This window comes from Carcharodon carcharias, chromosome 8 (assembly GCF_017639515.1).
Source record: "Carcharodon carcharias isolate sCarCar2 chromosome 8, sCarCar2.pri, whole genome shotgun sequence".
In the NCBI taxonomy this organism is placed as follows: Eukaryota; Metazoa; Chordata; class Chondrichthyes; order Lamniformes; family Lamnidae; genus Carcharodon; species Carcharodon carcharias.
Window position 1 is genome coordinate 126,830,427 of NC_054474.1, and position 288,358 is coordinate 127,118,784.

The 288,358-nt window shown below is 42.6% G+C and overlaps 2 protein-coding genes across 3 annotated transcripts; both read left to right on the forward strand.

The window, feature by feature from the left end:
- The first annotated feature begins 6,459 nt into the window (after positions 1–6,459).
- On the forward strand, positions 6,460–194,703 carry LOC121281315 (neural proliferation differentiation and control protein 1-like). Of its 2 annotated transcripts, none has more exons than XM_041194201.1 (9): positions 6,460–6,698; positions 109,368–109,499; positions 181,452–181,556; positions 183,754–183,933; positions 186,038–186,104; positions 187,451–187,538; positions 189,051–189,130; positions 190,006–190,105; positions 191,959–194,703. In XM_041194201.1, the coding sequence occupies exons 1-9, from the start codon at positions 6,563–6,565 to the stop codon at positions 192,025–192,027; spliced, it is 957 nt and encodes a 318-aa protein (XP_041050135.1). In that variant the 5' UTR covers positions 6,460–6,562; the 3' UTR covers positions 192,028–194,703. The 2 variants fall into 2 exon arrangements, with proteins under 2 accessions (XP_041050135.1, XP_041050136.1); XM_041194202.1 differs by lacking the exon at positions 6,460–6,698 and adding an exon at positions 6,840–6,912.
- A 29,369-nt stretch (positions 194,704–224,072) lies between these two features.
- LOC121281500 (POU domain, class 5, transcription factor 3-like) lies at positions 224,073–240,149 on the forward strand. The gene is made up of 5 exons (XM_041194443.1): positions 224,073–224,744; positions 225,379–225,490; positions 233,793–233,923; positions 235,070–235,234; positions 239,904–240,149. The coding sequence occupies exons 1-5, from the start codon at positions 224,073–224,075 to the stop codon at positions 240,147–240,149; spliced, it is 1,326 nt and encodes a 441-aa protein (XP_041050377.1).
- The last annotated feature ends 48,209 nt before the right edge of the window (positions 240,150–288,358 follow it).

Below are 288,358 nucleotides of genomic sequence, written 5' to 3' on the forward strand. Positions count from 1 at the left end.
TCTCAGACTGGAGGTCTGTGACTAGTGGCGTGCCTCAGGGATCTGTGCTGGGACCATTGTTGTTTGTTGTCTATATCAATGATTTGGATGATAATGTGGTGAATTGGATCAGCAAGTTTGCTGATGACACTAAGATTGGAGGCGTGGACAGCGAGGAAGGCTTTCAAAGCTTGCAGAGAGATTTGGACCAACTGGAAAAATGGGTCAGAAAATGGCAGATGGAATTTAATGCAGAAAAGTGTGAGGCGTTACATTTTGGAAGGTCAAACCAAGGTAGGACATACACAGTAAATGATAGGGCACTGAGGAGACCGGAGGAACAAAGGGATCTGGGAGTTCAGATACATAGTTCCCTGAAAGTGGCGTCACAGGTAGACAAGGTTGTAAAGAAAGCTTTTGGCATACTGGCCTTCATAAATCAAAGTATTGAGTATAGGAGTTGGGATGTTATGGTGAGGTTGTATAAGACATTGCCGAGGCCAACTTTGGAGTATTGTGTACGGTTCTGGTCGCCTAACTACAGGAAGGACATCAGTAAGATTGAGAGAGTGCAGAGAAGATTTACTAGGATATTGCCAGGTCTTAAGGAGTTGAGTTACAGGGAAAGATTAAACAGGTTAGGATTTTATTCCTTGGAGCGTAGAAGAATGAGGGGAGATATGATAGAAGTTTACAAAATTTTGAGGGGTATAGACAGAGTAAATGAGAGTAGGCTCTTTCCACTTAGATTAGGAGAAATAAACACAATAGGACATGGCTGTAGGGTGAAAGGGGAAAGGTTTAGGGGGAACATTAGGGGGAACTTCTTCACTCAGAGAGTGGTGAGAGTATGGAATGAGCTACCATCTGACGTGGTAAATGCGGGCTCACTCTAAAGTTTTAAAAATAACTTAGAAAGATACATGGAAGGGAGAGGTCTGGAGGGTTATGGACTAAGTGCAGGTCAATGGGACTAGCAGAATAATATTTCAGCACAGACTAGAAGGGCCAAATGGCCTGTTTTCTGTGCTGTAGTGTTCTATGGTTCTATGGTTCACTGGCTAACCCTCATCAACTCTACTAGTTATATCCTCAAAAAATTACAGTAGATTTGTAAAGCATGATTTCCCTTTCATAAATCCATGCTGGCTCCGTCCAATTCTGCCACTGTGTTCCACGTGCTCAGCTATTAAATCTTTTATAATGGACTCTAGAATTTTCCCCACTACCGACGTCAGGCTGACTGGTCTATAATTCCCTGTTTTCTCTCTGCCTTCCTTTTTAAATAGTGGGGTTACATTAGCTATCCTCCAATCAGTGGGAACTGTTCCTGAGTCTATAGAATCTCGGAAGATGACCATCAATGCATCCACTATTTCTAGGGCCACTTCCTTAAGTACTCTGGGATGGAGATTAGCAGGCCCCGGGGATTTATCGGCCTTCAATCCCATCAATTTCCCCAACATCATTTCCCTACTAATACTGATTTTTTTTCAGTTCCTCCCTCTCACTAAACTCTCTGTTCCCCAACATTTCTGGTATGTTATTAGTGTCCTCCTTTGTGAAGACAGAACCAAAGTATATATTTAGTTGGTCAGCCATTTCTTTGTTCCCCATTATAAATTCCCCTGTTTCTGACTGTATGGGACCTACATTTGTCTTCACCAATCTTTTTCTCTTCAGATACCTATAGAAACTTTTACAGTCAGTTTTTATGTTCCCTGCAAGCTTGCTCTTGTACTCTATTTTCCCCTTCTTAATCAATCCCTTGGTCCTCCTTTGCTGAATTCTAAACTGCTCCCAATCCTCAGGTCTGTTGTTTTTTCTGGCCGATTTGTATGCCTTTTCCTTGCATCTAATACTATCGCTAACTTCCCTTTTATGCCATGGTTTTGCCACCTTTCCTGTTTTACTTTTGTGCCAGACAGGAATAAACAATTGTTGCAGTTCACCCATGCGTTATTTGAAAGTTTGCCATTGCCTATCCACCGTCACCCCTTTAAGTAACGTTTCCCAATCCATCATAGCCAACTCGTGTCTCATATCATTGTAATTTCCTTTATTAAGATTCAGGACCCAAGTCTCAGAATCAACGACGTCGCTCTCCATCTTGATGAAGAATTCTATTATATTATGGTCACTCATCCCCAAGGGGCCTCACACAACTAGATTGCCAATTCTTCCTTTCTCATTACACAATACCCAGTCAAGGACGGCCTGTTCTCTAGTTGGTTCCTCAATGTATTGGCCCAGAAAAACATCCCGTATACACTCCAGGAATTCTTCCGCTACAGTATTGTTATTAATTTGATTTGTCCAATCTATATGCATGTTAAAGTCACCCATAATTACAGATGTCCCTTTATTACATGCGTCTCTAGTTTCCTGTTTAATGCCATTCCCAACATCACCACTACAGTTTGGGGTCAATATACAACCCCCATTAACGTTTTTTGCCCCTTAGTGTTTCTCAGCTCTACCCATAGAGATTCCACATTGTCGGAGCTAATATCTTTCCTCACAATTGCGTTAATTTCCTCTTTAACCAGCAATGCAACTCCACCACCTTTTCCTTTTTGTCTGTTCTTCCTAATTACTGACTACCTCTGGATGTTCAGTTCCCATCCCTGGTCACCCTGCAGCCATATCTCTGTAATCCCGACTATATCATACCTGTTTACATCTATTTGCGTGGTCAATTCATCCACTTTATTGCAAATGCTCCTTGCGTTAAGGCATAAAGCCTTAAGGCTTGACTTTTTAACATTACTTGTCCCGTTCCCACTATTTTTCACTGAGGCCCTGTTTGATTCTTGCCCTTGATTTCTCTGACTATCACTTTTCTTATTCCGCTTTCTGTCTTTTGTTCTTGTCTTTGATTCCCCTTCCTCTGACTCCTTGCATAGGTTCCCATCCCCCTGCCATTTTACTTTAAACTCTCCCCAACCACTCTAGCAAATGTTCCCCCTAGGACATCAGTCCTGGTCCTGCCCAGGTGTAACCCTTCCAGTTTGTACTGGTCCCATCTCCCCCAGAACCGGTCCCAATGCCCCAGGAATCTGAAACCCTCCCCTTCACACCATCTCTTCAGCCACGTATTCATCCAATATATCCTGCTATTTCTACTCTGACTGGCACATGGCACTGGTAGTAATCCTGAGATCACTACCTTTGAGGTCCTACTTTTCGACATACTTCCTGACTCCCTGTGTTCTGCTTTTAGGACCTCATCCCTTTTTTAACCTATGTCGTTTGTACCAATGTGTACCACGACCACTGGCTGTTCACCCTCCCCCTTCAGAATGTCCTCTGGCTGCTCTGAGACACCCTTGACCCTAGCACCAGGGAGGCAACATACCATCCTGGAGTCTTGTATGCAGCCACAGAAACGTCTAGCTATTCCCCTTACAATTGAATCGCCTATAACTGTTGCATTCCCACACTTTTTACTCCTCCCCTAGGCAGCAGAGCCAATTGCGGTGTAATGAATTTGGCTGTTGCTGCTTTCTCCTGCAAAGCCATTCCCCCCATCAGTATCCAAAGTTGTATATCTGTTTTGCAGGGGAATAGCCATAGGAGATTCCTGCACTGCCTGCCTAGTCCTCTTGCTTTGCCTCGTGGTCACCCATTCCCTACCTGCCTGTGGACTCTTAGCCTGCGGTGTGACCACCTCTCTATATGTGCTATCCACGATACTCTCTGCCTTGTGGATGCTCCACAGTGTCCCCAGCCACTGCTTCAGCTCCAAAGCCCGGGCTTCCAGGAGCTGCAGCTGGAGATACTTCCCGCACACATGCTGGCCCCGGGCACTAGAAATGTGCCCGGCTTCCCACATAGAGCAGGAGGAGCACACCACGGCTTTGAGCTCTCCTGCCATGACTTACCCCTTTAAATTAAATTAAACCTTTTGGAAGATAATTAATATCAATTGCTCTTGGGCCCTTCTTCCCTGATCCTCGTTGTTACAGAATATAGACTCTACAAACGATGAACCACAAAATAAGACGTTAAAAACTATAAGCAATAAAAGTAGTAAATGCTTACCCAGCCGTACTCATGGTACTCAAAGGATCACCTCATTCCCGCCTCACCGAACTCCCTCAGTCACCCCTGCTCTCCCAGCTTCTCTTCAACTCCCGACTCCTCTCGCGCTCCTCTTCAACTCCCGACTCCTCTCGCGCTTCTCTTCAACTCCCAGCTCTTCTCGCGCTCCTTTTCAATTCCTGACTCCTCTCACGCTCCTCTTCAACTCCCAACTCCTCTCGCACTTCTCTTCAACTCCCAACTCCTCTAGGTGCTACTGACTTCCTGTTCCAGAGTCCTCCTCTCGAACTCTCCTCTAGGTGCTGCTGATTGCCTGTCCCAGAGTCCTCCTCACGCACTTTCCTCTAGGTGCTGCTGACTGCCTGTCCCAGAGTCCCCCTCTCACATTCTCCTCCCATTCCATCCATAATTTTGTGAGTATAACAATGTCAGGCTGTTGCTTGACTAGCCTGTGGGACAGCTCTCTCAATCTTGGCACAAGTCTCCAAAGTTTAGTGAGCCCCTGTAGGACTGCACTTACATCACAAGCATGGCCTCAGTTGGTTGCTACGGGAACTGGAAAATGTCACCCAAGTAAGTTAGCTGCTGAGACAACATAGAGCTCCAGAAAATTCGCCGAATGGGAGCCAAAGCAGACTAGCTTTAACATGGGCACAGAGCAGGTGGACTTGCCAGTCAGTATTGGGTCTTGCTAAAACTGGACTCTTAAAAAATTTCAAGTGAAGTTCAATGCAAAATCATGCCATTTGGGGAGTAATTTGCAGTGCATGCGCAAAGTATAGATATGTAACATAGAGCTTACAGTATGGATGCAAGTCATTCAGCAAAACTGGTCTATGCCGATGTTTATACTCCACATGCGCCTCTTCCAACATTATTTCATCTAACTCCATTGACACATGTTTTTATTCAATTCTCCATGAATTATGATCATGATCTGGGACACATTTGGGCGGTTGGGAGCAGATGCAATGGTAACCTTCAAAAGGGAATTGGATAAATACTTGAAGGGGAAGAAATTACAAGGCTGTGGGGAAACAGCAAGGGAGTGAGACTAATTAGATAGCAGTACCAAAGATCCAGCACAGGCGCATTGGGCCAAATGGCTTCCCTCTGGGCTATATCATTTTTCTGTGGTGGGAGGGCAGATCCCTCTTTAACACGTGCAGTGACGACACAGGATTTTCAAAATGTATGAAATTCTCATTGAATCGTAGAACATTCTTAGAGGGCTTGACAGGGTTGAATGACCTGTTTCTGTACTGTAAGTTCAATGTTAAAATATAATTTTGTTTTTGGTTAATAATGCACCACCCAGTGGCAAGCATCATTTGTTGTTCATTAAAATTATAAAATTGTTACATCCATGTGATCATTATGTCTGTATGACTTAGTACATGAATCGCAAAAGGCTAGTATGCAGGTGCAGCAAGTAATTAGGAAAACAAATAGAATGTTATCATTTATTGTGAGGGGAATTTATTACAAAAATAAGGTTATACAGTTATACAGAACACTAGTGAGACGACATCTGGAGTATTGTGTACAGTATTGGTCACCTTATTTAAAGGACGTAAGCGTCTGCATGTCCTGCATGCAGACCCTTAATGTCACCATTAGCACATTCCTTAGATAACATCACCACCGTCAACACCCCTTTGTCCTTTTGTCTATGACATCTTTGGCAATCTCTTTTTTGCCTATCACTGGCCCTCCATCCAGTTCTACCTGTCCCACCCCCATCAACCAACTTATATTTCACCACATTTCGATATTTCCTTAGTTCTGATGAAGAGTCGTACGGACTCGAAACGTTAACTGTATTCATCTCTGCAGATGCTGTCAGACCTGCTGAGTAATACCTGGAATGGGTGGGTTGTCTTATGAGGAAAGGTTGGACAGGCTAGGTGTGTGTCTGCTGGAGTTTGGATAAGTAAGAGGAGACTTAATTGAAACATATAATGTCCTGAGGGGTCTTGACAGGGTAGATGTGGAGAGGATGTTTCCTCCTATGGGAGAATCTAGAGTTAGGGGTCACTGTTTAACAATAAGGGGACACCCATTTAAACCGAAGATGAGGCAAAATTTTTTCTCTCCGAGAAGTCGTGAGGTTCTTTGGAACTCTTTTCCTGAAAAGGCAGTGGAAGCATGGTCTTAGATATTTTTAAAGTAGAGGTGAATAGATTCTTGGTAGGCAAGGGGGTGATCGGTTATTGGGGGTAGGCGGGATGCAGGTTTCAGGTTACTATCAGATCAGCCATGATCTTATTAAACGGCGGAGCAGGTTCCAGGGGCCTAATAACCTACTCTTGCTCCTTGTTTGTATTGTCCATGGGCTTGAACTGTCTCGCAAACATTGCCCCACCCTGCCTGCCAATCACGCACAGTGCGTGCTGACGCACTGGGGCCCGTCGGACGTCAGATGCGTGTCCTGGTTGCGTAGCGACGGGGAGGCAGCGGCAGCAGCAGTGGGCGGGTTGTGTCCCTCTTTCTTGTCTCTGTTTTTCTCCCTCCTGGCGGCGGCGATGCAGCCCGCTTCATGACTGTGTCCGCCTCGCCCCGCTCTTACCATGCAGCAGCAGTGATGGCAACGGCTACCCCGCGGAATCCCGGAGGTAGGCCGAGCGGCCGGGCCGTGCTGCTCGGAGCTCTGGCGCTGCTCCTCAGCCCGGCAGGTGAGTGTGAGCTGGAGCTGTGGTTGGGGCCGGGGGATGGGGAGCGGCACCCGGACCTGCCTCGGTTTCGCTTCAATCCGGCGCTATGTCCCCGGGAGAGCCCGGTCAGTGCAAATAAACAGAGGTTGGAGTGCACTTACTCCGAGCCACCCTTTAATGTGTTGGGGAAATTTAACTAATAAATGTGAATTTACAGGTGTTGACAGCTTCAAAGGTCAGAAAAACTAACTTTATCATAAAGCAGTTTAAAATTTAATTGAACTTGCGTTTGCTGGTAGGAAATGTTAATATTTATAAATGCACTTTTGACGCAGCTTAAACTAGACTGTTAAAGGTCAGAACTGACTTAAGACAAACTCAGTCTGAACCAATTACTTTTTAATATATCCATGTCATATCATTTCCCCGTGACGTACATTTGGACTAATTTAAAATGTGTAATTTTCCCGTTTTATATCAGGAACATTTAAAAATAAAAACAAACTCGAACCAAACCCAGCAATAGTGGAATAAGTGTTAAATGTAATTTGCGTGAGCAATTTATAATTGTGTGCTTTTACCTGTTATAGCTGGATTAAGGGTCAGTACAATCCGCACTAATTGAAGCCCCGCTCAGATCAAACCCCTAAACTCCAAATAAAGTAATGCTTTAATCCTGTGCAATAAAAACAGAAACGGCATCCGAAGGGGACCAGTTAATATATCAAGTATCGACCCTTAGAATATCTTTACTCTAAAACGTAATTTTAATTTTGCTATGGGATATTGGGAACAATTTATTAATGCACCTTTGCATATTTGCGGCAAAGGAAATAAACGATTTTATTGCGCATGGAATGTTGGTATCACATTGCAGGTAGGTTAAGAAAAATACGTTATGTTGTAGAAAAAATTAATTGGGAATAAACGGATTTTGCACGTGTATGATTTATTAGCTGATTTGTGGAAACTTCTTTACGATTCTTCACTTTGAATCTGTAGGTACCTGAATTGTATCTTTCGGATCCTCGCAGTGTATTTGAAATATGAAAATTTGTCAGTGAGGATAGATGCTGTGCATCTTGTATTGCGTTTTATTAAGTTTTTATGTTCTTCATTTAAATAAATGATTATGTTGGATGGGGAGGAGGCTTGTATTATTCAACATGTGAGTAACTTTTAGTGATAGCACTATAGTGCATTAAGTTGATGCTTCTATAAAATTGTTGAAATAAAGATGTTGATTTCGTCAGACGCTGTATTTGGGAAAGCATGACTAAAATGAGAATGTTATTTATTTACATTTATCCAATTTAACAGTGCTGACTTAAAACAGAACTTTTTGCCAATTATGAGTTATTTTCAGAAAAGTGCTGTATTTATTATGAAGTGGATGGTATTTACAAGTTCATCATTGTGACAATAGATATTTTAAAAATATCAGTTTGATGTTCAACTGTTTTGATGGGGGAAACTTCAGTTATCACACATCCAAGGTGTTTATCATTGTTTATTACCTAGAAAATGACATGAGTACGAAGAGGCAAATTACCATGTAAATGGTAAAGTCGTGTTTAGATTATGTCAGCAACAGAATAATCGCAATTACCATGTGCAGCAATGGTTAATATATTTCTCAAAAGAACACAGTTGCTATCTGGACCTTTTCTTGTGGGTGTATTGAACTCAAAAACAGATAAAAGAGCACAGTTAAAATTACTGTAAGTTCTAATTTAGTTGGCATGATACTTTTCTGGTGATCAATAATGATTTATGACCAATTATGGACTAATTTGCTGAGGTTTGAAAGGTATTTCTAATGTTTGAAGGGCTGTGCCTTCAGGGCCCCGTTTCAGAAAGACGTTGGGCAGAATTTATGCCCTTCTGTTTTTGTGTGCCTTGAATTTGTGGAATACTGATTTTGCAAATGGATCTCAATTGATGATAAGTTCTGAGATGTGAGGAAAGAGTTGAATTAATAACGTATTGAGTTACTGTGATTTATCCAAAGCACTTCAGCTTGTGTGTCACCAGCCTTGGTAACTCCTTCAAATTCTTAAAACTGTTGGTGTACAATAATTTAAAAAAAAATTAGAGGTGGGAGGAAGTCCGAAATAAACAATAGGCTGTTGATGTTAAGGATGGGTGGAGACATGTTTTGGTTGCTCCAGGGTTTTGCCTGCTTTGGTGACGATCTAGTTCTGAACGAAGAGACATTAGCACTAGGGAGTTGAGCGCTTCTCCACCTTGTCACCTCGTGTCAGCACCATATGCTTGTACAACTGCAGAGCCATAAGACATAGGAGCAGAAATTAGGCCAATCGGCCCATCGAATCTGCTCTGCCATTCAATCATGGCTGATAAGTTTCTTAACTCCATTCTCCCGCCTTCTCCCCGTAACCTTTGATCCCCTTACCAATCAAGAACCTATCTATCTTGGTCTTAAATACACTCAATGACCTGGCCTCCACAGCCTTCTGTGGCAATGAATTCCATAGATTCACCACTCTCTAACTAGAGAAGTTTCTCCTCATCTCTGTTCTAAAAGGTCTTCCCTTTACTCTGAGGCTGTGCCCTTGGGCCCTAGTCTCTCCAACTAATGGAAACATCTTCCGCATGTCCACTCTATCCAGGCCTTTCAGTATTCTGTAAGTTTCAATCAGATCCCCCCTCATCCTTCTAAACTCCATCGAATATAGATCCAGAGTCCTGAAACGTTCCTCATATGTTAAGCCTTTAATTCCTGGGATCATTCTCGTGACCTCCTCTGGACCCTCTCTCAGGCCAGCATATCCTTCCTGAGATACGGGGCCCAAAATTGCTCACAATATTCTAAATGTGGTCTGACCAGAGCCTTATAAAGTCTCAGCAGCACATCCCTGCTTTTATATTCTAGTCCTCTCGAAATAAATGCCAACATTGCATTTATCTTCCTAACTACCGACTCAACCTGCAAGTTAACCTTAAGAGAATCCTGGACTAAGACTCCCAAGTCCCTTTGCACTCCAGATTTCTGGATTCTCTCCCCATTTAGAAAATAGTCCATGCCTCTATTCTTCCAACCAAAGTGCATGACCTCACACTTCCTCATGTTGTATTCCATCTGCCACTTCTTTGCCTATTCTCCTAACCTGTCCAAATCCTTCTATAGCCTCCCCGCCTCCTCAATACTACCTGTCCCTCCACCTATCTTTGTATCATCTGCAAACTTAGCCAGGATGCCGTCAGTTCCTTCATCTAGATCATTAATGTATAAAGTGAAATGTTGTGGTCCCAACACTGACCCCTGCGGAACTCCACTAGTCATCGGCCGCCATCCTGAGAAGGACTCCCTTATCCCCACTCTCTGCCTCCTGCCAGAAAGCCAATCTTTTATCCATGCTAGTACCTTGCCTCCAACACCATGGGCTCTTATCTTACTGAGCAGCCTCCTGTGCAGCACCTCGTCAAAGGCCTTCTGGAAGTCCAAGTAGATAATATCCATTGGCTCCTCTTTGTCTAACCTACTTGTTACCTCAAAGAATTCTAACATTTGTCAGGCATGACCTCCCCTTGATGAAACCATGCTGACTTTGCCCTATTTTACCCTGCACTTCCAAATATTCTGAAATCTTATCCTTAATAATGGACTCTAAAATCTTACCAACGACCGAGGTCAGGCTAATCGGCCTGTAATTTCCCGTCTTTTGCCTCACTCTCTTCTTAAACAGGGTGGTTACGTTAGCGATTTTTCAGTCCTCTGGGACCCTCCCTGACTCCAGTGATTCCTGAAAGATCACCACTAACGCCTCCACTATCTCTTCAGCTATCTCCTTCAGAACTTTGGGGTGTAATCCATCTGATCCAGGTGATGTATCCACCTTCAGACCTTTCAGTTTTCCTAGCACCTTCTCCTTGGTAATGGCCACCATACTCACCTCTGCCCCCTGACTCTCTTGAACTTTGGGGATGTCACTCGTGTCTTCCACTGTGAAGACTGATGTAATGTACCTATTCAGTTCCTCCGCCATTTCTTTGTTCCCCACTTTACTTCTCCAGTGGCCCAATGTCTACTTTTACCTCTCTCTTACACTTTATATATCTAAAAAAATCTCTTGCAATCTTCTTTAGTATGACTGGCTAGTTTACCCTCATATTTAATCTTCTCCCTCCTTATTTTTTAGTTGTCCTCTGTTGGTCTTTGTAGGCTTCCCAATCCCCTGGTTTCCCACTGTTCTTTGCCGCATTGTATGCTTTCTCTTTAGCTTTTATGCTGTCCCTGACTTCCCTTGTCAACCATGGTTGTCTCGTCCTCCCTTTAGTATGCTGCTTCTTCCTAGGGATGAATTTTTGCTGTATCTCCCAAATTACTCCCAGAAACTCCTGCCATTGCTGTTCCACCGTCTTTCCTGCTAGGCTCATCTCCCAGTCACTTCTGGTCAGTTCCTCCCTCATGCCTCTGTAGTTGCCTTTAATCAACTGTAATACCGTTACACCTGATTCCAGCTTTTTCCTCTCAAATTGCAGGGTAAATTCTATCATATTATGGTCACTTCCTCCTAAGGGTTCCTTCACCTTAAGCTCCCTTATCAAATCTGCCTCATTACACATCACTAAATCTAGAATTGCCTGTTCCCTAGTGGGCTCCGCCACAAGCTGCTCCAAAAAGCCATCTCGTAGACATTCCACAAATTCCTTTTCTTGGGATCCACTATCAACCTGATTTTCCCAGTCTACCTGCATATTGAAATCCCCCTTGATCACTGTAACCTTGCCTTATTTACACACCTTTTCTATCTCCTGGTGTATCTTGTGCCCCACATGCTGACCACTGTTCAGAGGCCATTATGGTTTTTTAACCTTTGCGGTTCCTCAACTCTACCCTCACAGATTCTACATCATCTGACCCTACATCATTTCTTGCTATTGATTTAATTTCATTTCTTACTAACAAAGCAACCGTACTCCCTCTGCCAACCTGCCTATCTTTTCGATAGAATGTATATCCTTGGATATTTAGCTCCCAGTCCTGATCCCCTTGCAGCCATGTCTCTGTAATGCCCACCACATCATACCTGCCAATTTCAATCTGCGCCACAAGCTCATTTACCTTATTTCGTATACTGCGTGCATTCATATACAACATCTCCAATCCTGTACTTCCCGTCCCCTTTCTCATTGTCGTCCCTTTGTCTGATGTGCTTGAAGTTAGATTCCTAGCCCTTTCCAAACACTCAGTCCTTTTTTGTGTTCTGGAGACTTTAATAGCCTCTCCTGGGCTCTCCTTTTTCAGGTTTTTCATAATTTTCCATGAAGTTGAATCCACCCCCCCCCCACAAGCTAACCTGCTGCTTTGTTTCCCATTAGTCATACTTCTTGGAGTTTTACACACACACACACACACACACACACACACACACACACACACACACACACACACACACACACACACACACACACACACACACACACACACAACGCCCTCCCCAACCCCCCAACCCCACTTTCTAGTTTAAAGTCCCGTTGACCACCCTATTTACCCTTTTCGCTAGAACATTGGTCCCAGATCGGTTCAGGTGGAGACCGTCCCAACGGTACAGATCCTTCCTGTTCCAATACTGATGCCAGTGCCCCACAAAATGGAACCCCTCTTTTCCGCACCACTCTTTTAGCCACGTGTTTACTTCCCTTATTCTCGCGTCCCTAGCCAATTTGCATGTGGCTCAGGTAGTAATCCGGAGATTATAACCCTTGAGGGCCTATTCTTTAATTTAGTTCCTAGTTCCTGATAATCCCCAAACAGGTCCTCTTTCCTATGTTATTTGTCCCGACGTGGACCACAACAACTGGATCCTCCCCCTCCCTTTCCAATATTCTTTGAAGCCGGTCAGAGATGTCCCTCACCCTGGCACTGGGCAGGCAACATACAATGTGGGACTCTCGATCCTGCTTACAAAGGAAGCTGTCAATTCCCCAAATTATAGAATCCCCTACAACTACCACTTGTCTTTTTTGCTCCCCCCTCTCGAATGGCCTCCTGTGCCACGGTGCCGTGGTCAGCTGGCTCATCCTCCCTACAGCCTTCTTCCTTATCCACACAGGGAGCAAGTACCTCGTACCTGTTGGGCAAGGTCAAGACCTGAGGCTCCTATTTTCATGAACACAGGATCCCACTACCTGCCTCACTTGTAGTCACACCCTGCTGACCCTAACCATGGACCGGACTTGAGGTACTTAATCTACCGGGTGTGACCGCCTCCTGAAACAAAGTGTCCAGGTAACTCTCCCCCTCCCGGATGTGCTGCAGCGTCCGGAGCTCAGACTCCAGCTCATCAATTCTGAGCTGGAGTTCCTCCAGCAACCAACATTTGCTGCGGATGTGGTCACTGTGGCTTGCAATGGGATCTGCCAGCTCCCACATCATACAGCTACAGCACATCACCTGCCCAGCCATCTGTACTTAGATAATTAATTTATTAATTAGTTTTGCAGTGTTTTCTTTCAAATTTGGTGCAAATTTCCTACCAACCAATCAGGTCACAACTTTCCTGTGATGTCACTTTTTCAGTTTTGGCTTCACTTACTCTGTGCCCCGAGGTCACCGCTCCCGTGCTCCTTCCTCTGAGTCTGCTTCCTATAGACAAGGCCACGAATCCCCGAGGCAAGCTAGATTTATACTCACCGCTCCGGTGCTCCTCCCTCCGAGTCTACTCTTTGGAGACAAGGCCGCGAATCCCCAAAGTAAGCTAGATTTATACTCACTGCTCTGCTGCTCCTCCCTGGAGACAAGGCCGCGAATCCCAGATGTAAGCTAGATTTATACTCACCGCTCTGATGCTCCTCCCTCCGAGCCTGCTCCCAGGATTTACTCACCAATCAGCTGCTTTTTCTTTAAAATCTACTTTCAGAAGAGTGTCCCTTGCAGGTCTGGTGCACTCCTGAAGGCACTGCATCCTCTCTTTTTTAGGTTTGAGGAGGAAGGAGGGATGGAAACACTAAGCAATGTAATGTTTGGGGCTATTCTGTTCTTTGACAGTGGGTCGTTCTCGATTCCCTCCTGAGTCGCGGTGGTTGCGATAACTTCTCCCAGAATGCTTCAGTCATTTCTCATCAGCGCCCTCTGTTTGATTGAGCCAGCTGCATTATATTGGGTCTCATGCCTCTGGAAGTCCCAGAATCGTTCACAAGGAAGGAGCTCCTTGTTTGGTGCCTTGGGAACCTTTTAGGTTTCACCTGAAGAGGAGTATTGTTTCAGCATCTTATTTGAAGGACTGACATCCTCACACTGCATTGAAGTGTCAGACTTGATTATGTGCATGAGTTCTAGAGATTCACAGCCTTCTAATTATTTGACGAGTGCTATCAGTTAAGCCAAATTTGTACTCCATAACTTTTTATGTTCCCTGAAAGACTACTCAGCTAGGCAGCAGCAGCATAATATTTCTGCAGATACTGGGTCTAATTGAACAGTACTTTGCTAGCTAACCCAAGTGGTCATTTGTCATCTCTTGATTTGGAATGATGATCAGTATTTTATTCTGCACAGTGTTTGTTCCTCCCTTCTTCCTTTTCCACCGCAAGCCTTAATATAGTACCCTACAGTTGTCTTTTCTGGGATCAGTTTTCTCAGTATGAGCCAGGGATCAGGATGAAAACTTCCATGCATAAAACTTATTTTCTGTTGCATTCTTGATTTGTTAGAAGTGTAATTCTCTTGTCACTCATGCTAATGTTGATAATGTGCTGGGCTCCCGGGGCTGCATATTTGTTCACTTGCTGTCTGCTTTTCTCAAGGCTAAGTTGCTCATTGTTAATGTTTTTGGATGTCTACCAGAAGGCATCTGAAAGTAGCTTGGTGAAGATTCTCTCTCATCTTTTTACTTGCCTGGCACTAGCCTAGTACTTCCCCAGAGAATGATGGATGAGATGAGAAGCCTGCTTGTCCACAACTTTGTGATGTTGCCTATCCAGCTACTACTATATTAGAGAGAAACCTGCCACTGGAAATGAGGATAATTGGATGTTGGATTGTAGCATCTGCTTGCATGCTTTGATAAGCGTAGGTTTCTTTAAAGGAATGATTGATGATATACGGAATCTGTTAAACTATTAATGTTAATGAGTAGAAAGATATTTAAATTTCTACTACCTTTTTCAGTGATGCTGTAAATAAATGTATAGAGTATTGTAGCCAATGCTGGATGTCACACTTCAGATTAGACATGAAAGCTTTGGAGAGGAAACTGAAGAAATCTAGAATGGTTCTAGGAATGATAGATTGGTGTTATGTTGATAGAGTGGAGAAGCTGGATTCTTAGAGCAGAGAAGGCTAAGAGTAGATTTTTTGGAGGTGTTTGAAGTTGTGAAAAGTTTAGATAAATGAAGAGAAGCCATTTCCAATGATTCAAGGGTTGATGATCAGAGGGCACAGCGGAACAACTTTGTTACGAGTGGTTAGGATTTGGAATGCACTGCATGATAGGATGACACATACAGATTCATTAATGGCCTTTGGAAAGGGATTGGTTAAATACTTAAAGGAAAAAATATCGGGAAAGAGTAGGGGAGAGGAACTAATGGATTACTTTCAGAGAGATCTGGTTCTGACTCGATGGGTCAAATGGCTCCTTTCTGTACTGTATTCTTTTATTCAATAGTTTTGTAATCAGTTCTAGCTGAAGTGGTAAAGAAAGAAAAAGCTTGCATTTATGTAGCACCTTTCACATCCTCGGCACATCCCAAAGAGTTTCATGTCCAGTGGTTTCCCAGAGTGCTGCTGTTATGTTAACAGTGCAACAGCCAAACAGCAAATGGATGATCAGATAATCAATTTTTGCTAGTGAAAGAAGATCTGAGACTTTTTGGGCACAATGATAAGACCCGCTACCCCCAAAATGGCATGGAGGTGGTTATCATATATAGCCCACCATGTATGTGCCTGCTGCCATTTGCACAGCAGCAGGTATTGTGGCATGCCATCTTCTACTGAAGAGAAAAAGAGACACTTGATTAGCATACTCAAATTAGGCTCCCAATATGGGAAACCTGGCATTAAAAGAAAGTTGTGAACTGCCCCACTATTGGAGATAAGTGCCTTTTACAGCATTCTTTATGGGCCTGGAGGGACAGGAGTGCTTCTCCAGCCCCTGAGAGGCCTTTGGCCTCCCCTCTGTTGATCGTTGCCTTTATCATTGCCCCTACTCTTGCTGTGATTGTAGCTTCCCTTTCCCCAACACCCCAGCCCATTTTGAAGGGTCCCTGCCATGGTCTTTCTTGCCCAGCAGCCAGCCTCTTTTTAAAAAAAATTACACTGAAGTCTTGGCATTAAATTTGGCAGGGCCTCCGTGTTCCTGACCTCAACCCATTCACCCATAGATGTTGTGATCTTTGTACTAACAAACTGCCTGATCTGACCCTTGCCTGGTCTTCTATCTTCACCAATACCAACACAAGGAATTCATGGACCTTTTCATCAGAGGTTCTTCATTGAGCAATTGCTGTGTCATTCTACTGTTTTCCTCTACTCCCCCAGACATTATGCAATTTGCTTTGTCCTCTATCACCTTCCAGCCTTAAACCAAACTCAATTTTGGTCTTGTATGATCCGCTCCCTCTGCTGCACCTTCTGTTCTTGTTGCCCTGTTCTTCCTCTATAAACCCCTCCTGTTTCCATTTTTAAAACACTCCTTTTTTCAATCATGCCTTTGGTTATAAATCCTAACCCTCCTTCCCCGACTGGTATCTGAGTGATTCCAGGCAGTGATTTCACTTTCAGGCTCAAATGAAGATTATTGACCACGTTGTCATAATTATATCTCAGTTACAATATTGCCGAGAAACCATTCTTGGATATCAAGTGTTCCGTATTCAGACCATCTGATCAATTATCCCTCCTCCCCCGTCACTATTAAATGTCAGGTTTGTAATTGCTCTCAAGAATCTTTTGTACTCTGTACATTGCCAGCAGCAGTTTTGGATTCTAATGCTGGATTAAATGTACTTTGATGACATTGGTGTACTTGCCTTGTGATATCTACATATTATTTGCTAGGATACAGCATACATGCATTGTCTTGATGTTTACACGTCATCTGTAAATTGTTCAGTAATGCAGAAAAACTGTTTACAGTTTAATGGGACTCAGTGTGCTGACACAGCACAAAGCTCTTGCATTGTACGCCATTTCAGAACATTGTACATCCATTGAGTGACTGCACTCGGCTTCTAGCAAAGTGATTAATTTCAGTTGTGTTTCCTGATGTGTGTGGAGAACTGAGATGGAAGAGCTTTTGGCATACAGAAAACCAGAACTCAGCGTGACTATCACTGGGGATTGGAGTTGGATGGGCAGGCAGATCTAAATAGTTTCTTTACCTTTAGTTGACGGTAATATAACATGGAGCTTTTTTTTGGCTGATTGAAACTTGCTTCTGCCATTGATCATGGTGCGAACAGTCTCTCATTGCATCTGGAGGAATTTACATATTGCATACATATAGATTGGGTGACACAGTTTAGCCCACTGATATCACCTTTTATTTTAGAAAACAGGCTTTCTAACTGCATAATATTTAGGTTGTGCAGCAACCAGGTTCAAAAACTTGCCTTCCATTAATTTACACCGCTCTCTTTTTCCTCCTTGATATTTCACTGATGCATGGTTACAGCACAGAAGGAGGCCATTCACCCTGTGGTGTCCATGCCAGCTCTCTGCAAGAGCAAGTCAGCCAGCCCCAATCTCCTGGAAAACGTGTTTCTTCAGATAATTACCCAATTCTGTTTTGAAAGCCACAACTGATTCTCCTTCCAACCTATACTCAGGCAGTACACTCCTGATCCTAACCACTCAGTGTTTTTTAAAAAAAAGATTTCCCACATGTTACCTTTGGTTCTTTTGTCAATCACCTTGACTGTCCAGACCTCTCATGATTTTCAGCACCTCTATCAGATTTTCTTTCAACTTTCTGCTCTCTAAGGAGAGCAACCCCAGTTCTCAGATCTATCCATGTAACTCAAGTCCCTTATCTCTGGAACCATTCTCATAACTCTTTTCCACACCCTCTTTAATGCCACAAAAGTTTGGTTCCAGAATTGGACACTCTATCTACTCCAGTTGAAGCCAAACCAGTGCTTTTTAAAAGTTCATCATAGTTTCATTTGTAATCTGTGCCCCTATTTGTAAAACCCAGGATGGCCTTATTAACCACTTTCCCAATCCAGCCTACCAACAAAGGTCCCTCTGCCCCTGCAAACCTTTTAGAATGGTATCCTTTGTTTTATATTGCCGCCTTTTGTTCTTCCTATGAAAATGTTTCAATTCATACTTCTCTGCATTAAATTTCATCTGCCACCTGCCCGTCCATTCCGCCAGCCTGTCCTCATGAAGTCTATCACTATCTTCCTCACATAGGAATGGGAGTAAGCTATTCGGCCTGTTGAGCCACTCCACCATTCAATTTGATCTTGGCTGATCATCTACCTTAATACTTCCAAGTTTTGTCATATGCAAATTTTGAAGTTGTGCCTCGCACACCTAAACCATTAATGTAGATCAAGATGTCAACAGACTATAGAAGCACATTAAGCATAGTAGCCCAGTCTGACTTTATCCTTGTCCAATATGTTCCCACGAACTGCGGACAGAAGTTGCTGAGTACAGTTGGGAACAATAACCAAGGCCAAATATTTCCTTGCCTAGCCCGGGGAAGTGGTCTCCTCATGTTAAAACTCAACCACTATCCTGACCGATATCAGCTATTCTGTGCAGGTAAGAGTTTCAACATGGGCTCTTCCTGGTTTAAGTGGTTAATCAGCTGTTGTACTCGATGGGCTAATTTACCGAACCATCAGGAGTGCTCAAGTGATTATAACTCTTTCGAGTACAAACACATTTCCATCTGTTCCTATTCAGATGAAGTTACATTGTTTCATAGTTTGCCATTGTGAGATTTGAACTTTTGATACTCTTTTGAGTAAACCTGTTTCCATCTGTTTCAGATGAAGTTACATTGTTTCATAGTTTGCCATTGTGAGATTTGAACTCTTGATCTTGGGGTTACAAGCCCAGTACCATAACCACTTGGCTATTTAGCGAGTACCCTGATTAGTATTATAATTTACAGGTGCGGTTATGGGAGAGGTTCCTTCGGTACAGATTTGTTACATTAGCTGGTTTGAAGGTGAAATCCTCTTGAAGAATTTTTGAATTTTACCTATCCTATTTATAATTGAAATATTGTAAGAAAATCCAATAAGTTGGGCTTGTTTATTTGAAAACTAGTGGAAATGGTTGCCAGAGACTCAATTGTAATAGATATCTAGTAATTTCAGCATTTTCAAAATATGCCTATGTTTACTTTAGGGCAATGCTAACTCCTGTTCTGGACATGCATACCTTGGGGTGCCATCTGATGCTTGACTGTGATCATCCACAGTATAAAATGTAATTGCTCTTCATTCCTCAGTCTAGCCTGTGAAGACTGGCCATTTTCTGAGCTGCCAGAAGGACAATATTTTCCATGGAACATGAGTCGCTACTTTGAGTACGTTTTATGAATGAACCACTTAATCAAAGTCCCTCTTGGATGGATGCAAATGATCCTGTGGTACTGATCGAAAATGGGCAGAGAGTTCTCCTGGCTAACATTTATCGATCAACCAGCGTCTCTAAAACAGATTATCTGCTCGTTTCTCATTGCTGTTTGTGGGGTCCTTCTGTGTGCAAATTGACTTCCATATTGCTGTACATTACAACAATGATTACTTCAAAAATGCTTCATTGGCCGTAAAGTGTTTGTGATAATCTGAGGTTGTGAAGGCTGCAATACCTGTGCAAATCAGTTTGTATTTATTTACATTGATCCTTCAGCAGCAGTGTTAATCATTTGAAAAGGTCTGCCCAGTTTTGTAAGAGAATTTTTAGAGTAAAATTTGTTTCCAATGGTGTTCTGGAGTTGTGATCTAAACTGGTATTATGTTGTTTGTAATGATGGAGAAGGGAATTTTGGAAGCGCATGGCAGATCACCCAGCATTTGAAAAAAGAGCCCTGGATAATGTTTCAGATGGTATCTGTCATTTGAGTGGAAACGTGGTCCCATTAGTAGTTCTATGTCTGTTTTTCTGCTGCAGTTGGGCTTGTCATACACTTTTTTTATATTTCAGCAGTCTTAACATTTGTGTTTTCTTTTCATCTCCTGCACTGATGTATAATCCCATCTGTCTAGGCCCCTCTGGTGCTATTTAAATATGCTGCTAGAGAGGCAGAGAGGGCCTTCCTTGTGTGTCAACAGTGCCTGCTTCACAAGTCACCCGTAGGTGATGTAATGTTTGGCTGTTAGTTCTGGTAGAGCCTGATTGCCTCTTTAGCCTGCTGTCCATGCAGATGATGATTTTCATTAGGAAGCCAGGCAGAATGTATATTCCTTTTTGAGATCTGTCATGGTTCTGTGCTTAACCTGGAGGGGTCCTGTGACTTAAATAATCTCTGGCTCCATATGCTTTTGTAATTTCACTTGTATATTGCACATTAGCCATTTGAAGAAAATAACACCTGCAGATTGTTAGAATGTGAAAAGAAAAAGATTGTCAAGCCTATAGATTGCAAACATTCTGGTTTAACCTGTGACATTGCCCAGAGAGGGTGGGAATGTAATGATTGGCTAAGGTCCAGAATTCGTGGTGGCATTTGAAGAAGATGCCTTTAGGCCGTCTAAGGGTTTAAATGGAGGAAATTTAATTTCATCCAAGACTGGAAATAGCCAAACACAAATCCTTGCATTTGATAAAAGCTTGCATTTATTAAAGATGCATAGAACAATATCCCATAGCATTTCACTAAGGCATGATCAAGCAAAAGTGAATGTTCAGCCATAGTGTTCTAGCGGAGGTTATAGAGATAGCCCATGAAAAGATTTAAACAGGAGGAAGATAATTTTAACGTGGAGGTATCTGAGGACTAGGAGCAAGTATAGGTTGGTGAGTCAACCTTTTGACCTCTAGTTGGAGTTCACAGTAGTAATGCTGCATTCAATTGGTGTAGAAATAGTTTGATGGTCCGCTTATCTCCTGTGGTTTCATGTCAGGCTCAAATAATAATCCGAGAATTCTAAGCTTAAAAAACCAGTGGATGGTGTGCAACTAGAACTACAGTATTGCAAAACCTGATGTTTAAGTTCTGGAGGCACAAGTTGGTGACATGATGTCTCCCCATTCAATACAAATCATCTGGAAGCTTCATTTGCCTCTCCCTGTCCATAGCTCAGTTATGAGTCAGATAATACATGTGTCCCAGTGATGTAATGCACTGTTTACTGACAGTGTGGTAGGAAATTGCCTTATCCAAACTTAGTTTTCCTAAGTTTGTGTGTTTGTGTGTGTGTGTGTGTGTGTGTGTGTGTGTGGGGGGGGGGGGGGGTGGGGGTGGGGGGGGGGGGTGGGGGGGGGGGGGGGGGGGGGGGGGTGGGGGTGGGGGGGGGGGGGGGGGTGGGGGGGTGGGTGGTCTGGTGTAGCAAGGACATTGTGGCAGCAGCATAAAACAATGCTTCAGGTTTTCAAAGAAGTCACTTGAGTTTGTTTGTATGGGTCACCCTGTAACATTTGTTGTCTCTCTAGGTCTGCTTTCATCCCACACAACATGAACCAAATCCATTGGAATTGACTCAGTTGCACTAATACCATTCAGAGCAATTGAAGTGTTTGAAACTTGCTGCCACTTGATTAAAAGTCCTCAGACTTTACTGTGTGCTGAACAGAGTTTAGAGTAAACTCAACTGGATTGCCCGTGGACCAAAGCTGCATTACTCTCTATGAAATTGGACAATGTAAAGATATTAGACTGCATCTACTGGGCAATTCTTGACTTGGAATGCCTGATGTAACACTGGGAAGCTGAAGTCTCCATTCTTTGCTAACATCCCTCATCTTTTGAGAGCAATATTTCTCTCAAAAAAAAAGTGAATTAAGATTCACATAGTAGATGATACGAAGCCCCATGCCTAGATAAAAATTGAACCAAAAAACCTTGAAAAGGTGATGAATCATACGTGTTTTTCTTCACTACTGAAAGAGAACTTCTGAGAATCATTAGCAGCTCCACTTGTCTTATCCGACTTGTGCTGCCTGAGGTAGTGCCAATAATTTTGAACATTAATTTGCTGGCCATGAAACCTTTCGGGATGATGAACACTAAACATTGTGTTTAAAGGCAGAAATACAAACAAAAAATGCTGGAAATACTGAGCAGGTTAGGCAGCAGCTGTGGAGAGAGTTAATGTTTAAAGGCAGTATCTGTTGATAGCTATGGCTTATATGAAGTAGCCATTCTTAGGTTTAGCTTTGTATACTGGGGAATGAGTACAAGGTGCCTAAAGAATATTGTCTGTTTCAAGCCAAGGTGCAAGTTGACAAAAATTGTGGTAATTGGCATATCTGTGGTAATAATGATGCTTTGCTAATTGCTTGTTCACAGCTCACCATCTAATCTGCTTTACATCTGTCTGGGTGATGGAGCGTGTCCATGTCTGAATTAAACACATTACCTATTTTCCTTGTCAAAACTGTTAATCCATGCTCAAACATTAAGCAGATTTAACAACTCCCCATCAGCACTGCACATATTTAATGTTCCTTTGATATTAGAGCTTTTTTCTCCCAACATTTTTCTCTCTTTTCCTGATTGCATTAACTAGAGGCTAGAGTAGACAGTGAACGCTGGTGGACTGTCAACTTCGGAGGTCATTGTAACTCTTTCGAGTACAAACACGTTTCCATCTGTTCCTATTCAGATGAAGTTACATTGTTTCACAGTTTTTTTGCCATTGTGAGATTTGAACTCTTGATCTTGGGGTTACAAGCCCAGTACCATAACCACTTCAAAAACAGAATTACCTGGAAAAACTCAGCAGGTCTGGCAGCATCGGCGGAGAAGAAAAGAGTTGACGTTTCGAGTCCTCATGACCCTTCGACAGAACTTGAGTTCGAGTCCAAGAAAGAGCTCATGACCCTTGGACAGAACTTGAGTTCGAGTCCAAGAAAGAGTTGAAATATTTCAACTCTTTCTTGGACTCGAACTCAAGTTCTGTCGAAGGGTCATGAGGACTCGAAACGTCAACTCTTTTCTTCTCCGCCGATGCTGCCAGACCTGCTGAGTTTTTCCAGGTAATTCTGTTTTTGTTTTGGATTTCCAGCATCCGCAGTTTTTTTTTGTTTTTATCACCATAACCACTTGGCTATTTAAGCCAAGCACGGAGGTCATTGTAAGTGAGCCTGTTGTCACTCAAGGGCCATTAGGTGGAGATTTGAAGCTGGTGGTGTTTCCCCCCCACAAAGGTGTGATGAAGCCAATTGCAGCACCCTTCCTACTGCCTCTTTTTAACGGACCGAGATGGGAAGAGTGCGCAGTTAATTCTTGCCCCACTTCTCCACTGAACAATAGTTTAAATGTTTAATTCACTCTCAAAACTGGCCAGTTGTTATCATTTGATACTATTATTCCCAGCATAAAAAGGCACTAACCATGCTTTTTTCAGTAAACACAAAAAATATTGATTTATTATAAAATAAACTACTTTTTAAAAACAAGTTGTTAAACTAGTTAACATACAAGTTGTAATTTTAGAAGTGTGACGATTTTCCCCTTTTTAAAAAAAACATATTCAAACCCCCATTCTCTCTCTCTCTCTCACTCACTCACTCACACACACACACACACACACACACACACACACACACACATATATACATATATATATATATATATATATATATATAAAGAACAGGACAAACCCAACGTAGAGGCTGGTGGATGGGAACGTTTCTTTTAAAAAGATAAAATTCGAAGAGATCTTGACACTTTTGATCTGACAGAATTCTGGTTACTATAAGCCTAGAAGTTCTTTCAGATGGCCTTTCTGGTGAAACTATCCTTGATGACTCTTTATCACAACTTAGCAGACTTTCCCAAAAAACAGATGAGACGTTTCTGAGGAAGGTATAATACAAAGGTGGGAAAGAGAGAGTCTTTTCCTTGCAGCCTGCTTCTAAGATACACTACACTCACTCTCCCTATGAGAGTTTTTTAAAGTCTAAGATGTTCAAAGAATACTTCCCCAGGCCAGGTGATTTTAACCAATCTGCAAGAGTCTTTAGCCTAGCAACAGTTTTTTTGTTGACTTAGATATACAAAATATCTCTTTCTTTTCCAGGTGTTCGCTGTTGGACATCTATCTTGACCTGTGGTTTCTTGAAGAATGGCATCTTCACAAGCCGAATTAATATTGCAAACTTTTTTAAAAAACCAGGAGGAATAATGTTCAAAATTCAATGTCATTCAAATTTTCCAAAAGCTGGTTCCTTGCACTCTTCCAAGATTAGCAAACTCAGTACTGAACAGGGATTGGACCTGGCACTGCTTGTTTGCATGGCTTAAGTTAAGGCTGCTTTAAGGTCAACTGGTTAAAAAAATTACATTCAACTTGAGATGAAATTTGAATGCACCAAACCCTTTCCATGCTCTGTCATATGAAATGTGATGGTTGACAAAAAATTGCTGAATGCAAGCCACACTGAGTGGGCATTGAAATGAAGGCAATAGAGCAAAGGTCGTTAACGAGGTCACTGTCAACGAGCAGAAGTGTGTAACTTCCAGTGTTTAATGTATATGCAGTTAGAGTTTGCACAGGAAATTTAGATTTGAGAGCACATTATGTTGAATGTGTTTGGAATGCAACTGTTGGTCCGTAGAACCTTGTCTATTAACCAAAGTCTGGATCCCGCAGAGCCGTGTGAATTTTGAGCATCAAAATATTTGAAGCAAAAGTTTAGTCTTTAGCCTGTTTGTATTTTCAGTGTTTTTGTTCTTTGTGGTACATGATCCACAATTCTGGACAACAGCATTATAAAGGTGTAAACAAGACAAGCTAGCTTTTGTTTTGTTTTTTTAAAATCTCTTCTCCTTTTCTCCCCCCCAATATATGCATTCCACATCCCAAGTACAGCTTTTAAATAAAAATTAGCAGGATAGTGGGAGCTTTGAATCACCATTGAATAACCCTTGTGCATTTATGCAGTTTGGAGCTGCATATATGGTTCTGTAGTTCTATGGAATTACAACAAGGAAGATGATAAATGCATTGAACATCTGTATACAAGGAACTTACCATTTGAGCCTTAACATGTACTGTGATAGTACAGCTTTGTTTATGTTTGTATAATAAACCCAAACCATCTCCTGAAAAGGGCAATGATTTTTTAAAAATGTGGATGTGATGGTATATATTTAACAATCTGAGAAGTTTAAACATGTTCACTGTATTGAGGTGGGCTATGCATGCAGATAATATACACTCAATTATTTGTTCACTGATTTGCTTTAAGACTTCGTGGTTGTTCTGATTTCAGTTTATAGTTGCAAATTTCCTGCTTAGAGTTAAGCAAACAGATTTCACATTCAAAGACTGGGTTGGAAGAAAAGCCCTTTAAAACCCAGAATACCACTGTTTATTTACATTGTTTCATAATTTGCTATGGTGAGATTTGAACTCTTGACCTTGGGGTTACAAGCCCAGTACCATAACCACTTGGCTATCATACCAGAATGTTGGATTCCTGGTCTGTGCTGTTAATTAATCTAGGCTGCAACAGGATTTGGATTGTTACAGTTGGCCATCATGCCTCTTTGGTGATCAGGAGTCTAAGACAGAGTTTGGCACGATGCCCTCCATTGATCAATATCCAATGGCCTGGAATCATAGACCTGGGCAAATTAATTGGATGTGATTGTGGTTTCTACCTGTGGGGCAGTATACTATCCAGATCAAGCAGGGAGGGAAGGTAATTGGGAAGAGAGTGGAGAGTAGTTGTGGGGAGAAGGTAGAATTTATATTGTCACTTTTGCACCAGATAACAAAGTGTAGTGCAATGAGAAGATAATTTTACCTTTCCTGTTCTCTGGGTAACCTGGATGGAGGAAGACCCATGCTAATGTGGAAGACTGACAAATAGAACAATAGTCACTTCTGCAGGTGTTGCTGACTAGAAATGTGTCTGTGGGTGTTTTGAAAGTTCTAAAGGAAGCAAACTGCTGCAGGGTGTCAATCGTTTTCAATCGTTTGAGCTGTTTTTCTCTGGGATTACCACAACCAAACCCTGAAGAGTGTTGCTGCTCTCTTGCCTCATGAGGATCAGCCAGTGTTTTTGTAATTATTAAAATGTGAAAACCCTGCAGTTGCTTAGTGTTTGTTTTTTTTTTAACTAGACTTTTTGAAAATAGCCTGCATTTGTAAATTAACATAATGAATGTCTGCAGCATGTAAACATTATACTGCAGTGCAGTTTTGAAGAATACATATTTTACATCATCTGTAAAGACTTTTCAAGCTTTCACATCACAGCGTTTCAGCATATCCTACTGAAACAATCCATCCATTACAAAAGTCCCAATGTTTCTATAAAACTGTCATCATTTTGACTAAATTTACAGAATATGACAAGTTTCTATTCCCAGTTTTTTTCCATTCTTTGTTTCAAGGCTCTGATTTTTGCTCTGGAACGATTCCATGACCATAGGCAGCTTTCCAGTGCACCTCCCTAATGTTTCCCCATCACGTGTGAGCTGCGACTGTGACAAATATTCTTGTCCTGGTTTCACCTGATGATAGCTTGTACTTTGCAGCAAGGGTTATGGAATAACAATTAGAAGTTCAAAAATCAGGCAAATAGTTTCCTTGTCCAGTGTGATGAGACCAATTGTAGCAGCTCCCTCAATCTCCTCACCCCATCCTCCAATGGTTTCTGCCCTCCTTCCACATCCCTACTTTTTGTCTGCCCATCATTGATAACTGAGTCTTCAGCTTCCAAGGTCCTAAATTCTGCAATTCTCCTTCTAAACTCTCTGCATCGTTACCTCTTTCTCCTTTAAGAAACTCCTTAAAGCCTACTTTGACCATGTTTTTGTTCACCTGCCCTAATATCATCTTATGTGATTCACTGTCAGTGTGTTTGATAACACCACTGTGAAGTGCTTTGGCGCATTTTTTTATGTCGTTGAACAATTCTGGGATCAAGCTTGGTCTGAATCCTCATTAAGTGCCCCACTGAAAGCAATTTATACCTTTCAGAAATTTAGCAAGTTATGCTTGTGAAGCCCAGGTTTAACCTGGGCCAGTAAAATTTTTCCCTTCAGCTATTTGGAAATTTCTAGTGAGGGTACTAATAAAGTTATCTGTGAAAATTACTTGCCTGTTGAATACTGTTTTGCTGTCACTTCCATTGAATTACAATTTTTAAATCACAAAATGAAGGGTTAAATATCCTAGATACCAGTCTTTAAAAAAAAGTTCCAGTAATGCTCAAAAGAAACTGATCACTATACACTGGTGTTTATGTATGGAACAGTATTAAAAACCTGCATTAGGACATGAAAATGCCATTTTGATCTATATAACCTACAGAAGCAGGCACAAATTTCACTACCTATATCCCACAATTGATTTTCTCTTCAAATGCCTTTTCAACTCCCTCATACATGTTCACAGAATCTCATTGTTATGGAGCAGAAGGAGGCCACTTGGCCCATCGTGTCTGCACTGGCTCTCTGAATGAGCAGCTCATTTAGTGCCATTCTTCCGCTGCCTCCTTGTAACCTTGCACATTCTTCCTTTTCAGATCAAAGTCTAATTCCCTTTTGAATGCTTTGATTGAACCTGCCTCCACCATAACACTCCCGCAGTGCATTCCAGACCTTAAGTACTCAGTGTGAAAGTTTCTCATAGCTTTTCTGCCTCTTTTGCCCATTACTTTAAATTTGTGCTGTCTAGTTCTTGATCTTTTCGCAAGTGGGAACAGTATCTTCCTAACTGCCCTGTCTAGACCTTTTCTGATTTTTGAATGCCTCTAATAATTGTCAACTCAGCCTTCTTTACTCCAAGGTTGTCAGTATTGATTGCCTCCCTTGGCAGTCCATTTGAAACATTTGACATTCTCTCTGTGCATTAGTCATATTGGATCTGTCCATTCACTTTTGCTTAAGCTAAGTACTGTTTTAATGAGGCTGTTGGTAACTAGTGACCATGTGGAAGTCAGACTGTAGAAATTACTAACAGCAAAGGAACCAGCTGTATATTTTGTTTTATAAACGTTTTAAGGGGGGCAGGAAAGGCCTTGCACCGATGGACTGTTGGTGAAACCATGGGCAGTAATGTACGTATGCACTTGATCAGCTCGCACAAGATTGCTGAGTGAATTGCCACAAAGTGTTTTGGAAGGCAGAATCTCCAGATCCCATCTTGAATAAATCATTTTAGATCATGTGTTGTTTGATATTTCAAACCAGGTTTGAAAATGATTGCTATGGATAATTGTATAAAATGTGTTGAGGTCCTGAATCTCAGTTATGAATATTTGTTCAATCTTTCAGTCATACATTGTCCATTTAGGCGCATCAGTATAGGAAGAAACATTAGCTCAGAATTTGCAGCATTTTTACCAGCGAACCCCTTTGCATCTGACTAAAACTTCAGGATTTAGGGTAAGTGCAGATTAATACAGAAATCTTGATTTTGCAGTTTGTTGGTTGCTGTTCCACCACAGGCATTGCTGTGGATGGCCTTCCCTCTTTCTCTCAAGCCTGAAGGCAGCAATTAGTGAAATTAGTCGATCTGGCGAGAACTTCTCATTTTCCACTCTAAAGGTTAGATGTTATTCAATGAGATGTAACTGGGTCTTTACCTGTAATCTGAGTGATAACTACTGCAGAATGAATGATCTGGCCATGCAACAAAAATTATTTTGTATTTATGGAGATTTGTTAGATGTTTCTGTTATGATTGATTACTAGATTTAAAAAAAAAATTAAAAAAAAAAAATGCGCTTTAACCTCTTCAGTTCCAAATGCTTTGGTCCAAGTCATTCTTGGATTTCGGAATTTTCTGGATTATCAAATGATGTTAGAATGCCTAACCACGAGTGAACCGGAAACCACTGTAGATATAAATACTTACCTGAAGAATATAACAGTGATGAAACATTATAAAGCAGCACTAAAAAGTGCTTTACTTACCCAAATATTGTATATTCCATGCTTCTGCTCCCATAGTATTATACTAAAATGAGCCTTGAGTTCTTGGGCCTGCTCAAAAAAATTCTGGACAATTTGTGTTTCCAAACAATGGATCCTTTGGACTGGAGGGGTTACAATGTAATTAAAGCTCATATCTTAATTCCATATGATTGCCCAATTTTTATTTTGCGCTTTTTCTTTAAAAGTGATTTGATTGCTAGGGCTTTTCATTTTCAGTTTTGCTGTCTGAGAGAATTTTTGAATGTGATTGCTTGCCTGAGCAGCTTAATAACATAACTGTGGCATGATGCAACTAAAACTAAACTATCAAAACATTCAATTGTACATCAAGAGCATTTAAGTTCTAGCTACAGAGATCACTAGATCTCTCAGCACTGCTTTCTTCAAGGTCAGCAGCAAGTGTCTTGCCTATTTGCTGACTGCAAAATCTAGGCCATTGTTTAGTGTTAGCTCTGAGCGCTGTTTTTGTTTGCAAATTGGCTGTAGTGTTTTCTACATTATGACAGTGGCTACATTTCAGAAGTATTTCATTGGCTATAAAGTGCTTTGGGATATTCTGGAAAGTGCTATATAAGTCTTTCTTAGGTATTGTGTTTAAGTTTCACTGCACCTTTTGGTAGCTGATCCGTCCAAAGAAGAATGGAAATCCTGAAATAGTATGTACATGTCAGCAAGCAATATTCTGATTTTGGAAAAATAATTTGTAAGTAAATTACCTTCAAATTTAACAACACAAAATTTCTTACTCTCAGCCTGCCCCCTACTTTTTTAAAAAAAACCTCAAGCTTGCTTTGAAGCCCATCTGACGTGGACCTACCCTTCCATGTTCCTTTCAGCTGATAAAGAACCGTCAGCTGTGGCTGGCAGTTTGATGACCTGCTTTTGATTAGGCTCCAGCTCCAGTTGAGACTGCTCTTCCGTGCTAACATCTATATTTAGGTTGGAGCATAACCCCTCAAGTAGGATATTAACCTATATTATCTGCTTGTATTCATGTCACCGATTATTAGTAAATGTGTCATTGTGTAATTATCGCTCTATGTTGGCTTTATGTGCACTTAAAGAATGATTGGAAAAACAAAGCAGCTAGAAAATAGTCTGGATGTAGGATTATAGAGTTTTGAATGGAATGTGCAATGATTGACCAGGCTGAGAGTGCATCAAACTTTCGCACACATCTGAAGGCTTCCAGCTTTATTTTGCCTGGGGTGCTGGTAGTGGTAATATAATTGGGTTCAGTGTCCATGGGTTAGAGAGAGGATATCATACCTTACTCCTGATCTTTGTCCAGTGATTGAACATTCTTCTGTCCACCATTGCATAGCATGCCTGCAGTATGTACCATCTACAGGATGCATTGCAGCCAACACTTTTTTTTTGCAGCAGTTCCCAAATCTGCAACCTCCAGAGGGCAGAGGGAGCATGTGGAGACCTTCACTTTTCATTTCGCCATCCATATCCTGTCTTGGACATGTATCACGGTTCCTTCATTGTTGCTGGTCAAAATCCTGGAACTTGCTCTTAGAATTCTTTTAGATGGCACCTTCATCACATGGACTGCAGTGGTTCAAGAAGGTGGCTGACAAATCTCAGGGGGACTAGTGATAAGCAGTAAGAGCTGACATCAATGCCCAACTTCTAAGAATGAATGTTGCTAATTGAAAGTGTGCATGTGTGACAATGTGAGGTTGATGGCCTGGGCTTGGCTCCGATGTCCCATAATCAAACATACTAATACTCAATGTCTAGGCACACATGTGAAGCACAGTCCTTTCGCTGGGGTACCACATAGGAAAAGGAGTGTGGGACATTCATCCCCTCGAGCCTGTTCTGTGCTTCAGTTAGATCATGGCTGACCTGTACCTCAAACTCTATTTACCCTTTGATCCATATTTCTTGATATCCTTACCTAATTTTTAAAAAATCAATCATTTATACAGATTTCCAGCATCCAAAGTATTGTGCTCATGAAAATTACCTGTCATTTTCAGTGTTGAAAATTTCAATTCATCCAGCATCCACAGCCTTTTGGGGGACAGGGTTCCAGGTTTCTGCTATCCTTTGTGTGAAAATGTTCCCTGATTTCACTCCTGAAATGTCCAATTCAAATTTTAAAATTGCTTTCAGCATTTTAAACACCCCTCAACCTTCTAATCTCAAGTGAATGCAGTCAGATTTATGCAACCTATTTTCATAATTTAATCCTTTAAGGACCTGGTTTCGTTCTGGTTAATCTGCGCAGTACCCCATATAAGGTCAGTGCACCTTTCTTGAGGTGTAGTGACAAATTTGAATGCAGTACTCCAAGGCTCTGTCCAACTGAAACATAACTTTCTCCCCTTTGCACTCCAGTCCCTTTGCCAACATTCCATTAGTCTCTTCAAACTTGAGTGCAATCTTTTTTAACCTTTTAAGTACCTTTGTCCCGCCATGGTTCCTAGCCTCTTGCCACTAAGAAAGCAGTCTTTTGCTATTAGAGGGGGAAATGAGCACCTATTCAATAGCACTCTAGCAGAAGTTGTTGCCTTCGTGAGAGGAGGGAAGAAAATTGGCAGAAAAAAAGTAAGGGAAAATGGAACTTGTGAAAACCTGGATAATATATAGTAAGGCTTGTAAATGTGTAGAAGGCTTATTGAAACTGATCTGTGATATCTTGGATACCATGCAAGCTTGTATTTTTCATTAGAATGTTCAATGTGTTGGGATCTGATGGACTATGATTAGCTGCCATAGAGCATGGATGAATCAAACATCTTGGAAAATTCATCGTTTCAAAAAGATTTTTAACTGACCTGTGACACTTCTATAGGGAAATATCAGCAACATTTAGGCTGAAATTGTCACCAGTTGTCATGTTGCAGTTTGACATTTCAGAGGTCGCTCTTGGTCTGTTGAGATAGTTTTATTACCTGGGTTTTGAAGCTTTGTGTGCACTGTAGACATGGTTGGGTACCATGCCACCCTGCTTTTGTATATAACTTCTATTTTTCAGGCAAGAGATTAAACTAGGGGCTTCATCTGTCTGTTTAGCTGAAGATTATAGAAAACTATTCATAGAAGATCAGGTAGTTCTCTTGGTGTCTTTACCAACAACACCAAAATCAAATTATCTCTCACTCCTCTCATTTGCTGTTTGTGGGATCTTGCTATGTGCATCATGGCTGTTATGTTTGCCTATATAACAGTGAAATGAATGCACTTCTAAACTAATTAATTGGCTGTGCAGAGATGTTTGGGACAGTGCAGAACCCCTAACAGGTGTGTCCATCAGAGAATTATACAGAGGGCTGGCAGTTAAAGGAGCCATATTGTAACTGAGCATCCCTATCATCCTGACTGAGATGAGCTAACTCAGCATAGATTAAGGATTGAACCAGAAGCCTTCCAGCTCTCTGTGGCACAGTCCTACAATGTGCAGTGCACTTGAGGTGCCCTAGAAAAGTGCTTATGTGAGGGCTATTGCCTTATAAAGGCACAGGTTTCACATTCTCAGCAGCTTGCTCATTCAGTAATTGTAAACTGCAGTATTGCTATATAATTTCAGCAACAAACTGAAGACATTTATCTAAGCATTCTTGTAGTGCCTTCACATGTAATCAAAATTTAATAGAACCTGAGATTTTTAAACTCCATGGAATCTTCAGTAGATTTCTTGGCAGACATTTTGGTATAATTGTACTATTTCAGCAAGGGTTTGTTTTATGCAAGTTAATTTATTTATTTTATTGTTTCTCCCAACTGGGCGTACAGTCATGGGATATTGGCTTGTCTCTGATCCCTCAAGGAGCAAGTTTCAGAAATGAGTTGAGAATGATGAAATGGATTCTAAGGATGAGCCAACCTGTATAATTTCAATGGGTGGTCATGTAAGTCATGGGAGATGGTTCGTTTCCACCTCCTTTATCAAGGAATGGTGAATTCAGTGCTAGGAGATACTAAACAAAGCAAGAACACATGATCCAGTTAACTTTGTACAAAAAATGTTTTGTTCTTTTCATTATTTGAACGATGTGATTGTGTCTTATTTCTAGAAAGAAGCAATTTCTCAACGAAATTGAATTCCTGCTGTTGTTAGTAATTGTATAATTCTGCTGGTTCTTTTCAGTAGTAGCTTTTCACCAAACTATTTCCTTGAGTTACTGCACTGGAAGCTGTTTTGTGTTTTTTAAAATTAGCTTTAAAATATTTTTGAGTTCTTCTGTAGTTCAGTGGTCTTGACTGACAGCCATGTAATGCACTTTTCCCTTAGAGAGCCCATTTAGCTTTGTTATTTCAGTGTTGGAAAGATCCTGATACAATTTTCTTATTAAATAAAATCTCTACAGATTAGTTCTTGTCAGGCTTTGAATATGAATATAATTTTATTGGAGAATAATTTGACAGCTGCAATGGAACTCTGCTGCAGGTTGCAGGTTTATGCAATATTAGGGAAAAAACCCAGCGTTCTCCATCCCTCACCTAAAGGGCTTCCTTTTCGGTGGCACTGGTCTTTATCAGACTGGATGCTGTTGTTTGTTCTGTTCAGATCTGAACAGGCCACTGTCTGTGCCATGCTACACAATTATGCGGCCCTGAAAATCTGGATCTACACTTCTGCATTAAATGAGTCAGATTTAGTTGGGCAAATAGAAGGCAAATGGCATATTGTCATTTATTGCAAGGGGAATGGAATATAAAAGTAGGGATGTTTTGCTATATTTGTACAGGGTATTGGTGAGACTGCATCTGGAGTACTATGCACAGCTTTGGTCTCCTTAAGAAAGGATATAATCAAATGGCGGAGCATGCTCGACAGTCCAAATGGCCTACTCCTTCTAATTCATATGTTCATATTTTCGTATGTTAAATATGGAGTGTTGTCTTGCTGCCGATTTCCCAGAATCTAATGTAAATAATTGCTCGTTTAAAAATGGCTTATGGTGCACAATACATAACTCACACTTAGATTCACAAAGCTCAAAAATAGTTCATTTGACACTTCAGTTACATGACAATGCTTTTAAAAACCCAAATTTGTTTGTTATGTGTTAAATATATGCTAAACCATAATAAGTGATGTGCTAAAATTTCTTAACTTTATAGGGATCCACTGCCTCGGTAAAATTCTCAGCAGCTCCCCACTGCCAAAGTAAAGGAATCATCCTGTGCAGAACAAACCCCTGAATTCTGGGTGCTGAGGCAGCTGGTTTCAGTAAGGCAGTATTGGGCTGCTACGTTGTTCTTGGGTAGGAAGGGGAAAAATGAAACCAGCAAAGTTCAAAGTTGCTGTCCAGCAACTCATGGTATGGATGTTGATTTCAGGGTAGGATTGAGCTTGGCTTTGATTGCTTCCATAACCAAAATAGCCTGCTTGCATGTACTGGAGTGCTGCTAGTATGCATGGAACTGTGCAGTGGTCACTGAACAAAGCAAATGCCAGTATCCAGTCTGATAAAGACCAGTGCCACCGAAAAAATTCAAAACCAAATTTGCAGAAAATGTTCAACAGATGTCTTTGCATCTAAAAGAAAATGTCTGGTTATTAATGGTGAAAGCAGGTGGTCATGATCCAGCCTCATATGAACCCTTGAATGGAATGTGTCAGGCTGTGCAACTTTTACTGCGATACTTGAATATTTCACAAACACTGATCAAAGAGTGGCTGTTGAACCTGAGAAGATAACAAGAACAAAATGACTAAGCTGCGATAGTGATAGATGCATTTTGATTTGGAGAAGAGTAAAGAATACTGCACATAGGAAGAAAATTTGGATGACTTAAATATTCCATGAATGATGCCAGCATAACTAAGATCAGGTTGACATTCGTCATGTCCAATCACTATGGGGCAACGATCAAAGCAAACAGTGCTGAGTAATGAAAACAAACAGAGCGTACAAATCAAAGAAAACCATGCTTCAAACAGAGAACGCATTGGCTACCATGTCCAGCCCTGATCATTGAGAAGTGTGTGATGTTGTATGTTAATTGTTTAATTGTATGAAGTAGTAGGCATTAATTAACTTGTTGCCCTGAAAATATTCATGGGGAAACAGTCAGTTTCTTCACCCTCCATGGAACAATTGAGACAATTTAAGTGACATGAAAGAATCTGCCAGATTTCAAAATGGCCGAGATGCTGGATATAGGCATTGATACAGTGGAAGGATTAAAGATAGGCAGAATGAAGGTGAAACCACTTTTAGCAGATCTGATTATTACAACAGAGGCAAATTGGAACAGCAATAATAGGAAATTGAATCCCAGGAATGCCCAAGGCCCAAGGAACTGTTAATGGGTGCTTCAGCTCTGATTCAAAGTATCATTATGTAATGAACTGCACAAAGTTGAGAGGCAGGGTCCTCTAAATAACAAATTAAAAGGATGAAGATGATGAATCTGAGCAAATTACATTTGTCACATGGAGGTTTAGGCCTGTGATGAAGGTATTTATATTGGATTCCATTAACTCTTATGATCCTGTTAGTGATTATTAATGTTAAAAGGGAAATCTGAACACCCAGCAATTAACCAATAGAACTATGCCACAAGATTTCACTTCTTTAAAGATATAAGAATAATTAAACAAAACAAGCATTATTAAGACTACAGTTTATAATTACTTATGCTATGAACTCGGTTCTGTTTACTGCGACCCCCCCCCCCCCCCTTAGAATTCCCTTATACTTTACAACAATCTTGTAAGTTTTTTCACTTCTTTAGGGACCAAACCACGAGGTATGCCATATCGCACTGGAATTCACTTTAATTCTCCTCCGTGTTCCAGCTATTCTCAGAGGTAATATTTCACAGGGATCCTTCCATTAGCTTTTTGGCCAAGCGACCCTCCAATTTTCACTTAATACCCTCACAACTGTGGATGCCTCAGTTCCTTGTTCTGGTTGCTAGCGGATACCCGATTGCCTTCTCTCAGCTTTCCAAGCTAACTCTGCTGATTGTTTTCTGCCACAAGGCCCTGTGAGGACCACTGATAATTTCTTCCTTTTGCTCCAAGCTAGGCAAATCTTCCAGCTGCTTTATCGCCTCACACAATTCGAACCCCACCTACATTCTGCATGTGACTTAGTGCAGGCTGGACTAACGATCCTTTCCTGTTGGCTTTCAATCCAGTGAGATACTGTCTATGCCAACGCAACACTGCAAATGCCTCTTTTCTGGACAAACACCCAGTTAACTTAAACAAAAGAACCTTCTACCCCACAGCCCATCTAACTGACAATGTGGCATGATTTGGAATGGTCTCGAGCAGAAATGAAAACAAATTTTTTTGCCTTCAACATATCTCTTTGATTCTGTAACCCATACGAATCATTTATATTTCTAATGGATGTAATTGTCCTCTCTCCAGACTCCTTGGACCCACTAAGAAACTCCCATGTTTACAAAGCTGCTTTTATTGACATAATGATAGACACCCTGGCCCTACCAAGAGGTCCAGAAATGGGTCATCCATAGATCAACTCCTCTCCCTTCTAAGGCTGATCTTATTAAAGAAGCACGTTGAACAGTAATTACCCAGGTCTATTTGAGTTGCACTTACTCCAGGGTTGCTTATCAGTTTCTCAACCAGATGTTTCCACTTACCATACATTTAACGCCTCACTGACAACCTAAAAGCCACATTTGTAAAACCACAAGTTATATTCTAAGACACATTGTCCCGGCCAGAAGACAGGAAAGAAACTTTATAAAATTATTATTTTTATTTTATAAATGGACAAGGCTTTATCCTGAGTAGTCATGACTCATACCAGAGGAGTTTCTAACCTTCAGAAACAAACAGGGACCTCAATACCTTTGAAGAGGTGCTAATGCCCTCTGTAACTGCTGACAATTGAATTCAAAGAAATGCACCAGCCCCCTTTAAGTTTCTAAGGCAGAGCTTCAACAATGGAGATGGTATGTCTGCAAAGGTTAAAAGGGATCTGACTCATTTATTAAACCTCTCAAGATTCCAGATCTGGAAAAACACATCCTTGTCCAAAACCCAGGAGAAGGGGAGGTATGTCCCATGACCACCCCCAAGCTACTAGAACCAGTAATATTGCCATGTGGAACTGAACCCAGGCAGTCTACCATTTTGTCATCTTACAGGTAGCAGCAGAAAAAGCTCTGTTCAGGTGAAGTGCCTGGTCCTCCTTTACACTGTGAGCTACTGGAACATTGGAACTTCTGTACCTGTGCCTTCAAGACTAATTCATCTCTACATGCCTTCTCCCATCGTGAAAGTCCTTGCTTCTGGAAAGCTGGATCATCTGTAATAGTTTCAGCCTGCTAACCTCTGAAGGAATATGCCATTGGACTTGCTTCTGGACTCTGGACTCCCGTGAAACCATAATTATTTTTATTGTTGCCTTTGCCCTGAACCCCTTTCTTTCCCTTACCCCTCTATTTTAAGAATACAAGAAGGGGTGAACATTGCGAAACCTCTTCCCGTGTTTTATGTATATGTGTAAAATAAACTACCCCTCTTATTTTACCTTATCTCGAGTTTGCTGTGGTATTAATAGAGGATTGGATCACTCCAAACTGAAGGGTTGGAGAAACATGCCACCACTTGTGAAGGGGGAAATCAGGAATCAAAAACATTGTTGCTCACAGACGGGTAGGTGAGAGGAGAAATCAGGGCTGTTTAAATTGATCCCCCTCCTGTCCGTAACAATATTTATGAACAAGATTTTCGCAACACTGCAATGCTAGATAGTGCTTGTACTTCAGAAAGTAGAAACCTGATTGCTTATACTGCTACTTTGATTCACTAAAGTTGAGGATTGATGCAATGTTAAAGAATATAAAAGTACTACTTCCAAAGGTTTGATAACACATTGAAATCACTAAAGAGAGTTGTATTTCCAGGTAAATTAGGGTGAATAAGCCGTACTCGAAACGTCAACTCTTTTCTTCTCCGCCGATGCTGCCAGACCTGCTGAGTTTTTCCAGGTAATTCTGTTTTTGTTTTAAGCCGTAATAAGTCCTGATGTCTAGTGACATACCTATGCTATGAAAAAAGAACAAATGAAACTTGTAGCATGCAGCTTTTTTTGTACAGTCAGTGGATCTGCAGTTTACCCAGTCAGGGCATTATTTTTTTATAATCTTCAGAATTGTCGACCTAAACAGAGTTGGTGTATTTGGTGATCGCTTTGGTGCCTTCGGAGACGGCGTGTTTGGCCAATTCCCCTGGCAGCATGAGGCGGACGGCGCTCTGGATCTCCTGGGCCGAGGTGGTGCGGTGCTTGTTGTAGTGAATGAGGTGCGATGCCTCGGAGGTGATGCGCTCGAAAATGTCGGTAACGAAGGAATTCATAACACTCATGACCTTGGACGAGATCCTGGTGGAAGGGTGGACCTGGGTCAGCACCCTGTACACGTAAATGAAATAGCTCTGCTAGTCAGGGCATTATTGTATCACTAAGAGAACCTGAGTGTTAATGACATCAGGTGATAAAATTCAGAGGGAAAAAAAAATTCAAATTGTCTTAGAGGGGCATAGACAATTTGCTTCCCTACTTCCCAAAGATTAAAAATCCTGCTAAAGGATTCAGGTGTGGGCTAATAGAAGAGATAAATTAGAATTGTGAAATCTGTTTTTTAAAAAAAAGCATTGAAGGATGTCACCAAGTCCTATTATAAATCTTCCATTGGCGTTTGACTTCAGATCAACACCAAGATTCACGTTAAAGGTATGGAGCAAAAATATTTTCATTCTACGTTTTGTAAATTTTGTTTTTCTACAATAACATTTGGCAAGGACAAAATGGTTATTATGGACAAAATCATGGTGAGATGAATAAGGGACCAAATTTGGGACACCAGCGAAGTTTGACTGGCAAATTGCCCTCCATTATCAACCATGAGTTCAGAGACATGTGAAAACATGGGCATCATGGCCATGAAAACTGTAGCTGAAAGCCCATTCAGCAATGGTCTCAGAAAGGAATCATATGGTGAGCAATGAAATGTTGCATAAAACTTTAGCTGATGAAACAGATTGAAAGTTGACAACAGCCCTGGCATGGGTGGTTCATGCATAAAATTCATGTCCAGATAGTTGGAGGATTTATCCCTACAATTAGTTTATGGGGAAATCCCAAATTGCCCTCTGTGTGATGGTCCTGCTATAGAAGGTATTGCCATTAGTTCGGTTTTTTCTGCACATTTGAATGCTTTACATCGAGTGAGACAGGCCTTCATCAAGGCTGAGGTCTAAGGAAATTTAGTGTGTTCAGAGGCATCATATAGGATCATGCAAAGCATAATTTAATTCAGGAGATTTAATATACTATAAAAGATAGGCACATAGGTATGGCAATGGCCCTGGTGAGATGATAGGGTGTGATGACGTATAAAGGTTGTACAGTGGATTCTCTCCCTTTCTCATTCATATCCTACAAATGTGGTTGCCATCCTGTACCACTCCTCTCACTTGCGTATTTTTGTGAAATTGTGTATTCTTTTTCCTCTCCTCCCTGTGCAGCCGCCGAAAATAACATGGGGATGAACATGTGGTGGGACTTAGTTATTTTGCTATAGAACAGCAGGCAGAGGTGGTGTTTGTTTTTCACTACCAGCTTAAAGCACTGGCCAAATGAATCATTGCGAGAGCAGGTAGTTAATACTTAGTGCAGTGAACGTGAGGGAAGGGAATGTGTTAAATTGCTTTGCTTTGTATTTTTCTCTAGAAGGCAGGGAAGGTGTATTTGCAAGTATTATATGGGTATACTGGTGTATATTTCAAATAGCAGGAGAACTACACCCACAGGTGAGGCTTTACATGCATACCAATTCAACAGCAATAACTTATCAAGGGATCTGGGCATGATATACTTGCAATTGTAGATAACTGCAAGCAAAGTCACAGTTTAATGCCCTTTCACCTGTTGAGATCAGCCCAACCAGATCAATGGAATTAAAGTCTCCTCTATCTGTTAGCCCTTAATTACCTTCAATAAACAATTGGCTTCATGCTGCCTGGGGAAGTTGGTGAGGGTTTGGGCTGGACTCTGGGGAGAAACACTGGAGGGACCTAGAACCGTAACCAGGAATACAGGCAGAAAGGGGCAACAAAATGCTGACAAGGTCCACATATGTGGCAAAGTGTTGTCAGTAAAGCAAAAGTCTAAATGCTGTAACTTGTGTTTCTGTGCCATACTTTTTTTGTCTACACCTCTAGAAGCCTGATGCACAATATAGTCTGTTGTAGCACTATTGATGTCATTTCAAGTGCTATGTTAGCTGTTTTGCAGAATTCAGATTCAGTCACTCCATTAAATAATAGAACCAAAGTCAAGTGTGGCAGAACACTATTCAAAAAAATTCTACAGAGATAAAAACAAAAAAAACTGCGGATGCTGGAAATCCAAAACAAAAACAGAATTACCTGGAAAAACTCAGTAGGTCTGGCAGCATCGGCGGAGAAGAAAAGAGTTGACGTTTCGAGTCCTCATGACCCTTCGACAGAACTTGAGTTCGAGTCCAGGAAAGAGCTGAAATATAAGCTGGTTTAAGGTGTGTGTGTGGGGGGCGGAGAGATACAGAGACAGAGAGGTGGAGGAGGGGGGGATGTGGTTGTAGGGACAAACAAGCAGTGATAGAATTCTGAGTACCAATTTCTTTGAAAGATTGAAGCATTATAAACATTAGTGTGATATCGTGTCAAGTTATTGTAATACAGTGTATGCATATATCATGCAACTCAATATGTTATGACCCTCACCTCAAAATCTGCTATCTGCCTTTGATTGTGCAAGTACGATGGTCTAGTTTACAAATGTTGCTGTTGAATTTATCTGTTGACCTGTCTGATCTATGAAGTACATGAAGGAAGACTGCCAGTTTGTTTCAGTCCCTGTAGAAAAATTTGTTTTCCTGAAACTTATTTTTCATTCCTTCCTCGGTGAAGGAAAGAAAGAGCAAAGGTTCCAGCTTGAAGTTTGAGAATATATATTTTTAAGCTGTTAGTATTAATTGTTCAAATTAAATTGAATTTGCACCTTAATTCTCTTAGGGATTTTCTAAGTGTTATATTTGTAGTGATTGGGTGGTAGACGTGAGATCACTGTTGAGTTAACCTTGGATGTGTCATTTCCAACTGGATGTCATTTAAAACTGCCATATATACTGCATATTCTTCTTTCCAATAGAAGAAACCTATGCCCCTGACACGAGCAAAGCATTTTTACAGTACTGTTGTAGATAATGGTAATTGTAAACACTTAAATTCGTGTTATTCCAGGAAATTAATTTACTAAATGCTCAAAGCTCTACTCATCTGTATATGATTTTATTAGAGGCATTGTTTCCTTGTGAATATCTAGCTTTGGTGTCCGATTTGTGCTAACAATGTTACCTTGGACAAAAAAAATCTAAAACTCCAGAACCTTTTTGATCAATTTTGTTTATAGTCATTTCTCTTGTTGTATTTGAATATCTCAGACATGCACAGGAACTCCCCTCCCCAAGGCAGACTCATACTGCAGCTAGACATTTAATGGAAACTTCTGTTATTCTGCTCTCTTTGTATGCCTCCTTAATCGGAAAGTTGATCATCAGGATTTTGCAGAAATACTTTGCAATAAGAACCTCTCACTTACAATATTGATGTTAATGGGGACCGTATGCTTCAGTAACTTGTTCTATTTGGCAGTAACTTAGTAATTCTTGTGTTTGTTCAATATGTAAACTCAACTTTAAATTATTTAGTTTAACACTTTCCTGCAACACTGCTGGTGGTTCAGTGGGCATGTGAAACCTGTCATGAGCTGAACAGGTCTGGAGGGTCCTAGGTTCAATCACTTATCTGTGCTGGGTTAACTGATCTCTGAGGCAACAGTAGGGAGGTCCATTTTTTCTTGACTGTCCCCAGATTGTGGTGGGGAAAAATAAGCCAGGGTTTCTGTCCTGGAACACTATCCCTTCACTCCTGTTGGGAAAGTATGCTTGTATGGATCCAAGCAGAATACTGCAAATGCTGGAAATCTGAAATAAAACAGAAAATGCTGAAATACTCAGGTCAGGCAGCATCTGTGGAAAGAGAAAGAGCTAATGCTTCAGGTCGATGACCTTTCATTATAGATGTGATAGGTTTTGAGCAAAAGGGTAGGTGGGACAAGGACCAAGAGAAGTTTTGAGATAAGTATAAAACAGGAGTAATTGAATAACAGCAATGTTAGTCTTACAGGGCTGAAGGGAATGGTGATGGGCATGAAAAGACTTTCTGGCAGCACAGCTGCTCTCGGCATAACTTTTGTTTCTTTGTGATCTCCTTTGCATCAGGGAGACCAAATGCAGATTGGGTGACTGCTTTGCGGAACACCTCCATTCAGTGCAAGCCTGACCCCAAGCTTACAGTGGCCTTTCATTTTAACTCCACCTTGCCCTCGTGCTGACACCTTTTTCCTTGGCTGGCTGCACTGTTCCAGTGAAGCGAAGTTTGAGGAACCATTCTGGAATTTACATTGAGTTCAACAATTTCAGAATTTCAGACCATAAATTCTCCTCCTCCTCCTCCTCCTCCTCCACCCCCTCCCCCAAACCACCCTCATTATTTCTCTTTTTTTCACTTCCAGACTACAGCAACACTTGTTGTAGGCACATTTTTCAGCACTGTAAGAATAACTCTTTCTTTAAAACTTTTCTGTCTTCCACCCTATCATGGATCTTCTTTTTGTTCTTGTGCTGCCTACCCTTTGCTCAAAGCTTAACGCTATTCTTAATTCTTCCCAGTTCTGATTAAATGTTAACTGTTTCTCCCACCACAGATGCTGCCTGACCTGCCGAGTATTTCTAGCATCTATTTTTATTTTTGCATGTAAAAATGATGTTTGAGAAGGAGTTTGTGCTTCACTTTGATGCTTGTATGGTAGAACAGTGGTTCAGAATCTGCAGCTCAGTTCATGAATGAAGAAAAAGTGATTTTTTTGGAAGTACCGAGGTCAGGTAATATGGAGCTCATTCAAAATGATAGTAGAGTTTGCAGTGTAATCTGCATTGTGTTTATTGGCTGATTTCAGTTAAAATAGTGGCACAGATTTGACAAACTGAATGACTTCCTCTGTACTAGAACCAATCTATATTCTATGACAGTTTAATAGGAAAAGAGAGACTCTAATTTGGACTCTAATTCCAGTCAAGTCTTTGTATACAGGATATGACTTTTAGACTTGGGATTATATCCAAAGTTATTTTTTGATAATACATCAAAATTCATAAGATATTGTTAAGGTGCTGACTAATTATGTTAATAGATACTTTGCTCTATGCCCTGCTCACCATCCCGAGTCAGCAGCAGAATTACATTCAATTGGCATCTGCAATCTCATGGCCTGGCACATCCCTCACTGTATCATTACAATCAGGTCAGAGGATCAACCCTAGTTCAATGAGGAATGTAGAAGATTGTGCTTGGAGTAGCAGCGAGCATACCTAAAGGTGAATATGAGCCTGGTGAAACTACAACCCCTGCTTAACAGTGGAATCAACATGCATATAGACAGAGCTAAGCTGTCACACACCAATGGGATGAGGTCAAATTTCCGCAGTCCTGTTATATCCAGTTATGAATGATGGTGGGCAATTAAACAGCTAATGGAAGGGGAAGCTCCATAAAGGTCCCCATTTTCAATGATGGCAGAGCTCAGCCTGTCAGTGCAAAAGGCGAGGCTGAAGTATTTTTTAATACTTGCATGTGATGCTGGCAAGGCCAGCATTTACCCATCTCTAATTGCCCTCAAACTGGCTTGCTCGGCTATTTCAGAGGGTAGTTAAGAGTCAACCACATTGCTGTGATTCTGGAGTTACTTGTAGACCAGACTAGGTAAGGATGGCACATTTGCTTCCATAAAGGACATTAGTGAGCCAGCTTGGTTTTTACAACAATTGGTGATAGTTGTCATGGTCACTAACACTAGCTTTATCTTCCAGATTTATTAATTAAATAGTTAATCTTAGCAGTTGCTGTGGTGGGATTTGAACCCATACCTAGAGCATTAGACTTGGCCGCTGGATTACTAGTCCAGTAATATTGCTACTACACCATCTCCCCCAAAGCAAACCACTTTCAGTTGAAAGTGCCAAGTGGTTGATCCATTTTGACCTTTTCCTGAGATCCCCACCATTACAGATACCAGTTTTCATCCAATTAGATTCACTCCACATGATACCAAGAAATGGCTGGTTGCAATGGACACAACAAAGGCTATGGGCCCTGGCAATATCCTGGCGGCCTTGCTGAAGGCTGGTGGTAGTGCTCCAGAACTAGCCACACCTCTAGCTAAGCTGTTCCAGTACAACTACAAATTTGGCATCTACCTGGCAATGTAGATAATTGCACAAGTAAGCAAGAAAAATTCAATCCGCCCAATTACTGCCCCATCAGCCTACTCTCAATCATCTGCAAAGTAATGGAAGGTATTATTCACAGTGCTAACAAATGCCACTTACTAAGCTTCCTGATAATGCCCAGATTGGGTTCTGCAAAGACCATTCTTTTCCAAACCTCATACAATCTTGGTCTAAACATAGGCAGAAAAGAGTTGAATCCCAGAGTTGATGTGAGATGAGGAGAAAGCCACTGCCCTTGACATCAACGCAGCATTTGAACAAGTGTGACTTCAAGGAGCTCTAGCAAAATTCAAGACACTGGAAATTGGGGGAAAGCTCTCCAGAGGCTGGAGTTATGCCAAACGCAAAGGAATATGGCCATGGCTGTTGGAGGTAAATTATCTCAGCCCTAGAATAGGTGCTGCGCAGGGTAGCATCCTAATCCCAACCATCTTTAGCTGCTTTATCAATGATTTTCCATGCATCTTAAGATTAGAAAAAGGGAAAAGGGATGCCTGTGCGTGCTGCATTGTTAGCTCCATATGAACTCCTCAGATAAGGAAGTAATCTGCGCCTGCATACAGTAAGACCTGGAAAATATTTGGGCTACTAAATAATATTCATACCACAGATGTGCTAGGTAATGACCATCTCCAATAAGAATCTGACCATCTCCCCATGACATTGAATAGCATTACCATCTTTGAATCCTCAACCATGAACACCATGGGGGTCACTGTTGACCAAGAACTCCACTGTGTCAGCCAGGCCTCCTTCCAAACCCGTGGCCTCTACCACAGAGAAGGACAAGGGCAGCAGATGCATGGGAACACCATGTACAAGTCCCCCTTGGGTCCTGCACTATCCTGACTTCGAACAATATTGCCATTTTTTCATTATTGCTGGGTGAAAATCTTGGAACTCTCTCACTAACAGCACTCTGGGTGTACCTATGTGACAGAGACTGCAGGACTTCCAGAAGGTGGCTTACAAATACCTCTGAAGGCCAATTAGGTACGGGCAATAAGTTCTGGCCTTGCCATTGATGCACACACAAGAATGAATAAAGAAATGTTCTTGTCCGTTTGACTTGCTCAGTATTCTTGTGGCTTTGGTTTGGTATTTTGTGAAGAACAAGTGAGAACATCCAATGATTTGTAGAGTGGTCTGCTGTCCTTGGAAAATTTCCATTCCTAGCTTTTAAGCAGAAAATGCTGGAAATATTCAGGTCATGCAGCATCTGTGGAGAGAAAAACAATGAATGTTTCAGGGTTGGGACCTTTTATTCTGATTCCCCATTTCCACTGCTCTGTGTGATTCAACAACATCATGTTCTGGGTAGAAACTCCTGATACCATGCCGAGGGGAGAAGAGCTTTGGAGCTGCTGTGTATGAAAGTGTCTCGTACTGTTGGGGGTAGTTTTGAAAACTGGCTATAAAATCTTATAATACTGGGTAAAGAATATAATGTTGAGTCTTTACAGTGCGGAAATTCTCATTGCTGGGCTTCATTTTTATTTTCCTTCCATTTGCTCTCAACTAATTCCAACTCTATGTACAGTATGTAATAGTGATTTTTATTCAATTTTAAAGCAACCTTGTTATGTCCTTCACAAAAACAGTCCTTAAATCACTGCAAGCAATAATCTTTAATGGAAAATGTTTATGCTCCCAGCTGCTTATCTTTCAAACTGTCCTCAGGACTCCTCTGTATAGCATGTTTGAATACTACTAGCACAATTCTTCACTGTTTCATACATTTTTTTGTTGTCCAGATCTTATTCCCTACCCCCCCACCTCACAAGTGATGTCTCAGATCATTAAGGGTGGCAGAATGTTCTGTGTTCTTTTGATTTTGTGTACAGAGATGTTCACAGTGATGGTTTTAGTTTCCATTGCTCTGTTGAATTAACTGATCTCAACCAAGGGAACACTTAGGCCACCAGAATTGACCCAGGAAGTGGAAAAATATCCACCAAAGTTCCCACCCTGTTTGTTAGCTAATAATTCATTAAAAAAAATGCATGATTAGACATTTGTTGTCATTTGGTGATCATGATCTGGTTTGGCTGTGATGCCAACCTAGCTATAAAATTTTACACATGAAGGATGCCCACTTAAATCAGGTCTCAGAGGGCTGCTGGCACAAGAAGCTTCCTGCCCCTTCTGTCTCACTTCTGAACTACAAGTTGTTGATCACTTCAGTCAAGGAAGGTGGGATGATCAGAGTTAGGGAAATACACAAACATGGTCAAAGCTTTTGGGAGAGAAGGGGAGAACTACGAATAAATAAAATTATCTCTGTGGACTGTAGGAGAATCACAGGAATGAATCAAATAACGATCTTCAGTTGTACTAATCTTTGATAAATTAGAACAGACGAATGTACAGGACTGCAAGAGACGACTGGTCCCAGCTAATGATATAGTTGGAATTTGTTTCTTCTGATGAGACAATTTCTTTTTAACATATTGATAACACAATTATTAAGGTAGCCTGATTCTACTAACACCACTGTTCACTTTTGGAAGATAGAACAATATTCTGGATCATTTCCACAGTATGCTCAGAATGCATTTGATTCTTTATCTTTACCCCTCTTGCTCCTTTCCTTTCTCCAAAAGGCAGACGGTCAGACTCGCTGATGGGCAGACACCCAAGAGTACTCTGTCTGTCTGTCTCTCTCTGCATGTCTGTGTGTCTCTCTCTCTCTCTCTCTCTCTGCATGTCTGTGTCTTTCTCTCTCTCTGCATGTCTGTGTCTCTCTCTCTCTCTCTGCACGTGGGTGTCTCTCTTTCTCTGCATGTGGGTGTCTCTCTTTCTCTGCATGTGGGTGTCTCTCTTTCTCTGCATGTGGGTGTCTCTCTTTCTCTGCATCTGGGTGTCTCTCTTTCTCTGCATGTGGGTATCTCTCTTTCTCTGCATGTGGGTGTCTCTCTTTCTCTGCATGTGGGTGTCTCTCTTTCTCTGCATGTGGGTGTCTCTCTCTGCATGTGGGTGTCTCTCTTTCTCTGCATGTGGGTGTCTCTCTTTCTCTGCATGTGGGTGTCTCTCTTTCTCTGCATGTGGGTGTCTCTCTTTCTCTGCATGTGGGTGTCTCTCTTTCTCTGCATGTGGGTGTCTCTCTTTCTCTGCATGTGGGTGTCTCTCTTTCTCTGCATGTGGGTGTCTCTCTTTCTCTGCATGTGGGTGTCTCTCTTTCTCTGCATGTGGGTGTCTCTCTTTCTCTGCATGTGGGTGTCTCTCTTTCTCTGCATGTGGGTGTCTCTCTTTCTCTGCATGTGGGTGTCTCTCTTTCTCTGCATGTGGGTGTCTCTCTTTCTCTGCATGTCGGTGTCTCTCTTTCTCTGCATGTCGGTGTCTCTCTTTCTCTGCATGTCGGTGTCTCTCTTGCTCTGCATGTCGGTGTCTCTCTTGCTCTGCATGTCGGTGCCTCTTGCTCTGCATGTCGGTGCCTCTTGCTCTGCATGTCGGTGCCTCTTGCTCTGCATGTCGGTGCCTCTTGCTCTGCATGTCGGTGCCTCTTGCTCTGCATGTCGGTGCCTCTTGCTCTGCATGTCGGTGCCTCTTGCTCTGCATGTCGGTGCCTCTTGCTCTGCATGTCGGTGCCTCTTGCTCTGCATGTCGGTGCCTCTTGCTCTGCATGTCGGTGCCTCTTGCTCTGCATGTCGGTGCCTCTTGCTCTGCATGTCGGTGCCTCTTGCTCTGCATGTCGGTGCCTCTTGCTCTGCATGTCGGTGCCTCTTGCTCTGCATGTCGGTGCCTCTTGCTCTGCATGTCGGTGCCTCTTGCTCTGCATGTCGGTGCCTCTTGCTCTGCATGTCGGTGCCTCTTGCTCTGCATGTCGGTGCCTCTTGCTCTGCATGTCGGTGCCTCTTGCTCTGCATGTCGGTGCCTCTTGCTCTGCATGTCGGTGCCTCTTGCTCTGCATGTCGGTGCCTCTTGCTCTGCATGTCGGTGCCTCTTGCTCTGCATGTCGGTGCCTCTTGCTCTGCATGTCGGTGCCTCTTGCTCTGCATGTCGGTGCCTCTTGCTCTGCATGTCGGTGCCTCTTGCTCTGCATGTCGGTGCCTCTTGCTCTGCATGTCGGTGCCTCTTGCTCTGCATGTCGGTGCCTCTTGCTCTGCATGTCGGTGCCTCTTGCTCTGCATGTCGGTGCCTCTTGCTCTGCATGTCGGTGCCTCTTGCTCTGCATGTCGGTGCCTCTTGCTCTGCATGTCGGTGCCTCTTGCTCTGCATGTCGGTGCCTCTTGCTCTGCATGTCGGTGCCTCTTGCTCTGCATGTCGGTGCCTCTTGCTCTGCATGTCGGTGCCTCTTGCTCTGCATGTCGGTGCCTCTTGCTCTGCATGTCGGTGCCTCTTGCTCTGCATGTCGGTGCCTCTTGCTCTGCATGTCGGTGCCTCTTGCTCTGCATGTCGGTGCCTCTTGCTCTGCATGTCGGTGCCTCTTGCTCTGCATGTCGGTGCCTCTTGCTCTGCATGTCGGTGCCTCTTGCTCTGCATGTCGGTGCCTCTTGCTCTGCATGTCGGTGCCTCTTGCTCTGCATGTCGGTGCCTCTTGCTCTGCATGTCGGTGCCTCTTGCTCTGCATGTCGGTGCCTCTTGCTCTGCATGTCGGTGCCTCTTGCTCTGCATGTCGGTGCCTCTCCCCCTCTCTGCATGTCGGTGCCTCTTGCTCTGCATGTCGGTGCCTCTCCCCCTCTCTGCATGTCGGTGCCTCTCCCCCTCTCTGCATGTCGGTGCCTCTTGCTCTGCATGTCGGTGCCTCTCCCCCTCTCTGCATGTCGGTGCCTCTCCCCCTCTCTGCATGTCGGTGCCTCTCCCCCTCTCTGCATGTCGGTGCCTCTCCCCCTCGCTCGCTCCGCCCCTCCCCCTCGCTCGCTCCGCCCCTCCCCCTCGCTCGCTCCGCCCCTCCCGCTCGCTCGCTCCGCCCCTCCCGCTCGCTCGCTCCGCCCCTCCCGCTCGCTCGCTCCGCCCCTCCCGCTCGCTCGCTCCGCCCCTCCCGCTCGCTCGCTCCGCCCCTCCCGCTCGCTCGCTCCGCCCCTCCCGCTCGCTCGCTCCGCCCCTCCCGCTCGCTCGCTCCGCCCCTCCCGCTCGCTCGCTCCGCCCCTCCCGCTCGCTCGCTCCGCCCCTCCCGCTCGCTCGCTCCGCCCCTCCCGCTCGCTCGCTCCGCCCCTCCCGCTCGCTCGCTCCGCCCCTCCCGCTCGCTCGCTCCGCCCCTCCCGCTCGCTCGCTCCGCCCCTCCCGCTCGCTCGCTCCGCCCCTCCCGCTCGCTCGCTCCGCCCCTCTCCCCCTCTAGGACACAAACCCAAGGCTAAGGCTCAGCCCCTCTCCCCCTCGCTCGCTCCGCCCCTCTCTCTCTCCGCCCCTCTCTCTCTCTCTCTGCCCCTCTCTCTCTCTCTCTCTCTCTGCCCCCCTCTCTGCCCCCCTCTCTGCCCCCCTCTCTGCCCCCCTCTCTGCCCCCCTCTCTGCCCCCCTCTCTGCCCCCCTCTCTGCCCCCCTCTCTCTCTTTCTTTGCCCCCCCCTCTCTCTCTCTCTTTTTGCCCCCCTCTCTCTCTCCCTGTCCCTGTGTCTAGGACACAAACCCAACGCTAAGGCAAGGTATAAATGCCTGTAACCCTATGTAGAGGAAGCCATGACAGAAAATTGACTGTCAGTTATCTTGTTCTTTTTGTGTGTCAATGAATAGGAGGAATTAGATAAAACTTACTGGAAACTGCATGCTGTTACTTAGTGTGTTTCATCTGGTTTGTTTATTGTGCTTTGTTTCTCAGTTGAGTTTCCTTGGTCTGCCTGTCGTAATTGCGAAAGAATGCATTTGGCAGCATGTGCGAACTTGGTATATGCACAAGGTGTCTGTGTTACAATTGCTGAATGCTATTGTTTAACTCAGTTATCCTAGTTGTAGGTCTGCTTACAGGAGTGAATGGTGATGTTGAATTTGAGTCTTTCTACTGTGAACCTATGAAATTTGTAATGGGCACGTAATAGTCAATTCTCCATTTTTTTTGTGAGGAATTATAACTTGTCCTTTGGAGCAAAATATTTGGAGATTGATTTTAAAGTTATCGTTAGACTTTTAAAATATAGCTTAATCAAATTTTTAAAACTTTGACAGCCTCCTGAAAATATTGGAAATTTCCAGACTTAGAAAAGGCAGTGCCAGCTATCTAGAGTGAAACATTGCAGGGCAGCTAATTATTAATATGTACAGTAATAGAAATAATCCGTCAAATACAGAAAGCTGAAGAAATGTGATGATTTGCAAACAGAAGTGTGGTGATCTTGTGGATCTCTTGATGGGCCCCATAGGGTTCAAGAATCCTTCTTTGAAAGCTTTTACTTTTAACTGTCACATTACGTGCTCTATTGTGAATAATGTCATCTCTTCCAACTCTGATTTTTACCATTAGGCACTACTGTCCGCATGACCATTTGCATCTTATTGGTAGGCCGATATTGTTTTTTTTCCAGCCTGTTGAGTCATACTATTTGATTCGTTTTGAAAGTCAGTGGGTGGGAAATAATGCGATTGGAATTATTCTTCAAAGTTTAATTAATTTCCAGGTCTAGAACAAAATAAACCTGTTTTTAGAAAGAACTACCATTCAATAAAATGCAATTCAGACTCCTCTACCTAGTGGAAGGTTTTAAAGCAACATCTAGCATTTAATTCTAGTCGTTCAATGACCAAGTTTGTGAAATAGAGATTAACTCATGACTCCATGCTGTGAAATATTTCCCTAGTCCATCATTAATTTGGCATTTGGAACTTCTTGAATCCATCTAATAAAATACACTTTTGATGTACGTTTTTGGGAGCCATCAGTAGCTGGTGTTAGATTTTAATAAAATACATGAGTTATTTGTAAAAAAAATCAGTCTGATTTCATAATCAAATTTGAGCATAATTGATTTGCAGTTAATTAACTTAAACTTGATAAACCTCCAAATCCCAGACTTGGTCTAAAATGTATAAGCAACTCCTTTGTCATGGCAAGCATGATCCTTGATCTGCACTTCAGTTTCAGTAGACCTAATCACAGCTGCTGTTGCTTACAGTGCTTCTGGACTACTGTAGTGGGAACATAAGTGTTCAATGCTTGTCAGCCACTTTTGACCAATGAAGAGATTTTTTTTTTTACAATACACACTTTTGGTTGACTTATTTTGTTCAAGATGAAGGTTGTTAATCTTGTGGAATGAAACTTTTCCTTCATATTTGAATTTGATGTCAGAATTGAACATATATAGATGGCACAAGCAATAACCAAAGCAACCTCAACCTTATATCTTAAGCTAAACCTTAGAAGTGTACTTTCTGTTGTCTCAATGTGAACATTCTGATTTTTCCATGTCAACCATTGTTTTGAGTTCACTTTATGTTGCAAAATCATGTCAAATTGAGGTTTCTTTGGTGCTATGGACCATAGTTCTCAAGATCTGGATTGAGACCAGTCAAGTTATGACTAGGCCACTGGTTTTTGATCGTCACAGATCCTAAAGTGTAATCCCCAAAACACTGCCTAAAAATCCCACAAGTCCATATGATAAAAATGGATGTTTAATTAAAGTAATGGTAAATCAGTGACTGTGGTTATGATTGTCTGAGAAGGAAAAGCAGTGTATGCTAATGTATTTCATTTCAAATTTTTGAGAGAGTTCATTACTTTCTTTGTATTTAGTTCATAGCTTTGTCCATTGGAAAAGATGCCCAGCAAGTCATTTATGCACATTTGTTTACAATGATTGTGCATTCTATTTAATACATGGCAGGGGGAAGTGAAGACCTGGTCTGATCTGCATCTTCTAGACAGGAGATGAATTTATAGCAAGGTGGATGACTACACTAGCTCCCTTTCTTAAATCTAGACCAGTCATTAAATGATCGGACTTTTTCATACATTGAAAATCTGTCTTAAATTGCTTTGAGTATAAGTGTTATTTCCAAACAATCTTTAATCCAGATTGGCATCTCGTCCTAAGGCCGTGCTTCCAACAGTGTGGAAGTTAGCTGCCAATAATTGTTTGGAAGTGCAGGTGGCTGTGAGTGTCCTGAATCTTTGAATGCTGGTGGAGTTGCAGGCAATTGACGAGCTCAGCAGCTTAAATCAGTTTAAATCAAATGTAAAGTACTACATAGATTTGTATTTACTTGAAGTACTGCCTGAAAAATGAGTTTATCACACAGATATCACTGTCTTTATTGTAAGCTTGTCAGTATTCCTGAAGGTGGTAGAAACCTATATATTTGAAAATGTTTCTCTTTAACACTGGTCAATAACTAATAGTCACAAAAGCCCATGCCATGCAATTTTATACCAGTGTTACTGATGATCATATTATGATAATGCATGTGTTTAGTAAATATACCAGATAATTCTGTTGCAGGCTTAATTAACTAATTATGCTCAGTAGGGGAGATGTAAGTAGGTACCAAACAAAAAAAAGAGACTGGGTAAACTGAAGGAATGAAGAATGGACACTCCAGCCAAAAATTATGTAATCAGCTTGCTTTTTCAGTTATCCAAAGCTGTAGGACTTGAAGTGAAGCTCTTTACTCTGGTCAAAATCACTGTTGCTCAAAAGATTAAAAAAAATTCTGTTGTGAAACAAGTTGGTATCAATGTTATTGTTTGTAGTCCATGCAAAATAATGTATAGATTCAGTAATTCATCGAGGTTTGTGTTAAAAAATATGATACTGAGATTGAGCTATTGACCAAGAAGCATGTCATCTGATACTAATTGAATTTATTGATCATGGTTCTTCATCAAGTTTGAGCTCGGCAGATTCCTGCAATTGTACAGCATAATTCTAGTTACAGTAAGTGTGTTCCAAGGGAGTTGGTACATGAGAATCTTAGAAGCCTGTTTCTTTAATTATAGTATACTGTTTGCAAGGGCTGTTTGCCAGTTTGAGTGAGCTGTCGAGCGCAAATGCCATCTCTATTTTACTGCCTTTTTCAGCATGTGAGCATGTTGTGAGCCTGTGGATCAGAAGTGATTTATCCCTGAAGATCAGTTCTGAGTTCTGTTAATAGCAGTGCAAAATTTACTTTTTTTTGCAGAGCAATTCCATAAAAAGAGGTTCTTGTTGTAGCAAATTGAATTCATCCTGGACAATAATCAGGTGCAAACTTTCAATCCGCTTTGCTTTTAGAGATTTAGAAAGACATTTTGTGGTTAAAACATAATCTACTTTTCAAAAATGCTATTCTGCATAAGAAGTAGTGAAAAAGTATAATGGACAAGTAACTCACAAATAACCTTATACCCTGGGAGAATTAATTAAGAATTAATCCTGTATAAATAATTGTGTCCTAGAAAGGACAAAATAAATCACTATGCAAGTGAAGATACAGCAGAGATTTGGGCTGAATAAAGAGAGCAAAACTGATTGATTCATCCAGATGGCATATGTCACCAGTGCCACAGGCCCTTGCTGATTGTCATCTACCATTCTTCTTGATCAGAATTGTTTTGTAAATTCATATAGTATTCATATTGAGGCTCAATAGAGGTTGCATCTTGACTGTGAACCTTTCTGCTTTGTGTTACTTTCTTCATTAAATAATTATTTCAATAAACAAATCCAATCAAATACGGTGCGGCATCCTTTTAGTCTAATCATAGGTATTGCTGTGAATTCGTAAATCTATTCTGATTAATGAGAGGGGTAGTTTTCTAGTTGCTAAGAACCTATATATTTGACTTGTTGTCTGTCAACTGGAAGCTATTTACTAATTGGAGGACAGTACTGCTGCCTTTCACTCAGATGAATCACCCATGATGGTGATCTACCATAAACAGTCTTGTCTGCTGTAAGGAGCAATATGCAATGTGAAGGATCTTTTAAAGATGAGTAAAGTGGTACAGTGCTTTAGAGCATAATGCACTTGGACCATGGCTGGGACTTCTTCAAGATTCTTTGTACCCAATTGCTGAGCTAAGACATTCTGCTGTGGAAAAAAGCACTGACCAACAATGATTGTCATCCCCACAGGGAGGGAAACTTGCCACTGGTTTCTGAATACTAGTAGCTTATGTTAAGACTAAAACAGCCAAGGAGAAAATGCATTTTAAATAATGAAAGCTTGGTCTCAACTTAAAAAAACAAAGTAATTTAATAGCAAATGAAAACAAATGATTCTTGTTTAAAAGTGGACAAGAACAATTTTTTTTTCTAGTTGGCATTCACAAGTGAAATATGAACTGTAATGTTTTCAGAAGGGTGCACAGAGTCAGTTAGAGGCAGGCAGGTGCAACATTTCTCAAACAGCAACACCTAAGTATGGACTGTGCCAGCAGAGCCAAGGATTAGTAATATTGGTATAAATCATCATATAGACACACCTTATTCAGTACAGTGTTCCACACCCAATATAGCAGCCACAGTGATTCACCCTTCATGTAGCAACCTACAGCAGATGGAGTCTAACTGGGCTGCATAGGAATGTAGTGCACCATCACAATAATATTGCATGGTGGAAATTTTAGTTTTTCTTCCCACCTTTCCTAAAAGTTATATTCGTAAGGGTATCAGGGATTATGGGGCTAAGGCAGGCAAGTGGAGTTGAAGTTACAGATCAGCCACGATTTAATTGAACGATGGAGCAGGCTTGAGGGGCTCAACATTACATTCTTGTTTCTGGTGGCATCTGTTAACTACAGTTGCATGTGTGCGTGTAACTTTTCAGTGATTCGCCCAACTGGCTTTTTTTTTAGTGTGGATGTGTTTGGACAGCAGTTGTTTCCATAGGTGGGAATCACAGCCAAATCATAACTGCCCTCACCTAATACTGTATTCACAATCATACATTTTCCACTGGGGATACCAACTGACGTAATTTTCCTGAGCACACAGTACACTGAGATCAGTTAATTCAGTACAAATCAGAGATCAAACCTGGGACCAATGTGATATTTATGATTGAGTGACACTCCACACATGACATTTACTACTCTAGTTACCATGGAGCCTGGTGGGAAGACTTCTTGATTCTGTCCCTCACTATTGCACTTCCTCCTATAGCCGGAATGGCTCTAGACCACATTTCTAATTGCCAGTCAAAATGGTCAATTATCCATTGCTGTGCAATAGTTTGTTTTGCAAGAAGAGGAATGTGTTTTGATATGACGTTTTTGCTCAAACGGGATAGTTTAAATGCTTAATTATATAACATTGTCACACCCATCTATTCAACAGAAACTTACTTTACAATAACTGATAGGGTGGAGTAGTTGCATCTAGGATGTGTAATATTAACTCAATCTGCACCTTTAATTTTTAACAGCTGAATTTAAAGAAATATCTGCATTGAAGCCTCTTCTCCCTCCACCTGATTTGTCTGCACTGTCCTTGCTGTGTTTCACAGGGAATCAGGTTTGGGTTCAGCTGGCAGAGCTTTTTCCTTCCTGATCTTCAGCCAGCTGAAATTGCAAAATGTGAAAAAATTTGCCCAGTTTGCTTCACCTTGCCCTGACCTTGGTGAAAGTAACAGTGCCTCTGTTTATTTTTCTCCTGTTTCCTGAGTATCATTGCTTATTGTGGGGTGCAGGCATTGCTGATCTGAATAGCAAACTGAAACCAACTGCTGGGCAGATATATGGGTGAGAAATGTCCCTATACTTAATAGTGAGCGTTTTAATAGTTGTTGAAATGTGAGACTGCTGCATTGGCACGGATTGCTGTTCAATGACTTTGGGCATGCCTGGCAGAGCATTCTTTATCAGCTTGATTGTAGTTCTGGTGATTCAGTGTTATCAACACGTTGCGCTAGCAATCACAGTTTATAAATGTTAAAAACAGAGAGAGGGTGAGAAATGCTTCTATAAATGTTAGGATTGGCTACCAAGTGGGAGGTTTCATGTGTCATGGGCCATTCAGACCTGAAGCTTGCTATTTTTATTTTCAGTGCGTGGTGCCAGCTGATGTCACCTGGAACCAGAGATGCCAGTATAGCTAATTCCAGAATAAATCTGACCCCTTTCTGATCTTATGGCTCAGTGCAACATTGGACAGTTCATTCTCATTTTCTTAAACTTGAATAAAACTAGCCTATTGTTCACCTTAGTGAATGAAGCTGTGTTTGTCAAGTCACTCACCATACTGAGAGAAGTATTTTGAAATGGCTGTTTCTGTAAGATTATGGTGGTTTTTATTTGGGTTTAATAAGGAACTGACTCCAAAAATATTCCAATATATCCATTAAAAATGCCAAAAATGGAAGTGTCAACCTGGTGAAGCTACTTGCATGTCAACAACAGAAGCGACATGTGATGGAGCCAAGCGGTCCCACAACCAACCGATCAGATCAAACCTCTGCAATTCTGTCACATCCAGTCATGAATGGTGAGCAATTAAACAACTAACTGGAGAAGAAGGCTATACCAATATCCCCGTCCTCAATAGTGGAGGAGCCCAGCACATCAGTGCAAAAGACAAAGCTGAAGCATTTGCAATCATCTTCTGCCAGAGGTGCTGAGTGAACCCATCTCTGCCTCCCCTTTAGGTCCCCAGCATCACAGATGCCAGTCTTCAGTTAATTCGATTCACTCCACATGATATCAAGAAACAGCTGAAGGCACTAGATACTGCAAAGGCTATAGGGCCTAACAATATTCCTGCAATAGTGCTGAAAACATGTACTCCAGGGCAAGCCTCGCACCTAATAAAGCTGTTCCAGTACAGCTACAACACTGGCATTTATCCAGCAGTGTGGAAAATTGCCCAGATAGATCCTGTCCACAAAAGGCAGGACAAAACCAATCTGTCAATTGCCGCCCATCAATCTACTCTCAGCAGCAAAGTGGTGGATGGTGTCGTCAACTGACCTATCAAGGGGGATTTACACAGCAATAATCTGCTCAATGACGTTCGGTTTGGGTTTTGCTGGGGCCACTCAGCTCCTGACCTTATTACAGTCTTGATCCAAACATGGACAAAACAGCTGAACTCCAGAGGTGAGGTGAGAGTGACTGTCCTTGACATCAAGGCACATTTGACCGAGTGTGGCATCAAGGAGCTACAATGGGAATCGGGAAGAAACTCACTACTGGTTGGAGAGCTACCTAACGTAAAGGAAGACGGTTGTGGTTATTGGAGGCCAATCATATCATTCCAGGGCATCACTGCAGGAGTTTCACAGGGTAATGTTCTAGACCCAACCATCTTCAGCTGCTTTATCAATTAACTTCCCTGCATCCTAAGGTCAAAAGTGGGCATGATTGCTGATGATTGCACGATGTTCAGACCCATTTGCAATTCATCAGATGCTGAAGCAGTCTGTGTCCATATGCAGCAAGATCTGGACAACATTCAAGCTTGGGCTGAAAAGTGGTAAGTCACATTTTCACCATACAAGTGCTAGGCAATGACCATCTCCAGCAATCATCTCTTGACACTCAATGCCATTACCATTGCTGAATCCTCCACTTAACACCCAGGATGTTGATGCCATTGACCAGAAACTGAACTGGACCAGCCATATAAGTACTGTGTCTACAAGAGCAGATCAAAAGCTGGGAATTTGCAGCAAGTAACTTCCTCCTGTCTCCCCAAACCCAGCCCATTATGCCATGCGCCGCCATATGAACACACTCGACCTCTCTCTCCAGCAGCACCGCTGTACCCTTTTTCAAAGCTGCGCGTGCCCCCAGTTTCATTTTATTCTTCGGCTCATCCGACGCCTCAACAAGAAACTTTTTCTCTTTCTCTCAAGTGCTAAGGAACGCAAGCTCCAACAACTCATCGACACCAGCATCCATCTAGGACCCTCCACCCCTGCCCGTCCCTCCGTCCCCACCCCATCTTCCAATCCCAACCCCAGCCGTGTATTCACTATACCCCCTGACCTTCCCCTCTCCGATGCTGAACGTTCAGTGCTCAGCAAAGGATTTAGTTTCATACCCTTACGCCCTCACCTCAATGAATTTCGGGCTCGGCATGATGCTGAACTCTTCTTCCGCCGTCTTCGTCTCCGGGCTCACTTCTTCGGGTAGGAGTCCTCTCCCAGTTCAACGGATCCTTTTACCCATCTCCAATATTCTCCCTCCACCTGGACCCCTCCCTCTGGATTCTTACCTTCTCTTGATCTTTTCATTGAGAACTGTCGGCGCGACATTAGTCGTCTCAATTTCTCTGCTCCTCTCACCCATTCTAACCTGTCTCTCTCTGAACTTACTGCACTCCATTCTCTCAGGTCCAACCCTGACATTGTCATCAAACCCACTGACAAGGGTGGTGCTGTTGTTGTCTGGCGCACTGACCTCTACCTCGCGGAGGCTGAGCGTCAACTCGCAGACACTTCCTCCTACCTCTCCCTGGACCATGACCCCACCACTGAACATCAAGCCATTGTTTCTAGGACTGTCACTGACCTCATCTCCTCGGGGGATCTTCCTCCCACAGTTTCCAACCTGATAGTCGCCCAACCTCGGACGGCCCGCTTCTATCTCCTACCCAAAATCCACAAACAGAACTGCCCCGGTAGACCGATCGTCTCAGCTTGCTCCTGCCCCACAGAACTCATTTCTCGTTATCTTGACTCCCTTCTCTCTCCCCTTGTCCAGTCCCTTCCCACCTACATCCGTGATTCCTCTGACACCTTACGTCACATCAACAATTTCCAGTTCCCTGGCCCCAACCGCTTCCTCTTCACCATGGACGTCCAATCCCTCTACACCTCCATCCCCCACCAGGATGGTCTGAGGGCCCTTAGCTTCTTCCTCGAGCAGAGGCCCGAACAATCCCCATCCACCACTACTCTCCTCCGTCTGGCTGAACTTGTTCTCACGCTGAACAATTTCTCCTTCAACTCCTCTCACTTCCTCCAAATAAAAGGTGTGGCTATGGGTACCCGCATGGGCCCCAGCTATGCCTGTCTCTTTATGGGATCTGTGGAACATTCCTTGTTCCAGTCCTACTCCGGCCCCCTTCCACAACTCTTTCTCCGGTACATCGATGATTACTTCGGTGCTGCTTCATGCTCTCGTCAGGACTTGGAAAAATTTATTAATTTTGCTTCCAATCTCCACCCCTCCATCATTTTCACGTGGTCCATCTCTGACACTTGCCTTCCCTTCCTTGACCTCTCTGTCTCAATCTCTGGTGATAGACTGTCCACCAATATCCATTACAAACCCACCGACTCCCACAGCTACCTCGACTACAGCTCCTCACACCCCGCTTCCTGTAAGGACTCCATCCCATTCTCTCAGTTCCTTCGCCACCGTCACATCTGTTCCGATGATGCTACCTTCAAAAACAGTTCCTCTGACATGTCCTCCTTCTTCCTTAACCGAGGTTTTCCACCCACGGTCGTTGACAGGGCCCTCAACCGTGTCCGGCCCATCTCCCGCGCATTCGCCCTCACGCCTTCTCCTCCCTCCCAGAAACATGATAGGGTCCCCCTTGTCCTCACTTATCACCCCACCAGCCTCCGCATTCAAAGGATCATCCTCTGCCATTTCCGCCAACTCCACAATGATGCCACCACCAAACACATCTTCCCTTCACCCCCACCTATCGGCATTCCGTAGGGATCGTTCCCTCCGGGACACCCTGGTCCACTCCTCCATCACCCCCTACTCCTCAACCCCCTCCTATGGCACCACCCCATGCCCACGCAAGAGATGCAACACCTGCCCCTTCACTTCCCCTCTCCTCACCGTCCAAGGACCCAAACACTCCTTTCAAGTGAAGCAGCATTTCACTTGCATTTCCCCCAACTTAGTCTATTGCATTCGTTGCTCCCAATGTGGTCTCCTCTACATTGGAGAGACCAAACGTAAACTGGGCGACCGCTTTGCAGAACACCTGCGGTCTGTCCGCAAGAATGACCCAAACCTCCCTGTCGCTTGTCATTTTAACCCTCCACCCTACTCTCTTGCCCACGTCCGTCCTTGGCTTGCTGCATTGTTCCAGTGAAGCCCAACGCAAACTGGAGGAACAACACCTCATCTTCCGACTAGGCACTTTACAGCCTTCTGGACTGAATATTGAATTCAACAACTTTAGGTCTTGAGCTCCCTCCCCCATCCCCCATCCCCACTTCCTTTCTGTTTCCCCCTTCCTTTTTTTTTCTAATAAATTATATAGATTTTTCTTTTCCCACCTATTTCCATTATTTTTAAATATTTTAAAATTTTTTATGCTCTCCCCACCCCCACTAGAGCTATACCTTGAGTGCCCTACCATCCATTCTTAATTAGCACATTCGTTTAGATAATATCACCAACTTTAACACCTATGTGTTCTTTTGTTCTATTGTTGTTGACATCTTTTGATGATCTGCTTCTATCACTGCTTGTTTGTCCCTACAACCAAACCAACCCCCTCCACCTCTCTCTCTCTCTCTCTCTGTCTCTCCGCTGCGCCCCCCCCCCCCCCCCCCCCCCCCCCCCGCCCCCCACCTTAAACCAGCTTATATTTCAACTCTTTCTTGGACTCGAACTCAAGTTCTGTCGAAGGGTCATGAGGACTCGAAACGTCAACTCTTTTCTTCTCCGCCGATGCTGCCAGACCTGCTGAGTTTTTCCAGGTAATTCTGTTTTTGTTTTCCATTATCTACAAGTTGGGTGGTGTGATGGAATACTCTTCACTTGCCTGGATGAATGTGGCTTCAACAAGACTCGAAGTTCAATACCATTCAGGGCAAAGCAGCCCACTTGATTGGCACCCCATCCACCACATTAAACATTCACTCCCACCACCACTGTGGCACAGTGGCAGCAGAGTGCACCAACTACAGTATGCACTGCAGCAACTCACCAAGGCTCCTTCGACAGCACCTTCTAAATCTGTAACCTCTACCACTTAGAAAGACAATGACAGCAGATATATGGGTGCACCAGCACCTGCAAGTTCTGCTTCAAGTCATATACAGCCCTGATTTGGAACTATATCACCATTCCTTCATTGTCACTGGGTCAAAATCCTGGAACTCCCTTCTTGACAGCACTGTGGGTGTACCTAGACCACGTAGACTGCAGCGGTTCAAGAAGGTGGCTCACCACCACCTTATCAAGAGCAATTAGGGATGGGCAATAAATGCTAGCCTAGCCAACAATGCCTACATTCTGAAAGAATAAGTTTTTTTAAAAAACCTTTTAAATGGCATTATTTTATAGTGGAATGTTCATGTGATAGATGAGGACCAATGGCTTTTCATTGCCAAGAATCCTGTTCTTGATTCATTGTTCTTTTGTGGCTCATCGCCAATTCTATTTAGTGCTGAGTTTTGGAACCTGAAACAAAATACTTTCATGATTTTGCTGAGAAAATGATTGATTTTATAATTGCATGGAGGTGGTAGGAGGCCTCCAGGGCTTGAGGTCACTGTTCACGTGGACACATGTTCTCTCCATTTATCATTTAAGCAAGTCATGTGAAGACTTTCACTTGATTAATTGAGCAAACCCTTGATATTGAGCCCTGTTGCTACTGATGAATTACTGTTTCACGTGTACTGTTCTGTCATGAATGTACTGCCTCTCAACCAGGCTACCCTTCCTAAGTTCCTACAATTTACAATGGTTATAACAGGGGTGTCAGAGCATCTTTTAAGTAGTCATGGTATGGTTGGGCTGGTGCGTGAAGTGCTGAGTGACTGGTCTTCAGGAATAACTTGTTGGCCATGATGTGAAAGGCAGATTTGTGGCATTGATTCCTACATGTCGTCACAGTTTTGACAAAGGGAAATCCAGATGATCAGTAAAGAGTTGATCCTGGTTATCCTTTTCAAATGAAGACCTGAGATGGAGGGCCTAAAATTTCTGCAATGAAAATATGAGTAATTCTTTTGATAAATGTATTTATCATGATGAATTCCATTTAAAGGTATTTTTAAAACTTACTGTCCCATGGGATTTAGGCTAGGCCAGTGTTTATTTCTGATCCCTAATTGTCTTTTAATGTTGACCCTCAAAAGAACAGAATAGATCAAGAATAGGATTCTTGGCAGTGAAGAACCATTGGCCTCCATCTACCACATGAACACTGCACAATAAAATAATGCCATTTAAAAGGCCTGTCTTTTGATAAATGCATTGCACACTCCAGTTATGCACTAAGTGATAAGGGAGCAGATTTTTTTAAATTAAACATTTTAACTTGAATGAAATTCTTGTCCAAAAGGATTTGTTTATCGTCACAATGACATGTTTTTAAGTCTGCATCAAAAATTGAAGTTATAAACTCAAACTTAGAAATGAATATTAGCAGGCTTGCAAAGTGAAGAACAGGTTGGCTGTTGAAATCAGATTCTTACCCCAATTTAATTTTGGATCTCTACGTTGAAACCATTTTGAACTAGAAGAGGGAACAATTTTACCAAACATAGTCATTTGTATTAATTTACATGGTGCCATTTAATCCCAACAGGCTGGAAGATTGAAGGGCTCATCCAGCAGCTTAGTTGGTAAAGACAACATGTAATTGAGCCATATAGATCCGGGGTTAGCTGATCTCAATAAGGTGATCTAACGTTTTTGCGTTGATTGGAAATAAATTGTTCAAGATTCCCATTACTGATCCCTCTTGGAGCTCTGCTGGAAGGTCCAGGTTTGGGGTTATCGAATTTAGCTGAGAAGTATAATCGCTGTTGTAATGTAGAAAATGTGACAGACAATTGGCACACAGCAAGGTCCTTTAAACAGCAATGAGACGATGGCCGTATAATCTGTTTTACTGCTCTTGTTTGAAGGATAAATGTTAGCCAGGCTGTGAGGGGCGATTCCTCAATTCTTCGAATTAATGCCATGGAATCTTTTGCATCATCTGAGAGGCCACTGGTTAACGTCAAATTAGAAACATGGCATCTCTAACTATGCAACACTCCCTCAGTACTAAACTGGATTGTCAGCCTAAATTTTCTGTTCTGGCCTCTGGAGTAAGACCCAGAGGTATTGTAAATGAAGGCTGAATTGTTACTTTTCATCCAGTGTATTGATTTCATTGATGAATGTGAAAATGGGGAAAGGATCACTTGAGTTCTAAACATAGTTTCTTGCCTGGAGGATCCCTTTGAAAAGTGGAACTCTTTAAAATAAGTGTGATTGGCAGCTGTAATTTTTGTTCCTATTATTGTGAGCTGGCTTCCAGTGTTTACGCTGCATATCCGGCTTTTGTATTGCAGTGGCAGACTTGTAGACATGATTATGTGTATGGGCATCACAGCAATGAATGGGCATCATTGTTGAATTCATGCCCTTGCAGGCTGTTTCTCTGCCAATGCTATGAGTGTCCAGCCTTTAAACAGAAACACTTGAAGATTGATGCTGATCCTTTCTGCTTGCTTCATTTTGAACATAGTCAGGTACCCTCTTCAATTGTGAGTAAAGTTCTTTCTTTCAAGTAGACATGAAAGGAAATTGGATGATGTTGGCTATGCAAAAGGTGAGGCTGCTAAAGACATGGAATTATTTTTCTGTACAAATTGTGCCTGGTGTAACAAAGAGCAGTGGATTAGAAAGTGAAAATGCAGTAATTGAATGCTGCTACACTGTGATTAGATGCTGTGATTGAACAAAGCTCTGAGTTAGTCATCTGAAAATTGCAGTTCCAATAAAGTTAATTTGTGTTTAACTTTATACTTTATATACTTTGTGACTCATGTCGTGTTGAAATGTGTGAACTGATATACAATGTGAAATAATGAAGAATCTTCCCTAATTAAATGTTGTCCAGGTCCACTAGGCTGTTACAAATTGGTATACAGCACTCCTAAACAATTAGCACCATTTTGCAATATCAGAGAAAATTCTATCATGAACACCTCTGTGCAGTCAGACTGGTTATATGATATATTGTGGATCTGTCAAAATTTCTTCCAACTGATCAAGCTTATTGTTTTTAGGCCCTACCATAAACTGTTAGCTTTGACTACTTAATCAGTTTGAACCAGATTATGCAAAACCTTAACATCCTGCTTACCCAGAACTGAGCCTCAAACTGTCCTTATCTCTAAGGTACCAATATTTACTTTGGGAACACTTTCAAAATATTTTTTAAAGAAACTCTTACAATTGCTTTTATTTCTGGCTAGTTTCGTATTTTATTTTCCCGCTTTTATCAACATTTTGGCCCCCCTCTGTTTTCCAAAACTCTCCTAACCCTCAGTTTGCTACTATTCTTTGTAACATCCTCCTTAGCCACAGATGGATCTTTCTTCCTGCATCTTTGTTTCCTTTCAATGGAAGGTATTTTTGTTGATCATTTGAATTTTCTTTAAATTTTCACAATGTGATATTTACCACCATACCTTTCAGTCTATTTACCCACTAACCTTGGCCAGCTACGCCTCAACCTATGTATTTGGTTTTGTTTAAGTTTATGATTCCTGTTTTGGACTCAAGTATGTTGCTCTCAAACTTAAAATGGAATTCAATGGTATTCTAATCACTTTTTCCGCAGGGAATCTTTTACTATGAGATTACTAACTAACCCTGCCTCATTACACAAACTTAAAATGGAAGGGGGGGTGCAGTGTGTGAGGGGGTAATTGGGAGGGGGGTGCAGTGTGTGAGGGGGTAATTGGGAAGGGGTGTAGTGTGTGAGGGGGTAATTGGGAGGGGGTGCAGTGTGTGAGGGGGTAATTGGGAGGTTGTGCAGTGTGTGAGGGGGTAATTGGGGAGGGGTGTAGTGTGTGAGGGGGTAATTGGGAGGGGGTGCAGTGTGTGAGGGGGTAATTGGGAGGTTGTGCAGTGTGTGAGGGGGTAATTGGGGAGGGGGTGCAGTGTGTGTGAGGGGCTGATTGGTGGGGCTGCAGCGTGTGGGAGTTGTGATTGGTGGGGCTGCACTGTGGGGGCGGGTGATCGGGGGTGCGGGGTGTGTGTGTGTATGTGGAGGGGGTGCGGGGTGTGTGTGTGTATGTGGAGGGGGTGCGGGGTGTGTGTGTGTATGTGGAGGGGGTGCGGGGTGTGTGTGTGTATGTTGGGGGGGAGCGGGGAGTGTGTGTATGTTGGGGGGGAGCGGGGAGTGTGTGTATGTTGGGGGGGAGCGGGGAGTGTGTGTGTGGGGGAGCGGGGAGTGTGTGTGTGGGGGAGCGGGGAGTGTGTGTGTGGGGGAGCGGGGAGTGTGTGTGTGGGGGAGCGGGGAGTGTGTGTGTGGGGGAGCGGGGAGTGTGTGTGTGGGGGAGCGGGGAGTGTGTGTGTGGGGGAGCGGGGAGTGTGTGTGTGGGGGAGCGGGGAGTGTGTGTGTGGGGGAGCGGGGAGTGTGTGTGTGGGGGAGCGGGGAGTGTGTGTGTGGGGGAGCGGGGAGTGTGTGTGTGGGGGAGCGGGGAGTGTGTGTGTGTTGGGGGGGAGCGGGGAGTGTGTGTGTGTTGGGGGGGAGCGGGGAGTGTGTGTGTGTTGGGGGGGAGCGGGGAGTGTGTGTGTGTTGGGGGGGAGCGGGGAGTGTGTGTGTGAGAGTGGGGTGTGTGGGGGGGGAGCAGGGTGTGTATATGTGTGTGGGGGGAGAGCGGGGTGTGTGAGTTGGGGGAGAGCGGGGTGTGTGAGTTGGGGGGGTGCGCGGGATGTGTGAGTTGGGGGGGTGCGCGGGGTGTGTGAGTGGCGGGGTGCGCGGGGTGTGTGAGTGGCGGGGTGCGCGGGGTGTGTGAGGTGGGGGGGTGCGCGGGGTGTGTGAGGTGGGGGGGTGCGCGGGGTGTGTGAGGTGGGGGGGTGCGCGGGGTGTGTGAGGTGGGGGGGTGCGCGGGGTGTGTGAGGTGGGGGGGTGCGCGGGGTGTGTGAGGTGGGGGGGTGCGCGGGGTGTGTGAGGTGGGGGGGGTGCGCGGGGTGTGTGAGGTGGGGGGGTGCGCGGGGTGTGTGAGGTGGGGGGGTGCGCGGGGTGTGTGAGGTGGGGGGTGCGCGGGGTGTGTGAGGTGGGGGGGTGCGCGGGGTGTGTGAGGTGGGGGGGTGCGCGGGGTGTGTGAGGTGGGGGGGGTGCGCGGGGTGTGTGAGGTGGGGGGGTGCGCGGGGTGTGTGAGGTGGGGGGGTGCGCGGGGTGTGTGAGGTGGGGGGGTGCGCGGGGTGTGTGAGGTGGGGGGGTGCGCGGGGTGTGTGAGGTGGGGGGGTGCGCGGGGTGTGTGAGGTGGGGGGGTGCGCGGGGTGTGTGAGGTGGGGGGGTGCGCGGGGTGTGTGAGGTGGGGGGGTGCGCGGGGTGTGTGAGGTGGGGGGGTGCGCGGGGTGTGTGAGGTGGGGGGGTGCGCGGGGTGTGTGAGGTGGGGGGGTGCGCGGGGTGTGTGAGGTGGGGGGGTGCGCGGGGTGTGTGAGGTGGGGGGGTGCGCGGGGTGTGTGAGGTGGGGGGGTGCGCGGGGTGTGTGAGGTGGGGGGGTGCGCGGGGTGTGTGAGGTGGGGGGGTGCGCGGGGTGTGTGAGGTGGGGGGGTGCGCGGGGTGTGTGAGGTGGGGGGGTGCGCGGGGTGTGTGAGAGAGTTGGGTGGTCAATCGGAGAGTAGGCATGGTCGGGGGGGGTCATGTGGTCAGTGGGTGTGGTAGGAAGTGTCAGGAGTCAGGTCAGTAGTAAGGACCGGAGTGGTTGGGTGGCCAATGGGGTGAAGGAGGTTTGGAAGCGTCAGGGTTTTGGGTGGTCAGTTGTGTGTAGGGGCGGGTGGGGGGGGGGAGGAGGAGGAGTCAGGTGGGTTGGGAGCGGTGGCCAGGAAGGGCTAGTCGGGGCGGGGATGTTGGGAGGGTAATAAGTGAATTTGGGAGGGCACATGGGATGTTGGGGGAGGGGCTGGTCAGTATTATAATTGCTCAGGAGTTAGAGGTTTTAATTGTTCTTTTCCTGGCTAACTATTCTGGCAAGACAGAACCCTCCAAAGTCTCTTTTATATCTGAGTATTGGATGGTATCCAGTGCAGGGTACTCACCCATCGAAAGTTTGAACTTGCCCGGTAATTTCTGTGCAGCTTTGCATGGGGACCTCGGGGGTGGGTGGGGGGCTGGTGGGGGTCCCAGTGTATCTTCATGGTAGCCCCCTGCCCCCCCCACCCCGCAAAGTACGCACGTCTGGAGATGGGAAGTTATGGACTTATGACTTTGTAATAAAAACAAAAAAACTGCGGATGCTGGAAATCCAAAACAAAAACAGAATTACGTGGAAAAACTCAGCAGGTCTGGCAGCATCGGTGGAGAAGAAAAGAGTTGACGTTTCGAGTCCTCATGACCCTTCGACAGAACTTGAGTTCAAGTCCAAGAAAGAGTTGAAATATAAGCTGGTTTAAGGTGTGTGGGGGGGCGGAGAGAGAGAGAGAGAGAAGTGGAGGGGGTTGGTGTGGTTGTAGGGACAAACAAGCAGTGATAGAAGCAGATCATCAAAAGATGTCACAAACAACACAACAAAAGAACACATAGGTGTTATAGTTGGTGATATTATCTAAACAAATGTGCTAATTAAGAATGGATGGTAGGGCACTCAAGGTGTAGCTCTAGTGGGGGTGGGGAGAGCATAAAAGATTTAAAAATATTTAAAAATAATGAAAATAGGTGGGAAAAGAAAAATCTATGTAATTTATTGGAAAAAAACAAAAGGAAGGGGGAAACAGAAAGGGGGTGGGGATGGAGGAGGGAGCTTAAGACCTAAAGTTGTTGAATTCACTATTCAGTCCGGAAGGCTGTAAAGTGCCTAGTCGGAAGATGAGGTGTTGTTCCTCCGGTTGGAATTGGGCTTCACTGGAACAATGCAGCAAGCCAAGGACAGACATGTGGGCAAGAGAGCAGGGTGGAGTGTTAAAATGGCAAGCGACAGGGAGGTTTGGGTCATTCTTGCGGACAGACCGCAGGTGTTCTGCAAAGTGGTCGCCCAGTTTACGTTTGGTCTCTCCAATGTAGAGGAGACCACATTGGGAGCAACGAATGCAGTAGACTAAGTTGGGGGAAATGCAAGTGAAATGCTGCTTCACTTGAAAGGAGTGTTTGGGTCCTTGGACAGTGAGGAGAGAGGAAGTGAAGGGGCAGGTGTTGCATCTTTTGCGTGGGCATGGGGTGGTGCCATAGGAGGGGGTTGAGGAGTAGGGGGTGATGGAGGAGTGGACCAGGGTGTCCTGGAGGGAGCGATCCCTACGAAATGCCAATAGGGGGGGTGAAGGGAAGATGTGTTTGGTGGTGGCATCATACTGGAGTTGGCGGAAATGGTGGAGGATGATCCTTTGAATGCGGAGGCTGGTGGGGTGATAAGTGAGGACAAGGGGGACCCTTTCGTTGACAGGGCCCTCAACCGTGTCCGGCCCATCTCCCGCGCATCCGCCCTCACGCCTTCTCCTCCCTCCCAGAAACATGATAAGGTCCCCCTTGTCCTCACTTAGCACCCCACCAGCCTCCGCATTCAAAGGATCATCCTCCGCCATTTCCGCCAACTCCAGCATGATGCCACTACCAAACACATCTTCCCTTCACCCCCCCCCTATCGGCATTCCGTAGGGATCGCTCCCTCCGGGACACCCTGGTCCACTCCTCCATCACCCCCTACTCCTCAACCCCCTCCTATGGCACCACCCCATGCCCACGCAAAAGATGCAACACCTGCCCCTTCACTTCCTCTCTCCTCACCGTCCAAGGACCCAAACACTCCTTTCAAGTGAAGCAGCATTTCACTTGCATTTCCCCCAACTTAGTCTACTGCATTCGTTGCTCCCAATGTGGTCTCCTCTACATTGGAGAGACCAAACGTAAACTGGGCGACCGCTTTGCAGAACACCTGCGGTCTGTCCGCAAGAATGACCCAAACCTCCCTGTCGCTTGCCATTTTAACACTCCACCCTGCTCTCTTGCCCACGTGTCTGTCCTTGGCTTGCTGCATTGTTCCAGTGAAGCCCAATTCCAACCGGAGGAACAACACCTCATCTTCCGACTAGGCACTTTACAGCCTTCTGTACTGAACGTTGAATTCAACAACTTTAGGTCTTGAGCTCCCTCCCCCATCCCCACCCCCTTTCTGTTTCCCCTTCCTTTTTTTTCCAATAAATTATATAGATTTTTCTTTTCCCACCTATTTCCATTATTTTTAAATATTTTTAAATCTTTTATGCTCTCCCCACCCCCACTAGAGCTATACCTTGAGTGCCCTACCATCCATTCTTAATTAGCACATTTGTTTAGATAATATCACCAACTTTAACACCTATGTGTTCTTTTGTTCTATTGTTGTTGACATCTTTTGATGATCTGCTTCTATCACTGCTTGTTTGTCCCTACAACCACACCAACCCCCTCCACTTCTCTCTCTCTCTCTCTCCGCGCACACCCCCCCCCCTCCCCCCCACACACACACACACACACACACACACACCTTAAACCAGCTTATATTTCAACTCTTTCTTGGACTCGAACTCAAGTTCTGTCGAAGGGTCATGAGGACTTGAAACGTCAACTCTTTTCTTCTCCGCCGATGCTGCCAGACTTGCTGAGTTTTTCCAGGTAATTCTATGACTTTGTAATGCTGCGTTGATCAAACTCATTTATATGGTCCCTTGACCCCACTCTACTATTCAAAAAGATCACGGCTGAACTTCTACATCAGCTCCGCTTTCCAGCCCTACTCCCATATCCCTGGATTCCCTTTAGTGGTGCTAGTGCTAAATCTGTCTGCTTTAGCGTGTCCAGGCACCCAATTATGCCTGTTTTTACCTTTTTATCAAAATAAGCCCACTCAATGTTGGTTCTTAAAAAATCATTTCCTGTTTTTTTGATTGACAACTTTTCTAAGAAACCCATTTGGACATAAATTTGAACTCGTAAACGGTTGAAATAAAAACAAAAAATGCTGGAAATACACAGCAGGCCTGACAGCATTTGTGGAGAGAAAAACAAATTGTTTCAGGCCTGTGACCTTGGAGAAGGTAATTGAGCTGAAAGGTTAACTTTTTCTCCACAAATGCTGCCAGATGTGAGTACTTCTGCATTTTTTGTTCTTAATTCTGATTTTCAGCATCCACAGTAAACTGTTGATTTTCGTTGGATTGGGTTGTGTCATTTTCCTCTTGCGCTCCTTTTGTTTCCTGCTACGTTATATGTAACCTGTTGTTACATTACTTCCTACACCCTACCCAGCCCACAGCTCATTTCAGGGCCCATCTACTTTATTACGTAACATAAGGCAGGCTATATGTTCTTGGTGAGCACCCCCCTTATTGGGTGCTGAGAGTGGATTGGAGACTCATGATTTATCTTTCATCTTCCAAAGCCAACAGATATCAATAATGGAATTGTTGTGTTTCTTTATATCTTTTACAAGAGTCACACAGACTCTCACTATTTTAGACATTGTTGAGGCTTATATATATAAAAAATTAACATTAATGTTTACAGTTTGCTGCTTTCTGAACTGTAAACTTTTCTAACTTATGTGGAAGAACATATGTTGGAGAGTTCTTGTGTCCTTTTTTTTCTTGACTCACAGAACATTGATTTTTAAAAAGCTAAGAAGTCTGCCAAGTTTCTGTGAAGAAAGTGAAAACAACCTTAGGATTTTCCTACTGACCCCTGACTGAGTCGCTATGTTGGATGCCTCCCTTCCTCTGTTTACTCTGCTAAAGCCTCAGGAAAAATGGGAGTTGCTGATTTTCTCTTCCTCTGTGTGATTAACAGACTCTTGTCTTTCATACTTGGACTAGCGACTGAAGAAATCACCCATCATAATGAGCCATTTAGACCTGCGCTAAATTGACTGATCTTGAATGAGGTAGTAATGAAGTGCACTACAATTTAGGTTTGGAGCAGGAAATAAATAAATTGAGATTCTTCCCTTGATTACAGTCCAGTGACCGATTCTGGAACTTGTGTGTAGAAATGGATGCGCCCTGGAACCAGAAATTTACAATACACAAATAGAAACATGGAAAATTAGCAGAAGCAGGAGCAGGTCATTCAGCCCTTTGAGCATGCTCTGCCATTCAATATGATCATGGCTGATCCTCTATCTCAATGCTCTCTCCCCATACCCCTTGATGCCTTTAGAGTTTAGAAATTAGAAATCTATTTATTTCCTCCTCAAATATATTCAGTGACTTGGCCTCCACAGCCTCCTTTGGCAGAGAATTCCACAGGTTCACCACTGTCTGAGTGAAGAAGATTCTCCTCATCTCAGTCCTAAATGGCCTGCCCTGTATCCTGAGAAAGTGACCCCTTTTTCTAGACCCCCCAGCTACAGGAAATATCATCCCTGCATCCAATCTGTCCAGACCTGTCAGAATTTTATATGCTTCAGTGGGATTCCCTCTCATTCATCTAAACTCCAGTGAATACAGCTCTAGTCAGCCCAATCTCTCCTCATACGACAATACTGCCATCCCAGGAATCAGTCTGGTGAACCTTCACTGCACCCCGTCTATGACAATTATATCATTTTTTAGGTAAGGAGACCAAAGCTGCAGGTGTGGTCTCATCAAGGCCCTGTATAGCTGCAGTAAGACATCCTTGCTCCTATACTCAAGACCTCTTGCATGAAGGCCAATATACCATGTGCTGCCTTAACTGCTTGCGGCACCTGCATGCTTACTTTCAGTGCTTGTTGTACAAGGACACCCAGGTCCCTTTGTACATCAACATTTCCCAATCCATCACTATTTAAATAATATTCTGCCGTTCTGTTTTTCTTACTGAAGTGGATAACTTCACACTTATCCACCTTATACTGCATCTGCCATGTATTTGCCCACTCTCTCAACTTGTCTAAATTGCCTTGAAGCCTCTTAACATCCGCCTCAGCACTCACATTCCCACCTAGTTTTGTGTTGTCAGCAAACTTGAAAATATTACATTTGGTTCCCTCATCCAAATCATTGATATATATTGTGAATAGCAACACATAGAATAGAAATGCAAACTTTCCTCATTAACAATGAGACTGGCTGATCTCACCGTATTCCTACTTAGGAATTAGATTTTGTGGGCATAAAGGAGGTCAGAATAAAAATGACACTTTTCTAGTGCATGAATTGAGTATTACATGGGATATAACTCTTTTTGTTGAAAAATGGAGGATGATCCAATTTACTGAGTAATGCCTCAGGAGATCTAGCTATGTCTAAAATTTATTTTTTAGTAAGAAATTAAGGCAGAAATCAACATTTTCCAAGCAAATAAAGCTAAAATAGAGAAAAGGGCTGAATGGGCCATCGGGAATAGAAACACTAAGTAATCAATGAGGTGTAGGCCCAATTTACTCTGCCTTTCATCACAGGAGAACGCTGTCATCCCAGGAACCAATCTAGTGAACCTTTCCTGTACCACCTCAATGCATGCATACCCTTTCTTAGATATAGAGACCAAAACTGCACACAATACTCCAGGTGTGGTGGGTAATGTGGCATAGCAGCCTGCATTATTCCTTGGTAGTATTGTGTGTGAATGTTTAGCCTGCACCTCTCAGGGATACCCTTTTCACCTCCTACCACCCAATTCCTCACTTGTACCCTTTGCATGCCCTAGCCTTTTGATGTACCTGCCCAACCTTTGTACTTTCCTCTCACCATTTCATTCACTCTCCCTCAACCCCATATCCCCTAAGGATAGGTAACTAGATTCCCCTCACTATTACTCCTATCTCCTCTCAACCTCCCATTCCTGTTTTCCCTCACCAACCATCCCATCCTATTGTCTAAACTCCTATACCAGTCTTAGCCCAAAGCTGCTATGCCAACTCTAAACTGAGAAAATGATAGTTTTGTATTCCTATGTATGGCACAAGTGCATTCAGTGCTTTAAAATCAAATTACCAAGTGGTGCTGAGCAACCAGTGACTACAGAGTATCAGGACTTGGGTAGAGTGAGGGCAGGCGAGAGAGGACTAAGGAGCAGCATAGATTGAGTTGTAGTTGGGGCCCTGAAGCAACAGGGCTGTGGCCAAACATTTGAAAAGTAAATGGTAAGTAAGAATTGTCAGTGGGAGAGAAAACCAGGCAGACAGCCAGAGGCTAGAATCCTACAATAGCAGCCTAAGGGAGAGAAAAAAAAAGGATGGTAAAATGCCTGTGGGAGCAATAACAAGATCAGTAAACTTTAAAAAAATGAAAATATTAAAACAGAAATGTACCTGTAGGGAATACTGTTGCTGAATTCCTTCCTCCAACAGTGATGAAAGAGCTTGTTTCAGAGGTCTGGAATTTACCATTGCTTATAATCTTCTCTCACTAGGTTCAGTGTGAAAATTGAGACAAGTACCAGGGGTGTCCTCCCTGGTGAGAGATGGGTGAATCTTCAGCACCAGCTGCTAACAAAAGCATCCCTATGGGTGTGGTCATTTGCCATGGAGGTATTATCTTGAGGGTTCATTCGATACACTGGTACTTGAAACGAATATAAAGCATATGCATGGTGGACCTAGGAGGAGCAGCAGCACTTTGTTGTAAGGACTGAAAGACCAGTTTAAGGAGAAGCCGGCATTACACTTAAAAAAAAAAGTGATGCCCAAGAGTGACAAATTCTGATAGAAGTTAGACAAGGAGGAAGCACGTTTTAGATCTAAGACTTTAATAATATATGATATAATAAATGTTGTCTGATAGTCACATCTTCTATGTCAGCAGTTTCTATGACAAGACTATTCTAGCCACCTGCACTGATTTGAGTAGAAAGCACCTTAACTACACTTACAGTTACCTTTATTGTGTATGTAATGGCCCATAGCTTCTAAAATCCGGGGGATTATACCTTGGGGTACCCCAAAGATGTGCTGGGAACCCCACCCCCCGCTTCTGGAAGTTCCCACATAAGGATTTTACCGCAATTACCTGGGAGGTTCAAACTTCCACTGGGCAATTACCCTGCACTGGAAACCACCTGATACTCCAGTATTAATCGCAGTCTTCAGATGGTTTTACAGGAATAATTACCCAGAAAAAGTTAGAATTAAAACCACTTCTAACTCCTGGGTAACTATAGTACTGATTTCTACCACCTCAACAACTACCCTCAAGGACCACCACCACCCACTGACCAGCTGACCCATCCCATTGATCATCACCTTCTCTCTGGCTTCTGAAAGTGGCTAGACCTTTAAACCTACCTGCTTATGGCAGCTAGTGCCGTAAAAAGGGGGTGTGCCTTCCTTACTCTCGATTCTCCTGCATTTGATAGAAGGCCTGGTGAACCCATTGCAGTGCACTATCCTCAGCCTGTCTGAATCAGGAGGTCAGGTGAGAAAAGTGCGTCTGTATTTAAGTGCAAGTAACTTGGAGTGGAGTGACAACCTCTCTGTGATTGCCACTCCCCAGAATCTGTGGCCCAATATCTGTTTTTACTTAAGCATCTACCACCACTTGGTAACCAAGAAAAGTAAAGCACTCAATCAAAAACAGTCACCTCCCTGCCTTTTGTCCTACTATTTTGCCAACAAATGTACAAAAGGGTTAAAGTACATATGTGCATGCCATGCAAATAGTATTGAGTCACAGGGTGATGATTGCTCATTTTTTCATTCACTAATCAAAAATGCAATTGGCCACATCTGGATTTCCAAATAGCTACTAGTGACTAATGTATTGGATGATGTTGTTAGGAGCAGTGCACCATTTAGCCCCTGAAGCCTGCCTTACCATTCAATAAGATCATAGCTGATCTGTGACTTAACTCCATATCCTTGCCTTTACCCCATATCCCTGCCTCTACCCCATATCCCTTGATACCTTTGGCTAACAAAAATCTATCAATCTTAATTTTACAATTACACTTTATCTGGCATCAATTGTATTTGTGGAAGAGAGTTCCAAACTTGTACCCTAATTTGCTCTAATTCTTTAGCTATGTCCCTTAGCCCTAGATTCCTCAACCAGCAGAAATAGTCTCTTCCAATCTATCCCGCCTCTTCCTTTCATTGATATATTGTCTACTGTACCCAGTGGCACGTGTGATGGGAATGTAGGTTACAAAGCACACAAACCTCCATTTAACTCTTTGAAACTTTGAAAGTCTGCTCAGTGTTTTTAATTTCTGTGATTTGCATCATTGTGTAACATTGTTTGGTTAGAAGAGTGCCAGATGTGCAGAAGCCCTCCTCCATGTTTAAAAATCTCCACATCTGAGAAATACACACACACAATTGCAGTGTTTCAGTTTCCCTCATTACAGTGTATACACTCTCCTTGGAGGAGCTGTCCTATTTGGTCATACCAAACCCTTAATCTCAAATCAAGGGACAAACTCTTTTAAAGGTCAAGTGATTTGGTATAAAAAATCATGAGTTGCTATGTATTCAAACATAAAGCAATGTAGATTGACAGTTGTTTTATAAACTTCATTCATTAGTGGCTTATTTAATTTCTAACTGTTCACAAAAACTATTCTATTGCACCTGAAAATGCTTAACCCAAATGACTTGAAATAATTCCTACCTGTTATCAGTTACACATTCCATCTCAACAGATGGAGAGCCATGTTTGCCAGCCTAGTTATCAGTTGGTGAATGTGGCAGGTTTCTGGGGTTATTTCATTTTGATTGCTGTAGCCAGAAACTTCCAAAAACTGGGCATGACTACCACAAAGCAGGTGATTTGTCTTTTTCCTTTCTGTCTTTCTGCACAATTCAGGATCACTGAATTTACCCTGTTCATTTCAACAGTGGACATGGCTCGGGACTTGGAACCAGAGACCAAAGTAGAGCACCGTCAAGCATAGTGATATTGTACCAGTGAAACAGATATCAGGAAACAGAGACACAACCAAAGTGAGAACAGCATGAGAGAGAGACAGATTGAGACAGAAGGAGAAAGGCATGCAGGTGCACAGATGCGCACACAGGCGCATACGGCAACACAAAGGCATACATACGGAGACTGAAGGCTAGAGATGAGTGAATGACTTTCAGATAACTGACTTTGTCTTGTGTCCTTTACGCAATGTGAGAACGATGCTAGAAAAATTTTGAGACCCGGGAGCACTGTTTAAATATTGGACAGAATTGGGCTTTACAGAGAGTGAAGGGATGAGCAGCACTTGGCACAAAAGAGAAGGCTGCGAGGGGGGCTGATGTGGTGGGTGGAGGTGCAAAGAAAAATGTACTTCCTGTATTACAGGTCTATGCTTTTCTGCATGCACAGACACACTGATTTACAAAATCACTCTGGTTTTGAAACACATGTGAAAAATCCTGAGATTTCAGTTAAGTTTGATAGTTGACATGTCTGCCTATTTATCCAAGCTTGGGCATAGGTTGGCAAAGGCAACGTTTGGATAATCACCAGGGAGGCAAGGTGTACTCCTGAAGTTTAACCAGCTAAAGTTGTTCAGGTTAACACTATAAAGCACTAATAAAATTCCATTTAGACTACCTTACCATCCAGAATGTTGGCTTGCACTGTTATTTAGAGTTGAGGAAAAGACTCATGGGTCTACACCTGTAGGTTCTGTTAGTAAGCCTGGTAGCTGTTAGATCTGCTTGTTCAATGTATCAGTTTAGTGAATCTAGCACAGAGGTTAATTCCATATCAAGCTTCCATTGTTTGGTTTTTCATCTTGAAGCTACCTTGACCCAAAGACCCACGTCTTTCAATCCCTTTCCACCACAAGGAGGCTGGAAGCCATGCTTGGCCTTAGCTCCAGATGAGCCAAGCACTTGTACCTTTGCAGCTCAATTGCTTTTACCTGCTCAACCATGGGTTTTGTGCTAAAAGATTTGCATTTGTATAGCGCCTTTCATGACAAAAGTGCTTTATAGCCAATTACTGCACTTCAAATGTACTTTCAAATGTACTGTGTAAGAGGAAGGTTATGTTATGTAAAGAGCAGAAATAAAACACCAGAACAACTGCAATGAAACACTAGAACAACCCAAAATGTACCCCAAGGTGGAGTCAATAGTCTCTTTACAAATGTCATCTTTTTAATAGCATATTGTGAATAAGCAATGTCGAACCGTTTACCAAGGCCGTTTCTGTTTTGGTTGCCTTGGTGATGAGCTAATTATCCTGTTTCCTCAGAGGAAGCCCTGACATGCTATATACTTTAAAACTATTTCACGTTTTTTGACAGAAGCATTGTTGAAAATTTGTCTTTGTCAACTGCCTCCTCTTGTGATCTATAGCAAGAGTTTATAGATGGGAAGAAAGAGATAAAATTTATTTAGGTGACATGTCTCACCTAATAAATTCATGTTACTGGACCAGAGAATATTTATATATGTGCTTTATAAAACCTCTGAAGCTCCTATAGTGTTTGATTATTTCCTTTCTATCAGTAGGGTGTAAATTGCAGACCCTTTTGGGCAATGCTATTCATTAAAGTATTGTTATGGATTGGACTAGATTAAAAATGTGGGGCATTGTTGCTGTTCTCAATCCCGCATCAACATTATTTAACATTTTATGAATCATTCAGACCTGATGCAACCTTTAGAATTTTCTTTGTGGGGGCGTTCATAGGATGATGCAGCTTTTTGAGATTCTCATTTTAACACCTGTTTAAGGTTTATGTCGACTGTCATGTGTGATACACTAGAGCCTGTTCCATATTCATGTTCGTTTTACTGTGTTAGGAAATAGAGAGATTTTAAGTTATATTGGTATTTGTGGATATTAGGAATGAATTTTAGTTTTAACATTTAAGATTGATTGTATTTCTGTATTTGTGTTAAGAAAAGGTCCAGTTAAGCTTTAGTTTCACTTTAAAAGGTGCATGCATTTCTAATGAGAGTTTTACGACTGTTAAAGCTAAGTTAAACAAACAAGAGTAGAAAAACTGGGGTGTTACCTAGTAACGGGGCCCAGAGAGGCAGGTCCTTCCCACAGACTCTCAGGCAGAAGAAACTAGAAACATCAGTTGCTTGGAAGCTGTTTGAGTTCATTTGGTTTTGAAGGCAGCCGCAGGCAGAAGCAGCCTAGAAGGGACAGATAGCCAGTTCCAAGCTAGAGTTGGTTGAAAGTAGCTACCAGAGAGAGATTGGAACAAAAGGGACAGATAGCAAGCCTCAATCTAAAGAAAAAAGTCCCCAAATCCAGGGGATTGAAGCAGAAGAAAGTCCCAATAAGATCTTCTAGTGAAAGGAAGGACAGAAACCTGGAAAAGGTCCTGTTCTGTGGAAGTGAAAGTAAGGAGAGAGAGAGAGAGAGAGACTTAAGAGTTAAAGGCATGGGAGAAGTCAGAATTTCAAAGTGACAACTGAAGGTTTGTAATTCTCTGCTATGGGGATGTGAAGCAGTGGTGTACTGTTGAAGGCTGAGTTGGTGAGAATGTTTGGAAGAAAGTTTGAATGCATGTGGTGACCCAAGGGAGAGGAACCTCGGAAGGAGAGTTCAAAACCCTGGAGGCGCAAACCCTTGTGGAAGGAGTCTGAGAGCAAGCAGTTTGGAAGAAGATTCCAAGGCGAGTCCTTAGAGAGTAGAGATTGGAAACCTTCATGTGAAAGACGGAGTTCCGTGAGATCGGTTGGCTCACGGTGTAACAAGCATCTGGGAGGAGTTGAGAGATCCATAGCACCTGGTTGACGTGGCATCTGTCACTTGGTTTCAGATTGTGGTGTGTCTGACCATAGGTCGCTAATTTGTTTACATGACTGTACTTACTGAGAACTTTTGTAGTTTGTGTTATCTTTACAAATCTGTATGTATCTGTAAAGGTATAGCTGTAAGTGAAGGAGTATTGTAAGGTTGTTCATCTTTTCCTGTTTAAATGTTTTATGCTTTTGTTAAAAGTTCATTAGCTGATACCGGTCACTGTTCAGCAGCACCTCTCAGCGTTTCTAAACAAACAAATAAAAATGATCGAGCCTATCAAGCTGGGTTCCACCTGGGATCAGGCTTGTCCAGTGGTAACCTCACATAACGTGTAATATGGTTGTCCTAAAAACCCTGCAGTATAGATTGTAGTTTGTTGGACAGCCAACTGCATGTTTGGATATTTGGCCCCAAAAATTTGAAATACTAACAAAAGTAGACCAGGCCATGTGTATACAGTATTGATCCTGATATTAAACTGCAGTTAAACAGGAAACAAACTTGGATATGTTGGCTTTTCTAAATAAAAGGCATATTGATTCATCACTGCACCAATCCTTGAGCTAGTTAGTTTTGTTGGACTTATTACATGCTGGCTAAAAAAGTTCTCTTGAAAGAACTTTGTGCCCTCAGTGCCTATTGTTTGTATCCCAGTTGAAATTAGGGTAGTTGAAGTCCCCACAATTATTGCCCTTTTTTTGCACTCAGATATTTGCCTTCGTATTTGCTCTTCCATCTCACTCTCACTATTTGGGGGTCTATAGTACACCTCTAGTAATGTAGCTGGCCCCTTTTTATTTCTAACCTTGAAACCCTTTAGTGGTTCATTTTTTAAAAAACTTATAATCAAAAGTGTAAATTAAAACTTAAAGCAATGTCACTAAACTAGATTGGCAAGGGGATGGGAACCTGAGGACAGATTCAGATAGCTCAGATTCAGAACAGGGAGCGGGAGACAGAGAATTAGCAAGTGACTCAAAGACAGAACAAGTAAAGATTAAAAGGTTTACAGTACAGGAATTTGGGAATGTTAAAAGGTATTTATTTAAATGCAAGGAGTATAGTAAATTAATCCAATGAGCTGAGAGCACCGATAGACAAATGGCAGCATGACATCATTGCTATAAGGAAAACTTGGCTTAAAGTGGGGCAAAAATGGCACCTCAACACCCCTGGATATAGTTTTCAGGCAGGATAGAAAGGGGGCTAAAAGGTGTGGTTGTAGCATTATTGGTTATAGAATCAATTGCAGCTGTGGGGAGGGATGATATACTAAATGAATCATCAAATGAGGATATGGGTTGAGCTCAGAAATAAAAAGGGGCCAGCCACATTATTAGGAGAGTACTATAGACCTCCAAATAGTGAGAGGGAGATAGAAGAGCAAAAATGCAGGCAAATACCTGAGTGCAAAAAAAAAGGACAATAATAGTTGGGGACTTCAACTATCCTAATATCAACTGGGATACAAATAGTGTATTTGGCACAGAGGGCACAAAATTCTTGAGCTATATTCAAGAGAACTTTTTTTAGCTAACAGGTAACAAGCCCAACGAGAGGGAATGCAGTTCTAGATTTAGTCTTTGGTAATGACGCTGAGCAAATGGGAGAAGCAGCAGTGGGTGACCATTTCAGAAATAGTGACCATAATAGAGTTAGCTTTAGCATAATTATGGAAAACGATAAAGAGAGAACAGGAGTAAAATTTCTAAATTGGGCAAAGACACATTCTACAAAGCTGAGGGGTGATCTGGTGAAAGTAGACTGGGTACAGATACTTGAAGGGAAATCAGTGATAGACCAGTGGAAGACATTCAAAAGTAAGATTCTACATATAGATGTATTCCCACAACGAAAAAGGGCAGTACTGCCAAATCTGGAGCCTGCTGGTTATCTGGAAGCATATAAGATAAAGCAGAAAAAAAAAGCTTAAGACAATCACAAAAAACTTAATACAGTAGAAAGCTCAGAGGAGTATAGAAAGTACAGAGGTGTAGTAAAAAAAGGTCATTAGGAAAGCAAAGAGAGGGTATGTAAAAATATTGGCAGGTAAAAATCAAAGAAAATCCAAAGGCGTTTTACCAGTACATTAAGATCAAGAAAATAACTAAGGCTCTACCCTTTCCTAACGGAGATGTACATGGCAACTTTGCACTGATGCTGAAAATGTGGGCAGGTTTCTCATTGAGTACTTCGCCTCTGTCTTAAGTGAGGAGAGGGATGATGCAGATATTCTAGTTAAAGAGGAGTGTGAAATCTTAGATGCAATAAGCACAGTAAGAAGAGGATGTACTGGAGGGACTGACATCCTTGAGGTGGTTAAATCACCAGGGTCAGATGGATTGAATCACAGGCTGTTAAAGGAAGCCAGGAAGGAAATAATGAATGCTCTGAAGATCATTTTCCAATCCTTAGCAGTACAGGTGAGGTACCAGGGGACTGGAGGTCTGCGAATATTGTACTGTTATTTGAAAAGCGTGTGAGAGATGGGCAAAATAATTATAGGCCGGTCAGTCTGACTTCGATGGTGGGCAAATTATTGGAATCAATTCTGAGATACAGGATAAACTGCCACTAAGAAAAGAATGGAATAATCAGGTATAGTCAGCAGGTTTTGTTAGGAGAAGCTCGTGCCTTCCTAATGTAATCACATTTTTTGAGGAAGTAACAAGGAGGATTGATGAGGGTAGTGCAGTCGATGGATTTTAGTAAGGCATTTGACAAGGTCCTACATGGCAGACTGGTCAGAGAAGTAAAAACCCATGGGATACAAGGGAATGTGGCGAGTTGGAGCCAAAATTGGCTCAGCGACAGGAAACAAAGGGTAATCGTTGGATGTTTTGCGAATGGAAAACTGTTCCCAGTGGCATTCCACATGACTCACTGTTGAGACCCTTGTTTTATGTTATATACATTAATGGTTTGGACTTAAATGTGGGTGGCATGATTGGGAAATTTTCAGATGGCATAAAAATTGGCTGTGTAGTTAACTGTGAAAAGAATAGCTGTTGTTTCCAGAATGACATCGATACTTTGGTTGAGTGGGCGGAAAAGTGGCAAATGGAATTCAATCCAGAGAAGTATGAGGTAATGCATTTGGGGAGGGCAAACAAAGCTAGGGAATGCACAGTAAATGAGAGGATATTGGGATGGGTTGAGCAAGTGAGAGACCTTGAAGTGCTTGTCCACAGGTCCCTGAAGGTGGCAGGGCAGGTGGATAAGGTGGTAAAGGAAGCATATTTAATGCTTTCCTTTATTGGATAAAGTATAGAATACAAAAGCAGGGATGTAATGTTGGAACTGTATAAACCACTGGTTAGGCCACAGCTACAATTTTGTGTCCAGTTCTGATCAACACATTACAGGAAGGACATAATTGCTCTGGAGAGAGTCCGGTGGGGATTTACAAGAATGTTGCCAGGGCTTGAAAATTGCAGCTATGAGGAAAGATTGGATAGGTTGGGGCTGTTTCCTTTGGAACAGAGGAGGCTGAGAGGTGACCTAATTGAGGCATAGAAGATAATGAGGGGCTTAGATAAAGTAGACAGCGATGCCCTGTTTCCTCTAATGTAGAAGTCAATTACCGGGGGCACAGATTTAACGTGGTTTGTAGAAGGATTAGAGGGGACTTAAGGAAAAACCTCTTCACCCAGAGGGTGGTGGATGTTTGGAATTTGCTGCCTGGTTTGCTGGAGGAGGCAGAAACCTTCAGCTCATTTAAAAGGTATCTAGGTCTGTACCTGAAGTGTTGTAATTTGCAAGGCTACAGACTAGGTGCTGGGAGTTGAGCTTAGAAAAGGCAACTGGTTTTTTTATTCTTTTTCAGTTGGTGCGCACACAGTGAACTGCATGGCCTCTTTCTGTGCTGTAACTTTTGGTTCTATGGTCACAGACACTTATGGTTATTTCTTCAGGATTTTATCTACATTTATTTATAGTCCTGAAAGTCAAGAATTACTCCACTAGAATTTGTCTATTTCTATACTAATCGCCCAATAATTTGAACGTAATTTTCTCAATTTTGAACTGTTTCATAAGTGTTGCAGCTGCAGGTAGAGCAATTTATATTGTAGAAATGCATTTATCTATGTACATTGTCTAGGCTGCAGTACAAAGTGTTCCTCAGAAAATAAGAGATTGCAGTTATTCGATGATTCGTGCAAGACAATTTTTTTGGTATAACATTGTTGACATGCTCTTTCAAAGATTAAGATAAACCATCTGAGCACTGGCATTAAAGTAATGGCTTGGATTGAGTATTATAGTTGGACCAAAGTCCTTTCTAATCCATTTGCTGTATGTAATCACAGGGATATTGTGGAAAGCAGGATTTAAACTGTAGCTGTCAAACCTTAGCGGATGTGTATTATCTTTTAAATCTGTGTTATTAAGGGAGAGCTCAATCTTAATATTGAAAAAATTCATTAGCTTACACTAACTCAGTCCTCAGCCAGATCTGTTGAAGGGGAATGAAATTTTAACATTGGACATGAGAGATTTCATTGTTTTGCTGTAACTTGATTCTTGAGAATTAATAACTTGTGCTATTAGTTTTTTGCAGCAACATTCTGCCGAAGGAACTATTATGTTTGAAGACATCGGTCCTTGTTATAATCAAGTGGGGCCTTGGGAGGATAAGGGGACCCAGGCAGAGACCTATGAACTCTGGTGGTTGCTTTTCCTTTATTAATGGGCATTGCAGCGCTGCTGGCTGACGTGGCTCATGGAGGCCCAATATGGACTGATTTGCTGTTGCTGAGTTGCAGTACCATACCACTGGCTTCCAAAGTGCAAATCTGTCACAGCCGTCTACAACACCAAAGCGAACTTGCTTGATTCAGTAAGGACAAACTGACAAAACCAGTTCTTCCTTAACTGTTTTTCAAGCCATTAGCTTTAACAAATATGGAAGGTTTACACTCATAATTACTGGCTGCACAAACCCTGTGTGCTGGGAGTTGTTGCCCTTAACACAGCAAAGCAGTGATGTAACAGTGTGCAGAAGATGCATATTTCCTGCTCTTGAGACAGAAGAAGAGTCTGAGACTGTGTGCTCTTCACTGTGAGAAGCGTGTTTATAAGTTAAACTAGCAGATGATATTGGTAACACGACAGTCCTGTGATTCACAAGTGTCTTGGAATTTTGAGAGAGAGTGCGTTTGGGTCAGGTGACATATTAAAAACCTGAAACCCAACCCCAACTCAGCCATTTCTGGTTTTGACAGGGGAGACGGGGTTGGGGTGCGCGGGAGAGTGGAAGCAGGAGCATTCAGCCAACCCAGCTCCTAATTCTGAGGTTTCATGCCTCAAAATTAATCATAATTCTCAATGTAACCCTGGCAGGCTGGGTTTCCCAGACCTCAGGAAAACTGTCAGTTAAAGGGAGGCGAGGACTGCTGGATGCAGAAGATAAGTGCCTTTCCACTTACATGACAGATCCAGTTTATCTACTTCACCCACCCCTCAAGATCAGATCCCCCTCCCAAATCATTGCAATCAAACCTCTCTAGGCTTCACAGCCTCAAAATAGCACCCTCATTTCCAGTTCCCTCCTCATCTCCAAGCTTCAAGAGAGAAAGGACAGCTGTTGAGTGCAAGATTTGCCCCAAATACTCTCAACCAATGAGGCCCTTGTATTTCTTAGCAATTGTATATCAAAATGTTTTGGAAAAACTTGGACCTGTCCATCTTTAGTAACCTCAATACTTTAGGGGTAAATGTATTCCAAGTTTTGTGTGTAAGAGTGAATGTTTGCTTCTGGATTGGCATGTATTAATCTCAGTAATCCCAGAAATCAGAAGGAGGCATTGGACTCTAACCTGACCAAAGAAGTAAAGCATTTTACCCTGACTATAGGCCTGAGTAAATGAGAAGAGCACTACTGTTGCCTCTTCTGACTTATTCTCTCCTGGTGATGTGTGTCTGAGACTTTGTCCTGCTACCTAGCACACCCTCATTTGAAACCTCTGCACTCTCTGCCTTGCCATGAGATTGACTTGTTGCACTTAACTGATAACAACAAATTTAAACTCATATCCATGAGAATCTATCCAGTGGTCAAATATTAAATGTTCAGCTCAAAGTTGAATGTAACTGAATGTTCTGAGGTTCTCCAATGGCTGAATTGGTGAATGTAGCTCCTTGTTTGATTTTGAGGAATATGGGCATGGAATATGGCACATTTGATCCCTGCACAACGACAATGCAGAATTTGCAGTTCTGATTCCCTCACCATATTGAATAGTTCCTCCAACACCAGCTATCTATCATCTCAGCCAGGAAGGTAGACACTTAAGCATGGTAGTAGCGAGGCACTATAATCCAGCATAATTTGGTCTTCACGGCAGGTGGAGAGAAGATTGGGGAGGGGGAGGGGTGCATGCGGTGAAGAAAGAGTGTATCTTGACTTGGATTGAGGCCTTTTTTGGCTGAAGATTATATATTTTTAAGATACAATATTAAATTTTATAGCCACATTTAAGTGGTAGTTTCTTCTTCCACCTGTGTGTGATTTGCTTCATGATAATTCCACTCACTGGGCTAGTTGCTCTTGAGGCTGCAAACTGCACAGTTGCTGTTGGCACTGAAGAGGCAAGTCAGCAACTATTTGCATTCATTTTATAAACATTTCATAAGCTTTAAGAATTTTTAAAAGCCCAGCTAGCTGTCAAAATAGAGTATGGGCCATTAGTAACACATTTGTTTCAGCTTGTAGGCTGTTGTCATGGAGACAAGTTCTCTGTATATGCCATGATCCATTATCCAAAGCAAAAAGGCTTTTTGAGAGCAACATAAGGTGTCCAGCTCCAGCCAAGTGAAATTGTCTGAATCCCAAGGAAAAATAGATTTTAATGACCTACATAACTTTGTATATAGTTTGCTTGCATTGCCATTGGTTTTATGTTTGGAGGCGAATTTTGCTGACAGCAAATTGACTTGTTTTTGTTTCTGTATGCTTCTCTGCACTGCTCCCCAAGGGAAAGAAACATTGGGAATAATAAAAATAGTGTCTGTTCGCGTGCAGTGCACTGTGTCTCTCCTGATATCTAGGGAAAAAAAAATTACTGACGGGAGTCCAGTAACATGGTCTCTGGCAACTGAAAAGCTTTAATTTGCAGTACAGGGGGATCTGGGTGTTCTTGTGCATGAAACACAAAGTTAGAATGCAGGTGTAGCAATTAATTAAGAAGGCAAATGGAATTTTGGCCTGTAATGCTAGGGGGTTGGAGCTTAAAAATATGGAAGTCGTTACAACTATCCAGGATGTTGGTGAGGCCGCACCTGGAGTACTGTGTACAGTTTTTGTCCCTGTATTTAAGGAAGGATATACTGGCATTGGAGGCAGTTCAAAAGAGATTCACTAGGCTGATTTCTGAGATGAAGGGGTTGATTTATCAAGAACGGCTAAACAGGTTAGGTTTTTATTTCTTATAATTTATAAGAAAGAGGGGTGATCTTATTGAAACATGCAAGATCCTGAGGGAGCTTGACAGGGTAGATGTTAAGATGTTTTCACTAGTAGGGGAATCTCGAACTAGGGGACTTAGTTACAGAATAGGGGGACACTCACTTAAAGCTGAGATGCGAAGGAATTTCTCCTCTCCGAATAGTGAATGTCTGGAACTCTCTACCCCAGAAAGTTGTGGAAGCTAGATCACAAAGTACTTAGAGGAGGTAGATAGATTTTTGAAATTTCAGGGAGTTGAGCGTTATGAGCAGCTGGAACAAAAGAGGAGTTGAGGCCTGGGGCAGATCCACCATGATCTTTTTGAATGGCGGGGCTGCTTTAGGGACTAAATGGCCTACTCCTGCTCCTATTTGTTATGTTCTTATATACCTTTAGTTTAGAGAGCTCACATCCAGGCAAGCTGCTGTTTACAAAGTCGTTAGATGCATTTGAAAACTGGTATGAGATTTTCTAGTCGGCCTTGGCTAATGCCTTAGACCATCTTGTGGCCAGTGTACTTCAATGTGTCCCTCAACATACGTACTCATTAGGTAGAAGCTTTTAATTGGATTCAAGATTCCTATGTCTTGTTAGCTCCTACCAATTTATCAAAATAGCTTCTACATCTTTGAGCTGTGATCATCAGACTAGATGATAACCATACACACAGTGTATAATCCAGCACACAGTGCATGTCAGTTAGTGAGGTGATTGTAACTGATGGGAAATTAACTTTATCAGCTATTAGTACTGAATAACTCGTGTTGCATACCCTGCTGATTGATATAACTTGGTACAACATGGACCAGACAAGAATTGCTCCTCTTTTCTGACCAATTTGCAGAAAATAGCCCAGCTTTTCATTAAGCTTCTAAATTTGACTTGAAACCTCATTTTTAACTATAATTTCTGGAATTCCAGTTTTCCATTTTTAAGGTGCAAGCTACTGTTTACACTTGCTCATAGATGGTCCAGAACACTTACTTTGTTTAGCTGCTAACTTGGTCTAGCCTTTTTAAGACTAGTGCTGATATATATCATGTGGGAGGATTACTATAAATAGAACCTGAGATCAATTGAATATAATTATTTTTAAGATTGATCTGTTGTTTTGCAGAAAGTATGATATTTTTCAGTCTGTCGCAGCAGTTCATTGTCAGAAGAAAAGGGGTTTATAATTAATTCAGTCAGCAAAGCTTTAAATAAACCAATGTTTAAATGCAGCCTTACGTAGCAGTCAAAGCTATTTTGCCACATGCTGCCACAATGCTGCAAATGTTTTTCTTTGTTTTATTTAAAAGATATTAATTTAATTTATGGGATGTAGGCGTTGCTGGCTAGGCCAGCATTTATTGCCCATCCCTAACTGCCGTTGAGAAGGTAGTGGTGAGCTGCCTTCTTGAACTGCTGCAGTCCATGTAGTGTAGGTACACCCACAGTGCTGTTAGGGAGAGGGAGCTCCAGGATTTTGACTCAGTGACAGTGAAGGAACAGTGATATATTTCCAAGTCAGGAAGGTGAGTGGCTTGGAAGGGAACTCCCAGGTGGTATTCCCATGTATCTGCTTCCCTTGTCCTTCTAGATGGTAGCGGTTGTGGGTTTGGAAGGTGCTGTCTAAGGAGCCTTGGTGAGTTTCTGCAGAGCATCTTGTACACACTGCTGCCGCTGTACATCGGTGATGGAGGGAGTGAATGTTTGGATGGGATGCCAATCAAGCAGGCTGCTTTCTTCTGGATGGTGTCAAGCTCCTCGAGTGTTGTTGGAGCTGCACTCATCCAGGCAAGTGGTGAGTATTCCATCACACACCTGACTTGTCCCTTACAGATGATGGACAGGCTTTGGAAAGTCAGAAGGTGAGTTACACATCACAAGATTCCTAGCCTCTGACCTGCTCTTGTGGCCACAATATTTATATGGCTAGTCCAGTTCAGTTTCTGGTCAATGGTAACCCCCAGTATGTTGTTAGTGGGGGATCCAGCAATGGTAACGCCATTGAATGTCAAGAGGTGATGGTTAGATTCTGTCTTGTTGGAGATGGGCATTGCCTGGCACTTGTGTGGCATGAATGTTACTTGCCACTTGTCAGCCTGTTATGTTCCTTCTGTCAGTTCGCTTTGCTCAGCAAACACGTTTGTGCATCTATCAGAAGGGTCTGAAGGAGGGTCATACCGACTCAAAACCTTAACTCTGTTTCTCTCCACAAATATTGTTAGACCTACTGAGTTTTCTTCTTGTTGTGGACCTTGCCAAGTCCACCTGTGGTTTTTCTTTGAGCAAACCATATTATGGAGCCAGTACGGATGACAAATTTGGGAGAAAACGGCCATAATAGTTAATCATTCCCAAGAAGGACTTGAGTTTCATGGTGTTTTTTGGTGCTAGCACCTCACAAATAGCTCTCACCTTGTCTTCTACCGATGAAGGCCCTGTGAGTCAACTCTATGACCCAGGTAAACTGCTTCTTTTGCTTGGAAGATACATTTTTGTCTTTTCAAACATACTCTGGCTTGTGAGAAATGCTTCAATACCTCTTCCATGTTAGCCAGGTGTTCTTCATCAGTTAGTCCTGTTACTAGGACATCATCAAGATAAACCACAACATGGGGCAAACCTTGAAGTAAATTTCCCATTGTCCATTGGAAAATGGCACAAGCTGATGAGACCCCGAAGGGTAACCTGGTATATTGGTATAACCCCCTATGTGTTTTTAAAGTCACAAAATCTGGAGAGGCCTTTTCTAGCTTCACTTGCTGGTAAGCGTGGCTCATGTCGAGCTTCGTATATGCGGTTCCCCCTGCCAGGGTATAGGATGCCTGTCAGGTCTGGCCACTTTGTTAACGGTTAACTTGTGGTCCCTGCATATTTGCGCTCTGGTCAGGCTTTAGTACTGGAACTATGGGTGCTGCCCATTCAGAAAATTGTACAGGTTGTAAGAGTCCCAACCTTTCCAGCCTGCCTAATTCAACAACATCTTTTTCTCATAATACAACGGGTCCTGGCCTCGCCTTCAAGAATCTGGGGATTGCCCCAGGATCCACACGGATTTTAGCTTGCAGCCCCTGAATCTTCCCAAGCTCTTCGCTGAAATCTGAGGCATATATCTGTAATAATTATTACATGTCTTTCATTCTGAGTTGAAAAATCTCGACTCATTCCAACTTTATTTCCTTAAGCCAGTTCCAACCAAGTAGACTTGAACCCTCCCCTGCTAGCACTATCAGGGGTAAATTAGTAGATTAATTTCCATACTGTGCTGGAACCTTGCATTTACCTCTTACTCATATGTCTTCACCAGTATACGTCTTTAATTTAGCATCTGAATTTTCCAGATTTAATGAATGGTCTCCTCCGTTCGGATATTTGAACATATGTTCCCCTATAGCTGCCGTGGATGCCCCTGTATCCACCTCCATTCGGATGGGTTTCCCATTGATTTGCACTGTCACATAGATTGGCTCTGTTTTACCCATTTTTAAGTTGAATAGTAAGTAAATATCTGACTTTGTTTCTTCTGGTTCCTCTATTATATGGATTTCACGATTTCTACCTTTTTGCTTAGTCTTAACCTGTCTTTACAATATTGCATAAAGTGCCCATTACGATGGTAGTAGAAACATTCAATCCTTTTAAATTGTCATTCGCTTGCAGGCTGCCTGGTTCCACTTCTGCCATTATTATTGTGGGTCTTCTCTGTTAAACCATTGCTTTTTGCTGGTCTGTTAATGGTGGCTGTTTCCTGCCTTTCTGCGGAGCCCTGTGCTTCTGCACCATTTCTAACCAGCGTTTCCCTCCCGACGAGAAGGATGGCACCGTTTTGTGTTCCCTTGAATGCTTCTGAATCCCTGACTTCTCTCTCCATTGCGAGCGCCAACTCCAGTGCCTTGCTGAAGTCTAAGTTTGTTTCTGACAACAACCTTTTTTGAATGGCATCTTCACTAATCCCAAATACTGATACTTGTTGTTAATCGATGTCCCGAACTGAGTGCTGTGTCAGTTGTTTTAAGGCTGCTACATAGCAAACGTCTGTTTCTCCAGGGGCACGACACCTCAAATTAAATTTAAAACATTACGTTGTTACCGATGGTTTCAGCTGAAAGTTGCTTTTCGCAAGATTTACCAACACATCAAAGCTCTTGGAACCTGGGGCGTTGGGTGCCGTTAAACTACAAGTTAGGCCATATGCTTTACTGCCACATGTCGATAAGAGGGCCGCTTGCCTCTTCTCCTTCCCCAGTATGTCATTGACCAAAAAGAAGAAAACGAGGAATTCAATATAATGTGACCAATCATTGGGGGTCTGATCAAATGGTTTGATACGACCAAAATGTGACATACTGGAGGGAGATAACTTCGACTATGGTGAAAGCTGTACTTACAATCACCTTGCAAGACACTGCTGATTTACTTCTGTTTAATTTTCGTGGCTTCCTTTGGTGTCATCGCTGGGTCATGTTTTGCCTTGTTGCCAGTTATGTTCCTTCTGTCAGTTTGTTTTGTTCAGCAAACATGGTTGCACGCCCATCTACTGGTGGGTGAGTTGGTAGCCAAGATACTGCCGATGCAGAGACCAATGTAAGATGAAGCTCATGCTGTTTATTAACACAAGTAACAGAACACTGACACGTGTGCTTCTCCTATTCTAAACTACTGATTAACATTGTAGCCCACGCAAGATGGCAATTGGATAATACAATCACATGGTCAATTTGCTCACATTCTCTTAAAGGTATATTGCACCTTAGATTACCACACAACCCAAGCCTGGATATGGTCCAGGCCTTGCTACATTTGGACATGGACCGCTTCAGTATCTGTGGAGTCACGAACGGTGCTGAACTTTGCGCAATCATCAGCGAACGTCTGCACTTCTGACCATATGATGGAAGGAAGCTCATTGATAAAGCAGCTGAAGATGGTTGTGAGTGGGCAACTTGATTTTGTAAAAAATATTCCTCAAAGGGCACTTGAGTTTTTTGTTACACAACTGATACAGTGTGGTCCTTGTAAAATGAGTGACGGTTTTGAAATGCAATTAAACCAGACCTTATGCTGAAAAGTCAACAAATTTAAACGTCAACGCTGTTTCTCTTTCCACAGAAATGATTAATATTTCCAGCTTTTTATCCCATCTCAACCCTGCCCTGGTTTGGCTTGGCAAAGTTGGCAAAAACAAAATCACCTCTGAAAAAAATCGTTCAATTTCATAAATAAGGAATCTAAGAATAGTGTGAAAAAAAATAAGCATTGCTGTTGGGATTAAAAAATACCTGCATTGAGTTTGCGTTGTGTAGAAGCTGTTACCTAGGTTCTTTCCCTCTGTCAGTAGCATTCTTTGAATATAGAGGTGCAAATAAGGGCCATTAACAGCCAGGTAAAACTTAAAGCATTTTAAGGGGGTCGAGGGTTATGGGGGGGGCAGACAGGAAAGTGGGGTTGAGACCACAACCAGATCAGCCATCTTATTGAATGGCTTTGGAGACTTGAAGGGCCTAATGGCCTACTCCCAAGTCCTATGTTAATATGGCCTTACTTTTTAAAATAATAAAAACTGCCTGCAAAGCAAATAAATTCTAGATTGCCGCGCCGCCTCCCCCGCCCCGGCAATAAAGGAAACCTCATTCACCAGTTCTGTGGCATGTTCACTGCTCTGCTGGGCACTTGTCACTGTAGCACTTTAGCAACTAGCACTTTTTTTAAGGTTATGGAATGGAGCACGATACTAAACAAGGAGTTGCTTCCTGTATTGTATTTTGTTGTTGCCTTGCAAAATGTGTCATTGCTGGTTCCTTTGAAGCAGTCTAACTGGAATTCTGATCTGTTGATACAGGAAAGGGTTGACTGAACGCTTTGGTTGCCTAAATGCTATCCCTGAACAGTGACGATAAGCCATTGATATTTAGCACTGCAAGCTTGTTTGTGCAAAATACCAAATTATAGCAGTAAAAAGAGTAATACTCTTAGCACTCATATTCCCTACGTTATATGGACTGGGCTATCCTGTAGATTGTTTGAATAGCAATACAAATTCGCCAAACAATGCTGTAGTAATTTCTGCCCACTTTCTATGTTCCCCCAGACAGTAAAAAGAAGATTTGTGTGAACTGGGTCCAAAGTAGCAGAAGCATTAGACACATATGAAAAAGGGCCGCAAAATAGTTGAGTAAAGTTAGTGCAATAGCAGCCTGCATTTATATAGAGCTTTTAAGGTAGTAATGTCCAAAAGTGCTTCACAGGACTGTAAGGTAACAAAAAATGACACACAGCCAAAAATGGAGATATTTAAGAGAGGTGATTTGGAAAAAGTGGTAGGTTTTAAGCAGCTGCTTAAAGAAGGAAAAAGAGGTGGAAAGCCAAAAGAAGTTTGTGGAAGGAAAGTGCACTGTGCAGAAGACCAGAAGTCGAAGAACAGAGCACTTGTGTAGCCCTAGGACTGGAGGAAGTTGGAGATTGGGAGGAGCAACGCTATGGAGAAACACAAGGAAGCCATATCTTGGTTTAACGATTTGGCTTCTCTGCAACCTTCCATGCAGCTATTATTTGTTTGATCTCCTTCCAGGTCGCTATTCTATTGCTTTTATCTAAACAACTTTGTTGAAAAAAAAACAAGATTTACTGTAAAGTAATTGAAAAAACAGAGCACTGTGGATGCTGGAAATCTGAAATAGGAAAATGCTGGAAACACTCAGATTTGGCAGCATCTGTGGAGAGAGAGAAACAGATTAAGGTTTCAGGTCAAAGAGGAGCTTTCATCAGTACTGGGGAAAGTTAGACTCATAGACATTTACAGCACAGAAGGAGGCCATTCGGCTCATCATGTCTGTGCCGGTCAGTAAAGATCTGAGTACACTAATCCCACTTTCCAGTGCTTGGCCCAAAGCCCTGGAGGCTATGGCAACGCAAGAGAATATCTAAATACTAAAATGTTATGAGAGTTTCCGATTCAACCACCCTTTCAGGCAGAGAGTTCTAGTCTCCCACCACCCTCTGGGTGAAAGAATTTCTCCTCAACTCCCCTCTTAGCCTTCTACCTCTTGTCTTAAATCTATGCCCCCTGGTTATTGACCCCTCAACTAATGGAAAAAGTGATTTCCTATCCACCCTATCTATGCCCCTCATAATTTTATGCACCTCTATCAGGTCCCCTCTCAACCGTCGCTGCTCCAAGGAAAACAACCCCAGCCTATCCAATCTTTCCTCATAACTCAGACCCTCCAACCCAGGCAGCATCCTGGTAAATCTCCTCTGCACCCTGTCCAGTATCATCACATCCTTCATATAATGTGGTGACCAGAACTGCACACACTACTCCATCTATAGCCTAACCAACATTTTATACAGATCCAGACTAATCTCCCTGCTCTTGTATTCTACGCCTCAGCTAATAAAGGTAAGTATCCCATATGTCATCTGAACCACCTTATCTTCCTGCCGTACTACTTTCAGGGATCTGTGGATCTGCACACCAAGGCCCCTCTGATCTTCAGTACGTTCCAGGATCCTACGATTCATAGTGTAATCCCTTGCCTTGTTAGCCCTCCCCAAGTGCATTACCTCACACTTTTCTGGGTTGAACTCCATTTAACACTGCTCTGCCCACCTGTCCAGTCCATTAATATCCTCCTGCAGTTTACGGCTATCCCCCTCACTATTTACCACCTTACCAATTTTTGTGTAATCCGCGAACTTCTTGATCACAGCCCTTACATTTAAATCCAAATCATTTATGTACACCACAAACAGCAAGAGCCCCAGCACTGAGTCCTGTGGAACCCCACTGGAAACAGACTTCCAGTCACAGAAACATCCCTCTACCATCACCCTCTGCTTCTTGCCTCTCGGCCAATTTTGGATCCAGCGTGCCACATTGCCTTGGATGCCATGGGCCCTTACTTTCTTGGCCAGTCTGCCCTGAGGGACCTTATCAAAAGTCTTGCTAAAGTCCATGTAGACCACATCAAATGCATTACCCTCATCAATACTCCTGGTTACCTCCTCAAAATAATTCGATCAAATTTGTCACTCATGACTTTCCCTTAACAAATCCATGCTGACTATCCCTGATCAATCTATGTGTCTCCAAGTACAGATATATTTTGTCCCTCGGAATTCTTTCTAGTAACTTCCTCACCACGAGAGGTTAGAGTGACTGGCCTGTAATTTCTTGATCTATCCCTTCCTCCCTTTTTTAATAATGGGACAGCATTAGCAGCCCTCCAGTCCTCTGGCACCTCATCTGTGGCCAGAGAGGATTTGAAAATTACTTCCAGTTAGGGATACGGTAGGTTTTGAGCAAGGTGGGGGGCGAACCAAGGACAAAATAAAGGTCTGTGATAGGGTGGAAGATAGGAAAGATTGAATGGCAGTTAGAATTACAGGGCCAAAGGTAGCGTGGAAGAGAAAGTAAAGAAATAAAAGGTATGTCTAGAGAGGGTATGAAGTAATTTTAAATGGTGTTGGACAAAAGAAAAATTCTTTTTTTTTTAAAAAAATACATCTTATTTGGGAAGAAACTGCCATTTTCACCTAACCAGTCAACTTGAAAATATGTTTGTATGTATGGTGAGAAATTTACCTCCTGACTCCCCATCTACAAGGCACAAGTTAGGAGTAGGACAGAATGCTCTTCACTTGTCTAAATGAATGCAGCTGCAACAATATTTGAACTTGATAGTGTCCAGGACAAAGCAACCCATCTGACAGATACCCTATCGAGTACCTTAAACATTCACTCCTTCCATCACCGACGCACAGTGACAGCAATGTGTGCCAGCTACAAGATCATAAGACCATAAGACATAGGAGCAGAAATTAGGCCATTCAGCCCATCGAGTCTGTTCCGCCATTCAATCATGGCTGATAAGTTTCTCAATCCCATTCTCCCGCCTTCTCCCCATAACCTTTGATCCCCTTACCAATCAAGAACCTATCTATCTCAGTCTTAAATACACTCAATGACCTGGCCTCCACAGCCTTCTGTGGCAATGAATTCCATAGATTCACCACTCTCTGGCTAAAGAAGTTTCTCAGAACATGTACTGCAGCAGCTCACCAAGGCTTCCTCGACAGCACTTTCCAAATCAGCAACCTCTACTGCCTAGAAGGACAAGGGCAGCAGCTGCATGGGAACAGCACCACCTTCAAGTTCCCCTCCAAGCCACACACCATCCTGACTTGGAATTATATTGTTTTTTTTACTTTGACAGAATGCCATAAACATTATTTCTGTAATCCCAACAAGATTTGGAGGTCCAGCACTTCTTAAACCCCAGAAGCTGCTGGATTCTGCACCTCCTTGACCTTCTTTCCAAATGTACAGAGTCAGTTCTAATTTTGTGTGTGCACAAAGATCTGATTATACTGTGGACTGCTGCAACCTCTGTAATGTGACATTGCTAGGTCAGGATAGCCTCTTCCAGTTTGTGTATGCATAGTTGCAATAAAATATACACAAGTGCTGGTATCCTTTTGCAAAACAGGCTTTAACAGGTCCTCAATCAAAAATATAGCAGATTTAAAAAATTTATTTGTTCACAGGCCAGGCCAGCATTTATTGCCCATTGAGAAGGTGGTGGTGAACCGCTGTAGTTCACGTGGTATAAGTACACCCATTGTGCTGTTAGGAAGGGAGCTCCAGGATTTTGATCCAGCGACAGTAAAGATATATTTCCAGGTCAGGTGTGTGGTAACTTGTTAGTGATGGTGTTCCCATGCATCTGCTGTCCTTGCCCTTTGAGGTAATAGAGGCTGCAGGTTTGGCAGGTGCTGTCACAATTGGTGAATTGCAGTGCATCTTGTAAATGGTACACACTGCTGCCACTGTGTGTCGCTGGTGGAGGGAATGAATGTTTATGGTGCTGGAAGGGCTGCCGATCAAGAGGGCTGCTTTGTTATGGACTAATGTCTTGAGTGTTGTTGGAACCGCACTCATCCAGGCAAGTGGAGGGTATTCCATCACTCTCCTGACTTGTGCCTCATAGATGGTGGACAGGCTTTGGGGAGTCAGGTGAGTTACTCGCCTCAGAATTCCCAGTCTCTGACCTGCTGTTGTAGCCACAGTACTCATAAGGCTGGTCGCACTCAGTTTCTGGTCAAGGATGTTGATAATGGAGGAATCAACAACAGTACTGCCAATGAATGTCAAGGGGCGATTGTTAAAATTTCTCCTGTTAGAGATGTTCATTTCCTGGTACTCGTGTGGTGCGAATTTCACTTGCCACTTAGCCCAATCCTGAATGTTGTCCAGGCCTTGCTCATATGGGCATGGACTGCTTCAGTATCTGAGGAGTTAACTGGGTGCCTAACATAAATTCCTGAAGCATAACATCACACATTGATTAGTATAAAAAAGTCCACATATATTGTTTTAGGTGAGACAAACATTGATGTGAAAATAAACAATTTTAAAATTATGAAGATGAAGGGTCTCACCAAAATATTAACTATTCTATCACCTTCCCCATCTATAATGAGGTGTTTTCAGAATATTCCATTTTTAAATCCTTACTGTTATGCAACAGGGTGATGTATTTTGATTTTAGATACCAACTGCATTCGAAATGTTCTGGGCGGATATATGAACATTTGCCAAATGGTCTTATCCATAAGTATCTTATGGGCTTGTGTACCCTCTGAACTGTATAACTTATTGGAGAAGTAAACATTCCACTATTTATGATACCAATGAGGGAGATTGGAAATGGAATGGCCTGCTGGCTGATTGCTTCATTCTGATTTATAGCTGGTTCTGAATAATGGAATGGAATCCCTTTCACTTGTTTATGCCCTACTTGTCACGGTAGCTCTCATGAAGAACTATTTTACTACCAGTATGATTTACTATACTGTTCTTCACAGATGCCTTGAGCACTAGCCCTTTTTTTGAGAATACAAACAAATACTGTTGGATCAATAGTTTGACTATTGTTTTGTTGTGGATGCATTTGATTGGACATTTTGACTGGTAAATAGGGTAATCCAGCTATGGTCATCCTTTGAGAGCAAAACAGGTCTTCAGAGAATATGCGCATGATGACGTGCTTGCCATTACAGAGCCACGTTTGTATTATGAATCAACCTGCAACAAGCTACTGCTGTGGAAATGAACCTACCTCCCCTTGGTCCGCAGAAAGCTATATTCAACTTGAAATGTTAATTCTGTTTCTCTCTTCACAGATGCTGCTGGACCTACTGACTATTTCCAGCACTGTTTCTATTTCAGGTTTTCAGTATCTGCAGCATTTTGCTTTTATTATCCTGCTGTGGAAATGCTTGTCTAAAACAGGTTTTGCATGGTAGCTTTCTTATTCATTACAATTTTTTTGTGCGTGGTTATTACTTTGACTCTTATACTTCATTTGAACTGTTGCTGCATTTGCAGTCAGATGCAAGTCCTTCATGGGCATTGTCTTTTCAAATGGCTTTCTCTGCTGTTGGCTTCACGTTCTCACTTAGTCACATCTGACCTGAAATATCTGCAGCCAAGGGATAAACTAATATCTTGAATTCACCCCGCCTGTTTGCTTCACTTTTTTTCCAAAATGTACTTCGTTCGAAATTTGTAAACGTACTTTGCAAAACATTTCAAATCAGACATTACAGAAAATACAATAAAATTCAACTTTTCTCCTTAGAGCATGTCGTACTCTGAAGTGCCTCAATACAATTGCAGCCTTCAGTGGATTTTCTCATTTTACTGTATTTCTGCTGACAGTGAGAATTTGGTTACTTTGTGCTGAAGTGCATTTCAGTGGCAACAGTTCCCATGCAGTCTCACGAAAATGCCACTTGCAAATGTGAGCCAAGGTAGTGAATGTGGGCAGGCATGTTAAACTTGGGCCAACCACCAGCCAGTATCCATCTAAGTGTAATTGAGCAGGGTGCCCTCACTGAATTTGTCCTCCCCTAGTTTGGAGATGTTGTGAATAAATGAAATGACTGCATGCAAGAAGAAGACTTCTGTATCCCTGTGAAGATGAATTGGGCAAAAGTTGAGCATCCATAACTTAATTTAGATTAAGGTAAAAATGGATAAATATGACTCTAAACAAAAAGGATTCAACTACAATTACCCGAATGGATTTTGAAAAGCTCTCTGGTGTAGTGGATGAAGGCCATGCTGTTTTTTCACTAATCCGTACAGGCTAAAAGGTTACAAGTTTATGCTCAATTAGCTGTTATCAACTGGGAGTACCAGAGTTAGCCTTGTTGTCCCTGGGCTATGAGGGGGAAATTTTATTTCGATTCCCACTCCTGATCACTATGCAGTAACTTTGGTTGAAAAGTGTTAATTTGGATGAAATGTGATTAAGCTTGATTATGATGTAGAAAAGCCCGCGAATATTCAGAGGTTGCAATAATCACTCAGGTGAAATATCAGTGGTAGGGCTGAATGTTCTGGGGTATGGATGGCTCACCCCTACCCCTCGAAAGCAAAGTTGGCGTGGAGCCAACCCATTCCGCGTTGGCTGACCCCTCAACCATAGGTGTGCTAAACAGGGCCAGTGTGGGACTTCCATCCCCTCACTGGGGAGGCATTCTTGCCTTTGGGAGCTGCCAGTTAATCTGATTGATTGGCCGGCAGCTCCAAGAGTGCATTAGTGGCAGCTGCTGGGACTGTAACAAGGAACAAGAAGGAACAGTGGATCCCTGAAAACAGCTAAGTCCAGGGTCTTGGGCAGGGATGGTTTGGACAGGTTGGGGAGGGGGTGGGGTTGGTGGGTTTAAGGCAGCAGGTGGGTAGGAAGAAAGGGACAGGGGTTCTGTCTTGGGGGGATGCCCTCCCCCACCTCCCATCTGCAATGGTCAGCCCCTGAAGGTGGAACCACCCCACTCTCTTTCAGCCCTTTGAAGAATTTATTTAAAAAAAAAATCAGGCTGCACACTCGTGCCCAATTGCCCATGACAAACATTTTATGGCATAGGCAGTGTATTATTAGGGTCAGTTGGTTTGGTAGTAAGCCTAATTGACCCTTGATTTTCTATTTAAATATGGCAGGTGGGCTACAATTTCGGTGCCCATCCACCCCTTGTTTTATGGGTGAGAGTTTGGAGGTGGGTGTGAAGGTGGTGGAGTGGGTACCCACCCTATTTTATGTGCCACCCACCCCCTGCTGAAAACACACCCCCAAGGGGGTATGTAAAATGTAGCCCGTGCTTTGTGTCTTTGGAGCCTTTCACCAATTTCCCTAGCACAAATCTTCAGGACAGAAGAAAAGCAGGTGAAGATTGGCAGGGAAGATGTTGAAAGAGAGAACTAATGCAAATTTCTACCAACTTAACCTGCAACATAGTTTTATGAACCTGTTTTAAACCCCCCACCCCACCTGACAACCACCCCATTTGTTCTTTCTAATAAAATTTGCTGCATTTTTAGCATTACCTATTAGCATTGCATGGACCTACAGCCTGCATTCTAGAATGGTGCCCACTGCAGTACTGTATGCTTCCCAGTGGCATATATTGAAATTATAATGTCACATATAAAATAGAAAAAACAAACTCAGCAAACCAAACCGCTGCATTCATCAATAACCCCTTTTTTAATGTTGCAGAGAAATTGTAGGCAAATTAATGAATATATATGCCACTGAAAGTTAAAGATTATGCTCCAATTCTAATCATTATAGCTTTTCATAATGCCTGTCCCGAAGTAGCCACCAGTATATTAAATGTTATACAGATTAAAACTGAAACCATCAGAGGACTGTTCGGTACAGTGGGTTAGTGTCTATTTCCTAACCCGCACCAGGTCCTGTTCATCTATCAACGCCTTATTTGCTGACCTTTGTTGACTCCTGGTCTGACAACACCCTGATTTTAAAATTCTCATCTTTGTTTTCATTTTCATGTCCATGACCTTACCCTTCCCTGCCTCTGCCTTGCAGCCCCCTCAAGATCTCTGAATTCCTCCTAGTTGTGACCTCCTGTGGATCCCCGATTTTAATTACTCCATTACTGGAGCCCATGCCTCTAGCCTCCTAAACTCAAAGCTCTGGATTTTCCTCCCTCAACCACTGCGCTTCTCTCTCTCCTCCTTTAGGAGACTTATGAAATCCTACTCCTTTGACCAAACTTTAAGCCAACTCCTTATGCGGCTTGGTGTCAGATTTCATGAATGTTCTTGTGAAGCAGCTTGGGACATTTTGCTATGTTAAAGGTGCTATATAAATACAAATTGTTGCGCTAGCATACTGGCTTTGGCCCTTGGCAGCCTGGCATGGAACTGAGCCCAACCTGATGGATTGCAACTTTCCTCCATCTGTTGGCTGTAAAGATCTGCGAAATAAACTTTGGAAGTCTTAAACTAATTTTTTGTGGGTATAATAAGTACAAAACTTCCACAACTCAGTAGTCAGTTAGCCATTTGGCTTTGGAAAAAAGCAGTGTAGTGGGTGCATTTAGGAGACTGGTTTATTTGATCTGGGAATGATGAAAATGGGAATGTGGTTCCTTCCTCAGTGCTAAGGTCCCATACAAAGTAGGCATAAAATTCACCAATTGAGCCTTGATGGCTCAATGGGTAAAAACTTAGCTTGATGTAAGTCAGATGGATCAGGAAGGCTCTCATCTAGACTTAGAGAAACTTGCACACACAGGATGGCCCACAATGGGACTTGATGGCGAGCAATCAGCAGTGGGATAAGAACAGAAAATGCTGGGAATACTCAGGTTTGGCAGCATCTGTGGGGAGAGAAGCAGAGTTAACTTATCAGGTTGATAATCTTCTGTCAGAAAAAGTATTGTACCTGTCTTCCAGCTGCTAACTCATTATCTATACTTATTACAATAATATTTACTTTCCCCATATTTCCGCATGGTTGTTTTCAAACTCATGCAAGTATTTATTATGTTAAAAAAGGTGTGTTAACCTTGTGACTGTATCTTTGGTGCTGCAGTAGGTTACTTGGATACATGTGAAACCATTACGCAGTCGGTGGCAAAAACAAAGTAAGACTGAAATTTGCATTAACAAATTCTGTGATGCTGACTTGATGGCATGCAAATGAACTATACAAACTAGAGTGTGCTAGGTTTGATGCTACACCTATGCTGAGTTTGCTGGTCTTAACTGGTGTTGGCGTGGCAGGAAAATTGGCCTCAGCACTCTCGGGCTAGGAAGGGTAAAATTCAGCCAAGTTCCATTCACGAGCAAACAGCCTACTGATATTACTTGTGGAGGGACAGGAAGAATGCTCAATTGGGTGAGGTAAAGAAGGCAGCTGGTGCCAGTGACAGCATATTCCAGAATGACTTGGTACTCTCAGAAGAGTAACGGAAAATTGAGCCTGTCTTCTGGAACATTTTTTCTTAAAAAAAGCAAAATATGGTAATTTTCACTTTGTATCAAACTTCACTTTGAACCTAATAAGTGAAATATTTTCCTAAGTCATCCTATTCAAGAAGAATTGTCATTACTAAGCTTTGCTGACAGGACTTATTTGTCATTAATTGGGAATAATTTTAGCTGATATTTTTCTAAAGGTTGTGCTGGAGCTTTCACATTTCAACAGTCTTGTCCAGTTAAACTGTCAGGCAAGTAAATTATTCGTGTCATTGTAGATTTGTTAGTGTGTTGCGACATCTGCCATTCTTAGCGATTTTACCAATTGAAGCTCTTGTCATCTAGTGTCAATTGTCACTTGTCGTCATCAGTTGGAATGCCCTGCTCCTGGAGTCAAAGACATGGTGGGGAAATTTAAACTCACCACCCACCCAACATTGATGGCATGGGTGTGGCGTTATTAATAGGTAAATAAGTGAAACTGGACCCCAAACAGCTGCAAGCAGGGCTACTTCCAGGTTAACCACAGTGGGCGAGGAGTAATCTGAGTAACCTGCTTAGGAGAGGCAGGTCTGTGATTAGAGTATGTTAATGAGGTGCTCTTCCTCGGATTTTGGCAGCCATTATATTTAATGCTTTCTGGGCACATCACCCATGACAGTGGAAACCATTGGTTAAAGGGAGTGTGGGAGCAGCCCGGTCAAGCAGGTCAATGCTTTTTATAGAATTGTTCTTGGGTAAGAAGCAGCAAGAGAGCTTCTTCCACCTCTGTGCACACCCCTGCCCCCCCCAATCCCAGGGCAAATCACCTGCTGTGTTCATCTTGTGAAGTGCTGATTATGATTTTGAATGTCTCTATTAAACCTTTTCATGAACCTTCTCTGGTCTAAGAACAATCCCAGCCTGAAGTTCATCATTCCTGGGACTGCCCTAGTGAATCTCCTTTGCACCCCCTCCAAGATCTTGACATCTTTCCTAAAGCGCAGTTTCCAGAATTGGACACACTATTCCAGTTATGGCCTAACCAGCAGTTTACAAAGGCTTAACATTACTTCCTTGCTTTTGTAATTTTGTGCTTCTATTTTTAAAGTCAGGAAATCTGGATACCTTTTTATCAACCATTTCATCTTGCCCTGCCATTTTCAAAGATTTGTGTATGTAGACTCCCTGGTGTACCTATTCCTACATACCCTTTAAAATTACGCCATTTAAATTTTATTGTCTCTTGGCTCTTCACATCAAAACAAAACACTTGACACTTCTCTGCTTTAACTTTCATCTGCCATGTATCCTTCCATTTCACTCGTCTATATCCTCCTGAAGATCCCTACTATATCTTCCTCACTGTTTACTGCAGTTGAGTTTTGTGCCATATGTGTGCTTTGAAGTTATGCCCTGTATACCCAAGCCTAGGTCATTAATATATATCAGAGAGAGCAGTGGTCCTGATACCCAGCCCTGGGGAATACCACTGTGTTCCCTTCCCTTCAGTCTGACAAACGACCATTTATCACTCTCTTCCTGTGCCTTAGCCAATTTCATATCCACACTTGTGCCAAGCTAACAAAAAGATTAAACACTGCAAATGCTGGAAATCTGATTTTAAAAGTAGAAAATACTAGAAACAATCAATAGGTCAGGTAGCATCTGTGGAGACCGGAAGGTAGGTTCAACATCTCCGGTTTGTGACCCTTCCTGTTTCCAAATCTGCTGCCTGACCTGCAAAGCATTTCCAGCGTTTTCAGTTTTTATTGCACCAGTGTAATTTGATTCCTTCAGAGTAAGGTGAAGCAGGGAATAACAATGGTTGAAAAAAAACAAAAAACTGCGGATGGTGGAAATCCAAAACAAAAACAGAATTACCTGGAAAAACTCAGGTCTGGCAGCATCGGCGGAGAAGAAAAGCGTTGACGTTTCGAGTCCTCATGACCCTTCAACAGAACTATGATTGAACAGAACAATGGTTGTGTTGAATAGTATTTCTCTTGCAAATTGAAGCTATTGGAAAATCTACGCATTCTGACTTAATCTGCAAGCGTTGATCTATTGAAAAAGGAAATCCTGCAACCTGTCACATTAGCATTAGCTTTTGGTGGGTCTTTGTACTGTCAGTGCAAGAGACTGTTCCACTTGCAAGACAGTATTGGCATAAAACAATACAGGGCAAATGTAGAACTGATTAGAATCCAAATTAATTTCATTCTGCACATCTGCAACAGTGCACTCTAACCCTAAAAGTCAGATTAATAACTACCAAAATTGACTGGATTTTGGAGTTTATAGCCAGCAGAGATGAGGCGTTATTTCTATTATCCCAGATTAAAAAGTAAATCTGAAAAAAAGTGTTGGAAAAACATGGGCCAATCATCATCTGAAAGAGAAGAAATAGGGTTACGTTTTTTTGAGGAATCCTTAATCAGAACTGGGCTGAATTCTGTTCTGTGGCTAAGAAATGGAAGAACAGTGTGCTTTAACCTTGCCACTCATTTGTTTCATAGCAGCAGCTCTTCAATGAATCTGACCTTTTTTTGTGGCTTTCAGAGTATCAACAAGGGCCTCAAAGATTTGCGCACTGGATAAGTGGTAATCTTGGCTTCAGTGCAGTACTGAAGAAGCAGTGTAGTATTAGGGTCTGGCATGTATAGGGTTATTGTGGCACTGAGTACAGTACATGGTGATGCAAGAAGGCACATAATGCAGAGCTAAGGTCAGTGTGGTGTTGGCCAGATATGTTAAGACAGACATGGAGATAGCTCTTTGGCCTGTAGCCTTTACTGTACATATGTATGTTGTTGCAAGTAGTTAATAAAGACTTGCTGTTAATATAGAGAAGACTACGAAGACTTCCTCAGCGGATACATTCTGTAACTAACTCATTACATATATGGCAGTGGGATCAAAAAACTTTCAACCTTGCAATGCTGAAAAACTAAAAAAGAAAATCTTCAATGGATTCTGAGCTGATAGAAGTTCCCAACTGAAGCTATAGACGTGGAGAAAATTCACCAGAAAACAGTCCAGACAAAGAGCCTGGAAACTAAAGGCAAAAGTCTTATTCAGCAGAAGACTCCATAGATTATCCCTTGTAAGTCCAGCTTCAGCATGCAGAGCCTATAGCCTGCAAAGGTGAATTAAGTCATTTTAGCTTTCAGGCTGCAGCCAGTCTTGAGAAGCCCCTTCTAATTCAGTCAGAAGCACCTTTTGAGCGAAATCCATTGCTAATCCTAATCCCCGACTCCGAGCCTCAACACATAGTCTCCGAGTTGAAAAGGGGGAAAAAATAATTAACTCTTGGAAACCTTGTGAACATCTGAGTCCTTACACAGCAAGCCTGTGGTTAATTTGAATACCTCGCTTCTCATAGTACTAATTCGCTGAATGGAAGAAGTCAGCAGACAGCTGACCCATGCAGCCATTGTTTAAAAAAAATTTCAGCCAGAAGCATGCCACCACCATTTTGCAGAGCCCACCAAAACCCGGCTAAGTCCAGGCACTCCTCTGTCTCAGAAGAGACTGGTGATGCCATCTTGGAACCTGGACTCTTGAAACAAGCTTCATGAGGGGGAAGAAAAAGGTTTTTTAAAAAAAAACCAGCAGAAGGCAGAGTAAAAATTGTTTTGAAATTGATTGCCAAAGCTCAGGAGCAAATTGCTGGCATACACTTAATTTAAAAGTTTTTTGTTTTGTAGTGTTAAACAGCTGATAAGTTTCAAAAAATGTCCATGATCATAGTGGAAGCCCGCCGAACCTGATGATATATGGGAAGATCAGCTAAGGAAAAAACGGCGCTTGCGGAGCCATTTTGAAGAAAGAAAAAGGTTACTGCACAACCGTTCATAAAAGATCAATGGCATTTAAAGCTTTAGCTGCAAGAAAAAAAAGGCCATGGATCATAAATGCAACTTATCAGAATTTAGACTCATCTCAGGGCCAAACCTAACGAAAAATCGGTGTCCTAGAGAATGGAATTTTTAAACCACTAGGGACCATCAGGTTTCAGAAGTTGTCCAGATTAACACGTTTTTATCCTCGTTTGGTGAACTTGCTGATGATGTAAACTTAATGCAGTGCATTGATGAGTCCTCAACCAGCTTTGATGAAATATTAACAGTCTTAACCTTCAAGTGGAGGAGTGTGCAGAGCTTAAAAAAGAGGCATGGCAAGCTCCCAGCAAACCATTGAAAAGACAAAAGACAACACCCAAACAAATCACTAGGGCACCAGAGGGACACAGAACTTTCTGGAAGCCCCAGTAATATATCTATGGGAAGCCGAAGGCAGAAGATGTGGGCATGTTGCCAGAATTGCCAGAAGCTGGTAGTGGACAGCAAGGAAAAAGCCCTGCAGCAGGCGGATCAAAAAAAAAAGCAGAAATACAATCAGAGAATGTTCATCTCAAAGCTGAGATGGAGGTACTCAACCTGAAGTAGAGCCAGGCATGACGAAAGGCAAGAAAAGCACTCTCAGAAGTCATTGCCTTGAAAGACTCTTTAAAGAATCAATAAAAGCCCTTGGAAGAACATGAGTGGAAAAGATGTTGAATGCTACTCCAGAAAAAGCTGCCATGGAGCTATCAACAATGACAAAACTATACACTGATATGCAAAGTGAGAAGACGAGCTGAACAAGAAAGTAAACAGTTGAAAGAGCAACTAATTGTCCTTCAGGATCAGATTCAAAAACATGCAGTTCCCTTCAGCAACATGACAGCATAAGGAATGGCAGTACAGAACAAGCTCAATGGGACTCTGGTAAATTACAAGAAAACTAGACAAGTACTTGAGCTTCACGATGAAAAGGAAAATCTGTTCAAGGACCTTCACACTACAAGGATCCCTCTGGCCTGAGTTTGTCCCTTAGGAACACCACACCATGAAATAAAATAAATTTAATGCCCCTGTGAAAGAACTGATAAACCAGTTTTCGGAGAAGACTCCAGAATACTCACTATTCCAGGAGGAAGCTGAGAGGTACAAGAAGGAGACTGCAGTGCTGAAGGAAACTGTTGCACAATTGGAAGGAAACTTGGAAGAACAATACATTCCAAAAGAGATGTATGAAGAGGTGAAAATCAAGAACATAGACTGGCAAGGGAAGGTAGAAGTTCTCAGTAAAGAGTGTGAGGTTTTTTAAAAATAATTGGAAGAAACACAATTCCAGGATGTGAGCTTAAAAGGTAGCACAGAGGGGATTACAGTCTGCCAAGGAAAAACGATCAGTAGAGAGAATATGACATGGGGCAGCAAAAAGATCCTTGAGCTGATGTACGTAATCCGTAACCAGCCTTTCTTTCTCCTGAGCCAGGTTGCCTGTGTCACCCTGGATCTCCCCCAGACAGCAGAGGAAATCAAGGCTATCACTGTCGTTGGCACTAGACGGTATTCAGACATGGATTTTACCTTTGATCTTTCTTTTCCCCTTGTGGAGCAGGTTTGTTCATTTTCATTCTAGGTACTGGAAAGCCCCCAATGATCAGACCAATCTAAGGCCCACAGAATTAGCATGGCACCTCTGGTACAAGTGTTACCAGAGAATGATCAGTCTGAGAAGCCTTTATCTTCAACTATGACAATGGTATAGATAATCGACACAGCAGCCACTGTGCACATATTGTACGTTCCAGCCAGCATGCCACAACCACAAGAGATGCTGGAATTTGGTAACAGTCTCTCACCAACAACAAAACAGAGGTGAGCATGCCACCAAACCCTTTTCTTGCCACAGAAAAGCTCTTCTTCAGGCTCAAAGGGTTTTGAGATGGCCCACATGGAGAAAAAAGGAAATGCAGCGCCAAGGAGACAAATACCATGTTTGTCCACCCTGTTAGAAATGATCAAGAGCAATAGTAACCATGGATCAATGCAGCAGACAAACCGACTAGGCGTGGGCCAACATTAAGCAATGGAAGAAAAGAAGGAAAGCATACCCAAATGCCAGTCCAACCTCCAAGCCAACAAGAACCAGAACCAGCAGAGTCCACCACTCTTCCGATAGAACAGTGAACGAGATGTGGAAGGGTTATAAGGCCTCCAAATAACCTGAACCTCTAATTTCAAGGACTTGATAGGGAGAGATGGAGTGGTGAGAATGTTGTTAATGCTTATACTGCAATAATAATAATGTTGAAATAGCATTAAGGTTGTAACAATAAGGTAAATGCATGAGACTTTTAATAATGCAAGACTTGAAGTAAGCTAATGTAACTCTGTGTCCATGGGATAAAGACTTATGGGGAGTACAGTACTGCCCACAGAATGATGTAAAGAGGCACATGACTGACAGCTAGGGTCAGTATGGTGTTGGCCAGAGACATGATTAGACTTTGACATGGAGACAGCTCCTTGCCTGTACCCTTGACTGTATATATGTATAAAGTTACAAATAGTTAATAAAGACTTGATGTTAACATACAGAAGACTACGAAGACTTGTTTAACAGCCACATTCTGTAACCAACACCATTAGAACGCAGAACACTATTAGAGGTCTTTCAGATGAGATATTGAAGTGAGTACACATCTTCCCACTCAGATGGATGTAAAAGATTTTGTGGCACTTCTAAAATAAGCACAGGACTCGGCATCATGGCCAAAATTTATCCCTCAACCAATGCTATTAAGAGTAGATTATCTTGCCTTTGTATGCAAATTGCCATACGTTTTTCTTGGTTTTACAACTGTAGCTGGCTGTTGGAGATGTTAGTGTATGATTATAGGAGGTGCAAGAGGATTTTCATGTCTTACTGCACTACCTTATTTACTATACATTGGCTGTGGGGCTCTTTGGGACATCCTAAAATCATGAAAGGTGATATGTAATCGCAAACTCTTCTTGGTTTCAGTATTGGAAGTGGAGAAATATAGATGAAGTGAAATACCTGATTTAGTCCAAAGATAATTGAGAAAACAAGGTTTATAGGTCCATTGTTCTGAATATTAATCGTTATCATAGTGATGTATCATTCTTGAAATATTCAAATACAGCAATCTAAGAAAGAAAAGAAAGTGAAGTTGGCACAGTTTAATTGGAGTGATTATTTAATATGCACCAGTGGGATACACATGCAATAATTCTTTGAGAATTTCACTGAAGACTATTGAAATTTATTTTCACTCCATTCTTTCTACCAGTTCCCTGGTCTGCTTATACACACGAATAGCACATTGAGCTACTGGAAGAGGTTCCTACTAACTTGAACATTTTCCCACTACTTTTTCCTCTGCCCCAGCTCAGCTTTGTTTATTTTGGGCAAGTGCTGGATCTCTATGCTCAATGTCTCGAGCAGTTTGAGATTAACGGAGACAGTGGGAACAAATGCATCCCATTGAGTCATGCTGTCATGTGTTGCTGCTACAAAGAATAGGCTACCTGAATAAAGGGTATGAAGCTGCCCCTCCTCCTGCTCCCGCCCCATCTACTCACCTCCTCTGCCCTGCTGTCCCTCTGCTGCCCCTCCTCCTCCTGTTGCGCCCCGTTCTCCATTCCGCTGCCCCCCCTCCTCCACCAGGCCCCTGCTGCCACTCTTTCTCCTCCTCCACCACACTTTCCCCATAGTGTTGCAGTCTTTTTTTTATATCAAGTATCTATGTATCCAGTTACCTTTGAAAAGTTGCTGTTTTATCTGCATCACTATCCTTTGAGATGTTGAATTCTAGATCATAACTAGTAGCATTTCATGTACCTTTTTTTGGCCAATTATCTGAAATCTGCACTCCTTGGTTACCAACCTACCTGCCAGTGGAAACAGTTTTATTCTTATTAACTCTATCAGTGCACCTCATAACTTTGAATCTGGTTCTTGGCCTGGCACATAGTATAGTTGAGAGCACCAAGGTAAACCCTGCTGGTAGTTGAAGATCCAAGGATTGAGGATAGGGGAGCCTGGTTGGGTGTTGGAGATACCAGTGTTACCTAGCGTTTGATATACATACAGGACGCACAAGGCTATTATGTATGTTTTCTCTACAAACTGTAGTAGCTATTTGGCGATACATCGCGTGTTATATGTGCCTTCAACACTGTTCTGTAACTTCACAATAAGAAACCTATTTGAACAGGAAGAGTAAAGTACTGATGACAGATGGTACTGAAGTTGGAATAAAGAGTTTATTTTGTCTGTTGTTGGCCTTTTTAAAAGGCTCAAGATCTTAAAGTTTGCTGTACTGATTTTCATCTATGTGTCCTTCAGCTGGAATCTGCCCCAAAAAACTGGACTGCACCATTAAACGACGGGAATTTTGCACGCTTGGATTGGATAGGTGTGGGCCATGTCTTTCTCAGTTTGTTGAAGATGAGAAAGGAAACTGTGTAGAGAAGCATGGTGAGTAATGAACAAATTTGAGTTCTGTCTTTATTTGGGTTCTTTGCATCCACCTGTGGACTTTGAGCAAAAGGTACTGAATTTGGGGCCAATGGACAGGATGTTTATATTGTGTCTGTGTATGTGGTTTCCCACCACTTTCATTGGTTTATTGTATACATGCTGCTTTGTAGTGCAGGTAGACGGTTTAAAAATGCTTGAAGTTCGAGCCGCCCGACAGCTTATATCATATAACTACCCACTGCTGCACAGTTTGAACTTTTAGAAATGGAACCTAGTCTTTCTTACCCAGCCTGGTCTCTGTGACCTCAGTCCCACAAAAGTGTGCTTGCACTACTGCCCTTTGAGTTGGCCCCACAAACCACTGAGTTGCCGCACCATGTCTTCTCAGGGCAACTAGGAATGAACAATAAATGCTGGCCTTACCAGTGATGTGCACATCTTGAGAATGAATTCAAACTAGTCTTATTTTGTGCATCTGTCATTTGCTGTGCAAACCCCTAACCACCACCCTCCTAAAGTTACTTTTTAAAATAAAAATACCTCATTATACTGTATGTTTCTTTGTCACAGGATGTATTATTTAATATAAAAGCAAAATACTGCAGATGCTGGAAATCTGAAACAAAAACGAAAATAGCTGGAAAAACACAGCAGGTCTGACAGCATCTGCAGAGAGAAATACATTTAACGCTTTGAGTCTGTATGACTCTTCATCAGAACTAAGGAAAAATAGAAAAGAGGTGAAATATAAGCTGGTTGAGGGGGGTGGGACAGGTTGAGCTGGATAGAGGATCAGTGTTAGGTGGAGGCAAAGAAGAGATTGCCAAAGATGTCATAGACAAAAGGACAAAGGGGTGTTAACGATAGTGATATTAGCTAAGGAATGTGCTAACGGTGACATTAAGGGTAGAAAGCAGGACGGGCAAGTGACAGCCCTAGTGGGATGGGGGGAAGGGATCGAAATAGGCTAAAAGGTGTAGATAAAACAATGGATGGAAATAAACTTAAAAATAATAGAAATAGGTGGGAAAAGAAACATATTTAAAAATATATATATATATACTAAAAAATTATAAATAATTGGGAAAAGGGGGATCAGAAAGGGGGTGGGAATGGAGGAGAGAGTTCATGATCTGAATTTGTTGAACTCAGTGTTAAGTCCAGAAGGCTGTAAAGTGCCTAGTTGGAAGTTGAGGTGCTGTTCCTCCAGTTTGCGTTGAGCTTCGCTGGAACATTGCAGCAGGCCAAAGACAGACATGTGGGCGTGGGTGGTGTGTTGAAATGGCAAGTGACAGAGGTCTGGGTCAGGCTTGCGGACAGACCGAAGGTGTTCTGCAAAGCGGTCACCCAGTCTGCGTTTGGTCTCTCCATTGTAGAGGAGGCCACATTGGAGCAGCGAATGCAGTGGACTAAATTGAGGGAAGTGCAAGTGAAGTGCTGCTTCATTTGAAAGGAGTGTTTGAGCCCTTGGACGGTGAGGAGTGGGGAAGTAAAGGGGCAGGTGTTGCACCTTCTGCGGTTGCATGGGAAGGTGCCGTGGGAGGGGGTTGAGGTGTTAGGGGGTGATGGAGGAGTGGATCAGGGTGTCCCGGAGGGAACGGTCCCTATGGAATGCTGACGGGGGGGGGGGGGTGAAGGGAAGATGTGTTTGGTGGTGGTATGCTGGCGTTGGTGGAAATGGCAGAGGATGATCCTTTGAATGTGGATGCTGGCGGGGTGATAAGTGAGGAGAAGGGGGACCCTATCATGGATCTGGGAGGGAGAGTAAGGTGTGAGGGATATGCGAGAGATGGGCCGGACACGATTGGGTGGAAAACCTCGATTAAGGAAGAAGGAAGACATGTCAGAGGAACTGTTTTGGAAAGTGGCATCATCGGAACAGATACGACGGAGGCGAAGGAACTCTGAATAATTGGAGTAGCAGTGTTATGTTACTAGGAGGAACAGGGTTTATGGGCTTGGTATCTGTTGAGCCATTCAACAGGCTGTTACTTAAATATGTAAACAAGGCAGCAGCAGTCCAGATTGGCGCACTTTTTGCTGGCTTACTTGCTCCTCAGCAACAGCACTGGCGAGATCCAGCAATCAAACTACTTAGCTAGTGATTTGTCACTTTGGGCTATATTCTATTGCTCTTAACCATTTACAAAAATAATGGACAAGAAAAGACCAGCTGGTCCATTAAACTAACCCCTCACTCATAATGGCTGGAACATCATGACCAAAAGGTTTCTAACTCCCCTTAAGCTGTATCACCTACAGGAAGAGGCAAAAAAGCATCAATAAGTGGAAAAATTCCCCTCTGACCCTTTCAAGCAATCAAAAATTTTAACAGACAAATATATTCAGGTAAAAACAAAAAAACTGCGGATGCTGGAAATCCAAAACAAAAACAATTACCTGGAAAAACTCAGCAGGTCTGGCAGCATCGGTGGAGAAGAAAAGAGTTGACGTTTCGAGTCCTCATGACCCTTCGACAGAACTTGAGTGAATGAATATATTCAGGTGTTGAGTGCACAGTTGGGCTATACTATCAAATGCCTAATGTAATAATGAAAGGCGTTCATAGATGATTGTTGTCAATTATTGCTTTGTCACAGTACAGCAGTGGCCAGGATAGAGCTAGGATGGAGTGTTAAATTAGTGACCCCACAGTAACATTTACAGGTGTGCTGTACATGGGCAAGCAATCAATCATGATGCTCGCCTCCAGATATAAGTTATGTACAGTTGCATTTGACTAAAGATGCTGCTTTGATTATAACTACAGAATAAAATAAGTAATGTGCATACGCATCTACATCTAATGGTTTTTCCATTAGCTGTTTTAAAAGCAGCCAGCCCCAGACTTCCCACTCTGGATTTTGCTTTCCAAAATATATTTGAAATCCTTTTATATTTAAAGGAAAATAATATAACCCGGGTATAATTTTTTTCCAAATGATATCACAGTAGGAAAATGCAGATTGAATGCCATTTTATCCAGAGTTGCATATAGAACTGTTGATTTTGTTGGATTACTTTTAAAATGTGAATGTTAAATCTTATTGGGGGCTGCCACTAAGATGGTGACTCAGCTGCTGTTAATTTGTATTGTTATGCAACATTCACATTTCGGCCTTGTATCACTCACCTGTTGTCTCCGTGGGTGGGAACATCTAATCTTTCCTTAGTGAGGCATGTATGTTTGCTGTATGATTTGTCTGGAGCTTTCAACACTAATCTTGCTGCAAAGTTCATGGTGTTCCTGGATTACTCCACATTTTGAAGTGAATTAAATTGAGTTACCTTGCCATTTTATAGCAAAGATTGCCCTTTTCAGTCCTGTCAGGATACAAGTCCCTAAAAAAAAAAAATTCCCCCTCCCCAATTTGTGCTCCCTGCTGTCACCCCTGCTCATGCTGTGTCTAACCCTGACCTTTCATTTTGCCCCATAATTTTTTTCTATTTCTCTGTTTGCCTTTTCATTCACTGCTTCTCCCCTTTGCTTCTCTCCATTCCTGCATCTCAGCATGCCGCTTGTGTTCTCTGCCAACCAATGCTCTCTCTGCAGCTGCTCTCACCCAGCTCCCCAAATCCTCCTTTCTACCCACACCCCCTGCTCCCCCTCCCCTCCCCTCTGCACAAGGAGATTTGCTGGACTCGATGGAAAATTTTCACTTTGTATAGCTCCCAAATAGATGCCAATATTCAAAGTTTTGATGCCTGCAAAATGTGTACAACAAATAGAGATAAGGGATTCATATTGTATGGTTTCAGTGTAGGAAAGCTATATAAATGAGGGTACTGTTTATTACAGAGGCAAGCACATGGGAGTCTAGAAAAGCAGATCCGTGTCCAGTGAAAATTTGAGTCACTTCCAGGATCACTGGCGATTGTTGAAGTGATCCTAAATTAGTAAATCCAATTCACTTGGAGCCAAACTGATCTTCACTGGAACTTAAAGTAATCAACTGCTCCCCCTGATAGCTTTGTTTTCCTTGTCAGTAACTTGGGCAGTGATGATAGCACTGTGATACCCTGAATAACCAGCTTTGTGTAACACAGACCTCAGCATTCTTGGACAAATTGCATGTTATGGAGCATTGATTGTAATTGTGGAAAATTTCTGTTTTGGTTCCAGCTGTTCAATTATTTACTTCAGTTATAGAATGGTTTGTGATGAATGGTGATTGAAGTTTCAAAATATAATTAGGAAAATATATTAGCTTTGTCCAGTTCAATATGAGACAGTTGCTGTCCTCAGTAACTCTGAAATTACCTTGTTAATATCTAACCTAGTCAAGCATCCTTTTTCTGTAACAGTGCCAAGCGAGAGTAGAGAAGATGGAAGTATTCCAACCAAACTTGTATCCTCATCCAACATCTGTGCATCGTATTTTACCATCGATTACCACCAATTTTAGATTGTCATAAGCAGTCAGAAAACAGGTTGATTTATTTTTCCCTGCTTGAGTTGGGGATGCTAAGACCATGAGTACCCTCATTATTGCTGTAGTAATTATGGTTTTGTCAAATGTTAGACTGTACCTTTAAGAATAGTCCTGTGATGTAAGATCACATGATCTGTGTAAGCCAATGTGTTAGCAGCGTGGACTACCTCCACAGTCAGTATAGAGATGGAGTTGAAAGCAAATGTGTGGTTATTTCCACTTAGAAAGTTGTTTGCAGATCAACTCTATTACAAATAGGCGACTAAGCCACACTACAACAATTGCCAAATGTTCAGATCAGCTAGGTATGAACAGTACTTAATAGGAAGCCCATAGCGTTTAATAGGCTGTTAGAATGTTTTCTCAACAATGTCTCCCCTTTGTGGCCTAACTATGGCCCCCGAGTGGACTTTTGCCACCGAATTTTTGACATTGTCTCCTATAGTCCTGATTTATTAATGCTATTAGAACATTGATGATATCTAAAGTGTAAAAGTAACATCTATTTTTAACTAGCAAAGTCCTGCAAAATATTTTCAGTATACCTGGATTTCCAAAAGGCATTTGATATGGCGCCACACCAAAGGTTAATAGGCAAGATAAGGGTTCATGGAGTTGAGGATAGCATTTTAGCATGATAGAGGGTTGGTTAATGGATAGAAAGCAGAGAGTTGGTATGAAGTGGCAGTGGTATTGTCACTGGACTGGTAATCCGGAGACCCAGGGTAATGCTCTGGGGACTCGGGTTTGAATTCATGGTGGAATTTGAATTCAATAAAAATCTGGAACTAAAAGTCTAATGATAACCATGAAGCCATTGTCGATTGTCATAAAAGCCCATCTGGTTACTGATGTCCTTTGGGGGAGGAAATCTGTCATCCTTACCTAGTCTGGCCTACACATGACTCCAAACCCACAGTGTTGACTCTTAAATGCCCTAGCAATCCATTCGGTAGTATAAAATGGCTTAAAAAATCTAAAAGGAATGAAACCAGATGGGCCACCCAGCATCAGCCTAGGCACTTGGCCTGGTTGGCCCTGCAAAGCTATTATTATCTGCGGGTTGTCCCAAAATTGGGAGAGCTGTCTCACAGACTAGTCAAGCAAAAGCCTGACATAGTCATCCTCACGGAATCATACCTTACAGATAATATTCCAGACATTACTATCACTATCACCATCACCTTCCCCATCCCTGTGTATGTCATGTCCCACCGGCTGGACAGACCCAGCAGAGGTGGCAGCACAGTGGTATACAGTCGGGAGGGAGTTGCCCTGAGAGCCCTCAACATCGACCCTGGACCCCATGAAGTCTCGTGGTATCAGGTCAAACATGGACAAGAAACCCCCTGCTGGTTACCGTTTACTGCCATACTGCGGCTCCCCGCCACACACACACCCCCCCCCAGCTGATGAGTCAGTGCTCCTCCGTGTTGAACACCACTTGGCAAGGACTTGGTGGCAAGGACACAGAATGTACTCTGGGTGGGGGACTTCAATGTCCATCACCAGGAGTGGCTCAGCACCAGGACAGACTAAGCTGGCTGAGTCCTAAAGGACATAGCTGCTAGACTGCGGCAAATGGTGACGGAACCCACAAGAGGGAAAGACATACTTGACCTCACCCTCACTAACCTGTCTGCCAGAGATGCATCTGTCCATGACAATATTGGTAGAAGTGACCACTGCACGGTCCTTGTGGAGATGAAGTCCCACCTTCACATTGAGGATACCCTCCATTGTGCTGTGTGGCACTACTGCCTTGCTAAATGGGATAGATTTCAAACAGATCTGGAAGTTCAATACTGGACAACCATGAGGTGCTGTGGGCCATCAGCAGGAGAATTGTACTCGACCACCATCTGTAACCTCATGGCCCAGCATATCTCCCACTCTATTATTACCACAAAGGCAGGGGATCAATCTTAGTTCAATAAAGAGTGCAGGAGGGCATGCCAGGAGCAGCATCAGGCATATCTTAAAAATGAGGTGTCAACTTGGTGAAGCTATAACACAGGACTACTTGCATGCCAAACAGCACAAGCAACAAGTGATAGACAGAGCTAAGCGATTGCACAACCAGCGGATCAGATCTAAGTTCTACAGTCCTGCCACATTTAGCTGTGAATAATGACGGACTATTAAACAATTCACTCGAAGAGGAGGCTTCACAAATATCCCCATCCTCAATGATGGGGGAGCCCAGCACATCATTGCAAAAGATGAGGGTGAAGCATTTACAACAATCTTCAGCTATAAGTGCCAAGTGGATGATCCATCTCAGCCTCCTTCGGAAGTCCCCAACATCACAGATGCCAGTCTTCAGCCACTTCGATTCACTCCATGTGATATCAAGAAACGGCTGAAGGCACTGGATACTGCAAAGGCAATATCCCAGCAATAGTACTGAAGACTTGTGTCCCAGAACCTACTGCACCCCAAGCCAAGCTGTTCCCGTACAGTTACAAGACTGGCATGAATCGGCAATATGGAAAATTGTCCAGGTATGTCCAGTACATGAAAAGCATTTCTAATTCAGTCAGTTACCGCCCAATCAGTCTACTCGCGACCATCAGTGAGTGATGGAAGGTGTCATCAGCAGTGCTATCAAGTGGCTCTAGCTTAGCAGTAACCTGCTCACTGACACTCAGTTTGGTTTCTGTCAGGGCCACTCAACTCCTGACCTCATTACAGCCTTGGGTCAAACCTGGTCAAAAGAGCTGAATTCCAGAGGTGAGGTGAAAGTGACTGGCCTTAACATCAAGGCAGCATTTGACAGTGTGGCATCAAGGAACCCTAGCAAAACTGGAGTCTAAATGAGAATCAGGGGGAAAGCTCTCTGCTGGCTGGAGTCATACCTAGCACAAAGGAAAATGGTTGTGATTGTTGGAGGTCAATCATTTCAGTCCCAGGACAGCACTGCAGGGATTCCTCAGTGTAGCGTCCTTGGCACAACCATCTTCAGCTGCTTCATCAGTAACTTCCTTCCATCATAAGGTCAGAAGTGGGGATGTTCTCTGATGATTGCACAATGTTCACCATTCATGACTCCTCAGATACTGAAGCAGTCCATGTCCAAATGCAGCAAGGCCTGGACAATATTCAGCTTGGACTGACAAATGGCAAGTAACGTTTATGTCACAACTGCCAGGCAATGACCATCTCCAACAAGTGAGAATCTAACCATCAGCCCTTGCCATTCAGTGGCATTACCATTACTGAATTCCCCCATTATCAACATCCTTGGCTAGCCATGTAACTACTGTGGCTGCAAGGGCAGGTCAGAGGCTAGAAATCCTGCATCTAGTAGCTCACCTCTCTCCTCCTGACTTCCTGAAGCATGCCCACCATCTGGAAGGCACGTCAGGCGTGTGATTGAATACTCTCCACTTGCCTGGATGAAAGCAGTTCCAATAACACTCATGAAGCTTGACACCATGAGGGCAAAGCAGCCCACTTGATTGGCGGCACCCCATCCACAAACATCCACCCCCTCCACCACCGACACCGTGACAGCAGTGTGTATTATCTGCAAGTACTGCAGGTACTCACCAAGTCTCCTTAGATAGCGCCTTCCAAACCTACAACCACTACCATCTAGAAGGACAGCAGGTGCATGGGAATACCACCACCTGCAAGTTCCCCTCCAGGCCATACACCATCCTGACTTGGATATATTTTGCTGTTCCTTCACTGTCACTGGGTCAAAACCCTGGAACTCCCTCCCTAACAGCACTGTGCATGTACCTACACCACATGGACTGCAGTAGTTCAAGAAGGCAGCTCACCACCGCTGCCTCAAGGGACATTAGGTATCAGCAATAAATGCTGGCCTAGCCAGTGACATCCACATCCCATGAATGAATATAAAAAGGAGGCTTGTTCAAGTTGGCGAGTAGTGAATAATGGAGTGCCACAAGGATCAGTGCTGAGGCCTCAGCTATTTACAATCTATATTAATAACTTTAAATGAAGAGGCAGAGAGTAATGTTTCTAAATTTGCTGATATTACCAAGCTAGCTGGGAGGTAAGCTGTGGGGAGGACAGATGTTGCAAAGAGATATAGACCAGTTAAGTAAGTGGGCAACAAGATGGCAGATGGAGTATAATGTAGAGAAGTATGAAATTATTCACTTTGGTTGTATGAAAAAAAAGCCGAGTATTTTTAAAAGATGTGAAGCTTCCAAGTGCTAATGTTCAAAGAGACTTGGAATGTGCTTGTACAAGGTATGCAGAAAGTTAGCATGCAGGTGCAACAAGCAATTAGGGAGGCAAATGGCATGTTAGCTTTTATTGCAAGAGGATTGGAGTACAAGATTAAAGAAGTATTGCTGCAGTTGTACAAGGTTTTGGCGAGACCACATCAAGAATACTTTGTGCAATTTTGGTCACCATGTTTAAGAAAAGATATACTTACATTGGAGGCGGTACAGCGAAGGTTCACTAGATTGGTCCCTGGGATGAGGGGGTTTCCCTGTGATGAGAGGCTAAGTAAATTGAGCTTATATTCAATGGAGTTTATAAGAATGAAAGGTGATCTCATTGAAACCTACAAAATTCTGAAGGGGCTTAATAGGTTACATTCTGAGAGATTGTTTCACCAGTTGAGTCTATAACATGGGGTACAGCCTCAGGATAAGGGACCGATTATTTAGGACTGAAATGAGTAGAAATTACTTTATTCAAATTGTTGTGAATCTTTGGAATTCTCTACCCCAGAATATTATGAATACTGTAATGTTAAATACATTTAAGGCTGGGATAGGCAGTTTTTTGGTCCCTCGGAATTAAGGGACATGGGGAGCAGGCAGGAGAATGGAGTTGAAGCCCAAGATCAGCCATGATCATACTGAATATCAGAGCAGGTTCGATGGGCCATATGGTCTGTTGCTCCTTTGGCTTCTGTTCTTGTGTCAAATTAGTATCTTTATCACAGCAGTACTTTATTAAATGCAGAATTTCTATTTATTCCTTCACTCAAGACTTTTAACAGAGAATCAGAACTTCTAACTATATAAAGCTGTGCACATGTAAAAACAAGCTTAGGAATATAAATACAAATTTTGTCAAAAGCCTAGCATTGTGACTTGTTCATAGTCATCGTATATAAAAGCCCAATTGGGAACTCTTCTGAGTTAAAATGCAGGTTTACGTCTGATGGGCTCAATAGTATGTTCTTTTTCATGATGTAGGCGTTACTGGCTCGGCCTGCATTTTTCTAGCCCATCACTAATTGCCCTTGAGAAGGTGGTGGTGAGCTGCAGTCCATCTGGCGTAGGTATACTGATAGTTCTGTTAGTGAGGGAGTTCCAGGGTTTTGACCCATTGACACTGAAGGAACAGTGAGAAAGTTCCAAGTTGGTGGTTTGTGGCTTGGAAGGGAACTCGCAGGTGGTTGTGTTCCCATGCATCTGTTGCCCTTGTCCTTCTGGGTGGTAGAGGTCACAGGTTTGGAAGGTGCCATCGAAGAAGCTTTAGTGGGTTGCTGCAGTACATCTTGTAGATGGTACACACTGCTGTCACTGTGCATCAGTGGTGGAAAGAGTGGATGTTGAGGGTGGATGGTGTGCTAATCAAGCGGGCTGCTTTCTCCTGGATGATGTTGAGCTTCTTCAGTATTGTAGGAGCTGCACTCATCCAGGAAAGTGGGGGTATCCCATCACAGTCCTGACTTGTGACTTGTAGATGGTGGACAGGATTTGGAGAATCGGGAGGAGAGTTACTCCACAACCTCTGACCTGCTCTTGTAGCTACAGTATGTATATGGCTGGTCCAGTCCAACTTCTGACCTATGGTACCCCCAGGATGTTAGTCGAGGGTTTAGTGATGGTAGTGCCATTGAATGTCCAGGGGCAATGGTTAGATTCTCTCTTGTTGGAGATAATCATTGCCTGGCACTCTGGCGCGAATGTTACTTGCCACTTGTCAGACCAAGGCTGAATGTTGTTCAGGTCTTGCTGCATATGGACATGGATTGCTTCAGTATCTGAGGACTCGTGAATGGTGCTGAACATTGTGCAATCATCAGCGAATATCCCCACTTCTGATCTTATGATGGCGGGAAGGTCATTGATGAAGCAACTGAATTTGGTTGGGCCGAGGACACTACCCTGAGGAACTCCTGCAGCGTTGTCCTGGAGCTGAGTTCATTGACCTCCAGCCACAACCAGCTTTGTTTGTGCTAGGTGTGACTCCAGCCAATGAGAGTTTTCTGCCTGATTCCCATTGACTTCAGTTTTGCTAGGGCTCCTTGATACCACACTCTGTCAAATGTGGCTTTGATCTCAAGGGTGGTCAATTAAATGCAATATTTCTGTTAACTCCTTTGATTTAAAAAATGATAAGCTTAGCAGTTGTTAATTTATGTTAATCTAAAATGAACAATGGAAAAACAATTAAAATACAGAACCAAGTTTCCTGGAAAATACGAATACTTCAAAAGGATGTATCAGATGCACAAATGATTATAATAAAACAAGTCATTTCTCTCTCAGATGAATAACACCTAATTATGTCTAGAAGACAAACCACTCTGAACTTTTAAATAATCCAAACAGGCAATGTAGACTTTGTCACAATATCACGTGTCACCATAAAATACTGAGGAGAATAGCTACAATTTCTCAAGCTGAAATCTGACATTACAAATTTGAGGTGAAATGATGAAAATCAGTCCAGTGATTCTGAATGTTAAACTTTATTGTGTTGGAGTAATTGTTATTTTTACCAGGTGAATAGAAAAGTACTAAATCTGCTCATTTATTCAGTGCTGAACAATTGACCTAGAGATAAAAACAAAAAAACTGCGGATGCTGGAAATCCAAAACAAAAACAAAAACAGAATTACCTGGAAAAACTCAGCAGGTCTGGCAGCATCGGCGGAGAAGAAAAGAGTTGACGTTTCGAGTCCTCATGACCCTTCGACAGAACTTGAGTTCGAGTCCAAGAAAGAGTTGAAATATAAGCTGGTTTAAGGTGTGTGTGTGGGGGGCGGAGAGAGAGAGAGAGAGAGAGAGGAGTGGAGTGGGTTGGTGTGGTTGTAGGGACAAACAAGCAGTGATAGAAGCAGATCATCAAAAGATGTCAACAACAGTAGAACAAAAGAACACATAGGTGTTAAAGTTGGTGATATTATCTAAACGAATGTGCTAATTAAGAATGGATGGTAGGGCACTCAAGGTATAGCTCTAGTGGGGGCGGGGAGAGCATAAAAGATTTAAAAATATTTAAAAATAATGGAAATAGGTGGGAAAAGAAAAATCTATATAATTTATTGGAAAAAAAAGGAAGGGGAAACAGAAAGGGGGTGGGGATGGGGGCCGGAGCTCATGAACTAAAGTTGTTGAATTCAATATTCAGTCCGGAAGGCTGTAAAGTGCCTAGTCAGAAGATGAGGTGTTGTTCCTCCAGTTTGCGTTGGGCTTCACTGGAACAATGCAGCAAGCCAAGGACAGACATGTGGGCAAGAGAGTAGGGTGAAGTGTTAAAATGTGGGGGGTGGGGGGAGTGGTGGGGGGGTGGGGGGAGAGAGGGGGGGGGTGGGGGGAGAGGGGGGGGGGGGTGGGGGTGGGGAGAGAGGGGGGTGGGGTTGGGGGGTGGGGGTGGGGGGCGGTGGGGTGGGATGGGAGGGGTGGGGGTGGGTGGGTGGAGAGAGGGGGGAGGGGGGTGGGGACGGGGAGAGATGGCTGCTGCTGGTCAAAGTGAAGAGGCTGCTGCTGGTCAAAGTGAGGTCTTGGTCCCTCACAATCCCAATTGGTTCATGCTGCAACTTTTGGTCTACATGAACTCCTGCTATTCCACATGATCTAATCCCACTAGTGTAATTTATTCCTTTCTCCCTCATGTACTTATCATGCTTCCTGTAAGTGCATCTACCATGTTTGGCTTAACCAGTTATGTAGCAGCAAGTTCCACATTCTAACCATTATGGATAAAGAAGTTTCCCCTGAATACTTTATTAGATTTATTAGTGACCACCTTATAATATGACTATATATTTGAGGTTAGCTGCTATATTGCAGTCCACAATGAATAGAAACTGAACCTTAAAAATGTGGAGTAGTTGAGGCACCAACTGTTCCATGCCAGCATTGATCTCCTCTAACTTATGCTCCTTCTGATAATGTCTTCAAAGCACAAGATGCTGCTGAGAATTGGTTCCTACTTATTGGCTACTTGCATCAGTGAGGTTCATGAATTGCATTTCTAACGGCTGACATTTATTTCTGCCTGGTGTGAGCTATCTAATATCAGAAACCTGAAAGGTACTGGAAATGTGAAAATGCCTCTTGCAAGTTAATTAGGAAAGCTCGGTCCAAGACAGGGCTTTGTTAGCTTCATTCATCACCCTTCACTTTAATAAAAGCCTAATAATGTAAGGGATTTGATTATGGCAGTATTTGACGTTACTGTTGACTCAGTGAAATTAACCTATCAGTTGATGTGCTCCAATGAACTATAAAGAAATACCAGAAGGTATTTGACAATCCTCTGTCAGCCTCATATAAAATCCTGAGATGAAATTTAATAGTCGGAGTATGTCAGCATTAAGTGCTGGGTCATAGCAACGTTTAAAAGCAACACTTTTTGTTTTAAATCATCTGTGAAAATTATACCACAGAAATGTCTCCAGTTAGTAATGGATGGCAGGATTAGAGACCCATGCAAAACATTATTTAATGAACAATAGATTCCAAACAAAATAAATCCACCTCCTTTTTATCTTGATGCAAAACAAGTTTAAATAATATCTATTCAACCATCACAGTCAGAAATACAATAGATGTTTCTGATAGCATATATAGGCTGCTTATTATAGCCAACAAAGACAGCATCTGTACAATGGACTGATTTTCAAAGATTCATTGGCTCAGTGCAGTTTATAGTTGAAGCGATCGTTCTTTGAACGAATGTGCAAGTTGTTGTTTTCAGTAAATTTGTCCATTTGTCACAATGGTTGGCCAAATGTGTAATTTTGTTTACAAATTAGAGATTAAAAAAGCCTGTGTTTGAAGTTCCTGAATTCTATTTAAAAATACTTTCTAAATGGACCTTCTTACTATAAAATATACATGTTTAAAATCTTTCCATTTGTGAAGGGGTTTACTTTGCATATTTAATCAAAATAGCATTTAATAAAAGGCACATGAGATAAGAGGCTCTTCGTGTAAAAAGTAAACCAAAAATTGTGAATTGCTCTGTCTAAAAATGACACCAGCTGACCAACATTAGCTGCCTAATACACCATGTTGTATTCCAAAAGAATGTTGTCTGCAGACACCATTTATGTTGAGCATGAGATCTATTTAGGAAACTAAATGTGCAGACCATTTTGGCAACTGATGAGGTATGCTTATATTGTATGGTTGGCCGCTACAGGCTCATAGAACAAACACCCCTACACTCGGAAAGCCAATAGGAAGCAGAGGGAAAACATAGGTCTATAAAGATTGTTTGGATTCTGACGCCAAAGTATGAGTACCAAGCTGGCCCTCCTGCCTTCTCAGTAATTAGACAATTGAAGCTGCACGCTCCATGGCAGAGCCCAGCATAACAAGAGCTTCACTGAAAAGTCAAATGGGGAGAGTGGTACTTGAAGGCAAAGAACAATGTATTAATGTACGTGTTATGACATCTACATCTTGAAAGGACCTCAACTGTTGAGCATTTTCTCAATTGCTACGAATAAATTGAATGTACAGCATAGAAACAGGCCATTCAGCTCAACTAGTCTCTGCTGGCAGTGATGCACATGAGCCTCTTTTCGCCTTTCCTCTATTCCTTTCACGCTCATGTATTTATCTAGCATCCTTTTAAATGCATTTGCTATAGAAAATGCTCAACAATTGAGGTCCATTTCAAGATGTAGAGGTCATAACAGGTGCATTAATATCTAGTTCTTTGCTTTCAAGTACCAGTCTCCCATTTTACTTCACAATAAGCCTCCTGTTATAGATTTGTTTATCTATAAAACAGGAAAGGTGGCTCAGCCATGGCTTACAAAAGAAATTAGGGGTAGTATCAGATCCAAAGTGGAGACATAAAATTGCCAGAAAAAGCAGTAAGCCCGAGGATTGAGAGTAGTTCAGAATTCAGAAAAAGTAGACAAAAGGATTGATCAAGAAGGGGAAAATGGAGTATGAGAGTAAACTTGCAGGGAACATAAAAACTGACTGTAAAAGCTTCTATAAAGATGTGAAGAGAAAAAGATTAGCAAAGACAAACGTAGGATCCTTACAGTCAGAAATGGGGAAATTATAATGGGGAGCAAAGAAATGGCTGAAGATTTGAACACACATTTTGGTTCTCTCTTCACAAAAGAGGACACACAATTTACCAGAAACTTTAGGGAACCAAGGGCCTAGTGAGAGGGAGAAATTGAAGAAAATCAGTATTAGTAAAAAAAAAAATGGTGCTAGAGAAATTAATGAGGTTAAAGGCTGAAAAATCCCCAGGGCTTGATAATCAACATCCCAAAGGAAGTACTAAAGGAAATGGCCCTGGAAATATTGGATGCACTGGTGGTCATGAATACTTCACATCCATCTTCACACAAGAGAATGAGGATGAAGGTATCGAACTCGGGGAGAGAGACTGCGAGGTTCTTAAGCAAATTGATATAGAGAGTGACAAGGTATTGGAGGTGTTGGCAGGCTTAAAATTGGACAAATCTCCAGGTTCAGGTGATTTGTGTCCCAGACTGCTGAGGGAGGCAAGGGAGGAGATCGCAGGGGCTCTGACCCAAATTTTTAATTCCTCTCTGGCCACGGGAGAGGTGCCAGAGGGCTGGAGAACAGCTAATGTGGTTCCGCTATTTAAGAAGGGTTGTAAAGACAAGCCAGGGAACTACAGGCCAGTGAGTCTCACTTAAGTGGTAGGGAAACTATTGAAGAAAGTTCTGAAGGAGAGTATCTATCTCCACTTGGAGAGGCAAGGTTTGATCAGGGATAATCACCATGGCTTTGTCAGAAGGAGGTCATGCCTAACAAATTTGATTTTTTTGAGGAGATTACCAAGTATGCAGATGAGGGTAGTGCAGTTGATGTAGTTTATATGAATTTCAGCAAAGCCTTTGACAAGGTCCCACATGGGAGACTTACAAAGAAGGCAAATGCACATGGGTTACAGGGTAATTTGATAAGGTGGATTCAAAATTGGCTTAGTCGTAGGAGGCAGAGGGTGATGACAGAAGGATGCTTTAGTGACTGGAAACCAGTGTCCAGTGGCGTACCACAGGGATCTGTGCTGGGTCCCCTATTATTTGTCATTCATACAAACGACATAGATGACTATGTGGGGGGTAGGATTAGTAAGTTTGCGGATGATACAAAGATTGGCCGGGTGGTTGACAGTGAGGTTGAGTATCTTGGGCTACAGGAAGATATAGATGGGATGGTCAAATGGGCAGTTAAGTGGCAGATGGAATTTAACCCTGAAAAGTGTGAGGTGATACACTTTGGAAGGAGTAATTTGACAAGGAAGTATTCAATGAACAGCATGACACTAGGAAGTTCTGAGGAACAAAGGGACCTTGGCGTGTGTGTCCATAGATCTTTGAAGGCAGAGGGGCATGTTAGTGGGGCATTGAAAAAGGCATATGGGGCACTTGCCTTTATCAGTCAAGGCATAGATTACAAAAGTAGGGAGGTCATGTTGGAGTTGTATAGAACTTTAGTGAGGCCACAACTGGAGCACTGTGTGCAGTTCTGGTAAGCACATTATAGGAAGAATATGATTGCACTGGAGGGGATGCAGAGGAGATTCACCTGGATGTTGCCTGGGATGAAATATTCAAGTTATGAAGAGAGGTTGGATAGACTTGGGTTATTTTCGCTGGAGCAGAGAAGACTGAGGGGTGACCTGATTGAGGTGTACAAGATTATGAGGGACATGGACAGGATGGATAGGGAGTAGATGTTCCCCTTGGCTGAAGGGTCAGTCACAAGGGGACATAAGTTCAAGGTGAGGGGGCAGGAGGTTTAGAGGGGATGTGAGGAAAAACTTTTTTACCCAGAGAGTGGTGACAGTCTGGAATGCACTGCCTGGCAGGGTGGTGGAAGCAGGTTGTCTCACATCCTTTAAAAAGTACCTGAATGAGCACTTGGCACATCATAACATTCAAGGCTATGGGTCAAGTGCTGGTAAATGAGATTAGGTAGGTAGGTCAGGAGTTTCTCACGTGTCGGTGCAGACTCGATAGGCTGATTCTGCATTGTGAGATTCCAAAATTCTATAGACTCTGGAGCAGTTCCTACAGATTCAAAGGTGGGGCAGAATGCATGGCAGACTAAGGGTCTGAGGACTGAAGGGCACATGCTTTGCCATAGGGCTGTCAAGGCCTGGAGGGATTTGTAAACTTTGAGGCAAATTTTCATTCCATGCTTTAGGAAGCAAAAGCCAATTGAGCTGTTGAAGACAAATATGATGGATAAGAGGGTCTTGTTGCAGAACAGAATGCAGACTGTGAAGTTGGAGTTTTGTAGAGAAGAACTCTAGAAACTGGTGTTGGAGAAATTGAACCTGGAGGTAACAAAAACATGGCTAGTGGTTGTGGCAGTGAGGTAAGGGAGGATGCAGCCGATGTTCCAATAAGTATCCTTATGATATAATATGGGTTTCAAACTCAACTTAGAGTCCAACAGGACATCTGATTTGTCCTACGATTTTTCTGTTCACCTTATCCTCTTAAATTCCTGCTTGGTCTTCAACATGCTGTCTACATTTTACAGAGCTGGAAATTTTATTTAGGCTTTTCTTGGTTCTGTCCATAACCTACTTTTCTATTAACTGTCTGTTCCTTTCTGATAAATTAATAAAATCATGATGGTCCAAATTACTTCATAGTTCCCTACACCTTATTCTTGGTAGCCTTTTTGTTTTACATTGCTGGATGCTGCAGTTGTGATCTTGCTTTTTTTTCCCCTTTCTTATTGGGAGGTCAGTGTTTTGTGCTTTATGGGACACCTGAGTGCATATCCCAAAGTCTTACAGACCAGGTATTCCTATTAGTTTCCTTACATCTCAAGTTGCTGACACTGATGTAGGATTTCTTTACCAAAGAGGCAATAGTGCTAAGAAATTGTCAGACCACAAAATTCAAACTAAAAATGCTGGCAAGTAAAAAATGAATGCAAAAATGGATAGGATTGGCATGGCTGACAAAAATATACATGGGTTTCAATTTGGGCACCACTTGCTTAAATTATAATTTTTTAAAAAATGTGAGGTTGTCATGTTTGTTTTTCAAGTTTTTGTTTTAATCTTCCCTGAAGTTCAGCCCCTTACTCAAAGCTAAAGTCCCATACAACTGTCTTGCTTTATTTGGCCTTCGCCTTTATTACATTATCCAGTCTAATTCAGCAGTTATCTCTGGCATTTAGATATTCAACCATTTCAGACTGTAGTTTCTGGTGTTCTGCTGCATACTAAATACGAAGCAGGAACCACATATCAATATGGGTTTAAGTTCTTGATCCCCCTGTTTTGGTTGTCCTTGAATAATTCACATCAAGGCTTGGGATATTGAAAAGCTAATAATTAAGTGCTCCACATGTCTGCCCTTCTAAATCAAATAGTTTCAAATTTTCAACATGAGAGGCTGTCTGCAAATGCTGACGCATTCCGGGGACACCTGACTTAACTTTAAAAAAAAAGTAGCTGTCAAAATCCCTTATTGGCTTACAATATCAGGAATAAAATGCTAGTCAACCAATGAATACAGAAAAATTCAAAAATTTAAAGGCATGGGACCCATAGAACCCTCTTGCAGCCCTTTCTATAGATGGTAGATGCCAGTTTGAAAACCTGTGCTCCATATACTGAAAGCTACCTCCTGATTTTCATGGATGTTCAGGGTCACCTCCAGACATTATTATAGTGCATCTAATTTTTCTACAAGTTTCTTTTGTTATCATCTTTTAACAATTATAATCCATTTCCTGATAACTATTGGTTACCACATGTCAATATTGTTACTCCCAGGCAGATCTTACTTTGAACAGAAGTTCTGTATATATTCTGATTGTAGCCATATATCTGTTAATATTTTTAATTGTGCATAGCTTCAGTTCAAATTCTTTGCTCCTAATAGGATAAAAAAAACAAACTGCACCTGGAGCACATTTCCCCTCTCAATTAAAATGTATCTTGCGCAAATACGCCTATGTTGCTGTCACATTGCAGATAATTAGATTTGCCCAACTCTCAAATTCTATTTAACCTGCTTAAATTGAATCCATTCCAGAGGCAGCACAACTTTCAGTTGCCATAACATTTTCTACTGGAATTGGATTTGCAATTATGTACAAGCTGGGTGGATGGAATAGGTTACAGAAGGTTGTCTGAAAGTTTGCATTTGGAGATGCTTTCTACTGCAATCTTAGCAATAATCTAAACATTGAATTACCTACCTTTGTCAAACTTAAGCATTTCGTTCAGTCCATAATGGGACACAGTCCATCATTGAGTTGATTATTTGGAAATCGCTGTCGTTTAGCTAAATCTGAGGAAACCTTTATCCTCATATAACTCATTGCCAACTCCATTTTTGCTTTGGCTTTTCCTTCATAAGTCTGACTGAAGTAACAAGCATTACAGGTATCTCTCCTGGGACCTGACATCATGGCTGTGTACTCACAGTGACCAGAACAAAATTTTGTGCTGCTGCAGATATATTGGCTGCACTGTAACAACTTCATTAGAGGTTTTGATTTGCTTTAAATGACATGGTATTTACTGGATCAGCAGCAAGATTACATTGTACTATGACCAACACATTGTCATGATTTTTCCTTCTAACAAAGTCAATCATATAATTTCTTTGCTTTGAAACTAGCTATTTAGATATTCTGAAAGCTAAAAATAAAGTGGTACAGTTTAGAATAAATGTTACAATACAGTCTTAACAACACCCTCTACCCAAAAACATAAGCCTAATCACCAATAATGCAGAGTGCACTAGGTTAATTCACTAAATCTAGATATTGGTTGAATTTTGTTAGTCCAATTTGGTAATCGGTTTATTGAACAGCCCTAACCTTGGACTTGTAATGCAGGAAACCATTGGGAAAGGCTTTCGAATTCAGTCTACCGGCTTTTCCAGCTATTCAGGCAACTTCGTTTCACCTCCCAGTTGAAATCTTTACATGTTACCTTCAACTCCCTCGTATCTTGTAAGGATGTATATTTATATAGCTCTTCATTGTGTCTTTGAGAAACAAAAGAGGTTCATCCAAATGACTTCTGGAAGTGCAGCCATTTGTTTTATCTAGACAGCCTGTGTTGGCAGTCAGTTTGTGCACAAGGTCCACAAGCAACAGTTCAACTCATGACCAGTTAATCTGTTGGTGATTTTGATCAAGGGAAGAATATTGGCCAAGGGTCGTCTGCTCTTGTTTATGACAATGTGGACAGTATTGGGATAGGGGATAGAATTTCTGGAATAAGTAGAAAATAGATTCAGAATGGATCTTGTGCCTTTGTTAGCTAAGTTTCTTGTATAAAAGATCTCTACAGGAATGACTTTCATTGTGCATTATTTCGACACCATATCTAGTCCCTCCCATCTAGTATTATCCACACGGAAAAGAATCAGAATTATTACAGCACAGACGAGGCCATTTGGTCCATTGTGTCCTTGCTGGTTTTCCTAAGGAGCAATTCATATATTGTCACTCCCACTTCCCTGCATATTCCTCCTTTTCAGATATTTAGAATACATTGAAAAAATGTAATGTAGAAAAATTTATTGCACAGAAAGAGGCCACTTGGCCTGTCATGTCTGTGGCAGCAGAGGAACGAGTCCCCCAGCTTAATTTCATTTTCCAGCACTTGGTCCGTAGCCCTGGAGGTTACGAGACTTCAGGTGCATATCCAGACACCCTTTAAATGAGATTAGAGTTTCTGCCTCTATCACCCTTTCAGGTAGTAAGTTCCAGACCCCTACTGCCCTCTGGGTGAAAATACATTTTCTCAGCTCCCCTCTAATCCTTTTATCAATCACTTTAAACCTTATGCCCTCTAGTCATTGACCTTCCTGCTAAGGGAACTATGTCCCTTATCATCCATTCTATCCAGGCCCCTCAAAATCTTGTACACCTCAATCAAGTTTCCCCTCAGCTGCCTTTGTTCCAAGAGAAAAAACCCCCAGCCTATCCAATTTTTCCTCATAGTTGCATTTTTCCAGTCCTGGCAACATCCTCATAAATCTCCTCTGTACCATCTCTAGTGCAATTACATCCTTCCTGTAATGAGGTGACCAGAACTGCCCTCATTCTCAAGTTGTGGCCCAACTAGTGTTTTGTGTAGCTCCAGCTAACAAAGGAGACTTCTCCACATATCCTAAATGCTTTATCAACTTGTCCTAACCTCTGGGATCTGTATACATGCACTCCAAGGACCTTCACTTCCTATACACTTCTCAGTATCCTCTCATTTATTGTGTAATCCTTTGCCTTGTTTGACCTCCCCAAATGCATCACCTCACACTTCTCCGAATTGAATTCCTTTTAAATTGAGTGAGAAATTTGATTTTAGAGTCTCTCTTGTCAACCTTGCAAACAATGCATTGTGTTCATGTTCCTCAGACTGTAGACTTTGTTTTGAGGCATGAGGAGCGTCAACTTTTACCTTTTTAGTTTGCTGTCAGTTAAACACTTGTCCACTATGAAGGCCATTATCTGCTCTGTTGCTAGAGATGTATATAGTAATTCATTGTACTTGTGCAGGGAATTTGTTTTCCTTGTCTTTTGAAGGATATTTCCGAGACACTGAATCCTTGAAATATCTTCTCCTCTTGTTCAAGTTTGGGCCTAGTTTTATTTTGTAATTAATTTATTTTATGCAGGAGTTGTATCCTACATAAACTAAAACTGCTTTTACAATTCCCAGAAGTGAGAGTCATAGAAACATAGTAAATTTATGGCACTGAAGGCCATTTGGCCCATCACATCAGTGCTGGCTTGAAAAGAGTTTGCCAACCCCTAATCCCACTTTCCAGCCCTTGGCCCATAGCCCTTAAGTTAAACCATTTCAAGTGACTAATCCAATTTTTTTAATGTGTTGAGGCTTTCTATCACCCTTTCAGGCAGAGAGTTCCAAACCCCTCCATCCCCTAGGTGAAGAAATATCTTCTCAATTTCCTTCTACTCCTCCTACCAATTACTTTAAATCTATGGAACCATTTTATGGACCTATCACTAAGGGAACAGGTCCTTCATTTCCACTCATTATTTAAACTACTCAATTAAATCTCTGCTCAGCCTCCTCTGCTCCAAAGAAAGCAACCCTAGCCTATCCAATCTTTCATCATGGATAGGATTCTCCATTCCTGGCAACATCCCTGTAAATCTCTTCTGTGTCTTCTCTAGTGCGATCACATTCTTCCTGTGATGTGATGACTGGAACTGTACGCAATACTCTAGCTGTAGACTAACAGGTGTTTCATACAGTTTAGCATGACCTTCCTGCTCATATACTTTATACCTCTGCCAATAAAGGCAGGTATTATGTTTGCATTGTTAATCCCATGACTATCTGTCCTACTGCCTTCAGGGACCTGTGGGCAATAAGCATGTTGAATAAGGCTACGGTTGCCTCCTTAAACTATAACTGAATCCTCTGCGTATGGATTTACAGCTGTCTGTTGATTGCAGTTATTCCATCTGTCTTTATTATAAGCCACAGAATAAAACTGCAGATATAACTTCCCTAAAAGTTTAGTTGGTAAATAAGCTAATTCCATACCTGGAATAGCCAACCTGAAAACAACACCAGCATGTCTATCAGACCAGGAAATATATTTCCCAGTGTGATGCAATGCAGTTTCTTTTGCACAATTTTAGATTGTTTTCACGTGGGAAGGGAGGGAAGCCGCCAGATTCCTGTGAATGGTTACAGAGCAGCATTAATGAGTATTGGGTGCAGAGTGACTCCTTCAATAAATTGTTAGTCACACTTGAGTTGGGGAGAGGAAAAGTGGAATTAATATTTTCACAAAGGCTATTGTGAGTTATGGTATAATCCCATTTGTCCATTAAATGCTACTGTCTCTTTCTTCAACCTCAAAAGCTTTTTGGGGAAGAGTGTTCCAGATTTCCACAATGCTAAGTGTGAAGTGCTTCATGACATCACCCCTGAGTGGCCCAGCTTTAATTTTAGGGCTATCCCCACCCTTATTTTGGACTCCCACCAAAGGAATTAGTTTCTCTGTCTCCACCCTTTCTCAAAAGGAAAGTGATGTTCCACAAGGATCGGTGCTAGGTCCACTGTTCACAATTCCAAAATTTGTGGATAACAGCAAATTGAGCATATTGTTAATAAAGAGGAAGACTGGGACAAAATACAGGACAACATTAAAAACCATACAGATTGGGTGTGGAATCAACAAATGATCTGCAACATAAACAAACATGAGGAAATACACTTGTAGAAAGAATTAGGAGGCCGCATTCTCAAAAGAAAATAGGAGTTTAAATTGGGTAGAGAGCAGGATCTGGGTTACTGGTGCGCAAATCAGTAAAAGGTGATGCATGTTAATAAGGTCGTAAAGCAAACAAAAGACTGGGGTTCACTTCTAGAAGGATAGAATTGAAAAGCAGGGAAGTTACATTATACTTTTGTAGAACCTTGGCCGCGCTTCATTTGTAGTATTGCAAACAGTTCTGGCTTCCATTTTATGAGAAGGATATGTTGCAAAAACAATTTACTATACCATAACTGAGAGGTTATAACTATCAGGGAAATTTTGAACAGGCTAGAGGATCCATTCCTTGGAAAAGAGAAGGTTGACGGATGACCTGATAGAGATCTTTAAGATTATTGAAGGAGTTTCATAGGGTATATGTTGAGAAGAGACCAGCTTTAGGGAGCATTAATATAAAAAAAAAATCACTAATAAATCCAAAAGGAAGTTCAGGAGAAACATCTTTTCCCAGAGTGTGGTGGGAATGTGGAATGTGCTACCAAAGGGAATGTTTGAAGCGCATGGCATAGATACGTTTAAGGGGAGGCTAGATAAGCACAGAGAAAGGAATAGAAGGATATGCTGATAATGAGATGAAGCAAGGAGGGAGGAGGCTCGTATAGAGCATAAAAAAACAGCACAAACCAGTTGGACCAAATAGCCTGTTGCTCTGCTGTAAATAATATGTAATACGTAAAATATTACTGGAATTGATGTAGAGGAGCAAGAAATATGTGTTTTTTCATTCACGGGATGTGGGCTTTGCTGGCTGAGCTAGCATTTATTGCCCATCCCTAGCTGCCCTTGAGAAGGTGGGGATGAGCTGCTTTCTTGAGCCATGGCCATCTATGTGGTGTAGGTACATCCACAGTTCTGTTAGGAAGGGAGTTCCAGGATTTTCACCCAATGACAGTGAAAGAACGGCGATATATTTCCAAGTCAGGATGGTGAGTGACTTGGAGGGGAACTTCCAGATGGTGGTGTTCCTATCTATCTGCTGCCCTTGTCCTTGTAGATGGTAGTGGTCGTGGGTTTGGAACGTGCTGTCTAAGGAGCCTTGGTGAATTCCTGCAATGCATCTTGTAGATGGTACACACTGCTGCTACAGTGCATCAGCACTGGGGGGGGTGTAAGTTTGTGGATGTGGTGCCTATCAAGCGGGCTGCTTTGTCCTGGACGGTGTTAAGCTGAGCCATTCATATAATTTTTGAACATAGGTTTTGAAGTCTTTGATTTTGTTTCTCCTTACACTTCTGTTCTCTACATTCTTTCTCCCATTAGTTAAGCTGAAAACTTCCTATTCCCACTACCCTCATTTTCACAAATTATTTTAAAGTTCATTACATGGGTTGCATCTAATTCAAGCTGGCCAGTGGCGCTGAAGTTCAGCAATACGTGCTGCGGTTCTCCGTTACAGCGGTGACTACACTTTAAAAGTACTTCATTAGCTGTAACATTCAGTGGTCATGAAAGATACTTTATAAATTCAAGTCTGCCTGCCTCCTGGATTTCGATGGCATTATACATAGAGCCACTTAAAGGCAAGACAGAAGTACTACATGTTCCTGAGAAGGATTTTCTGCTGAACCTGAATAAAAAAAGACTCCTTTATAAGCTCTCTTAACCATTCAGCTTTGGCATTGGAATACTACAAAAGGAAGGCATCTGTTTGCAGCTTTACATGTCCAATAGGTTTATGAATGTTCAAATTAGACAAAGAGATAAAAACAAAAAACTGCAGATGCTAGAAATCCAAAACAAAATCAGAATTAGTTCTGTTGAAGGGTCATGAGGACTCGAAACGTCAACTCTTTTCTTCTCCGCCGATGCTGCCAGACCTGCTGAATTTTTCCAAGTAATTCTGTTTTTGTTTCAAATTAGACAGTTGTTCAAAGGTGAAGGCAGGAGGCAGATCATCACACAAAGGGTAGTGGAAATCTTGAACTCTTTCCTGTGCCCCCCAAAAGCTGTTGAGGCTAAACTAATGAAAAATGATAAAATTGAGATTTTTTGTTAGACAAGGATATTCAGGATTATGGAATCAAGGCAGGTAGATGAAGTTAAGATATAGATAAGTTGTGATTTAATTGAATGATGCCACAGTCTCAAGGGGCTGATTGACTCACTCATGCTCCTATGTTTGGGAGAAAATGTAATTGGAAGGTTGTTCACATCTCCGAGTTGAACCAAGTAATGGTTTCATGATATAGGAATGTTTCTTTAAAATGCTGTTAACACAGTCATTGTCCTACCAGCAATTGTTGGGAACTTCTCCTTCTCCTCTAACTTGTAAAACATAAATGTCATAGACCAGAACACGCAATAAACCTTTTAGTCATCTCTTTTCTCCCTTCCAATATGCAGATGCACACTCACATTTTACTGCCTTCCAAAGCACCTGTTCTGTCGCTGTCTTTATGATACAGAACTGCATCCTTATTAGATATTGCACCAATGTTTGAATGATTTTGCACACTAAGGACAGTATTTCTCACAACTCTATATGCGATGATGGGTAGTTATTAGGAAATAGGTATTTATCTTTGAGTACACTACTCATTATTTTTTTTCCCTTTTTATCCATTCAAGGGATGTGGGCTTCTCTGGATAGGCCAGCATTTATTGCCCATCCCTAATTGCCCATGAGAAACTGGTGGTGAGCTGCCTTCTTGTGAGGTGCACCCACAGTGCTGTTAGGGAGGGAGTTCCAGGATTTTGACCCAGCAACAGCGGAGGAACAGCGATATATTCCCAAGTCAGGATGGTGAGTGACTTGGGAGGGAACTTCCAGGTGGTGGTGTTCCCATGTATCTGTAGCCCTTGTTCTTGTAGGTGGTAGTGGTAGTGGTCATGGGTTTGGAAGGTGTTGTTTAAGGAACCTTGGTGAGTTTCTGCAGTGCATCTTGTAGATGGTATACACTACTGCTACTGTGCATCGGTGGGGGAGGGAGTGAATGTTTGTGGATGGGGTACCAATCAAGTAGGCTATTTGTCCTGGAAGATGTCAAGCTTCTTGAGTGTTATTAGAGTTGCACTCATCCTGGCAAGTGGAGGATATTCCTGACTTGTGCCTAGTAGATTGTGGACAGGCTTTGGGAGTCAGGAGGTGAGTTAGTCTCTGCAGGATTCCTAGCCTCTGACCTGCTCTTGTAGCCACAGTATTTATATAGCTAGCCCAGTTCAATTCCTGGTCAATGGTAAACCCCCAGGATGTTGATAGTGGGGATTCAGCGATGGTAATGCCATTGAATGTCAAGAGGCGATGGTCAGGTTCTCTTGTTGGAGATGGTCATTGTCTGGCACTTGTGTTGCATGAATGTTCTTGCCACTTGCAGCCCAAGCCTGGATGTTGTCCAGGTCTTGCTGCATTTGGCCATGGACTGCTTCAGTATCTGAGGAGTGCCGAGATCGATCATCCACTCAGCATTTTTGGCTGAAGATTGGTGCAAATGGTTCAGCCTTATCTTTTGCATTGATGTGCTGGACTCTGGGGGATATTTGTGGAGCCGCCCCCTCCAGTGAGTTGTTTAATTGTCCACCACCATTCATGGCTGGTTGTGGCAGAACTACAGAGCTTAAAACTCATCCTTTGGTTGTGGAATCGCTTAGCTCTGTCTATTAATTGCTGCTTATGAAGTTTGGCACCCAACTAGCCCTGTGTTATAGCTTCACCAGGTTGACACCTCATTTTTAGATATGCCTGGTGTTGCTCCTGCCATGCCCTCCTGCACTCTTCATTGAACCAGTGTTGATCTCCTAGCTTGATGGTAATGGTAGGGTGGGGGATATGCCAGGCCATGAGGTTACATGTTATGGTTGAGTATAATTCTGCTGCTGCCAGTGGCCCACAGTGCCTCATGATTGCCCAGTCTTGAGTTCCTAGATCTGTTCAAAATCTGTACCATTTAGTACGGTGGTAGTGCCACACCACACGATGGAGGGTATTCTCAATGTGAAGATGGGACCTCGTCTCCACAAGAACCATGTGGTGATCACTCCTACCGATACCTTCATGGCCAGATGCATCTGCAGCAGGCAGGTTGGTGAGCATGAGGCCAGGTGTGGTTTTCCCCTTGTTGGTTCCCTCAACACCTGCTGGAGATCCGGTTTAGCAGCTATGTGCTTTAGGATTCGGCCAGCTCAGTCTGTACTGGTGCGACTGAGCCACTCTTGGTGATGGACATTGAAGTCCCCCACCCAGAGTGCATTCTGCGCCCTTGCCACCCTCAGTACTTTCTCCAAGTAGTGTTCAACGTTGAGGAACACTGACTTATCAGCTGAAATGGGGCTGAGATTGGGGGGTAGCATGTGGTAATCAGCAGGAAGTTTCCTTGCCCAAGTTTGATCTGAAACCATGAGACTTCTGTGGTCCGGAGTCGACGTTGAGTACTTCTAGGGCCACTTGCTCCCTTTTGGCTGCCACATGTCTGTATCTGATCCATATGAAATCTCAAAAATATATTTTTTCAATTGCTCCCTCTGCCCACTCCCACCCCTTCTGTGGAAGGGTCATGAGGACTCGAAACGTCAACATTTTTCTTCTCCACCGATGCTGCCAGACCTGCTGAGTTTTTCCAGGTAATTCTGTTTTTGTTTCCCACCCCACCATACCTTAAACAAAGGAAATAGGGGAACGATCATCCAAACAGTTGTCAGCTGAATGTCAGATCAACTCAGAGTCCATTCTCCCATCAGAACAGTGTGATTACGTTAGTGCTTTGTGATTACCTGTTCACAATACAATGCATGCAGACTCTTATTTCCTAGTAATCAACTGCAGATTATCATTTGTTACACTTGAAATGATTACATGTGAATTGCTAAACTATCTCAATCTCTTGATTAAATTAGTGTCTAATCATTGTTGTGTATTTATTGTATTCTACATACAAACTGTCTGAACCCCAGATCAGATTACAGCAGGTAATTCATATCCAGATAGTTGTCCTGTGTATACATTTCATTATTAATTGATACCTTTTTCATTTCTTTCCCTTTCCTGTTGAGATAAATATGAATGAACCTTATGCAATGCTTTAATTTTCTTTTTCTAACAGTGCTCCTGTTTCTATAAATTATTTTACACAATTCAAATTGAGCAAAAGAAGAATAGTCTGCACCCAATGGTTACAGATGACAGTTCCATCTCGAGGATCCTTTCCAATCTCCATTGAGCTATGCTTTAGTGACACAATCCTTAAAGTATTTGACCAAGTTCTCTTGTTCACATTTATCTCTGCCGTTTATTTCTCACCAGGAAGTGAGTAGAATTGTTCCTGTGTCTGGCTGTTGTAGATCTGATATTTTAACACAGCTTCATATTCTTCTTTGTTATATTATAAATGCCTTGAGCTTGTCTGTTAAATTAATTTGGGCTACATTTCCAAATCTCATAATATGTGTCTAAAGTCAGCTCAATCAGTAATCAAAATTACTTGCAACGGTTACAAAGTTAGATATAGTTGACTTGGGAGCAAACTCTGGTTGAGCAGTGAGAAAGAGTTGAAAAAGCTGGTGAGAAATATCACCATTGAAGTTTCCTTGCTTGAATTGCTGGGTACATCTTGTAAATCATGTTTTCCTCTTCTCTCCTTCCTCTCCCTAAGATGTTGGCTTTGCTTTTGGGTTTCCTGGATTCTAGGCACTCTGGTGCCTTGTTGTTGGAGTGTCCATTATTTATTTGTTATTGGCAAAGGTGAGTTTCAGGAGGGTGTTCAACTTTGTAGAGCATCACAGTCAACTCTGGTCCTGTCCTCTCTTGACACCCATGTAAGAACCTCCAACAGGAGTTGTTGGATAGAGGTCAGGAGTAGGAAACCTGCATTCTTAACCCTAATCCTAACTCATTGCACTGAGGTAGATGGCACCTTCCCAGCCAGCTCCCTGTCTGAGAAAAACTAACCTAGCACAAGTCATTGGTTGAGCTTTGAACCTTTCCAGTCCGTGTGCTTCAGCTATTTATTTGATAAGCATTCCGAACCATTGGGACTGCACTAGCTTTTTTTTCCTTCTGGTTTTCTCTCTCTCTCTCTGACCTGACCCCCACACAAAAATCCTTGTCAGATATGTCATTAGCAATACTCATCTGTTACCTAATTCTAGAAAATATGGAGATCCAGTGGCATTTGTAGAGGCGAAACAGCTAGAAAAGACAGATCTACTTTTGTTTTTCCCTTTTTCTGGATTGAATTACTTGGTATTCACTCAGCATATGTCCTTGGACATTGAGAGATCCTCAGCCCTCCCAATGGAAGAATTGTGTAAAATAATGCATTTCCTCACTGGATTTTCATTTTTTTACATTCATAAATGAAAAATTGCAATGCTAATATTTGCAAAGACTAAAAACACAAATCTCAACTTCCCTGGTAATTGATGAATAGTCGTGTGCATCGAGCCATGTAGAGCAGGAAGGATCCAGATTTGATTGCTGGCCTGTGCTGAATTCCCTAACCTGAGCTAGAGATGTTCAAAAGAGGTTCTTCAGTTGCTCTTGACTCTATGCGTCCAGGCTTGGGAAAAGCAGCTAGATCTCCAATCTGACTGGTGTCAGCTGGAAAGCATGTGGATGGGTGGAGGCTGAGGCTGGTGTGTGGATGGGTGTTCAATGTGATGACCAGACCATGCCCACCTTGGTTCTCTTTGGAGGTTGTCTTTAAGAGTAACAATCTCCTGAATTTAAAGTGCTGTGTTGTCCGTCTTGCACTGAACTTGGCAGTGTGTATTTCGTGGACATGCACAACTGGCCCACAAAATTGCATCATTATTTTGTCAACTGTTTGTATGACAAACAAATCATCCCGGGTGTTTTTAAATATGCTACAACGTAAGTAGCTGAATACATAGTTAAGATGCAACATCCTTGTACAGAGGGTCATGAACATGTGACTTTTGGGACTGAACTAATGAATGGAGATAGTCATTTCCATTCCGATATAGTTCTGTGTTCCAAAACAGATTGAGATATATCGGTGGGGGCAGGTGTGTTGGGGTGCGGGATTGGGATAAGGGTTACACCAACTTTTTGATTAGTTGAACATGGATGGGCCTGGCACTGTTTTCTTATCTGTCTTTTCCTATTCCTTTCTAAAATAAAACTTCAGTAGATTGTACTGCAATTACTCTTACTGGTTTGAGTTAGACCAGCAATAGGTGCTGACACCCACTGATTGTTGGCCTCACAAATTCAAGTAGTTTTACATTCTCCTGGTTACAAGAAACCCAGAATATGGGGGGCTCAAAATCAATGAATAACTTTTTTCTTTCCACTGCAATGCAATAGACTGCTTGACTCATAATTTGTTCGGTAGTAATAGTGAAGCTATTTCCACTTGTTGGTGATTTGAAAACTGGAGTCGATGGCCAGGATCTTCAGGTGGGACCTGTCGTTGGTGGGAAGTAAAATTTGGAGAAATCAGCAAATGTCCGTTAACTTTAGGCGGGAATTTCTGGTCCCACTGCTGTCAGTATTGGAAGATCCCAGCCTATAAATATAAGTTAGTCACAAATAAAGCTAATAATGGATTGAAATGAAACTTCTTTACTCAAGTGGTTAAAATATAGAGCTCTCTACCATGTGGAGTGGTTGAAGTGAATAGCATTGATGCATTGAGCAACAAAGGAACATGAGATGAAGGAATAGAAGGATGTGCTGTGGAGTGAGATGAAGTAAGGTGGGAGGAGGCTCATAAGATCGTAACAAATAGGGAGCAAGAGTAGGCCATTCAGCCCATGGAGCCTGCTCTGCCATTCAATAAGATCATTGCTGACCTAATTGAGGCATTAACTCACTTCCCTGCCTGTCCCCCATACTGACTTGAGTTGGTCCAAGTCGAGTGGAATGCCTGAGGTGGCGGCTGCGGCAAAGGGCAAAACATTGAAACAGTTGCTGACTAAAGTCACCAAGAAGCCACCTAAGAAGCGGAGAAAATCTTGCAAGCAGAGCTATTTCACTTATATGTTCAGGGTGCTGACCCAGGTCCACCCTTCCACCAGGATCTCGCCCAAGGCTATGAGTGTTATCAATTCCTTTGTTGTCGACATTTTTAAGTGCATCGCCTCCAAGGCTTCGCACCTCATTCACTCTAACAAATGGCACACCATCTTGGCCAGGGAGATCCAGAACGCTGTCTGCCTAGGAGAACTGGCCAAACACAGTCTCCGAAGGCACCAGAGCGATCACCAAGTACACCAGCTCCGTTTAGGTCGATCATTCTAAAGATTATAACTCTTGACTCCCTTATTGATCAAGACCTCTCTAACTCGCTCTTGAATGTATTCAATGACCCAGCCTCTACTACTCTTTGGAAGAGAATTCCAAGATTTAATGATCCTCTGAGAGAATTCCTCCTCATGCCCTTCTTGAATGTGAGACCCCTTATTTTTAAGCTGTGCCCCCTTGTTCTAGATTCCTCCACAAGGAAAAATGTTCTCTCTGCATCGAACCCCCTCAGAATCTTTTATATTTCAGTAAGATCACCTCTCTTTCTTCTAAACTCCAATGCAAACATATCCATCCTTAAGTAAGGAGAACAAAATTGAACTAATGCCCTGTACAGTAGTAGCAAGACTTTCCTGCCTTTTGTACATCATCCCCTTGCATTAAGGGCTAACATTCCATGTGCTTTCCTAGTTACTTGCTGTACCTGCATACTAACTTTTTGTGATTCATACAAGGACATACAGTTCTCTCAGTACTGTAGCATTCTGCAGTCTCTCTCCATTTAAATAATATTCTTCCTGCAAAAGTGGACAACCTCAAAATTTTCCCACATTATACTTAATCTGCCAAATGTTTGCCCATTCAACCTATTTATATCCCTTTGAAGACTCTTTGTATCCTCCTTACAACTTGCTCTCCTTTTTATCTTTGTAGCCAAATTTGCTGCTGATACAATACTGTCAGTCCTTTCATCAAAATCATTAATGTAGATCATAAATAGTTGAAAAACCAGCAGCATTCCACTAGTATGGAGCACAAGCACAGACCTGTTGGGTCAAATGGCCTATTTCAGTATGGTAACTTTCTATACAATATTGTCAAGTTTTCTATGTAAAATTATGTTGAAGCACCTGAAAGTTCCCAAGATCTATGCCACCACCTTCTCAGCCAGCACCTTCAGGAGAGATGAGATGAGAAAACATAAATCTACAGTTTCTTTTTTAATATAGATTGCTGCCAACTTGCATTATCTTCACTTTTGATAAGTATTGAGCAAGCCTCAACTCATTAACAACAACTTTAGCTGTCTGAATTCATATAACTTCATTGCCACTCTCCTTTTCCTCTGTTGTTGGCCTTAGGGCTGTAAGTATTTGTATTCTGTACACGTCACCTTCAGTGGAAAGCCTGTGTATTAATGATACTAATCAATAAAACTTCTTAAAGGATTATCATATTGTGGAAAAATAAACAATTGGCAAATATCTTAACTGTTCATAAATTATATACCAGTTATAGTTCATCCCTAGAGAGGTGGTAATTGTTTACTTAATACACCAAATTATATGTGTAAAGCTGCATGCTTAGAGATGTACAGTATGTTACTGAATACTGCTCTGAATTTCTCGCTGGTCCACAGGCATTTCAAATGAGTTCTGCCTAATACCAAGCAGTAGATACAACATCAAATAGTTCATATGTTGAAAAATCCAAAACCTGCAGCTCAAATCCACATCCATTGAACAGTGGTAATTGAATTGTGTGGTATGCATTTTTAATGAACACAGGAGAATCATGTTTAATGTGCAGCTGAAATTCGGAAGCTGTAGCATCTGGAACCAAACTGCTATGAAATAATGCATAATGTAAGCCTTCCATTCTTCTCCCCTGCCTCTCCAGATTGTTGCCTCTAGAGCTCAACTATTTTCATCTGTAAATGTTTGAAGCAGTATTTGGTGACATGATCTGTTTTATTTCATGCATTCTCTTCAAAACTATTATAGTTGAAATGTGAAAAATATTTCAAAGAGCAGAGACTTTACTACAAAATGTCACTGGTGGTGGGAATATAACAGAAATGAAGCACTTTTGGCTAAGTCTTACTTTGGTTTTGGCTTCTTTAATTCTGTTGTGATTGATACACAAGGAAGTGAATATCAGCCACATTCAGAAATCATGTCGCAGTTTTACATGATTCATTGCAACAGTTAGCTGGTTAGTCATCTGGGAGATTGCTTGATGGAGAAGACCAGTCTCTTAATTCAGATACAGATGTGTTGTGCGATTAGTTCAACTGTGTCGGGTATTGAATTTCACAGTTATTTAAATTTAAAGCATCAGTAACTGTTTCAAAAATATTTCTTAAATCACTGAATCACCAGGGATTTTCAAAGAGTTGAGGCCATCTGTGATCTTTTGAAGTATGTCTGCCTTTAGATAGTTCTGTAGTCAGTGAAGAAAAAAATAGGGGAAAAACAAATACATATGTTTTAAAAAATTGTAATATATAACTTGGCATAGATGTTGGGAGCAGTTTATTGTTTCTATTGTATTGAACAACCTAAGTTTAACAACTGGTGGTTCTGTTTGCCTGCTTCATTATTATTTAGTACATCTGCCAATTAAACCCTTAAATGGGGTCTATTCTGGAAGGTCCTGCGAAGGCTAAGATGGAACCAGAAGCTAATGTAAGGTTAATAAAAGGAAAATACGGCAGATGCTGGAAATCTGAAACTGCAACTGGAAATGCTGGAAAACTTTAGCAGGTCTGGCAGCACCTGTAGAGAGAGAGAGAGACAGAGTTAAGATTTCAAGACCAATGTGACTCCTCTTCAGAACTGGAGTGAGGTCGAAGTGTAATGGGCTTTATGCTGTTGAAAAGGTGGGGAGGAGCAGGTGGAGCAAAATAGGAGGTCAGGAATAGTTTGGAGGGCTGGAGAGATTAAATGACAAAGATGTCATGGAAGACAAGACAAAGGGAGTGCTAATAATAAAGACTAAAGCTTTGGCCCAGAGTAGGTGTTAACGGGAGAATAAAGATAAACGCTGTCTGAAAACAAAAACATTAGAACAAGATACAGTCTAGCAATTGTGGTGGTGAGGGGGTGTGTGGATGGGGCAATTCAAAATGGAAGACAGAGTTCATGGTCTGAAGCTGTTGAACTCAATGTTGAGTCCAGAAGGATGTAAAATGCCTAATCGGAAGATTGCATTGGGCTGCATTGGAACATTGTTGCATGCCAAGGACACACATGCGCATGAGAGCGAGATGGTGAATTAAAATGGCAAGCGACAGGAAGGTCAGGGACATGCAGACTAAGCAAAGGTGTTCCACAAAGCGGTCACCCAGTCTGCATTTAGTCTCCCCAATGTAGAGGAGACCACATTGTGAACAGCAAAAACAGTAGACTAAATTGAAAGAAGTACAAGTAAATTGCTGCTTCACCTGGAAGGAATGGTTGAGCCCTTAATTACTGGAATTAGATTGAATTGACAGCATAAACAGGCAATAAGCAGAACATTCAGCCGAGCTGGACTGTGCTGATGCTTATGCTCCACGTTAGCTCCCTCTGCCTTCTTCTTGTAACTCTAACATATCCTTCCGTTACTCCCTTCATCCTTCATGTTCTCATGTAGCTTTGCCTTAATGTCTTTGGTGCACTGGCATGCCACATTTGGTTGGAGCACCAAAATATTACACGGTGGGAGTGTGGGATGCTGGTTTGATCCACCAATAATCCTGCTCTTGCTGCCAACTGGATGCAGATGAATGGACTTCTATTCCCACACATTAAAAAGCTATAGCTGGTCATAGACCAAACCTAACTATCCCTTCCCTATAACAGTAAAGCGAATGATAAAAATAAAAACTGCATAGTGAAAATCTGAGTAAATACCAGAAAATGCTGGGAATATAGCATATTGGTCAGTCAGCATGTGGAAGAGAAATTACAGGTTAGCATTTTGGTGTGGCTCTTTGAGAATGTCTCTGCCAGCATGACCAGATGTTAACTTTGTTCTGCATTCCAACTTTTCTCTCTGCTCCTTTGCATGTTGTGCATTTCCATGGATTTTATCCACTACCTACTTGAGTAGCTTTCTTCAGCTGTGAGCCTTGATTTTAATTGTTTTTAGGCTAGCCTTCCATGACAGTGTTTGGATCAATTCCAATCCTGACCTCACCAAACATCCACACAAAGCAATCAGCAGCTGAAATTCTGGCTAATTTGTTATTTTATTCAGGCCTGGCAGCATCTGTGGAGAGAGAAGCAGAGTTGACGTTTCGAGTCCGTATGACCCTTCTTCAGAGCTGAAGAGAAGTGGAAATGTGATGAAATGTATGCTGTTTAAGTGGGTTGGGGCAGATGGAGCTAGATAAAAGGCTAGCGATAGGCGCGGACAAAGGAGTGTATGGGCTAGGAATCCGCTTTTGTCACCGCATTCACCTTTCGATAGCCCACACACAGTCTGTGTTCCATCCACTGGATTTGGTACCAGTACAATAGGCGCACTGCAGTTACTGCAGCTAGACTCAATAATATCATTTTGAAGCATGAAATCAACTTCTTTTTGTACTTGTGATAACTTTGCCAGATTTAATCTATAAGGCCTTATTGCCTCGCAGTCCCCCCTTTGGACCCACCTATCGCTGGCCTTATATCCAACTCCACCTGCCCCACCCTCATTAACAATATAAATTTCATCATATTTTCACTTCTCTTCAGCTCTGAAGAAGGGGCATACGAACTCAAAACATTAAGTCTGTTTCTGTCTCCACAGAGTCTGCCAGACCTGAGTTTTTCCAGCATTTTGTTTTTGTTTTGGATTTCCAGTATCAGCAGTATTTTGTTATTTTCTTCCTCTTTTCCCATCCCATGGACAAGGGACACTGGATAAGAAGTCAATTATAATATCCCAACTACGATCTCAGCTGAGTTGGCTAACACACTAGCAGATGAACCAGAGATATTTTGGGGAAGTTAAATTAATTCTTCTCTTTATCTTTCTTTTCTGTCTAGCCCTATAAAGGTACTTGCCAACTTGTTTTTATTTTGCTTTAGTGAGGCTCTAGCATCACTGGCTCCCAATACTGTGCCTTGTGCTGCTAGCGTAATACCAAAGTAAGCTTGCTGGAATTGCCAAATCCACTGGTGGGAAAGACTTTGGTACTCTGAGAAATTTACAGGAAAATATATATATATATATATATATATATATGAAAGGATGTAATTAAATATTGAATATAGGAAGCTATTTTTAAGCTAGATAAAGAAGGTGTATTGTGCATCATTCAATGCCTTTTCATCACATGCCAAAGAACATACACTCCACAGCCAGACATCACAGTGTGTCTCATTTTCCAGGCTATAGAGACTCTGGCTATTCCATGATGTTAAGGCTATGGCCTTTTCAAAGAACAGCAGTATATAGCGTAGGAGGAAAGAGCTAACTGAGTCTCCCACTTGTTCTTTGTTGCATGTCACACCTAAGGCAACATTAAAGCAGACATGGAATGAAGTGGGCGGGGGGGGGGGGTGATTCAACTTTAGCTGGGGCAAGTGATTCAGCTTTAGCTGGGGCAAGTGGAAGTGAAAGCCAAAGGGTTGTTACTTTCGACAGACTGCTGCTTTTCTTTAATGTAAATGAAAGATTTTTTTGCTTACTTTCCCCATGCACTCCTTCATGACTGCAGCCTGGGAATGGGAATATATTCTCAGACTTCTCTGCAATTGTTCAAATTAAAGGAGCAACAGCTAGTCAGGAAATGTATAAGAGAGAAAAGGAGAGTATTGAGGGCTGTTCAAGAGCTGCACTTGGAAAGAGCAAGGGACATGAATTAACTCGGCTTCAGGAGGAAACAATTGGTAGTGGATATTTAAAGAAACATTTGCATCTATGAAGCATTTTTCATGACTGCCAGGTGCCCCACAGTACTTTATAACCAATTAACTGCTTTTTGAAGTGTATTTAATCAGTGTTGTAATAGTGGTAGCCAATTTGCAAACTGCAATGTCCCACAAGAAAAAGACAATTTCATAAAAACTGGACAATCAGTTTTAGTTATGTTGTTTGAGGGATAAATATTGGGCAGATCACCAGGAGAACTCCCCGACCACCTCTGAAATAATGCATATGGGACTTATTATAGAAGTTCACATCGAGGAAAAGAAAGGAAAGGCAAGTTAACTCAAAGACTCCTGCCTGGACAGGAAGAGAAGCAGTAATGGGGACTTTATAGGAATTTGGCTCAATATGTGTAATTATCACTCTTCACAGGTGCGCCTTTATGTCACCATGGACCAAGTTGAGAGGATGATAAGGATCCTGTACTTTGAGACTTTGCTAATATTCAGTTTATTCAGTTATCCAAAATCCGGAAGGATCCGAAAATTGGAGACACTTTATGGGGCGTTCTTTTCCAAACTGGGTCCTTTTTAATTGTTCATGGGATGTGAGCATCACTTGGTTAGGTCAGCATTTATTGCCCATCCCTAATTGCCCTTGAAAAGGTAGCAGGTCTTTATGAACAGCTGCAGTTCATGTGTTGCAGGTGCACCCACAGTGCTATTAGGGAGGGAGTTCCAGGATTTTGACCCATTGACAGTGAAGGAATGGCGATATATTTCCAAGTCCGGATGGTGAGTGACTTGGAAGGCAATTCCAGGTGGTGGTGTTCCCATGTGTGTGCTGTCCTACCCTGGAAACTACAATCCCCTTCAGGCATTACTCCCCGTAATATCCGAGTCACGTTGCACTTCTTCCCCTGCTCTTTGAGTCTGAGATTAACGGCGGAAGTACGGTACCTGTATCTGTTTCATAGATTCTCCTACAAGGATTTAGTTTTAAATCGGTCATAAGGTTATCATGCTTTTTACATTGTACTGCAAATTGATGAGATTAATAAACTACTTTGCTGGTTAGAAAGCCATCAGTTTCCTTTATGTTTTAAGAAAAGCTCCCTGATGCCTGTGCCAGTAAATGCACTGCATGATGTGATACTGAGTCATACAGACCGGGAAGATCTCTGGATCAGTGATGAGTAAAATAATATGCATACAGATTTGAGATGTTACAGCTCATCTTTGTGTTCTCAGACTAAAGAGTAGAGGAGAGGGAATCGCCCAAGGTTTCCTTCGTCTAATAGCTGGAAGATGGATATAGGTTGAGCGCACAATGATGCTGCTCCCTCCCCCCGCCCCCCAATCTCCCTCAGTGTGATAGTCTCCTGAAACTCTCTGTCCAAGCTCACATAAGAGCAGTGACCACTTACAGGAGATACTGCAAAGCTCTTAGTGTCTGTAGCTGTACCTCAGAATAAGTTGCCATCCTTAGAGATGGCAAGAAAATCAGAGGCACTTTATGTGGTGTTCTTTTCCAAAAAGCCAGTTGGTGAAGGATAGAACCGGAGCTAATCATTACCCACTTTCATAATCTCTATATGCAGAGGTACACATTACAAAAACAGAATTACCTGGAAAAACTCAGCAGGTCTGGCAGCATCGGCGGAGAAGAAAAGAGTTGATGTTTCGAGTCCTCATGACCCTTCCACAGTACACATTACGTTCACCTCCTAACCCAACAACCACAGTTTCAGTCTATTCCTGCTTATCAGGATTCACTTCTGCTCCTATAATGCCCACCACCCACACACAATTAATCTATGATAACATATTGTGACATAGCTTTTTGATTTTTCCTTTTTCTTCATTTAACTCCCCATCCATTCTCGCAAACACTGTTTTGATTGTCAGAAACTGACTACCCTTCTGCAAGGAATTTCACATGTAGCATTCTCTCTGCACCTGGTTCTGAAGCTCAGTGATGTTTTGAATAGTCTGTTGGCAAGTATTTGAAAATACTTGACACGAGCAGTTTTTGTATTTAATCATTCTGGAATTTTTAGCAGGAGTTCCTTTTTGCTAGCACATGCTTATTAAATAAAGGGAGTGAACCTTGATGTTGGTTACCCCAACAGTTCACATGAGTAGCTGAGCCGTTTGATCCAGGAAGGTCTCAAATGTGTGCTGAGCTAGCTGATTTTAGCCCAAGTAACATAAGGGCATTATAGTTGACTTTGACACGTGGGTTAGGGAGGAGAAGGTCAGCCTGCTTGTAATTGTCATCTAGTGGTCCCTGTAGAAAACACAAGTGTAAAAATTGGGTGAAGACAGGATTCGGATCACCTTCCCTTTGCTCAACAGGGCATACACTGGTAGGGTTCACATGAATGAAGGCTACTTGGAAGAACAATTGAAACTTTTGGAATCTTGGACAGTGCCTTCAGGAGGGTAAGGGAGAAAATTGATCAAAAATAAAATGACTGACGCAAACAGTACCAATACATGAAGTTCTCCAAGTACCTGAATGGGTTGACTAGGATGCAGGTGATAGAATAGAGGCCCCGACTGAACTGTATCCGTAGTATTGCATGTTTTGCAATGCCCAAGACTGTATCCTACTAAAAGAACTAGTATCTAGTCCAGGCTTAATATGTTTGGTTCCTCCCTGCAGTTCAGCCAAATGATTGAAGATTGAGTACATTGCATCGCTTTTTTTCACTCCTTTTTTTCTCCAAATTTCCCTTTTTTCCATTCTCTCTTAGATGTGGTGATATTTGTTGTGACAAGGCTCTTCTATACGATATCATCCTGGTGACCAAGCACGGACACTGGAGACCATCACAGGAGAACCAGATTCTATTTCTACATAGACACTTTATGTGATGCAGAATGTAATATCAAATTACCAGCTGGTGTGTGCATTCAAGTGAATGCGAAATGGATTAAAAGTTGTGAATGTGTTTGCTAGGGTTGTCAAGTATTTAGATTGTAAAAGCATTCCAAACTGTGTCAAACTATAAAATAACGAACACATCAAAGTGCAGTACATTCCTTGTTGTAATCCAGGCTCTCAATTTTGTATATTATTAACATTGATATATGCTCATGAGTTGAGCATGTCATTGTATTGTAGTTATAAGAATTGCAAAGAAATTGTAATATATGAATATTTGTACATGATTTGGCCACATTGGATGCCAGGCATGTATTTGGGCCCATTTTGAGGATATGCCAATTGGAGATAGGCACTTACTGCAGAGAGGAAAAGTCAAAGGGGTGGTTTACTTCAAGCCACACTTGAGCCTTTTCATGGTTAGTTGTGGAATGGCACAATTAGAGAGGCATGAGAGCAACTTGCTTGCCCTTGGCTTGGGAATGGATATTGGGTGGCATAAGAAGGCCGTTACATAAGAAAGAACATAAAAACATAACTATGGAGGTGCTGTGGTGGACAACCCTGTATATCAGTGTTGCTCTGTAATTGACCACAACACGCAAAAAGTCCAGTCCAAGACACTTCTCATGGATGGACGTCAATGCCTTCCTTGATGCCTATTCTCTCCTTTCTTTTATCCATTCATCCCATGCTCCCAATCTAACAGCCATGCTGAGGTCAGTTCCTCTAAGTGACATTTAGGTTACATACTCACATTAAGAACTAACGTTTCTAATAATACCTTTAACATACATAACATTCCAAGGCATATAACTGAGTATCTGCAAATGAAATAGACATCAAATCAAGGAAGAGGCTTTCAGAGAGATGATTGAAGACTTGGGGAAAAAATGTGGACTTGAGAAGGAAAAAGCAGTCAAAGTGGACGAATTTAGAAGGGCGTTCCAGAGAGTCAGGCTAGGTAGCTGAAACCTCCATTCACCACCAAAGTTAAATATTGGATGGTTTCCATCACCAATGCAGTGGAATCCTACCTGGAGAAAGCACCTTAGAGAGGAGGCATAAAAAAACTGGGGAAAAGATCAAAATGACTTTATTTGAGCTGGTGTTGACACTGGCTAACTTGGAAGCACTCTCACCGCTGAGTCAGAATGGCACTATTTCAAGCTCCACTCCAGAGACCTAACCACATTCTTGCCTGACATTTCACTCCAATGCTGAGGGAGTGCTGTACTGTAAGAGGTACTGTCTTTCATGTGCTCCTTCACATGGATGTAAAAGATTCCATAGTGCACTGTGAAGAATACACAATGAACACCCTGGCCATGTTTAGCCTTCAACCAACACTACCAATCATTTGCAATGGCTTCTCTTCCTGCTCCCACACTCTTAGGACCTCTGGTGTCCCCTGAGGCTCTATCCTTGCTCCCCTCCTATTTCTCATCTACATGCTGTCCCTCGGCGACGTCATCTGAAGGCACTTTGTTTATTTTCACAAGTACACTGCGGATGCCCAGCTCTACCTCACCACTACCTCTCTTGACTCCTCCACTGTCACTAAATTATCAGATTGTTTACAGGACATCCAGTTCTAGATGAACTGAAATTTTCTGCAATTAAATATTGAGAATACTGAAGCCATTGTTTTTGGTCCCAGTTCCAAATTCCATTCCCTAGCTACCAACTCCATCCCTCTCTCTAGTAATTGTCTGAATTAAGTGAGTCTGTTCACAACCTTGGTTATCACATTTGATCTGAGATGACCTTCCAAATTCATATTCGTGCCATCACTAAGACTGCATATTTCCACCTCTAGCCTCGCCTAACTACACCCCTCTCTCAGCTCATCTGCTGCTGAAACTCTCATTCATGCCTTTGTTACCTCTAGACTTGACTATTCTAACCTTTCACTCTTTTGCTTGTTGATCTACATTGGCTCCTGCTCAACCTATTGGTTTTAAAATTCTTTCCATGTTTTCAAATCCCTCCATGGCCTCGACTCTCCATATCTCTGTAGTCTTCTCATTGTAACAGTAACTACACTTGAAAAGTACTTAATTACCTATGAAAGCTTTGGAATGCTCTGACGATTTGACAAGTGCTTCATAAGCTTTTTCCTTAACTGAAGATTCTTTGGGTGCATTTAGACTGCAGTTGTGTCATTGTGAATTAGTTTTGCTTAACTACATCTACAGGAGCTGACTTGGTGATGAGTGAAAGCAAAATACAGCACAGGGTGAAAATCCGATAGAAAAACGGAAAATGCTGGAAAACATTCAATGGGTCAGGCTGCATCTGTTGAGAAAAAAGCAGTTAATGTTGATGGCCTTTCATCAGGCAGAACATCTGGCGGTAGCAGCCTCTCTCACTCTCACTTGCTGGTAGTCTGGGCATGTTTTATTTTAAACTGCACAAATTATTACCAGTGTAAAGGTGAAATCATATATTAATGCTAAGCTTGTAATGGAAATGCATCTTGTAAAATATTTGACAATGTAAATCTTAGAATTACTAACAATGTAACAGTTCTATCTGAAACACATTGCTCTTTAAGGGCTTACCCAAGCGGAAATGTAAGCTGAGTATTGATGCTGGTCAATACGTGTTTCTGTGCAGTGCTGAGTTTCAACCAGCTGTAATTTTCCGTGTGCTCTCTTCTATGTCACAGCCGATGCAGTTTCGCTGGGCAATTTTTCATTGAATTTTTCCTATTGGCTGTTGGGGAGCAGGCTAGTGTTCACTCATCCCACCTTGCCGAAGCCTTTCAGATACAAGAAGCTCTGACAGCAGTACAGCATCCCATTGCCTTTATCCTATCTCTGCTTTCTCCAAAAACCTAGCCTACTCTCATTCTTTCTTTTGTCTTTATCATATTTGATTTTGTACACGAGAATGAATCCACAAAGAATTCTACTTCCAAAGTGCCTTTTTGTACTGATTACAATGGGTATCAGCTACCCTTTGCGGAGGGACTATGGACCCTGGAAAGGTAAGAGTGGGTTTTAACCCTTTGTCCATTGAATTGTCTTTATATAAAATGCATTGTTTCAGTACTGTGAATTAGGGTTAGGTAAAGGAATGCTTTATTTAGATTTTGCTTTTTGATATTTTCCAGAAGTAAAATTATTCTGTCCCTTAAATTGGATTTGCCATCCCCTCTATTTAGAATAAAATCTATGGAATACCTCACAGTGTCCATAGCAACACCTTCAACGTCATCTGCAATGCTGATTATACAAAAGCAGCAGCTGAATCCTGTCTGGTTTTATGTCAGCAATATCATTGAACTTTGTTCACCTTTTCTCTTGGGCAGGGTAGAAGGTTCAAGCACAAAAACAATGATAACTATCATAAAGATCCAGCAGGTCACTGGATAACAATTGTGAGGAAAAACCTGAGGCAGCTTTATTTCTTTAGCCGACTGTTGCCCAAGAGCTGAGACCAGTTTTAATGGATCCCACTGCCTTCCAGGCTGAGATCAGCTAACAACACATACCAGCTGGGACCTTCTGATCTGTATGGTTCAGCTGCTTTACCAACCACATCTTTGAGAGGACGCATTTCCAAGTATCATTTAAGACCATAACCTATTGAGAGGTGCAAGTGAAAAAACAAATTGAGTGAAGGAGATGTGGTTTGATGTTATATGAACCCCTCATTTGGATTACTGTCCTCTAATTTACTCCCAGGAAAACTGGAATACTTTTATCAATACATCAATTATTGTATCTAACTGCCCAATTTTTGCAAGATGCCTTGAAATAGCCATCAAGCCACATGATAGCGGCAAGTGTCATCCACCAGCAGTTTATGGCTTACACTCCAGGTCAGTTTCCAAATGGAAAAGTTACTCACTATAGTTTTCATTCGGAAAGAGCAAATTCTGCCTGATCCCAGACTGGGTGATACAGGGAATTTGAACACTTGACTCTTCCTCTTAACTTGCATTTTTGAATCCAGAGCATGCAACAGCTTTCTCCTGATGAGTAAGGCTGCCAAGTGAAATTAATTTTCTGTGCTAACCCCATTCCCAGTAGTGTCAGGATTGTCCAGCAAGAAGTTGACCTCATAACTGACAGCAATTGGCATTATTAAGAGGACTTGTGTAACTTAGGAACTGAATGTTGTTGGTTTTTCATTCCTAATGAATCTTTAAAACAGACACTACACAAATACAAGTACTTAACTTTGCTTAGCCTAATATAAGTTTATAATAGGAAGGGCTTGGATTACAGACCAAGGCAAGTATGTGGGAGGTCATTCTTTCTGAATGAAAACTATAGTGTGCAGTTTTGGTCTCCTTACCTAAGAAAGGATATACTTGCCATAGACAGAGTGCAGCGACGGTTCACCAGACTGATTCCTGGGATGGCAGAATTGTCATATGAGGAAAAATTGGGCCGACGAAGCTTATATTCACTGGAGTTTAGGAGAATGAGGGGATCTACTTGAAACATATAAAATTCTGACAGGGCTGGAGAGACTGGATGCAAGGATGATGTTTCCTCTGACTGGGGGATCACAGACTTGGGATACATTTCGGACTGAGATGACAAGAAACAACTTCACTCAGAGGATGGTAAACCTGTGGAATTCTCTACTTCATACAGCTATGGAGGCCAAGTCACTGAATATATTTAAGAAGGAAATAGATCTCTAGACTCTAAAGGTGTCAAGGTGTATGGGAAGAGAGCAGGAGTATGGCGTTAAGATAGAGGGTCAGCCATGATCATATTGAATGGCAACGCCATCTCGAAGGGCCAAATGACCACGTCCTCCTATTTTCTATGTTTCAATGTTTATAGTTAATGAGTAGCTTTTCCATTTGGAAATTGACCTGGAGTGTAAGCCATAAACTACTGTTGGATGACATGCCTCACTGTTGTGTAGCTTGATGATGACTTCAAGGCATGATGCAAGATTGGGCAGTTAGATAAAATAATTGATATGAGTATTCCAGTTTTCCTGGAAGTAAGTTAGACGACAGTAATCCAACTGAGGGGTTCATATAACATCAAGCCACATCTCCTTCATTCAGTTTGTTTTTTCACTTGCACCTCTCAATAGGTTATGGTCTTACATTCCAACCACTGCAAATTAATTTATTATATTTCTTTGACAACTTTCACTCCCCCTTCTTCTTTGATTCCTACACCACAGTCCCATGGTTTTCGGCCACTCAATGGCACTTCATCTAAGTGGACAAGGTGAATGCCGGTTGACTTCTGAGATGATAGAACTTTACAGTCAAATTCTACCTAGCCTCTCTTCTGTCCTCACCCAATCTATACACTTTCAACAGGCCACTGGATAGCAGTTGGGAGGAAAACCTGAGGCTGCTTTTTTAGTCCCCTCTTGTCCAAGGGTACTGAGGCCAATTTTAATGGATCCCACTGTCTTCCAGGCTAAGATTAGCTAATCATACCTACCAGCTGGGACCTTCTGATCCCTATGGTTCAGCTGCTTTATCAACTGGGTCCTTGAGGACATACTATCAAATATCCTTCAGGTCACCCAATTTGCTTTGGTCTATAGGGAAAAACCACCTCAGTTTCTAACACTTGTAGTGCCCCCTTCAACTCCTCCTTCTGTAAGTAGCACTCCTACCGTGTCTGGCTGTGATTTCTCAATATCTCAGTGACCTTACTCCATTCTCTCCAAGCTTTCTTCTCCAGCTATTGCCCCAGTCCACATAACTTTTGGCTTGATTCTGACTTGTCCACTTTCTGCAGTACATTATTGGAAGCTGAACTTTCAGTCACTATGCATTATTCCCTAAAATAAAATCACTATCTATTATTATATTCCCCCTGACTTCAAAGCTTTCTTAAAAACCTACCTCTTTGATACTTGCTTTCAGTCTTTCAATACCTGCGCCAAATTCTGCCCTTATGTTCATTGCCCACTTCTTTCCACTTTTTCAACAATACAGTACTGAGGGAGTGCTGGAGGTTCTGTCTTTCAAATGAGATGTTAAACCGAGACCCCATCTGCCCTCCCAGGATGTCATAGGTGATCCCATGCTACTATTCGAAGAAAGGGCAGGAGAGTTTCTCCCAGTGTCCCAGCCATCATTTATTCCTTAACCAACAATGAAAACAGATTATTCGGTCATTTGTTTCATTGCTGATTTTGGGAACTTGCCATGCATGGAATGGCTGCTGCATTTCCAACATTACAGCAGTGACTGCTCTTCAAAAGATACTTCATTGACAGTAAAACACTTGGGACATTGAGGTTGTGAAAAGCTACTTAAATGCAGTTCTTTCTTTTTGTAAGTTATTATAGGATGCTCACTTATGTGAGGAGCAGTGTGGGCATTGGGTTATGATAAAGTAAATTAAAGGCAATACTTCCTCTTAACAGGGGACCTGTTAGGTGAGTTGGCTCGATAGTCAGCATAAGAATAACAGCAACAGCATGGGTTTGATTCCTGTTCCAACTTAGATAGACTTGGAACCTGCCTCCTCTCCCTGCTCCTACGAGTGAAGGCAATGGTAAACTACTAGTGGCAAAACTGCCCAGAAATAGGCTCAGGATGAAGCATCAGCAGACAATGAGCCAAGGGCCTGCCTTTGGGCAGAACACATGTGAATGAATAATTAAATGAAGTTCATCTTAATGTTAAAATGGCATTCCTTAGCACTTTGAGCTCAACGTTCTTTTGTTTTCTCCTAAAACACTATTGTTCCTAATTTATTTGTGGTAATTCATTTAGGTTAGCAATCTGCGATACAGATGCACATGGAGTTAGAAGATTCATTTTAACTCAGTAACCATATGTATATTTGTTCACTCTTGGTTCCCTAGCTGGGGCATCTAAAAACATGGGTACAGCCTTAAGGTAAGGGGTCGATCATTTACGACTGGAATGAGAAATTTCTTCATTTAATGGGTTGTGAATCTTTGGAATTCTTTGCCCCAGAGAGTTGTGGCTGCTCCATTGTTGATTATATTTGAGGTTGGGATAGATAAATTTATGGTGTCTTGAGGGATATGGAGAGCAGGCGGGAAAGTAGAGTTGAAGCTGAGGGTCAGCCTTGATCTTGACCTGAAGCAGGCTTGAGGGGCCATATGGTCTACTCCTCCTATTTCCTATGTTCATATGTTATTTTTTTCTCAAAAGCTATATTTTTCAATTTCCCTGTTAAAGTTCTGTTGTTATGTAATGCAATCTCTCCTCTCTGTAATGCACGGTGACTCCTGTGCAGTGCTTCTACCTTTTGAGCATGTGCTATATGCTATCAGTACAGAGCTGGTATTCTATGAGCACTGCAATATGACTCCTGAGGAATGCTGATTCAGTCTCAGCAATACGCTGCATGACTTCTATATAGTATTGATAAATATGCAACGTACTGTTATGACCCATGTACAGCTCTGATACTCTCTATGCAATGTAATTTATGATTCCCCTATATCTTTGATTGTACAGACTCATTTCCCATATTGCTGCAATGTGATTGCAGTGATTGGGCTTCCTGTCTCATGGCTGTGGGAAGCTTCCACTGCACAATATTTGCCATTGTTCATGGAATTATGTTTACAGTAATTCTGCAGCAATGATCGTTTATTAACAGCAGAATAATGTTCCTGTTACTGCTATATTCTTACACAAGCAGGTTGAATGGAATTCAGCAGCTTGTTTCTGACCACAAGCAATTTGACAGCTTCCCAGGCATCATTGTGACACACTGACAGTTATAGTGAACGTATTACATCTGCAACGTCTTTCTTCAGGAATTTGTTTTACCAGTTATTTTAAAATATTAAAACTGAACCATTCCCATCCAAAAAAAAGCATGGAGTTGTATGGTTCCTTGAATAATGATAACATCTTAAATTGGTGGTGCTCATAAAGTAAGAGTGTATACAGTGACGCAGATTTTCCAATCACTAATGTCCTTACCAACATCTGTGACATAGGTCCATAAATCAAACACTCAGTCTAGAATTGGAAATCCATTTTTGTGTGGTGCTGCTGTGGCAGACATTATGAGGTGACTAAACGAAGAGTGAGCTTTCGGTGCTAAACGCTTATCACATGCTTAAGAGTTGAAAGGTTTATTATTGACCTTGTAGAGTAAATAGACTGGATTCCTCTACATGACTCTATTATGCAGTTGATATATGTATTATAATGTTAGTTTATTAAGGTTAAAAAATAAGTGAAATTAAAGCTTTTGCATGTTATTGCCTTGTTTGGTGCTGTACAACAAAGCTCTCTGTTACATTTTTATGTTTTACATCTCTATTTACATTTGATGCTTCTGAGATTCATGCCACGGTGTGTCAATGTCTGCATTCTATCTTTCAAATTGCAAAACCTATTTCCCTTTGACCCTCAGCAGAATCATAGACAAAAGTGTGGATTCATAATTCTGCATACAGTAGCTGTATTTAGTAATACAAAGGTGGGGAAATTATCACAGGCAGTACTATCAATAAACCCAAAACTATAGAAATATCAAATTTAAAAGTGCCTTTAGTTCAGTCTCAGCACTTAGCACTGAGTTAGACCTAAATGTAACTCAGCTTAGGGATTTAAGATAGAAAGTGGCTGAGTCATATTCAGACCACCAAGATCCAAGATTTGATCCCAAGGGATAACCATAGAGGCAACAGATTTAGTATAACAGACCTCCATGTCCCTTGGTGGTGGAGGGGAAAGTTGTTCAGGTTTGTCACTCCCATATTGGCTGATGGAAGTGTGTGCAGGTAGGCATTGGGTGATGACGTGATCATATCTGATGTTTTTGCCACAACTCCAATTCAATTGATTAGCTACAAATACAGAGTATTTCCAGCATTTTCTGCTTTTATTTTATGATTGAATACTGGCAGCTGCTGCTTTTGGGACACGCACATTAATAATTGTTAATTTGGCGGGGAACTGGAAGACAATGAACAATACAGACTCGTTGCTGGCATCTCTTAACAAGAAAGGATGGGGAGAAAATTGACAAGGGAGAAAAAAAGTATGCAACTTTGTATAGATGTAAAAAAAAACCCAGCATCATCTACTGCACCAGTGTGAATGTTTCCATTTCCCACACCAGCTGCCCTCTGGCCTCTCTGAATTAAAATGCCAAATTGTGAGCAGTTTTGTATCTCAGGTCTATATCCACTCAATTGGATTGATGCTGCCTGAACCCATTTGGCATAGAGTCCTAGAACCAGCAGAGCTTGAATTAGATCCCATCAACTTGGGCTGGAAGAAAAAAACAAGTTGCAAAGGACCTCACACAGTGCATGCCTATTCTTCTTACTTATCTGCCTTTCTGTTTTTGCTTTTACTGTGACTGATTTATTTCTGATATTACCTCCATGCACTGGACATGCTTGATATGTACAGCCATCGGTCTTAGAAAAGCTTTGTGATTATCAAAGTGTTTCACATTGACAGATATATATGCAATAAATTCCCATGAAACAAGGAAATGTTGGGTAGCTAATCAGAGAAACATGGGATCTTTCATGTTTCATGTCTGAACAGCCAAAACTCGACAAAAACAAAATACTGTGAATACTGGAAATCTGAAATTAAAAGCAGAAAATGCTGGATAAACTTAGTATGTCCAGCAGATGCTGCCAGACCTGCTGAGTTTTTCCAGCATTTTCTGTTTCATTTAAGTCAAAACTGGACCTTAGTTTACTTAAATGTCTCATTGAAATGTCAAAACCTACACTGCCTGCACTGCCAACAATGTAGCATTGGTTTAGCACTGCATGGTTAGCCCAAATTATTTGTTAAAGATTTAGAATGGGGCTTGAACCCACAACCTTCTGATTCAGATGAGATATTTTCTTGAGAACCAGTTTGGAAGTACAGCACTAATTGATGTAAGATTACCTTATTATGTCACACAAAGTGTTGCTGACACTCAAGTAGTTACAATGTGCTTGGAAGTTATCAAGCACTAGAGCTCATCAGAATTGGGCTGCATACAAGATGACCAGGTCTACATACAGCCTAATCTCTGAACTGCTAGAGGCAGCCATCAAAATCTTCTTCAAAAAATTCTTACTTAAATGCGGAGTCAGGAGGAGCAGGAGTACTCCTTCTGGATCTGCAGGTTTCTCAAAGATTGGCCTGTGATCGCCTGCCTTCCCCAGGACCAACCCGAGGGCCACTGCCAGCACCTCACATGATGCCAGCTTTTCCGCCAATCCGCTTGGGGGGAAGCGCAGGCATCCAGAGCTCATTGGTAATCTGAATAAGATCAAGGCTACCTTTGCAGGGATTGCTCCCTGCACCTAGTATGGTCTAGAAAGACAAAGATGACATGATTCAGAATGCTAAGTTACTTATACGTGCAAAAAATAATTTGGCCTTTCGCTAATTTGAATCAGCCTTGTCTTGTTCTGTGGTCCGCCTTGATGTTGTATTCCAGATTTCTCCCTCAATTAATATCTTCAATATTTCTGTAAGGACCCCCTCCCCCTTAGTTGATGCCTAACAAGGCAAAAGAACTTCATGGGCAATAAGTTTTCAAACTTTTGAGAATGCTGAAAATTGATCATATTGTTGATGAGTTCAGTAATGAGAGGATGTAATTCAAAAGCGACTAAGGATATTCAGGCAAAGCTATTTCACAGGAAGGAAATTATATGTTTGAGAGGTTGAACTGCGGGGTTATTTTCAATACTCCAACTCAAGTGAGTGATTGAATGTGACAGTGGTAATTGGTTTTGTGCAGAGGATTGCTCCTGAGTCATGCTTGTATTTGAGGAGTTTTATTGGCGCTGGCACTTCAGCTTTATGTTGTGACATTTTACGACAGAATCTTCTAATTCGTACACTGTACTAAATCCAAGTAAAAGCTAAAAAGCAATGTGTTTGTTCAGTGCCGTATAAGCTTTGTACTCTGTATACTGCGATATTATGAGAATCATCTTTTAGTACAAGGTGAGGTTAGAATCATTTTCTTAATTTCTCTCTGTGGGCTTGTCAATACCATACTGTTAACTTCAATTGGGAACATAGGATCAGAAGTCAGTCACTCAGCCCTTCATGCTTGATCGGCCATTCAATTAGATCATGGCTGATCTGTACCTCAATTTACTCAGTTCAAAATGTCGTGTTTTTTTTGTTACAATTTCTTCCTCACTTTCCTTTAGACATTCTCCAGTGTTTTGTCCAAGCGAGTCTAGACAGTTGGGAGATTAGTTGATAGGGGTAAGAGCATCGCACTTGAGCCACAGGCACAGTTTGCAATAGAAATCATATGGCAGTCATAAGCAGGAAAGCCTGGATGATTTTTATTTCTCCTCAGGGTGCTGGTGTTAATTGCTATGCACATTCTGCCACTCCAATTGAGTTCCACCAAATGAAAACACACCTGGAAGGAAAACTGGGAATCTTTTACCCCTCACTTTCTTACATCCATAACTAAGTCTTCAGGGGAGCCTGCTTTGTTCTCAAATGTAGGCTACATACCTGGTACTATACCCTGCAACAGCTTAATCTGGCAGTGATTATAGAAAACTATCCACATAGAACTATAGATGTCTAAAACACAAGAAGACCATCACCCCCATCCTATCTGGGTTGACTCATTTTGGATCAACCTAAATCCCACTGTCCTGCTGTCTCTTGTAATCACCAGCATGGCAAAAAGGTGGTCCAACAGTAGCGTATTCTCCCAAGCCAACTTATGAACAAGGAGCAGGCCATTCAGCCCCTCGAACCTGCTCTGCCATTTAATAAAATCATGGCTGATCTGATAGTAACCTGAAATTTGCAACCCACCTACCCCTGATAACCCTTGCTTACCAAGAATCTGCCTTAAAAATATTCTAACACTCTTCTTCCATCACCTTTTCAGGAAGAGAGCACCAAAGACTCAAGACCTGCAGTGAAAAATTTTTGCCTCATCTCTGTTTTAAATGGGCAACCCCTTACTTTTAAACAGTGACCCCTAGTTCTAGATTCTTCCACAAGAGGAAACATCCTCTCCCCATCCACCCTGTCAAGACCCCTCAGGATCTTGTATGTTTCAATCAAGAAGTCTCTTCCTCTTCTAAACTCCAGTAGGGTACAAGCCTAGCCTATCCAATCTTTCCTCATAAGACAGCCCACCCATTCCAGGTATTGGTCTGGTAAATCTTCTCTGAACTGCTTCCAGTGCATTTACATCCTTCCTTAAATAAGGTGACCAATACTGTACACAGCAGTCCAAATGTGGCCTCACTAGTAGCCTGTACAACTGAAGCATAACCTCCCTACTTTTGTATTCAATTCCCCTCGCAATAAACTATAACTTTCTGTTGGCTTTCCTAATTACTTACTGTACTTGCATACTAGCCTTTTGTGATTCATGCACTAGGACACCCAGATTCTTCTACACCAGAGCTCTGCAATCTCTCACCATTTAGGTAATATGCTTCTCTTTTATTCTTCCTTCCAAAATGGACATGCCCAGCATCAAGCTGCTAACCACTCAAAACCAGCACTGCTGGGTGGGACATGTCGCCTGTATGTCTGACACCAGACTCCTGAAACAACAGTTCTACTCTGAACTCAGTCATGGCAGGAGACTCCCAGGAAGACAACATAAGTGCTTTAGTGATGTCCTCAAAGCATCCCTGAAGCGATCAAGCATCCCTACTGACTCACGGCAGTCCCTGGCTTGGGAAGGGTCATTCAGGAAGATACCGAACACATATAGAGACTTTGTCGGGGGCATGTAGAGGCGAAGTTGAGGCGTTGGAGAGAGCACATAAACCTCCAAACACCTTATCTGCCTGACCCTTCAAGCACCATCAACATTAAATTCGGCCAAGACTGCAGATCGTATATTGGATTAGTCTCAGAACCCATTGAACTGGAGTGGAAGGGCAAGTTTTCCTCTATTGCAAAGGGTTGTCTAAGGAGGATCTTCCTCTGCTTCAGATTTTCATTTATTTTCTCTGAAAAGATACCTAAGCCTCAACTACTCCCTGTGAATTTCAAAGTATTCATGCCCTAGCAACCCTTGGCATATATTTTCCTTAATTCTGCTTCTCGGAATGGCAAGTTTAAATGATGACCTCACATCACGTACTCCTCAACCAGAGGAAGCAGTCTTGTCCTTTTTGCCATGTCAAAACCCTTCATCGTTTTACAAGTCTCCATTAAATCCCCTCTTGGCTTCGCTGCTCTGGCAGAAATTGTTCCAATATTTGAAATATAATTTGGTGTAAAAGTCAGAACAATGAAATAGTTGGCATAAAACTCCAAATTATCTGGATGGACAGAAGCTTCACTCTCGGATTCAGCTGTTTTATGATATGATCCCATTCTCTCTTATTGAAAGGATGGAATCAGAGGCCCAAATCCATGGCTGATTTAAAAGCGGAGCATTCTGTTAGTCTAAGTTTCAGAACATTGCTGTACAACTGAGCAGCACCAAAATTCACATCTGTGCCAGGCAAATTCTCTGCCATCTGATTCTGATAGTTGGTTGATCTTGCTAAGCTCCTTTTCATTTCTCCAATACAAGAAAAAGTCACGCTCCTAAAATGGCTTAGTGAATATGGCATTCAGCCAGTTAGACCCTGGTAATTACTGAATAGCTGATCTCAGCGAGGATGATGTTGGGTGAAGTACAGTTTAACCAATTGCCCTCAAGCAAGGGAAGAAGTCAGCTAAGGTTTCTGTTCCCCGAGTGCTATCTAGTGAGATCTGTAGAAAAGCACAATGTGCTGTGGGCATCAGGTATGCCCACCATTGGTTTTTGACAATGATGTTGTTCATAGCCAGATGTCCTACTGATACTTGATGTTGAGGCTCACACATTGTTGACCATCGGATTAACTCTTCACATTGGCCTTTGACCTTTGTGATAGTACTCAGGAGCATTAGAAGGTGTTGTTTAATAACCAGTAGAGCAATACACCAACTAGCAGTTCCCTCCTTTTATGCTTCCTTTCATTCTAACTGCTTGAAGGGAATTTGCTTTGCTGAATTGAAAGATAATTGGACTTCATACATAGTGCATACTATAGAGGAAATTTCATGGCTACAAAGAGAATTGTTCCCATGATAATTTCTTTTGGTTTTAACTGTTTTGTAATGACAGTAAAAATTACATTTTTATGTTAAATATACAAAAATATTCCTTAAAGTTACAGATACATTAAATTTGTGTATTTATTAGGCACTGACAACATTAGGAACGTGCCATTTATTGGGTTCCTTTGACGTATTTAATTTAATGAGCCAGTTTTGATGTGGTGATAAAGCAGTCAAATGCATGCATTTCACCTTCACTGAACAGTTTATATCTCAGAACCCATTGAGAAGTCTGCACTGATACCAAGCAGAATTAGTTCTGTTTATACTGGCAATCAAGAGCCTATTCAGGCATCAGATCTCCTTTGACTGCCATTTGCCAGTATAAGCACTAACAGCTTGTAAAGTGAAAGGCTTGATACACTACTTAGTATCATCAGTCAAAGGAAAGCTAAATCTATCGGATGGCCTCTTATGTTCAATCTGTGTCTTTTCAGAAGGTAGAGAAACATATGCCAAACTACTCCTTAGAGACTCTCCTCTTCTGCATAGAATGCTCACTCTTGATTAAAGAATAACTGGAGCACATCTACACAAACCTTGATGTAAGTGAACTTGAATTACAGAGTAAACAACAGGAATATAGATGTGAGAATTAGCAGAGAGGTTAGCCAGAACCTAATTCACCATGTTCCCCATTTACTGCCATTAAAATTAATCACCAAAAAAATTGGAATTGCTGTGAATTTGGAGCAGTGAGCTCTGCACCCAGTTCCCATGGGAATGGGGCTTTGCAGAGTTTATCCTTGGAACTTTTTGCAGAGTTGCAAATTGTAATGTTCATTCAGATTCTGTCTGGTGATAAAGCTTATAGGTACAGTAACTGAATGGAGGAGTGTGTTAGATCAACTTACTGGCTATTTTTTGTAAAAATTGATGAATGACCTAGTTACGTACTATCCTGCATTTTCACTGCAGTGTAAACCTGATCCCAAGTACTGAGCCAGTGAGAATTCTGTCTCTGGGCAGTCGTGATGTAGGGTGTCAACAACAACAGCGTGCATTGATATTGCCTTCAACGTTATAAAAAATTAGAAGATAAATCAAGATGAGAAAGGTTATTCAATTGATCTTGGCTCACCTGTTCAGTAAAATGATCTACAGCCTCCTCCCCATACAGTCCTACCAATTATAATATTTACATTTCCAATGCCCTTCAAATAGGTTTATTCCAATAATTGCTTCCAATCTAAAGGAAGAAATCCTTCCTGTGAATTGCAGACATTAACCTGTATTGTACCTTTCAATGGGGCATCATATGCTGCTTTCACTATTTAACTGAGCCAAGTAACTAAGTGCATGATTGGGTATTGTGTTGAACCATACTGACCAGAAGTTTGCTTGTTCAACCCCTAGATTCTGCTAAATTAGCTAGACTTGGGTGGGCTGTTGGGAGGGCTTTTTCATTTGATGACTCCAGAGACTTGAGCATGTAATCTCAACTAGCTTCCAAGTGCAGTACTCTTGTAGGTGCCATCTTTCAGAGAAATATTAAACTGAGACCCCGTCAGCCTCCTTGGATGTAAACAATCTAAGAAGAGCAGGGAAGTTCTCCTGATTTCCTTTCCATCATTTATTTGAACAACATCACTAAAACTGTTTAGTTGGTCGCTTATCCCACAGCTGTTTATGGGACCTTGTGTACAAATTGGCTTTCATATGTCCTTAGGTAACAACTATGATTACACTTCAAAAGTACTTCATTGAATGTGGATCACTTGTGGATGAAAGGTCTAAATAAATGCAAACTGTGTAAATGCAAGCTTGAAATTGCATTGGATCACATCCTTCAACAACTTGCTTCCTCCAAACCAGAAACCCTGGACCAAATTCACTGTTGTTGCAGTCCAGCCATGGCTCAGTGATAGCATTCTGACATCTGAGTCATGAGGATCATAAATTCAAGCTGTACTCCAGAGATTTGAGGGTATAATCTAAGCTGATAACTTTAGTGCAGCATTGAGGGATTGCTGCACTGTCTTTTGGGTGAGATGTTGGAATGAGTAAGGAAGGAGAGATGAGTTTACAATTATATAGCACCTTTCACATTTTCAGGACCTCCCAAGGCACTTCACAGCTAATGAAGTTTTATTTATTAATAATGAAGTTATTGTTGTAACATGGGCAGACGCAGCAGCCTATTTGCACATGTAATATCCCAAATACAACAACAAATTAAATATGATTGTTTAGTGATGTAACTAGTGTCTCACCGTTTATGTTGTGACATTGCCGTAAAGATTGCCACTTGTGACAGTGTTGTAACACATGACCCATCTCAGATTTGTGTCAGAATTCACGTGATGCAGAAAGAAAGAGAAAGGATCGATGCAAGGTGCACAGAACTCAACAATGAAGTGGCTGCAGGAACTAATGATTTTGAGTCAATTAGGGCACATTTTATATTTGCTAAGAAATCCTGATGGAGTGGTGGCCCTTTATAGTTTTCCTGTTGCTGTCCCCATCCTCCAAAGAATATCTGAAGAGCTTAGATTCCTAAAAAGCAGGGGAATCCGGTTCCATTTGGTACTTACAGAGACAGCAATAAGCGTGCAAATCCACAAAGAGTGGGTCTCTACTGCCATCCCTTGGTGAGGATGGAGCCATATATATTTACAACTATAGTTCACAGAGAACTTACTGTCAATTACTGCCACTTGCTGCCACTAAAATTGCTTAAAGTGCAAGACCGAGCATGTTTACCATAATACTGACAAATCTGGCTTTTAGTACAGCAGTGCAGTTCTAGTACAGCAGTCTGAGACTGAAGAAGTGCTATTAACAGTCATGCACTGCTCCTGCAGTTAAATGCACTTTCCAGAATAAAACTGGGAGTACTCCATAGATCCCTCTTGCTTCAAATACAGGTTTTCATTTGTATTGCCAGTGACTAATTGCGTGATACTGAGTTCCCTTCCTTTTTAGCTGTCAGTCAAGTTGCTGACCTCCTTCAGGTCTTGATTCTAGAATGGCACCAGGAGGAAAGATAAGTAGAGAGTGACACCGAAAGTGTTCTGCATGAGATATTAAGCCAAAGCCACTTCCTCCAGTTTAGATGGACATCAAAGATTCCTATAGCACTATTCAAAGATGAGCAGAGTTTTCCTGATATCCTGACAAGCCTTTCTCCTTGAACCACCGTCAGCAAAACATTATCTGGTCATTTATTTCATTACTGTTTAGAACAACAAAGAAAAGTACAGCACAGGAACAGGCCCTTCGGCCCTCTAAGCCTGCACCGATCATATTGCCTGTCAAACTAAAACATTTTGCACTTCTGGGGTCCGTATCCCTCTATTCCCATCCTATTCATGTATTTGTCAAGCTGCCTCTTAAACACCACTATCGTACCTGCTTCCACCATCTCCTCTGGCAGCGAATTCCAAGGTTTATGAAACCTTGCAATTTGAAAATTGCCAATGTTTCCCTACAAAGACAACACGACTGCCCTTCAAAGTTCTTAATTGGCTAAAAGCACTTTGGGATGCCCTGAGGATGTAAAAGGTGCTATAGAAATGCCAGCATATTTGTTCTTTTCCTGGACCTACAGTTAAGCAATGTTCCATGGAACCCTAGTTTAATTGTAAAAGTGCCTTCCAAGGGCAGTGGAAATTGGCTGTATCTGTGATCAGCCTTTCTAAGGGCAAGAGCATACTCATCTGGCATCTGGTAAATCACAAGTGACCTGTCTTAGGTTGCCTGCTGGTTAATAACAGGGTGTCGGTACTGTGGAGACAGTAGGGTTGTCTGTAGGCTTGCTCGTCTTGTTCTCGTAGCTTTAGAATACACAAGGGATAATTGGCTTTCAGTTGAATTGGGGATATTTTTATATATGACAACTAATTAAAAATGCTTCTAAAACTGCCGATGCAATGTGACAACCAATCAATGTTATATTTTTAGTCAATACCTCCGTTTTTAAATCATAGATTTCAGCATAGTAGATTAATCAAACAAATTACTCATTCTGCCTAGTGCAGTCAGTGCCATGTTAATTATAATTAATTGTGTAATGGTGGGGTTTGTCCTCAAACACTTTAATCATTTGGTCGTTCTATAGAAGAAACATTTTGCCTTAATTTTTAATTTGATTTGGTTGGGGGGAGGTGATGGGGAGCAGTGCAATCCATCTCCTTCTCCAAACCCACAATCTTGCCCCCTGGTTTATTTGCTGCTGCACTTGCCTGTCTCCTGTGGCTCCCCAGTGAGGCTGCTCTAATGCATCAATCTATTGTAAGGAGATGAGGGGAGGGGAAGTGACTAAGCTTCTGACACCGTTGAAGTTGAGGTAAGAAGACCGAGCCTGATTAGCAGGTTCTGATATGCATCTGAAAAGTTCCCTGCAACTAGATCCACTTATCACAACTTTTTTAGAATCTTTATGTGGCTGTGTGTTAACAGCCACTCAGGTTTATAATACTGTATACCATTTTAAAAAAAAACTCTCCTGAAAACTGTATCTGAGATACAGTTGAGCACACACAGGCAGGTCTTCTGATGTCTTGTCTTCATCTCTGACCACACAGAATGTGGTAATGGGGTCCATTGCAGATGCACATTCAACTAGATAACTAGAAGAAACAAGAATCCAACAGGTTCCCTCCTCCCTATCCATGCAAGGATACTGAGGCCAATGTTCCACAATCACCATGTCTGCTGAGATGAGCAAACTTGGGTACGTGTATGAGTGATGATGGCAAGGGGTATAAGTCTAGAGAAGTTGCATGTAGTAGGTTACTATAGGCCAATCTTGGTAATTTAAAGTCACTTAATTTGAATTAAAATTAAGCTCTAATAAAATATTATTTTATGTCAGCTGTTTAATTCAAATTATTGGATTGTTAGGTGATAATTTAGAATTATCAGGATTAGACTGCACCATTTATCATCACAATGGTGTATTTTACAATGTTGCCGTGTTTTATATAATTGACAGCAATCTCTTTAAGCCAAATGGCCAAACCTACCTTTTTGAGTGGCAGTAGAAACCTAGTTTAAGAATCCATCCTTTTCCATGGTCTCTTGTCTGAGGCTGTCCTTCTTGATCCTGAGGTGAGCTTCGAATCCCATATCCTCTCCATCACCAGAACCACCTAATAAACCTCTGCAACATCGTCCATCTCCACCCCTGCCTCAGCTCACCTGCTAAAACCCTCATCTACAATTTTGTTAACTGTAAGCTCAACTATTCTAATGCTGTCCTGGTAATCTTCCATCTTGCACCCTCCTTAACTTAAGCTCATCCAAAACACTGTTGCCCATATCCTAACTTGCACCAGGCCCCAGTTACCCATCAACCCTGTGCTTGCTGACCTACACTGGCTCCCAGTTCAGCAGTGCCTTGATTTTGAAATTCTCATCAATGTTTACAAATCCCTCCATGGTCTCACTCTTCCTTATCCCTTTAATCTCCTCCAACCCTACATTCCTCTGAGGTCTCTGCACTCCTCCAATTCAGACCTCTTGAGCATCCCTGATTTTAATTGCTACCACTGGCAGCCATACCTTCAGCTGCGAAGGACCTAATCTCTGGAATTCCATCCCTAAACAACTCCACTTCTCTTTCCTGCTTTAAAATGCTCATTTAGAAACTACGTCAATCATCTGCCCTAATATCTCCTTATGTAGCTCTGAGTCAAATTTTGTTTGATAACACTCCTTTGAAATATCTTGGGATCTTTTACATTAAATCAACTATATAAATACAAATTGTTGTCATTTTCACACATTGTTACGGATCTCCAGATTAGCCGTCGGAACTATCTGCTCTGCATCCAAGCGACGTGCAGGCACCAAGTGGCAAATGCCATTTGTGAAAATGGGGAGCGATGAAGATATTATTTTGCTGTAGAGCCTAACCCAATGGCACAGCAAACGGGTGGGTGCCTTTAATTTCTTGTGGGTTATGAGCATTTACTCTGCGTAGATTCCTTTCCTGTTGATCATCTTGCATTTATGCATACTCTAAAGAGTGGTGAAAATTTTAACAAAATGTATCAGTCCTGCAAAATAATCTGATTTGTGACTGAGAAAGTGCCCACTGAGACAAGTGAGGAGAGTTTAGGCAGCAGTTCTTCCTGAACTTCAGTGTAGAAGCAGAGGTGAGCTAGTTAAATGGATTGATGCCTATCATTCACAAATGGCAGAAAATAATTAGTATTGGAATGCCTTTCTAGCTGTAACCCATGCAAGCAAATTATTTAGATTGTTGTTTTTGATTTCTAATATTAATTCAGCATCTGAATAATGAAACTGATCATAAGTGTTAACAGAACTAAAAAATTATCTTTTGTGGAAAGGGAGTTTTAATTCACAAAAGGTTTGCCAGGCTAATGAAGTGTTGTACATAATAGGCAAGTTCTGTGCTTTTCCTGTTTATTGGTTTCAAAATCTGTCTGTAATTTTTGTCCAATTCTAACCACTCAGCTACTGCATAGTTGCAGGCATTTGAATCATGATGGGCCATGTGTAGGCCACTCACAAATTGTCCCTTTTAAGAGACCTTGCATGTGCAGCCATGGCTGCACAACAAAAAAGTGAAGGTACCATACATTCCAATGATCAGGCCACACACAATGAAAAATTTACAGGGGACATTGCAATTCCATAGTGACAGATAATCACACTGGGCCACTCATGCAAACTTCCAATGGCTGGATTAATTGAACAGCTAGAACTACACGGTGCAACAGCATTTATGCAATTCTCCACGTTAATTAGTTCACCTCTGCTTCAGCACTGAGGTTCAAGAGGAACTGCTGCCTAAACTCTCCTCACTTGTCTCAGTGGGCACTTTCTCAGTCACAAATCAGATTTACTCTGCAGGACTGATATATTTTATTAAAGCTTTCACTGCCCTTAGAATATGCATAAACATACGATGATCAACAGGAAAGGAATCTATGCAGAGTAAATGCTCATAACCCACAAGAAATTAAAGGCACCCAAACATATGCTGTGCCATTGCATTAGGCTCAACAGCAAAACAACAACTGCATCACTCCCCATTTTCACAAATGACATTTGCCACTTGGTGCATGCACGTCTCTTGGATGCAGAGCAGGTAGTTCCGACGACTGATCTGGAGATCCGTGACAATGACAACAATTTTAATTTATATAATTGATTTAATCTAAAGAGCAACAGATTGTGATTCACCATTACAGAAAGTTCCTGTGGAACATGACTCTGGTAATACTCTCGCCTCTGTCAGGAAGTTGCAAACACATAATCTAGCCTCGTGAATTGTACTGAGGGAGTACTGCACTGCTGGGGGTGCCGTGCCGTGCCGCCTTTCCGGTGAGATTTTGCCTACTTGGGTAGACGTGGCTGATCTCAAGGTACTAGTCTAAAGAAGAGCAGAGGAGGGTGTCCTCTAGCCAATATTTATCCCTCAACCAATATTATCTTGACATTATGATGTTGCTGTTTATGGGACCTTGCTGTATGCAAATTAGCTGCTTCATTTCCTACATCACAGCATTTATGGAACTTGATTTGCTGTAAAGAGCTTTGGGAGGTCCTGAGGTTGTGAAAGGTACTATAGAAAAATAAGTCTTCATTTTTTTCATAGTAAATTCCCTCAGAGGATGAGTTGGGAAATGATCAATGAGAAAATGCCCAGGGAGAGACTAGCCCAAAAAGAATAAGTGAATATGACGTATGAGATGGGAACATGCTTGTGCAGCACCCAATTGGTAACTGAAAAGCAGCATTGTGGCTGGGCAAATCCATTTGCCTTTCATAGCTCTGGAATCATGTGTTTCAGAGAAAATTTATTTCTAAACAGGAGAGAGTTTGGGCTCCATCATGGCTCAGTTAGTGAATTTGGAAAATGGTGTGGAACAGATTTGGACAAATCTAGGAGGCCCATACCTCTGCTGTTCCCAGCTGGAGTAGCACTACAAGCAGATTAGGCACTCACTGGATAGAGAAGGGGAAGATGATCAGCTCTTGGTTGCTTTGAAATATGCGCACGATGGATTGCAGGTGAAGATAGGATCCAGGGGGTGCACCACCTCAGAGTAGAATAGCCTGCCGACCCTAGACCAGACCAACTAGTACCACCACCTAGGACTGCTGGAATTTATATAGCGCCTTTAGCATAGTCAAATGTCCCAAGGTGCTTCAAAGGGCACTATCAAATGAAATTTGACACCCAGTCACTTAATAGGATGAGGACAGATAATCAAAAATTCAGTCGGAGGTAGGCTTTTAAGTAATTTCATAAAGAATGAGAGAGCAAGCGAGAGGGTGGATAACTGACAATGAATTTCAGAACTTGTTGCCTAAGCAGCTGATGACACAGCCATCAGTGGTGGATTAGTGGAAATCGGCATTGTCAAGAGATCAGAATTGAAAGTATGCTTAGATTTTGAAGGTTGCAGGCCTGGAGGAGGATACAGAGATGGGGAGGGAGAAACCCTAGAATAAGTTGAAAACATAAGATGAGAAACTTAAACTTGAGGTGATGCCAGATTGATGTAAGTCAGTGAGCTTAGAGGTGATGGGTGGAAGGATCTTGTTGTGAGTTAAGATATTGGCAATAGCATTTTGGATGAGCTCAAGTTAAATGGAGGGTGAAAAATGAGTGGAGACCCAGGAGAGCATTTGATCATTTGAGAGAGCTGATAAAGGCATGGAAAGGGGGTTTCAACATCAGATGAGCTAAGACAGGGTCAGGGATTGGCGATGTTATGGAGTTGAAATACTTTGTTTGTTTTATGATGGAGGATATATGGAGTCAGAGGCTCAATACAGCTCAACATAAGAAATAGGAACAGGAGCAGAATGTGTAGATGCCAAGATTGTGAACATACTGGTTCAACATCAGAGAATACCCAGGAGGAGGGATAGAATATGGCTGGGCTAGGGCCAAAGACGATGGCTTCAGCTTCCCAGTATTTGGAGGACATTTCTCCTCCAATGCTAGATGGTGACCAAGCCGCATGACAAAACAGAGGCAGTGACAGGGTTTAGCGAGGTGGTGGTGAGATATGGCTGGGTGTTGTCAGCACACATGTGGAACCTGATATGTTTTCAAATGATGTTGCCCAGAAAGGATCAGCACTTTCAGTAATGGGAAGGAGGGCAAAAGCTTTGTTTTTAAAACATTATCTGCTGTATATTGCATACACACACTACAGTATATTCATGGTTAAAGTGCAGGCAAAAATGTTTGCTAATTTAGACTGCACATTACTTGTCTGCACTGACCAGCTGGCAGTATAATATGCAGAGCTGCTTCAATTCAATTAAGAGTACTTCCCTGATGTACTTTAGTTCCTGGCACACTGTATTTGCCTTATTTTCCATGGCAGCACAGAATTCCAATCAGCAGCTTAAAAGACAGCAATTTTGACTTAAATTTTCTGCCCGCAGACCTTCCTTAGTACAGTTAGCCTAAAGGAGACTTGTAAAAAATGAGAACAGCAACTTGCATTTAAAAAGCACCTTTAACATCGTAAGGCATCCCAAGATACTTGACAAGCATTATCAAACAAAATTTTGACAATGAGTCACAAAAGGAGCTATTAAGGCAGATGACTAAAAGATTAGTCAGAGGTGGGTTTTAAGATGCATCTTGAAGGAGAAAAGAGGGAGAGAGGTTCTGGAAGCAAAAAATGGGTATTAGGGCCATGGCAGCTGAAGGCACATCCACCTATGATGGAATGATTAAAATCAGCGTTGTTCAAGATCGGAGGAGTGCAGATATCCTGGAGCATTGTAAGTAGTTACAGAAATAGGGAGGGAAGCATGGGCAGAGTAGAGCAATGTTACAGAGGTGGAAATAGCTAGTCTTAGTGATGGCTCGGATATGTGGGCAGAAGTGAAAAGAGAATAGTAGGTTTCAGTACATAGGAGCCCATTCAGCCAGTCATGTCAGTGACGGATTTCTGCAAGCTTTTGAACACCTCTATTAAATCTGCTCTTAATCTTCTCTTTAAGCCTGAACAACCCCAGCTTTCTTCCAACCTATCCTATAACTGAAGTTCCTAATCTCCGAACCATTTGGAAAGTTTTTACTGCACTCTTTCTAAAGCCTTCATATCCTTCCTAAAGTGCAGAACCTAGAATTGAACATCACACTCCAGTTGAGGCCAAACCATAGTTTTACAGAGGATCATCATAACTCCATTGCTTCGTACCCTGTGCCTCTATTTACAAAACCCAGGACCCCACTTGTCTTTTTAAACACTTTCTCAACCTGCCTTGCCAGCTGAGGAGCAAATATGATGCCAAGGTTGCACACAGTCTGGTACAGCCTCAGGCAGTTGCCATTGAGAAGGATGGAGTCAATGGTTAGGGAACAAAGTTGTGCCACAGACTGAAGACAATGGCTTTGGTCTTCCCAATATTTAATTGGAGGAAATTTCTGCACATCCAGTACTGGATGTCTAACAAGCAGTCTGAAAATGTTAAGGTAGTTAAGGGGTCAAGATGTGGTGGTGAGTTAGAGCTGGGTGTCACCTGCATTTTTGGGTGAAGTCACAGTGTTTTTGGATGAAATCACCAAAGGGCAGTATGTGGATGAGTTATAGGAGAGGGCCAAGGATAGATCTGTAGGGGACACCAGAGACAATAGTGTAGGAACAGGATTAAAAAAATACCATTGTGGGTGATTCTTTGTGTTGCCAACTGATGAAAAGCATATGTCGGGTGGGTCTGCATGTCTCTGGCAATATGTTTTTGCTGCTGCATTAAAGCACTGCCTGCAGTAGCAGCACATTAATATAATTGTATTACATACCTGTACTTCCACTTGCAGCAGAGTACCTTAGCCCTCTTTTACGGCACCGAGTCTCAATGTAAATAAGACATTAGTGCATTTAACAGACAGTGGATTCGCTGATAAAGACCAGATAAGGAAAACTGAATTGTATGCAATTTAGTGTTTTGTCGAACGCAGTAGTATATTAGGCAACTGCTGTCTCTGAAAGTGCAGACGTTATCTCAAGCGTTGTGCATTTTCTAAATGATTAAATCAATCCAAACTCGTTCCCTTACTGCTCCACCCCAGGCACCAGTGGGCTTGTCCCCTCCTGAAATAAATTATAAGGGATGTTTCTCTAAAAGGTGCTGCCCATTGTGAGCAACAGGGAGTGTTGACTGCTATTATGGAGCAGACAATTTGTCATCAATCCCATCTGTCTTCTTTCAGACCCATTGAGGTTTTGCAATCTGATGCTGTGCGAGCTGCTGATTTACATCTGTACCACCTCCTGCAGTCCTGGTCAAGCCCTCCTGCTCAGAGCCGGGCTTGTTTGCTTCTGTTTTGAGTGTGGTATGGTGATTTCCAGGCTCCCTGCAGCCTCCACTTGCAGCCACACACAGCCAGTCTAGTTGTATGGGGTTACAGGCCAGGCTTTATGGTATGTGCTGTTGACAGTTTTATTTAGCAAGACAACAAGCCAAGCCTTATTCCTTTTATTATCCCCAATTTCATGGCTGATGCGCCGTTTTCTTAATCTTGTTGTTTAAATTTGCTTCGTTCTTTTCTATGATCCATTCTAGGTGAATAATGCTCTATTTACACGCTGCATTTGCTTCACGTGATACTATCAGTATATGCATTTCCAATCAGCTTAGTCAGTTACATGCACATTGGAAACCCGGTTTATTTTAGGATGTAGAGCATATTTTAATTGAACTATAGAGCTAAATTCCCAGATGTATCTTATGAAGCCATCATTGATTTATGTTGCACTGGTCTTCTGAGAGGAATCATTATACATCCAGTTTTCTTAACCTAACTTTACCCTTGCTAGGTACACTAAACAAATTTTTCAAATCAGTTTTCTCTTCCTTGCCTTTGAATCTGTGATCATGTGGGCCACTTACCTTAGCCTTCAGGCAATGCCAACGTTCAGTTTTTTCTCTTGGGTTTCTCTCTTCACAACACTGACACTTGCTGAATACAGTTCCAAGGGTGTTTTAGATCTCTCTGGTACCATAATGCAATTGCCAATTTTCACATGATCAAAGGGGGCACATTTGCAAACTATTCAACCTAAAAGGCATCGCTACCTTTGCTTGATCTTGTCCTTGGGTCGTGTCTATCTGCAACCACTTTCCATTATGTGGTTAGATAACAGTGCGGAGTGGTAGCCTTAGCTGATTTCTCTATTTCCACCCATGGCCAGCCTAAAAAGATTGAGGCAAGTTGTAGCTCCCTGAATGCTACTTTGGTTGTGATCAGCTCCTTGGTATTGACCATTCACCTGATGTCCCATTTGAAAGGCAGCTCATCAATGGTTCTCTGCTAAGTTCGCTATCACTTTGAGTAATGCAATTGGCTTTAGTTCCATTGGATTAATAAGGGATTCCACTGCTGAATACTACTTGGAAGTGAATTTGTGGGCAGGCATACTGTGAGGACAATATTAGATTGGATACTGATGCTAAGTCAGGTGAGGTACACCCCTACTAGAAAATTTTGACATCGATTCTGCATTCAATTATGCTCCAGTCAGAGTGCATCATTTGACATCAAACAATGTAACATGGACCAAGTCTTGATTGCAAAAACAATGCTCATTTGTCATCAACTAAGCATTCAATTAGCATCATGATCCTCCTACTCCAGGAGTCGTCAATCCGCTTAAAAGCCTTAAAAGCCATCACAGCTTATTAAATTTGTGGAAGCGATTGTTAGGCATTATAGGCATCAAATGTGATCATTAGACATTAAAGCGATCAGGAGTATAGCAGTGTAGCTTCCTACATGATGTGATGTGAAAAATAAAGACATCTTATTGTTTATTTTCAAAACTTCCCAAGAACTTCCCTAACCCCTTCCATTTCAGCTGGCATGTTAGCCCTCCCTTCCAATCATTCTCTGCTGTGCCAAATCTGCCAGGGCCACCAGCTCTGGGGGAATAAACAAGGGACATTTTGCTAGTGTCGGGGTGGGGTGGTGATAAAGAAATAGTCAACAAATAAGAAACAAAGTAGATGTGGTACCATTGAGAAATAAGAGTGCAGTGAAATTAAATTTACAGGTATATAATGAAATAAAAAAGCTAGCAACTCGACCAAAGCTCCTTGACAACACCTTCCAAACCTGAGACCTCTACCACCTAGAAGAACAAGGTCAGCAGATGCATGTGAACTCCACTATCTGCAAGTTCACCTCCAAGCCACACGCTGTCCTGACTTGGAACTATAACGTTGTTCCTTCACTGTTGCTGAGCCAAAAACCTGGAACTCCCTTCCTAACAGCCTCCATATACTTGGCTGCTGTATTTGAGTACCTGATCACTGAGATCCTGGAGCTGATGGACAATGTGGCTCAGGACAACAAGAAGACCTGCATCATACCCACCACTTGTAGCTCGCCATCCACAACTACAAGGAGCTCAACAAACTGCTGGGAGGAGTCACCGCAATCTTGTGGTTTACTCACCCCCACCAAACCCCCCCCCCCCCCCATAAAATCTTCCCTGATCCCCCTTCCATTGCCGGAAGTTGGCACCACACAACTCTCAGGCTGGACTGGACCAATTGATGACAAATAAGCACTGTTCATACAATCAAGATCAAGTTCCAAGATTTGATGTCAAATGATGCACTGACTGTTTGGAGCGCAATTGAATGCTAACTCAATGTCAAAATTTTCTTGTAGGGACAGGCATTGGCCTGCAACTACAGGGGAGAAGCAGTCAAAAATTAATAACACAGCACAAACTGGGAACCAAAGCAAGACCCTTCTAGTTTGTGCAGTCTAGAGATCATACAACTTAGGCCCAAATTTTATTTATGTGAGCTGTGCCTTTACCTGCAAAAGCATCAGGGACCCAAGATGAAATGCCAGTCATTCAACACCAATATCCATGTGTCTAAGTTTAAGAACATAACATAAGAAATAGGAACAGGAGTGGGCCATTCAGCCCTTCAAGCCTGCCCTGCCATTCAATAAGATCATGGCTGATCTGCCCCAGGCCTCAACTCCTTTTTCGTGCCAGCTCCTCATAGCCCTCAACTCCCCAATATTTCAAAAATCTATCTACCTCCTCTAAATACTTGCAGTGATCTAGCCTCCACAACTCTCGGGGGTAGAGAATTCCAGACATTCACTACCCTCTGAGAGAAGGAATTCCTTCGCATCTCAGTTTTAAATGAATGCCCCCTTATTCTGTAACTATGTCACCTAGTTCGAGAATCCCCCACTAGTGGCAACATCTTCTCAATATCTACCGTGTCAAGCCCCCTCAGAACCTTGTATGTTTCAATAAGATCACCCCTCTTTCGTCTAAACTCGAATGAATAAAGACCTAACTGTTTAGCCATTTTTGATAAGTCAATCACTTTATCCCAGAAATCAGCCTAGTGAATTTCTTTTGAACTGCCTCCAATGCCTGTATATCCTTCCTTAAATACAGGGACCAAAACTTCACACACTACTCCAGGTGGGGCCTCACCAACACCCTGCATATTTGTAACAAGACTTCCCATTTAAACTCCAATCCTCTAGCAATACAGGCCAAAATTCCATTTGCTTTCTTAATTACTTGCTGCAGCTGCATGCTAACTTTTTGTGTTTCATGCACAAGAACACCCAGACACCTCTCTGCTGCACTTTTTTGGAGTATCTCTCCATTTAAGTAATAGTCTGCCTTTTGATTTTACCTACCAAAGTGCATGACCTCATACTTTCCTATATTAAATTCCATCTGCCAAGTTTTTGCCCACTCACAACCTACGTTTCCTTATAATTCCTTATGTCCTCATCACCACATGGCCCCCCACCTATTTTTGTATTGTCAGCAAATTTGGATGCATTACACTTTGCTCCCTCCTCCATGTCATTAATATAGATAGTAAATAATTGAGGTCGTAGGACTGATTCTTCTTGCACTTCACTAGTTACGTCTTTCCAACCTGAAAAAGACCCATTAATCCCAGCTCTGTTTTCTGTGTGTTAACCAATCCTCAGTCCATGTTAATACATTACCCCCAATACCGTGAGCTCCTTTCTTGTGCAATAACCTTTTATGTGGCACCTTACTGAATGCCTTCTGGAAATCCAAATACACTACATCTACCGGTTCCCCTTTATCAACACTACTTGTTATATCCTCAAAGAGCTCTAGCAAATTTGTCAAATATGATTTCCCTTTCACAAAACCATGTTGACTCTGTTTGATTGTGTAAAGCTTTTCTTCCTTAATAGTAGACTCTAGCATGTTCCCAACGACAAATGTTAGGCTCTCTGGCCAATAGTTTCCTTTTTTATGTCCCCCTCCCTCCTTGAACAGGGGCGTCACATTAGTGGTTTTCCGATCCGCTGGGACCCTCCCTGAATCTAGTGAGTTCTGGAATATTTCGACCATTGCCTCCACTATCTCTGCAGCCACTTCCTTTAAAACCCTTGGATGCAGGCCATCAGTTCCTGGTGACTTGTCTGCATTTAGCCCCATTAGTTTGTCAAATACTTTGTCCCTCATGATAGAGACTGTTACAAGATCTTTCCTCCCTTTAGCTCCTTGCTTATCTGATACCTTTGGGATGTTTATAGTGTCCTCCATTGTGAAGAACGATGCAAAATATTCATTTAAATTATGTGCCAGTTTCCTGTTCCCTGCTTTCAATTCTCCAGTTGCATCCTCCAAGGGTCCCATGCTCCGTTGACTGTTATATAAGTACAGCTTTTTGCATTGGATAAAGTGCCATGTTTGTGCCACCCTATTCTGACACGCAGATTTCCTCCAGACAGTAGGAACTCCAAAAATCCTTTGCTGAATTTGGCAAGACCCTGTGCTGTTTTTTTTTTTCTGGCATCTGGTCTTAGCAGATCTGGCAAGTTTAATTTGGGATTGTCCTCCACTCCATGTGGTCCACATGTCAAGAGTAAGTGATGCTAAGACTGCTGCACAATGTAATTAGTTCCCCCTCCAAGTCAAATAAATCTTGCAGACACAGTAAATGTTGACACTGCAAATCCATGATCTAGAGTATCCTGGGACTGAAAGTATAGAGGATCTGGTTGGTGTGCATGCCCATAGATCCTTTTAAGGCAGCAGAGCAGGTAGATAAGATGGCTAAGAAAGCATATGGAATACTTGCCTTTATTAGCTGAGGCAATGAAATACAAGAGCAGGGAGGTTATGATGGAGCTGTACAAAGCGTTAGTTAGGTCGCAACTGGAGTACTGTGTGCAGTTCTAGTCACCACACTATAGGAAGGATATAATTGCACTGGAGAGGGTGCAGAGGAGATTTGCCAGGATGTTGCCTGGGCTGGAGTGTTTCAGCGATGAAGAGAGACTAGATAGGCTGGGTTGTTTTCCTTAGAGCAGAGAAAGCTGAGGGGGGACCTGATTGAGGCGTACAAAATTATGAGAGGTGTAGATAGGAAGAAACTTTCCCCTTTAGTGGAGGGGTTAATAACCAGGGGGCATAGATTTAAGGTAACGGGCAAGAGGTTTAGAGGGGATTTGAGGAAAATGTTTTCACCCTGAGGGTGAGGATATCTGGAACTCACTGCCTGAAAGGGTGGTAGAAGCGGGAACCCTCACAACATTTAAGAAGTACTTAGATGAACACTTGAAATGCCATTGCATACAAAGCCACGGGCCAAGTGCTGCAAAATGGATTAGAGTCGATTGGGTCTTGATGACTGGTGTGGCCGAAAGACCTCTTTCCATGCTGTAAAACTCTTACCCTATGGGCTTTGCAACTGAATTCTTAGCGTTATAGATTGATGCAATTAAAGCCAGTGTATTCCTATATATATGGAATTGAGAGCCGTTGTGTCCAGTGACAACAACCCGTATTTATATAGCTTTAAGGGTGTTATATAGCAACTTTAAATGTAGTAAAACATCCCATGGCACTTTATAGGGGTATTATCAGATGATTAAAAGCTTAGTCATAGAGGTAGGTTTAAGGAGCATCTTAAAGAAGGAAAGAGAGATAAAGGTTTAGAAAGGGAATTTCAGAATTTAGGGCCTCCGCAGCTGAAGGGACAGCTGCCACTGAAGAAGTGATTAAAATTGGGGATGCTTGAGGCCAGAGGAGTGCAGATACATTGAAGGGTTGATGTTTGGAGATTACTAAGATAGAGAGAGGCAAGGCCATGGAGGGGTTGAAAACAAGGATGAGGTCTTGTTTCACCATGAGCCAGTGTAGGTCAGGGAGCACAGAGATGTTGGGTGAACTGGACTGGGCATGAGTTAGGACAAGGGCAGCAGAGGTTTGGATACCTTGAAGAGGGCCAGCCAGGAGTGCTCAAATCTAGAGGTGCTAAAGGCATGGATGAGGGTTTCAGCAGCAGATGAGCTGAAGCAGGGGAAGAGCCAGGTGTTGTTATGGAGGTAGAAATAGGTAATCCTAGTGATGGCAAGGATATGTGGATGGAAGCTCATCTTGGGATCAAATATGACATCAAAGTTGCAAACAGTCCAATTCATCCTCCAGACCGTTTCCAGTGAGAGTTAGTGACTGAAGAACCGAGTTGTCCAGTCCTGCCAAAAGTCAGTGGACTTTTGGCTGGGCTATCGAATCTGCTGCGGAGGGTCCCACCCAACCAGGCTGGAAAATCCTGGCCAGTGGCTCTGTACTTCCCAATATTGAGTTAGTAGGAAATTTCTGTTTGTCTAGATGTAGGCAAGCAATATGACAACTTAGAGCCAGCGGAGGGGCAGAGAGAGGTGATAGTGAGGTAGAACTGGGTGTTACCAGCATACATGTGGGAACTGACAGTGTTTTCAGAAGAAATTGCGGAGGGTCAGGATGTAGAAAAAAAAAGGACCAAGGGTAAATCCCTGGTGGACACCAGAAGTAACGGCGCAGGATCGGGAAGAGAAGCCATTGCTGGCTATGACTTTATAAATAAGAATAAAACTAGGCACATGCAGTCCCACCCAGCTAGACAACAGTGGACAGGCATTGGAGGAGGATTGTGTGGTCAACCATGGTCAAAAGGTGTAGACAGGCCCAGAAGGATGAGGGGGGAAAGTTACCTTTGTTATAGCAGGTGATTTTGATAAGAGCCATTTCAATACTGTGGCTGGAGCAGAAACCTGGTTGGAACAATTCAAACATGGAGTTCTAGGAAAAATGTTTTTGTAATTATAGTGTATTTATTTAAATTGGACTGTAAAGAGTATTTTTATCTTATTTTCAATTAACTATTCAAATGAGTTTAAACTGCAGGTTAAAAGGATAAATGGTTGGCAGTAATTTTAAGTGGATTGCTGCCCATTGACCCACAAGGTAATCAGCACTTTACAAATGATCGATTTTCTGTTTTCTGTTTCTCACTCTCATTTCAGACACTGCAGTTTGTTGGCTATTCATATATGTTTTCTCTCTCCCCGTAGGGATGCATCACGGAGCCTCAGATATCGATGGTGATATTGATTACATAGCATCACTCTTAGCCAAAAAAGATGATGTGCAACATAGACTACAACTGGCTGCAGAGAGTAAGTACACTGCACACAGAGCATGACAGCAGGTTTGAAATCAAATTCTAAATGTGAAATAATTGTTTTGAGACCCTTTGTGTCTTTTGTTGAAGGCCCCTGCAGGGTTTTGTTCCTCTGTTTAAAAGCACTGCTGCAGGCAGTCCCTATCTGTTGGTCAATCCTCACCATTACCTGCTATAAATTAGTGCACTTTGATCTGTTGCTGTGATGATTGCTGTATCAGCTAGGACCGGGTGTGCAGAAGTGCATGCTGTTGTCTATTGACGTAAGGCTGTCAACAGAGTGCTGGTGCAGGAATGAATGAGGGTTTCAATGCCTCCTAATCAATGCATGGCATAGTCAGAATTGTGCCTATCTTGCATAGAGCCCTGCTGATCTTTTAGTTTAATTCTCCTTGGTGTATGTTTACTTCAAAATTACCGTTTTATCTGCATCCCTCTTTATCTTTATCCCTCCATGATCTTCATTCCACCAGACCAGAACCACCACCAGCGGCTTCTGGTCTTAAAGCTCTGGTTTATGGTGCATTTTTCTCATTCCCTCTCCTCTTCCCTCAGTGATAGAGCCTGCAGCAATTGCACCAGTGCACTTTGCAACGTTTCCCGCCTTCCTTTTTTCCTTCCCACCTTCAAAAACAACCTTAAAATCTCTTTCTTTGACAGTGCCTCCTACTAGGGCTTGGTTCCCAACTGTGCAGGGATTTAGGATGTTTTTCCACCTTAAAAACATATATTTATTTACTAGAATGGCATCAGGAACGAGGGACTTTAGTTAAATGGAAAGACTGGAAAAGCTGGGATTGCTCTGCTTGGAGCTGGGAAGTTATGTGGAGATTTGCTCAAAATTGAGAGATTTTAATAGAATAAGGTAAAGAGAAACTGCTTCCACTGGCTGGAGGATCAATGACCAGAGGATCCAGATTTAAGATGATTGGCAAATGAACAAGAGGGGTGATGAGAAATTATTTTTATAATTTAGAATGCTTTGTCTTGGAAGGATGGTGGAAGCAGATTCAACTGTAACCTTCAAAAAGGAATTGGATAAATATTTGAAAATAAAACTTGCAGAACTATGAGGAAAGTGGAGAGCAGTCTAATTTCTACCACAGAGCCAGTCATAATGCGCTGAATGATTTCCATCTGTGCCCTATGTTTCGATGATAAATATAAAGTTGTTGCATACTTGCATGTTAGAATTTATTCAACAACTCATGGCTAGTTTTAAAAGTAAAATATGAAGACACAGGTACACTGTAGGAGCCATGTTGACAAAGTGTAGAATGAGACAGAGAAATGTAGTCTATCAGGTGATAGAGTGGGAGGGACTCGGAGGAACCGTGATGAGCTTCATGGAGTTGGATTTGGGTTGTTGAGGTTGAAGCTGCAGGTATAGGAGTTTGAGTTGGGAGGTGACTACTGCTGACAGAAAAAACCACAGCTGCAGTCCACACCTTGAGAAAAGGAAAGGTAGGTTTAAGGGCAAAGCAAAAGAATAAGTAGCACCACTATATTTTGCTGTTTACGCCAATTATTGCCAAAAGCTGAGGGCTGTTGTAAAAATACAGATGTGAAGGGCTGGCTCTATGGCCCATATCCCTGTGTCAGAAAAAGTGGGAGAAAAATAAGCAAATCATATTGCAAAGTGCATATCTGTGGATGTCGTATGAGGATCGGATTCTGTTGAAATGCATGGTTAAATAAGTTGCAGGCAGTCACTGTCCAGGAATGAATAATTGGACAAGAAAAATGCATCAAGAAGGGGTTGGTGTTTTTGGAAAGGGGAGGCTGAAATCAGAAGGCCTCAGCAAAACATTTGCACAATGCAGCATCATTAAAACTGTGTATTTGCATTAGGAAATAAATGTTGTCTTCACTATAGTGGAACTGGAAATGATGCTGTGGTATAAACCAAGAAACAAATCTCTAGCGGCTGAGAGGAAAAGGTACCTGAGAGTAGACTAGAACTGATCCTCCCTGTGGACAAGCACTTGGCCTCCCTCAGTCCTGCCCTGAACACACCTGAGATGGGACTGCACTTGGCTGCAAGCAGCAGTCCCGTCTCTCATCTGTGCTACATTGGGGTTAGACCATCACTCCATTTGAACTGGGACAACTTATCCATACTCCTGGTTTCAAAAAAGAGAGGTGAATCTTTTATCAAGTAGCAATTTGTGATCATTACTTTGCATTCACAGCTGGTAAGGATAAATCTGTGGAACTACAAGATGAATCAAGAGGTGTTCGTGCAGACATACCATCCAATAAAGATACGTCATCATCTACAACAAGCATACCCCCAAACACTCCTGATGAAGTGGCAGCAATAAAGAGTGTTCCAAAGAAAGCTGTTCCCTTCACCGATGCCATCCTGCTCAGTAAGTATGCATTGCATTTCATAAAACACCCTATTTCTTAATGTTTATACCTTGATGGACCAAAAACCAGTGGATAAAGACGACCCCTGGTGTAACACTAAAGCAATACAAATTAGAGGTCTGTCGTTTGATTCCTTGTCGGGGTTGAGTTATCTGATTCAGTCCAGGAAATGTTTGGGTAATTACTATTGTGCCCTGAGCAAACGAAAGGAAAAGCAATCAGCCAGGATTCCTGATCCAGATAGACCCTGCTGAGAAGTGGTGAGGAGTGCATGTGACTACCCAGTAACCCTGGATGAGAAATGAGTGAGAGTGGTGGTTGGGGCAAACATTGGGTGTAGATGCTAAGGGGCTTTGCAGTGATGCACTCCATAATCAAGTAGCCTACCACCACTCACTGTGCTTAACTCATCACTTAGGAGCTTTTCCAGTACTGTACCTAGCATTCCTGGGCCATTAAGGAAAGGTGCACATAGATGTGGTTTCACTGCTAACAATTGTTAATATCTCACTAGAAAGAATAGAAGCAAAATAAAATGGCAGATTTCACATAGGCGGCAACTGCCAGTCAGCTACTTCTAAAATGAGCAGAATTACTTCCATTCAGAACAATGATGCCTCATGTACAATATCAGCTACATTACACATAGTACAGTCATTACTAATGCTAATTCATACATTTGTTTTTAACAGGTCATGGGTCAGTTTAATTGTGGTGTTCAAGCAATTTGGATATTTCTTGCTACCACTAACACGTTACCAACTTTTATCAGAGTAGAGCCCTGTGCCTCCTAAACCTTCTTTTAGTAAAGAAAGCCCAAAAAGATAGTGATTAAAGATCACAAATCTTTGCATGAATCTCACAGCAGTGTATTGATTAATGTAAAGACAGGCTTTAGATTTCTGATGCCTTGAAACCTGAAACTGGTTGACATGTAGCTCAGGGCATTCTTAGATTTTCAACTTGTGATCTTGCAGACAGTTCCATTAGCATAAAAGTACCAATGTAGTGATCCCACACCCACAGTTTAACTTGCCAGCCCCCATATATCTCATATTACTGTTAATCACAGGCCATTATAATTGTGAAGTAGCATCTAACTGGTGACTGAACATGTCAGCCAGCAACTAAAAATAAACAGGACGGTTGTTGAAAAGAAAAGCTTCCATCCTTCATTTATGGCAGGCTAATGAGAATTGCGTGAATGGTTCAGGTTCTGATAACCATTGCAATAAAACCACAGTGGAAAAATTTCCAAATGTTAAGAGTCACAACCCAAGCTTCAGACATAATGGAAAATAGTCTTTGGAGCACCTGCTGTGTCATGTCTCAATGTTTTAAAAACAGGAAAGATTTTTTTTAAAAGAGAAAAAGTTTTCAGAAGTGTTCTTCTCATTGCTGTACGCACCTCAGATTTCTATGCTTTGTCCTACAAAAAAGTTGTTTTCAGTAAGCAGCTAAGAGCCCAGACTTGATAAGTTTTGGTATGTAGAAGGCTGAGAGATAATTAGCCTGGTGGTAGCCATGATTTTTGAAATCAATGTTGATACTATGTCATGCATATAAAACCAGCAGTATTATAGTAAAAGGGTGAAACAGTGATTGTTTAGAGCTAGTTCTGAAAGTGCAGACTTCTTCCTTTTGCATTATTAAACTGAAATTTATCCTTTCATTTCATACCTCACTTTTGTCGTTCTCTGTAAATTGAGACTCGGTATGTTATCTATCACGACCTTTATTTTATGGACAGCATTTGCCACTGCTGGATGCCCTCTTATACAGGCTCTTGGAGTGGACAGGTTGATGCTGATTTTGTTCCCCATCTGCCCAAAATGGAGTGGTAGTTATTTCAAACAGTGCAGCTCACTAATAAAGGACTTAGGCATTCACATTGCTGGGACTTATGTAGAGCGCTCAGCTTGAAAAACACAATAGGGAGTCATCAATTTAGTAGAATTTTCGTGCTTCAAAAGAAATGGGTGTATCAAATTAGATTTGGCAAGGTACCAGTTTTGTATATTTAGATTGCACTGAAATGTAGAAGAGGCCTGTCAAGCGGGGTCTTTTGGAAATGATTGACATTTGCCATTCTTTATTCATCAGCTTTGATCATTGTGTGCACAGTGGCAGGGGTCTCTGGATTGATCATTGCTGGCATCTGCTGGTACAGGTAAGCATCCTCAAATTGTTAATCAGAAAGCATGAAAAAATTTGAAATTCAGAAATAATTGAATGGAATTTTATGGTTCTGCAGTAGGATTGCATCTTTTTCCCAAGTCCAAAACTGGGCAGTAAAAAGGATTAGGTCATGGCTGGTGTTTGGGTCATCATTTTAGGACCTATAAAGACTGAATTTTGAGAGACTGGACATGACTTTTTCATCCTCAAGTGAAGACAACTGGGAAATGACATTGAGTGTGAGGAAGTAAATGTGGAGTACTTCACACTCTACCTCTTTGTTATGCTTTCATGGTTGAGAGTGAAATTAGTAAAAAGGCAAATTTAAAACTGATTTCAGGAAATTCGTTATATAAAGAGTGATTGCTGCATTGAATAGACTTTGTATAGGGAGATTGAGGAATGTGCCTTTACAAACTAATCATGCCTAAAGAATTTATGATGGGTGGAGCAAGCAAACTGTAGGACTTTATCATCTTTACTTCATGAGCTAGTACCTCTACGTCAGAGGCATCTACAACAATGGTGTCTGGTTTATATTTCAGAAATTTCTGCAATCTCACTCAGAAAACTTTGCTCAGAATTGAACAGGTATCAAATGTATTCTGCAAATGCAAGTTAAATAGAGCTGACTTGGAGTCACAGTCTGTGAATCCTTGGATGCCCAGATGCAGGTGCTTCCAGCTCAAGTGCTATATGCAGATGTTGAGCTGAGGGCAAATATTTTTGGATAGAGACACCTATTGTGTGTGTCACCTCACAATCGCCATCTACTAGAAACCAGTTTGAAATATTTACAGTGATGGAACTCTTGGTGTAGTTCAGTTGTAGAAAGTGCATGACATGGACATCAAGGAGGTGGGGGGCAGGGGAAGGGTGCATGGAGAGGAAAATGCCTCAGTGCATTTTGACCTCAAAATAAATTTTAGTTAGAATTCTGCAAGCATGTGTTTTGTAAAGTGTATACACGGGATTATAGATTTACATGTATTTCTTTGGGACATCACTCCTTGGCTGTTCTGTATAACCAGACCACAGGAAACCAATGTACTGACCATTCCAGCTCTGTTCCCTTCTTTCCTGAAAATGCCAGCCTGTACTGGAACAGTCGTTCAAGTGCCAACCACTTACCCAGTTTGCCATTCATCATGCAAGTGTCCAAAATATGATTCTTGACAACTTACTCAATTGTTGCATCCATACTGGTGCATTTTCCAGCAGCTGTTGCTAGAATGACAATCAGGTAGAACTGGATTCCTTGCCAAATTAACAGCATAAAGCATAATAAAACTGCATCTGTGTAGCTCTGCTTTTACCTGACTTTTTTTTAAATCTTAGATTACAGAAAGAGGTGAGGTTAACTCAGAAAGCAGACTATCCAGGCTATGGTATAATTGGATCCAATGCTCAATCTGAGAAACCCCTGGTAAGTTCAGAAGAAGATGGGTCTTAAATTGTATCTCATTTGTGCTCAAATCGTGGTCTAGAAATATAGTCCAAGCCCTGAGCCATCTTTGTAAACTGGTTTATTTTCATGCATTGAGACAATTTCACACATGGGCATGTGGGAGGATGGCCAAACAAAACCAAGGCTGCAGACTGCTTTTCATATCTGACCAGCCTACCCTGTACCTGACCTGTCTCCTTTCTAGTTTTTACAGCACCTGACCAGCTGAAGAAAGCAGAATTTTGTTGTAAAAATAAAGTATAGGAGCTTTATGTTGAGATGCAAATATGTCAGCTTGAATCAGCTGATGGCACTCTTGCAGTCAAAAGTTTGAGAGTTTGGCTCCCAATTCCAGACTTGAGTGCATAAAGTAGGATGACTTTCTATCACAGTACTGAGGCAGCACTGGATTATTAGAAATGCTATCATTGAGGTGAGACTTCGACCTGAGCTCCCATTTGCCTTTTTCAGTGATTTTCAGTGGTGGAGGTGACCACCAAAGATCCCATGGCATTTTTTGAAGAACAAGGATATCTACCAGTGTTATGGATGATGTTTCACTATGAGCCAGGTTGAGCAGGCTATTGCTGTTAATAGGGTTCTACTGTGTGTAAAGCACCTCCAGTGTTTTCCTACATTGCAGTGGCCATACTTAAAAGTAGTTAATTCTCTGAAAAGTGCTTTGGGACATTGAGATATTTCAAGCAGCTGTTGCTAGGGTGACCACCAGGTGGAATAATGGAATGCAAGTTCTTTCTTTTACAGTGATTCTCAACAAAAAGGCCATTTTAAACAAGCATTCCTTCACCTGATACCCATGCGTCAGCTAAAATATGATGGAAAGTCACTGGCTGTGTGAGAGTGGTGACCATGTGCTGAACTCTTCAGAGTGAATTCCTTTCTTTCAGACTTGTTATAGGTTGGCATCAAAAACTGGACTGTTTCAAGTCTCAACTTGGGCTCTTTGTGTTTTCTGAGATCACATTCTTTAGTGTAACTTTATCAATTCATCAGCTTGTAGTCAGCTTCACATAAGCTGTACTATCAGCAGTCAAGTGCCATCCACATTGGTTTCCGGTTACCCTAAATGACATTATAAAAATATCACTAGTATTCCAAAAGGACATTGAATTCGGGTACCTCAGCACGCGACTGAGAGGCCTTGAGAATTTTATTTACACAGTCGTTATGATCTGAACTACACTGCCTGAAAGAATCATGGAAACAGTTTTAATAGTAACTTTCAAAAGGGAATTGGCTACATGCTTGAAAAAGAAAGATTTTCCAGTCCACTGAGGGATAGCAAGGGAGTGGGGCTAATTAGAAAGCTCTTTCAAAGTGTCTCCAGAGGTATGATAGCCTCTTTTATGCTGAGAGATTCCATGCCTTCAGGCACCTGCTAATTGCAGTACAAATGTTTAATGTAACTTGTGTAAGGGGTATTAAGATCATTATTGGCAAATTTTCTTATTTATGCCTTTGTTTGAACAGAGTGGCGACAAGAAGCTGGCACAGAGTGCCCAGATGTACCACTACCAACATCAGAAGCAACAGATGCTATCGATGGAGAAGTGAGTATTCAGAGTCATAAGGACTGAAGCTGTGTTTCATATTATGGTCAAAGCTGTGGTTAAAGTGGGTGAGCAGGTTGCTGAACACTGTGGCAGTTTTAAGGCAGCATTGTTAACCACAGGACTGCTCTTGGTTAACAACTGGAATGCTGTTTGGCATGTTCCAGTCGCTTCATATGCTGTTTAAATGGAAGATTTGGCACACTGCTTAAGTACAATCAAGAAGCGCATTTCATCCAAATGTCAAACTGATAGGCTGTACAGCATTGGCAGAGCCCTGAGAGCAGCTTCAACCAAAAGAAGGACTGTAAAGTGGAGGGATTTAGGAGGGAAGCTTCTTATTACTGTGTTGACTGGGGTGTGCTACTTGGTTTGTTTACATGGGTATGTTCCTGATGGCTATCCAAAAGCTGTACATCGGCGCATGGCTAATGTTAAAGCTCCCACTGTTGATACAGCTTCCTTACACAGCCAAAAACAGTAGCATTTCAAATAAGGCCCTTTGTCCTTCTCCTTCTCCCTGTGGATGTGCGTGGTTCTTACCTGTGGTTTCCCCATCCATTAAAGTCCTTTAACTTGTTCTAAAGGATAGGAATTAGAATGGAACTTGGCATGGGCTCTAGAAATAAGATGAATATACTGGCTTAGGTATCTTGATCATCCTTTCCTCCTTTTTCAGTGGCGCTGTTTCTCATTTGAGATGCCCCAGTTAAAATAGGTCCGTTGAGATGTACAAGCCTGGATCTCCACTGTACCCAAGGAACTTGGGCAGTATTTGTTTTTGGAGGATGGGGTTCTCTTGCTAAATAGAGTTGCAAATGGAGATCAGCAGCACTGGGTATTGTCTTCTGTTCACCCTGTATTTTGTTATACAGAAATAAAGATGAATCCAAAGTAGCTGAGTCAGCAACCGAATCTGAGGGAGAAAATGAAGATGGGGATTTCACGGTCTATGAATGTCCAGGACTGGCTCCAGTAAGTTACTAAATAATGAGAATTTTGCTACAAAGCCCAGAACTACATGCCCTATGGTGACCATTAACATAAGGAAAGCCCTATTTTTTTGTGACCTTAGACACATTTGTGTGGGTAATCCATTTCAGAAGTGCTTGTGGTGTTGTCATTCTGTACTTCGAACACAGGAGCTAATCTCAAACTTTCACTCGAGCATCAGCTTGTGACGATGGGGAAGAATTTAGATGTTGCTAGCAGCAAGTCCATTTATTTATCCTGCATTTATTTTGATGGTATGAAGCTATTAATTCTCAAATATGGCCTCTCAGGTGGCTGCAAAAGATCCCATGGCATTATTTGGATAAGAGCAGGGAGCATCCCTTGTGACATGGCCAACATGTTACCCACCACACTGAACAAATTTTCTGACCACTCATTTGTTGTTTGAGAGCACTCGCTCTGCACCAGCTGACTTGCTGCATTTGCCTGCAAGGCAACAGCGACAGCACTTCAAAAATAATCCTTTTGATTATTTTTGTAAATGCTGTTTGACATCCTGAAGCTTTAAAAAATTGCTATATTCAGGTTCATTTCTTTCTCTTCACTACCCAGTCACCCTGACTTGAATAAATGAAATACTTGTAACTTGGTGGTTTCACGATTTTACGATGTCCTTTGCAGACAATGAAGTGCATTTTTGAAGCATGGTCACTGTTATATTGTAGAAAATGCAACAGCAAGTTTGAGCACCGCATGTCCCATAATCAGTAACCTGATGGTGACCAGATAATCTGTTTTCTTTGTTCGTTGAGGGACATTTATTGGTTCGGACATCGGAGAGGACTCGCGCCCTGTTCTTTGAAATGGTGCCATGAGATATGTCCAAATGGGATCTCAGTTTAATGTCTTATCCAAAAAGTACAGTACTCCCACAGTTCTGCTCTGGAGTGTCAGTCTAGATTTTGTTCAAGTCTGAGTGGGATTTGAGCCCCCAGCTCAAAGACGAGTGCTGCTGACTAATTCATAACTGAAACAAAAATAAAAATAGCTGGAAAAACTCAGCAGGTCTGACAGCATCTGTGCAGAGGAATACAGTTAACGTATCGAGTCCGTATGACTCTTTATCAGAACTGCAGATCCATAACTGAAACTGACTGACTTGCATGCATGTGATTGCCGGGCTATGATTGAATCAGGCTTGGCTATGATGCCTTTTGCTGTTGAGTAGACTACCAGTACATCTGGCAATAGGGAAAAGCCCTTGTGTGGAGAGCCCAAGAGCAATTGGACCTTGTGAAGCAGCTTCCCCAATAAAGGCAACACTTTGAGGGTAGGGGACAGTTGAAAGAAAAGGGATTGCGGGGGCAGGGAAACGGTTTTGTGTGAAGGGTTAAATGTGACTTAATTCTGTATTCCTGGTGGGTTTTTCACAGTTTAAGGGTAAATGAATTGTGCCATTAAGAAGATGGAACAGGTTTTACTGCAGTTTGTCGTTGACACTGTTAGCTGTTGTGAATAAAGTGCTGGGAGGACAATGTAGCAGGAGGGAGCTCCACCAGGCTTTTCTTATGTTAATACCCTTCACAGCTAGGCAAAGAGAGCAGATATTAGCCATATTATTACATCTTTACAGGCCCATTAACGTGCAGTCTTCTCTAAGCAGCGGTGCCTGTGAATCAACAGCTAGTTCCTGTCAGATTCAGACCCATTCACAGCTCTCTTTTGCTTACATTCTGAAGACTTGAACCTTTTCAGGTAGGCAGCAGATTCTGAATAGGAATGGCCACCAAGCAGGTCTCAATAGCACACCCATTTCCTCTGGATCTTCCTGCTGTGTCTCACAACTCATAGCTTTTCTTTTTCTCTTGTCACAGACAGGGGAGATGGAGGTCAAGAACCCGCTTTTTGATGACTCATCTCTACATCATCCGCCCTCCCAGTAACTAGGCATCCTGGTATCTCTCTGGACTATAAGACTTCAAGAAGGGAGAATTATCTGCAGTTACAAGAGATCATTCAACTGTGCACCAAAGGACAGTCTGCATCTCCAGTGGTCTCTTACATTCTGTTTCTGACTATTGAGGGAATTCATCCACTACCCCAATCCCAACCCTGGTGGTATAGTGCACTCTATAATGGTCCTTAACCTCAAATCCCACCCTACTGCCTCAAACACACATTTTTAGCTTCCTGAACATGACTTGCTGGGCAGTGCAATTGGAGGTTATGTTGCATTTTCTTGTTTTCCTGGGTTCATCTTTTGAAAGACTTGCCATGTACGACGGAAGGATAATGGCTGGAAGGAAAGATATTAAGGTGACCATTGAACGCTGTTGCTGCTCTGTGATTTGCACACAGCCTGTTTTGTATGGGACGTGTGCCACAGGCAAACCTGGTACAAGCTTGCCCATACAACCAATTTCCCCACTTTCCTGATTGTGGTTTGGTGTGATGCAATTCTCAATCTGACCAGAAAGTAATCATTGAAAGTGTGTGAGACTGACAACAGGATTGTCTGCAATGGAGTGGGGTTTACTGTGCTTAATTTGTAGTGATTAACTGGAATTGCTAAATGCAACTTCATCTTTAGGGGGAAGGGTTGATATTTCATTCTTTCAAACTAATCTGGGGTATTCACAGCAGCAGTAGTGTAAAAGTTGAAGCTGCCATTTATTTTCCATTGCAGTAACCAAACACACGGTATGATAAATATGTGTTGTCAGAACGTGTTGAGCTAGCAACTGTCTTGAGCGATGATGAAAGTAACTCAACGGGGCATTTATCAAGCATTAATTTTGAGCATCTCTCATCTTGGAATACGACTCGACAATTCTACGGAGGTTTCTAAATTATTTTCCTAAATCATTTCAGCTGCCTAGTAAGAAGGATTTAAAAAGCCAAGGCTTTGCTTTTGGAATAAAATAAAATCATGGTGGGATTGGCAGGGTTGATGAAGCAGCACACTTGAACTGACTGCACACCCTAACCACCTCAGTTTATGTATGTGAGGTTTTAACCAGTGACTAAGTGCCAGCTCTTTATTGTCACCATTGTAGGATGGTTCAAATCTATCACTGTAGTGAGGAGCTATTGTTTGCCAACTTAGCCAGCTTTCTTACTCCTACCCATTCCCTGTCTACAAAGTGCAATATTTTGCCTTATTAGAAGTATGCCTGAATTATACAATATATTCATCCATGAGTTGGGTGACTGACACCAAACACAGTCCCTAGTTTAATCAAAAGTGTCACCATCTTTAGAGTTACATATTGCACTCTGTGACTACTAGTAAGAATCAGGCTTGTCAGGCTGGCCATGGTTGTGGTAGTATGAAAAACCTACAGATTGAGTTCAAATCCCAATATAACAGGCTATGAAATTGAATTGAATTCAATCTTGTGGGGTAAAGATCAGGAAAAAATGATATAGATTGTTCAGCCTGCCTGTTTTGCCCAACGTGTTACTCGAGGTCACAGTACATGGTTGACTCTTAATGCCCTCGCAAGTAGCTTAGCAAGCCATATGTTCAAGAAAGTAGCATACCAGCCACCACCTCATGGCACTGACGGAATGGGGGGACAAGTGTGGCTTTGCCAGCATCCCAAGGACAAGTTTTTTTTAAAAAAAAAAGACTCCACCTGTCCCCATGTTAGTGCTTGCTAACCAATTTGAACAGTGTATAAAATAGATTCGTTGAAGCTGTAGAGACCACAACCCCTTTCCCCTCCGCCTCAAATCCCACTCGCCTAGCTGAAGTTTTGTACCTGGAAGTGGGGTATCCCGGAAATGGATATGCATTGTACCTCAATTATGCAGTAACAGATGAAAAGGCCTTTGTTTCTCAAACTGGGGAAAGGAGAACTTTGTATAATAGTCATACAATTGCCTTGGTAACTGATGACCTTGTGTAAATGTAAAGTAACAGAAACATGTTGGGCGAGATGTTAAAAAGGAAATAAGGGTTAAATCTAGATTGTATGAATTGATGGGAACAGATTTTAATCTAATTAAGAACATTTATGAAGTAATTTAGATGCAAGTTCATAGAAACTAGCTTAACACTTAGATTTTGTTTATGGACTTTAACTGAGAAGTTTTATTTCTAAGATTTAATTTTAGAGAGCTTTATTTTAAAGGGACTTTATTCATAATGCTCCACCAGTTGGCAATGCTTTAATATTGAATGTTGTAGCAGTGAGTTAATTTCAAGGTATTTTGTGTTCTGCATACTTTGTACAGGCTCCACAATGTACAGAGCCCACTGCAAGAGCCGGGATAACCCCACTGGTTCAGTCAGTTTCTGACAATTACAGGAGCCTGTCTATAACCCAAAGCTGGACCTACTCACTGTATTTATTAATTCTGATTCTGCTGGAAAGGTCAGTTTAATCCTAAACAAGTGGTTTAAACTATCAACGGGAAAAATATTGAATATTTTGTGCTGAATCCATTCTATGAATTAAAATCAAAACAGAAAATTATGGAAATGCAGAACTAATGATCAACATCTGAGGGGGGGAAAGAGGTAAACGATTAAGTTTAAAAGCAAAAAACTGCGGATGCTGGAAATCCAAAACAAAAATAAAAATACCTGGAAAAACTCAGCAGGTCTGGCAGCATCTGCGGAGAGGAACACAGTTAACGTTTCAGGTCCATATGACTCATCAACAGAACTAAGTAAAAAAAGAAGAGAGGTGAAATATAAGCCGGTTCAAGAGGGGCGGGGTGGGACAGGTAGAGCTGGATAGAGGACCAGTGATCCAGCTCTACCTGTCCCACCCCGCCCCCCTTGAACCAGCTTATATTTCACCTCTCTTCTATTTTTACTTAGTTCTGTTGAAGAGTCATGCGGACTTGAAACGTTAACTGTGTTCCTCTCCGCAGATGCTGCCAGACCTGCTGAGTTTTTCCAGGTATTTTTATTTTTGTAAACAATTAAGTTTATTCATGGCCCCCCTCTGTGTTGAATGATTCTATTTACCCCATCATGCTTGTGCTGACTCTTTGAAAGAGCTATCCCAGTGATCCCATACTGCCTCCCACCCCTGCTTTTTCCACATAGCCCTGCATTTTTACTCCAAATGTTAACTTCTAGTGTTCCAGTGGTGTTGACACATTTGAATGTAACCAAATCCACGAATGAGCTGCTGATTGAAGCTGTTGGCCAGGAAAACAATAATGCACAGATAGCTTACTCAGCACACCTCAGTTTTCATGCAGCATTTTAATATTTAAAACACTTAAGAGCAGAAAAAGTAATTTTAGTTTCCAGAATCTCCACAGCAAGAGTTAATAGTTAACCTGATGGTAACATTCCAGTGGAGCAGAGACTTTGCAGAAACAGTTACCAATCACGCAAATGCCAAAACTACCTGGAAATGGTTGGTTTCTGCATAAAGGGAAATTGTTCAATGAAAATCAACTCATTCAGTTAATTTTCATTCTGATACTTGAATTTTTAGGCCACTGTAACTCGATGAGCAGAGATATGTCTTCATGTATTAGGAGTATGGAGTTTAATGAGGTGGCTAATATTAAATATTTAATTCTGTCTGGGGGCAGGTTTTGTAATGGTTAGTTGGGAAATTAATTAAATTGTGAAATGTAAGGTGCACTGTATGGGGGAACAAAGAGTCCAGAGTACAGATGGTTAATGCTTGCGTGGGATAAGGGCTTTGAATCAGACTTTTGATATTCTCCCTCTTAGTTTCTTGTTCCCTCTATTCTTATGGGATTGGCCACATGGACTATGGTGATCTTTAACATTCCAATGATCTGATCTGTATCTGTCTTCTACCACTCCATGTATTTATTACCTGTTCAATTTTATTTCAATTGTCTTCATTTCCGGTATTTTTTTTCCACAAACCTAACACCACTGTTTCAAATACCTGTTCTTGCATTATGTATATTGTTGTATTTTTCAGTGAAAATAAATTGATTTGTTGAAATCCTGATTTTTTTTTTTAGTCCTGTTTTCTGAGATCATTATTAGAAAGCAATGAAATGGCTTTTTCGCTGGATTCTGAGGAACTCCAAACTTTGGTGGTCTGGTTCGTTCAGATCATGGTACCCCATGGGCTACTGTGCTGTGGTTCGATAATGGAGTTTCCATTAAAGGTGCCAACTGTATCTCAAATGGTAACACTCTTGCTTTTGACTGAAAAGGTTGTGGGTTCAAGTCCCACTCCGGAGACTTGAGCATAAGGTCTAGGGTGGAATTTTCCATGCCCATTGGCATCGGGCGTCATGGTGGGCATGAGCGGACACTGTGCCAGGAAGGCCAAAAATTTGTTTCACGGCAAAGGGCATGGGTGACTGGGGGGAGGGGAAAGGACGGGGAACTGAGGACGCTCCTTCCATTAATGGTGGGCCATCTTTCCTACCACCAGATGTCGGTAACTTCATTTTAATACGTCTGCATATCATTATAAGCCTTGCTCATCAGAATCATCTGCCACACATCACAATAACTGCCCACATCAGTGGGAAAACATGCCAATGCAGAGCACGTCTTGAGAAGTGTGACGTGCAGAAGTTGGGATTTACCTTTAGGGCCTTGCTGACATTGCAGATATCCAAGGAGCAGAACATGCAGCCCGCAGCAACCGGACTCTGGAGGAACATGTGTGTCGCATACTGGGTGGATTTTCATGGACATGGCTCTGCGTGAAGCAGCTCATGGAAAGTGGGAGGTTTCCACTGAGGGTCTGCTTCGGAACACCTGTGTCTTGGCCATGGTCTGTTTATGGATGATCGTCAAGGGGGTGGAGAGGAAGGTCCAGCTATGAGTGGAAGAGGAAAGTGTAGGTTTGACTGGGAGAGGGAGGTGTACTGGTGTAGGGGGAACAATGGTGTCGAGGGTGGGGGGTGTGGTTGGGAGGGAGGAAAGATGATATCAGGGGAAGGGTGTAATAGGGGAGAATGGACAACTGGGGAGGTAAGTGTAAGGGGAGGATAGAGTAAAGAAAGGAGTTCGGAGGATGGGAGAGGTGGAAATGTCCAAGTGAATGTTCAAGGGAGGGATCTGTGGTGTTGACTGTCTCCTGGGGAGCGAAATGAGGGTGGGAGTGGTAGGAGGGAATGGTGAGATTAAGAGAGGGCAGAGTGAGCCGTGAGGGTGCGACAGAAATGGTAGAAGGGACAGTGCAGGTAGTTGGTGGGGACTTGGATTCAGACATTGACCTCTCCAACCACCTCCTTCCTACCAGCAGGGTCAATGTGGATGGAATGGGATTCTCAGGAAGGTAGGGAATGTGCACGTTCACCTGGATGTGCTGGAAAGAAAAAGGTTCTGGCTGGTGGGTGACAGTGGGGAGGAGGAAGATGCCGGGATCAAGTGATCAAGCAAAGGACATGGGTGACTGGCGGTGGAAGGATGGGAGAGCTAAAGACGTACTTCACCAGTACCATCTTGCAAAATCGCAAGTGAAAGGAGCCTCGTGTTGGGCAGGAACAGGTGCTGCATGGCAGTGCGATAGCAGTGGGTGGGCGGAGATGCAGGTCAGCTCAGATGGACAACTGAAAGAGAACCCCAGCAGACAGCAATGAAAATGCTTGGGACATTGAGATGAGTGTGATGGAGGAAGGATTTGCGTGCATGGGAGAGTGCTTGAGCGAGGCTCTGAAAGGCCCTGCAGCACACACTTCTCCCTCCAGAATCACTCAGGCCAACTGCGTGCAGTTGAACTGCAAGTGGGGCGGGCAATGCAGGGGGAGGACTTGCAAAGCCTGTAAATGAAGCTGAAAGACACTATTACATGTTATTTAGTTAAAGTGAATATATTTTCAGATTATAAAGTGACTAAATGTGTTCACTGTGCAGCCACTTGTGATCAGAAATTCTTAACTTTTCTAGGCCTACCACTTCTAGGTGCTTCCCTGACATCCGCAGCAGGGGTGGAGACAGCTTGTGCAATGGTTGGCTCTGTTTCCTGCGACCGACATCGGTTCTCTGGAGAGCTATGGCCTTAGGGGGCCCGGCTTGCTTTGACAGTCTTCGTGTGGGCCAGCTGCTCCCTCTGCGGTGACAGAGGACGAGGTTGAAGGGGTCACAGGCAAAGGGGACTCGGAGAGAGTGGACAGCCTCTGAAATTCCTGAGTGGATGACTCAAGGGTGCCCAATTGCTACTTCTCCCTTTGGGTGTCCAAAGGCATCAGCCTGACTCCTTGAGGAGAAGGAGCACCAGGAGGGAAATCGAGGTGCCGCATTTCCTTCTCTCATTGCCACTGTAGGAACTCACCTATGGCTACCATGCAGGCCTGTGTGCATCTGTTGGACCGGGGTCTCCATGGTGTCCGCCATCCTTCCAATGGAGATCCTCGTACATGCACATGTGGGCACCACTTCATCAGAGAACAGGTGGGCACACTCCTCCAAATCGTGTACCACTCTGTTGAGGGCTTCCAACAGCTCTGCGTGATGTTCCCCCACCTTCTGACTCTCCACGATGAGTTAGAAGGCCAAACTCGGAGGCTCTTCATCTGACTCGGACCTCACAGAAGCCTCTTCCCAGCAGTCTGCTGCATTCCAGGGAGCTCAGCTGAACCTGCCTCCTCCTGCTGTGGATACATGTCCGTGCGGTGACCACCAGATTGCGAAACCGAGTCTGCTCTAGATTTAGGTCCCACCAAGGTGTGTGTCTCTGCGCTGGTGCAGGATGTGGGTAAGCACTGTGACTGGTCTATCAGGGTGTTTATTTCCAGCTCTTCAATGGAGGTGGTGTCCCCTTGGCTGGAGACGAGGACCTGGATGGAACTGAGAGTGTTTGTCACTTGGCAGATCTCCCTGTGAAACAATGTAGAGATGATTAGCACATGGCAGCAAAGTCAAAAGCAGGAAAAAGAGCACTGACAGTTGCATTGAGAGAGGGATGATGTGATGCAGGATCCTCACGAGGGTGTTCACCGCTGACCTCTCTGTCGCCACAGGCACAGTCCATATCCTCACCAGTCAGTGCGATGGCACACTCCTCAAAGTTAGGGACCTAATGTGGGCCACTCCACCCCAGGCCTGGGACCTCTCCCTGCTGCTGTAAGCCAGCTTCTCCTGCATGAAAACAGATGGCGAGAGTGTGAGCATGACACATAGCACTGTGTGAAATGTTTGTGATTTGGAGCTATGGATGGGGTGAGGATGCAAGCTCCAGAGGATATAATCCTGTTGGAGCTGTGAGGGTGTGTGTGAGAGTTAGTGGTGTTGTCCCTTGAGATGTGAAATCCCTGTGGATGAACGATGGGTTTGAGAGTTGAGTGATGAAAAGTGACTTACCCTGGTGGAAACTGAGATCATTCATCCTCTTTCTGTACTGAGCGGCTGTCCTCTTTTGCAGGGTGTTGGTGCTGCCACTGCCCCACATGCTGGATGGTGACCTTGCTTGCTGGCCTTCACCCAGGGTGGGGGTGGAGGACATCATGGCGGTCCTCCACTCAGTCCAGAAGGCGCTCGGAGGCGTCACTTAATCTGGGGGCAACATGTTTCCTCCCACTGGCAGCCATCAGTTTGCAACAGCTTCCTATCCCTTGAAGAGTGCTAGCTCTTTGCAGGGGCGGCCTTTAAATATGACACCTGGTTTACTGAAGGCCTGATATGCCAGCGGGGCGGGCAAATGACAAGACGCCCCGCCAGTGACCCGGCGTGTTTCCTGGGAATGCATGATTAATGAGGCAGGGTGTGGATGATATGACGTGAAAAGCCGATATTGCAGCCAGCAGGCAAAACTTCCTTTTTCCTGCCCGCTACCGCGCTTAGTGCAAATCTGGGATGATTCCACCCCTAGGTTGACAATTGAGTCTCACCTTTTGTTTTAGCTCTTTTGGCAATGATTTTAACCCTATAACATCTGATTACTGACCAGCTTGCCATAAAAAATAGTTTGTTCCTAATTGCTCAATCAAAACCTCTCATCATGTTGAATACCTTTATTAAGACTTCCTTTAACCTTCTCTGGTCTAAGGAGAACTATTCCAGCTTCTCCAATTTCTCCACATAACTGAAGTCCCTCATCCCTGGCAAACTTCATCGATACTCTTCGAAAGCCTTGACATCCTTTCTAAAGCGCACTACCCAGAATTGTACAAACTAATCCAGCTGAGGTCAAATATGTGAATTGTAAAAGTTTAGCATGACTTGTTGCCTTCAATGCCCCTCTTTACAAAGCAAGTAACCCATGCACTTTCTTAATTGTCTTACCAACTTGTACTACCTTCAAGCATTTGTGAATATCCATCCTTGGGTCCCTCTGGTCTTGCAGCTCTTTAAAAGAACCATTTCGACTACACTACATTTCCATGCTGTTTCTCCTAATGCTGTCTCCTGCCAATGCAAGATGGCCACCGATACCCATCTGTACATGCATGCTTGCCTGCACACGCACAGAAAACCAATGACATCATTGGCCAGAGACACAGTGCTAGCAAATGATGTCTTTAAAAGAAAGCTTCTGTGATAGAGGGGAGGGAATATTAAAACAATCAGAGAAACTTTGTTTTCCCTTTCTGTTTACATATGCAAAGAGTTTTAAGAAAAACACTAAATGACACAGTGGAGGCAGTGGTGTAGTGGTATTGTCACTGGACTGGTAATCCAGAGACCCAGAGTAATGCTCTGGGGACTCAGGTTCGCATCATGGCAGATGGTGAAATTTGAATTTTATAAACATCGGGAATTAAGTCTAATGATGACCATGAAATCATTGCTGATTGTCGTTAAAAACCCATCTGGTTCATTAATGTCCTTTAGGGAAGGAACGTGACTCCAGATCCACAGCAATGTGGTTGACTCATAAATGCCCCCTGAACGAGAGCAGTTAGGGATGGGCAATAAATGCTGGCCTAGCCAGTGACGCCCACATCCCATGAACAAATAAAAAAATAACTGCTGTGACAAGCCTGTTGCATTGAACTGACTTGGAGATTGAGGGGAAAGCGGTACATGCGCCTAGTTTCTGGCTCACATTTAACTTTGTGTCAAGTTTTTTTTTAAACTTATTTCTGTTAAACGGTGTGCACTTTTTTATTTTGGTAAATCGGTTTAACTTATTGGTTTTGATTCTGATCTTTGCCGCTCGCAATGATGTCATGGAGTAAATCATTACAACTGCCCATGCACAGCGTTGGCAGCAAACGCAGTCTTCAGAAGTGCATTATTTAATCAACATTAAATTGCATCTGCCATGAATTTGTTCATCTCATCAGCCTGTCTGTATCCTCCTCAAGTCTGCTACTATTGCTTGCTAATACTGACTCCAGCGGTGACTTCTGTCCTGCCAGTAAAACATATATTCATTACTATTCTTTGCCTCCTACCTTTAGACTGTGCTTCCCAAACTATTTTCCAATTTTAACACTTGAAAATTGAAAACTTGGTCCCAGACACGAGCAAAAATAAAACAGCAATAAAGCAGCATAATAACGTGCAGTACATAACTAAAGTTTGTATTATAGATCAACATATAATGCATTATATAAGTATGCAAATCTGTGTATTTAAAGTACTTTGTAAAAAAAAAGGCTATATACTCCTGTAGATTTCATCCAAGCTCTCTTGTGACAGAAGATTGTGAAGCCCCCCCCGACACACCCCCCCACCAAACTCCAACCACCCCCACGCACGCGCACACACACACAAAAACCCCCCCCACCACACACACACACACACACACACACACTCCCTCTGGAATCAGCCCCTTGCACCCACCCCCCCACACACACCCCTCTTCCCAATCTCCTCCCCTCACTCTCACAACAGCACCTCATCCCAACCCCCTTCCCTCACTCAGCAGCCTGTCTTCCCCCTCCACTCATTCAATCAGTAGCTCCTCTCCCACCCCTCTCACCCTTACTCATTCGGCTGCACAATTTCCCAACCTCCTCCCATGTCACTTAGCAGCCTTTCTGAAAATTCCCAATGCCCCTCCCTCCCTCCACCTTCCTCATTGAGCAGCCCCTCTTTCTAGCCCCCTCCCCACCACATTTATTCACTTGGCAGCCTCTCTTCCTAAACCCCCTCCACCCTCACTTGCTCAGCAGCCCCTTTCCCCTTCTCCCCCATTTAGGTCTTATTGCCAGTGCTTGTGAATTCAGTCGCTATCCCAGCTCAAGGAGTCTATACAACAGGCAGGCAGGAGCCGAAACACAGTAAAGTTTGAAGCTGCCACTCGCCTTCCTGGCTCACTCACCTGACCTCCTGTTTGTCCTGCACTCTGAGTTACACTTAAGTGCTTCTAGTCAAGTACATATTGAAGTTACCATTGTACCTTTAATACAATGGTGCTCAAACCGTTTTTAGTTGAAGGACTCCTTTTCAATTGGATTAGTAATCATGGCCACACCCCATTTAAATTATACTGTATAATACTGATAAAATTAAAGTGCTGCATATGAAGTGTTTTAATGATGCTTTTTAGGGAAATAGGTATATAAGTACAGATATCAGTGAATTAAGGTTGTCTGCTTTTCACCGCGCAGTTTATTCTTGGTATGATTTTTGACAATGACAACTGTAAATCATTCTTTGTCTTCCTGGCTTTGGAGAAAATGGCAGCATGGATGAACTTGTATTTTGGAGCCCTTTGTTTCAGTTCAAGTATGTAATAAATCTACCCCCCTCTTGAACAAAGTTGAACTCACCTGGCAGCCAGCTTGGTAACTAAGGGTCTACCTGGGGATCATCTTGCTGCTCTCAGTACTCCATGCATTCCCTCCAGGGTAAGGCAGCCAACACACTGTGCACTGTACGAAGGGAGGACACACACTACGCTTTCTGGCTCACACCAAACCCGCCTCCAACTGCCATCCATTTCTTTACCCTTGACCACAGTGCCCTGCTGTCACCCACCCATAAGGCTAACCCTGCTTGGTAAGCACTTTCACATTATTTTATGGATCCCTAAAAGGTCCCTAGTTTGAGAATCCCTGCTTTAATAGCACGTGCTTTGTTCTGGAATATCCTGCGATTTTTGTCCTCATTCCAACTCTTTTAGGATAATATGTCATTTAGCACCGATGGAAAGAATTGCAGCTCCATTCGATTCCAGCAACAGTCAAGATAATATATGTGAAAATAGGAGGGAAGGGGAAACATTAGTAGAGTTGTGCACATGAGCATAACCTGCATGGAGGGATTAATGAATAGCCCTTTGCTATAAGAAGAATCTTACTATGTTAGAGGTTCACTTTGACAGTCAAGTTCCTTTTGCTAACATTTTCAAAGTAATGCAAGCCTTTTGTTCTGTTTTTCCTTTTTCTCTCTATGTTGCTGTTCCAGCTTGCAGTGTCACTTTGTCACATGCAAAGGCTGGTTTGCTTTTCAGTCCAGTAACTTCAGGTCGGCTTGGAAAACATGTCCTATTTCTGAAATGGGTGGCAGCTTGGACTAGAGACTGCAGTAAAACAGCTCTATGTAAATACCTCATGTAGTCTAATGTTAAGTCAGAAGCAATGTAATTGGCGTCATTCTCGCTCCTGGACTAGTGAGAGGAGTAATTAACCAGGCTTTCTGCTCCTGATCACAGTTTTGGGTGGGGAGCTCAGCTATAATAAAAACAAAATACTGCGGATGCTGGAAATCTGAAACAAAAACAAAAATACCTGGGAAAACTCAGCAGGTCTGACAACATCTGTGGAGAGGAATACAGTTAACGTTTCAAGTCCACATGACTCTTCATCAGAACTGAGGGAATAAGAAATGAGGTGAAATATAAGCTGGTTGAGGGGGGTGGGACAGGTAGAGCTGGGTAGAGGGCCAGTGATAGGTGGAGGCGAAGGAATGATTGCCAAAGATGTTATAAACAAAAGGACAAAGGGGTGTTAACGGTGGTGATATTAGCTAAGAAATGTGCTAATGGTGACATTAAGAGTAGAAATCAGGATGAGCAAGTAACAGATAGCCCTAGTGGGGGCAGGGTGAGGGGAAGGGATGGAAATAGGAAAGGTGGAAATGAAACAATGGATGGAAATAAATTTAAAAATAATGGAAATAGGTGGGATAAGAAAAATATATTTAAAAAATATAAATTATTGGGGAAAGGGGGTGGGGATGGAGGAGAGAGTTCATGATCTGAAGTTGTTGAACTCAATGTTAAGTCTGGAAGGCTGCAAAGTGCCTATTCGGAAGGTGAGATGCTGTTCCTCCAGTTTGCGTTGAGCTTCACTGGAATGTTGCAGCAGGCCAAGGACGGACTTGTGGGCATGAGCAGGGTGATGTGTTGAAATGGCAAGCGACAGGGAGGTCTGAGTCAGGCTTGCAGACAGACTGAAGGTGTTCCGCCAAATGGTCACTCAATCTGCGTTTGGTCTCTCCAATTAGAGGAGACCGCATTGGGAGCAGCTATAATGCCCAGCTGTGGAGGAATGGCCAGCAAAAACTCACAGTCTGTGGGCTCCCCTGTATGACTTCAGTAGGTTTGTCAGGGCCCCTGGAACTGCATGAGTACAAATCAACAATACCAGGGATGATGTTGCCCCATAAGGATCTGTGCTGGCATCTCAAGTATTACTTGCATTGATACTGACTTAGGTGCTGGGATTGAAAGCCATACATTCAAATTTGCTTTTCACAATGATATTTAAAACAAAGTTACAAAGAGATATTGATAGGTTAATGAATGTCAACTCTGGCAAATGGATTTTAATGATTGCAAATATGGGGTCATCTACTTTGGACCTAAAATGGATAAAACAGGGTACTTTCTAAATGGTAAAAAGCTACAAAGGGTGGAGGTCCAAAGAGACTTGGGGTTTCAGGTACGCAAGTCATTAAAATGCCATAAACAAGTACAGAAAAGGCTAATGGAATGCTGGCTTTTACTTCTAGCGGACAAGAATACAAGGGGGTAGAAGTCATGATTCAGCTAGAAAAGTCTTGGTCAGACCATACCTGGAGTATTGTGAGAAATTCTGGGAACCACCTTAGGAAAGATATTGGCCTCAGAGGGAGTGCAGTGTATGTTTACCAGAATGATAACTGGACTCTAAGGATTAAATTATGAGGAAAGATTACACAAACAAGGGTTCTATTCCCTAGAATTGAGAAGGTTAAGAAATGATTAGGTTAAAGCTTTCAAGGGGAACAGATTGGGTAGATAAGAGATAAATATATTTCTGCTGTTTAAGGAGTCAAGGATGAGGAAGTGTGGTTTAAAAATTAAAGTCAAACCTTTCAGGAGTGAAATTAGGAAAAACATCTACCTGTGAAGAGTGGTCAAAGTTTTGAGCATTCTTCCATAAATGGCAATTGATAGATCACTTGTTCATTTTAAATCCAAGATTGATAGATTTTTGTTATCCAAAAGTGTTACGAATATGGGGCACAGATCAACCGTGATCTCATTGAATGGTGAAACAGCTAGACTCGAGGGGATAAATGGTCTGCTTCTGTTCCAACATTTCTATGTCGCATTCATATGTACACTTCCAGCAGGAATGTCTGGACATCAATCATGAACAGGAACCTTGACTAACTTCCTCCCTCTCTAGCTTGGAGGAAATTGAGTTCAACTGCAGACCAGGTAACTCAGAATAGACCAGGAATTCATGCTAACATCTTCCTGGTTCCTTTGGCTAAGTTGATGCTACTGTCAGTGGTGGGAGGAAGCAGGGAGTGGGTAGCGGGGAGGTAGCTGGGGGAATGGGGGGTGGATAGTGTGGGTGGGGAGGGTAGCAGGGAAGTGTTCCCTCATGCACCTTTTGCCCTGTTTCACCTTGTACCAGAAGTTGTGCTGCTGGTGTCAGTACCCAGTGTGTACCATTCACACAACTGGCTACAAGCCTCAACTCGTTGGCCAGGAATCCTCCATGTGAGGAAAAATGGGAAATTAAAATTAAAACAAAAAATGCTGGAAAAGCTTAGCAAGTCTGGCAGCAGAGAGAAACAGAGTTAATGTTTCAGGTCGATAAGCATTCATCAGAACGGGAAGGAGTTGGAAACGAACAGCTTTTAAAGAAATGGAGAACCATGAAAAGGGGGCAGGGAAAGAACAAAAGCCACAGGCCTGTGATAAAATGGAAGGTGGGACAGATTAAATAACGAGCGATGATAGTGGAAGGCAAAAGAGGGTGGTAATGGGATAAATGGAGAAACAAAGGAGTGATTCACCAGAGGTGTAAATGGTTGAAGCAGAATAGCAGGGAGGGGGGATGTATGGAAAATCTGGTGAAGAGCGATGCCATAGCCCAGGGGATGTGGAAGCAAAACAGGGAGACCCAGCAGCGTGGATCACCCCACTGGACACATCCTTCATCCCAAGCGCTAGCTCATAACATCCACTGTGCCCAGTGGCTCAGATGGAGTCATCCTCCAGCAATAGTATGACTAATTCTCTAGATCTGAGGCTGGCCATGAAGAGGTGATTCACAGCAAGCTAGAGAAATGACCCTCCTGTCCTATCCTTGTGGAAAAGGGAAACCTCGGGTTTTTTGAGCTGACTGTTTTTGTACCATCCAGTCACGTGGTAAATTCTGGAGAGCCATAACAATAACCCCAGGATGCTGCATGCATTTAGGACCATCCTAATTCAGGATGAGTGTGATCCCTGCGGGGATCCAGTATATCAAGGCATTAGATTCAATTACTGTATTGAAGCAGTTCTTAAGCTGAATCACCCCTGCTGTCTTGACTTTCGACTGAATGTTTACATTTATAGGCATGAAAGGTCTGCCCATTGATGAGTTCATTTGGCACACGCCAGATGTCCAACTCGCTGGTACTCTAGAGAAATTTGCATACCAGATATATTTGAATCTGTTAAAACATTGACAACTCTGGGACAAATAGGACGTTTATTTCTGATTAGAGCCAATGGTCGTAGCTGTAAAATTAAACATGGCGCAAACTGATTTACGCAGCTTAAACTGTTTTTATTTTTCTGTCCCTCACATTTACCTGTGTGTCAAGTATGGCTCAGTGGTAGTACTCTCACCTCTTTGTCAGTCGGTAATAGGTTGGCCCGCCAATCCAGAGATTTGAGTGCTTAATTGAGGTTCACACTCCCAGTGCTTCACTGACAGAGTGTTGCACTGCCAGAGGTGCTGATTCACAGGTGAGACACTAAACTGAGGCTCCATCTGCCCCCTCAGCTGGACGTAAAAGATCTCATGGCACTATTTTGGAAAAGAGAAGGGGTGTTCTCCCCAGCATCTAGTCCAACATCAGCTTAAAAAAAAAGCAAAGTACTGCAGATGTTGGAAATCAGAAATAAAAGCAGAAAATGCTGGAAATATTTAGCAGGTCTGGCAACATATTTGGAGAGAGAAATGAAATTAACGTTTTGAGTCCAATATTATTCATCTTTCGAACTCCAGTTCCGAAGAAGAATCAAATTGGACTCAAAACATTAACTCTGTTTCACCATACGTACCGTCAGACTAGTTGAGTATTTACCCACATTTGCTGTTTTTATTAACTTTTTTTTCTCCATGGATTCTCCCTGATCTGCTGAGTACTTCCAACATTTTCTGATTTTATCACTAAAAAAACTCAATTTGCTCTTTTTTACATTGCTGTATGTGGGAACTATCTTTGCACAAATTGGCTTCTGTGTTTCCTACATTACCACAGTGACTGCACTTCAAAAAAAAAAAGTACTTAATTGGCTGTAGAAGAGCTTCGGGATTTGAGATTGTGAAAGGTGCTATATAAATGCAAGTTTTCCCAGTTCTACGAACGATCACTGCCCTGAAACATGAACTTTGTTTCTCCAGAGATGCTGCCAGACCTACTGAGTATTTTCTTTTTTTATTTTGGATTTCCAGCATCTGCAATACTTTACCCCTGTTTCCTTTCTCCCTTCACAGTGCTGATGCAGACAGGGTTGATCTTCAAGGACAAGACAAACCTCTGGACTTTCACCTCAACAACCTTTGACACCAATACTCACAGACAGAATAGTGGGCTCTTGTTCTGCTGATGTACCCGAGAGAAGCACCCAGTGCCCATGGAGCTGCCCCCAGTGAGGAACTAACACCTGTCAACGAGGCAAATGGAGAAAATGTGTGAGAAAATTATCTTGAAAACCCTCCAACATTTTTTTGCCATTGTGACCACGCTGTGCACTTGTTCATCAACATTTGTCCTTAAACAAAATTCTTGAAAGTATACTTGCAGTATAACTTTTGAACATAGGGCCAGAAAATGAAGAGTGTTCCTGAATAGTCAAACTGGTCCCTATCTAGGCGCCAGTCCATGTCCTTAACCTGGATCACAGAAGACAGAATTTGCTTTTACTTAGATTATGGAAAAGAATCAATTTGAAAACAGGCCATTTGGCCCACTCATTCCATGTTGGCGTTTATCCTTCACTTGAGCTGTAGTCCTAATACAGTCCTAATAGGATTGCCTACTGTGATTAAAAATATTCCTGGAGATTTCATCACATGACTTGACCCCACACTCCAGCCATTAGTTGGCTAGCACATCCATGCTTGTGACGCACTGCCTTCCTACACCAGACTAATTAACCAATTGGATGATACTTGACTGTCAGCCAAACAACCTTTCTCTTCCCCTCATTTTCAATATTTTTATATCTGGTAAAGAGAAATGTTCGAAGAATTTTTTTTTAAAATGATCTTTTTAAATGTGGCCTGGAGATTGATCTTCAATTCCTGGAGACTCCAGGCCAATCCAGGCAGGTTAGCAACCCTAAATCCTAATCTAATGTACCTGTCTTGTTTCAAAATCCCCTCATCTCTCTTTCTTTCAACCACCTATTGATCACCCAATAATCATCTCCGTAGAAACCAGACCAGCTGATTGGACATGTCTGAGTGTCATATGCTTCAGGCACAATCACCATCCACTGATAAGCAGCAACACTGTCACCAGGCAAATATTTGCCCGGATGCACTGTGATCAATCACTGGAGATCTTTCCAACTCCTCTCCTGTCTTTCAGAAGGAGCAGACACGACACCAAAGCTAATATAAGAGCAGCAATAGAATCCTGTCACATAAACAGTGCTATTAACATTCAATGGAATCATCAGTGGATTGATAGCTCAGTTTCAGTCATGGCCAGTGAGAACAGAGAGAGTATTAAGGCAATCGGCTCAAAGAACTATGATTGATTAGAATTGAATTATACATACTGGCTGCCATTATTTAACATATGCCACTGTTCCCAAGTATTGCAAACAAAGTACCAGAATTTGTGTGTCAAAGCTACCTTTGGAAGGCCTTAATGAGTTGATTTTCCAAGGGAATGCACAGGGAAGGATAAAGAAGCTTCGATGTTAAGCAACAGCAAGCTATTTGACCATGATGGACATCATGGCCAGTTTCTACTCCTTTTACATTACCCAGATTATCTTGAATCCTAAGAATGCGGAACTGGATCTTTGGCTCCGTTGCAAACTTTTAATTGAAGCTGGTGGAGGCATTGTTGGCTTTGTAATTGATTGAACTAAGGCAGTGCCTGTTGAAAGCTAGTGCACTGGAGGAACGTTAGAACTAGTATTTCTCAATATGTTCAATGTCAGATGTTGTGCCTCTATAACGATATAAAGGCACTAATCACTCATAAGGGACCATGTAAACATGTTGTGGGTTCATATATTTAAACTGGGCACATGAGAACATATACACATGGATAGAAAGCTTGAATACATCAGCTGGGCTATGTGTGCTGTGTTCTGTTCACAGGTCAAAGTGAAACTGACTGGATCACATGACACACTTCCCTTCCAGTGATGGCACGTTGCTATCTCTTAAAGGCATATTACAATAATAGACAGATATTAAACTGCAGGGGAATCGAGGGTATGGAGAACAGACAGGAAAGTGGAGCTGAGGCCAAGACCAGTTCAGTCAAGATATTATTGAATGGTGGAACAGGTTCAAGGGGTCAAATTGCCTTTTCCTGTTCTTATGTTTGTTCTCTAGTACCTTTCACAATTTCAATGATAAAGAACCCATTGTTGTAATGTAGGGAATGCTGCAGCCAATTTTTGTAAGCAAGATCCCACAAAGAGTAACCAGATAAATGGCTAGATAATCTGTTTCAAATTATGTCAGTTGAGTGTTAAATATTGGCCAGGACATCCCCTGCTCTTTTCCTTCAGTACTGCACTGGAGTGTCAGCCGAGCTTATGCACATAAGTCTCTGAAGGGTGTCTTGAACCCGCAACCTCCTAATTCAGAGGTAGGACATGGTTGACACCTCCTCCTGACCCTCTGAGGTACCAGCGGGTTCTCAGGTGTCTCGGAGTAGATCAAAGATGTGGAAGATAATACGATTTCAAACTCTTGAGGGTCTTTGGCTGTTCCTATCCAGGCCTGGAGGCCTGCAACTGTTTGAGAACTTCTCCCCTTATGCCACTGTTTGGCACTGGGCCAGAAGTGCTTTGGACAAGAACTAGTGGTGCCACTGGGCCTGGGCAAATGCAGCACATTTTAGCCACAGAGCCCATTGGGTTAAGGTCGGTGACTGTCCTTTCTTTTGTGTTCTAAGTCTTCTTTGACCAACCTCTTTAGTTTCAATTCCCTCCTTTCTAGTCCTGAGGCGCAGTTCACAGTTATCGATGGCTCTTTGAATAACTCAGCACCAGGCCATTCTTCACATGTCTGCCTGGATACTAAATGTTGCTGCACCATTCAACGCTGAGAAGCGTCACATCTAAATCTAATTCTGTTTTCCCCTAACACTCATACAAGCACATTATGAAATGGCAAGGGAAGGGGCTGTGGAGGGAGCATGGGTAAATAGGAGGGTTTGGCTGGGGAGGAGTTTGCGGAGGAGAGAATGGAGGGGGAAAAAGGATTAGGGAGGGGAGGGTTTGTGGGTGGGGAAGGCGTTAGGAAAGGAGGGGTATGGGTGGGGAGGATTGGAAGTTGTGAGAGGAGTAGGGGAGGGGTTTGGGCGGAGATGGGATTGTGGTGTGTAGGAGGGGAGGGGTATGGAAAGGGAAGGGTGGGGTCCATGGAGGGGAGGGGTTGGAGAAGAGAGAGGACTTGGTGCAGACTAGAGGGGTTTGGGTGGGCAGAGGTTTACATGCAGAATTTGGCACTGGTTGGAAGTTAGAATTAAGGATCTTTCTGCCCTCCCCAGGAAACCAGCACCACCTCCAGCTGAGGAGCAGGCTGAAGCCAGTGAAGTGTAGCATCTCCATTGGCATATGTAGCACCTTGTATATATCCAGAACTTGCCAACTGCTTGGGAATTTTCGCTGGCAACGATGCGGGAAAATAAACCCACTAGGGGCTGCATCAACAGATCCCACAACTGGCCGTCTCATAACGGCTTTTGCCTGCATTCTATAGAGAACTGAGGCTCAGACCCAGTGATGAATATGCACCAGATGCAGATTGATGGATATTTCAAGCAACACTGACATAATGGCCTCATTAGACGAATTAGCTGTTGGTTCCAATATGTATGAAATGACTTGGGAATTAACACTGATTAAATAAACAACATAAAAATGACCTTTTGATTATTGGTTTGCCCTGAGAAGTGGGGAGAGGATTCCAATAGTAAAGTAAAAGGCTGATCTCAGTGTAAATAATGCCTTTGTTAATTCCCTTCATGATAGTGTTTGACCTGGAATTATCAATTCAACTCTTTCAGAAGAGAAAACCATGGTATAAATAGAAGGGGTGAAAAATTGGGTTTGTTAGCACCCTTTCTTTGGGTACTCATGTTCTTAGAATTATAAAATGGCGTTTGTGGTGCACAAGCACACTTGTGGGGCGTATTATATTGGAAAAGATATCAGGGCAGACATTAGCATGCAGGTGGGTGAGTGTCATAACAAGAGCAGCCAGATCATAATAACAACCACTTGTATTTACATAGCATCTTTGACAGAATCAAATGTCCTGAGGAGCTTCACCAGAGCATTACAAAACACAATATGGCACCAAGGCACAAACGAAATGTTCAGACTAGTGACAAAAAGCTTGGTCAAAGAGGTAGGTTTTAAGGATCATCTTAAAAGGGGAGAGAGAGGTAGAGAGATGGAAAGCTCTGAAGAAGGGTCTAATAACTTATTGGAGGACAGATTTCTGGAGTGATGTGACACCCCGCAAGCCCCTTTGTGCACTATAATACACAAAGTGATTTCAGCAATCTGACCTTGCATGACAGCAACCTCAGCTTCTGCTGCAGCACTCAGACATTGAGTGGCTGCTGCTCATGCTGTAATGTAAACTGTGACATTGGCTGCATCATGTTTGGTTCCACAAGTGTACGAATAGGGAGTTTGCCACCACTTCCATGCTGAAAAGAATGAGTTCCTGAATCTGTACAAAGCCCTGTGGTCCTTGATATTAATCTTTCTGGCAGGGTTCCCAATACATCAAACTTTTCATTGTGCAAATCCATCAGTGTTCTTCTGTAGGCTGTCCAATCAAAGTCCTCATCTGAGTTCCCCAGAGCAGAAGTCATGTGTGACCCATCCTCTGGCGAGGGGGCACCTATGCTATCCTTGCACCCACCCCCCCCTGCCCTGGCTGCAGACCACTCATGCCTAGTGTCTCACCACATGCAGATCCTGCCTCTATGCTATCCTCTAAGATACACAGAGTGTCAGTATCTGAGTTGCTGGCTGTGTGTGTGAAATTAAATGACTTTGCTATGTCTTCATCATAAATCCCTTCTTATTACTCCCCTGTTGTCTGGCCAGGTTGCATCTCTTGAGTATCTGAAAGTACAAAGGCACAAGACTAAGACTGTGGTGTGGGGGGTTGAGGGAGGTGGTGGAACTAAGAGTTGTATCCTTATACCATCTACAACTTCTAAATCAAAGGAGAGTGTAGGATATGTGGATACTGGGATGTGAGAAGGATGATTAGGTATGATCATATAACCATCATCTTCAGTGGTTTCAGCCCTGCCACTGGCCAAGTCCTCAGCAGTGGGCTTCCCAATAATGGCCAACACTGTCTTCGCCATCAGGGTCAGGACATTCAGCAGAACCTCTACCCCTGCTGGTTAACTCCTATTGCCTTCCACTTTGTGTCATCTCATCCTGCAAGAGACGGGGAAGTGGGTCACTGAGTTTATGCAGTCTGTTTGGCTGATGTGGCTGTCATGGTTGAATAGCTGTGAGATTTAGTTATGATGCTTGCAGCAGTGTTAAGTATGCACGGTGGAGCATTTGATGATAGTTCTGAGTCCTGATTGATAGAGATTGTTTGTGGGTGAATGATGGGGTATGGTTTATTAAGCAATGTATGAGGCTAGTGGTGCAGTTGATAGGATATGGCATTTGAAGATGAATTCACTGATTTAACACTCCTGCGAAATCATTGAACCTTTTGCAGCACTGCATCCTGATCATCGGGGTTACATTCCTGGCATTGAGCTCCACGGCTATCTGCTCCCACTGCCTTTTGACTGTGTGTCTGGAGGGCCTCCTTCCCTTCTATCACTGTGTTCCTTTCCCTATGCTATCACTGTGTCTATCTCCCTGTGTCTGTCTCTCTGTCTCTCTCTCCCTGTGTTATCTCTGTGTCTCTGACCCTGCGTCCCTCTCCTCATTATTACTGTGTGTCTCTCCATGTGTCTCTCTGTGTTCCTGTGTCTCTCCCTGTCTCTCTTTCCCTATGCTATCACTGTGTCAATAAGGCAGGGACTGACACAGTGAGCCAATAATGATCAGCTGACCAGTCCACACCCTTGTTTCTGGTTCCCCAGAGAAGAGCCTAAGTTAATATCAAAACTTTAAAATGGGTGCTTCTGTCAATGCCAGTCCTAGGAGAGGGTCGGAGAAAATAGGGGAGTAAACAGTGTGGCTGGGAATTGTCTCTGGAGAGGGAGCCTTCATCACAGCAGGAATTACTGCCCTCAGGAGAGGAAGGAGGAAAACTACTTCCTGAATTATTACCCACTTTCATATAAAAAAGAGATTCACATTCCAGGTTAGTTCAAGGCTCAGGTGTGCAGTCAGCTTTCATTAAATATTAGACATCAATAGGCACAGCATTGATCAAGATCCCAGCAGTGTCCTTGTTCCTGGTGTTGCAAGGCCTAGGCCCTTGCCTGGTTATCAATCCAAGTCCTGGCTCCTGGTAATTCTGATGTGAAGACTGATGAGTACAGCTTCCCTCTACCTCCGCTGGCTCCTATTGCCAAGACGCAGCAGAGTCCTCCGAGTGCCTGAAGAAATCAGTCAGATTATCCCCTTCCTGTCTGTCCTGAGGCAGGCTAAACATCCCCACGGCATAACAATTACTGATTGACCAAGATCATTCCACAGGCCACTTGTAACAGGGACATACTTTTGTTCCCTGTCTAGTCATCCTGCTGTAGGCTTTGCTCTCATACTTGGTCAATAGGACTGTTTTCATTCCTTTCTTTGACCAGGATTTGTTTCTCCGCCATCCCCACACTCACACCTTCCTTTACTGAAAGGAGCTAACTCACACTGGCAGACAGTGCCAGGCAACGTACACACTCATTGTTTTTTCTAGTAAACAGCCAATTCATTTAAGTGTGCCAACCCTTTAAATTTTATTGCATATGTGCAGTCATTTAAAGGGGTCCATTTGGGCATGGTCTGCGTGGGAACTTTTGGGTTGCTCAGCCGAGGAGGAATTTGATCCTGGAGCTACTGGACAGCCCCTTTTTCCATTCATCACAGTGAGTGTCTGGGGAATATTCTAACACAGAAACGAACTACCTAGTTATGGTTGCCAACTCTGCTTGGATGTATTCCTGGAGGTTTTATCACATGATCTCCCACCACCCTGCACAATCGAAGAGCCTTTCCCTCCACCCTAATATTCTTATAGCTAATAAACGGCGATCAAAGAAAGCAAAAAAAACATTTTTTTAAAAGTCCGAATGATTTTGCTCCTGGGGTTCTGTCCAGGAGAGCAATCCCTGGAAACTCCAGGACAAACCTGGAGGATTAGTAACCTTACACTTGGCCCATCAAATCTCCAAAAGGCTTTCTAGTCTAACTCTGCTCACAGCCTATACTCTTCAATAAGCTTCTCTGTGCCAAAGACTCTCTGCTTCCTTTTTAAAAATACTTAGATTCTGCTTGTGGCTGAGAACTCTCCATTCTACCCTCCCCTTTGATTCTTTTTGTATAATATTAAATTGTGCCCCCTTACAATTGTTGAAAAGATCACAGCCAAGCTAAACCCTATATCTGCCTGACACCTGTACAAGCATACTTTCTGGTACTGGGCTAGTGTTTAACAATCAGGACTGGCAATCTCAACTGAATTTTTAAAATCATCTCTCAATTCCAGGATCACTGCATTAACTGAGATCAGCTATTCAGACAGGGGGATTGAATTTGTTACCCTGTTGGTCATTACTGGCCGTTATCCATTGAGATGGTTGGCAGCTATTGGTCACTGCTAGCGCACTTACCTCTGAATCCTATTGTTGTGGGATCAAGTCCCACTGCAGAGATTTGTAGTTCTTATGTCTGACACCAGACACCTGGAACTTGGTTGTGGCAAGAGACTCCCAGGAGGACAGTGGAACCGCTTTAAGGATGTCCTCAAAGCACCCCTGAAGACGTTAAACATCCCTGCCGACCAAAATGGAGAAGGCTAATCTGGATAGGCACTGAATGTATCAAGAGGCTTCATTAAGTATGTGCAGAGGTGAAGTTGAGGCTTGGAGGGAGCACACAAACTTCCAAACCACCCATCCACCCAACCTGTCAATCACAACCTGGCCCTCATGTGGCAGAGTCTGCAGTTCATGCATTGGATTTATCAGCTATCTCAGAATCCATTGAACCTGAGCAGAAGTAAGTCATCCTCGATCCTGAGGGACTGCCTATGACAAAAGAAGAGATTTGAGCACATTATCTAGGCTGACACTCCATTGCCGTACCGAGAGATTGCTGCAGTATTAGAGGTGCTATCTTTTGGGTGAGATATTAAACCGAGGTCCCGTCTGTCCTCTTGGGTGGAAGTAAAAGTCCCCATGACACTTTTGAAGAAGAGTAGGAAAGTTCTCACTGGTTTCCTGGCCAATGCATATCCTTCAATTAACATAACTGAAAAATAACAGATTATCTGGTTTAGGTTGCTGTTTGTGGGAGCTTACTGTATACAAATTGGCTGTCATGTTTCTTACATTACAGCAGTAACTACACTTCAAATGTAGTCAATTGAATATAAAGTGCTTTCTGATAGTCTGAGTTTGTGAAAGCAATATAAATCCAAGTCTTCTGGTTTATATCTCCATGTAATGGAGTCCAATTGGAGCTTTAACCATTTACATCAGCGAACTCACTTGTCTTACCAACAGATGTGTGTTCTTCATAAATATTTCAAAGCTTTTGAATCTCCTGCTGGTTGAGTTAGGACTGAGCTACATGGATGAAGGAGGAACTAGGTTCACCTCTGGGCTTGAATGTGAAATGCTCTCCAGGCCTTGTCCCACCTGCACCCTCGACCAACTTGTGCTTGTCAGAAACTGCTGCCTCTATTCTAACTTGCAATTAGTTTCTTTCACCTATCACTCCTGTGCTTGCTGACCAACATTTTCTCCCAGTTCAGCAATGCCTAGATCTTCAAACTCTCAATCTTGTGTTCAAATCCCTCTATAGCCTCATCCCTCCCTATCTGTGTAACTCCTTCAGCCCCACAACTCACCAAAATCTCAGCATTCCTCCAATTTTGGTCCCTTCCACGTCACTAATTTCTTCCAACCCTCCACTGGCGACCATACCTCCAGCTGTCTGACCCCAAAATCTGGAATTCTCTCCCTAAACATCCCCACACTCTCCTCCTTTAAGCTACTGTTTTAAAACCCATTTCACTGACCATGTATTTATTCACCCATCCCAATATCCTCTTACATGGCTGTGTCAGCTTTTGTTTGGCAATGTGCCAATGAAGAATCTGAGGATGTTTTACTGTGTTAAAGGCATTATATAACTGCTCAGTACAGGTATCATTCAGGGTGCTGAATGGAGCTGCAATTAGCTTCAGACCCTTGGGTGATAAAAAGGAAACTCTCCTGGGTGCTGGTTCCTTATCAACATCTGGTGATGCCAGCTGTGTGTGTGTGGATGTCAATATCAGGCTAAATGATGCTGCTCCCTGTGTTCAAAGAGCACATTCACACTGTGTCAAAGGTAACACATGAATAATACCCTTTGGGCAAGGTGCCAGAGGATGCCCGTTGCCCTCAGGACTCTATCACAAGAAGGACTAAATAACTTCAGGACAATCTGGAAGAGGAGCAAAAAGATTACAATTGACATTATGCCCTGAGCTACAGATGAAGAGGAAAATGTGTTTCCTGCTCTTGTTCCTTATTCAGTGACATAAATTGGCATGTTTATATGTGCAGACATTGGGTGAGAGCAGTATCAGGCCTGGCTGTGATGCCTCCGAAAGCCAAATAGGCCTTGCACTTACTGTCCAGCCTCATGCTTTAAGCTTGGTCAGGGTGAGAGAGTTTTTTTTAAAGTGAAAGCACAGAGCTGGACTCCCTCACTTGTGACGATAAGATCATGGATTGTAGATCTTCCAACTTGTTTTCTTCCTGAGGAGAGCGACCTGATACAATACAGAGCCACATACAGGGATTCTGGGTCTGCATTTGAGTACATTGTCCTGGGATCACGCATCTCAATAAAGCACCCAGAGGGAAGTGAAATAGTCCCTTAATCTGGTTCAATTCACTGGAGCTTTTGTTGCCCTTGGAGTTCCTTCGCTACACTCACTGCAAACACTTTGCATAAAGAGGCCCTGGAGTCAATTCCAGCAGTTACAAGCCTTGCAAACTCAGGTGCATATTTTCAAATGGTTCCTTTCCTGAATTATGGGAATAGTTTTAATCCTGGTGACATCAGTAAATTCAGATCAGTCTTGTTATAGAACAAGAGGGATGGAAATTGTGGGAGTTTATTTAAGATAGAAACCAGACAGAACAAACTAACAAAAGCAAAATACTGCCAATGCTGGAAATCAGAAGTAAAAACAGAAAGCACAAAATTCACAGAAGCCACATTTGTGGAGAAAGCAAGAGAGAGTGTTAACATTGCAGGTTACATTAGAACAACCTATTTGGAAATAGGGAGTAACCTTGATTGGGTTTACCACATTTTAGCTGACTATTGAAGCATCTTGAGAGATTTTTCCAGTAAAGTACATTGCATAAAGGCAAATTGTTGGTGGAGCTGCCTTTACATGTCTATTTGCTTAGCTTAGTTTGGGCAAGAGCAGCGAGCATGTATGATTTGCCATTGTTCATGTTTGGGTCCGTTATCCTGACAATGGAATCCGGGACCATTCTGCCACTGAAATAATGGAGTGTCTTTTAACCATGTACACAAGGGACCAAGTATCCAAACACCACTCTCCAAAGATCCAAATGAAGCAAGTCCTCATCAAAAAGCATCTTAGGAAACCAAAAAAAAGGAACTTGCATTTATGCAGCACCTTTCACCACCTCAGACCACCCGAAAGCAGGTTACAGTTAACTACATTTGAAGCATGGTCACTGTTGTAATGTAGGACACATGACAGTCAAATTGTGAACAGCAAGCCCCCATAAACAACAATAAAGATCAGATAAGTTTCCACTAGTACTTATTCTTTCATGTGGGTGTCACTGGCAAGGCCGACATTTGTTGCCTATCCCTAATGGCCTTTGAAGTGAGGAGCTTGCTAGGCCATTTCAGCGGGCAATTAAGATTCAGTCATATTGCTGTGGGTCTGAAGTCAATTGTAGGCCAGATTTCCTTCTCTAAAAGGGCATTAGTGAACCAAATGGGTTTTTACAACAATCGAGGATAGTTTCATGGACTAGTTTACAATTTAAATTCCACCAGCTGCCATAGAGGGATTTAAACCCATTACCCAGAGGATTAACCTGGGTCTCTAGATTACTTGTCCAGTGATATTACCAATATGCCACCAGTGCAATTGGGGCAGAATGGGCTGAATCAGCACAAAAGATTGGAATTTTAAATAATGGTGAGTTACAACCAAACCCATTTACGGATGTACCAGTTACACTGGTTCAAGATTCAATTTGCCTGTATGAGACCCCACCCATAAAACTGGCCACGTCATGGGTCAAGATTGTAAGATTCTGCTGTTTACACTGGTTTGGGAAGATTACACCAGTTTTCTTAGGCGCTCTAGCAGTAGTAGGCACATTTTAAGCTTTCTTATATCAAAATATTTAATTTACACAGGAACTGACAAGTGCACACAATGAAACTATTAACTAGTTCAAGAAAGGATTCTAATGTCATCTTCAGAGATAGTGAAACCAGGTTACTCAACAGGCAGTTGACTGAATATCTTTTTAAATGTTTTTTGTGATGGTCCTACCTGCAGCTGCACCAAGTGAGCACCCTTAAATATATCAAGAAATAGGATTTAATAGGAAGAAATAACAATTACATTCTATTTCACTGCCTGTTTGAGTTAGTTCACGGAAGATTTTATGCTTATGATTGAATGGGTTTCCTGAACATGGCACAATGGAAACCCTAACTTCATATGATTACATTTGTGACAGGGTTAAGAAAGAACTTACACTTATATAGTGCCTTTCACAAGTTCAGGACCTCCCGAAGTACATCACCAACAACAGCTTTCATTTATATAGCACCTTTAATATAGAAAACGTTACAAGGCATTTCAAAAGAATATTATCAGACAAAATTTGACATTGAGCCTTAGAAGGGGATAGGGTTGCCAACTCTCCAGGATTGATCTGCAGTTTACACAATTTAAAGATCAATCTCTAGGACAATGCTACGTGCAATTCTGGAGAAAAATCATCAGGACATTAAAAATGATTGTTTTTTTGTTCATCTTTTTTAAACATTTCTTTTTACCAGATATAAAAATATTGAAAATGGTGAAAGAAAATGCTAATTGGCTGACAGTCAAGCATCATCCAATTGGTTAATGAGTCTTTTTGCTTTCCAGTTGGATAGGAAGGCAGTGTGACACAAGGATGGATGTGTTGGCCAACTAATGGCTGGAGTGTGGGGGCAAGTTGCAGAATCACACAGTGCAGAAGAGGCCCTTCAGCCCATTGAGTCTGCACCAACATGTGAGAAACCCCTGACCTACCTACCTAATCCCATTTACCAGCACTTGGCCCATAGCCTTGAATGTTATGATGTGCCAAGTGCTCATGTGTTGAAACCTCCAGGAATACAGTTAATCACAGCTAGCAACTCTATAAGGGGATATTAGCACAAGTGACCAAAAGCCAATGAAATATTTTTAGAATATAGCCTCTGTTGTAAATATAGGCCATCAGAGCAACCAATTTGTGCACAGCAATGAGATAATGATGAGATAATCTCTTTGTGTGATGTTGACTGAAGGATAAATATTGGCCTGGACTTTGGGGAGACTACCCTTGCTCTTGAAACTAGTACCAAGGGATCTTTCCTATCCCCCTGAAAGGCTAGACAGAGCCCTGGTGTGGTATCTTAGAAATCATATCACCCAATTGTTACAGAGCAGAAGGAAGCCATTCAGCCCATTGTGTCCCCATCTCTAAGATAAAAGTAAAATACTACGGATGCTGGAAATCTGAAACAAAAACAAAAATTGCTGGAAAAACTCAGCAGATCTGACAGCATCTGTGAAGAGGAAGACAGAGTTAACGGTTCGAGTCCATATGACTCTTCGTCAGAACTAAAGAGAAATAGAAATGTGGTGAAATATTTCCATCCTATTTCGATCTCTTCCCCCCACCCAACCCCACCCCACCCCACCCTGAGGGCCATCTGTCACTTGCTCGTCCTGCTTTCTACCCTTAATGTCACCATTAGCACATCCTTTAGCTAATATCACCACCATCAACATCCCTTTGATCTTTTGTTTATGACATCTTCAGCAATCTCTTCTTTGCCTCCACGTATCACTGGCCCTCTAGCCCAGCTCCACCTGTCCTACGTCCCTTAAACAGCTTATATTTCACCACATTTCTATTTCTCTTTAACGAAAACAAAGATACCTGGAAAAACTCAGCAGGTCTGACAGCATCTGCAGAGAGGAATACAGTTAACGTTTCGAGTCCGAATGACTCTTCATCAGAACTAAGGAAAAATAGAAAAGAGGTGAAATATAAACTGGTTTGGGGGGGTGGGGGGGGGGGGGCGGGTGGGGGGAACAGGTAAAGCTGGATAGAGGGCCAGTGATAGGTGGAGATTGCTAAAAGATGTCATAGACAAAAGGACAAAGAGGTGTTGACGGTAGTGATAATAGCTAAGAAATGTGCTAATGGTGACATTAAGGGTAGAAAGCAGGACGAGCAAGGTACAGATAACCCTAGTGGGGGTGGGGTAGGGGGAAGGGATTGAAATAGGCTAAAAGGTAAAGATAAAACAATGGATGGAAATACATTTAAAAATAATGGAAATAGGGGGGAAAAGAAAAATATATATAAATCATTGGAAAAAGGGGGATCAGAAAGTGGGTGGGGATGGAGGAGAGAGTTCATGATCTAAAGTTGTTGAACTCAATATTCAGTCCGGAAGGCTGTAAAGTGTATAGTCGGAAGATGAGGTGCTGTTCCTCCAGTTTGCGTTGAGCTTCAATGGAACTTTGCAGCAGGCCAAGGACGGACATGTGGGCATGAGAGCAGGGTGGTGTGTTGAAATGGCAAGCGACAGAGAGGTCTGGGTTATGCTTGCGGACAGACTGAAGCGGTCGCCCAGTTTACGTTTGGTCTCTCCAATGTAGACGAGACCGCATTGGGAGCAGCGAATGCAGTAGACTAAATTGAGGGTAGTGCAAGTGAAATGCTGCTTCACTTGAAAGGAGTGTTTGGGCCCTTGAACGGTGAGGAGAGGGGAAGTAAAGGGTTGCGTGGGAAGGTGCTGTGGGTGGGGGTTGAGGTGTAGGGGGTGATGGAGGAGTGGACCAGGGTGTCCCAGAGGGAATGATCTCTGTGGAATGCCACTGGGGATGGGGTGAAAGGAAGATGTGTTTGGTGGTGGCAACATGCTGGAGTTGGTGGAAATGGCAGGGGGTGATCCTTTGAATGGAGCAGCTGTCTATGTCTATGACATCTTATGGCAATCTGCACCTATCACTGGCCCTCTATCCAGCTTTACCTGTACCCCACCCCCACCACGAACCAGCTTATATTTAATCTCTTTTATATTTTTCCTTAGTTCTGATGAAGAGTCATTTGGAATCGAAACGTTAACTGTGGTCCTCTCCGCAGATGCTGTTAGACCTGCTGAGTTTTTCATTTTTGTTTTTGTGTCCCCACCTCTTCTGCGAATGAGCAACAAAAACAAAAAACGTTTGGAGTCATAAGTTGCGATAAAGAGTCATACGGACTTCAAAAGTTAACTGTTTCTCTCTCCGCAGATGCTGCCAGACCTGCTGAGCTTTTCCAGCATTTTTTTATTTCCGATTTCCAGCATCGGCAGCATTTTGCTTTCACCTCGGGAATGAACAATTCACCTAGTGCTGTTCTCCCGCATTCTCCATATACAAATCAATATACTTCGAATTTACAGGTTTCTACCGCCAGATGAAAATAGTTTAAAAGAAACCGCTCAAATCTCAAAGTGGAAAAAGTGAAACTCGGTTTAAGAGACAGGAGGCTAGTAAATAGGAGATAAGACTATTGACCAAGTGCTCGAGATTTGATGGGGGAGGGGAAAACAGAGTCTAATTCCCAGACCTCTCCAATTTGAAGCCGATCGGTGAGTGAAGTTTAGGATTAAAAAGAGACCTCATTACCAACCCTATTTAAATAAACGGCCGTGTTTATTATTCGGGCGCCCCTCTCTCCAAATAATTGAAATTAACTTTTGTTTGTCCTTTTTAGAGGGCAAAAAAACAAAAGCCAAGAAACAAAAAATTCAACGTTTTGTGTAAGTGGGAATGTTTCCAGAATTCCTGGGTGGAGACACTGTACATCTAGGTCGCAAACCGGTTTTGAAGTCCTTTTTCAAGTTGTTTTGTGGAGACTGATCTAAGACTCTGCAATGGGGGGCGAAGTTCTCCTCGGAAGTGAAGCACCGGGAGTCCCCATTCTCTTTTCGACCACAAGTACAGCGGATTAACGCCGCCTCTCGGAGCTGGAACCGCACACAATGGCCAGGCGGCGCCTTTCATTCATTGTCCTTGAGCCACTGCAGATTTCTCCCCCCACTGTTACTGCTGACAGGACAGCCAATAAATAAATCAATAAATAAATCAACCCATCCTATCTCTCTCACCAGAATGTCATTATCTATTCTATTTCAAAAAAAAGGGAGAGCTTTGGCCCTTCTGTGAGGCTCTCTGTACATGGGGAGAGATCTTATAAATGTTACTTTGGGACTTAAAGGTATGGATGTCAGAATATAGCAACACTGTAATAAGGACAACCTATATGAAAGATCTTCAGAAAAGAATGTAATGCTTAGTTCCCAAAGTAGTGAAAGAGATATGAGATAGAGTTGCTATCATTCGGAAAACAGCAGTAATTTAAATTACAACGTGATCTGAACGTGGTGGATCCTTTCCCCCTAACTTCCTGAAGTTTACCTTCAATGAGGATCTTTTCTGTTTGTTTTTAAAGTCCTAGAATTCATTTACAATGTTGCTGTTAATTCGAGTTCTTTATGCTGCACGAATACCCCACCCACTTTAATACAAATGGTCCTGGGGGCGGGGGGTGGTGGATAGTCATCGAGTGTCGCCCCACAGTTTAAATTTTGACCAATTTATAGAATCTGCCCGGTTATGTTTGTATTCTGAAGCGAACAGCCCTCAAAAGGAAACGAAATTGCCTTCGTTGCATCAATTGTCAATCACCAGCCAAGATCAACAGAAGCATCAAGTTCATTTACACCTCTTCCACCCAATCCAGCGCCAATAAAAAGGTTTCAATTGACACATTGATCCAATCAAACTGCTCAGACAAGTCGACCACCACCTCTCTTCCCCTCCTCTCCACCGCCCCCCCCCCCCCCCCCCCCCCCCCCTCCCGTGGGTCAATTAGCTGCAAATTGTGAGGTTTGGTTTGACCTCTTCAATGATGGGTTTCTGTAGGTAGGTAGTGTGTGTGTGTGGACTAACCGCCTGAAGAATGTCTGGTCGGCCAATTAGCCCTGGTCAAGGAACTAGTGTGACCCGGTCAATCCATTCCCCAGAAAGACATCCTCTGTTGCCATTTGGGAATGGGGTTGTCCAAGATGTGAGCCCCCAGTTTTATAAACCTGGTTACAATGGTATCTCAACTCAGTATCTCTTCCCTTTCCCACCCCTGAAAGGAGAATATGGCCATTCTGAAGTTCAGTTAGGAGACTGTGCAGCCATGCCCCACTCTGGCTACTGGTATCCATTCACTGCTACTGACTCAGTCGCAGCCCATGGAAGCGGACACAACAGTGGGCATCCTTCCCAACTGTCTGCTACTGGAGGCTTACTCAGACCAGAGATCAAAACGGAGAAGGAATCTAAAGGCTACCCCGAGGACGGGAGGTACAGCTCGCCCACTGCCCCAGCCCCTTCTTATAACCACCGATGGAGCACCACCTTTTGGCAGCCAGCCCTCGCCGCTTCAACCACCTCGACCTCCAGCTCTTCCTCCTCTGCCCCGCTTCCCAGCCAGACCTACCCTGCATTCGGGACCTTCCCTTCATCCCCACAGATGTACCCCAGCCCCTCACAGCAAAGCGACAGCAGCCAACCCGCCCAGTCCAATACGGGCTCTACCGGGACAACCAGCGAGGAAGGACAGTCCAGCGACAGCGAGGAGGTAACTTTTTAATTCGAAGTGTTCCGGTGTTTTACAACATAGTTTTGCTCGGAGTCTGAGAATTGAGATTTTTTTTCCCTTTCTTGGGGTGCAGTATATAAGGCCAAAATGTTCTCCTATATCAGGGTGTTAAATATCTATAAACTCTCCTGAGCTACTCTGGGGTCTGCTTGCTGGGAGTAGTAACCATGAAGTCTGGGTTTACCTCCTACCTGCTCAAAGTCACTGATTCTGTCTTTTAACTTTTATAACTTTGGCAAACTTTTTAAAATGGTCTGTTTCTATGGGCTGTTTCAGCTCCTGTACCAGGTTTTCATATTTGAGGGGGTTGTCCAGAGGGTCGAATAAACTTTAAATCTGTATTTCTGAAATCTCAATGGGAAGCTGTGGTTGTGTTCAGTGTGAGATGTCTTATTTGACTGTATTATTGCCTTTTTTAATATTTAAAGACAATTGATCTATATGGGAAGCTTCCCTTTGGATATGTCCTGGGGACTCAACTTGAGCAACGTTTACAATTTGGATACTGTATTCTTTTGGTTCCTTGCTTGCATATCCCAACTTTTCAACTAACTCAAAATTCTTGGCATATGAACAGATCTGCAATTTTATTTTTCTTCTTTGTGCTTAAAAGGAGTACCCCACCAAAGAGAAAATGGAACAATTTGCCAAAGAACTGAAACACAAAAGGATTACACTTGGTTTCACACAGGCTGATGTTGGACTAGCTTTGGGCAATCTCTACGGTGAGTGAACAGGCAGCCTGGTGTCCCTTTTTTCTTTTTTGAAGGAGTGGTGCATGTTTATTGGGATATTTGATGTTAAAACCACTAATGCTATAATCCTATTAAGGATATGTGGTACATTACCAATGCAGTTTTCAGGGAGCAATGCTTATGGCTTGACTCCAGAGCTGGTGTTTAAAATAAGCTACATGTCCTTGAACTTCCCATTTTCACTTTGGGATGGTGACTGCTTAGAGCCAGTGATTTTTGTAAGAAGGTGAGTTAGTGTAGCCTGCTATAAATGTGAAAGAATTGTCTTGAGAAATATTGATGCCTCAAGAAGGATGCAGTTGGTGGCAGGATTCTCATCTCGAACAGAGAACGAAGTAAGAATCCTATTTTGGGTGAGGGAAGCAGAAAGAAAAGCATGAGAGAAAAACGTAAATTCGAATGTTGAGCGTGGGATTGCAGATGTCAGTGTTCTTGCAAGCTTGCCTCCCGTTATGAGTTTCTCACATCTAAAACTCTGCTTCCTGTATTGTGTCCTACACCAAATTGTGCTCACCTATCACCCCTTTCCTCACTGACTTACCATTGGGCTCCTGGTCCCCCAGAACCTCCAATTTGAAATTTGGATCCTCATTTAAATTCATTCAAAACCTTGAGCACTTTCTAATCTCCTCCAGGCCCTCCATCTCCACTCTCCCTCCAATTATTAATTCCTCAGATTCCTGCCTTTTGTCCCCAACCTCCCCTACCACCAATATTGACTGTGCCTTTATCTGCCTAGACTCAATGTTCAGGAATTCAGTCCCAAAGCACCTCCCCTCTTCCTAATCTCTCCATGACTAAAACTGCCTGCTTCCACCTCTGCCACTGTTTCAGCCTATCTGTTTCTGAAACCCTTATCTATGCTTTTGTTACCTCCAGATGCAGTCTTTCTACTGCTCTCCAGGCTGACCTCCCATCTTCTACCCTCCATAAACTCGAGTTCATCCAAAACTCTGTCTGTATCAACCTTGCACCAATTCCCGCTCACCTCAGCTTTCTGACCTGCTTGGCTCTGGCTCTGATTACATTCCTTTGCAGTACCTTGGAGTGTGTTACCATATTAAAAATGCTGCATAAATGCAAGTTATTACCTCCCCCTCTTCTATAGGATTCTACTTAAAGCCCACCTCATTATTTTGCTCTTGTGGGTGTCTATTTTTGTCTGATTACACATTTGAAATGCCTTGCAGCATTTTTCATTGTGAATGGTGTTAGATAAATGTAAATTGCAAAAATCAGAAGCAAAATGAAACATTGCTACTAGCTGCAATATAAAGATGCCTCACTGACTTGCAATTTGATTTGAGTGCCCAGACATGGCTGAGCTGAGTTACCCTGAACCACCTCCAATTAATGCAAAGAAGGCCTGTGCAGGTGTTAAGCATGTACAACATTCTATTTCCCAAGCAATGAGCATTTTGGGACCGATGGGGAAAGAGTAGAGCAGTGGTGCTTTTATTTTAGGAATATTTTGAAGTTAAGATGACAAAATGCTTAGGAACCTTTTGGCTTCACAATGGACTGGCATTGTATTAATGTTCAAATGGTGAAATGACCTACAAGAGATCCATGACTGTATCATTGCTGCTGATTCTGTGCTGGTGACATGCAATAGCTCATGTTATCCCCAGAGATGGTGATGTAGAAGAGGGACCATTGATACCTGCATAATTGCAAATGCAGTGTCCAATTTGCTGCTGTTCAGGATCTCTCATCTTTTATTGTCCACTTCTTTCCAATCCTGAAGGTATTCACACCCCTACTAGCACAATGGTTTCACAGCTGTCTAAATCTCTGCTTCCTTGCTCAGGTGGCCATTAATGCAAGCCCTGAAAGAGTATGGCCTTTTGTACTTGTCTGCTGAGTACAACCTGAACCACGCTGCCTCCTGACCCCCTTGCCTGATATCTAGTTCAAATAGGGGAGGGTCGTTGGAAATTGATCTGCACTGAGATTTATTTTTCTCCTCTGTTCTTCCAATTGGAAACTGAGCCTGAGACCTTCCTCTTCCTCTCCAACTTGTTGAGCCATGGCATGTGGTTGGTGCTCCTCACACTTGACATCCAAGGACTAGAGAAGCTGGTGTTCCCCTTGGCGTAGGGATGCATGACAGATTTAATAAAGGTCTTCAAAATCAAAAAAGGATTTGATGAGAGTAAATAAGGAGAAGCTGTATTCAATGGCAAAAGGTCAGTAACCAAGAGGGCAAAAAGCATCAGGAGATGTGAGGATTATTTCTCCACAGTGGGTTACAATCTGGAGTACACTACCTGAAAGTTAGATGAAAGCATATTCATTCTCAATTTTCAAAAGAACTTGGATACATACTTAAATGGGCTGAGGGGGGAGGGGTGCAGGGTGTGGACAGCAATGTGTCATCCTATGGAGAAAAGGCAGAGACAAAAGATTAATTGAATAGCTCTTAAGAGGCGGCACAGATACTGAACTAAATGGCCCATCCTATGATTCTTAAAAACATAAGTGCAATCGCTGTAGTCATGAACAATCATACAGTTTGCTTCCAGGACGGTCCTACAAATGGCAAAGAGATGTTTTTGGTGGTACTTGATGTTGGGCACTAGTGAAAGTTTTTTGAATACTGGAGTGCCGTGGGATCTATAGCTGAACAGACAGGGCCTTTGTTTAATGATGCAGCTGACAATGTAGTGTTCTCCAAGTACTAATGTCAGCCAAGATAAAGTGCTTGAACGTATGAACATACGAATGAGGATTAGGTGACTTGGCCCCTCGAGCCTGCTCTGCCATTCAATAAGATCATGGCTGATCTGAATTTAATCTCAACCCCACATTCCTGCCTGCCCCCGATAACCTTTCATCCCTTGATAATCAAGAATCTATCTAGCTCTGCCTTAAAAATATTCAAAGACTCTGCTTCCACTGCCTTTTGAGGAAGAGAGCTCTATGGACTCTCAGAAAAAAATTCTCCATCTGTCTCAAGTGAGCACCCCCTTATTTTTAAACAGTGACCCCTAGTTCTAGATTCTCCCACAAAAGGAAACATCATCTCCACATCCACCTTGTCAAGGCCCCTCAGGATCTTAAAGGTTTCAATTAAGTCGGCTCTTACTCTTCTTAACTCCGATGGATACAAGCCTAACCTGTCCAGCCTTCCCTCATAGGACAACCTGCCCATTCCTGGTGTTAGTCTAGTAAACCTTCTCTGAATTGCTAACTCATTTACATCTTTCTTTAAGGTGACCAGTACTGTACACAAAACCCTAGATGTGGCCTCACCAGTGCCTGGTACAACTGGAGCATAACATCCCTACTTTTGTATTCAGTTCCCCTCACAATAAATGATAACGTTCTATTAGCTTTCCTAATTACCTGCAGAACTGCATACTAACATTTTGTGATTCATGCATTAGGACACCCAGATTCCTCTGAATCGGTGTTCTGAAATCCCTCACCATTTAGATAATTTTTTTATTCTTCCTGCCAAAATGAACGATTTCACATTTGCCAGATCTTTGCCCACTTGCTTAACCTAACTGTGTCACTTGGTGCCACCTTGTGTTCTCTTCACAATTTATTTTCCTATCTATCTGTGTTGTCAGCAAATTTAGCAACTGTTCCTTTGGTCACAGCACTGATCCCTGTGGCGTGCCACTCGCCACATCCTGCTAACCAGAAAAAGACCCATCTATGCCAACTCTCTTCCTGTTAACTAGCCAACCTCTATCCATGCCAATATGTTACCCCCTACACCATGAGCTTTTATTTTCTGCAATAATCTTTGATGTAGCTCTTCATCAAATGCCTTTTGGAAATCTAAAATACAGTACATCCACCAGTTCCCCTTTATCTACAGCATATGTGACTCCTTTAAAGAGCTTGAATGGAGCTTGCACGTAAGATTCTTCAGTGGCAAGAGCATGATCAACTGAGCCAAGTTGCCATTTATTTGTCTTTTGTTTGAAGTTGTGCTGTTCCATTGCAATTCCAGTTCAAATGTGGCACAAGCAATATGGGTTTGATTGCCCTGATTAAATGCTACTCCAGCCACCTATTTCACAGTCCCTGGATGAATATCTGCATCGATTGGGGGGAAAAATTAATTTTCATGCAATCATTTGATTGTATTTAAAAGCAAACAAGCTAGAACTTAGTGTTTGCATGACTGACCTATTCCATTAACACCGTCTATTAGGAAAGCAAAATACTATGTATAAAAAAACCCAAAGTGTGCTGGAAGCACTGTTTCTGCAGCATCTGTGGAGAGAGAAACAGAATTAATGTGGGTTCTATTTTCTCTCTCTCTACGGATGCTGCTAGAGTTGCTGAGTGTCGCTATTGCTTTGTTTTTGTTTCTGTGATTTAGCTTTCTGGCTGGCCTTTCATCTTCACTCTCTAAACTTGAATTCATTCAAAACCCTGCTCTTCCTAACCTAACTTGCACCAAGTTCTACCATCAGCCCTGAGCCTGCTGACATATGTTGTCTTCAAAAGTACTTCATTGGTTATAAAGCACTTTGAGGTGCCCTGAGGTTGTAACTTGTGATTGGGAGAGTGATGTGTAGAAGTGAATGAGGAAAGACCCATTTAAAATCAATTAAGCAACTTACACCCATGTCAAAGTTAGTTTGTAGATCTATAAACGGTTGTGGTGCACTCACTGGTTGTGCGCTGAAGATCGGGGCCTACTCTTCCTGAAGGTTGGGTTGCCCTGCCCAGTATCTACCAGCTTGTTTTGCTCCCTTGTTTTTGCCAGTCTTTTACCAAATTCAACAAAAGGATTACACTGCCACTTATTGACCTAATTACCTTGGAAGACCTGAAGCTGGCTATGTTGTCCCTTACCATGAGCCCTGCATGATTTCAGTATCTCAGCAAACAGCTTTTCTGGCTGGACTTGTCCTTTTCAATCGAAACAGGGAAAGTTCCCAGCCTAAGAAAAGTTTCTGTAATTCCCTTTTTTTTAATAACCAATTTTCCATCCAGTTACTGTCACTTTCTTTATCCCTTCTGCGAACCCTCATCTCAGCCAACAGTCAAAGGCTTTCTGTAAATTCAAGTGAAGTGAAACGTTAACGCATCCTGGCAAACTGGCTGTTTGTACATAACGTTCACAGATACTGGAAAACACAGAGCACCCTTGCCAATTATGTTATGCAGAAGATTTTGAATGAACCATGCACCTTTATTTCATGGTTTACTAAAATTTATTGTAATTTATTGAAGTAAAGTCCGAGTATAGTTCTTGGGTGAAGCAGGTTTAAAAGACAGAGGTAATTAGATAGGAGTACAGACTTAATCCAGTCCCCAATTTAAAGTCATGTGTCCAGATGTTTTTATACTGGAAACTGCATGTGTAAATGTATTATGCTGTAACTACATCCCCTGCCAACGGAAATACTGCTGCGCCACCGCTAGTGGGAGGATGCAATTACAACATGACCAAATTTTTGGCTGAGTTCCTGGGTTCGTGACTTCTTGTAACTGGAAAAGTGCTTCAAGCATGACTGGGAGGATTCAGTTATTCACATAGGAACTAATGATATAAGTAGTAGGAATGATGTTCTGCTGAGGGAGTTTGGGAGTTGGGCTCCAAGTAAATAAGCAAACCTCAAAGGCTGTAATCTCTGGATTACTACCCAAGCGACGTGCAAATTGACAGGGTCAAAGAGATCAAAGCTGAATGCACTGCAGATGTGATTGCACAGCGACCAAGGTTGGGGACTAAGTATTTGGGTACTTGATGTGTCAAAAATATGGACAAAATGGAAAGAGGGTGGGATGAATAGTCCTGATAAAGGCTGATACAAGAACAGTAGTAAAGAAGAATTTTAGTTTGACAGGTCAGAAAGTGGAACTAAAGAGCTGACAGGGCATGGAAAGCACTGGTGAGAGCTGAGTTAGAGGGCCCCTAAAAGTAGCTGCACTGTTGGGCAGAAAACAAGCAATGCCAAGATAGGAAATCTTCATATAGACAGGACAAATTAAATTAACAAAATGGGGAACTGGAGGAGTGGGTGTGAAGCAGGAACATAGGAAAAACACACCTCTGTCACTTACGGTATTTTTTTGACCACCCTACCCAGCCATATTCCCTTCCCTACATCACAGACTTAACTGGTAGGTCTCTGTGGACCCCAGTTTTGAGAACCATTGCCATAGAGATTGAGACAGGAGAATGCAGAATCAGGAAATGGCAGCGATGTTGAACAAATATTTTGTTTCTGTCTTCACAATAGAAGCCACAGATGTGTATCAAATAGTGGGAATCCAAGAGTCAATGAGTGAGGAAATTGGAAGTGTTTAATATTAGTGATGAAAACACAGGAGAACGGAATGGGACTGAAAGCCAAAAATTCCTGGACCTTAATGGCCTAAATTCTGGGGATCTAAAAGAGAGAGCTATGGAGATGGTGGATGTATTGGGTCCAAGTTTCCAAGTTCCCTTAGATTTTAAGCAGGTTGGATAATGCAAATGTAACACCTGTTCGAGAAAGGAGGGGAAGAGAAAATGGAACTAGAAGGTGGTTAGCTTGACAGCTGTTGGCAAAATGTTGGATTCCATTGTTAAGGAAGTGGTTGCAGGGAACTTAGAAAATCCTGAGCCTGGGAAAAGTCAATATGGTTTTATGAAAGAGGAATTGTTTGACAAATCCATTCAGTTTTTCTTTTGAGGATGTCGCTGACAGGATAGATAAAGGAGAACCTGTGGATATCGTATACTTTCTCGATAGACATTTGATAAGATGCCACAAAATGTTGTTGCACAGGATAAGTGTTCATGAGTTTGTGGTAATATATTAGCATGGATAGAGGTTTGGAGCAAGGAGAGAGAACAGGAGTAAATGGGGAATGATGGGGTGTTGTAAGGATCAGTATTGAGACCGTAGCTACTTGCAATCTATCAATGGTTTGGGTGAAGAGTTAGAGTAATGTATCCAAGTTTGCTGATGATACATAGCTAGGTGGGAATGTGAGCTGTGGGTAGAATGCAGAGGCTGCTAAGGGATATGGACAGGTTAAGTGGGCAAGAAGGTGGCTGATGGTAGCAGATGGAGGCAGGTGAAGCTGGTGACATATGTGGAGGAAAGAGATTATTCACTTTTTTTAGAAGAATAAAAAGCAATACAGGTATATGTTAAATGGTGAGAAACTAAATTTTGATGTTGAAAAGAATTTGGGTGTCCTTGGGTACAAGGCAAATGGTATGTTGGCCTTTATTGCAAAGGGATTGGAACACAAGAGGAAGGAAGTCTTGCTACAATTGTACAGGGTTTTGGTGAGATTACACCTGGAATACTGTGTACAGTTTTGATCTCTAACTGGGGAAGGATATACTTGCCTTGGTGGGGGTGCATCGAATGTTCACTAGATAAAGTTGTCCTGTATGGAGAGATTGAGTAGAATGGGCCCGCACACTGGAGTTTAGAATGAGAGGTGACCTCATTGAAAGATATAAGATTCTGAGAGGGCTTAACAGAATAGATGCTGAGGGGCTATTTTCCTGGTTGGAGAGAAAAGAACAAGGGGGCATAAACTTAGGGTAAGAGGTTGGCCATTTAGGACTGAGAGTAAGAGAAATTTCTTCACTGAGGATCCAAAGTTGAGAATATTGTTGTTGAGTATATTCAGGGCTGAGAGTCATTAGATTTTTGGACTCTTTTTAAGGGGCTCAAAGGAACATGGAATTGAGGTTGAAGATCGGTTTTATTGAAAGGCAGGTCAGGAGCCATATGGCCTACTCTAGTTCCGCGTTCCGCTGTAAGGTGTGATGAGGTTGTTTGGTCTCTGTTAGTGGGCCCTCACCTGACATCCCCACATAAAATTGCAGAAGTGGAGGGATAACAATTAGGAGAGGAATCTCTTCTGCCCCTTGGTCCAAATCAGAGAGTACTCAGGCTGATTATAACAGCTCAGCACCAACAGCACATGCACATAGTAACACGTGCACACACACCTGGTATGTAAAACTGGCTCAGGTTTCTGTGCTTTCTTGCTTGCCTTCTTCCATTGAGCTTGGACTGTTCTGAAGTGCCTGGCTACGTGTACATGGGATCTGCTGTGGTTTAGCATACTTCTTTGAACCTGCAGGTTGGCACATGATTTCACTATTGCATTGTAAACCTGGACTGTCAGTGAAAGGACCATATGATGCTGCTGCCTCGACATAGTCCAGCAGGGGAATGACTAGCTTCCTGCTCATCCAAGATAATTGTGATGTGAACACCTCTGCCTTTATTTTTAAACAGCAATTTGTTCACTTACGCTCACTGATGAAATTTTTCTCCTGTTTTAGGGAAGATGTTCAGCCAGACCACAATCTGCAGGTTTGAAGCACTACAGCTGAGTTTCAAAAACATGTGCAAACTGAAACCAATACTTCAGCGCTGGCTGAATGATGCAGAGAACAATGGCAGCCTGCATGAGGTAGGAGTATATTGCAAGGCCAGCATTTGTTGCCCATCCCCAATTGCCCTTGAACTGAGTGGCTTTGCTATACCATTTCAGAGGGAGTTAAGAGTCAACCACATTGCTGTGGGTCTGGAGTTGCATGTAGGCCAGACCAGGTAAGGATGGCAGATTTCCTCCTTTAAAAGGACATTAATGAGCTAGATAGGTTTTTATGACAATCGATGGTAGTTTCATCATCACAATTACTGAGACTAGCTTTACATATTCCAGATTTATTAACTGAATTCAGTTTATTAATTGAATTTCAATTCCACCAGCTGCTGTGTTTCCAGAGCAGTGGTCTGCCCCTGGATTACTAGTGTAGTGATGTTACCACTACAACACTATCTCCTCCTGGGCCTGTCTGAAGTGGGCAGAGTACCCTGTGAGTGTTGATACTTTGCAGAAACTATTTTAGTGGGGAGGGTGGTTGCACTGCTGTTTAATGATGTCTTCCATGTGTGAAGTTCCCATAATCAAAGTGGGCAGGAGCACCAACTGTTTCACTGGGCTGAGGCCCTGAATCTTCCTAGTCTGTGTGCTTCAGTAACCATCACAAGTATTTGAACGTCACACTAATGCAGAGATAGTTTGAGAATCTCTTCTGTCATGTGTTTGGTGAAATGTTAGACTGGAAAGGTTTACAGTAACTTGAGCTGTGGTTTATGCTTGGAACATAAAACTTCCATGTGTAAATATTTTTATACCCTTGAATCCACTAAGGTAAGAGATGACCACAACTAAAGCTCACCATGAAAATAGCCTAAATTCTGATATATCCAAGTTTACTTAACCACCAGACCTTCCCATTATTTATCACTGGAACTCGAGCACATCTGATTTTCTTTTGTCCAATTTGGTCACACTCCTGATAGCTGCACCAGTTTTGGTTCTGTGGCTGCAATGTTAGAGGCGAGAGACCAGATGTGGTTCCTTGGAAGACTTTTTGGTGTTGGTATATGTGTAAGTAAATGATTTAAGTGAATGGAGTCTTGCATCAGGCTATATGGAAAGTTGTGGAAGATATGAACATAGGTTTACCTTTCTTGTCCTTGCATTCAAAAGTTCTAAATGTAATGGTTGCTATTTGATCCTTATTTTCCCCCCACCCCTCCCATAAAGATTTGTAACATGGAGCAGGTTCTGGATCAGTCCAGGAAACGGAAGAGGAGAACCAGCATTGAGAATGGTGTGAAGAGAAACTTGGAGACCTACTTCATGAAATGTCCCAAGCCCACCAGTGAAGAAATCTCCCAGATTGCTGACGACCTCCGATTAGACAAAGAGGTGAGTGGTTCTGCACCTTTTTAATGGTCAGCATCACTGGATTGCCAACAGCTTGCATTTATATAGTGCCTTTTACAGAAATAAGGTGCTTCGAGGACATTGTCAAACAAATTTTGACACTGAACCATAGGTCTTGGGGCAGCTGACCAAAATCTTGGTCAAAAGCAAAGGTTTCATGGGGCATCTTAAAGGAGGGGAGTGCTGGATTGGTTTAGGAAGGAAATTCCCAAGTTTAGCATTGCAGCAGCTGAAGGTAATGTTGCCAGTGGTGGAGCGATAGGAATCAGATGTGCAAGAGGCCAGAGGTGCACAGGGATCTGAGTGTTGAAGGGCTGGATGAGCTTGTCGAGATGTGGAAGAACTTAAAAAGGATGAGAATTTTATAATTGAGGCATTGCCAGACTGGGAGCTACATTAGAGTGACAATGCTTCCAAAATACTTCAGTGGCTGTTATGCCTATATTAGGAAGATGGAAATACAGACATTTGGAGGTTATTCATAAATGGAATGTTCATGTGTGATGATGGCTTATGACAGCAAATCATTGTGTGGACAATGGAGAGCTCTGACACCATGGCCTAATGACAAAAGAGAGCTTGTGATTTAAAAAAAAAACATTTTTAACTGGCATTTTTTTTTTTTGAATGGCCAAAAGTCAGCTCATTCGTTACAGAGCTTGAACACAACTTCGACTGGAAAAGCCAGAAACTTCCTTCAGTGAACCAAGAGTGAATCTTTCAGGCCTGCAACTTTTCGGTTACCAGGTTGAGGACTGATACTGGAAGTGACATTTTTGACCCTTTTAATAAATCTAAGCGTATGTTACATCTTTTCATGTGTGTGTGTGTGTGTGCGTGTGGATGAGGAGTATTTATTGCATTTAAATACAAAGTTTTGTGATAAATAAGCATTCATCCTTTCCTTTTATTTAAACCTATAAGAAAGTCTGTTTCCTTTTTAATGTCACAGCGCTCAAGGGAATAAAACACTCCTGCAAAATGCTGTTTGTTGCAGTCAGTCGAGAGGTGGAAGAAGGAGAAATTATCCCACATCTCTTCCCTGAATGTAACACTAAAACACTTTGGGACATCCTGAGGTGGTGAAAGGTCCTATACAAATGCAAGTCTGTCTTATCATGTGGAATCTGATGTGTTTTTAAATGTCACTGAGGGCCAGCACTTAGATGAAAAACAGGGGCCCCAAGGGTAGAGTTTTGGGGGAATCTAGAAGGTTATGGTGTAGGAGTGGGAAGAGAAGCCATTCTGAGTAAGTCTCTGGTTATGACTTGATGAAAATGTAAAGAGGCGAGTGCAGTCTTATCTATCTGGATGGAATTGGGGTAGAAGCAGGGTTGTATAGTCAAATGTCAAGAAAGGCTACAGTTTGCTAGAGAAGGGTGAGGAGGGATAGTTTACCACAGACAAAGGATTTCATTTTTGATTTTGGCTAAAGGCTATATTAGTGTTAGGGAAGGAATGGAAACTGGGTTAGAGGACTTCAAACATGGAGTTCTGGGAGAGAGGGGCAGGGATTTGGGTGGTGACAACTCATTCAGGGAGTTTGAAGAGGAAAGGGAGCTTAGGGGGTAGGTGGTGGTTTGCAAAGACAGAGGGCAAAGCAAAATGTGAACTTGAGTGCAGATCGCAATTTCCCAGGAAAGTGTGGGGTAATTCAAGGGGAACAGTTATGCCTGATTGATCTTTTTTGGCTGTGGAGGGTGTTAAGCTGCAGATATTGTGGGGCTGGTATCTTTCTCTGGGAGTGACTATAGGAGATGTATTGTCGGTACTCTGGAAGTATGAGACACAAGGAAATGCAGTCAAATGCACTTTTTTCTTTCAGAAACGAGAAGCTTGAGCATAGGAGGGGAGTCCTTGTGCCTGTACCTCCTGATAACTGCACCCTATCTATGCCTTGTACCCTTGAGTATTAACACCCTCTTAAATGCGAACTTGGCTTTGCATCAATGGCCACTTTTGACTTTGTTTCAATTTCTAATGAAACTTTTTTGCATGAAGAAAACCTTTCAAATTGTTAACTTCTATACTCTAATTGCTTAGCTTGTTCCTTTTTCCACCAGTTTAATGAATAGTGGAAATTTCAATTCACTTTCATTCTTCTAAAGCTTAAGTTTCCCTTTTAATTGTGATTTTGGTTTTCTTTTCCCTTTCCCAAGTTGCATCAGTTTTTCTCCCTTGTTAATATCTATGAATTCTGTTGCACTGTTCTTTGAATATTCTTTCTGAAATGGCTCTTGTACTCGAAATGTAGCCAAATTGATATCATGTACTGATTTTTCACACTTTTGTGCTCCTTTTCTTTTTGAATTTTAGCTGAAATCTTATTTGGTCTGTTTCTATACCCCCAGATCTTTTTGTTTAGTGTTGTTTATATTTGTTTCTTCCATGTGCTGAATGCTTTGACCGTTGCACTCCTGAATTCACACAGCACCATGCTATGCTCATGCTATCCAGCCTAATCCTGCCTTCCAGTTGTTAGTCTGTATCCCTGCAGATTGTGGCACCTCAAGTCCATTTGCAAGGATTTTTAAAATGCGATGAAGGTTTCTGCTTCTATTATCCTTTTTCAGACACAAGTTCAAATCCCATCACCACCTGGGTTAGAAAAAAATATTCCTCGGCTACTATAATCCTTTTATGTATTAAATCTCTGCCCCCTGGTTATTCATTTCTTAACTGAAATAGGTCCGCCCTATCCATCTGTCTAGGCCCCTTATTTTGATACTCAATTAAATCTCCCCTCAACCTCCCCTGTTTCAAAGAAAACAATTCCAGTCTATCCAATCTTTCCTCAAAACTCAGTCCTGGCAACATCCTCTTAAATCTGTCTGCCCATGAGTGCAATCACATCCTGTCTGCAATGGAGTGACCAGAATTGTACGCAGTACTCTAGCTGTGGCCTAACTAGTGTTTTATATATTCTAGCATCACCTCACTCCTTTTTCCATTACATATTTTTATATAAGTACACCATGTGTGTGCACTAAACTCACATTTTCCCTGCAAATACTGGGCCATTGGTCCATCTTATCTGGCTACAGGTGTGTTGCTAGAAGACTGCTAACATTGCACCATTGTTTGAAAAAGGTAGAAAAGGGATAGGCTGAATAAATGCAGACCAGTCAGCTTAACCTGGTGGTGGGCAGATCATTGGGGAAAAAAAAATTCAGAGGGGCCCATATACTCTTGTCTTGGCCAATAAAGGCAAATATCCCAAATGTTATCTTGACTACATTATCTACATGTACATAGATCAGAGATCTATGGACATACACTGAGTTTCCTCTATTCTTTTACACTTCTCAGTATCCTACCGTTATTGTGTTCCACAGCCATATTTGCTCTCTCAAAATGCACTTTCTCTTACTTATTTGCCACTCTTCTGCTCGCCTGACAAGTCCAATGAAATCTTCCTGCTGTTACAGTTTTGTTTCTCACTATCAACCATGCAACCAATTTTTGTACCATCTGTAAACTAAATTATGCTGCCTACATTTGTCTGAATCGTTGGTATAATCCATGAACAACAAAGGACCTAGTGCTGAGCCCTGTGGAACCTTGCTGGAAACAGCCTTCCAACCACAAAAACACCCATCAACCATAACCTTTTTGCTTCCTGCCACTGAGTCAATTTTGAGTCCAACTTGCCACTTTTCCTTGGACCCCATGAGTTTTTAAAATTTACCAGTCTGTCATGTGGAACCTTGTCAAAAGCTTTGCCAAAATCCCATGTAGACTGCATCAAGCACACTGCCTTCACCAACCCTCCTTGTTACCTTTACAAAAAAAATTTAATCAAGCTAGGCACAATCTTTCCTTAACAAACCCATGCTGACTGACTCTGATTTATCAGAAATTGATGCCTTTACTAAATAGCGATTTTATATGGGCCCCTCTGAATTTTTTTTTCCCCAATGATCTGCCCACCACCAGGTTAAGCTGACTGGTCTGCATTTATTCAGCCTATCCCTTTTCTACCTTTTTCAAACAATGGTGCAATGTTAGCAGTCTTCTAGCAACACACCTGTAGCCAGATAAGATGGACCAATGGCCCAGTATTTGCAGGGAAAATGTGAGTTTAGTGCACACACATGGTGTACTTATATAAAAATATGTAATGGAAAAAGGAGCAACTTATGGCGAGGAGGAGATGCACCCTGAGTTGTGAATCACCACAAATTTTTGGGTGGGTTGCACCATTAGCCTTGCAAAAACAGGAGCTCAGTGTTAACCTCCCACAAATTCCAAGAAATGACTACATTTGCTCAAAAATCAAATTAAACTCTCAGCAGAAAATTGGTAGTTAATGGCTGGATTTAAACACCTACAATGTTATTTTGCCACATTACAACAATGACAACACTTCTTTGGCTTTTGAGATGCCTGGAGGCCATGAAAAGTGCTTTATAAATGCAAATCTGTCTTCTCTTCATCTTGGAAGTTTCTGCTCCAGTAAACAAGTGAATAATTATGGTGGCAATGGAGAAGGATTTTCTTTCAGAGCAGAAGATAAAATGGGGAGGGAAAGAGGGTATTAAATGGTCCATGTAGAAATGGTTTTCTTGCTGGGCATAAGTTTAAGTTGTCCGGAATAGGTTGCATGTGGCTGGCAGATAACAAAAACTGAAGTTTTCTATCTTTTCTGTAGGTGATCAGAGTTTGGTTTTGCAATAGAAGACAAAAGGGGAAAAGGATGACCCTCCCTTGTATGGAAGAGAATGATGTACAAATCCATGAAGGGAGCCCACTTCACATGTCTCCCAGTGCTCTGATGCTGCCTGACCCCATAGTAACCCAAGGATACAGTGCAGCTATGGTGCCACCTCCTATGTACATGTCTCCCTTCCCTCAAGCTCTGCACCCTTCTGTCTCCATGGGCAATCACACCAGTTAGAGGATCATCTGTGGCTTTCTATGAACCTGAGTACAAAGACTTAATTCTAATGATATAAGTTGGTAGAACATGGCTGATTGTCTCTAAACTATCTCGGATGTAGGAAGTAGGTGAGGGTTTGGTTCGATACTAAATATCAATGTTGCCTTCTGTCCCTTCTCAAATTCTTCCGTCTCCCTTTCCCCAACTCTGATTATAAATGGGATTGGAAACTTGGCCCATTCTTTTTGAGAAATATTTAATGGGAATTTTCTAACTTATTGAAATAGTTTGTAGCTTTAATGTACTGAATGTTTTGCAATGTAAAATATTCTCTCCTCTAGTTCTAGTAATCTTTTCATGAAAGATGTATCTGAATATATTAATACGGTAATTATAACATTTGCTTGAAACAGCCTAGTCATATTGAGCCATTTGGTGATGAGTGTTCCTTCAGGTGGTGCGCCATCCAGAACGAAAGACTCAGCCTAAATAAATCTGTTGTAGGTGCATGAATTTGTCTGAAACTAGCTTCAGTCTTTCACAGAGGATTGCTGAATTGTGCAAGTGCAGTGTCCGCTTTAACATCTGATGGTACATTGTTTCGTGTACATGATGTTTTTGACCATTTCTGCTTGGGTTCCTAGAGCTCCGCATCTGTGTTGCACAGCTTTGTAGAGGGGAACCTGGTGCTGTGTCAATATTAAGAGATTGTTGGGGAGGTTTTAAGTTGTCCCTTTTGAAGTCTTGTAGTTTGTTGGCAAGGCAGTGGGTCTACTGAGTTCTCCAGGTGGGACTGAACCACTAAAGTGTCTCTGGTCCTTACACTAACCGCCCCTGCTCTTCTCAAAGTGCATGGGCTGAGCCATGTGAGGTCATGTCAGGATCTGGATTAGTGAATTCTGTGTATTGAGATGGAGAGCCAGTGAGGACCATTGAGACTAGGATTGGCAGGGGGATGTGGGCATAGAGATTCTGAACATATTGGCTTTAGTAAAGCTCTAAGCCATTGAGAAGGTCTGGAGGAGGAGTCTGGAGATGAATGCTTCTGTAGTCGTGTAAAGGGCTGAAGTGTAAGTCAAGTGACTTTGATATGGAGGCCTGCACTGCTTGGCTCAGCCTGAATGAAGCCTTTGGTGATGGTAAGAGGTTTGGATATATAGCCTTCAGGAATTGAACAAGATGGATTTAGTCTTGGTAGGATCTCTTGGAGCAAGTTCCTGCTTGCCCATGTCTTAGGAACATCAGACTTAAGAGCATGAGCTGGCCATTCAGCCCTTGGAGTGTGTTCCCTCCCCACCTCCTCCATTCAATAAGATCATGGCTGATCTGGTTGCTCGCAACATCACTTTTCTGTCTGCTCCCATAACCATTGACTCCCTTGTCTATCAAAAATTTATCTAACTTAGCCTTGTATATATTTAATAACCTACCTCCACTGCTTTCTGGGGAAGAGAATTCCACAGACTAATGACTCTCAGACAAAAGAATCTCAATCTTTTAAGAGACCATTTTACTTAAACTCTGTCCCCTAGTTCTGGTTATCTAGGTCCAGCACTGCTCCCTCTTGTAGGACTTTCTACATCTTGCTTAAAAAAAGCTCTCCCCCACATGAGGAAACAACTGGTATCCACCCTCTGAAGTCCCCCTCAGGATCTTGTATTTCAATTAGATCACCCCTCATTCTTCTAAATTCTAATGGTTATTGGCCCACCTATTCAACCTTTCTTCATAAGATACGCCCTTCATCCCAGGAACGAATCAAGTGAACCTTCTCTGAAATGCTTCCAACACAATTGTATATTTTTTTTCAAATTGGGAGAGCAAAACTGCACACAGTTCTAAAGATGTAGTCTCGCCAATGCCCTGTACAGCTACAGTAAAAATTCCTTATTTTTATAATCCATTCCCCTTGCAATAAATGACACTGTTCCATTTACCATCCTCATTACTTGCTGTACCTGCATACTAACACTGACTCTTGTACCAGAACACCCAGATCCCACTACAAGTTCTGCAATCTCTCCATTTAATAATATACTGTTTTTCTATTCTTCCTACCAAGTGGATAAGTTCACATTTTCTCACATACTACCATCTTTCAAACTTTTGTCCACTCACTTAAGCTGTCTGTATCCCTTTGCAGACTCCCTACCTTCTCTTGACAACTTAATTTCCTACCTATCTTGGTGTCATCAACAAATTTAGCTACCATACATTCAGTCCCTTCATCCAAGCCATTGATACAGATTGTAAATAGTTGAGGCCTCAGCACTGATCCCTGTGGCACTCCACTAGTTACCGACTGCCAACCTGAAATTGACCCATTTATCCTGACTGTTTTATCTTGGTTAGCCAATCCTTTATTCATGCTAATATGTTACACCCATACTTTTTGCTCTTGTTTTGTGTAACCTTTGGTGTGGCACCTTGTCAGATGCCTTTTGGAAATCACACCACATCTACAGGTTCCCCTTTATCCACCTTGTTACTTCCTCAAAAAACTCTTAAAACATTATTTCTTTTTCACAAAACCATGATGACTCTGCCTGATCCCTTCTGATTTTCTGAGTACCCTGCTACAACCTCCTTAATAATAGATTCTAGCAATTTCCCAATGACAGATGTTAGGCTAACTGGCCTATTGTTTCCTGCTTTGCCTCCCTATCAAATAAGGGTGTTACATTTGCTGTTTTCCAATCTGCTGGGACCCTTAGAGAATCTAAGGAATTTTGTAAGATTATAACCAATGCCTCTACCATCTCTGCAGTCACTTCTTTTAAGACCCTAGGACTAATTAGCCCTTGGGTTTAATAGTTTACTGAGCACCTTTTGCCCTGGGGATGGTGATTGTGTTTTGACTTCCTTTCTCCTTTTCCCCCCTTGATTTTCAAGTATCTTTGGGAAGTTTTCGAAGTCTTCTACACTGACTTGATGGACAGGCAATCTGACTGCACTGCAGCAGCTATGGAGTTGGTTTTGTAGGGTTGAATGATGGCAGAGCAGAGTACTATCAGTGTAGAATTTGAAGAACCTGGTCTTCACCTGAAGACAGTCTTGACAAGGGGCAGCATGTAAGTGATGATGACCTTCCTTCCTCTTCAACTCTTACCCAAGAGGAATGGAACTATTCTGATTAACCTTGGCGGTGCAAGGGAGGTGGAGCAAGAAACCATGGGTGGAATGTTATGGCCCCATTGAGGTGGGAGTGGGGCTGTAAAGTTCAGTGAGCTGTTCAAAAGTCTATTGACTTTGGGACCGAAAAATCCTCCGGCAGGAGGGGCCATAAAATTCCGTCCTATGTTGGAACATTGAGTTGAATGAAATAAGGACGATCCATGGATTGATCATGTCAAATACTGATACGTGCATCATGATTGTCATTGCCTGGGTGACTGTGACTTGAATCCGCTGTGATTTATATGATGCTGTGGGTGGTGCTGAAACCAGATATGGGAGTTTGATCATTGGGTGATGAGTGAGGTAAGTTGGTTGGTGAGGCAAAGTAGGTGATGGAGGGCACTGGACCAGGTTGAAGTGTGGGTGAAGAGGGTAAATCTTACCTCCCAAAAGGAGCTGTGGATCTTCAAGTTAACCTGTGGTGCAGCAGAAATTGTTTGGTTTGAAAATAGAGAACTCTCCATTGGGCAATTACACTAAATGTAAACTGGGTACAACTGGGTAATGACAGTGAATCTTGTAGAGATACCAGATACTGGATTTTAGTGCCGTGCTAACCCATTTTAACACTTAACGTACTGGATGGGAGCTAGTTTTCGATGTTCAACTTTGCTAATTTGATCACAAACTTTTCAGTGAATGCATTGGGCTGAAGGGGTTGCTGTACTGATCAAACTCAATGATGGATCTGACCAAAGTGCAGCAACACTTTTAGGTGCACAAATGTGTGGGAGATGCCTGTTTTTAATCAAGACCATGCTCCATCTATAGTAACTGGTGATCATTTCAAGGCCTTATGCAGGTATTCCTTGACATGACAGTTTAACTACTTTTGAGCTGTAGTAGTGCAGTAAAGATGCAGGGTTGCCTCTTGAAGTGAGTTCACTATGCAGGATAAACTATCAAGTTGTTCCCTTGAAAGCATCAGCCATACACCCTCCACCACCACCACTTTCCCCCAAAGAGCACTTTTGATCAAATCTGCCGATGTCAACAAACATAAATGGTGAGCACCTTTGCAGTCGAGTTGGAGCCTTCACTACAGCAATTTTGTTGTCTGTATCTACCCTGTACACCCTACACACAATATCAATATTAGGCAGGATGCACATGACCAGATGGTGGGGCTTTGCATTAAAGGCATACAAAAGATTGCTGTTTCATTGCCAGATAAGTGCTGGCAGGATAAATGGGGATAAATTTGAGTTGAGTACAGCCCAGTCTCGACCAGCCCTGAGCCATTGATATGGACTCGACCCTCACCTTTTTGGTTAGTATCTCCGCTATGCAACATGAGGTTTTGCAGTCCCATACTTCATTGAATAAATTTAATCTAACCTGTTGGAATTGAGACTTTGTGAATGTGAATTTCATCTGTCAGTCATTTAAAAACACTCAACTGGAACAGAATCTCCCTTGTAGGAACTGTTCAGCATTAGTGCACATCTACCACATGTGCCATCTTTAGTCTGTCTATCTCCACCTCTGATGAGACCTCTGATCCTTGAGTTAGGGGAAAGGAAGGTGTATAAGTAAGGACCATATTGGGAACCATTGTGGTGCCTCCAACGATTAAATAGTCTGACTTGATCAAGACACACAAACTCTGGCCGCCGCAAGTAAGTTAATGACCAGTGCCCCAATATGAAACTTGGAACAGGAGATTGAAAATCCCTCCCCCGAGTCTCTCCTGCCATCCTTGGAACAAGTCCCTCAAGTCCATTTTACCTGTTTTTTTCCCATATCCATTGAAATCCTGCTGTTTTTTTAAATAGGTTGCCATAGCATCCAGTGTTTTGGGAGGGAATTCCAGGTTTCCCCACTCCTCTCGTATGAAAATGCTTTCTGATTTCATTCCTGAATGGCTGGCTTTTCATTTTAAGATTCTGCTCCCCCATGTGTTCTCTCCTCTCAGAGGAAATGCAGCAGGTATGGAGAAACTATCAAATCCTTTTTTAAAAAAAAAAATCTACCTCAATAAGGTCACACCTCCATCTTCTAAGTTGCAGCAAGTATAATTCTCGTCTATGCAGCCTATTCTCAAAATTTAACGCTTGAAGGCCTTGTATTAATCTGGTGAGTCTACACTGTGTACGCTGCCACACAAAGACCGATATATCTTTTTGAGGTTTGGTACCCAAAACTGAACACAAGCTATTGTAGATGTTCGGACCAAGATGCATCATTTCCTCACTTGTATTTCAGCCACCTTGAGATAAAGGCAACACATTAGACTCTGATTTACCTTTTGTACCTGTTTGCTAATTTTGAAATGTGCACATAGATCCCCAAGGCCTTTGACCTTTCCCAGCTCCTAGTCTCACACTTAAGAGAAAATATTCTGATTAGTCTTTATTTGAATCAAAAGTCAATTACCTCACATTGAACAGAACTGAGACAGATGGAGTTAGTTCAGTCTGTTGCAACCCATTGTAACTTTCTACTCCATTCTATAACTTCTAAATATGACAACATGGAGATGCTGCTCTTCATTTATTCCTTTATCTAAGATATTAAATTAAAGTTTGAGATCTGGAAACACCATATTTTACATCCTGCCAATTGAAAAATGTTACCTAAACCTGTGTCCTAAACAATTACTTGCCCAGGTCACAAGGTTATTGCTAATTCTGTGCACTCTTATCAAATACCTTTTGAATCTCTCTAAACATAGATACCTGCTTATCCACCATGCTGGTGATATATATAAAAAAAAAACAAGGCCTCTCCTGCACAAGTTTGTGCTTGCTCACTTTCATCACCTATTGTTTCTCCAACTCTGCCACTTTGTCACTGGTGCATTTCTCATTCTGGGTGGGTACATGGTTAACCTCTTCCTTCCCAATCCATAGAGTATTAGATAATATTGACTTAACACCTCTGTAGTTTACTCACCTATTTCAATACCTTAGTGTGGAAATGATCAGGTCTTTGACCTTCTAAATGAGCTGCATGACTGAGAATTGACTGGGTTTTGTTCTTCAATACCGGATAAGACTGGCAGAGTTGGGTGTCTGGAGGTGCTTAAGTGCTACCTGGACATTGATGGGTTGTGTTGTGGTGCCCTCTAATGGTCAAATACATAAATGGCAATAGTTGGGTTAGGCAATTTATCAAAAAATTAGTACAATCTATATAACTTGTGGAAAAGCCCTGAACTGGAAATAGTGCATTTACCAATTGGTGTGTGTTCACCTTTGTGCAATAACTATATCAAGTGATCTTTCACTTTTTTACAACATTTTACTGCTGGTGTCTGCTAAAACTGTTAATAAAATTTTGATCTAACTAGATGAGTTTAAGAACTCTTCCATCCAGTGTTTCTTTGCTCACCAGGTTTGATGTGTAATGTGGCGCTGACTCCCACTTCATCCTTTTACCTTTTGTTATTCCTGTTACGAGGGGTTGGCCTTTATTGGCCGTCCCTAGTTGCCCTGTGGTGGTGGTGGGTTATTATCTTGAGTGGTTTGAATCCACTGAGGCCACTGCAGGGGGCTGTTGAGTCCTCCATGTTATCCGGGACTAGAATCGCATGCAGACCCAGACCAGGTAAGGGCAACAAGGTTTCCTTCCTTAAAGGGAACCAGTTGGATTCTTGCAATGATCGACAGCTTTAATTTGTCAGCTTTTTATTTCCAGATTTTACTTTAAACTGGGTTTAAATTCTCTCCCAAACTGCTGCGTGGTTACTAGTCCAGTAACTTGACTGCTCCCATCACTGTACGCCCTGTATAAAGATGAAAAAGCTGCATTGAGGAGCACCAGGGTGCCCAATTTACCAAATATTTTGTTTCATTTTCTCTGGCTCCCTCTTGACCAGGCTGAGGTGGGCTGCTTTGTGGTCATACAGAATGCGTGTATTGACTTCCTTTTACAGTGTGGAGCTTGTGTGTTGGATAATTGTGGAGGAAATGCACGTTCTGACTTGCTGTGGTTACCCACAGGCTGCTGGCAATCTTCATTTAGTTAAGTCACCATCTTTAAATAATAAAAACAAAAAAAACTGCGGATGCTGGAAATCCAAAACAAAAACAGAATTACCTGGAAAAACTCAGCAGGTCTGACAGCATCGGCGGAGAAGAAAAGAGTTGACGTTTCGAGTCCTCATGACCCTTCGACAGAACTTGCGTTCGAGTCCAAGAAAGAGTTGAAATATAAGCTGGCTTATATTTCAACTCTTTCTTGGACTCGAACGCAAGTTCTGTCGAAGGGTCATGAGGACTCAAAACGTCAACTCTTTTCTTCTCCGCCGATGCTGCCAGACCTGCTGAGTTTTTCCAGGTAATTCTGTTTTTGTTTTTTATCTTTAAATAATATTTTGCTTTATATTTCCCTCCATGTGAGTGTGACTGCTGCTTAACCAGGAGTGCAGTTTTCTTTGTCAAAATGGTGTCCAAGCACGACACATTTCACATTCTCCTATTTATCCAGGTTGAAAGCAGACCTTTCCTCTCTGACAATTTACTATTTATCATTGAACGCTTGCCTTGGAATTTTTTCCTTCAGACTCTTTAAAACCTCTGATTTCTGCACTGCGGCCTCTGATTCCTGTTTTGTTATTTTTGTGAAAATGATCAGAAAAGACCAACTGGATCACCCAGCCTGTCTCTGTTACGACTATAATAGAAACATTCCTCACCATCCCTCAGCTGAAGCCATATGGTCACCAGAGAGGTGCAAGACTAGATTAAAAAACCCAGCTTCATTATTGGGTGGGGGTTAAGGGAAAACAAACAACTGGAAAATGCCTCTGGTCAGTGGGAAATCAAACTAGCCTAGGAGAGTGTACAGCCCTGATTTGACAGGATAACTTCCAATCTCTTGTACGAGGGGATCTCTGGCCCAGCCAAGGACTGGTCCAGCATGCTCATTGGAAGGAATTCAGCAAATCAGCTTTCACTATTAATTGGTGATTTGTTCCACAGACCCATTATTCTATAGGAAAAGAATTGACCTAGTTCAGCCCATACCTAACTTTTTAAGTGTGACTCCTGGCCCTCCCCTAAACCATCCAGTTGAAATAATTGGTCTACATAAACACGAGGCTCTTCCTACCATTTTATAAAAGTTTGATCTGATCACCTGAATCTATGGTTTGCTAAAATGCACAGACACAGCTTTCTGCATACCCAGGTATCTGTTTACATTGCCAGCTCTTTAGCTAAGCAAGGCAAGAATCAATTGAGACTGAAATGTCTTAGAATGGTTCTCAACTCTAACTGATTTATTACCATTAAGACTGGCTTTTCTGGTTTGATTAGAATGTACAATTCCACTCATGATCCAGTTTTTTGGAAGATGAGGGATAAATTTGCAGCAATAACTTAGCGGATTGAAATCAGAATCTGGGGTTTACTTTCTCTCGTGAATGTTGCTGGGCAGAATAACTGTAAATGGGAGTTGATTTTCTCCCCTTCCCTTTAACTGGCTGCCCCTTGGCTCTTTGACGATCCTCCTTTGACTTGAGAACAAAAATAAGTCAGCAGTTAATCAGCGAAGTTTCTTTTGCTGCAGTGTTAGACGTAGGCAAGGTCCGGCATGCTGTCTGATTTTAGTCAAGTTCCCACTGTCCTTTGCTTCTTTGAATTGTTTGCACTGAAACACCATTGTGTCAGATCTCAATTTAGCCTACCTGTAATTTTGACTCCACTTGTATTGGCTGTATGGGTTATCCTTCATTTCCTCTTTGTATTTTAAGCCAGGTATCTATCCTATTGATCTAGGGTTTCAAGTTCATCCCTATGACCCAGTTTCCTGCTCCCAGCCAAACATTTCCCCTTCCAGATGTTACCCAGTCCTCCTTTTAAAAGAGTGAACACCAAAAAGTCCAAAATCATTGTGACTAAGGTGCTTTTAAATTGCCAATTAATCTTGTGGCCCTCCTCTGCACTCTCTCCATAACCTCAATATCACCTTCATGTGAGATGACAGAAACTGAACTGTGTTCAAACTGAGTCAAGAGCAAATGTCTTGCATAAGGACACCATGGTGTGCTTTGGTTTATAATGTATTTATAATATAAAGGCACAAATCACTCATCTGGGATGTGTAAACATGTTGTGGGTTCATTTATTTCAACTAGGCACATGAGAATAGACATATATGGATAGAAAGCTTGAAGATGGGGCTTTTTTTCTGTTCACAGGGCAAAGTGCAACTCAGGTTTGATCACATGACACACTTCCCATCTAGTGATGGCATGCTCTATCCCTTAAAGGCATATTACAACAATGAACTCTCCTCTGAATACATCCTACGTTGTTTGCTTTAGTTATAGCTTCATTATTGATATTGGTATTAGACCTTTAGACATTGATGCAGTAAATGACTCTAACCTCTCTCTTTCATGACTGACTTTAGCTCTTTCCACTGCAGGGTATATGTTTTGCATTTGACCTGCCCACATGGCTGAGAGTAGCTCCATGTGTGTAGAAATCTGCTTGCAGTCATTGATCCTGACTTCCCAAGCACGTCCTGGTGTTATTCACTAACTTGGGAATCATTTCCCTCTCAACATCTCTATCTATATTGTTAATGTAGCACCAATCCTTGAGATACTGCTGCTATCTGACACCCAAACTCATCCAAATCTCTTGACAATCCATCTTCTGTCTCTGGGCAGTCGGCCAATTTTTATTCTGACTGCAACAGATTCCACAAGCTTTTATGTAGCGAAGCCTCATGTGGTATATTCTCTGGAGATTTACAAAGGCTGTGGTCGATAATATCTGTTGGGTTTCCATTTCTCCATGAACCTGGTGACTTCTTCAAAGCACTCAATTTGTTCCAGAAACCATGTTGGGTGTCACTGTTCTGGCTTTCCTTGTCTTTGCGAACATTTAGGCTGTCCCTCATGATTTTTCTCAAGTATCTTGTCAACTATTGATGAGCTAATAGGCCATTTTCACCTGGGCCTGCCTCATCTGCAAATGATGATAAGCCGCTCAGCACCAGGCCTTATTACAGTCAGTTGTGGACGTGAACTGAATGCCAGAGGTGTGGTCAGTGTGACTGGCTTTAACATCAAGGCAGCATTTTATTGTGGCAGCAAGGAACCCTGGCAAAATTGAGGTCAGTGGGGATCGGGGGTGGGAAAACTCCACCAGTTGGAATCAGACAGCACAAAGGAAGCTGGAGGTGCTTTCATGGGATATGCGGACGCTGTGGGAGTATCTTCACCATACAGGCTGCAATGGTTCAGGAGAAAGACCCTTCTTGACCACCATCTTGTGGGCAACTGGGAGATGGTGATGTAGTGATAATGTCATTGGACTGGTAATCTAGAGGCCCAGGCTAATTGTAACTAGATGTATTGTCTCTGTATCCCTGTCAATCACTCGATGCGATTATTGATGCGACCAATAAGCTTATTGCATAGGTAATCCTATGGGGCGGGTCTTCCAATGGGCAGATCACGTCTAGTGCGCAAGCACCTTGCCAAGTCTCCTAAATAAAGTTTAGCCCTTTCTTCACCAAACCTGCTGCTCTAAGTTATTACATTTGGCGACAAGGATAAAACTGACTTCTGTGTACTTCACCCTGGTTGATGTGAGTAAAATGAAGTTGAATAATACTTACCAGTCATGCTGCTGTTTGGAAGAATTGATTCATACAATGTTAACATTGAAGAATGGAGTCAGTATGTCGAGCAACTCTGGTTCTATTTCGTTATGACCCAGTTTATTGCTGAAGAGAAACATAAAGCTATCCTGCTGAGTGCATGTGGAAACAAAATACGACCTGAATCAAAATCTGACGACCCCAAACACGCACAGTTCTAAGTTGTATAATGAGTTAATGGACATCATGAAAATGCACTTTTAGCCCAAACTGTCTTGTGATCATGCAGCGCTTCAAGTTTAATTCAAGATCTTGTGCCCCAGAAGAGTCCATTGCTATCTTTGTGGTGAATCTGAAACAGTTCACTGAATACTGAGAGTTCGGGCATGCCTTGAATGATATGCTTTGGGACAGATTTATATGCGGAGTCGAGGACGACACCATACAGCACAGCTTGCGAGCCAAATCCAACATCGATTTCAAGCGCACCCTGGAATTTTCTCTCGCTATGGGAAGTGCCATAGAACACTACACAGAAAACAGGCCATTCGGCCCTTCTAGTCTGTGCCGAAATATTATTCCGCTAGTCCCATTGAACTGCACCTAGTCCATAACCCTCCAGACCTCTCCCATCCATGTATCTACCCAATTTATTCTTAAAACTTAAGAGTGAGCCTGCATTTACCATGTCAGATGGTAGCTCGTTCCACACTCTCACCACTCTGAATGAACCTTTCCCCTTTCACCCTAAAGCCATGTCCTCTCATGTTTATTTCTCCCAATCTAAGTGGAAAGAACCTACTCGCATTTACTCTGTCTATACCCCTCATAATTTTGTAAACTTCTATCAAATCTCCCCTCATTCTTCTACGCTCCAAGGAATAAAGTCCTAACCTGTTTAATCTTTCCCTATAACTCAACTCCTTAAGACCTGGCAACCTCCTAGTAAATCTTCTCTGCACTCTCTCAATCTTACTGATATCCTTCCTGTAGTTAGGCGACCAGAACTGCACAGAATACTCCAAAGTTAGCCTCACCAATGTCTTATACAACCTCACCATAACATCTCAACTCCTATACTCAATACTTTGATTTATGAAGGCCAGTATGCCAAAAGCTTTCTTTACAACCCTGTCTACCTGTGACGCCACTTTCAGGGAACTATGTATCTGAACTCCCAGATCCCTTTGTTTCTCCGCACTCCTCAGTGCCCTACCATTTACTGTGTATGTCCTACCTTGGTTTGTCCTTTCAAAATGTAACACCTCACACTTTTCCACATTAAATTCCATCTGCCATTTTCTGGCCCATTTTTCCAGTTGGTCCAGGTCTCTCTGCAAGCTTTGAAAGCCTTCCTCGCTGTCCACAACGCCTCCAATCTTAGTGTCATCAGCAAACTTGCTGATCCAATTTACCACATTATCATCCAAATCATTGATATAGACAACAAACAACAATGGTCCCAGCACAGATCTCTGAGGCACGCCACTAGTCACAGACCTCCAGTCTGAGAAGCAATCATCCACTACCACTCTCTGTCTTCTCCCACACAGCCAATTTTGAATCCAGTTTACAATCTCTCCATGGATACCAAGTGTCTGAACCTTCTGAACTAACCTCCCATGTGGGACCTTGTCAAAGGCCTTACTAAAGTCCATGTAGACAACATCCACAGCCTTTCCTTCATCTACTTTCTTGGTAACTTCCTCAAAAAACTCTACAAGGTTCGTTAAACACGTGAAAGACTCGCAGGCTTTGCAGTGTGGATAATGGCACGTACTCCATGTTGGACAGGAACCTGCTGCTGAGCGTGGCATGAAAAATAACCAATTTCAAACGCGATACTATGCCCACTACACACAGACTCAGGAAACCTAATGGAACACGTCGGCTAATAAGATACACATTTGCTACAGATGTGGAGGAAACCATGGAACAGGTGTTTGTATATTCAAAGAGGCCAAATACAATTATTGCCACAGGAAGGGACACCTGGTTAGGCAGTTCAGAACAAAGGATAGGCAAGCAGCAAAACAAACAAATCTGATTGAGCTAACTGATAACAGCAACTGATCAGCTGCTACTGCTGATGTATACTCTCTCTAACATGTGACTGCTGTTAAATTTGAATTATTACAGTGACATGAATGGGAAGCAACTGCAGATGGAGGTGGATACCAGTGCTTCAACTACTGTTGTTGGGGAGCACACGTTCAAGTATCTGAATGTAATAATTTGATGGAGCAGCAGATTTGGTGAAGAAAAGGCTAAACTTTATTTAGGAGACATGTAGAGGTGCTTGCAAACTAGACATGATCTCACCATCCAATTGTTGATAGGCATGACTCATATCTAGTTTTGTATATGACTTGCATCCTGCTAACTTGGCGTACAAGTCATTGATTCTAGGAATGGGGTATTTGTCTAACTGCTGCTCTGTTGACTCAGTTTGTAGCCACCGCATATACGTATAGCTTGGTCTAGCTTGACAACTGGGACGATGGGTGCAGCCCACTCAGAAAACTGGAATAGGCTGAATTATTCCCAGGTTTTCCAATTTGCAAAACTCTGCTTCCGCTTTTCCTTTTAGTGAGTGAGGCACCGGCCTGGCCCTGAAGAAGTGTGGTGTTGCCTGTGGATCGATGTGTATTTTAGCTTGCATGCACTTCAGTTTTCCCAATTCATCTTGAAAAACAGTGTCATATTTCTTCAAGAACTCTGGAATTCCACTGGACTTCAAATGGAATATTTCTGACCAGTCTAGTTTTATTTTCTGCAGCCAATGATTACCCCAGGCAGTTGGGCTGTCTGTGTGTAGCAGACTGGGACAGCAGCAATGCTGTCTCAATTAGTCGTCTCAATTTCTCTGCTCCTCTCACCCATTCTAATCTCTCTCTCTCTGAACTTACTGCACTCCGTTCTCTCAGGTCCAACCCTGACATTGTCATCAAACCCGCTGACAAGGGTGGTGCTGTTGTTGTCTGGCACACTGACCTCTACCTCGTGGAGGCTGAGCATCAACTCTCAGACGCTTCCTCCTACCTCTCCCTGGACCATGACCCCACCACTGAACATCAAGCCATTGTTTCCAGGACTGTCACTGACCTCATCTCCTCTGGGGATCTTCCTCCCACAGCTTCCAATCTGATAGTTGCCCAACCTCGGACGGCCCGCTTCTACCTCCTATCCAAAATCCACAAACAGAACTGTCCCGATAGACCGATCATGTCAGCTTGCTCCTGCCCCACGGAACTCATTTCTCGTTATCTTGACTCCCTTCTCTCTCCCCTTGTCCAATCCCTTCCCACCTACATCCGTGATTCCTCTGACACCTTACGTCACATCAACAATTTCCAGTTCCCTGGCCCCAACCGCTTCCTCTTCACCATGGACGTCCAATCCCTCTACACCTCCATCCCCTACCAGGATGGTCTGAGGGCCCTTAGCTTCTTCCTCGAACAGAGGCCCGAACAATCCCCATCCACCACTACTCTCCTCCGTCTGGCTGAACTTGTTCTCACGCTGAACAATTTCTCCTTCAACTCCTCTCACTTCCTCCAAATAAAAGGTGTGGCTATGGGTACCCGCATGGGCCCCAGCTATGCCTGTCTCTTTATGGGGTCTGTGGAACATTCCTTGTTCCAGTCCTACTCCGGCCCCCTTCGACAACTCTTTCTCCGGTACATCGATGATTAATTCGGTGCTGCTTCATTCTCTTGTCGGGACTTGGAAAAATTTATTAATTTTGCTTCCAATCTCCACCCCTCCATCATTTTCACGTGGTCCATCTCTGACACTTCCTTTCCCTTCCTTGACCTCTCTGTCTCAATCTCTGGTGATAGACTGTCCACCAATATCCATTACAAGCCTACCGACTCCCAAAGCTACCTCGACTACATCTCCTCACACCCTGCTTCCTGTAAGGACTCCATCCCATTCTCTCAGTTCCTTCGCCTCCGTCGCATCTGTTCCGATGATGCTACCTTCAAAAACAGTTCCTCTGACATGTCCTCCTTCTTCCTTAACCAAGGTTTTCCACCCACGGTCGTTGACAGGGCCCTCAACCGTGTCCGGCCCATCTCCCGTGCATCCGCCCTCACGCCTTCTCCTCCCTCCCAGAAACAGGATAGGGTCCCCCTTGTCCTCACTTATCACCCCACCAGCCTCCGCATTCAAAGGATCATCCTCCGCCATTTCCGCCAACTCCACAATGATGCCACCACCAAACACATCTTCCCTTCACCACCCCCCTCGGCATTCCGTAGGGATCGTTCCCTCCGGGACACCCTGGTCCACTCCTCCATCACCCCCTACTCCTCAACCCCCACCTATGGCACCTCCCCATGCCCACGCAAAAGATGTAACACCTGCCCCTTCACTTCCTCTCTCCTCACCGTCCAAGGGCCCAAACACTCCTTTCAAGTGAAGCAGCATTTCACTTGCATTTCCCCCAACTTAGTCTACTGTATTCGTTGCTCCCAATGCGGTCTCCTTTACATTGGAGAGACCAAACGTAAACTGGGCGACCACTTTGCAGAACACCTGTGGTCTGTCCGCAAGAATGACCCAGACCTCCCTGTCGCTTGCCATTTCAACACTCCACCATGCTCTCTTGCCCACATGTCTGTCCTTGGCCTGCTGCATTGTTCCAGTGAAGCCCAATGCAAACTGGAGGAACAGCACCTCATCTTCCGACTAGGCACTTTACAGCCTTCTGGACTGAATATTGAATTCAACAACTTTAGGTCTTGAGCTCCCTCCTCCATCCCCACCCCCTTTTTGTTTCTTCCCCCTTCTTTTTGTTTTTTTTTCCAATAATTTATATAGATTTTTCTTTTCCCACCTATTTCCATTATTTTAAAATCTTTTATGCCCCCCACCCCCACTAGAGCTATACCTTGAGTGCCCTACCATCCATTCTTAATTAGCACATTCGTTTAGATAATATCACCAACTTCAACACCTCCTGTGTTCTTTTGATCCTTTGTGACATCTTTTGATGATCTGCTTCTATCACTGCCCGCTTGTCCCTACAACAACACCCCCTTCCACTTCTCTCCCCCCACCCCCCCCACCTTAAACCAGCTTATATTTCACCCCTCTCATTGTAAAGAAAAATCAGTTCTGTTGAAGGGTCATGAGGACTTGAAACGTCAACTCTTTTCTTCTCCGCCGATGTTGCCAGACCTGCTGAGTTTTTCCAGGTATTTCTGTTTTTGATCTACATAACAAGCCTTGCTGACGATGCCCACATCCTTTGAATAAATAAGGAAAAAAAAATAAGCATCGACATTAAATGCCAGTAATGCCCACAGCCTGTGAACGAATTTTAAAAAAATGTTTTTCTATTCACAGGACATTTCCTGAAGTAAGCAAATAATTACAGAGACTGCACACCAGGTGGTGGTGTTGCCATAACAATCTAAAGCCTTGTTATTCACCTCATCCTAGTGGAGTGTAGCTGCTCAGTGTCATTAGCTCAGAGTGAGGGGTGGGGGGGGGGGTGGGGGGGAAATAAGCTCCTGTCAATCGAACCCTGTCAGAAATGTGCCCTTCTGATGAAAGCATTACTTCCAGCTGTGAATTTATGTTCTTTCTCTTTCCCCCCACTGAACTAAATGACAGCCTGCTGCTTATTGTGAAGCTGGGGAGATGGACTCTACCCTCAGAAAAGGTCCTGCACTTTCCTGACAACAGTCCTGGCCTCTGCGAGTACACCACAGACACACCGTCTGATCAAACACCATCTTCGCTGGTTTCTGTTGGCTGCTTCATTTTTGATTTGTCAATGCTTCTTTTCTGTCTCTTGGGTGACAGCCAAAAGTCGAATAACTGATTTGCAAGCAGGGCTGGTTTATGCAGCGTGGTGCAGCTTTCCTTTGGTGTGTGTGTGTGTGAGACTATCCATCTTCTGACCCTATTAAACCAAATCGTGTTTCACTTCATGACTAAAATAAGTCTGAACTGGGAAAACCAACGTGAGCAGGCACACTGGAGCAGTTTGAATAAAGAGATTTGTCAACTCCTCACCTTTGCTGTCCCCCTCTAATACAGAAACTTCAGGGGAAGCAGAAACACTCAGTCTACTTGTGAAAGAGGAAAAACATTTTTTTGTGTGCAGAGCCACGATGGGCCAAATGGCCTCCTTCATTGATATGGCTCTAAAAGTCCTTTTCATGGTACTGACCAACTGCTGTGGAGAACTTATTGTCTACTCTCCTCCCGTACCTTACTGCAGTGGCCATTTTAACCTGCATGTGCGAGAGACTATTTGACCGGTGGTGTTTGAACTGAGACTGATTGGACCTTGTGCGCGCTCTTGTGCCAGAGTCATTGTGCTGTCAGCAAGGTCTGTGACCCCAGCTTCCCTCCCCTTCCCCCACTTCTAGTGCTGAGGCCAGTTTCTCCTGACACATCCGCTGCATAAGATCTGCTGCATAACATTTTGCAATGGAGCTAAAAATAGACTTGAGCTTTAATTGCAAAAAACATTTGTAAGCATGGTTTTATGTTGTAATTTTGTGATATTTATATAATAGATTCTAACCACCAATAAAGCACATCTCTACTGCCTAAGGTACTGAGATGTCCTGAGATGTTAACTCATTCTCTGGAGATGGTGCTATTGGCCAGGCTGGTGTTTAGCGCCCATCTCTTGTTTCTCCTTGAGAAGGTGGTATTAGGTATTCATCTTGAACTGCTGTGATGAAGCTGCTCCCACAGTGGTGTTAAGCTTGGTTCTGTTCGGAGAGCTGGGTAAGCTCTGGAATTGCAGAGATGAGGTGCAGGAGATTGTCCTTGATATCAAGGCAACATTTGACTGAATGCGCCTTCAGTCAAATGTTGCCTTGATATCAAGGACAACTCCACTGGTTGGAGTCATACCTAGCACAAAGGAAGCTGGTTGTTGAAGGGCAATCATCTCAGTCCCAGGTCACAGCTGCAGGAGGTCCTCAGAGTAGTGTCCTAGGCCCTTCCATCTTCAGCTGCTTCCAATGACCTTCCCTCCAACATAAGGTCAGAAGTGGGGATGTTGGCTAATCATTGTGGAGTGTACAGTCACATTTGCATATTGAAGTAGCTTGTGACCGCATGCAGTAAGACCCTGACAATATTTGGGCTTGGGTTGATAAGTGGTAAGTAACATTCGCGCCACACAAATGCTGGATAACAGAAGAGAATCCAACCATGTCCCCACTCTTTTAACAGAATTACCATTGCTGAATACCCACTAGCAACATCCTGACCAGAACTGAACTGGACTAACCATATAAGTACTGTGGCTACAACTGCACCTAGAATACTGTGAACAGTTTTGGTCCCGTTATCTAAGGAAAGAAATACTGGCATTGGAGGCAGTCCAGAGAATGTTCACTAGGTTCATCTCAGGTATGGAGGGATTTTCTTATGAGGAGAGGTTGAGTAGGTTGGGCCTGTACTTATTGGAATTTAGAAGACTGAGCGGTGACCTTACTAAAATATATAAAATTCTTAGAGGGCTTGACAGAGTAGATGCTGAGAGGTTGTTTCCTCTTGTTGGAAAATCTAGGACCAGAGGGCGTAATCTCAGAATAAGAGGGTGCCCATTTAAGAAAGAGATGAGGAGGAATTTCTTCCCTCAGAGGGTAGTGGAATTCTTTACTGCAGAGGGCTGTAGAGGCTGGGTCCTTAAGTATATTCAAGGCTGAGATAGACAGATTTTTAATCAGTAAGGGAATCAAGGGTTATGGGGAAAAGGCAGGAAAGTGGAGTTGAGGGTCTTCAGATCAACCATGAAATCATTGAATGGTGGAGCAGACTCAGTGGGCTGAATGGTCTGCTTCTGCTCCTATGTCTTATGGTCTTAAGGGCAGGTCAGAGGCTAGGATTCCCGCAGCGAGTGACTCACGTCCTAACTGCCCAAAGCCTGTCCACAATTTACAAGGTGCAGGTCAGGAATGTGAAGGAATACTCCTTAATTGCCTGGGTGAGTGTCACTCCAACAATACTCAAGAAACTTAACACTGCTCAATTGGGACCCCATCCACCACCTAAAACATTCTATCCTCCACCACAGGTGCACAGTGATAGCGATGTGTATTATGTAGTAAGATGCCATTTGCTTCTTGAACCTTTGCACAAACCTCCTGGCCTTGATCAATCATTCTTGCCTCATCCTTATCGCATCTCAAGCTGTTCTCTCTGACCAGTTTCATCCTACCATGACACATTCCATGTCTGCCCTTCAAAGCTAACTTCCAGAAGTTTCATTAATTTATGTCTGTTCCATCACCAAATATTTATAGCTAACAGCCAGTTATTTGTGAAGCCTGTTAATGAACTGTATATAATGGTTTTCCAGTCTATCTTTTCTGATTCCTTATCAGCCTGTTGAACCCATTCTGTTCACTAAAGTAACTTCTATTCTACTTCCACATTCTAACTTCTCTTCCAGCAGAGTCCTAATTAAATAAGGTTGAATGTAAAGCCCATCACAGTTTTGTAATAGAGTTGTTTATTTTAATTATTTGCCCAGTTGTTCTCCTAATGGGTGCCATCTGACCATGGGCTAGGTACAGCTGTCATCACCAAAACAATGATCATTCCACTGACTGGCTTCCAGAGAATGAAAGTTTGAGCAGCCTCCAGTAAACCAAATTTAGAACATTACCCTGTTCTTTTACCTATTTTAAACTGTTAATTTGTATATACAAATATATTTATACTTTATATATGCACTTTTAATGTATATATATCTAAAGTTGTGTGTGTGTGTGTGTATATATATATATATATAATATATATTATATGTATATATATTTATAACAACAATCTACAAGATGTTCTGCAGCAACTCATCAAGGCTCCTTCGACAGCACCTTCCAAATCCGTGACCTCTTATCACCTAGATGGACAAGAGCAGCAGACACATGGGAACACCCACCACCTGCACTTTCCTTTCCAAACCCTCCAAATGATTTGGAACTAGGCACCCGGCCCAACCGAGAGAAAAATAGTGCGCGATGATGTCGGGCGAGCGTCCTGCCATCATTGCCCACTCTCACGATATTTCACTTGGCGGGCGGGTGAATAGGCCAAGCGGCCTTTGGATTGTTTATGAAACCTCATCCATGGACAGGATGAGGTTTCCAACAGGAATTAAGAAGAAAAAAAATATTGAAATCTCATTTATAACGTGTCTCTGCTCAGATGACAGTGCTACATGAGGTGACATGTTTTTAACATTTTAAAGTCTTTATTTATGTTTTTAAAAATCTTCAGCTCCCTGAGACAGCTTTGTGCCTTCAGGCAGCTTTCGATGTGCGCACCCGCAAACGTTCGTGCTCATCCTCCTCTTCCCCGTTGCACCCCCCACCCCCACCCCCAGGCAGCGCCGAGGCTCCCAGTGTGGAATTCACGCTGGTGGGCCGTTAATTGGCCAGCCAGCATGAATTCACGGTCTGGGCTCAATCACGGGCGGCTGTTGGTTTTGCAACTGCTCCCGGACCCACCCGCCATGCCCGCCCAAGAGGTAAAAGACCTGCCCATTATCACTGTTCCTTCCCTGTCGCTGGGTCAAAATCCTGGAACTCCCTCTCTAACAGCACCATGGATGTACCTACACCACATGGACTGCAGCAGTTCAAGGAAGTGGCTCACCACCACCTTCTCCATTTAAGGATGGGCAACAAATGCCAGCCTTGCCAGCGAAGCTCACATTCCACAAATAACTATGTAAAAAAACATTCCCTCCAAGGCCAATTATTCTTCCTAAGATCCTGGTCAGAACTGCTCACAATACTCCTGGTGTTGTCTAACCAAGGTTTCTAGCCCCTCAATATAGAGGCCAGCATTTCATTCACCTTTTTGAATATTTTCTGTGCTGTAAAGGAAATTTCATTTTTTCCTAATATTACTGTGGGATACTGAAGCAGACTTGTCAGGGTTGTGTATGTGACTAATTTAATTAAACTGAAGACAGTCAGATGGCAATGTTTAAATTATCAAAGAGATTAGGTGTAACAGCAGACATTTTGAAATGGGGATAGGCAAGCTAAGATGAAATCCCAGTAGATACAGTATGAATCGGAATTCGCATTAGGAGATAAGTGGGGAGTGAATTGCAGCTGTTTGAATTTCAAAGAGACGCGAACAGAAGTTTTACAACTGGGAAAATCGTAAATAAATAAGGCAAATTTATTAAGTTTATTTTTCCCAAAAGTGCTGGCCATAATGACAATGACAACAGGAAAGACTTTTATGTTCTAGAAAAAGTAACTTCTAAAGTAAATTTAAAACAATGGGTTTTAACGATCAAAAGGGGGAAAATATATTTAAGGAAAGATCGAAAGCTGTAAGGGGAGTGGCCAGATGAGATCTTGAAGGGTGGACTGTGAGAAGACAGATTTGTGAAAAGCTGCCTCTAGCCACCCAAGAGAAGAGCTTGCTTGTTCCAGAAAAAAGGTTTTGTATGTGTGTATATCTGATTCATTCCCAGCCTCAGGGTGCTTACTTGCTTCCCCTCACCCACTGTCTGAGAGGGTGTGAATATCCGATGGTATGTGGGGATGAGGGTGAGTGAGAATTCTGATACTGGGAGTGAGAGACACACAGACACACTCACACTTCCTCTTCCTCGCACACACAATCTCTCTCTTCCTTTCCCTCTCTCTTGCACACACAGTCCCTCTTTCCCTTGAACACAGTCTCTCCCACCCTCTCCCTCACACACAAGTGCACAGTCTCTCTCTCTCATGCACGCACACACACTGTCCCCCTCTCTCATACACATGTGCACACCGTCCCCCTCTCCTTCTTTCTCACACACGCGCGCACACAGTCTCTCTCTCTCTCTCACATACATACTTGCACACCTTCCCCTTCTCTCTCACACGCGCACACACTGTCTCTCTCTTTCACACACGCGCAATCCCTCTCTCCCTCTCTCATACACATGCACACACAGCCCCTCTCTCTCTCACACACCCGCGCACACCATCTCTCCCCCTCTCTCTCACATGTGCACACACTGTCTCTCTCTCTCTCTCTCTCTCTTTCTCTCTCACACACGCACAATCTCTCTCCCTCTCTCTCTCAGATACAATCTCTCTCCCTGTCTCTCACACACACAGGGCAGGATTTTACCGTGGCAAGCGAGGGTGGGGCCTGCTCGCCGAGATGTAAAATGAGGCGGGATGACATCGAGCAGAACTCCCAACATCACCGCACCCCATTTAAATTTTCAGGAAGGCGGGGGCGCAGCAAAATCAGCTGGGGGCCCGCTGACCTGTCAATGGCCAATTGAGGCCATTGACAGGTTCAATTAAACAATTAAAGGACCTGCCCGTCCAACCTTAATGTTGGCGGGCAGGCCAGGAGCCACTGGCAGGATGAGGTTTCATGTAGGGTTTTAAAAATTCTAATAAAGTTGTTATGGAAATTCTGAACATGTCCCAACTCGTGTGACATTGTCACATGACGGGACATGTAAGGGAATTTTTTTTCTATTTTTAATATTGTTGAAAGTAGAACCAATCTCCCTGAGGCAGCACTTAACCTCAGGGAGATGAGTGCACTCTTTTGTGCGATTTTAGGGATACCCAGCACTCCGGCCCCCTCGCCCGCACAGGGAGCCCATAGCGCTTCCCTGCGGACATCATGCTGGCGCGCTTCCAATCGGCATTCCCAATCAGAGGCATGGCGCCAATTAAGGCCTGCACACGTAAAATGGCGCTGCGCCTCCGATTGGAAGTGTACCGGCACGCGCCCGCTCATCAACTTTCCCTCCCCCCAACCCCGACAGGGGGAAAATTCAGCTCTATAATCTCCCTCCCTCTCTCACACTCACAATCTCTCTCCCTTCCTCTCTCTCACACACACAATCTCCCTCCCTCTCTCTCACACAAATCTCTCTCCCTTCCTCTCTCTCACACACACAATCTCCCTCCCTCCCTCTCTCACACACACAATCTCTCTCCCTTCCTCTCTCTCACACACACAATCTCCCTCCCTCTCTCTCACACAAATCTCTCTCCCTTCCTCTCTCTCACACACACAATCTCCCTCCCTCCCTCTCTCACACACACAATCTCTCTCCCTCTCTCTCTCACACACAATCTCTATCCCTCCCTCTCACACACACAATCTCTCTCCCACTCTCTCTCCCTCTCTCTCACACACATAATCTCTCTCACTCCTCTCTCACACTCACAATCTCTCTCCCTCTCTCTCTCACACACAATCTCTATCCCTCCCTCTCACACACACAATCTCTCTCCCTCTCTCTCTCCCTCTCTCTCTCACATGCACAATATCTCTCCCTCCTTCTCTATCTTACACACCAACCAGCCTTTTTCCTGACCCCTGACCCAGGCTCTGCAGTGTCTCTCCACCAGGCCTTGTTGACAGTGTCTCAGTGTCATGTCCCCGGCAGCCTCCCCTTCCCCGTGTCCTCACAGCCTCCCCTTCCCCGTGTCCCCACAGCCTCCCCTTCCCCATGTCCCCACAGCCTCCCCTTCCCCATGTCCCCACAGCCCCTCCTTCCCCATGTCCCCACAGCCTCCCCTTCCCCGTGTCCCCACAGCCCCTCCTTCCCCATGTCCCCACAGCCCCTCCTTCCCCATGTCCCCACAGCCTCCTCTTCCTCATGTCCCCACAGCCTCCCCTTCCTCATGTCCCCACAGCCTCCCCTTCCCCATGTCCCCGGCAGTCTCTCCTTCCCCATGTCCCCGGCAGCATCTCCTTCCCCGTGTCCCCACAGCCTCCTCTTCCTCATGTCCCCACAGCATCTCCTTCCCCATGTCCCCACAGCATCTCCTTCCCCATGTCCCCACAGCCTCCCCTTCCCCATGTCCCCACAGCATCTCCTTCCCCATGTCCCCACAGCATCTCCTTCCCCATGTCCCCACAGCATCTCCTTCCCCATGTCCCCACAGCATCTCCTTCCCCATGTCCCCACAGCCTCCCCTTCCCCATGTCCCCACAGCATCTCCTTCCCCATGTCCCCACAGCATCTCCTTCCCCATGTCCCCACAGCATCTCCTTCCCCATGTCCCCACAGCATCTCCTTCCCCATGTCCCCGGCAGCATCTCCTTCCCCATGTCCCCGGCAGCATCTCCTTCCCCATGTCCCCACAGCCTCCCCTTCCCCATGTCCCCACAGCATCTCCTTCCCCATGTCCCCACAGCATCTCCTTCCCCATGTCCCCGGCAGCATCTCCTTCCCCATGTCCCCACAGCATCTCCTTCCCCATGTCCCCACAGCATCTCCTTCCCCACGTCCCCACAGCATGTCCTTCCCCACGTCCCCGGCAGCATCTCCTTCCCCACGTCCCCACAGCCTCCCCTTCCCCATGTCCCCACAGCATCTCCTTCCCCATGTCCCCGGCAGCATCTCCTTCCCCATGTCCCCACAGCCTCCCCTTCCCCATGTCCCCACAGCATCTCCTTTCCCATGTCCCCACAGCCCCTCCTTCCCCGTGTCCCCACAGCCCTTCCTTCCCCATGTCCCCACAGCCCCTCCTTCCCCATGTCCCCACAGCATCTCCTTCCCCGTGTCCCCACAGCCTCTCCTTCCCCATGTCTCCACAACCTCTCCTTCCCCATGTCCCCACAGCATCTCCTTCCCCTGTGGCCCTGGCAGCCTCTCTCTCAAGTGCCCATCTAATTTCCTTTCAAAATCGTTAAGCACCTTCATAGGCAGCAAGTCTCAGGTCATTACCACTGCTGTGTAAAAATGTTTTTCCTTACGTTGCCCCTTCATCTCTGGGCTGCCTAGTCCTTGTACCATCAGCCAATGGGAACAGATTTTCTTTGGCTCCCTCATCTATCTATGCCTGTCATAATCTTGTACACCCCCATCAAATCTCTCCTGAATTTTCTTTGCCCCAAGGAAAACAGCTCTATATAGTGTAATAACATATATTTATAACATTACAATACCTCTTTGTAATTTTATGCTCCCATCTACATTGCTTATAATGCCACCTATGTTTATGTCATTGAAAAATTTGGGTATGTGACTTTCTATCTGATCATCTTGGCTGTTAATAAGAGTGGTGAATAGTTGAGATCCCAATGCAGATCCTTGCAGGGTACCTCTAGTGTTATCCTGTGGAATTAATTAGAGTAGCTGCCCATTATCCCTGTCCTCTATCTCACACAAGAGCTCTGCTGCCAATCAGCCAATTTCCTAACCAAGTCAATAATTTGGCTTCACTTCTATGAACTTCAACTTTAGTGAACAGTCACTTATAAGAGATTTTATCAAATGCCTCGGGGAAGTTCACATGAATAACATCCATAGTCATTCCCTGGTCCTCTGCTTTAGTCAACTCTTCAAAAAATTCAGTCAGATCCATCAGGTGTTCTCTGCCAATTACAAATCTCCCTGATAAGCTGAAAATGTTCAAGGCATTCAGTCAACCTATCCTTTAATTATAGATTTCAGTAATTTCCTGACACTAGATGTGAAGCTAACAGATCTATTATTTCCTGATTTTCCTGTCTCACCTTTCTTAAATAACGGAAGGACATGCACAAATTTCAAACCTAAACTAATGGTTCCTGAATCCAAGGAATTTTGGAAGATTTTAGAGAGGTAATCTGCAATATTCACTCCTATTTTTTAAAAACCTTGCGATGGAAACCATGTGGCCCTGGGGATTTAGCGCCATTATTTTCTTCAATGTTGTTGTATTAATTTTGGTGAGTTCCTGATCCTGACTGGATATTAGTTTCCTTGAGAAGTCTGGAATGCTGACCTCTGCCTGATGTAAATACTCCATAGTTTCTGTTGTAATGTAGGAAATGTGACAGCCAATGTGCTCACAGCAAGTTCCCACAAACAGCAGTGTGCTAATGATCAGATAGCCTGGTTTTTCAGTGATGTTGATTGATTGGGGACATTGGGGCTGCTCTTTTTGGAAATAGAAGGTTGAGAGGGGATTTGATGCAAGTGTTCAAAATCATCAGGGGTATAGACAGTAGATAGGGAGAAACTGCTCCCATTGGCAGAAGGAATGAGAACCAGAGGACACCGCTTTAAGGTGAGTGGCAAAAGAAGCAAAGGTGACATGAGGTAAAATCCTTTTTCACACAGCAAGTGGTTAGGATCTGGAATGCATTACCTGAGAGTGTGGTGGAGACTAGTTCAATCGCAGCTTTCAAAAGAGAGTTGGATAAGCAACTGAGGAAAAAAAAACACTTCCAGCAGTACAGGGAAAGTGTGGGGCAGTGGGACTACCTGAGTTGCTCTTGCAGAGAGCTGGCATGTTCAAGATGGGCTGAATGGCCTCCTTCTGCGCTGTAACCATTCTATGATGAGTAAATGATGATAAATATTGGCAGGACACTGAGGAGGACAGAGAATGGGATCTTCTATGTTCACACGAGAGGGCAGATGGGGCCTCGGTTAAAATGTTATCTGGAGGATGGATTAAACGAGGAATGTGAATGAGCTGTATTAAGTTGATGTGCAGATCCATTAGCGTCTGAGACACTTAAGGGAGTAGATTGGAAATTGACAAACTTGACAAAAAATTGGAAGATTTCCTCATAGTGTAAGGAATGCAAACTGTGCATTTTTACAGTACCCTTACTGTAAGAATAAAAGCTTTACTCATAATGGACTCTTTCCACTTTCAACATGAGTTGTAAATGATTTTTTAAAAATTGTAGTAGTAGATCATTTATATCCACAGGGGCCCTTGGTTTAATCTCTCACCTGAACACTCAGGTCCTGCAGGATCAACTCATATTTTGGGCCTAATTTCCTGGAGAGGTGCATGAACTCACAGCCTTCTAATTCAGAGATGAGAGTGCCCCTCACTGAGCTACAGCTGATAACACAACTCAGCACAAATTTGAGGAACAGTATCTCTTCTCTTACTCAGCACTTTCCAGTCTTAATGGGTTGAATTTAATCAATTTAGCCCTTAACTGCTGCCACCCCCTCCACCTCCCTCACCATTCTGTCAGACAGTAGGTGCAGGTACTGGTATTGAATGAGACAGAGCCAATGGGAGTTGTGTAGATTGAGAGGTGGTGTTTTGGGGCGGGGGCGCCAGCACCCCTCTGCTACATTCCTGAGGCACAGGAGTGTAGTGTATTGGAAATTGCATTGTGCATTTTGACCACTTGAGGCAACCATACACATATACCAGCAAACGGAGTCTGTTAGGGAGAAATAAAGGATCCATGTTTAACAGCTCATGCAGTTCTAATTCTAAAGGTCTCTGGCTGAATGTATAACTGTTTCTGACCAAAGAACTTCACAGGAGCTTCTCTTGGCCAGGTACCCATGATTCCCTGCTCCACCTGTGCTTTTGTCTTATCATCCCTGTTTGTCAGTTAAGCACTTCTACCCTCCACTTTCTCACAGACCATTCCTTTTTGATATTTTCCTCCGTCTCTTTTCCCTGGTTCTGTACTTGCTGTTCATCTCTAGCCTTTGCCAGTTCTGATGAAGACTGAGAGGTTTGTCTTTCCACAGATACCACCCAAGCACTTCCAGAATGTTCTGTTCATATTGCAGATTTCGAGCACATGCTTGAAACGTCTAATTTAAAAATGCTCAACAGATATCAATTTTCCACCAATCCACCAAAGGTCAGATTGAAATAATGGGGGCAGGAAGAAACTCTGGATGTTGGAGGAGCAGGAGAATTTACAGCATGTCCCTTGGTAGTTTTTTTGGCTCCTTACATTCTAAACTAAAACATTGGTGTTTGTTGACAAGTGCTACAAGCTTGATTGCACATATACATCCTGGCTTTAGGCAGAAAAATTGCATCTTATATGAAATAAGGAATATTTGCACCTGTGTAGTTCCATTTACAATTTCAGGATTTCCCAAAGTGCTTTACAGCCAATGAAATATTTCTAAAGTACTTTCATGGTTCTATCTTAGGAAACAAGGCAGCCAATTTGCTCACAGCAAGCTCCCACAAACAGTTCACATGTGCCTCTCACATATTTGGAAGCATTTGGACACATCAAAGAAGAGTTTGCTGCCCCTCGTATTCAAATAGGAAATAAAACCTTGCAGTGGGCTGGTGTTTCAAAGTGTTTCATATGCAATAAATTGTGTTTGAAGCACTATGCCTATTATTTACTGAATGTGGTAATGTGGTGCTGTAGCTCTGATTGAGAAGCGTGCTGGCTACTTTTAGGCTGCTTTCTCGTCTATCCATGGCCACGCCATGCAACTCCATCCAGAGTGTCAGGAAGTTTCACTGTATTGTTATTGACCTGACAAGTTTCAGAGTAAACTGAGAATGGGCCCTATGGAGTCCTCTAATCTGGAGGAGGTTGATATCTTTTCCTACCTAGAATTACATAAATGTTACAGCACAGAAACAGACCATGCTGCCCAACATTTCTATGCCAGTATTTATGCTCTACAAGAGTATCCTGCCATCCTATCAGCATCTCTTTCTATTCCTTTCTCTCTCATGTACCTATCTAATTTTGCCCTAAAGGTATCAAATCCTGACCTTGATTTTGATCTTCAGTGCTGGTTTCCGGGAGCTTTGGTTTTCAGACATGAGATGGGCTAATGATAATGAACAATGGCTTCAATCTTCTCATGTTCCATTCTCATTGTTATTGCATATTTTATATCTGGGATCTATACAGAGATGACATTAGTTTCTATGTCATGTAACAGATTTTATTTACAGTACTTTTAAATTGTCTGCTCCATGCTTCAGCTCTGGCTTCCTGCTCTTTCTACGGTTCTCTGAGTCCACACCCGGGCTTAACCAATGAAGCACAGTGAGCATAGATCAGTTTCCAGACTCACATAATCAACACAGAACAATTGGACCATTGAACACAACAGTTGTTGCTGTATTGAGGACAAAGTTGAACCATCCTATTCTCAGAAATCGCCTCTGACCAGTGCATGTGGAATGTGTCAAGTCTCTTGAAGTCTCACTTCAGCTGGTTCTGTGCTTCTGATTGATCCCATTGGAAGGGCACAGTTCCAATAGATCCATGCTTTTTTTTTAATAGATTTTCACACTTATTTGACTCTAGACTCTGTACAGGTCCTTTGTTGCTCACGTCCACTCTCCTCAGTATATCTGCCTCCCCACCCACTTCTGAGGTCAGTTTTCTACACAAGTAAATAAAACCCACAAATAAAAGTAAAACACTGCGGAGGCTAGAAACCTGAAATAAAAAACAGGAAATGCTCAGAAATTAAAACACTCAGCAGGTCAGGCTGAACTTGTGGAGAGAAAAATCAGGTTAATGTTTCAGGCCGTGATCTCTCAGCCAAACTGGAAAAGCTAGACAAAGTCCTCCATGGGTTCTCCTTCTTGTCCATCTGTTTGAAAGTCTTGTGGTCCAGGGTTAAAATTATATTTTATGAGATTGAATTCAGCAAAGTTTAAAGAAAAAAGAAATTGCAAAGCCATGTGGAAAGAGCAGGGGAATACGACTAGCTCTCACTCTTTCAAAAAACTGGCATTGACACAATGGGCAGAATGGCTTCAATATGTGCTGTAAAATTCTATATAATCTGATAAATTATGGGTTAGAAGAAGGAACATTGGGAGATGCCAGATTGATATTCCTTTCTTAAAAAGACAAACTGATGTTCTTCAGGGAAGGCAACAGTCCAACCCTACCTGGCCTGGGCTCCCACATACTTCTGGCTCTCTGCTTTGTTGTTGGTTCTTAATGCTCTGTGGCCAAAGCAAGCTATTCTGTGGTTACACAATTCTTTCACCATCCTTATGAGGCAATTGGAGGCAGATTAAAAAAAACAGCAGTTACACTCTTCCTAAAACCAGATAATAAAATAAAGTAAATAGTATCATAAAATGGTACAACACAAAAGGAGGCCATTTGGTCCATCGTGTCTCTTCTGGCTCTTCTGAAGAGCTATACAGTTAGTCCTAACTGCCCTGCTCTTTCCCAATATCCCTACAATTTTTTTTCTGTTTCTTGTATTTATCCAACTCCCTTTTGAAATCTTCTATTGGATCTGCTTCCATTATCGTATCAGACAGTGCTTTCCAAATCCTAATTACACATTGCATAAAAAAACATATTTCCTCATCTTGCCTTCTGGCGCTTTTGCCCATCAGCTCTAGTCTCTGGTTATCAACCCTTCCGTCATTGAATTCTCTTTGTTTACTCTATCATGTTGGTTTTTGTTATGGCAAAGCGGATGGCAAATACTGAGATTCTCAAATCCTAGAGGGAAGCTTGAAACAGCTGCCACAACTACTTTGCAATTTGTATTTTTATTTCAAGATGCAAGCCTCGAATTCAGTAGTAATAAGACCACCGAGTCTTAGAGTTTTTTTTACAAAACTAAATTAAACATTTATTAATAAAAGAAAAGATTTGAAGCACACACATAGGTCTACAAATTATCACTTTAATAACTCCTAAATCCTCTAATTAATTTAGCTCCCATTTATGCCTCCGTTAAGGGAGCAGTAAAACAAAATAGATTTCAACAGATCCAGACAGCACACAATACCCTGGACAGGGAGATTCAGAGTGAGTTTTCTCAGCTTCGGGTCCTTGTAGAGAGCAAATTGAGGCATAGAGGCTGGAGGCTTTTCACATGTGTTAGATCTTAGAATGCCTTCTTCCTTACACATTAGCTCATCTCCTTTATATATGTTTCTCCCTTTTTAATGTAAATCCCATTTTCCCAATATGGCTTTGCAACATTACTTTATCCATAAAATAAATCTTTCATAGTAATCATTATCAGTAATCTTTGGGAAAAATAAACACACTGACTTAACTTCATATGGCTAGGTGTAATATCCCATCATCTCTTTGAGATTCAAACTACTCTGGTTTATCTAAAGACGCAAATGTTCCTCACACCTCAGGTCCTAAAACTTCAACCATGTTTACATATTTAGCATTTCAAATCTAGCTTCTCTTTTAATAACTCAAAAACTCCAGACCAGCTGTCTTCATTTCAATTAAACACCACCCCCTCACTCCCACACACATCTATACAGAGAGAAATTAACCTGAACCCCACTATTAACCTGACTTTATAATAAATCACAATAATATTATGAAAATTATTATATTTTCATGACAGTTTTAAATGCTTTTGTGATTTCAGTTAGATTCAGGTGAATACGAATAGAAATAATTCAAAAGAATGAAAGGCTGGATGGTGCATTTAACCACGGTGTTAAAAACAGAATAAATTGTTTTGCACTGAACCTGAGCTAGGCAATAAAAAAAACAATTGGCTTTGGCCAGGAACTGAAAACAGCTCTAACAGCCATATTCTGGGTTGCAATTTTAGTCACTACCAGTTGCCATCTCGCTGGCAGGCTAAGAAAGCAGAATTTAAGAGACAGTGGGCACCAGATGTGCTGTAGAGAAGAGGAACTGCTTTTGCGGCCCTAGTTTCAAACAGTTTAAAATGATCTTGCAGCTGCGGTGACAATTATTTTTATAGCAAAAATGAACATATAGAAAATCCACAATTTCTTATTTTCTTGCTTCTCTTATTTCTGGGCCATTGTTTTTGAAGTGTGTCAGATACAATCATTAATCTGTCGAACATAAAATGTGGCAATGGACTGATCAGGTTGCTCCAGAGAGCCAGCATGGATTCAATAGGCCGAATGGCCTCTTTCTATGCTGTAGTGACTTTGAATGGGGCACTGACCCAGTAAGAGCTGCCATTGAAATGTAGAATATGTAATTTAGTAAAATGAAAATGACTGTCACTCCATATTAAAATAGAAAATATGCCTGTTAATAAAGATGATTACTACCAGAAGAAAGAGAGTCCGAATGCTGATTTCTGTGATCAATATTTTGATAGACAATGGATCGAATGAATAAAGAAGTCAACTCAGGGAGAATAATTTTAACTATTATATTAAAAATAGAAATGGACGTCAAACCTGCACAAACTAGTTGGTCCTTCCCATCCACCGATATCCCAGCCTTTGCAATTTAATGTTAGTTTCCTGATATTTAAACTCAATTCAACCATGGTTTCCATCTGAGGTTGGAGTTCAAAGCTAGGGGCCACCAATATAAGATCATCAGTAATAAACCCAATAGGGAATTTAGGAAAAACACGTTCACCCAGGGAGGGTTAAAATGTGAAACCTCACTACCAGAAGTAGTTGAGGTGAATAATTTAATGGGAAGCTGAATATGTACATGAGGAAGAAAAGAATAGAAGGATGTGCTGATAGGATGAGACATAGAGGGGTGTGAGGAGGGTGTTGTGGAGCTTAAACACCAGCACAGACCAGTTGGGCTGAATGGCCTGTTTCTGTGCTGTGGGTTTCAATGTAATTTTCCAAGTCAGCCTATGGCAGCTAAGGTCACTGTGGAAGCCATGCAGTGTGTGATTCAGGATCCACATTATTATTTCACTAGCTCAGGTACAGGCCGGGAATCCCCAAGACTAGCATTTGGTGTAGGTGCTTCAGCCCTGAGTATTGATCCAGGCTTTTTGGCTTATCAGAGAACTTAACTGGTACCATTTGCAGCAATGAATTATTCAGAAAGGAATCAGTGTGCATAACACATTTACACACACCCATAGAGAAACACAGGGTGCCCTGCAGTTTCACTGACCAAAGACTTAGCAATAGTATGTTTCAGGACAGCACAAAATGCATTTACAGCCAATGAATTACTCTTGAAGTGCAGTCATTGTTAATAATGCAGGCAAATGTGGCAGCCAGTCTTTACACAGCAAGACTTCCCAAATAGCCAATCAACAAATTACCACAAGATCTGTTTCTGGGTGAAAACTTTCTGGGAAAGTTTTCAAGATACCAGAGATCTTACCCTTCTCAGATAGCACCTTGGTTTTTCTCATCACAGGCGTGAGTTGTCATGTCTTCAATGGGTAGCCTTTGCCTCTCACAATCCATCCCTGAAGTGGCTGGGGTGCTGGAAAAGCTGTGACACCCAGGACTGTCTGAGTATCTATGCATCACGGCTGCTTCCCAGGAACTGTGTCTGCACCTGAAGGATGTGCGTCCCTTGTTGCAGACTAGTTGTACACTGATGGAATGGAATCTCTCCCTGTTGATGAAAGCCAATGGCTGTTCTGTGGGAGTTTGATGGCAACTTGTGTGCAGTCGATGACACCTTGCACCAGCGATGGCCCTGAACCCAATTAACCTCGATGCCTGACTGTCTGGATTGGTGTAATATCACACGGAGTCACCAGCCATCTTGAATAGGGCATTGGCCACATCCTTGATACAGTGATGGGACACTGCCTGGGGGACTATTGGTTTCCTAGAAAGAGCTGGACCTGTATAAGTTGAGAGTCATGGTGATCTTCAGGAACACTGGCATTGGGTGTCCCCTGAAGCCCATGGGTCTCAGCTGGTTCTGAAACATGGCACAGAGATCAGTGCCAGCCTCCCTGAAGACCCACAGTTAGTGCTGAAACTGCTGATCGGACAGCTGGAGAAGGTTAAGCTGTGTACAATAGATTCTCTCCCGCGTATGTGCACAAAGAAATTGTGGGATGGGGAGTGGAATTTAAGAAGTTGGGTGAGGTGGGAGAAAATGGTCATCTTCAATGGTTTCAGCCATGCTGCTGGCCACAGACTCAGTCATGGCAACGTTGATGGAGCCAAGTATCATCTCCTTCATTGGGGTGAGAGCATGCAGACATGCCTGTCCCCCACTGGTGAGATGCTGTTACTTCTGGTTGCACACCACCTTGTGTGGGTACAGTGTGTTTGGATGATGTGCCTGTCACAGTTTTATAGCTGGCAGTATGTGCAAGCTGTGAGATGTGGGGTGAGGCTTGCAACAGTACAAAGTATGGGAGGTTGAGGTCAAGCTCTGAATATGAAGTATGAACTGTGGTTGATAGGGATTGTTAATGAGTGAAGGGGGAGATGGTGAATTGAGCAGAATGTGATGCAGCTGATAGGGTACGGCATTTATGCATTCCCTGGCCTTAACTACTTACGTTAGGCCATCAAACTACTTTCAGCACAGCATCTAGATTGTCAGGGCTAGATTGCTGGCATTGAGCACAACAGCTATCTGCTCCCATTGCCTTCAAAGTGTCTGTCTGGAGGACCTCCTAGCTCCCCATGGATAGAAGACCTCTCTCCACCCGTCCACCTCATGCAACTTTGGAGCACGTTCTCTGTTGAGCATTATTCGGAGTTCTTCCTGTTTGGGCTCTCTTCCCCCATTACCTCCAGCACCTCCTGCCCCTCCTCTTTAAGTACTACAAGCTTACTTTAAATGGCACTAGCCTCATACAAACTTGGGTCCCCTGCTGAGGTACACAGCAACCCAGCAATGCATTCAGCACTGGGCTGCAGGCCAGTCAGCAGGCAGCACGAACTTCACTGCACCATGATCCCTGCATCAGTTTTTGTTTTCGGTAATCATTTTTGGGCCTTGTTGTGACCGAGTTGGTACTATCAATAAAGTTAATCTGCAGACACTTCTTGGGTGGAAATTTTAAGTTTATTTACAAGATACTCAACATCCACTACATGTGTGCTTTCAACTCCAACTATATCTCTACACTACTAACCACTGAGATAGCTCATGCTACTCTCCTATTGTTACTAAAGATCATGTGATCTTTCTTAACAAGCATTATTCTTGAAGGTATATTACACACTAAATAAAACAATAATTATTACATCCCTCTCCCTTTACTTGGATATATATATTATATTTACAAGTACAAATTTCTCAAGAAAACAAAATATTTACACTGGGTAAGGAATTTACAAACTCAGTCTTTCAGGTGGTTTCCTGATGCGTGTAGCATGTCTCCAGCTCTACAACTTCAGATGCTTTGTCAGGAACCCCCTTTTCTTAAGTAGCCTGAACATCAGGTACTTCAGTGGATACTTGCAGTTCTGTATCCTCAACTCTTACAGGAACATCAGACATGTCTATGCCGGGTTCAATATTCTCAGCAGGAAATGCTGACCCAGTTGTGATCACTAGTGGAATCAATTCTTGGTGATTTGTTTCTCTCCTCCTTAAATGGTCCACATGTCTCTTCATGACTCGGCCTTCCACTCCACATGGTAAGGTAGAGGTCCAGTCACTGCACTTATTTCACCCAGTAACCAAAGTTCTTCACGTATACCATCTCTCCCACGGTAAATTTCCTCTCACGACTGTGCCAGCTGTGTCCAGTTTTCTGGCTTTCCTGTCTCCTTTCCACCTTCCCATCTAAATTTGGCATTATTAAGCTCAATCTCGTCCTGAGACGACATTTCAACAATAACTCTGCAGATGTGACACCTATTGTTGTGTAAAGGGTGATCCTATAATGGAAAAGAAAGCGTGCTAGCTTGGTTGCTAAGGAATCTCCAATTAGCTTTCTCATGCCTGCCTTGAACGTTTGAACCACCCTTTTAGCCAGTCCATTTGAGGAAGGTGATAAGGTGAAGTTTTTACATGAGTGATACTGTTGAGGCTGATAAACTGTTGAAACTCAGCACTCGTAAATGCCATGCCGTTATCAGACTACTACTTCTGGTGGTCTGTGAATGGCAAAACTTTGACATAGCTTCTCAATTGTAGCAGTCGACATTGGTGACTTCACTTCATATATGTCCATCCATTTTGAATAGGCGTCAACAATGAGCAGAAACATTGATCCTAGGAAAGATCCCACATAGTAAATATATAACCGCACCCAGCGCATTCACCTACCTAGCCACTTCCAAGGGTGTAATGGAGTTGTCGATGGCAAATTTTGCAGTTGCTGACATTGCAAACAGTGCTTCAATAAAACCTCTATTTCTCCATCCACCCCAGGCCCCCATAGATTGCTGTGTGCTATGGTCTTCATTCAGGAAATTCCTGGATGGGCACTGTGTAGTTCAATTCAAAGTGGCTCCCTTCCCTTTGGAGGAACTATCACTCATGCTCCCCACAATAAGATGCCATCCTAGCTGGTTATTTCATGTCTTTTGTTGGAGTACGGTTTCATTTCATCAGATACGGTCTCTTGTGACCAACCATGCAGCACTTATTCTCGTACTTGAGATAGGACTGGGTCCTGACTTATCCAGCCTCTGATCTGTCGAGGACGTATCGGCAGGGAATCTAAGAAAGTTAACAATAAAACAAGTTCCTGTGGAACTGGGACGTGCTCATCATTTTCTTGTAAAGGCAAATGACTAAGGGCGTCATGTTTGTGATTTGCTTGTCAGGCCTATGTACAAAAGTATATTCTTATGCTCCCAGGATTAAAGTCCATGTTGTATTCTTGCTGAGGCTATGGGTGAAATAACCTTATCCTCACTGAGCAATCCTAGCAATGGTTTGTGGTCTGAAATGATTGTAAAATGGCGGCCTTGTACGTACTGGCGAAATTTCTTGACGCCAAAGATGATGGACAGGTCTCCTTTTTCTATCTGTGAGTGTCCCTTTTCTGCTGTGGTGCACATTCTTGATACATAACCTATTGGCTGTTCTGTGCCATCATCCATCTAATGAGAGAGTGCTGCTCCCAGTCCATAGGGAGATGCTTCACATGTCAGCACCAACTCTTTTGTCTGGTCTAATAGATTGGATGAGTGCAACAATTGTTTCACCTTTATGAAAGCTTCTTTCTGGGGCACCAAACTTTGTGTAGGCAGTTCCACCTGCCAGCTTGGCATACAGGTCTTCGATTTTTGGAATGGGATGTCTGTCTAGCTTAGCTACCCTATGAACAGTCAGCTTGTAGTTTCCACAAATTCGGACGCTTTGGTTGAGTTTAAGGATGGGGACTATGGCTGCTGCCCATTCTGTGAAATGTACAGGTTGTATAATGCCTAGTTTCTCTAGTCTGTCCAGTTCAGTGTCAACTTTTTCTCCCAGTGCGTATGGTACCAGTCTCACCTTCATGAATTGAGGGGTTGCTTCCGGATCCACATGAATTTTTGCCGGCAGCCCCTGGATCTTCCCAAGTTTGTCCTTGAAGATGGTGGCATGCTTTCGAAGTAGCGCTGGTAACCTACTTGCTCTCAATTGGAAAATTTCAGCCCATTCTAACTTAATCTCCATTAACAAGCTTCGCCCTAGGAGGCATGGCTCCTCGCCTGCTACCACCATCACTGGTAGCTTTGCCGATTGGCTTCCATAATGGACAGTTACTCTGTTTATGCCTTTGACTTGAATGTCTTCACCCGTGTATGTTTTTAGCTTGGCAGCTGTTTCTTCTAAATTTAATTGATGTTCACCATTATTCAGATATCTGAAGGTATGTTCCCCAATTACTGCAGTGAGAGTTCTTGTGTCCACTTCCATTCTAACAGGTTTGCCATTTACTTTCACTGTGACAAATATTGGCACTGTCTTTCCAACTTTCAGATTAAAGAATGGGTAAATGTCGAATTGTTGTTTCAGGCTCTTCTACATTGTAGATTTCATTGGGCTTCTTCTTTTGTTTAAAAGCCTGCTTCAATCTTTCCTTGCGCTGTCTCATTATATGTCCATTTCTGTGGCAATCATAGCATTTAATTTTTTTAAACTGCAAATCTTTGTTTCCACCTCACTTGAATTTATTCTTTCATTTCGTTGCCAAGTTATTTTTCCTTACCCTTGGGCCAGCAAGGTCTGTTTCCTGCTTCTTGGCAGAGCATCGCATTTTCACGCCCTTTTCGGCTGGGGTTTTCCACCCAATGTGGAGGACGGTGCCATTTTGTGTGCCCTGTATGGCTTTTGAATCTCTTACTGCACTTTCCATGGCCAGCGCTATCTCCAGTGCCTTCTTGAAATCCAAATTTACTTTGGACAGTAATCTCTTTATTCACACCACACACTAAACAATTTCTGAGCACGTCATTTAGAGATAGACCAAACTCACAACGTTCTGTTAGCTGCTTCAAATTTGCCACATAGCCTGCAATTGTCTTACCCGGGGTTCTATTTCTTGAACTAAACTTCAACCATCGCATCATTACTGAGGTTGATAATGGTCCTTCAGAGGTCCACCTATTCATCAAAATTTTTCAAATCTGGGGCATTGGGTGCCATCGAACTTTGAATCAAACTGTAGGTGTTATTCCCACATGTACTTAAGAGGATCACTCGTCTCTTCTCTTCTCCTGTAATTTCATTCACTTGAAGTGTTCAATATAATGGGACCATTTGTCTGTGGCTGGGTCGAAAGAATCCTCTCAAATTGTGGTATTTTGAGAGGGGATATCTTCTTCAATTCTAACGGTGCTTTCTACTTACAATCACTGGGCGAGGTACAGTGTCGATTTCTTCTCACTTGACTTATTCTGTTAAACTTATTTTATTCTCATTGTCAGTTTGTTGTGAGCAGTGGCCGAGTTGGTACTATTGATAGAGTTGATCTGCAGACACTTCTTGGGTGGAAACTTTACGCTTACTTACAAAGGTTCTCAGTAGCAACTACATTTGTGCTTTCAACTCAAACTCTATCTCTACACTACTAACTATAGAGGTAGCCCACACTACTCTCCTATTGGGTACTAAAGATCATGTGATCTTCCTTAACAAGTATTATTCTTAAAGGTATATTACATACTAAATAAAATCATAATTACTACAGGCCTTATCCAGTTCGTCCCCTCACAATGATCCCAGATGGGTGCCACTGTTTCCATGATAGCAGATAGACTGTTTAGGGAAACAGATTTTGAACTCTGTGCTTGCGACTAGTTACATCTGCAATCTGGGCAGAAATAATTTCCTTGGCTTGAAATGTGTTGGAACCACAAGATACCTAAGTCTCCTTGATCTTATACATCCCTCCATCAATATTGTGAGCAGACTTTCAGGCCAGAATGAAGAGAAATAATTCTCTGGATCTTTCAATTGTGATTTTTTTCCCTTTTTGTTTAAACATGATTCTCACTGAGACCTGTTCTGTATTTTCCATTTCTCTTAAAGCAATTTTATGGCAGTTTATGAGCCAAATCAAAAAATGGAAAGGCTGTCACAATTGCAGGTTCCTAAACACGCTGGGCAGCAATTGCTACTTGGTTTATGCTGGTTTTTCTAGCACATTCATCTGAAATCAGTCAGTTGGCGATCTTTAGCTGCAGTTTAATAAACAAAATTGGCCATGTCCTCAGATCAAATCATTCACCATGTGATTTGATGTGATTCCGCTAATTGTGCCTATTTACGGGTCTTTGAGGAGGCTGTTATAATTAAGCTTCTTGTTTGTTAGGCACAAGGACACTATAGGCAGCTCTTAAAACCTTTTAAATGTGATTTTTATTTTACCATGAAACTGATTACTGTACGCTAGTGTAATGAGTAAAATGATTCTGACGACTTGTCACCGCTTGTAAATATAATCGGGGAATACTTCATGGACACTTTGCACAGAATTTTCACCCCCGCCCCTAACTGGGGCAAGAACACAGGAGGTTTGGCACGTATTGTGCTCAAAGCAGAAACTCTTGGCCACTGTTCTTGATCTGTATGAATGATTGTTAAGTGAGTTGAAACTCAGGCCGGGATTTTCTGTGCCTGTCGATGTCGGGCGTGTTCGGTGGCATGAGCAGACAATATGACGCGATTGGTTTCACGACTGCGTGAAACCAGTTTGCGATCGTCCGCTCAGCCCACCAATGGTGGGCCAAGTTTCCCGCCACTGAACGTCAGGAACCTCATTGTAATACATCAGCATATTATTATAAGGCCAGCCCGCCGAACTCACCCCCCCGCCCCCCCCACTGGATCGTCTGCCCACATCAGCAGGAAAACACGCCGACATGCTTCACAACAGCATATATAAGGCGTGCACCTGGCGGTCTGCACTTCACTTGGGTCTTCAAGGTTTGTTTGCCTACCTTGCTTCGGGCAGCACTCATGATCATCAGCGCCAGGCTTCACAGACAGCCGGGTAGATGCCAGTGTTGTGGCTGTACTGGAACAACTTGGTTAGGGGCACGGCAAGTTCTGGAGCACAATTTTCAATGCTATTGCTGGAATATTGTCAGGGCCTATTGTCTTTGGAGTATCCAGTGCCTTCAACCATTTCTTAATATCATGTGGAGTGAATCGAATTGGCTGAAGACTGGCATCTGTGATGCTGGGGACTTCTGGAAGAGGCCGAGATGGATCATCCACTCGGCACTTCTGGATGAAGATTGTAGTAAATGCTTCAGCCTTATCTTTTGCACTGATTTGCTGGGTTCCTTGATCATTGAAGATGGGGATATTTGTGGAGTCTCCTTCTCCTCCAGTGAGTTGTTTAATTGTCCACCACCATTCATGACTGGATGCGGCAGGACTGCAGAGCTTAGATTGTTTGTGGGATTGCTTAGCCTTGTCTATCACTTGCTGCTTATGCTGTTTGGTACACAAGTAGTCCTATGTTATAGCTTCACCAGGTTGACACCTCATTTTTAGGTATACCTGGTGCTGCTCCTGGCATGCTCTCCTGCACTCTTCATTGAACCAGGGTTGATCCCCTGGCTTGATGGTAATGGTAGAGTGGAGGATATGCCAGGCCATGACGTTACAGATTGCATTTGAGTACAATTCTGCTGCTGCTGATGGTCCACAGCACCTCATGGATACCCAGTCTTGAGTTACTAGATCTGTTCGAAATCTATCCTATATAGCATGGTGGTAGTGCCACACAACACGATGGAGGGTATTCTCAATGTGAAGATGGGACTTTGTCTCCACAATGACTGTGCAGTGGTCACTCTTACCGATACTCTTATGGATAGATGCATCTGTCAGGTCAGGCTGGCCCCCCCATCACCTGCCGCAGACCCAGTTTAGCAGCTGTGTCATTTAGGTCTTAGCCAGCTTGGTCAGTAGTGGTGCTACCGAGTCACTCTTGGTGATTGACATTGAAGTCCCCCACACAGAGTACATTTTGTGCCCTTGCCACCTCCAATTTTTCTCCAAGTGGTGTTCAACATAGAGGAGCACAGATTCATCAGCTGAGGGAAACTAATCAGCAGAAGGTTTCCTTGCCCATGTTTGACCTGATGCCTTGAGACTTCATGAGGTTTGGAGTTGATGTTGAGGACTCCCAGGGCAACTCCCTCTCAACTGTACACCACTGAGCCTCCAGCTCTGCTGGGTCAGTTAGGCTGGTGGGGCAGAACATACCCAGAGACGATGATGGTGGCACCTGAACATGATCTGGAAGGTATGATTCCATTAGGGTGACTATGTCAGGCTGTTAGACAGCACATTAGTGAACCAGTGTTCACTAATGTTTTCATTAGTGTTTTTACAACAATTGACAATGATTTTGTCGTCATCATTAGACTTTTAATTCCAGATTTTTAAAATTGAATTCAAATCCTCCATCTGTTGTGACGGGATTCCCCAGACCATTACCCTGGGTCTCTGGATTACTAGTCCAGTGACAATACCACTATGCCGTCACCTCCCCATATGGACCAGCCAAATAAATACTGTGGCTACAAGAGTAGGTCAGAGTCAAGGAATCCTGCAGTGAGTAACACACCTCCTGACTCCCCAAAGCCTGTCCACCATCTACAAGGCACAAGTCAGGAGTGGGATGGAATACTCCCCACTTGCCTGGATGAGTGCAGCTCCCACAACACTCAAGAAGCTTGACACCATCCAGAACAAAGCAGTCCGCTTGGTTGGTACCACATCCAAAGACACTCATTCCCTCCACCACTGATGCACAGTAGCAGCAGTGTGTACCATCTACAAGATGCACTGCAGGAATTCACCAAGGATCCTTAGACAGCACCTTCCAAACCCACGAATAGTACCATCTAGAAAGACAAGGACAGCAGACACATGGGGTAAAACTTCCCCCCCCATCGGGAAGGTTATGTGGGGGCAGGTGCAGGCAGGCACAGACCCAATCGGGTCTGCTCCGCCATTTTACAAATAAGGCCCACCCAATGTGACGTGCACTCGGAAGTGCTGTGCGTTCCCTGTGCGGGCGGGGGTGGGTTCCCTGAGTCGGGAGTGCGCTCTTTTGCACAGAGGAGCCTCAGGGAGATTAGTTTTAAGTTTAAACAGTGTAATAAAGTGTTGTAAAATTTTTTATGAAATGTCCCCTTATTTGAAACTATGACATGAGCTGGGACATGTGCATTAATTGTAATAAAAAATTTTCTGAAAATTTGAAATCATTCATGAAACTTCATCCCACCCGTGGATGAGGCTCCATGTAAAATGCAAAGGCCGCCTGGGCTCTTCCCTGCCCGCCAACCTTAAGTTTGGACAGGCAGCTTTCTCAATAACATTAATTAGTTAATTATTGGCCTTAACAGGCCTTTGCCAGTTTGGCAGGCGAGCAGCTGAGACGGCTGCGTGCCCGCCGAACTGAAAATCTAAATGATGCGCGGTGACGTTGGGACACATGCCCGACGTGACCCAGCATCATTTTACGCCTTGACAAGCGGGCCCCGCCCCCGCTCGCCGAGCCAAAGATTCAGCCCTAGATTTCTGTTCCTTCACTGCCACTGGGTCAAAATCCTGGAACTCCCTCCCTAACAGGTCTGTGGGTGTATCTACACCATGTGGACAGCAGCGGTTCAAGAAGGCAGCTCACCACCACCTTCCAAAGGGCAAATGGGATGGGCAATAAATGCTGTCCCAGCCAGCGATGCCCATTTTATGTAAATGAATTTAAAAAATCACTCGAACCTTGGCTTATCATTGCCCTTTTGATGTGTAGCAAATTGTTCCCCAGTTCACTGCTATGCAGCTGGGCCTTAAAAGAAGGACTCTTGTCTTGTCCCTCCTCTCTTGTTCCCAACCCCTGCCTCAGCGTGTAACACATTGCCTTGTGTCCCAATGGCTGAGTTTGTGCCTGTGCAGGAGCAGATGGAGAGGTCTTTGGCGGAGCTCTCACAGACTCAGAAACCCAGAGGATGTTGGCCAAGAGCATCTGAGCAGCCAGAACAGGGACCTGAGCCTTCTATCCCTACCTCGGCTGAAGCCACAGGAATTGCATCCTGTAGAAGGGTTAGGAAACAGGGAAGGAGAGATTTGTAGTTGCACACAGCGACGCACATGGTTCAGAAGCTTACCAATTTAACAATGTGTAACAAAACCAAGTAAATATTATTGTTCTGCACCACATTCCTGTACTAGCCATTCATAGACATATAGAAACATGGAAAATAGGAGTAGGAGTAGGTCATTTGGCCCTTCTAGCCCGCTCTGCCATTCAATATAATCATGGTTGATCCTCTATCTTAATGCCATACTCTTGCTCTCTCCCCAAACCCCTTGATACCTTTAGAATCCAGAAATCTATCTATTTTCTTCTTAACTATATTCAGTGACTTGGCCTCCACAGCCCTCTGTGGTAGAGAATTCCACAGGTTCACCAGCCTCTGAATGAAGAAGTTTCTCCTCATCTCAGACTCTGACCTCTTGTTCTAGAACCCCCAGCTAGAGGAAAAATCATCCCTGCATCCAGTCTGTCCGTCCTTGTCAGAATTATATACATTTCAGTGAGATCCCCTCTCATTCTTCTAAACTCCAGTGAATACAGGCATTGGCGGCCCAATCTCTCCTCATATGACAATCCTACCATCCCTGAAATCAGTCTGGTGACCCTTTGCTGCACTCCCTCTATGGCAAGTATATCCTTTATTAGGTAAGGAGTAGAAAACTGCACACAATACTCCAGGTGTGGTCTCACCGAGGCCCTGTACAGCACAGCTGCAGTAAGACATCCTTGCTCCTGTATTCAAGTCCTCTTGCAGAAAAGGCAAACATACCATTTGCCTTCTTAACTGTTTGCTGCACCTGCACGTTTGCTTTCAGTGATTGGTGTACAAGGACACCCAGGCCACTTTGTACATCAACATTTCCCAACCTATCACCATCTAAATAATACTCTGCCATTCTGTTTGGCCTACTGAAGTGGATAACTTCACACTTATTCACGTTATACTACATCTGCCATGCACTTGCCCACTTATTCAACCTGTCTAAATTGCCTTGAAGCCTCTTAACACCCTCCTCATTGCTTACATTCCTATCAAGTTTTGTGTCATCAGCAAACTTCGAAATATTACATTTGGTTCCCTCCTCCAAATCATTGATATATATTGTGAATAGCTGGGGCCCATGCACTGATCCCTATGGTTCACCACTAGTCACTGCCTGCCACACCAAAAAACCTGTTTATTCTTTCTCTCTGTTTCCTATCTGCTAACCAATTGTCCATTCATGTCAATATATTACCCCAATCCCATATGCTTTAATTTGCACTCTAACCTCTTATGTGAGACGTTATCTAAAGCTTTTTGAAAATCCAAATACACCACATCCACTGGTTCTCCCTTATCTATTCTTCTAGTTATGTCCTCAAAAAACTCCTGTAGGTTTGTCAAACATAATTTGCCTTTCATAAATCCATGTTGACTTTGTCTAATCCTGTTAATATTTTCTAAATGTCCTGTTATCATATCCTCCATAATAGATTCTAACATTTTCCCTACCACTAATATTAGGCTAACCAGTCTATAATTCACTGTTTTCTCCCTCCTTTTTTTAAATAATGGGGTTACATTTGCCACCCTCCAATCTGCTGGGACTGTTCCAGAATCTACAGAATTTTGGAAGATGACAACCAACCCATCCACTATTCCCATGGCCACCTCTTTTAGTACCCTAGGATGTACATTACCAGACCCTGGGGATTTATTAGCTTTCAGTCCTATTAATTTTTCCAGCACTGTTTTTTTAGTAATACTAATTTCCCTCAATTCCTCCTTCTCACTAAACCTTTGGTTCCCTAATATTTCAGGGAAGTTGTTTGTATCTTTTTCCGTGAAGACAGACCAAAGTTAGTTGGTTAATTGCTCTTTCATATCCTTGTTCTCGAATATAAATTCACTTGGTTTGGACTCTAAGGGACCTACATTTGTCTTTACTAATCATTTTCTTTTTACATACTTATAGAAGCTTTTACAGTCTGCTTTTATGTTCCTTGAAAGTTTACTCTCATACTCTATTTTCTCCCTCTTAATCAATCTCTTGGTCCTCCTTTGCTGAATTCTAAACTACTCCCAATCCTCAGGCTTGCTACTTTTTCTAGCAACTTTATATGGCTCCCCTTGGGATCTAATACTATCCTTAATTTCTTTTGTTAGCCATGGTTTGGCCACTTTTCCTGTTGTGTTTTTGCACCAGAAAGGAATGTATCACTGTTGCAATGCATGCATTTGTTCCTTAAATATTATCCGTTGCCTATCCACCATCATGCCTTTTAATGAAGTTCTCCAATTTATCTTAGCCAACTCAAGCCTCATACCTTCGTAGTTTCCTTTGTTTAGATTTAGGACACTAGTTTCAGACCAGACTACTTCACTTTCCATCCTAATGAAGAATTCTATCATGTTGTGGTCACAGTTCTCTAAAGGACCCCACACAACAAGACTATTAATTAACGCCTTCTCATTGCTCAATACAAAATCTAGGATAGTCTGTGCCCTAGTTGGTTCCTTGACATACTAGTTTAAAAATCCATCTCATACACACTCCAGGCATTCATCCACCACAGTGTTATTGCTTATTTGGCTTGCCTAGTCTATATGTAGATTTAAGTCACTCATGATTACTTTAGCACTCTTGTTACATGCATTTCTAATTTCCTGTTTAATACCGCCCCTTAACTTATCACTGTTTGGTAACCTATAGACAACTCCCACTAATGTTTTCTGCCCATTGTTGCTTCTTAGCGCCACCCAGACTGATTCTACATCTAGATTTTCTGAGCCAATATCCTCTCTCACTATTGCACTGATTTTATCCCTAACTAACCATGCTATGCCACCTCCTTTTCCTTTTTGCCAGTCCTTTCTAAATATCGAATACACTTAGATACTCCCTTCTCAGCCTTGGTCATCCTGCAGCCATGTGTCTGTAATCGCAATCATATTTTACCTGTTTGCATCTATTTGCACTGTTGATTTGTCTACCTTATTGTGAATGTGCATTCAGATACAGTGACTTTAGACTTGTCTTTTTAACATTTTTACATATTTTCGTTGTACTATGGCCCGATTTGCTTTTGGCCCTTGTTTCCTCTGCCTTCCACTTTCTTTCATTCCTACTATTGCTTCCCTCTGTTGTGTCTCCCCTCTCAGGTTCCCATCCCCCTGCCACTGTAGTTTAAACCTTCCCCCACAGTACTAGCGAATACCCCTGCGAGGATATTGGTCCTGGTCCTGCTGGGGTGCAACCCATCCAGCTTGTACAGGTCCTATATTCTGTAGAATCGTCTCAAAGTCTCAGGAATCTAAATCCCTCCCTCCTATACCATTTCTCCAGCCATGCATTCATCCAGTCTATTCCCCTATTCCTGATCTCACTAGCACATGGCACTGGGAATAATCCTTATAATACGACCTTTGGGGTCCTTCTATTTAATTTATTTCCTAGCTCCCTACATTCTGCTTTCAGGAACTCATTCCTCTTCTTACCTATGTCGTTGGTACTGATATGGATCACAACCTCTGGCTGTTCACCCTCCCCCTTCAGAATGTCCTGCAGTTGCTCAGTGACATTCTTGACCATGGAACCAGGGAGGCAACATACCATCCTGGTGTCATGCCTGCAGCTGCAGAAACATCTATCTATTGCCCTTACAATAGAATCCCCTATCACTATTGCGATCTCACTTTTTTATCTCCCCTTGTGCAGCTGAGCCACTCGTGGTGCCACATACTTGGCTCTTGCTGCATTCCCCTGATAAACTATCTCCCCCAGCAGTATGCAAAATGGAAAATCTGTTAGAGAAGGGGATAGACCAAGAGGGCTCCTGCACTTCCTGTCTAGTGCTTTTACTCTGTCTGGTGGTCACGCATTCCCTTTCTGCCTGTGCACTCTTTACTTGTGATGTAAACACCTCACTGTACATGCTATCTATGAAGATCTCATTCTTGTTGATGCTCCACAGTGACTCAAGCCATAGCTCCAGCTCCGAAATGCAGATTTTGAGTAGTTGCAGCTGGAGACAATTCTGGCACATGTGGTCGCCCTGGACGCTGGAAGTGTTCCTGACTTCCCACGTCTCACAGGAGGAGCATTCCACTTGGCCAAGCTACCCTGATATGATTTACCCTTAAATTACTCCCTTTACTTTTACTTCCCCTAATTTAGAGAATATTAAGGACAGAAGAAATACTCACCAGGCCTTACTTACCAAGGCCACCGCTCTTCTTACTGAGAAAGGGTAGAAAATGAAAGGATCCCTCCACCCCTATCTCACCAAACTCCAACTTAATCACCTCTAATGCAGCCCATTGTTGGCTGGCTAGTGTCCTTTTCAGTTGTGTTCTGACAAATGGGAAGGCATGAAGGCAAATCGAGCAATAGGGAGCGTGAAAGGGAGGCTTGGTTGTTTGCAGGACAGCTTCATGTCAGTGGATTTGCTATTGACAGTGTGGAAGCCTTTGCAGGTGACAAACACACCTGAGTGATCTATGGGTGCCTTAATTGCTACATCCGTGCAGTCGATGACTCCCTGTAACTGTGAGATGTCAGCCAGAGCTATAAACCTGATTCTCTGCTCATCCTGACTAGCATTACCACAGGCAAAGTTGACGTAATTGGTGGCCCCAGTAAACTAGCCAGTCTTATGGATTTGTTTGTGGCCAACTGAGATATTCAGCAAAAGTCTCTGGCAAAGCTCTGGAAATTGAGGGAGTGGTGACTTTGACAACCACTGGTAAAGTGTGGCCACCAGATCCAGCTTTAAGCAGATTTTGTTCCAGTCGGCTGCAAATGTCTTCCACCACCTGACATTACACCCTGAACCGCCTGAGTTGCTGGTGTTCAGACATGTTGAGGAAGCTTATCCTCTGCCTGTAGACCTTGAGTGCTGGGTATGGCCTCCTCCGAGCTGTACCTCTCTGCTGATTCTCTCTCTCCTGTGGAGCTGCATGTCTGTGACCAGAAGGCTCTTACTGGAGCAGGTGCCACTATTACTGCTGTTGTTACAGGTATTATTGTTCCTACTGCAGCTGGTCATTTTGGTCCTCATTGGAAGTCCAAAGTAACATAGCATAAGCAGCACACATGCTGGTATGATAGATCAAAGTACAGATCAGATCTAAATCTCCAACTGTAGATGACCCCTCCAAAGAAAGTACCCACCAATGTGATCTCTCAGTGCAAGTACTGTCAATAAACATTTTCACACAAGCAAGCAGGAAGCAGCTGCGAGTATTTATTGGCATCTTTCCCTGTCATGGCTTCAGGCCTCTCAATATACCCGATTTTTTCACCTTGCTTTCACTGGTAAGGTCAAACTCATGGAGCCAATGTCAAACTGCACAACTCACTTCAGTATCACTCTAACTGACTTATAAACATACTGATGTTGACAACCCACCTCCTCCCAGTGGATTCTGCACACTCACCCAAATACAGCTCAGTTAATTGCAGAAAGCAATTGATTGGAGTTGGTATCCTGATGCACTAGCATTTTCCCCAGAAGATCCCTCCTCCCCCGGCACCCAAATCGACAAGGTCAACATGTTAAAATCCCGCCTCTGCTCTTTTTTTCCTGGATTGCACACAATAGTGTCCAGGAGATT

Bases quoted from the DNA above. Each gene is read 5' to 3' on its own strand.
- LOC121281500 (XM_041194443.1), top strand. From the start codon at position 224,073: ATGTCTGGTCGGCCAATTAGCCCTGGTCAAGGAACTAGTGTGACCCGG. The intron at 225,491-233,792 runs GTGAGTGAACAG...CTCCTGTTTTAG, and splicing joins AGCTTTGGGCAATCTCTACG to GGAAGATGTTCAGCCAGACC. The intron at 235,235-239,903 runs GTGAGTGGTTCT...TCTTTTCTGTAG, and splicing joins ACCTCCGATTAGACAAAGAG to GTGATCAGAGTTTGGTTTTG.
- LOC121281315 (XM_041194201.1), top strand. From the start codon at position 6,563: ATGACTGTGTCCGCCTCGCCCCGCTCTTACCATGCAGCAGCAGTGATG. The intron at 181,557-183,753 runs GTAAGTACACTG...TTGCATTCACAG, and splicing joins ACTACAACTGGCTGCAGAGA to CTGGTAAGGATAAATCTGTG. The intron at 183,934-186,037 runs GTAAGTATGCAT...TTTATTCATCAG, and splicing joins CACCGATGCCATCCTGCTCA to CTTTGATCATTGTGTGCACA.